This window comes from Vicugna pacos, chromosome 6 (assembly GCF_048564905.1).
Source record: "Vicugna pacos chromosome 6, VicPac4, whole genome shotgun sequence".
NCBI lineage: Eukaryota > Metazoa > Chordata > Mammalia > Artiodactyla > Camelidae > Vicugna > Vicugna pacos.
The window spans coordinates 92,557,836-92,796,346 of record NC_132992.1 but is presented as its reverse complement, the minus strand read 5'-3'; the positions used below and the strand labels follow the sequence as shown (position 1 = coordinate 92,796,346).

Genomic DNA, 238,511 nt, shown 5'->3' with positions numbered 1-238,511 from the left:
ACCTGGTGCCAAGCCCCAGGAGCCGCTGGGACCTGGAAACTAATCAGATGATTCTTGTCTTTAAGAAGCTCATGGCAGAGGGGGTAGATTAATATCTCAACCTCCTGCCCTCCACTCTTATATTGTATGCCCAAACAGATCTAAATAACCTTCTGGGAAAAATATAAAGCAACTGCAATGCGTTTGTGCTATGATCATAATGGTAATGAATAATAGTAACGCCAACAACAACTAACACTGAAAGTTCGCTCTATACCAGGCACTCTGCTAAGGGCTGCCCCCTTGCTATGTCCTTTAGCATAGGAACCGGTATGGAATGGGAGAAAATCCATCTTCCACTAACTAGGTGCAGGTTACTGAACTCTGAATTGACCACACACCACTTGAAACCCAGAAACCCAGCAGCGACCTGGCAGATGGAGAGAGGCTGCTTGCAGCCTGCACCGTGAGTCAGCACTGGTTCAGAGATGCAGTCACTCAGACATCCAAGGGACTCAGACATCTGCAGCCTGGCCCCAAGCCAGAGCAACAGAGCAGCAGGCTCTGGATTTGCAGCCCTGTATTATAGGCTTAAAATGTAAAGTGCTTGTTATTTCTGAGAGGATGGAAATCAGAAGAATTTGAACAATCAGTCCTCAAAGATCCACACATTGATCAAAAGTGCTTGCATTTCTGTTTTCTAAAGATGTTTGCTGTGTTTAATAAATATATAGAAGAACAGTCAACGCTGATTGAGTGCTTACTGTACACAGAGTGCCAAGCACTCTGAACTCCTTATTCTGGGGGCTGGACTGCCCCAGGGCTGAAAGGGAAGGAGATATTTTTGTGAGATGTCCCCTTGGCTTCCTGCCCCTGCCTCCCATCATGCCCCAAGCTGTATCTGGTAGGGGCGGAGGTCCCCCACCCACACCTGGCCTCTCTCATCCCTTGCTTTGGTTGGCATCTCAGCTTTCTCCCATCCACAGTAGAATCTGCTTTCACTTGGCTGTGGGCTGTGGGTGCAGGAGGGAGGATTCGTTCTAAGTTGATGGGGATCACATTGGCTGCTGGGCCACCTGTATTTTATGAGAAATTGGTGATGAACTGTCCACATGTCCATTCCCCACCCTTCTCTTTAAAGTACTGCCCTGGAGGGCCCCTCACTTCTGAGTTAGGGGCTCACTCTCACCCTCATCCTCTCTCTTCCTCTCCCACTCCCAACCGTGGGCCGCACTGAGCCCGCGGCGGAAGCCCGGCTGGCCCAGCGCTTTCAGGCTCTGTGCCTGGAATCCGCCTCTTCTTCCTGGAAATGCCACCCTGGGCTCGCCCATTCATTCATTCATTCATTCATTCCATGGGCTCATTCCCAGACCAGCAGGGCCTGGCCCAACGTGGGTGCTTGGTTAACGGCTGGAAACCAATGCCTTCCGCCTGGGGAACGGGGTGCTGGCGGTGGCTGGTCCACGGGGCACATTTTGGATTCTGACTTTTCAGCTGCTTTAACCTGGCAGTGTCATTCCGCCGCCAGCGCGGGACTCCACCCACCTATCGCTCACGGGGCTACAGGACACCTTCTGATGAAGCTCGTCCCAGCATCCAGCCCCTATCCGAGCTCGGTTCCTTGTCTAGTGAGCCTCAGGGTGAGGCTGGAACCCAAACCAGATGCTGGCGGCTCGAGCCCCCGCTGGGCGCGGTTAGGGGACGGGAGGGGAAGCGCCCCTAAGGGCCAGAGGTCTCTTGGCGCCCTCTAGTGCTGTAGAGGAGAGCGCGCACACCCGAACCTTCCCCAGCAGCCCGGTCCATCTCGGTGACGCCGCCCGGCTGGCCTTCCCAAGGTCACCCAGGTGACTTGTCCGGGGTCACAAAGCGAGACACAGCAGTGATAAGGAAGGGAGTGCCAGCCCGTGGCCCAGCCTTCATCCCACCGCCCACTAGTAAAGTAAGAGAAGTTGGTTTCTAACGCAGACAATTCTGCCCGGGGCCCTGGCTGCTCCCTTTTCTTGAGAACCGTGTTCCCAGCTAAGGCCACAGCTCCCTGGGGACGGTGGACCCTACCCTCTTTCATGGACATGCCTCTGAAATTCTCTCCTCGCTCTCAAATGTTCTCTCCTCCCTCCTGGATTCTTCCCACCAGTGTCCAATCTACTCCAATGCATCCTTTTTAAAAAGAGAACCCTCTGCCACACCTTCCCGCCAGCCCCTCTCACATCTTTTCACCAAAACTCCTTGAAAATGCGTAAAGGTGGGGACCATCTCTCACCCAGCCCACTCCCACACTCCTGGGCAGCTGCAGGTGTCAAGGTCACCAGCAGCCTCCACGTGGCCAGATCCAGTGACCAGTTCTCAGTTCTTGTCTTTCTTGCCCCTGGGATGTCGTTGACACAGCAGGGCTTTTGTGTTCCATCAACACTCCCTCCCAGCCCGCTCCCCCAGCCCCTGGGTACTGAGCACCTCTACACACTGACCATTCCTAACCTTAGGCAGTATTTCTGCTGTTGTTGGGTGTTCCGGAAAATGCCAATCAGACCAACTTGGCTGCAAGTGTTAAGTCTTCTATATCCATGCTGATTTTCTATCTATTTGTTCTGTCTATGGAGAGAGGTGGTTAACTTCCAGCTTACAACTGTGCACTTGTTTCTCTGCATGCAGTTCAGTCTGGCTTTGCTCCCTGCATCCTGAAGCTGTTATTAGGTACCTGATCATGGACCACTGTTGTATGCCTTATATAAATCTGTCCATTTATCATTGTGACATGTTCCTCTTTATTACTAGTAGTAGCATGTGCTCTGAAATGTGTTTTGTCTGACAGTTGCATAGCCATTCCAGCTTTCTTGGGATCAGTGTTAGTGTGGTATGTCTTTTCCATCCTTTGTTTTTTCCCTTGTTTTTATTGAAGTATGGTTGATTACAATGTTGTGTGGTGTAACAGCACAGTGATTCAGCTATATCTACATACATATATATTCTTTCATTATAGATTATTATGTGATATTGAATGTAGTTCCCAGTGCTATACAGTAGGACCTTATTCTTTATCTATTCTTTATATAGTAGTTTGTATCTGCTAATCCCAAACTCCTAATTTATCCCTCCCCCCTTTCCCCTTTGGTAACCATAAATTTGTTTTCTATGTCTGTGAGTCTGTTTCTGTTTTGTAAATAACTTCATTTGTGCCATTTTTTTAGATTCCACATATAAGTGATATCATGTCTTTTTCTGACTTACTTCACTTAGTATGATAATCTCTAGGTCCATCTATGTTCCTGCAATTGGCATTATTTCATTCTTTTTATGGCTGAGTGGTATTTCACTGTATGTATGTGTGTATATATATATATATGTGTATACACACACACCCCTTATTTATCCAATCATCTGTTGACCATCCTTTACTTTTTTTGTATATATATATTTTTATTGAAGTATAGTCAGTTTACAACATTGTGTCAATTTCTGGTGTACAGCATAATGCTTCATTCATACATGAACATATATGTATTCGTTTTCATATTATTTTTCACAATACTCAGACATTGAATACAGTTCCCTGTGCTATATGTATAAACTTGTTGTTTACCTATTTTATACATATTAGTTAGTATCTGTAAATCTCTAACTCCCAATTTAACCCTTCCCACCCTCTTCCCCCTCTGGTAACAGTAAGTTTGTTTTCTATGTCTGTGAATCTGTTTCTGTTTTGTAAATAAGTTCATTTGTCTTTTTTTTTTTAGACTCCACATATAAGTGGTATGGTATGGTATTTTTTCTCTTTCTGGCTTACCTCACTTAGAATGATGATCTCCAGGTCTGTCCATGTTGCTGCAAGTGGCATTATTTTATTCTTTTTTATGGCTGAGTAGTATTCCATTGTATAAATACACCACAACTCCCTTGTCCAGTCATCTGCTGATGGACATTTAGGTTGCTTCCATGTCCTGACTATTGTATACAGTGCTGCTGTGAACTTTGGGGTGCATGCATCTTTTTGAATTAGAGTTTTCTCCAGGTATATGCCCAGGTGCAGGATTGCTGGGTCATATGGTGAGTCTATTTTTAGTTTTTTGAGGAAAATCCGTATGTTTTCCATAATGGCTGCACAAAACTACATTCCCACCAACAGTGTAGGAGGGTTCCCTTTTCTCCACACCCTCTCTAGCATTTATTGTTTGTGGACTTTTTTTACTGATGGCCATTCTGACTGGTGTGAGGTGATAGCTCATTGTAGTTTTGATTTGCATTTCTCTGATAATTAGCGATACTGAGCATTTTTTCATGTGCCTATTAGCCATTTGTATGTCTTCATTAGAGAATTGCTGGTTTAGGCCAGTTGGCTCTTGTTTTGTAAAAATCCTGACAATCTCTGTGCTTTACCTGGGGGGATGGGGTTTATCGATATGGCTGGGTTTAGTCACCATCTTGCTATCTGTTTCCTATTGGTTCCACCTGTTCTTTGTCCAGAAGTCCCGAGTCCCCACACACCCTCCCCTCCAGAACTCCACATCTCAGTGCACCCCGCCTCACTCACCCTGTGCTCCAGGCTCCCCTGGTGCCTCTCAGACAACTCACCTCTCTATCTGGTCCAACAACAAACCCTGCCACTCTCCACAGATGTCTGCAAAATCTGATCTCCTTTTGCACCTGCACTGCTGCCCTGGTTCAACCCCTCTGGCCTCACCCCGGGCTACTGCGGCTTCCTCCAGGCATGAGGGGAGGAGTCTTTGTAAACAGAGATCAGAGTGGTCGCTCTCTGCCCAGCGCCCCTGTGACTGGATGGCTCAGGCCCCGAGGGGTTGGCCCTCGGCTCTCCCTTCAAATTCACCTCTGACTGTCTCCCGCAGCCCCGCTGACCTCCCGTTGTCCCCGTGCCACAGGCAGCCCCAGCCCGAGGGCCCTCCCCTCTTTCTAAAATGTTCTTCCTCTAGGGTCCTTCTCTTCCCAGACCTCCAATCAAGTGTGACCCTTTAGAGAGGCCACCGCTCGCCCCTTTATTTATTGCTTCATTTTCCTTCCAAGCATGTTTCTCTGCACGACATATACTTGGGCTTCCTGTGTGTGGTCCTTGCCCCAGACTAGGACGTGATTCCACCAGGTCAAGGACTCGTTCTGGTTAACAGCGCATCTGAGTGTGGCCGGGTAGCTGGAACTGCATCTTGCTCGCTGTGGGTGGGGAGGAAATCTCTGAGGCCTGAGCGAAGGCACAGAGCACTTCTGTTCCCTCCAGGAGAATTACAGGGCGATTCTAAAAATATTAGTTAAGAAATAAAAAGTATTCCTCAGCCACTGTTACCTACAAACACGTCAAAGCCAAGCTGCGAAGAAACTCTCACAGCTTGGTTCTGTGATGTCCCGCTGTGCACCAGGCGCCCCTCCAGGCATACGCTAGTCGACCCCAGCTCTAAAGTCATCCCTTCGTTTCCTCAAGACTTTGAGAAGAGGTGACACAAATATAAAGTTCTCCGTGCATCTCGAAGGGCTGTCTGGGGATTTGAGAGGCCACTTGTTGTGGGCTGAATTATGTCCGCCGAAAGATGTGTTGGAGTCCTAACCCCTGGGGCCTGTGAATGTGACCTTGTTTGGAAATAAGGTCTTTGCAGATGCCATTGAGCTAAGATGAGGTCATTCCGGATTAGCGTTGGCCCGAAGTCCAATGCTGGTGTCCCTCTAAGAGGAGGGAAACTTGGACCCGGACACACAGACCCACACAGGAAGAACACCGTGATGACAGAGACAGAGTCAGAGGGAGGTGACCACAAGCCAGGAACACTGAGGGTTGCCGGCCACCACCGGGAGCTGGGAGAGAGAGCTCAGACCCCCTCGGAGTCTCCAGAAGGAACCAGTCCTGCCAACTCTTGCTTTTTCGACGTCTAGCCCTCAGCACTGTGTGAGAGCAAACTGCCATTGTTCTAGCCACCCAACTGGCAGTCACCCGCCCCAGCAGCCCTCGGGAATTCATGCCCCTGTTCCAGAGACAGCATGATCCTGCATTGTGGAAACTTCAAGACTACATGATGGAAGGGGGACAGGACTCCATCTGCCAGAAAGTGAAGTTGTCGGGGACTTGATATGAATGTGGAATCGATCACTCCCCTGCAGGCCTGTCACTGTATCCTCTGCAAAGCAGAACAGGCCAAGACCCCTGTGTCTGATGTGGCACAAATCCCTGATGTGCACGATCGCAACACGCTGGTTTCAGCGCCTGTGTGCAGCATCCCGTGATCCACTTTCACGATGACGCGGTCTTGTCATTAAATGTGAGGGACCTGCGAAATGAGCTTCCTTTACAGGCACTGACACCTGCAGCAGAAACGGCAGGTGCGGACGGTGAGATTTCCCTTTCTGCCCCTCTCGAAGACTCGGCCAGACCCCGAGCTGACTGGTGGCAAGCACCAGGCTAGCTCTTCCGTCAGCTTCCAGGGACTTCCTCTGACGCATGTGTCTGCTCTGTGCCCTCTCTGTTCCATCGGTTTGTACCAGGATCAGTGTTACGACCAGGTGGAGGTTTTTGAAGTGCTCTTCGTGCTGCAGTCACAGAAGCCAGTAGAGCAAACTCCAACACACAACCTCACAGAAAGTCAGCGTAACTGTGTCAATCACGCGAGGTGAGACTACACCTCAGCGACCAATGACGCTCAAGCCTCAGCGGCTCAAACAACACAGGTTCATTTCTTGCCCCAGCTACGCGTCCATCGGGGTTGGCTGTGACTCCGCCCCGTGTGATCGCATTCGAAGACTGACTCATGGAACAGCCTGTCTAGAGCACGGCCTGTTGTTTGAGTCAATTCAAGCTGTAGAACAGAACACCGTACACGGGGAGCGGGGCTTAAACAGCAAAAGGGTATTCTGACAGTTCTGGAGGCTGGAGTCCAGGGTCAGGAAGCAGAATGGCAGGTTTCGGCAGGGACTCTTCTGGTTTACAGCTGGCCGCCTTCCCGCTGTGTCCTCACTTGCCAGAGCGAGAAACCGTCTGTCTAGCATTTCTTTTTGTAAGGGCACTAATCCCGATCAAGGGGGCCTATTCTTGTGAACTAATCCCCTCCCCACGGCGCCCTCTCCAAATCCTGTCACGGGGGGGATCAGGACTTTGGCGTATGGCTCTGGGGGGACACAAACATCCAGTCCATGGCACCCGCTTTAGGGCGGAAGGAAAGGGCTATGTGGAGAACCACTGCTGGCTCGCGGGTTTCTGCTCCGAAATAACACATCAATTCCCCTCGTATTTCATTGGCTGAAGCAAGTCACTTGGCCAAGTGTGACGTCTGCGGACAAAGAGGTGTGAACTCACAGAGAGGAGAGATGAAACCACTATAGCAGGTCAGTGAACTCTGAAAGCAAAAGGAGTTGCTTGTCCAATGAAAACGAAGTTGGATTCTTTGGGAAGGCTGGATAAACGCCCGTCACTAAAAAGCACTGTTGATTTACGCTTGAGTCAGACAAGCAGAGACGCTGGCGGGGGAGTGGGGAGGACCATAAGTATCTAGCGTGCCCACAGCTCCCGTAGGGCCTTTCTGCTCTCGCTCCACGTAAAGAAACTGAGACTGGAAATGGTACGCGATCTGTGATGGGGGTGCGGGCTGTGCAGGAAAGACCGTGTGGCATTTCTATTAGGGGACCCTTCCCTGAACAAAAGGCTCCGGGCTTTATATAAAAGCCATGGTTGACTAGCTTATTCAGCATTCAGGCCAGAAGACTCCAGGTATCTCAAGCAGAAAGGGATTTCATAGAGGGAGTCAGATGCAAAGAGGCACAGACATCAGGGGCTGCCTCGGAACAGTGCTTAAGACTCCACTGCCACAGTTGTCATAAGAAGTCAGGGGCTTGCTCCTGTCTGGTTGCCTGCAGCCCAAAGCAGGTGACCAGGCAGTGGGATGTGGGTCCAGCTGCTGCCAGAGCCTCCTTGACACCCATTCTCCTAATCTCCTGGGAAAGATTACCTCCCAAGGCTTGCATGGGTGTGTTTAATGGCAAAATGTAATCTCTTTGGTATAGCCAGTACGGAGATTCCTTAAAAAACTAAAAATAGACTTACCATATGCTCCAGCAATCCCATTCCTGGGCATATATCCAGAGAGATCTCTAATTCAAAAAGACACATGCACCCCAGTGCTCATAGCAGCACTATTTACAATGGCCAAGACATGGAAGCAACCTAAATGCCCATTGAGAGATGACTGGATAAAGGTGTGGTATATTTATACAATGGAATACTACTCAGCCGTGAAAATAATGAAATAATGCCATTTGCAGCAACATGGATGGCCCTAGAGATGATCATACTAGTGAAGTACATCAGACAGAGAAAGAAAAATACCACATGATATCACTTATATGTGGAATAAAAAAATTACACAAGTGAACTTATTTATGAAACAGAAATAGATTCACAGATACAGAAAACAAACTTATGGTTATGGGGGGTGGGGAGGAATACATTGGGAGTTTGGGATTTGCAGATACTAACTACTATATATAAGATAGATAAACAACAAGGACCTACTGTAGAGCGCAGGGAACTATATTCAATACCTTGTAATGGCCTATAATGAAAAAGAATGAAATGAAATGAAAAAGAATACGGAACGGAATATACAACTGAATCACTATGCTGTACACCAGAAACATTTTAATCGACTATACTGCAAGAGAGTCTGGGAAACAGATTTTTTGCAGTTTTCCAAGCTCTGCAAATAGATAAGGGGTTAAAGGAGGGTTGAAAGCAACTATGTATCTAGTACAATTGGCAAATACATGAATAAGGTTTTATATATAAACATACTTTTCTTTTATATATTTTAAATTAAAATAAAATTCTTTAATGGTGCAGATGCTCCAATAATAGTATTTTATGATTAAAAAAAAAAACTTGTCAACAGTAGTTGGAACAGAGCTCACCTTCTGCTCACTGTGTAACTTACAACAGGGGGGAATGTCTTCCCTCCTCCACGGTGAAGGGTCTTGTCCCTCCTAGGTCTGGATCAGCCTCCACCATGATCTTTGCACTGTCAGTGACTGAAACACCTCTGAGCCCTTTACCGTGAAGTTTTCTGCTGGGACCACCTCCTTGAGGCGTATTCATCCTTCTCGTCACCGTCCTCACTCATGTCTACACGTTGTGTCACCAGGTTCCTCCGGCCATGCATGTCCATCTCTGGAGCAGCGGCAGAGTCTGCGACCTCTCTGTCAGCTCTTCCTCCCAGGGCCCCGTCACTGTTCCCCCCGAGCGGCCCTTTCAGCGGTATTAGCGCTCTGTGCCTCTCCTGCACGTTCACCTTTTGGCCAGTGATGCCTTTTTGTAACATGGAAAGTGGGTTGATCACGGCTGCCTGGGAACTGAGGAGCAGGTGTGGGGTGACCAATGGCTTTGAAGGCAGCGTCGCGTCAGGAGGTGGCTCTGGCGCGTCTGCTATCGGTCTGCGGGCTGAGTAGCCCACAGCAGTTGGTACTTGACACAGTTACTCAGGTGAACACGCTGCGGTCACTGGGATCAGAACCGTGCTGGGGGATTGGTGTCACTTAACTAGAATCTTGCCTGCGGGAACCGGGCAGAGCAGGACCGTCTGCACCGACATCTTCCCTCCGTCTCCCTGTTCCTGCCCCCCTCAAGCAGGAGCTGGCCTAGGCCCGCTGCCCTAGGACTGAGAGCAGAAGGTGCCTGTGGGTCTTTTGGGCTTGAGTTTTTCCCCACAGTCCAAGCCCTCAGGAAAACAAGGAGGAGGAAAAAAGGACTGGAGTCTCCCTTGGGGGCAAAGTGTCCTGGAGAAGCAAGGTGTGGTGAGGCATCCTGGGCCACAGGAAGACCCCCGGGCTGGAGTGGAGAGGCAGGTGACGGGGTCCCTGGCCAGCTGCCCGCGAGGCCCCAGCAAGCAATACAGGGGGTGCAGCCGAGGCAGGCTGGCCAGAAAGGCTCTTGAGGCTGGGAGCAGCGGCACGACACCACGGGGCCGGGGGGCCCGCAGTGACCAGTGTGGACTGAAGATGGGGTAACAGAGTTGAAAGCAGAAATAACTTGCTTAAGGTCTCACAGGTAGCAAGAGGCAGAGGAGGAGTTCAAACTCAGATGCTGCCTGTGTCCAGAGCCTTTTAACCACCAGGAGGGCGTGGGCTGCCTTTTTCAGTCCCCAGTGTAGCAAAAAGCACAGGGGAACTGCCAAAGCTCCCATCAGCGGCATTAAGTACATTTGTGCAACCATCACCACTATCCATGTCCAGAATGTTTTCATCACCCCACACAGAGATTCTCTCTCTAAACTAACTCCCAGGACCCCAGCCCGAGGGGCAGCTCTGGGAAGGAACACTCTGGGGGGAAGTTCCTCCTTAGGGGCCCACCTTGTCCAAGGACCCAGCACCCCACTGGGCTGTCACCTGTCAGCCACACCACCAAAATGCAGCCACAAGCGGCAGCCCCCTCCCTAGCATTTACTCAGACTTAAAGCCAAGGAAATGTTAAGCAATTCTGTGTTTCTTTAACCTCCTCTCTCAGCACTGCACCTTCAGAATGAAAAAAGTGAGGTGGAAAATCACTTGTCATGCAGTATCCCTGACAGTATCCTGACACAGAAGAAACACACCAGGGAAAAACTAAGAAAATCTGAGACTCTAGTTAACAATAACGTATCAATATTGTTTCATCAATTGTAGCAAATGGGCCACTGATGTAAGATGTTAATAATAAAGGAAACTGTATGCGTGTGTGCCCCGGGAGTATGAATACTTTGTACTCTCATTTTTTTGTAAATCCAAAACTCTCCAACCCCCCAAAAAGTATTAAAAAAGAAAGTGAGGCTGGGGTTGTTGTGACGACCCCATCTGTTGGAAAGCCCCTCCTCCTGGAGGAACTGGCATCCTGCTGGGGCGGTGGGTGGCTCTGGTACTCGGGGTGGGGGCGAGGGGAGCATTCTGAGGCGGCTGCCATGCCTAATCTGCTCAGGGGCAGCCCCTCCCTGGGCGGTGAAAACCGCATTTCTAGGCCCGCGGTACCAGCATCCTAATTATGGTCCCATAAGGCCACGAACTCGTTAAGGTTTTCCAGACACCGGTCCTGATCAGGAAAACGGAACCCCGTTTCAAGGCTAGGAACAGGAGTGATAGGTGGGGGTCCCACGGACTAGGGCCAAGCCCCTTCTGGGGGTGCTGCATACGCCCCCTCAGGGCGGAAGAGCCATCTCATGGAAGGTCTGCGGTTGAGCAGGTTGACGCCTACAACCAAGCGTGGCTCCTTCACTTCCAGGCTGTGCAGCCTCAGCAAAGTCTCGCCCTCTATGACACTGACTCCCTCACCGCTGTTGTAAAGATCTAGTTAAGACAACAAAAGTCAAGCGGTCGGCACCTAGAGGGCGCAGGTCCGCCACATACCCACTATGTACGACTGGTCGCTGAAGTCAGCCAAGGCAGGGGGCTCTGCTCTGCTCAACCCGCGAACCACGGTCACCTTTCTGGGCAGATGGAACCGCTTGCCCGCTCCCCAGGGCCGCTGAGTCCCGCCAGGCACTCGGCCCGCTTCCTACTGGGCAGTGCACTTCCACGCCCCTAGCCTCACATGGGCCTCGGGCAACCTTGTTCTTCCGCCAACACTGGTTCACAGGCGAGGGAACTGAGGTCCAGCTCACGTTTTAGGCGGGCTTTTAATTTAGCAACTATTCGAACCCGACTTGCTGTCGCCCCGTGTGGAGGTCGAGACTCGGCCGACAGGCCACGAGCTTCGCTGTCCGGAACCCTGGTTTCGAGTCTGGGTCTCTAAGGCCCTTCCCCCGCGCGGATACTAACCCGACTGAAAGACGCCGCCGCCTTGGTCACGTGCGCTGGATCATGTGCGCTCTCGGACCAATCCCCGAGGCCCGGAAGGAGAGGCCTTGGGATTGGTCCATCCCGGCCGGGGGGCGGGACTCTTGCTCCCAGGAGTGGAAGCCTTGTCATCCCCTGCCCGCCCAATCGCTGTCATCCGCGTGAATCTCGCTCGCTCGCGAGACCGGTGCCCGGATGGTGACTGTAAGCCCCACAATGCACCGGGCGGGGGCGGGGTGGTCGCGTGTAGGCGCGGCCTCGTGCGCCGCCTGCGTCATCTTGCTGAGCCGGCCTGGAGATGGGGGAGCTCCTCGCCTGAAAGGTTTTCTTGTCTCCCTCTGTCTGGAGAATGGGACGAGTTTCTCAGTGTGGACCCGAGGGCCTCCCATCGCCGTCCCTTCCCTGCCTCAGAGGCCTTGTCCCCGCGAGGTCCTCTGAAGCCCTGGGTTCCTTCCTCACTTCTGTCGCAGGCTGGCTCGTGCTCCAAGCACTCATTTGATTTTGCTGGTTCCACCTAGACTAGGGGTGCTTAAGCCGTGGTCCTTGAGTGGACTTGTGAGAGCTGTGCTCCCCGCCGGACTATGTGCAGAACAGGCTGTGCAGGTGCTTCTGTGGAGGGGGGGCTTTCGTCAGACTCAAGTGCTTAGAACTCCTCACAGGACTGACGGGGTGGCACTTTGTCCCGCCTGGGTGCTCTCTGTCAGCACACGGCCTGGTGCAGATGTTCCAAGGAGCTTATTAGATGGAAGAGAAAAGCTTAACTTTATTTCTCCAAATTACCCCCCGCACGCATCTCGACCTACTTCCACAGGAACGAACGCTTGGTATCACCTGCACACAACTTTGATTGCACACTTCCCTCCTGGGATCACGCACTTCCCTCTGCCGGACCGTTCATTCGTTAATCTGTTCATAAAACGTTGATTGAGCCTATATACTAGGGGTGGAGGGGTGGAGCACAGCGCTGGACACTGGAGACAGTGGTGAACAAGACAGGCCTAGGCACTGTTCCTACAGAGCCCAGGATAGAAGCTGGGAGAGACAGTGAGGTTGGAGCTGAGGGAAAAACTGCGAGCACCTCTGGATTGGTCACCAGGGAGATCTGAGACTGAAGGATAAAGACTAATAACCAAGTCAGGGTGAGAGGGGGAACAGCAGGTTGGAACAGCGTGGGAAAGATTCTGCCTGTCGCAGGAGGAGAGTAGAGAAGGGAGCAGGGCCAGCGTTTTGACCCTTAGAGTGTTGCTAGGAAGGTGCGGACCTGTGAGATGAGTGTTTTTGAAAGATGCAAAACCAGGGATGCTCCCACATGAAGAGCTGGCTGGCTGTTTATGCAAAGAGTGCAAGAGCAGGAGGGACTTGGGCAGACAGGCCAGAAAGCTGAGCCAGGCTGGATGTAGAAATCTGACCATGTGCAGGAGCTATTTAGGGTATCAGTTTGCCCGTCTGTAAAGTGTAGGGGTTGGACTCTGTCTTTAAGGTCCTCCCACCTGTGATTCAAATTTAGCAACACTCCAGGCAGGTGAGGATTTCTAAGTGATTACAGCCAGCAGAAAGATAACAGGAAAGAAGGGAGGCAGGGGAGATTGAGGAGGGAGTGACACAGACACTAAGGGGACACTGGGAAGAGCACGACCCAGGGGCCTGCCCAGGTCAGAGAGCCATCCTTAGATCCAGACCCTCGGCTGTCCTGCTGTGAGACCTTCAGCAGTTCAGTCCAGCTCCCAACGTCTCAGGTTTTGTCTTTGTGACATGGGGGTAATAGTAGTAATAATAATGCTAGGTGACATTGTCTTTGGGCTTTAGGGGACACCATAGTAGGAAATGGCAACTCTGAAAAAACAACAACATTGATTTACATACATATAAAATAATCTCTGGAAAAGTAAGCAAGTTTGCCTCTGAGGAGTGGAACTGGGTGGTTGGATGGTTTTGGGCAGGGAAGGCACGGGACTGGGAGGAAGCTTTTTTTTTTTTTTTTAATTGGTTTTTTTTTTTTTTGAATTTTGAACAACATGGCAAGTCAGAGAGAGCTGCCAGGCCTCGGTGTTTCTGCACTGGTCACAGCCGGGCACCTACCGGATGTGAAGGCAGAGGAGCATTAGCAAAGGCATGTTCTGGGTGCCTGGACAACTGAGTTCAGATGGAGGGTCTTCACCAACACACACTGGATTTATGTTCTTCATCCATAAATCTGGGGACAAGTGCGGGCTCTCTAGAGGGCAAAGCAAAATCTTAGGACCCTGCTGGCCTGCATTTGGATTCTGATTCAATCAGTGACTCTGTCATGAGCTTGGGTAAATCATTTAGTCCCTCAGAATCTCAGTGTTCTCATCTGAAAAATGGGAGTTAACCACACCGACCTAATTGTAGAGAATTCGACGACATGCTGTGTGCAAAGGGACAGCCAGCGTGCTGTAGGGGCTCAGGAAGTGTCACTTCTGTTCCTCCTCCCTTAGCTTTGAAGAACCCAGGACTGTCGGCTGGGGAAATGTAACGCAGTCCATGTTTGTGTGTCTCATCCCACAAGACGTTAACTTCATTTAAGGGCTTTTAGAATGTACATGCTGGGAGAGCATGTCAAGAAGCACAGAGCGTTCCGTTTACAGAACAGTCCGGCCAGCGACTGAAAAAACAGCTGAGCCTGCGGAGGCTCCAGGCTGGCACCCCCTGTGCCGGGAGGTGGTGGTGAGGTCGCTGCTGGGGCTCCGCGCGCCCTCTGGTGGCGAGGCGGGAGACTGCGGGCCGGCGTGGCGGCCTGAGAGAGGCCAGCGGGACCTGGCTGATTCCAAACGTCGCACTGACGCGTGACTCACGATTAAGAAAAAAAAAAAAAAAAGACTGTACACTTGTAAAATCATCGCACATATTCCAGATATATATAAGCCCTTGGAATATTTATCTAGTTTATGCACACACTGACCTTATATATGGTGTATGGTACACATATTCTATTTTAGGACGCTATAGAAGTGTCCGCCAGCAGCTCTCAGTTCCCGGGATGCCCTTTTGTTTATTTAGTGATGTCTCTGTGGCTTTTACACTTTTCACCGTGGAGAATGACGCTGCAGCTCGCAGGCTCCAGCTCGCAGCCTCATCCTCTCCAGCAAGTGTTACTGTTGCCTAAATTCCTGGAAGCAGATTCGCAGTGTCGATGGAGAGAAAAAAAATTTTAAACATTTTTCTTCTTTTTTAATGCTGTTTTTTGTTTTAGTTCTTTCTTTCTCTCCCTTCCTTCCTTTCTTTTTAAATGGAGAGATTGGGGATTGAACCCAGGACCTCGACCACGCTAAGCATGCGCTCTACCACTGAGCTATACCCTACCCACTGAACTGTTTCTAATATATAGTATTTGAAACATTACCTCATTGCCCTTGCAAAGAGTCATACAAATTTGCATAGCCATCAACAATCAACAGAAGTGCTGTTTCCTCCCAGCCTCCCCACTGCGATTTGAATTTCTTTCTTAGGTCGGTGGGCTGGAGCTCATCCCACCAGGCTGGCTAACTCTCAGTGGACGAGCCCCCTTCCCTCTTGGAGCCCCTGTTTTCTTGATGTGAAATGGGGTGGGGACACTTACAATCATTTTAGCAGGTGCCATCTGATGGGCTTTCTCTGCCTGCTTTAGAGGATCATTTCTTTCATCTTCCCAAACACCTACAAGGACCAGACCACTATCTCCATTTCACAGATGAGAGCTTGGAGGAGGATAGAGCCAGACTTGCAGCCCAGCCCAGCGGGCTTCAGGAAACCTCCAGAACCCACCTTTGCAGGGCAGCTGGAAGCTGCCACAGGTGGATGTGGGCCATCCCAGCTGCAGCTCCGTGGAGCATTTTGGCCATGACCTGTTTGATGTCTCTTCACCGCTTAGAGGGATGCAATCCCAGGGAGGCCCTGTTAGAGGAAACAGATTTGTTTTCCTCCTTAATAGTGACAGAAAGTCCAGCTACGTCTTGTGAATTCTGGGTCACCACCTGCGGCATCCTTGGGAGAGTGGGTTTCGTGGAGAATGGAGCCAATCACACCCCACACCCAGGAGGGGGCAGGCAGATGGAGGGAGGTCCCAGGGCCTCCGCTCCCTGGCGTGGCCAGAGAGAATCACAGCATTGGTTTCACTCTCAGTTCACCAGCACGGCTTCATCTGGACATTGCAAATTCACCGAGAAAACTGACAGAGGCAGAGGCCCCCCCCCCACCTACCCACCCCAAATCCACATATCTGTATCCCCGCCTTCTTTCTCCCTCCCTTCCCTCCTTCTGTTGAAACAGATAATCTGGCCTTTTTTAAAACTGACGTATAGTCAGTTTACAAGGTGTTAGTTTCTGGTGTGCAGCATAGTGATTCACTTATACATACATACATTCCTTTCCATATTCTTTTCCATTATAGGCTCTTACAAGGTATTATGTAGTTCCCTGTGCTGCGCAGTAGTAGTGCATATCTGTTTTATATAAAATAGTGGGTATCTGCTAATCGCTAACTCCCAGCTTATCCCTTCCCTCCCTCTCACCCCCTGGTAACCATAAGTTTGTTTTCTATGTCTATGAGTCTGTTTCTGTTTTGTGAATAAGTTCATTTGTCTCACTTCTGAGATTCCATGTATAAGTGATGGCATATGGCATTTTTCTTTCTCTGTCTGACTTACTTCACTTAGAGTGATGATCTCCAGGTCCACCCATGTTGCTACGAATGGCATTATTTCATTCTTTTTTATGGCTGAATAGTAGTCCACTGTATATATATGACAACTACTTTGGATAATCTGTCCTGTTCCTGTTTGGGACCTCCCGGCTTGTGCTCTGGATTCCAGGCCCCTGTCTCCTTCACAAACACTGGGATGGGCTTAGTCCATCGGTGCCCAAACATACTTGTAAGAACTCCATTGACCAGACACCTGTGGCAGGTCCTGTTTCTTGGTTTCCTAAACATCAAAATGTCTCTGTGGAGACATTCCCTTTCCATGTCCTCACCTTCCCTTCTGCTTCTACCACACCTTGTGGGTCTCTATCTGACGTCACAGCCACGTCCGACAGCCCGGCCCCATGGTGGGTGCTCCTTCCCTGGCCGCCTACCTCCTCCCTCTCTCAGCTGTAACATGCGCTGCTTCTGGCTTCTGTGTTTTCCTCCCACCTCATGGGCCAGGTTCCCCCGATGCTGACGCTGTATCGTGTCTGCTACCGCACCTTCTCTTCCAGATGCGGGTCTGCATCGTTTTTTCCTGACATGCTGCCCCAACACTTCTAAATTCACTGAGATGAAAAAGAATAAAGTAATGCCATTTGCAAGAACATGCATGGACCTGGAGATTGTCATACTAAGTGAAGTAAGTCAGACAGAGAAAGAAAAAGTATGATACCACTTTTATCTGGAATCTAAAAAAAAAAAAAGACACAAAACAGAAACAGACTCACAGACATAGAAAACAAACTTGTGGTTACTAGGGGGTAAAGTGGGGGTAGAGGGGTAAATTGGGAGTTTGAGATTTGCAGATACTAACTACTAGCTATAAAACAAACAGCAAGTTTATACTGTAAAGCACAGGGAACTATATTCCATAGCTTGTGATAGCCTATAATGAAAAAGAATATGAAAAGGAATATACATGTGTATATGGAAGACTGAAACATTATGCCGTACACCAGAAACCGACACAACATTGTAAAATGACTATACTTCCATTAAAAAATAGATGAGTTCACTGAGGATGCCTGCACAAAACACATCCCACTTCACCTGTACCAGCAATTAAAAATGGTAACAACTGAGCCGAAGTCAGAGCCCACCCACACGGCACCAGCCCATTCTCAGGCCTCTCCTTCCTGGTCCAGGAACACCCACTGCAGTCAGCAGTCACGTCCCACCAACCCCCGTGGGTCTGGAGCCATTCCTCAGCCTTTCTGTTCCTCTAGGTCCTTACCAGTCTTGCAGAAGCTGAGCCTCTGTTCCATAGGACGACCCTCCACCCGGGCCCAGCGGATGGTTCCTTGTGACCAGATGCGGCCCTGCATTCTCGGCAGGGAGGCCACAGAACTGATGTGGGTTTTTCTCCAGGTGCCATTCCTGGTGTCCTCCTGGTCCACCAATGGCCACAAAAGCTCAGTCACCAGCCAGGCCACCGTGTCCTGCTTCATATTGATCAGCATCTTGTGGAGAGATTCCGCTGTTACACCAGCAAACACCCACCCGCCCGCCTTCCTGCCCACTGATGCCTCTGCCCGAATCAGAAACCACTATGGTGGTTGCCTCATGGGAGTGATCTATTCCCATCATCCCTTCCACACCTACTAGGTGGCATGTTACTGCAGGAAGAGCTTTCCCTTCTCCCTGAGAGAGTTTTCTGTTCGTCCATTCGTTTCATTCGTATGGACTCACGAATCCTACTCAGTGGGTTGTAATCTGATGTCTCACTATTTACATTGGTGCTCTGATTATCGTGGATTTGAGCAGTGAGAGTCCCTTCAAGTTGGCTCTGGTGTCCTTTTAACATGTCCCTCTCATTTTTTGAGCACTTTTCCACTTTCTGGTAGACTGCAATGGAGGAGAGTGGTATTGTGTTTGGTGGAATTACAAACTTTTATTGTCCTAATTTGGAGACAAAGTTTGGGTTAAGGAGACAACGTGGGAGCCAAGTTGGCCAGGGAAGGAAGTGATGGTGAATTTTATGCAATGTGGCTGGGCCACCGTGCCCCAGTATGTGATCAAAACTGATTCCAGATGTTGCAGTTGGGGTATTTTCAGATGACATTAACATTTAAATGGCAGACTTTGAGTAAAGCAGATTGCCCTCCATAAGGCTGGTGGGCCATGTCTAACTAGTGTAAGGTCTAAATAGAATCAAAGACTGACCTCCCCCAAGCAAGAGGGAATTCTGCTGGCAGGTGGTCCTCAGGCTTCACTGTGACCCTGGCTCTTCCTTGGGTCTCTAGGCTGCCAGCTCTCCCTGCAGGTCTGAATTTACCAGATTCCATATTCACATGAGCCAGTTCCTCCAAATCTATCTCGCTCACTCACATTCTCCCACTGTCTCTGCCTCTCTGTCTCCCTCTGCACAGCCTGCTGGTTCTGTATCTCTGGAGAACCCTGATTAACATGTCATGGTTCTCTTATTTAGGGGAATTTCTTCAAAAATTTGTTTTTCAGTAATTCCTGTTTAGATTTTCTATCTTAGCTGGGGTCAGTTTGGGGTATATTTTCCTATATAATTATCCATTTAAAATAGGTTTCAAATTGGTTTTCCTACAAAGCAGTCTCTTATGACTTTAAAACATTTCATTTGTATAAATGGTTATTCTTTTGTCATTTTTTACTTTGGATATTTGGGGATTCACTCTAAAAGATTAGAATAGCTGGTGATTCATTTATTTGTTGATTTTTAAGACAAGTAACCTATCACTTTCACTTTTTTTTCTGGTTTCAAACTTAACTCACTAATTTCTTTTTTAAAATGTTACTAAAATTTTTTTAGTTGAAGTATAGTCAGTTTACAATGTCGTGTTAATTTCTGGTGCACAGCATAGTGATTCAGTGATACACAAATACGTTCCTTTTCACGTTCATTTTTATTATAGACTATTACAAGTGTATCAAATGTAGTTCCCTGTGCTATATACAGTAGGACCTTGCTGTTTATCTATTTTAGTAGTTTATATCTGCAAATCCCAAACTCCCAATTTATCCCTCCTCCCCCACCCTTAACTCACTAATTTCTACTTTTTAAAGATTTCTTAATTCCTACTTTTGGCTTTTAAAAACTTCTATTCAAAATTAATTTCTGTGCAGCATGGGGAATATAATCAGTAATACTGTAATCACTGCATGCTGACAGACCCTGGTGATCCTTCTGTAATGTATAAAAGTACCGAATCACTGTCTCATACACCTGAAACTAATATAATATTGTAAATCAGTTACACTTCAATAAAAAATTAAATTTTCAAGTAAATTATGACTTTCAGAACGATGAGAATTTTCTTGTTGTGGTGACACTCTGCTTTCTTTTTAGACTAACCCGTGCTCTACCATCAGGTCACTGGACCCAATTTTAGGTTTTTATAATGTAAAATTGTTTTTGCTTGTTTACTTAAGGCAAGTTTATTGGGTTAAATAAATTTGCACTTTTAAAGTTTACTGTTCTGTGAGTTTTGACAGACATACACAGTTGGGTAGTCACTATCACAAGTCAGTGAGTTTCCCCGTCACCCCAAAGAAGCTGGCTTGTGCCTTCCGTGGTCTCGCCAAATTCCTCGGTGAGCTGGCCCTGGCAGAAGTCTCATTTTGTGGCCACTTTCCATGGCCCCTCCAGTGACAGCTTAGCTCCAGCAAAACTTCAGCCTCCCCCATCCCTGGGTCTTTGTACACATCGCTTTGCTTAGGACGTTCTCCACACTCACTAGGGGGAAGCCCAGTGCAAAGCCCCCTGCGGCACCCACCCTCTCCCGGGCGTGGTCCTTACCTGGCGGACCGTCTCAGTTCTGTGGAAGCAGGGTGTCTGTAGAGCATCACCTCCATCACTGTTGGGCACATCCTGTAAACACCGAGATGGGACAAGCGGGTCTCCTGTCCCCACGGCTCTGCCCCGCTTGTATCGCAGCCCTCTGTGCCTTCTTTCTCTTGACAAAGTGAGCCAAGTGTCCTGTCTGCACCAGGGACATGTATGAGAAAGTAGGTGAAGTCCCTGTCTGATGGTGGAGGGTCTTAACTGAGGTTGTATCAGGGCTCCGAAGGAAACTGGGGGGCGGGCTGAGTCACGGGGTGCCCCCCTCGACGGTGATCAGAGAAGATCCCTTGCAGGAGAAAATGCTGCAGTTTAGACTCGCAGGATAAAAAGAAGTTGGCCAGGTCCTTTGGGGGTGGGGGTAGGGTGGGCAAGGACAGCCTGTGCAAAGGCCCTGAGGTGGGAAAGAGGCTGTCAGGTGAGAGAGGGAGGCCAGCGATGGAACACGTTGACCACGAGGAACACAAGAGTTCAGCAGGAGCCAGATGAGAGACTCCTGTGTCTATGGCGAGGAGCTCAGGCTTTATCTAAGTGCCACGTGAAGCCATTCAAGGCTTTTCAGCAAGAGGGTGACGTGATCACTGATTCAAGATGCTCTGGAGAGAAGGCCATCACTGTCTAGGGGATGATGGAAGCTGAGGGCTGGCCGGGGAGCGAGGCTGGGGCAAGGCGGATGCACAGAGATGCCTCCGGGAGGAGTGTTCTCTAGGATTCACAGATCTTAGCGGAGGGAAGAATCCACGCTGGGGGGCCCAGGTTAGACCGGTGGCGGCGGCAGTGCCAATGCCCAAACGAAGACGCTTGCAGGACCATGGCTGGGAGGTGGCAGGCAGGTGTGGCCCCTCTGCTTGGGGGTGTCAGGACTGTCCCAGGCACCCCAAGGCCCTGGCACCCACACGCCCACAGACACCTATCCTCAGAATTCTGCCCACTGTTCACTTGGGTCAAGTCTTCACCGGGGGCCTGGGTTTGATCTGGATTTTTTTTTTTCTAATACCGAAGTTTTGCAAAGTCAACTGGTGAAAAATGTGAGTCTTTTTTTTAAAATAGAAAATGTATGGTTATAAGTGAGCATTTCTGGTACATCCTGTACAATGGACTGAAGATGATTCCAGAAAGCTCTTCCCAAACGTTCTGAGAGACTTAGGCGTTAATATGGGGCATTGTTTTCTGTTCAGGAAATACCTAAATTTTTATGTGTTAAAGTAAAAACATTTCCACATGAAGCTTGTTGCCTATCTCAAGTAACTATTTCATGTGGGCATTTCCCCAGAGATATTAAAAAACTCGACAACCTAGAAAGAATTCAAGGAGCCGGTACCACAAAGGAGGAGCCCCCATGAGACTCACTACATCCGCACAGCGGAGGGTGCGGGCGCCAGCGTCCGCTGGTTCTGTCCGCTCCCTCCTCTGGGTCGATTCCATTTTCCTTAAACGAGGATTTCGAATTAGACCAGGGGTTCCTACAACTGCGGATTCCACAGGTCGGGAGGCAGGTGGCCGAATCGCCGCTTTTTTCCGGGCGGGGCGGGTACACGTTTTTGTCTCCCTGCGTTTGTGTTGCCGGTTCACGAAGGTTTGACGCCAAGAGTGGAGGAAGAGCCTGCCAGGTAAGGGGCGGTGCTTTCCTGCACAGGAACCGGCCCTGCTGCCCTCCAAGCTTGACGGGGTCGTGCTCACGGTGTCACACCCAGCACCGGTGCGCGCGCTGGCCGCGGGGGCCGAGAGACACCCGACGACGTCGGCGCAGGTGGGGCCGACCGGGGGCCTCGCCCCAGCACAGGCCCGCCCGGGCAAGGGGCCGGAACCGGGCGGCGCGGCTTCTGCCCCGGACCTCGGCGGGCCCGCTGGACCCGGGTCTCCTCACCCGGAAGCGGCTCGCGAGGGGGCGAAGCCGCGTCCGTCTCCGGCAGCGCCTCGAGGGGCAAGGAGGCCTGCGCTCCGGCCGCGGACGGCCCCCGGGGCGGCGGCGCGCCCGCGTGCTCAGCAGCCTCCGGACGAGCCAGCGAGGCTCCCGCCCCGGAGGCGCGGCCCGGCCCCCGCGTTGCGAGGCCGGCAGCCGAGCCGGCCGGTTACCTTCGCTCCCGCCCCTTCCAGATGCCTCGGGAGCGAGGGACACGGTGCCCGCGCGCTCCCACCCCGAGTCGCGCCCGTCTCGGCCACGGCCAGCTCCGGAGCCGCCTGCTCCTGGGGGACGGAGGCCGGTCCCGGTTCCACAGGTGCTGCGCTGCCCCGTCTCGCGTCTGGAGGCCCCTATTTCTAAGCAGGGTAACTGGAAAGCAGGCCTCCCATTCAGCCGGGAGCCCCCTGCTCTCACTGGAGGCGTGGGGTGCGGTGCGAGCAGCTTGCAGTCAGAGGCCGCTGGCGCACCGCGGCCGGCCGGGCCACGAAGCCCTCTGCTCCCAGCTCGGCCCGGGCGAGGCGCTGCGTCCCCGAGGCCTCGCGCCGCCCCGCACAGACGTCTGCCCCTCGCTCCCAGCTCCCGGAGGGTCGCCTCGAGGCCCCGGGAGTGTCCTGCCTGATCAGGATGCCTGTGTTTGCCTGGGGGCCTGGGGCCTCGCTGGATAGTCTGCGCCCCCAGTGGGAGTTGGGTGGCGGGGCTTGGGCCGCACAGTGTCAGCTCCACCTTTGGAGGGGCTGGGCGCCAGGTCAGCCGCGTAAAAGTCATGGACACCCCCTGGCGGGGAGGAGGGGCAGTGGGAGCTTCGCCCACGTGAGCATCTCTGCCTGCTGCTGGTTTCCACCTGGCTCCTTTTGCAGACGTCACTTGTCACCACGAGTACAATAGCTCTGCTTCCTGCGGTGAGTCCTTCCAGGGAACTGCCGGACCTAAGGGAGGCCCAGAGGACACAGCCCTCCCACCGACAGTCTCCAAAGCGCCAGGCTGAGCACAGCGGCTGAGGAAGCCGGTGTCTCTCCTCCACCAGCGTGCTGGTGGCCCGCCCGCCCGGCGCTGGGCTTTGCTGGAATTCATCCTCCGCTGTGAGCTTTGTATCCAAACTCAGGAAGAAACCGCCCTGGAGGCAGCCCCCCAGGCTGCCCAGCAAAACCTTCCCTGGGGAATCACTTGGACTCTGACACCGGAAAAAAGAACGCCTGGAACAACTGGTTCACGAGCAACACGAAGCACACGTGCTATCAGCTTGGGCTCCAGACCAGCCGGTGAGCATGGCCGCGCTGGGCAGCCGGGCCTTGTGGCCCCGCAGCCTGAGACGCTCACCCTGGGCGACGTCTGACGAGGAGCCTGTCCTCAGGAAGGCCTGGACACAGGCTCCCTGGGGCTCTGTCCCCGCCTTGTGCAGGACGCCCAGCCCGAAACCAGATTGCACACTCTCGGGCCCACGGGGGCCCCTTCGCTTATAGCTAATTTGAGGCAGATTTCTACAAGGCGCATCCGGAGACAGAAATGAAGGCACTGATAAGGGCACCACCCTGGAGAGGTCGGCCATGGACCCACTTCTCAGTGTTACATTTCAGGGCTGGGGCCGCCTCACCTTGCCCCGGCCTGGTGCCCGATCGCGTCCACATTCTGACTTTGTGTGGAGCCAGTGAGAGCGTGTCGGGGTGAGGTGTGTGTGGGGACACTTCTGGGACTCAGACCTGTTTGATAAAAGCTGTTTCCCTACGTGATAAAAGCAGACCACACACATCACTCCAGGGGGTCCCTCGAAACTCAGCTAGTTTCCTGGCCTCAGGAATCTCACTCCGTCCCAGTCGTGCTGAGTGTTCAACAAAAGTGTCTTATTGCGCCATTTGCAGCAACATGGATGTTCCTGGAGAATGTCATTCTAAGTGAAGGAAGCCAGAAAGAGAAAGAAAAATACCATATGAGATCGCTTATATGCAGAATCTAAAAAAAAAATAATAAATGCAAAACAGAAACAGACTCATAGACACAGAATACAAACTTGTGGTTGCCAGGGGGACAGGCAGTGGGAAGGGGCTGGGATTTCAAAATGTACAATAGATAAACAAGATTGTACTGTGTAGCACAGGGAAATATATACAGGATCTTGTGGTGGCTCACAGCGAAAGAGAATGTGACAATGAGTGTATGTATGTTCATGTATAACTGAAAAATTGTGCTCTACCCTGGAATTTGACACATTGTAAAATGACTATAACTCAATAAAAAATAAAGTGAAAACAAGTGTCTGTTATTGGCTGCTTTTATTACAGGGATTAAATTTTTTTGTAACTATGGGAGGAGCTGAATGTTAACTAAACTTCTTGTAGGAACCACTTCACTATTCACACGTGGCAGGTCACCGCAGGACACAGACTTGTACAGAGCTGTGAGTCCACTGTACCCACTAACTGGAAAGAAAAAAAAGATGGGTCAAAAAATCCTTGTGAGGGACGGGAAGTAATGCTTCAGGCTACAAAAATCAACAAGTCGTAAGGCCCAGTTCGGCTCCCGTTTATAGTTACTTCTCTGAAAGCACCAGAGGGGTAAACCAAACCAGGCTGAAGTGGGAGTGATCAGGGGGACCTGGGATGGAAAAAAAGGTGAGGGGGGAGTTTTGGGTCCTTCCCGCCAAGTTCTGGGGATTTACCTACCGTCTGAGTAAGCAGCAGGAAGACGCGAGACACACAGGCCAGATGGAGCCGGGAGGACCCGTGTCCCTCCACCTGTAGGAGCCGTTTCCACCTCTAGAGGAGCTCACCTCAGTGGCAGTTGGAAGCCACTCCCCCTCCAGTGAAATCTCATGTGAAACCACACACGGGGTTCTTCCAGCTAGGAGTCGTGTTCGGGCCCCACGCCCAACCTTGAAGGCCCTGGTGGTTCTCCAGTGACCCGTGCCCCTGCTAGTGCTCCCGGCCGCCCCCAGCACGTCCCAGGGTTTCTGCGGCGCAGCGCGGTGGGGCCTGGCTTGGACCCCGGGCTCACCACTTGGGCTGACATCTGGCTCCACTAAGCCCTGGTTGCGTCCCTGCTGTGTCCTGGGCGAGTGACTTAGCCTTGCCTGTTCCCTCCTCTGTCGGAGAGGAAGACAGAGGCAAACCGCGGAGGGTCATGAGAATGAAGGAGGCTGACACAAGCCAGCAAGGCCCCCGCGACAGCCCTGGCTTGAAGATGGGGCAAGAAGTCAGTCGCTGTCACGTCACTGCTGCTCACGGCTGACAGATCCTGGGAGGGAGTCGCCGGCCCGCTCCTCTCTGCTTTGCGGCCTCTCGCCGCCCTGGAACGAGAGAGGCGTGAAGCTGGCCTTGCTCTGTCCCCTAAGTTCTCGCCAGAACTCTCACGCCGTCAGAAGTTGCTGGACACTGCAGCTTCTCCCCGGTTTCAGGACAGGAGACAAGGGAGGCCTGGCTGAGGACACAGCAGACTCTGGGCTGCACCAGAGCTGAAATGTCTCCTGATGTCCCCAGGGAATGGGGTGTGTGTGGTTCCTCAAACCCCGTCACCAGACACGGGCCACTGCACCCCAGCTCCAAGGACAACTGCTGCATCTCTGTCACGGCGGGGGGGCTAGTCACAGGGACGTCTGACAGGCAAGGAAAGCGAGGCGCACCATCACAGCCCACCAAACGCACCAGGGTGGGGAGGGTGTCCTCGCAATGACGGAGGGGCTTTATTCTGGGCCCGCTCTCAGTGACCCTGCGCTAACAGCGTAGGTGAGGATCGCACGCTGCCCAGTAAGGGGGTGGATCAACCAGGATCCCAAACTCATATTCTCAGAGCCCATGTTCTTATGACTTTAATGTCTCTCCAAGAGCAATTTTAGGCACCACGGTTAGGGCTCAAATAATTCCACTTCTATCTACTGTATTCTGCTTCACACTTGCCTACTTGCAAAACGAGAGGCGGCTGAGGGGAGCAGTAGAGCGCATGCTTTAGCATTCACGGGGTCTTGGGTTCACCGCAGTACCTCCGTTAAATAAATAAATAAATAAAAACCTAATCCCCCCTCCAAAAAAAAGTAGAAAAAAAAAGAGAGGTGGTCGATAACAAGTCACCTCTCCTGTCCCCATTAGAGGAGTGAACAGGGAGCTTGTGGGAGGCTCCGGAGAGACCTCGCCGGAGTGGGCAGCCCAGTGGGCGCCCGGCCTGGGTCAAGTAAGGGACACGTGCCCCCGGCCAGTGTCCCTGGTGTGGCTGCCCTGCCCCTGACTGTCACCTGCTAACGGTCAGGACCAGCTTGCCCGACATCATGGCTACATTTAGTGTCATGATGAGCAATAAAATTCACATGTTCTTTATTTAGTCTGTATAATACACCATCTTTAGAGTTTTTTTTAAATTAGATAAAAGAGCATATTAAATGGCAAGTGTATGAAGTTTCTCTTCATAAACAATGTGTCAAAACAAAAAGTTCTGAATTACAAAATGTTAAAAAATATGTCAGTACTTAACATTTCACTAAAGCATCAGGTTACAGATATTTTCTAAAGAAAAATAATTATGCCACTTACCTATTTTTGCTGTTTCTATGAACTTTTTTTTATTCTGTACATAGGACATTTTGTACAAAATATGAAGTCTACATTTTTATTATTCATTACCATAAAACAAAGATACAATGTATGTACAATATTAAAAGGAAACCATACTGAAGCCGCACTAAAAAGACACTTGGAATAGTGACGTTTCTGATGTACAGATACATTTCGGAAAGAGTGAAGATGCCAAATGCAGAACTTTATGAAGAAAAACAGTCACCAGTTTATTTTCCACGTAGTACTTCTGAAATCAGTTTGGCGCAGAATAAACAGTGTATCTATATAATAATACGCAAGTTGGACAGTTAGCGCAGGGATTCCGAGTACTGACCCGGAGCCTGTAAAAGGCCAGAATAGTAAACAGTGTCTCTTGTCAAAGAAAATTAGTTTCTCTCAAAACTCCCCCCCCCTTTTTGGTGAATGTTTGTCTTCAATAAAGAGCATAAGTAAGACCTAGACAAAAAGATGTTCTTATACGTTGAGCTTTACACATCACCCAAAGAGCGACAATTTGCTTTTTCCCCGGGGCCAAAGGAGAGGCTTCCCAGAAACCTCGCTCCCAAACACACTGAGCATCCAAGTCAAGGATCTTTGAGAATCTATCAGCTAAAGACGGAAGTTCAAACAATGGTATATCAAAATACGTAAGACACTGCTTTATACAATAAAAAGCACCCTTTTTCCCTCAAAAGGAGAAGGCATCTAAACTTCTTTTAAATGATAAATTTCATAATGGTAAAGTGGACAGGTGCTTGTCAAGTTTCTCAGGAAGTGTTTCTTCTCACCTGGCGGGCTTCTCCGCTTTCTGCCGGGGCAGCCTTTTTGTTATCTGCTTGCTCTTAACACAAGAAATCCACCCCCTCCCGCCCAAAATTGTTTTCCTCCAAGACACAAAGAAATAAACATTGTCAGTGGATTTCAGTGAAACCACCGGGTGTCAGGCACCACGGCTGCACCGGGAACCACGTCTGCTTTTCACAACGTTTCAGTGGCTTCCCGAGACCTCGACTGAAAAACAGATCCTAAAAGAAGCCACGTTTTATCTTTGATGCATCAAGACATTTAATGTGAAGTTATAGCATCTTATGCCGGAGACAGAGGGAACTAGACCCACATGGTTAGAGGAGTGGTGCACATCTCAGCTCGCTTTCAAGCAGGAGAAAGAAGTCAAAACACTGGCCACCCTGAGAGAAATACAGAACAGACCGAGCGCTGAGTTTAGAGATTCTTCTCCTAGTGCTGTCCCGTCAAAAACGAAAAACTCCATACATGCAGGGAAGTCTGAAATACACAGCAGCATCTGAAAACTGGTGAGAACTCAAGACACTGTGTTTCCTGTCTGAGGTGTCTGTAACGTGTGCTCTTTTCAACAGAGAGAGACTCGTTTGAAGCCACCCCCGCGGCCGCCGCCTCTGAGCTCGGGGAGCCTGGCTGCGGAGAGGGGTCGGGGCAGTGCCGTCTCTGCGTCTTTCCGCCCACTGGGCCCAGGACTGGCCTCGCTCAAAATGATCTCCTCCTAACTTTTACAAAGTGTGGGATTCTCAGAGAAGATAATTTTTACTAATCCAAGAGCCTGGTTCAAGGGCAATGACACGTGAGCAGAGAGAAAAAAAAATTCTGCAAGCAAAGCCAGGAAAACATCACTGAAAGACTCCAATTCCAGGCAAGAGAAAGCTCTTTTTAAAGCAGATTTCTCCTGTGAGCTTGCTCCTGGGGTCCGGGCGCGGGACCCAGACGTGGGGATATGGCTTTAGCTCTACCAGGAGGAGGACATGGTGCAGAGCGACCTGAGCCAGGGAGCAGCGGCGGAGGTGGCCGCGCCACCGTCCCCGTGAGCTGTGTCAGAAACACGGAAGCAAAGAACCACTTCAATGAGATTAAAAAAGAAAAACCCCCAAAAAACCAAAAAAGCCCCAAACCCAAACAAACCCCCCCCCAAACCCAGAAAGAAACGGCTGGCGTGACAACCACTGGGATGCAATCTCAAAGGCTGTAAAGTCTTTAAAAACACGTAATACTTTTTAAAAGTGTTCCTTTGATTCGAAGAACAGGGGTATTACAGCACAGGGCCGCCTGTCTGGGATGATGACCAATTCCGTTTGGGAAGATGCTGAGCCGGGCGCTTTCCTTAGCTCTGCCTTGGGGACACATCTTATCTGGGGCCGTGCAGGGTCGCGGGACCCTGGGTCAGCCCCGGGAGGTCACCATTGTTTGAACTCCTAGTCTTGAGCTGAGGCGGAGGGACGTTATTGCGCACAGAACAGGGTCGGGGAAAGCCTGGACTTTGAGTGTGACTGATCGGTATGGCACGAAGAGCTCGGGGTTCTACGGAACCAGAGCCGCGGCGGGGGCTAGCGCCCGTCCTGGGGCACCAGGTCCTCGGCTCGGCTGTGGGCCTCCAGGGCGCTCTTGGTGTGTAGGTCCTCAGGCAGCTCGGACTTGCGGCGCACCAGGGGCCGGTCCTTCTTCGGGTCCTTGTGTGCCTGGAATGAAAGCGCAGCGGTGTTGGCTACTGACCTCGGGAAGCGCGCTCGCTCTGCCTGAGCCCGCGGTGCACACGCCCCCGGTACCTCTTACCATCCCGTCAAGCACGCAGGTTTGTCTCGTCCGTGATAAGCCACCCGCTGACTCGTGGGGAGGATGGTGTGCACAATACTGGCATTTTGCTCTCCTAAAGTGTGTAGCTTTGTACAGGGCACTGGCTGCCTCTACTTGGCACATTCACCAGTTCTGATAAATCCCATAAACAGTAAAACCTTCCTATTTCATAAAATGTTACCGAAGCCACTGTATGGCTATGTCCATTAGGGAGGCATTTCAGGAAGTCGAAATTTTCCTTGGAGGTAAATAAAAAGAATAAATGACAAACATATTTAAACTGCGTTCAAAGCCAATAACAGCCCTAAAACTTCTATCAAATTTGAAAACAGATACTTAAAATGAGAAGTATTAAATGGGTCGTGCAGGAAAATAAACCCTCTGGAACTCAGAAAAACTACATTTGATTATTTACATAAAATTTCCTAATATTAAGGGGAAGAAATAAAAGACTCCCCTCTCAAGCCCATTTTCTTCTTAAAGTTTGGACATTTTGGTTTTACTTAAAAAAAAATTAAATGAATCCCCTTTTGTATGAGGATTTAGTGAACTGTGTCTGCAAAGAAAGGAGGGGCCTGATAAGGGGCGTTTATACCCCGGAAGTGCCCATTTCCATGAATAACAGTGAAACAAGCTGCTCAGTTTGGAAGTTGGGCCACTACATTAACACCAGTGTCCCTGAAACAAAACAACAGGCCCCCTGAGCCATCAGCACATGGCGTGCGGCCAGGAGACGGCAGGTCGTGAGGACCTGCAACAGACCACGTCCTCCTTTCTGCTTGGTGTCTCCAGCAGAAGAGAGACAACGTTCAAAGAGAGGAAGGCCTCCCTGGTGGTCCTCAAATGTCCACTGGAAAGAACTCGCACTAAGTCAATCGCTCGGCAGTAAGAACACGTCCCCACCGACTCCCCCGCGCGTCCGACGTCCTCGGTGTGACGTGCACAGCGCACCTCTCTTCGCTTTAATGAAAAGTCCAAGGACCTGCAGAAGCCCTACGCGACAAAGCTCACACTTCCGCAGAGTTAGTATTTCTTAGGGTCCTTTGCAGATTTATCTAAGAAAACCGCAACAATGTCAAGGTTTGGAAAGAATTTTGGGTGTCTTCATTTGAGGATTATTACCAGAAATGTTACTTGAACATTAACGGTCACTCCTGGTAAAGGCAGGAATTCTCTGATTTTTTTCCCCCTGGGAACTAGCATAACATGGCTTCAGGACAACTGCCCCGACAGGAGACTGCGGAGGCCCGACCCTGAGGGACGGGCCGTCAGGGTCACAGTCCCTGCAAGAGCCCCCTCATCTCCGAGCCACGAGAAACTCAGAGGGAAAATCTGCCCTGAGTTTTACGTCTGCCCCTTTCTGAGCTTTAGAGCCAAGCAAAGCAAAGCAGAACAAAACCCAAGGCTTTCATGTGCCCGAGGCATTTCAGCTCAGCTACGACAGGTGCTCCAAAGAGAGACATTCTGGTAGAAAAAGGCAAAAGCAGCAACCTAGGAGCTGGAACCAACAGACACAGACTGAGAAAGCAGATGTGGCCCCGGAAGCTTCCGAAGGACAGAATGTGATGAACCCGCCTGAGCGTCTGTGTAGCCGTTTCAGAGCGGTGTGCAAAGCAGAGAGCAATTTCACAGACCACAAGAGAGATCAGGAAAACAGGAGGCAGGAGAGAGAGAGACGGGTGTGGGCGGGCACCCCGAGTGAGTGACTCTTGGCGGAGGGCCGTGCGGGCAGACAAGCAGTGGACGGTGGGGCAGACAAGACAGACGGAAGCGATGCCCCAGACGTCTGGGCGGGGACGCGAGCGGGGGCGCCTCGGCCTCCGCCTGCAGCGCGGTGGCAGCTCCCAACGGCTGAATCCACACGGCAAGCGGGAAACCGCCACCAGGGCTGGGGCGTGTGTAAGACCGCACGTTTTCACTGCTTAATTTAGGACAAAACTCATGAAAATCTCTTGAGGGGCCAGATGTCTTTGTCTTCACCACCACAGGCTGGAGTGACAGGGGAGAAAAGGGAGGATGCTTCATGTACATAACACCGTCAGCTCCTTCCCAAAACATAAAAGCCTAAATACACGCCTGCGTGCTGAGTGGGGAGTACTGTCACTTCCCCCTTCCTCGTCTGCGTGGCTGACGGTGCTTTCCCCCGAACGACTGTTAAAAATGAGGACTGCAAACACTTCCAGTGTCTCTGATTTCAATGTCATTCACGTGAAATGCACTACAGTTTTTTTTGGAGGGTCTACGTAAGGGTGCGTGGTTCTCAAAAGAAACCCAAATTATGGTTCTGACAGGTAAATATATAGTTGAGTTTCTTCCACAAAATTCCTACCAGCAACATTCTACCAGCATTAGGGTCTCCTCTGCCGGCTTCTCCTGTAAGACTGTCATTTACCTCACACGTGTCCTGAGCCAACGTTTGAACCATTTCAAAGAAATGCGGAATTATTTCTGAAAAATAAAATCAGTTGAAAATAAAGGGGCATCGAAAATGTTCACATTACTAAATATAAAAGCTGAAGAGCCCACTTTTTAGCTATAACTTATGTCAATTTGGTCTCCATATGATGCACATAAATTTTCCCTGCATCTCAGTACCTTCTTTTTGCTTTAATAGTGTTTTTGAGAGTTTCAGGGAATGACTCCAAATGTCTTCAAGTTAAGAAGAGTCTGTCATATCAAATATTGTACCTCAGAGACTGTGCTATAAATATCTTCGTCTAGAGGGGTGGATATTTGGGGCTCTTGGCCTCCTGACTTTATTCTCTCTCAGTTGTTTCGGCTAGTCTAGGTCCTCTGCATTTCCATGTGAGTTTTAGGATCAGCTAACTTATTAAAAAAAGAAAAAGCCTGCTGGGGATTCTGACTGGATTGAGTTAATCTCGAGGAGAAGTGATATCTTAACAGTGTGGTGGTCTTCCAACCCAGAAACGTTGGCCGCAGAAATCTAAAGGTAAGTCTGGGGGAACAACTGTTGTGAGAATATCAGGGACACAGAAAACTCACTTAGAGGATCTAATTTCAAGGGTCATGGAAACACTGTGGAGGTGGTTTCATAGGTATGTACATCTATCACAACTCATCCAATTGCACATCTGACACATGGCGTAGTTTACTGTGCAGAAACCATACCACAATAAAGCTATTAAAAAAAAGTCATGAAAACAAACCAGCAAGCTGTTAAGAGTTCTCCAGAAACATCCTGTCTGCATGTTGTGGCTCCGAACCAGCGAGGGGGTGACCACAGAGACTGCTTCCTTCGTCACACGTTCCTCCCCCTCCACGGGCCGCCGGAGGCTCCCCGGCAGTGGCCACCACGTGCACACTAGAGCCGACTTTCAAAGGCAGTTCTACTTAAGACGAGAACACTGTTTGGACTTGTGCTCTCGGTGCCCCAGAGCAGGCCCTGAATCACTGACACGTCCACAGACCACGTAATTGTGTAATATGTTCATTGCCCTTTTGGGCATAGTTTATTCTTTTCCTGTCTTTAACGATCAAGTCAAAGTCTGTACCAAAAAGAAAATCCTCCAGCACTGAATTATTTACTGTGTAAGGACTGACTTGAAAACCACCGATTTCCTTTTCTTCTCCGTACGGCCTGAGCGACTTAAAGACTGACGTGTGGTTACAAGCTCACAGGCAGGCCTGCTGGGAGGAGGGACACTGGTTTTGAGCTCCTCTGTCTGCAGTAATGAGGCTGGCGTTCATGTCCAGCACATTTGAAGCCATAAAATCAAAATGGTAATCAAAGAGGTGACCTCAAATTCTTTCCCAAGTTAAATAAAAATCAAGAAGTGGGAACAGTAACACCCCCATAAGCAGAAGAATGAAGAACAAAGATTGTCATGCTTTTGATCCAGTCAGTTCATTGCTAAGACTATTAGTTGTGAGAACATTACGGAATCAACTGGATTAAGTAAGAAGCGAGACACTGATGTTTTCCCACTGCATTTTTAGTGTTTGCATCCACCTGTCTCTGCTTTAACTTAAGACCAAGAACTAGCTGGGTGGGGACAGCCACGGATGAGTCCGGGCAGCCTCTCCTGCACGAAGGGTGCCTGGACCAGCGCGGTCCGGCCGGAAAACAAGGCCAGCCAGGGGTGTGATTCTAAACTTTCTAGTCAGCCACGTTAAAAGAAAGAGTGAAAAGCAACAGGAGAAATTTAGTTTAAGAATGCTTTTCATTCAACCTAGCATATCCAAAATAGCACTGACACATTATCAGGAGCAGAAGAGCACGCAGGAGGCATTCCCGGGGTCTCCTCCTCACACAGGCCGGGCTGTGTGTGCGTCTGGGCTGGCGCCACAGCTTAGGGCGGTCACGTGTCCCGTGTGCCCTGGGCAACGCCGTCTGCATGGTCTAGACCACGGGCTCTTGGCAACGCCTGAACCTGTCTGATCAGGTGGGGGATACAGTTTACTTGAATTAAAAACAGACAAGACAAATGTCTTTCTCAGCATCTGCACATCTTCAAACAAAGGCCCATCTGTGTCCATTGCCACCTCTCTCTGTCTAACTGAGCTCAGAACGACGCGACCATCTACGACCCCTCTGCACTCAGCCCGCAGCAGGACTCTGGCCTCTCTAACCTGTTACATTTCGGGGCTGTAGCGCTGGACGTCTTTCAGAACCTTTCCACAGCTCAAAGGGGATTAAAGTTTCAGAGTCAGAAAGGGCCACGTCCCCAAATCCAACCAGCACTACACAGTCTGCGTGGACTGAGAACGGCTGCGCTCAGGGGCGCACAGCACAAGGGTCCTCCCTCGGGCAGAGCTCCGTACGCTACCCTCTGTGAAGCCCAAATCGAATGCATTCCCAGTTTAGTGACAGGAGACTTCCTTTAGATCAGTGGTGATCCTAACGTGTATTTCCACAAAGGGGAAACAGGGAGGGTCCTGACAGAGCCCTGGCCCTGCCGCAGCCCGAGAGGCCGCGCGACCCTGCTGTGGGCAGGGCCAGGGCTCTGCCTTGGGGTCCTGGGGCCTGGGACTGGCAGTCAGTCACCCTGTGGAGTAGAAGGGCCAGAGCAGAAGTCAGACGGATGCAGAGGGGCCCAGAGGGAAGACGCAGCTGCAAACCTGAGTTTTTGCTCTGGCTGACACGTCAGGAACAGTTAAGACCTGGGGCCGCTGCTGTGAAAATAACCGAAGGCACACCTGCAGGCACACACTTAATCCTTAAAACCTGTTCCTACTGATGTGGTCCCTAAGATGCGTGGAGAGCGCTTCCTGGCAGGTGACCGTACGTCTTCGCTGTGGCTGACACGGAGGCATGGTGTCTGTCGTCACTGGAGCCACACGCGTGTCTTAAGCAAACCTCTATGGGGCCCCGTGGGCCCCAAGGGGCTGTACGCACGGTTACCTGGCGAGACTCTTCGTTCACTGTCTTTCTCAGCATCTGCACATCTTCAAACAAAGGCCCATCTGTGTCCATTGCCACGGGCATGCTCACGGTGCTGGCCTGGCTATACACCGCGTACTGCAATGCAAAGCGCGGAGTCACTCTTGGTCAGCGCCCGGGGCTCAGCTCCAGGGCTTGTCCTGGCTGGCAGGGCTCCCCACCAACGCCCTCCCCGGGGCCCCTCCTGAAGAAAGCCTGTGATGGGAAAGGTGCTGGCCTACATCGTGGGCCCTGCGGTCTCCAGACAACCAGAGCCCTGGGCCCTCGGGCAGGGACAGCAGGGCTGGCCCCTCAGCAGGCAACACCCCGCCCTCGATTTGGTCACAGGGTCTGCTCCCCGTGGAAACCGCCACCTCCCACCTTGGTGCACAGCCTTTCCCTCTCCTCCACCCTACCCCTCGCTCCTGCTCTCCACTTTGAGACTTGCTTAAACCCCATCACCCATTACACCCTTCATCTACACCCTCTCTGCTCTCATCCCAAACTGCTCACATCCCAAACTGCTGGCCCATCGGGGGAACTGGTGCGCCCACAAGTCGGTGGGGTCCCCTCTGCTCCCCACTGCCCGGGGCCAGTCAGGTTCTGCGTGAGCAGGAGAGGTTTCTGGCTTTGTTCTCCCCAAGGTGACACCAGGAGATCACTTCAGAGGCGGCTGTGATGGTTAAAATGGGTTAAGGTGCACGTGGTGGCCTGACAGCCCGCAGTGCTCAGTATCCACTCCATGCCTGCCATCAGCCGGCCACTATTCCAAGTACTCCACACATCTTGCAACCAACCTATAGTGTGCTATGACTGCACTCGACCGACAGGAGGACTGAGGCACAGACGGGTCAGGCACCTAATGGGCTCCCTGACGAGGCCCCAGGCCAGGAACGGGGTAGATGGGACTCAGAGCTGGCAGCCTTGTCCCCCCTCCCCCCCCTCTGCCACTGACCCCACATGCCTCACTGGTACCCTCCTGCCTCAGTGGGAGGCTGTCCTGTCCACTGTGACCCCCTCCACCAGGCAAGCGTCCAGGAAGAGCAGCTGTCTCCTCCCAACCTCTTGGCTCGTCTCCGCCTGCTTTGGGCTCTGGCCTCTACATGGGACCGCGGGCACCAGGCTGCAACCTCTCAGTTGCTAAGCTGTTTTGGGTCTCATCCTCCTGGACCTCTCCTGCACCATGGAGTGAACACAACTGTCCCCAAGCTGCACCGTCCCCAGCCTCTGTGATGCTGGCTTCTCCTGGCTCCTCCCCCACCTCCTGGCTCCTCTCCCCTCAGCCACCGTCTCCTGTGGGTCCCCGACCCTAGCCCAGACTCTTCACCATCCTCAGAAATGGGCTGATCACTTGCGGGAGCCGCACCCCCGACTCTGTGTCTTCAGCATGGACAGGCACCCAGCTCCCCTGGCGCCTTCCGCCTGCCTTTTCCATCAGCCCTGCCTGGCAGCAGGTTTCCCTGTGTTTCTACAAGAAACGGGTGGGCCCCGAAGAGCTTACCCGAAATGCACGACGGGGCCACTGCTCTGGGTGATGCTGTACACCCGTGTGGTTTTGGGAGTAAAGTCCATGTCTCTACTCCCTCCCCAGCTTCCCTCTAACACCACACCCAGCCCCCAGGACTGAGACTCTCCCCAACAGCCCGGCCTCCCTTCTCCCCTCTCTGCCCCAACCCCCTGGCTGGTTAGCCCCCCGCAGTGGAGACTGCAGGGGTGGCCCCTCAACAGGTCCCGCTGAGTGGCGGTACCTCGCCAAGGCCAGCCCACAGCCCCAGCGCTCCTTCCCGTGACTCTAAAGGCAGGACCTGGCCTCCCGCCAGCACATCCCTCGAGTGTGTGCCGTCACCTGACTGTGTGGATTGAGTTCTCTTGGCCTCCACCTGGCTCCCCTCCTGGACGGCCAGCTCCCTGAGGCCGGGGGCTGTGCCTCATCTCTGAATCCTGGGAAAGTTCCAAGATCAGGACCCACCTGCCCAGAGGGGTGGCCGCCCGCTGAACACAGGGAGCTGGGGGCGAGCATGGCGCCTCGTCCTCAGGGGCTCAGCCAGCGTCGGGAGGGGCAGACAGAGGCACCATCACTGCAGCTCTCATAAGGTGGTGCAGGGGTGGCTTCAACCAGCCTGCCAGCTTTTGGCCACGCCAAGAGAAACCCAAGCTCTCCACAGACCCCACGGGGCTGAGAGTGGCCGGGGCTTTAGTTCCTGCTGGGGCTCCGGGCAAAGGAAGCATGAACGAGGATGGTACAGTGTCTGTGGGACATCACGTCGCCAACAGCCTGGGCAGTGGAGTCAGACCAGGAGTAAAAACCTTCTCGGAGGCTGAGTTCACAGCAGGTGAAGGAGCACCCACTTCCTTCCCCAGCGAGGCTACCCTCCTGGGGGAGGCGGCGGCCGGACTCCGTGACCTGGGCCGCCTACGGTGTTGTCTTGTCACCGCAAGGGGACAGAAACGGTGAGCCAGGGCCACACGTAAAGTACGCAGTGGTGCCTGGTCTTCACGTGGTCCCCACGGAGGGAGACGGGAGTGCAAGTGTCACATGGCTCCTTTGGTGGACCAGGAAACACAGAGTTACGTTAGAAATCCTCAGTGTCTCACGACTTAAAAACACTAAATCATGCCTGACATTAAAAAAAGCCCGACCGTCGCGGCCAGAGCTGCTGAAGTGCGCACACGGACTCCTGAAGGGCCGGAGCGCCCGGGCCCTAGCAGGCTGCGCGGGCGGCCCTCCGGTCCCCCAGGGCAAAAGCCCTGGGGTGGGGGCCGGAGGGCTGGCGGCAGGAGGGCCTCCAGCCACACGCCGGTGAACAGGAGTGAGGCCCTGGAACCCATCTGAAAGAAGGAAGCTACCTAATCATCTCTCACGAAGGCGAATCTGACGCGGAGAACCAAGTCTCCAAAGTCCAACTGCGTGTTTTCATTACAGAAACAGGAAGCAAACGGTATCACCCACAGGATTATTCACCTTTTGTTGCTGTAAGTGGCAAGCAGTGACTAGAATTCAGAAAAGTTTCCCTGGAGAGAACGGACGGCAAGTACCAAGGCCCTAAGTTCCAGCCCCAAGACCGCAGCCCAGGAAGTGTCTTCTGTCCTGGCCAGCGCACTGCAGCCGGGCGGGCGGCCGGGACCCGCTGGGGTTGAGTCACAGGTGGTTTCGACACAGACATGAGGGACCCGAGCAGTGCTCACAACGCAGGGGTGCACGCAGGCAGGACCCATCCACCTGCGCCGCCACTCGAGACCCGGGAAACAGAACAGCCAAAGCAGCAAGGATGGGATATAAGAACGTGCAGGAGAAGTTCAGCAGAGGGGAGGCGAGGGCGACGTGTACTGGAAGGAACGTCCGCTGCAGCGCAGCACACAGCAGTGAGGCCAGGCCACGCCTGCCACAACCACCAGCCAGCCCTTCTTTGTTTGCAGGGTAAAGTTTGATGCCATGTTCCACGACGTTATTCCTACGTTCTAGTAAAATAGATAAAATCAGGCCCTCTGGTCTGGGCATGTTTTACAGACTTCTCAAGGGAGCTGACTTTGCTGGGGGGTGTGACGGGGCCCCTGGCACGGCCACCAGGACAGAGCAAGACAGCCTGGGCCCAAGGCAGCCCATCTGCCCACAGCGCCCCAGAAGGACGGTTTCACTGCGTTTTCCAACAAACGTCTGTATTTTCACCTCACTTTCAACGTGAATTCTGTTCTTGAAAGTATATACCCACAGCTCTCTACGTAAATTAACTACTACAGTTTCACAGTGATCTTAAAATACCACTTGTACGTAAGAGCGTGGAATAAAAAGGACTAGAGAAATGCCAGTTACTTGTTTCAGGAGAAATTGAGGACACACACTTAAGGATGTCAGTTTCCCACACTTTGTCTCGAGTGTAGATTTATCCAAGGGAACACATACCGATATGTTATCATGCAGGTGAAACACGTACTTTCAACTCTGTGCTCATGATCGGTTTTTATTAAATGCCAGAGAGACCGGAAGCCTGTGGGGCAGCTGAGATGATGACGCACGACACCTCTCAGCGAGGGAAACCGACAGCCGCTCGTGATCTGGCTCGCGCTGCTCAACCTCAGGGAGTAAAATCTCTTCTGGGGAGCTGAGGACGGCCTGAGGGTTCTTAGTGTGGCAAAGACTCACACAGACGGTTCTCAGCGATGCTCAGCGGGCCCACAGCACCAGAGAATGTCTGTCCGGACTGGGCTCCAACCACGCAGCCCCGCGAGACCGCAGCTCAAAGCCCCCGGGCCCTGGCCGCCTGCTACGCGGCCCCTCACCCCGCAGCTCGCAGCTCCAGAGGACACGGCCTCGCGCCCACCCGCCGGGCGGCCCGGGACTGGGTGGGGGGAATCAGGTGCTAACAGGGCAGGGGTCAGTTTTTAGTGACAAAAGGCGCGGCCCACAGAGTCCTCATTTTAGGACAGAGGACATCCACTTCATCCTTAATCTATTCCAGATCTCAGTGCTTTCCTTTTAGAAGTAATTTGAGATGAAAAAAAGGGAAAACATCGTTTGCGCTACAGCAGCTATGACATTCGAGAGAGAGACAGAGAGACAGCGAGCGAGAGAGCAAATGACCATCTCGGCCCACACCAGAGGCTGCGTCCTGGCGGTCTTTTTACCACAGCACGTTCGTAAGGTTCATATCTCACTTAAAAAGCAGAAAAACGATGTCAATTCTTGGTAAAAACTGTGTGGGGCAAAGGAAGCACTTGTACAAAAGCTGGGAAGTGTTTTATTGCAGGTGTCTTCATTCACAACGTCAGTGAGGCTGACCTCCCCCCGGCCACGAGGGGGCCACATCCTGTCTCATAAACCAGTCAAGTCACACCCCAGACGTGTTCACATTACTCTCTTTTTTAGTACCTGGGGGTTCGCTTTGGCTAGATTTTCTATTTTAACCCATGCTTCTTCTCGTTCTTTCATTTTTAGCTTCTCTCTGAAAAATAGTAAAATGTTGTTGGTGTTAGAGAAACGAATCAAATTCAGGAAAACATCTGGGGGGAAACACGGACGTGGCCAGCAACGCAACCCTGATTTTTCCTCCGTCACTGTCTGGTCTGTTCCACGCAGGTCACAGCGGTGGTCACGAGGTACGCATTAGGGGCTGGGGGTTAACAGATACACACTACTGCGTCTAAGATAGATAAACAAGGACTGACTGTACAGCACAGGGAACTACATTCGACTTCTTGTCATAACCTGTAATGGAAAAGGACCTGAACATGTGTACGTGTGTGTGTCTGTGTAAAACTGAATCGCTTTGCTGTATGCCGAAACTAACATTGTTAATCAGCTAAGCATCAATAAAAAATTAAAAACACAACAAAAAAGCAAGGTACGTAACAGGAAAAAAAAAAAAAAGAAAAAAGCAGCCAGGACTTAGAGAAAAGAGTTAAAACTATAAAGATGGCAAGACTGTGGCTGGCCCAGGAATCTGTTCTCAGGAGCACCAGAACGAGTGCGTCTCCGTCCCCTCCTCCCTCGTTTTCCTGCTCTGTCACAGGACGCACATCGCCTGGACGGGAAGGCTGCGCGTCCAGGGAAAGTGAGCTGACTCTGCAGTGGGAAGGGACCAGGGGAACAGAAGTCCCGGCGCTGGCATCTGGACAAGGCGCAGCCCGCGGGGCCCGGCTGTCAGAGCCTCACCAGTGAGGCATGTGACCTGCAGTGACTCACTTATCATGGACCCAACTCTTTTTTTTTAAATCCAGAAGATGTGCAAATGATCTTTAAGGTCCCTTTCAGAGTGTGATGTTCCATGAGGGAGGTCCTGCCATCAGAAAGGCCCGGTGGTCACTGCCTCATGTCTGAACCCTGCAGTTGGCGGGGGCGGGGATGGGCCAGGCCACCGGCAGGTGGAACGAGGTCACCAAGCGGCTCCGACGCCCCCGCTCTAGACCTGCCGTGGTCTCTCACACTCTTCCCTGTCACCCACGCTTCACTGTATCAGCTCTCCACGCTGCCTAGAATGTAAGCCCCACGAGTGCAAGGATTTCTGTTTGTTTGTTGTGTTGCCAGAACCTAAAACGGGCCTGGCATCTAGGTCAGCACATGCCGTGTAAGGAATGGGCACGGCCCTCGTCATACATGTGCTGTGACCTGACCTACATCGTGTGGCTCGTCCACCCCAGGCAGCTTCAAGTGACCAGCACAAAATCGACTGTGTGTGTAGTCCATATGGACCCTGAGGGCGTGATTCTGATCATTAATGAGTCACACCGGCTCAGCACAGCCCAGGGTCAGTCATCTAGAAGGATCCCGCACAGCCTGAAAGCAGGGCCCTGATTTTGTGCAGGACTCGGGTGCCAGACTCTGGAGGAGGCCTGTCTTCGTGGAGATGGACAAATGAGAACAGGGCAGCCACGCTGGATGGAGACTCCTGCTCTCTCATAGGACAGGACAAATCCAAATTCCTGCCTTATCGACATGAAACATGACTACACATTATTGCCTTTAAGTATCCTGAGGTGCAAAAAGCCTGAAAGTTCAGTTCCTGACAACACGTGCGCCTTCTGCAGCGCTGATGAAGCCAGCAGCACCACGGAGAGGAGCGCTGACTTGGAACACGTGCTCTTTGAAAATAAGTTCTCGTCACAAAGGTTCCATTGGCTTTCCAAGTATGGAAGGGCTGATTTTGCTTTAAAGTGAAGAATAAGTTTTTAGGGCAAACCGATGGGAGAGCTTTATTCAGGACTCAGGGGGAAAAAAATCCTTGAAAGAATAACTTCTGAAAGGAGCGACTCACTTCAGTTTCTCTGCTTTGAACTGCTGGGTGCAGTCATCGAACAGCTTCTGGTTCATCTCCATGAAGAGTTTCAGCGCATTGTATATCAAGCCGTGTATCGTCCTGAAACGGAAGCTCTGTGTTGACACCTCCCCACCCGCTCCTGCCTCTCCCGGCCGCAGCTGCTCCCTCTCCAAGCCCATCAGGCTGTTTCAACAGCCTGCCTGCACCTCGCGAGCCTCCTGAGCCTTACAGGTAATGCCTGTTACTTCTGACTCGTTCGTTTTCCTAGAGGCGGCCACACCGTCGGCCGAGTCCGGCGTTGGCGGGCTGGCTGTGGCAGCCCAAAGCCACCCTACTCGGAAAACGAATAAAAAATGCTGAGACTCGAATGAACACGGTTAAGGCAAACTTGATTACATAGCGGACAACCACAGAAACCTTTCCTTCCTACAAGTATCAGCTTCCTCTCATTCTTCCTCACTGAGCCCCGAGGACGTGCGGTGACCTTCCACGACTCTGGAGGGAACTAAGAGGGGCCGGGGCCAGGACCGGGGAGTGAGGCAACATGCCCAGAGCGGCCTGACCCGGGTGAGGAGGCGAACGAGAGGCCAAGACACAATGCACACTCCTGCCTGACTGCAGCCCACGGAGAAGTCAGTGCTCTAACTGACATCCAGACTCACACTCAGCCCTAACTGGAGCACCAGCAGAACATAGCAAGCCCCTGGGCGCGCAGCCCGACGCGGCCGCTGGGCCTTACTTGTTCCAGTGGGTCTTGGAGTTGCGGTACAGGGACGGGAACATGATGGGCAGGATCCGGGCCGCGTTGTCGCTGATCAGGCTCATGATGTACTCGTTGTTCCAGTAGTACAGTGCGCGCTCCGCCACCTGGGGACAGCGCCCGCCTGCATGTGACGCCTGCGTGCCCGGCCAGCGCCCGCCACACGCATACGCGGGAGGGGGCAACGAACTGCACTGGACTGGAAAATCATTATTATTTTTACAGATTCAAAGTACCCTAGACTGTAACCTTGGAGGGCCTTCAGCAAAGAGGCAGATGACCTCTTGTGTGTCAAGATCACGATCACTTATTTATCCACGACTCCAGCAAACATCTCTGCTGGACGTGGGCTGGATGCCGAGGGACAAGCCAGATGAGCTCACCCGCCCCTGCCGCCAGCTATCCTCCCCACCCGTCCCCCACCCGCCTGTTAGGTGTCTACGCCACAGGCAGTGCCGCCTGGCCCTGAGGGTTCCGCAGTGAACCAGGAGAGGCAGACCTCCACGTCTCTGTGGAGCTTACACTCCATGGCTACCCAAATGATGGGCGGGCTGTTTGACTTGTAAGTGCTAAGTCCTGTGGCGAACAGCAACAGGGTAGGGAGGGAGTGTGTGGAATCGTGGCTTTGATTTAAAATTGGTGGTGCGGGGAGGGGATAGCTCAGTGGTAGAGCACATGCTTAGCATGCGGGAGGTCCTGGGTTCCATCCCCAGCACTGCCATTAATAATGATAATAATAAAATAAAATAGTCAGTGGTGGTGGAGCATGTCTGCGCAGAGGGTCCCCGGGGAGGGGCGTGAGACGACAGCAGAGTGAGTAACATGGGGGCAGCGGAGGCCGCCAGGTTACACAGGAAGCAACACAGGACCAGCTACACACTGCGACCCGCCCCCTCCAAAGGGACCCCCGAGGCGAGCCCCCGGCCCGTACCTGGAAGTGGGGGCTTGAGACGCACTTGGCCAGCTGCCGGAAGAGGGGCTCCATGATCTTCATGAACTCCGACGGCTCGATGACGTCCAGGATCTCCTCCAGCTCATTCAGGAACATGACCTCCTTTGGACTGTGAGTCTTGGGCCAGTACTTGAGAAGCGCCATGACCACCTGCGGGAGGGACAGCAGAGAGCGAGGCCGTGCCTTTGCTGAGGGTTCCCCTCGGCAAGGACAGGAGAAGTGGAGCTTGTTCCTTGCAGAAGGAACAGTGACTCAGTAATCAGGACATGGGTTTGGGTTTTTTTTTAATTGGAGAGGTAGGCCTAATACTGTGTGCTTCAGAACCACAATTTTAATTTACGTGATCCCCTCTGACGAACCACAATTTCAGTGAGAGTCAGTTCCTTTAAAAAAAAAAAAAAGACAGAAAAAAGGCAGCTAGGTGAGCTCGGAGAGAACAGAACGAGTGGAGAGACACAGAGGTGAGGGTCCACACGCGCACCGCACACTCTGCTTCTCTCTGAGACTAACCGGCCGCTCAGGTGTGTTCACACACCCACACACACAGTACTTTCAATTGTGCTAAAACACACCCAAAAGAGAGATGTAAAGCCAACTGATGTTGGTGGCAAACCCTCTGTGCGTGGTGTGGCTGGTGCCCCCGAGCCCTCCTCAAAGACGGGGCTGCCGAGAAGACACTGTTACTAAACCCACACAGGGGCCCAAGGAGAGCCAGCCGGCAGTGAGTGGGTGGCAGCCCGGCCCCAGCCAGGACCCCCCCATCCCTGTGAGGCATGTCCAGCCATGCGGCCGCGGCTCCTAGGGGTGAGCGCCGGGCGTTCTGTTCCCGGCCCGTCACACCGCAGACCATGAGTCTCTGCCTTTCTTTACCATGTTCCTGCAGCCCCCAGACTTCCTCCCACAACCAAATCAGTAAAGGCTGTTCACCCCAAACACCAGATTTGGAATGCAGATTAGAACTACTCCTAGACTGGAGCTACCTTAAGTCTAAGCCAGCACAACGATCCAAACACTTCTGTGCAGGTATGTAAAGCACACATACACTCGCACACGTAACCACAACGGCCACCTGGCACTCAGAGCAGCCGCTGAGCCTTGTCGCAGCGATGTCTGGAACCACCACCGGCCAAGCAGCAGGACTGCGGCGCACGTCACCGCGAACTCCCGACTCTTGGGTGGGCTGGTGGTCCCCACTCGCTGGTCGCCTCCAGCCCCGCAGATCACACCACTCTGCTTACAGGCCGGCCTGTTAGCCCTCATGTGGTTAAAAACAAGGGGCTTTTGAACAATATCTGTTTATAGCAAACTGCTTTTGATGCTTTTGGTCTTTACGCTCCTGGATAATCTTTTATGATATTATTACACTTTATAAAACTCCAAAAGTTATTTAAAAAGTACTCTGAGTTTGGAAATATGATGTAAAAATTTATAACACAGTTGTCTTTAAAAAGGAATTATTTTAAAAAAAATGCATCATTTAATGATCTTCCTCCTACTTTTTGCTAAAATCATGTAACAGACACGAGTGTCTACTATACTCTGCGTCCTGAAACCACTGCTAAGAGAGAGCAGAGGCAAATCGCTTCACAGGTCCACCATTCCTTGTCATTTGGCAAACGGAGTTTTATTAGAAGAAATACGTTAACTTGTGAGCTACAGGACCAGCTGACGCAGCTGTTCGTGTCTCTGGAAAGGGACTACTTCCGGCATTGGTGTCACGTGCTGGGCCTACTCTGCATGCTGCCTGGAGCGACCTATGTCCAATCCCCAACCGCCTCAGGCTTCTGTGGTGACGGAGGCATTTTGTACAAGTGGGTGTCTGCTGGGGGTGCTCACCTGAGCTAACCACGTTGCTGGCTGCTGGGGGCACGACCCTGAGCTTTCCTGGGGGAACTCAATGGCCTGCCCGCCCCCTGGAGAGGGCTGGGGAGGGCAGGCAGCCTCGCCGGGCACCCTGGGGAGCCCCGCTCCATCCTGGAGGTCCTGGAATACCAGGGAAAAGAGCTCCCACCAGGCCACGGGTGAAACTCCGTCCCCCTAACAAGACAGGTGGGCGGGAGCGGAAGATGATTTTACCTCCCTCTGCTCTTTGATGAGCTTCTGACCCTCTTATAACAACAGTGTGCATGCTCCCCATGCCCAGAAAGCACTGTACAGTTTTCAAATAAAAATTTAATCACAGATTATAAATGGGAACAACAAACGTCTCTTAAATGGAGCAGACTTTAAACTCTCCTGAGCCTGAGGGGAGGATACAGCTCCACGGTAGAGCGTGGGCTCAGCATGCTCCAGGTCTTGGGTTCAACCCCCAGTACCTCCATTAAGTAAAAAAAAAATACATAAATAAAACAAAAACTCTGGAGCCAGACGCACACTGACTCGGGGGCGCCGTGGGTGCAGAGCTGCGGGACACACGTGGACGCTGAGCGCCCTCCCTGGAGTTTACACTACTGTCTCACACGACACGTGCTCGACGCCCAAGTGAGACAAACTGGCCTTTGAACTTTCATGGTACATGAATTTCAAAGGAAGGGATTTACTGAGGCCAAGGTCTGAATATTTTTAATGCGCAGAAAATGAAATCCTCCTGCGGTCAAGAGTCCTAGTGTATTATCTGGGTTGCAGGAAACTAAGAAACGAAGCGGTTCTGGGTGGAAATACTGAGGATGAGTGTGTGGGGGCTTGAAGCAGCTTTTTGCTCATGCCAAGTCAGAGACCTCTGCCTACTATTTCAGTCGGAAGGGCCCAAGCAAAGCCAGTACACCGTCTCCTGCCTTCTTTCAGACAACTGCAGTTAGAGGCTCTCACTCCTGCAAAGCTGTACTAGCTGCATGAATGCGGATTCATATGCTTTATCAGCCTTCACGCCACTTTCAGCTGAAAGAGAGGAGCTGGGCTCGCTCCCGAGTCGGGCCGGAGTGGCACTAGGACGAGGCTCCCACGGACACGGCGGGGACGGGGACGCGCAGGGGTGGCCGGCGGGAGGAGCCCTAGTCTGTGGCGAAGGCAGCGTGATGCTCGGTGAAGTCTCCAGCCTCTGGAGAGTATGAGAAATATGCACAGAGAAAAATCGTGGAAGAAAACCGCACACTCCTCTTTCCGTATTTTTCTCCCCCTTTTTATTTTTGCAGTAGGAAAAGGGCGGCGTGAGTGTTAGGATTTCTTCACATGGTACTTTCTCCAGTGAAAACTCTCACCCTTCCGCTTGGAGAAGGCCTTCAAATACAGACAGGACTCAGGACGTGTCACCACTGGAGAGATGCTCAAAAGGCTTTTTGTTTCTTATCCGTGCCACATCGTTTTTCTCTCCCTATCTGAACATGTCTTCAGTTTAGTCAAGGAGGATAAAATAACATACCCTCACCCCAGGCTGGAGTAAACACTGTGTGTGACACTGAGGTCTGAAGACGCGGTGCGTCTCCTTGGGGGATTCCAGAATGCTGGACAGGAGGAGACCCCAGGGAGGGTGCAGGGCAGCCCCGGTCACCTCCATGGCAGTAGCTGAGGGATGGGACCAGGGGCTTTCCCTGAATTTGTGGGTGAGATGGGGAGATCCACATGGAGAATTTAAAAGCTTAAAAGAAAGCAGAGATCAGAAGCAGTTTAATTCAAGAATACAATATTAAGAATTTCTTCTTTTTTTTACTATAAAAATTACCACCTCAGAAGAAAACTGAAAAACTATGAAGGGGAGGGAAGACTCAGGAATTAAAAGTATTTACCTTTTCTAGTCCAACAATGACTTTTAAAAGAGTGTTCAAACATTTAAACTGGCACCTAATACTTTTTGCTTTGTTACTGGCTCTGGTTTCACTTGATTAAAAAAAACTCCATTAAAAAATGAATTTAAAGATACTTCTCCAAAGAAGAAACACAAATGGCCGACACACGTGTACAGATGCCCAACACCACCAGTGACTGGGGAACTGCAAGTCACAACCCACAGGGAGTGGCCACTCCACACTCACTAGCACAGCCGTCGCCAGACACATGGAAAACAGCAAGCGCCGGCGAGGGAGGGGGCTGGAAGCCCCGTGCACCACGGCTGCGGGTGCGAGGCGCCGCGGCTGCTGCGGGAACCCGTCCGCACTTCCTCAAAAAGCTAGCACAGAGCTACCACACACACGACTCGGCAGTCCCACTCCTGGGTACACACCCAAAGGAACGGAGAGCAGGGACATAAAGGAACATCTGCACACGCGTGCTCATACGGTACCACTCACGACAGCCCAAATGGGGCCCCGCACGATGGGATACTGTTCAGTCATAGCAAGAAACGACGTTCCGGCGCACGGGGCGAAACGCGTGGACCCTGAGGACGTTGTGCTGAGTGAAATGAGCCAGTCACAAAAAGGACAGATCGTGTCGATCCCACTCACGTAGGTCCCCGGTAAGATCTGGAGACAGAAAGGACCTGAGAGGCCACCGGTGGGCGGGCAGGGGGGCGGGGGGGCTAGAACTTAACAGAGACAGAGTTGCTGTTTGGGGCAATGATCAAGTCTTAGGAACAGTGGGGACAGCTGCACATTATGAATGTAATTAATGCTGATGAATCGTACACTTATAACAGTAAAGCTTACGTTACACAGGATATTTCACCACATTTAAGCAGCAACACGATACACCCAAAGCCACGCAGCGGTATGTGTTAAGTAGGTGTGTTACGTGGCACATGAGTGACATCTCACGAAAGCTGTTAACAGAGAGCGCATTCAACGCTTCACCCGGCACCTGACACAGCCGACTTCATAAATCTGGGCTACAGCAGCCTTTCTGTTCTTAGTAAAGATAAAATGACAAGAAACTTAGAAATCTAAGCACTGATTGGTAGCACTCTAATGTTCATTTATGATGCAATGACCAGACAATAGTTACACTCTAGCTTGGAAGGAATTTTCAAGACAGTAGAACCTCTTTAGTATAAGCGCTTGAATCCTCACTACAGTCCCTCTGACTGAAGCCAGTAAAATACGCTGCGAAACCAAGCGCCAGGGACACATTAACCCGCTTGTGCCTCAGCAGCCTCTCTGCTCAAGGAGTAAAACGCGGGAGGGGGCGAGATGGCATCTTGTTACCTAAAATACTCACTGTGATGATGAACTTGTCACTAAAATGACTGTAGCTTGAGCTGTTGTGACACAGGAATGAGCTGGGCCTGGATTTTTAGTGTTACAACAGCTACTTGTCCAAGCAGTCAGACCGTGACCCCGACACCCAGGGAGGCACACTCCCCACCCGAGGGCCTGGGCAGAGAGGGCGCACTTACTGGTTCAGTGAGGGTGCTGTCCTTTTCTAGAAACTGCACGACACAGTATGCCAGCTATGGGAAGAGGAGACAGAGCATTAATGTTCCATTTTAACAAGGAAATGCTGGGTCGCCCACAGACGCGGTCCTTCGAGGAGACAGGGCCGGATGTGTGTGCCCCCACGAGGTGGGCGTGAGTTCCCCCACAGGCCCTGCAGAGGCCCTGCGCGTGACTCAGGGGGACCCCAGGACCAGCGTGCACAGACCATCTGCAGAGGGAACACGGGAAAGCTGGAAAACCAGGGGACAGTCCTTCAGACCAACACAACAGGTCAGCCAGGCGGGTGGGGACTTCTCTGGCCTTTGTGGAGATGGTAATAGACAAGTAATCTAACTGCTGGGAAAAAACAAATTAAAATCGGTTTCTATCTTATATCCCTAAACTCTTAATTTCTAAGATAGAACAACTAACAGATAACAAACTGGCTGAATGTAAAGATGTCACCAGCTCACAGCAATCAGAGCAAAATCTCTAAGCAAAACAGCTCCCAGGAAGCCAGTGTCCTCAGAATCACGTAAAGAACACGTGTTCTGTTGCTGACCCCACAGGCAGACTCCCCGAGGGCGCTTCCTGGTTCGTGGATCCGGACACGGGCAGGTGCCCGGCCCACGAGCACTGACGAGAAAAGCGACACCCGCCCGCAGTGAAGGGGGCCGTCTCCCTACACCTTCTCTGTGTTGTCGTCAGTGCAGCTTCAGTTCTGTCTACGCAGAAGGCAGAAGAGTAAGAGGAAGGAAGGACCAGATCTCCTTGGTAAACGTGGCTGACCAACCGGCTAGAAACCACTTACGGACAATTTTCCAGTATAACTGTAAACAGATTTTCACAGAGTTAAAAACGCCCACAGCTTAAAAAACAAAACAAAACTTTTTCTTAAGCCATGTTATTGGCCACAGACATACAGACTTTTTCTCTAATGCCCTAGATTTCAAATTACACTACAGGGGACTTTCCTGAGAAGTCTTCCTTGACTCCTTCGAGCTGGCCATTCCCTTCCTGATGCTTAAAAGTAGCTCCGAAATTTTCCGTTCCTGAGATTTTTCTGGTTTTCCTTAAAAGGCATCCCCCTTTAACTCTTCTTCCTTTCATCATCACCAGAACCCTGACCCCTCAGTCCACACGTGACTTAAGAAGGCACACACCCCAGCTAAGGGGCTGGTGTTCAGCGTCTCAGCTCGCTGACGTCCAAGCAGAGACGACCGAGCTCCCCCTGCCCGACATCACGAGAGGAGCCCCTACTTACCTGGGGATGGTAGACGCTCAGAGACTTCACTTTGTGCAAAGGTAATAACACCTTCAGTAAGAAAATCTTGTGCTCTTCTTTTAGTGGTAAGGCAAATCCATTAATTATACTGTGAAAACAGAATTGATTCAAAGTTTATTCAAACTATTTACAAATTCCAGATGAAAAAATCTATCTTGCTGTTTTTCGTTCAGTTTTTGTTTTTAGCATGAAAACCAGCAAGCAAACGATGTGTGTCAGAAAAAAGGAGGGGGGACATCAGGAGAAAGTAAGAGGTCGTTAAATACTTTCGAGGAAGCAGCATCATTTTTATCTTTGCAACTACAGGGTAATTTTTAAAGTTCTGAGTTTACAGGGCGCTGTCCGGAACTGCAGGAGTCTCTGGGGGCAAACCTCCTTCCTTGGACGGAGCCACGGAGACCGGAAGGCTTGGCTGGGACGCCAGCATCTTCTCCATCTCTGGGGACTCCCACTTCCCCAAACAAAACATCACATCTTGGGTTGGTACTGTTTCCCTGTCAAAGATTTCAGTCTTTCCAGGTTTCCATGTAGACTGAAGCACCTCAGATGCTGGGATGTGTACTTTCTCTGCACCCTCATGGATTATGTCCAAGCCCGTTTAAGTGCTGTCATGGAATAGAGGAATGCTGCCCCCGGTACTCTCCTGCCGGCAGAATGGTCTGAGTGGGCAGAATGGACACTGTTTCAAAATCAACAAGAAACTGGGTCCCCTACTCTGAACCTCCAAACTGAAGTTCTGTCTGTAACATCAGGTAGTTGATCTATTTGGATTTATACTCAGGCAAGTTCCCGAGAGCCACAGAGGCAATCAGAGTGATTTCTAAACTGGTCCCGCACTGCTCAATCGCGGGCGTGTGGCGCTGCAGGCAGGGTTAGTCTACGTGGCCATCGGGGACCACGTGGGGGTAAAACAGTCTGTCCTGGGAGTGGAGGACCACGGAGCCCCTGTGCCCAGAGCGGCAGGCTGTCCGGACCATTTACTCAGCTCGCCCTGGCCTGGCAACTACCTCGGACGCAAGTGTGATTATTGTCCCACTTTACAGCGAGGGAAACAGAAGGTGAGGGTGGTTAAGGTCTTACAGGGAAGCAGGGAAGGCCCCTACTCCAGCACTCACTATGTCCTGCTGGGAGACAGAAACCCAGAGTGTGCGGAGACCGGTCCGGTTCTCCACGTGGACTGACGGTCGTTGGACATGACAGCTGACTCAGCGAGGGGAGTCCGAACTCCTGGACCACACGTCCACCAGATGACAACAGGTTCCTTTGAAAAGCTGACTGTGCTCAAACCGTCCTGGGAGTTGCCAGGTCAGATGAGAGTACAGTCTCCTTCCCACAGGGCCCCTCAGAACCTTTAGCTACTAAGGTGCACTGAACCCCAAGCAAGGTGTTGGGGAAAAAGCACTTCCAAGCTCATTCAGCCGTGGAGCCCCAGGGAACTCTGGGAACCAGGAGTCAGGAGGTCTGATATAAAACCTACAGGTCATCGATTGAAAAAAATGATAGCAGGTCCTGGGTTCAACCCCTAGTCCCTCCACTAAAAAATAAATAAGTTAATAAAAACCTAATTACCCCCCAAATTTTTTTAAAAATTAAAAAAATGATAGCAAGAACTCTATTTCGATTAAGATGAGATTTTTGAAATTATTATTATTATTATTTTATAAATATACATAAGAAAAATGTATAAAATCAAAGCGATTTGAAATATTAGCACTTACTCAATACCCCAAAGGTACAATAAACGATCTATTCTTCTTTTAAGTGTCAAACATAAACCTTCTTAATGTAACTATTTTTAACACTGCTTTTGAGGAAATAATTGAAATTGTTTCCATAGTAATGCTACTGAGGTAACAGAAAGAGAATCTACACATGGAATCATGAACCGGAGAGACTTGTCAGTTAGCATGTTCTGATTCAAGAGCTGGCACTAAGTGAGCTCCTCTTTAAGGTCTTTTCGAGAACGGTTTAAACTGCCTTCCTTTGGGGGGGGGTGGGTTGAACACAACAAGCTGGATCATTTCAGCATAAATTCCATCTAAGGCCGCTCACTACCAGCAAAGGGAGATGACTCACCTTCCCAGTATTTCCAGTAACTCTGCTATGCCGTTGTGATGCTCTGTTTCATAAATAAATCTAGAAAAAGCAATTTGTCACTTAGAATTAGACAATGAAATAATGACTCGAAAAGACTAGAAAACACGCAGCTGGGCAACACCAAGCTCTTCCATCTGTGAAAACTGGTCCTGGGGACCCCGCCCGTCATCACCGAAGAGAGTCCGCACAGCCTGGACGTGCAGACACTCGGAGGGACGGGAGGGTGGGCGTGCTCGAGTCTCTCCCGAATGTTTTATGTTCAAAGTTTCAAATGCAGAAAAGTGGAAAGATTTTTACAGCTGAGCACTGCATTCAACCACCCAGATCTGCGGGCGGACAGCGTGCCGTGTGCTTTATGACACACACACCCTCCATCCACCCCGACCGATCTGCTGCTTTGCCCAGTCCCACCTGCGCTGACTTCATACTCACTTCTGAAGCCTCCAATATTGGCGCGGTCTGCAGAGGGACAAGCTCCCTCCCTCTCCCTGGCCCCAGGCTCTCCCTGCACTGTCTCCAGGGCGGTCCTCTTAGCACTACCGCCCCCTCCTTGGGGCTCGAGGCCTTGGGGCTCGACACGCATCCCCCAGAAGCTGCCCCCCTACCCCTCGCGTGCCCCCCGGGGCTCCCAGCACCCGCAGCCGTGTTATCTGAGGATGGTGACGAGGACTCATCATCACCGTATCCTGGGAGCTAGGACTGCCCCTGGCGTCTGTCCAATACCTGAAACACATCTGCTGACTAAACTAGGGCCGCGAGAGGGAACAGGAACAGGGGACAGGGAAGGTCTGCTCTGCAAGGGCCCCTGGGGACCAGCGGCTCCCACCCCGCCTTGTGCGCTCTGCCTGACCCAGAGGCTTCCGACAAGGGTCCTGCCTATCAGATGAACTACTGGTTTAGAGACAGTTCTGAGCCAAAAATCAGAGTTCGTGATGATTAAAAACTTCACTGCCCTTGTCTGACACGAATAGATTAGTGCCCTTAAGGTCAAATGCCCAGGTGTGAGAAATTGACAACGCTGTAAAAAAAAAAAAAGCCCAGTGTGAAGCACTTCCGGGATAGGGCCCTGTTTCCACCTTCTCCAACGACCCAGCCCTAAAGGAGGTTTTGACAAATTGTTAAACGCGAGGGCAGGGGGCTGGAGGAGGAGAGAACAAAGGCCTGTGACCTGGCGCAGGTGGCTCGCAGGCTGGCGGGCAAGGTGGATGCAAGGCTTGGACACCAGCTTAGGCCAATTCGATTCGAGCTGACAGGCATCAGGGGTCAGAAGCCCCAGAAGCAAAACATGGTGACCACGCACAGAGCCGAGGCAGGGAGGTGCCATGACGATCACGGCTGCTGGGGTGGCAGGAACAAGGGCACAGGCCCCGCTGCGGGTGGGGCAGCCCCATGCCAGCCCGGGACCCGGGCGCCTGCCGCTGCCCTTGCCCTGAGATGGAGAGCTGGCCTGGTGAGGGGGGGGGTCCGGCCCCTATGGGGTCAACACATTAGTTTACAAAATTCAGCCTGAGGTTCCCTCTGCTCCCCTCGTTTTATCTACAATATGGCACCTGGAGGGCTGTGCGGCAGCAGGTGGGGGCTCCTGCAGGTATGGGCTGTACCCCCCACCCCGCATCACCTGTGATCTCTTTCACCAGCTCTGATGCTTAAAAGAAGGATGACCTTCAGCTAGAATCAACTTTGTTTTCCTAAACCAACATCACTAAATTCTTATCGATAAATTCTTAGTTTCTGATTATTCTAACACCATTTGAAGTAGGCAGAGAAAAGAGAAAGCAATTGTAATTCTTCTTCTTCCTTCTCCGGGGGCAACAAGAAAGCTGGTGCAGGACGAGAGGGCGCCACAAAGATCCAGGCAGAGGAGGACACCGGTCTCCCTCTCGAGGACTCTCCACAACCTGAGCAGGAACCTGCCGCCGGTCATGGATGGTCTCCTGAACGACACCACCAACTCCTCCCCCTCCCAGGCTGTGTCCTGCGCCCCCCACGAAGAGGCAGAAGCCACCCCGCCTGGAGCTGGGCGGCCCGCAGCGCCAGGACTCGTTCTGACCGATACAGAGGGAAAGAGTCAGGCTGCCCAGGCCTGGGCCCTCCTGAACCCGCATGGCACCAACAGTCCCTGGAGCCTGGGGCAGGTCACAGGACATGAGACATAACAGCGTAGATTCAAGCCCCCAAGTCATGGGGGGAGGCGGGCTGCGGCAGAGAGAAGGAAGCCCGGCTCCACCCGCCCTGCACCGCCAGGCAGGCCCCACTGCCGGCCAGAGCGCCGCTCAGCTCCCCCACGGGGAAGCTGACCAGGTGAGAGGCCACGGAAAACAGCAGCATTCACACCGACAGTGCCAGCAGGGTGAACCAAAGGCGCCTGAAGCACAGTCTTAAAGACGCAGCCGCAACCCGCGGAGCACAGGGGAGCGCCGCTCCTGAGGCCCTTCTCAGCTCTCCTCACTGAGCTGGAGGGGGCGGCGCTGAAGGCGGAGGCCCAGGCAGAACCCGCTTCCTTCTGGTCGTGTATATCAGGACGGGTCGTTACGGAAAGATTACTGAGAACAGAGGGCAACAGCACACACTCTGGCCCTGAGAGCTCAGCGGGGGCCCAGCCAGACTCTGTGATAACTTCTGAACGAAAATCTGTTGGGGTATTTCAGCTATGAAGTCACACTTCCTCAAGGTACGAGGCATCTCCATCTTTCAGCCGTGCTGGCTGGCGGTTTGGAACAAGGCCTCGTGCGCGGGAGTGCGCCTGCCTCAGGCAGGGCCCTGACTCTGGCCTTGGAGACGGGAACTGAGGGCCCCATTCTCTGCTGAGTGAACGGTGTGCTGCGTTTGGACAGCGAGAACATCAGTCTGGGGACGGGCTTGTTAGAATGGGGACACCCAGGAAACGTGACGCCGCCCCCATGGTGGTGTGTCCAGCCAGGGCTCGTCAGGCGAGCGGCACATGGGGAGCTTGGGGGAGCTGAAGGGACGCCACACCCTAGCCGGATGGCTCTGGGGGCTCTGGCCTGAGACGCTGCATGGAGTGCAGGGGGAGGGGAGGCGCTGGGCCCTGACAGCTGTGGGTGGGTACCCCCAGGGCGGGATGTCTGTTGGCCTCAGCTGTAGAACCCCATTTCCTGTCCACCCTCTTCTTTTCTCTGCTTGGTCATGGCAACTAAGATGGCTCCTGCTGGGCCTGCCCGCAGTGCCCTGGTGATGCTTCTGGGCCACCCTCTCCCCGCTGCAGGCACCTGTACCATCACCTGCCCCTTCCCTGCAGGGATCAGTCACTGACAGAGAAGACCTGGAGTCGGGGGCCTTTGAGGCAAGCTGTCCTGAGACGCTGAAACTCAGAGGACACTGCTCAGCATTAAGCTTTGCAGGGATGGAAAGAAATGACACTGACCACTGCATCTCCCGACATCCTGGGAGGCTGGGTGGGGGCTGTGTGACAACCCTCGAACTGGGGTGTGGAGCAGCTGGGCTGATGGAGAAGCAGTGAGGATCGTCCAGGCTAGGCTGAGTGTGGGGGGAGCCCAGAGAACGAGGGGCCCCCGAGGGCTCGCCCAGTCGCAGGAGTTCAGACCATGAGACTCAGAGAGGGGTCGAGGGCGCAGGGGACCATGGGGCTGGCTGTCAGGGGACATTCTTCCATGAGCCCTGGGCGCCACCCTCCTCCACCGGGACTGCTGGAAGCCCTGCCGCCTCACCCGCCACGGCCAGCGGGTGCACGGTGACCGCTCAGCAGGCATCTCCAAACCTCCATGAAAGTTCCAGGTCTTCTCAAGATGCCCCGCTTCACTCCTCCCTCCTCCCTCCTTCCGCGGAGACTCCGAGGGGAACAAGGAGCAGCATGCGGGGCAGGGAACCTGCTGGCTCTGACTGACCGACTGACCGGCTCCTCCACACCCACAGGGACCACACTCAGCGTGAGCGGGCACTTGGCAGGGGGAGGGGGAGCCGAAACCAGGGCAGGGTGCGCCAGGCACGGAGTGCTGGCTCCTGCAGCGACAAGCAGGCTGCTCAGAAACGGCCGTGCCCCTCGGTCACTTTGCCGAAGGAAGGGGTGGGGGCAGCGTGAAGTGTGAGCACGATTATCGCCCGCGGAAAGCAAGGCGTCCCCCGACACTGACTTACCTATAAAATATATTATTTATCTGTTTTCTGATGTAAGCTCTTAAGCCTAAGAATTTCCCATAGATTCTGTGAAGGGTGGTTTTAAGAAAGTCTCTCTCTCTCGGGTCTTCACTGTCGAACAGTTCTAGAAGCTTCAAGAAGAAAAAGACACTCAGCGACTCGGTATTGTCCCTCTGCAGAACAGAGCTTTTGTGCTTTCAGCTACTTTGCCCTTACCTGCAACACAAACTTCTGATCAATATATTTCTTCGCTATATTAGGCTGGAAATCTGGAGACTCTAAAAATCTTAAGAAAAATTCATAAACAAGCTAGGAGGAAAAAAAAACCACAGTGAGTCAAATATCATGTTTATTAAATGGAGATTAAAAATATACCGTAAGTTGAATCTTTGTCTGCAAATATTAGCCTTAAAAAGTAAGAGCATGTATCTATAGAAATTATGCCAAATTACAAAGCTTTATTATAACTGATGACAGCAATTGTTTTATTTAGCTAAGAACCACAGACTATACCCTTAAATGGCATTTAAAAAATGACTTCCATGGCTGACGTCACCAGTGCTTGGAGGCCACAGTGCACAGCAGCCACCAGCCTGGCTGGGACCAAATTCCAGGTGGGTTTGCAGCCTGTCACCTCCCAGTGTCCTGGCAGAGAGCCAGGTAGCTAGGAAGGTGGGCCTGCCTGGTGGGCGGATCACAGACACAGTCACCGGGGCTGGGACGTCCCTCCCCCTTCACGAGTGGGCTGCAGGCTGCCATGGTCACACAGCGTCCCAGACGCCGTGGGAGGGCTGCTCTGCTGCTGAGGTGGCCCCTCCATCTGCTCCCTCTCCAGGTCCTCCCCAGGCTTCCCACCTCCCCGTCCCCCCTCCTTCAGCAGATCTGGACCGCCCGATCAAGCACATGGTCTCAGTGCCTCTTGGGCGTCCTGCCCAACCTCCCTTTCCCCTTACAAAGGCACCAGAAGAAGGCTTCAGTCAGCAGGTGAGCCCTGGGGCGCATAGTGGGCACCCAGTAAGTCTAAGCACTAAAACTGAGAATGTCTGCGTGCGTCCCCTGACCTCAATTCAACGGTCGTTTCCACTGAAAACACAGAGACAATTCCATGTCTTTGTAGTTTGTGTCAAGTGTCCAAACAACCATCAAATGTTCTCTCTTCTGCTGGAACACTTTTCTCGTACGTACAGGTCTGCCAGGTCTATGACACCAGAGCTCAGAGGCCCTGTGCGACCAGCAGAGAGGCCCAGGCCCAGCACACCTGCTCTGGGGAAGAGCCCCGCGCCCCCTCCCGCCCTCTGCCTCTGACCCACTCCCAGTCCAGTACCTGGAGGTGAGGCCAGGCTGCTTCTAACGTTGGCTCGTCTTCCTCTGGGTCAAATTCTGCTCCCGTTGGGTTGGAGGAAGGTGGCAACGTTCGAAACATGTTAACTGCAAACTGAAATCCACGTGTTCTATAATTACAACCGGGACGTCGCCGTGTTTACAGAGAACACTTAAAATTATCTTAATTGTAATGATAGCTGTTTCCAGTGCTCTGGCTGGTTCTTATTCTCAAAATTCAGACGAAAGGTGGGTCCCGAGAGCTTAGGTCAAAGCCGTGGCCAGACCCCCAGCTGTGGACAGGGGACATGGAGGCTCCTGCTGGGCTCTTCAGACAAACTAGGGCTGGCAGATGCCGGTGGGCAGGGAGGCCTCCCGAGGCCTTGCTGTGTGTGCTTAGTGCAGAGCAAGGAGAGAGGTCAAAGGGGAGACAGCAAGAACTGCAGGGTCACCGAGGAAACGGCAGAGGCCACACCGTGTCCTCTGCAGGGTCAGGGATGGGGACAGTGACGAGGATGGCCACAGCCAAGACACAGTGGCTTCTGAGTGGGCGGCGAGAGGGTCATTTCCAGAGAAAGAGTGCATGTTAGAGAGGAGAGGGGTCATCATGTTGCAGGACATCCCAGCCCCGTACACCCAGGGACTGGCCAAGACTTACAGAGAGGGGACGCATGGAGATGGCACTCCTCTGGGGTCTGGACAATTCCCCGCAGGGCTCAAGACCTCGTCTCTACTCCCCCTACTACCAGCCCTACCCCAGGCTCCGGTAATTTTGACTTCATAAAAATCAGTGTGTTCTAACAGATGTTTTCTGTATAAAATCTGTAATTCTTTGGAACACAGGCACATTTTATTGCCTGTGTGGTTCATATTGATAAAGCACAACGTATGTGGGCAGGTTCCTGATAAAACGCAGCAGTTTCGTCTTCCTGTTTCATCAATTTACAGCCACCTATCTCCTTCCCAGTCAGTTTATGAGCAGTTGTATCACTGAATCTCTGAACCTGCCATATGCGGTTACAGGACTAGTGATCAAAAAAGAAAGAGATCATGCCATTTGCAGCAACATGGATGCGCCCAGAGATTATCAAACTAAGCAAAATGAGCCAGAGAAAGAAAGACAAATTCACGTGACATCACTTGCATGTGGAATCTTAAAAAATGGCACAAATGAACTGATTTACAAAACAGAAACAGACTCACAGACATAGAAGACAAACTTATGGTTACCAAAGGGGAAGGGGGTCAGGGATAAATTAGGGGTTTGGGATTAGCAGGTACAAACTACTGTATACAAAACAGATAAGGATTAAGGTCCTACCATATAGCACAGGGAACTATATTCAATATCTTGTAATAACTTACAATGAGAAAGGATACACATACGTATAACTGAGTCACTATGCTGTACACCAGAAACCAGCACAACACTGTGAATCAAACACACATCAATTAAAAAAAAAGCCCTCTGCCCCGCCAGCCCAGAAGCAGAGAACCAAAATGTGCGACACACCAGACAGAATCTTTGACCACGATGACAGGGAGGGTCTGCAGAGAGCCCGGGCAGACCCGGCTGCTCAGTGTGTCTTGTAAAGACCAAACTGAGACTCCGCGTCACCTGTTTTGCCTCCTTTTGTCCATGATTAATACTGAACCACTATTTTCCGTGAAGAAAAACACCCCCTCCCCAAGCCCTGGGCCCTAGAAGCCCCGGGCACCAAATATTTGCTCCCTGCCTCGTGTGAGAGCGCCGGACACGGACAGTCCAGGAATGGGAGGGACCAGAATGGCTGGAACAAGTAGCTGAAAAAAATCTTCCAGTAAAAATACAAGAAATGGTCCTAAGATGAAAGTAGAAAGAAGCAGAGGTCCAGGACCTGTGAACGCGGTGTGTGCTCAGGGCCCGCGAAGAGGCCTCCCAGATCACAGGTAACTGGACAGGAGAGGCTGGGATGGGTGTTGCCAGGCAGAAGGGGCACGTCCTCTGCTGCTGCCCCCAGGCCCCTGACCCCAAAGCCCACAGAACAGAGCAAGGGGATACTAGGAGCCCACCCACTCAGGAAAGGCCACACCCAGGTGGGCACTGTCTCCTCCTGGCTTGCGGGGGCAGATGGGGGAGAGCAGCAGAACCAGCCCAGCTACCACCGGCCACCCCCTCCTCCCTGGGCTGTGCAGTGGGGAGGAGAGGGTCAGAAAGGAGCCTGGAACCTTTGTCGAGGTGTGGCATCCCTGAGCTGGGCTGTCCTATCAAAGTCAAGTATTCAAGGGGCACCAAAAGAATCACCCAGAGATAGGGGGCCACTTAAAGAGAGGGAGGGGTACATGCTGTCCTTGGGGATCAGGACTGCAGGGGCACAGGCACAGGTCCCTGAAGGCGAAGGCATTGAGCACTGGCTGTGCTGCTGCCCTGGGGGACCTGCTGGAGCGCCCATGATGGCGGGTTGCAGTGTACCTGGAGGGGAGCACACAGGCCGCCTCCTGTGAGGTTCCCGTGGCTGTAGGCGAGGGACACAGAGGCCAGAGCAGGGAGCAGGAGCAGTGGGCGCCCAGGAACAGCCAAGGAGCAGTCAGCGCCCCTCCAGGAGAGGAACTGGAGGCTGGGATGTATGGGGACATAGCTGCCCCTCAGGGAGGGTCTTCTGTGAAGCTGAGCACAGATGCCCCCCAGGAGGGACTGCCACGGGGCAGAGGCCAGGCAGCAGGGCAGAGGCACAGGGGCCCCGCCAACCCTTGGCCCCTCTTTGCCCCCGTCAGGTCCCCCACTGGCCACACTGCCCTTGGGGACAAGGGGACAGATGAGGTTCTGAGTCTGGGACTGAAGCGTTAAATCAAGTGACCAGTTGTAATGAGAGGGGCACGAAAGGGAGATAATGGTTAAAGGTGATGGTTGAAAAGACCCGTGTGACAGCTTAGTCTTAGAGCACCCACGATTCAACCCAGTCATCTGAGCATCACCATGAAGGCATTTAGTAATTATGGTCACATCTATGATCAGCTGACTTTAGGTAAAGGCGATGGCCCTCCAGAATGTGGGTGGGCCTCATCCAATCAGTTGAAAAGTCTTCTAAGAGCAAAATTGCTTTACCGGAGGATGAAGCAATTCCACTGTGGACAGCAGTGTCAGCACCTGCTCCATGGAGTTTGGATTTGCCCCGTCTGACTTTGCAAGGCATGAGACCGTTCCTCAAAAATCCATCGATTGATCGATCGATCGATCCATCCATCCATCCATCCCCTTGTCTGTTTCTGTCTCTATCCTACTGGCTCTCTTTCTCTGGAAGATTCTGATCTACCTGGTCAGCTAAGATTCCTCAAGGATCTGTTGTAGTGAAGCTACTGATTCCAGTCTTGAGTTGAAGCCCCACTGCCCAGAGCTCCGTCAGACACAGCCCGTCCCCAGTGCGGCACAGTCACCGAATCCCTGGTGCTGCAACGGGACACAGATGAACTTGCTTTCAATGCTAAGGTCCCCCTGTTAGTGTTCCGCAAGAGTGACCACCCTAGATCCAGGGAATTTTACTACTGGCCAACTCTAACTGATAAACTGATAAAAAGTTATTTCTTTCATGCAACAACAAAAATCTCACACCATAATTTCTACCCTCCTTTCCAACTACATCACATCACATTAACTTGATGCTTATCTCCAGAAAAGGCCAAGACACTAAAACTAATAAGGACATGAAAGCACGTAAGGCGAAGCGCAGGCCGCCTCACACTGCTCCTGGCTTCCCACCCACCACCGCTTGTAAGCACAAGAGCTTCGGGGGGCAAATGAGCGGCGCACGTGGTGCTGACGTCAGTGTCCTTGACAGCGGGGTTCAGTCTGAGGACCACGGAAGGCGGTGGTCATCACCACCATGCCACGGAAACCAAAGGGACTGTGTGTGGACTGTAGGTCCAGGCAGCCTCAGGTCTGGTGAGGGTCACCCAGATCCACTACAACATTTACGTTTCAGCTGAGACACTGGTTCAGAGTCCCCCCAGTCCGTGGACACAGAGCTAGAATCAGGTCTCCCACAGAGGGAGGCAGGGTGGCCTCGTGGGGACAGCCTTCTTGGCCCTCTTCTTACCCAGAGCAGGACCCGAGACCGAAAAACTGCTCAAGCCTCGCCCTTCTCCCCGGCTGAAGGAGGGTAAGTCTGTCCTCCGCACTGGGCCCGTGGGAAGCGGAGACGTCACCGCGGATGCAGGCCCGCACGTGTGTGGCCACGCGCCTGAGTGTGGCGTGGACTGACTGCGCCATTAGGAAGCACCTGCTTTTACAGCTTTCTTGACATTCCTACTCTCAGTATGCAAATCACCCCGTACATGTTCTCCCAATTGCTAAATTTATTGAACAAATGCAAACTGAAATGGCTCGAGAAACAACTGCGAAAAACTCTCACAATTCAGCAATAACATACTGTCTTTCTATACCTGTACCAGGGGGTGAAGTAATAAAATATTCATGCAGTACTGGAGAGCACATGCAGGCTTAAGACAGGAAGGGATACACACCAGAGGAAAGCACTGATAATCCAATTTCAGAGACAAGGAAAGAAAGGTTGATTATTCACCTCTCTGTTTAAAACCACAAGGGTTATTCTGCTATGTGATGGTTCTGCTTTACTCACGTGAGTAGGATTTACAAAGGTGAGCCCACCAAAGGCCAAATCACAGCTCCTCCTCCTGCAAGAGGAGCGCTGGCTTCTGAGGGTCACCCTCTTCCTGTAAGAGGAGCGCCGGCTTCTGAGGGTCATATCGCTAAGAGACACATTTCAGGGGGAGGCAGGGAGGGGTCTATCCACACTGTATTTTAAATAGAGAGCTGTTTTTTGGTTCCAAATGGTATAATGTATCTGGGAAAACCAAGAGACAACAGTCAGACCATCAGAGCTGGGCCACCGATACAAAAACCAAAAATACCAACCCCACAGCAACCCCCTCTCCACCAGCGACAGGCGACCAGGAAGCAGCACTGGCAGGAGGACCCCAGGCACGCGGCCACAAAATGACAACGGGCCTAGAGACTCACGGCCCAGTCACAAGGCCTCAGTGAGCACATGGAAGCCTCAAGAAAGGCACTGATGATGACCTGAGCAAGGAGGAACCTTCCCTGCTCCAGTGAGGTACGTCACGTCACTAAGATGAAACTCCTCCACAAAGCAATTTATACCTTGAAAGCAATCTTAAACTCTCATTGGATTTCTGATGAACTCAATGAATGTGATTTAAAATTCAGGTGGATAATAAAAATCCTAGTAGCAACGTTAAAGGGAGAACCTGTCCGTTTCCTCCCTCATGAAGTCAGGTCACTCTGGCTTCATGGCAGATTCAGGCGTCACCTGGGGAACACTCCCTCAGCGACCTGCTCACTGCTGAATCTCCAGCACCTGTCGCAGAGCCCAGCACCTAGTAGGTCCTCAAAGAGGACATTCTTACACATTTGCTTTATTACATGTTCTGATTTTTTTTTTTTTTTTTGCAGACAACTGTGAGAAAGTTTAGGAATTCTCTAGAATTCTGCATCCTACAGGGCAGTAATAAACTAAAAAGGGAAGCTGAGAGCAAGTGTATCCTTTGGGAAAGGCACCATCAGTCACCTCACTGGCTGCAACACCAAGAAGTTACCCTGAAAACTGTGAAAACTTCCTGATTAACCCCAGCTCTCAGTTGCGGTGTAGCTGGAAAGGGAGTCTCCCTGACGCAGCTCCAGGCGGTCCCTGATTTCAAGCTCTTCTAGCAACCTGACCACTTCCTTTGTGATCTCTGCCTCAAATATAACTGGATGGTCAGGTAATTCCTGGTTTAAGGTCCTCCCCTTCCTCCCGGTGCCACCTCTCCAGGGCCTATCACACCACTGGGCACAGAGCAAGCACTTAATAAAGACAACAGGTGAGCAAAGCTGGGTCTCCTGTTCCATGAATCAGCACTGCTGCTTTCTCTAAAGCTAGAGGTGCTTTCAAAGAATGCAGCTTTACCTCCCAACAGATGACCAGATAAAGAACTACAAGCTAAATTCTTACTCTGAATAGCTTGCTATTTTTATGCTCAAATATGTTCTTAATAAAAGTTAAAGATATGAGAGCTTCTTTTTTTTTTGGGTGGGGGGTAATTAAGTTTTTATTTATTTATCTTTGATAGAGGTGCTGGAGATTGAACCCCGGACCCTGTGCATTTTAAGCGCACACTCTACCACTGAGCTATACCCTCCCTCGCCAAAAGTTAAAAGATACGGAAATAAAAATCTACAAATTTTTGTAGAACGTTTAGTAAAGGAAACTCAAAATTTCAAACAATGGATGTTTTAGTTTTATGACTATTTCACTACCATCTTCAAATGAAAATATGCTTGTCATTTATAATTATGCATGAGTTTATTCTTTAATTTTTATTTTTGAGTTTGAGAATAGAAAATTTACTTACACAAGACAACCAATATTTTGTAACACTTATGATTCAATTCAGTTAGTGTCCCTTAAAGATTACACTGGGTCTGGAAGTCTCTCAAGTTATTTACTCTGGGCCAAAGGTGAGTTTTACACAGTTTCTGAATAATGTATCCCCCAATATCTTGTTATGAAATACCTCAATGCAAAAAAATGGAATTTCATATTCAATAACCATATAGCCACCAACCAGATTTACCATTAATATTCTTACACATTTGCTTTATTATATATTGTTTTGTTTTTTTTTTGCAGACAATTGTGAGGAAGTTTCGGGATGCTCTGTATTCTGCATCCTACATGGCAGTAACAAGCTGGAAAGGGAAGCTTCACAGCTCAAGTGCTTGTCACTTCCTGGTCACGTGTACAGCCAACCATTTTCTTGCTATGCCCCTCCCCCACCACACAGTTACAGAATTATAAGTTATGCAAAGAACCTTTGATCAGTACTTCTTTTAGAACGTACTGGATCACCCATGTGGATGGAGTGAAGTATTGTGTATCTACTGTAAATGGAGCAGAGACTTACACTTCTGGACAAGACAGACTAACAGGAATGGGATTTACCCTACTTCTTGAAACAATCAAAAAAACCAGGGAAAAATATATAGAATTACAGTTTTCAAGACATGGACTTCAGACAGTGAAAGACAAAGATCCTTGAGAAATGGGAAACAACTGAGTTGAGTCCTACTGCTGCCCAGTTTTCTGCCTCCACACAGTGTCCAGGTGGCAGCACAGGGAGGAAGAACCCAGGTGAGCCCAGCAGACACAGCTGGTTAGAATTCGCAAGGCAAAGTCCCAGAGAGGAGAGAGCTACACAGAGAACTATCAAACAGAGCACTGATCAGCATATTTGTGTGAGAAAACTACTGGAGGCTGCATGAAAGAACCACAAAGAGATCAGAGATACCCAGTACTCGCCCAGGGCTGAGAACAGTGCCTCTTCTCACCAACCAGCTGGAAAACTCATAATTCATGGAGCGCTGGGCGCATAATCAGAGGAGTCTGGTCTCAGTAATGGGTGATAATTAACCATAAGATGACTATGACTCTGGTCCTTCCTCAGACATTTTAAAAGCAAGAACCAAAAGGATCAAACTGTTTCCAAGTAACTTAACTGCATCCCCAAACAACAGAGTAAGTATGCAGCACTCAATCAAGGTAAAATTCACAGTATCAGGCATCCGACAAAAAATGACCAGACATGCAAAGTGGCATGAAAATATCATTTATAATGAGAAGAAAAACCAATCAATTGAACTGATCTGGAACTGACATAATGGTGGAATTAACAGACAAGGCTAAGACTTACTCTGTCCAAAAAGTTAGGTGGAGACGTGAAGATACAAACAAGACAAACTACATGTGATGAAAACTACAATGTGTGAGACGAAAAATTTACTGCACAGGAATTTACACAAGATGAGACATTGCAGAAGGGTGAACGAACCTGAGGATGGCAAAGGAAGTCACCAAATGAAACGCACAAAGGAAAGGACTTCAGAGAGAAAAGTACCAGTGAGCCGCGGGACAACTGTCAGAAGCCTATACGCACGTCTCTGGAGCCTCTGGGGGGAGGGGGCAGCGACAGAAACCAGCATTAGAGGAGCTCATGGCCAAATACTCTCCCCAGTTGGATAAAAGCTATAAACGAACTCCAAACACAAGAGAAAGAAGGAAACTACACCGAGGCACGCCATCATCATATTAAAAAGAACAAAATAAAAACTCTTAAAGGTAGTCAGAGGGAAACCAGACACGCTCTGCCTGGACGAACAGACAGAGGAATGGCAGCCGATTTCTCATCAGAAACAATGCGAGCAGGAAGCTGGGGAGCAGAATTTTTAAGGGATAAAACTTCGACCTGTCGCTCTGTACCTAGCAAGGCACACCCTGGGGTGTTGTGGGTTCTGTTCAAGACCACTGCAATGTAAGTGAGTACCACAATAAAGCAAGTCACATGAAGCTTTTGGTTTCCCAGTGCATATAAAAGTTATGTTTACACTATACTGTAACCTATTGTGTGCAACAGCATTATGTTTAAAACAAAAAAGTACATACCTCAGTTAAAAAATACTTTATTGCTAAAAAATGCTAACCATCATCTGAGCCTTCAGTAAGTCAAGATCTTTTTTCTGGTAGAGGGTTTGAAGTATTTCGAGACTAGCCAATATGTGACACAGACACAAAGTGAGCAAATGATGTCAGAAAAATGGTGTCGACAGACTTGCTAGATGCAGGCTTGCCACAGACCTTCAATGTGTGAAAACACAGTATCTGCAAAGTGCAATACAGTGAAGCATGATAAAACCAGGTGTGCCTGCAGAGCTCTCAAAGCAGAAGAGAGACAAAAGCTAACAGAAGTCATCACCAGTAGACCTGCATTACGGGAGATATTAAGGAAAGGCCTTCAGGCAGAAGGAAACTGGAGTGGCTCTTAATATCCTGCAAAGCAGATTTCAGAGGAAATAATATTACCAGTGACAAAAGGAGCATTTTACAGTTACAAAGGAGTCCATTTGACTAATTTTTATTAAGTCATTATTTTACTAAACTTTATCACTGAGTAGCATGAAGCATTTGATAAAACTGCAAGAAATAGACAATAAACAAATAGAAGCAGAAAATAAAAAAAACCTCAATTACAATAGCACCAAAAAATGAAATACTTCTTTATGAGACTAAAAAAATACATCTGGGATCACCATGCTGAAAACTACAAAGCAAAGATGATCAAAACGGGGAGAAACACTGTGTTCACGGCTTGAAAGGGTCAATATCGTTAAGATATCAATTCTCTCCAAATGCATATATTCAATAAAATTCCAATCAAAACCCCTGAAGGATGCTTTGTAGACCACAACAAGCTGATCCCACAATTTATATGGAAAGGTAAAATACCTAGAAAAGCCAAATAATTTTGAAAAAGAACACAAAGGTTGGAGCATTCACATTACCTGACTCAAATTTTAGCATAAAGTGACAATAATGAAGGCGGTGTGGTGTAGACAAGCAGAACCCTAGGCCGATGGAACAGAACACAGAGCCCAGGAATAGACTCACAAGTATGGCAAAGTGATTTTTGATGAAGGCGGAAAGGCAAATCAATGGAGAACAGTTAGTCTTTTTAACAAGTGATTTTCAACAAACACTTGGACATCCATCTGCCAAAAAATGAACCTCAGACAAAATGTAAAGCTATAAAGACTTCAGGAGAAAATCTTTCTGAGCTTGGGCCAGGCAAAGCCTTCTTACGTATGACACCAACAGCACCATCTATGAAAGAAACACAAACTAGCCTTCATCTCCATGAAATACTCTGCAAAGACGCTGTTAAAATAGAAAAACAAGCCACAAACTGAAAAAAAAAATTTTTTTAACAGCAACATTATTTTTAATTGCCAAGATATGGAAGCATCATCCTAAGTGCACATCTGTAGCTGAATAGATAATGAAGATGCACCATGCATATATATATATATATATATATATATAGTGCAATACAACTCACCCATAAGAAAGGATATTTTGCCACATGTGGCCCTTCATTCACTTTTTTTTTCCCACTTCAAAAACCAGAATTTTATAACCGGCGTAAGCATTTCCATTACATCAAACACAACAAAATACCTAGAAATAAACTTAACCAAGAGGTTACCTATACTCCGAAGACTGAACAAACAAATGGAAAGATTTCTCGTGCTCTTGGATTGGAAGAATCAACACTATCACAATGGCCACCCTACCCAAAGCAACCCACAGATCCAACACAACCCCCATCAAAACCCTCGCAGCATTCCTCACAGAACTAGAACAAACAATTCCAAAATTGGTAAGGAACCACAAAAGACCCTGAGAAGCCAAAACAATCTTTTGTAGGTCTTTTTTCCCCCCTTTTCTTCTTTTTGTTCTCTTTTCTTGTGGTTTGTTGACTAGAGAAGGTCCTTTAACATTTACTGTAGAACTGGTTTGGTGGTGCTGAAATCTCTTAGCTTTCGTTTATCTGTGAAGCTTTTGATTTCTCCATCAAGTCTGAATGAGAGCCTTGCTGGACAGAATATTCTTGGTTTTAAGTTTTCCCCTTTCATCACTTTAAATATATCGTGCCACTCCGTTCTGACCTGTAGAGTCTCTGAAAAGTCAGCTGATAACCTGATGGGAGCTCCCCCGCGTGCTGTTTGTTGCTTTTCTCTGTTAGTATTTTCTAATGTAAGTATTTTCTCCTCATCCTTAATCGTTGTCAGTTTGATGACTGTGCGCCTTGGCGTGCTTCTCTCTGGGTTGATCCTGTGTGGTACTCCCTGCGCTTCCTGGACTTGGGTGACTGTTTCCTTTCCCACGTTGGGGAAATTTTCAGTGATTATCTCTCCAAAATTTCTCTCAGGTCCCTTCTCTCTCTCTTTTCTTTCTGGGACCCCTGTGATGCGAATATTAGTGTGCTTCATGTTGTCCCAGAGTGAAAGAAAATATTTGCAAATCACACATCTGGCAAAGCATTTGTATCCAGAATATGTAAAGAAGTCTCAAACTCAATAATGAGAAAATAACCCAATAAAAAATGGGCAGATGATCTGAACAGACACTTCACCAAGGAAGCTATACAAGTGACAAATGAACACAGGAAAAGTGCTCAGGGTCATTAGTCACCAGGGAAATGCAACAAAGTCAAAATGAGATAAAAGGATGAGGACGCCAAATGTTGACAGAGTGGAGCAACCAGAACTCTCACACACGCTGGTAGGAGTGCAAAAAAGGGGCACATCTACTTTGGAAAAGAGTCTGGCACTTTCTTAGAAAGTTAAACACGATATGACTTAGCAGTCCCATGCCTACATGTCTACCCAGGGTAAATAAAACCTACGTCCAAGACTTGTACATGAATATTTATAGCAGCTTTGTCGCCAAAAACTGGAAACAATCCAAATATTCCTCAGCTGGGGAGTGGATAAATCATGACACCTCCATGTAATGAAACTGCTGAGCCATTACAAGGAACAAACCACCGACACATCGACGACAGGCTGACTCTCAGACACATCCTGCTGAGTTAAAGGAGCTAGACTCAAAAGCCCACGTACTGCATGAGTCCACTTACATGCCACCCTGGAAGAGGCGGATGAAGCACCGGAGGACAGACTGGTGGTGGCCAGAGAAATGGGGGAGAGGAAGGTCTGACTACAAAGGAGGAGCATGAGACACTTTTTTGAGGAGGGAGGTAATGAAACTGTTCTGTCTTGGTGGTGGTGGTGGTGGTGGTTACATGACTGTAAGTTTTCATCCAAGAGAACTGTTCACTAAAAAGTTAACTTTGCCATATGTAGATTAAACGTTGATTTAAAAATGTTACAGAAGGATATTCACTAGGCTGCACGTTTTCAAACCTTGGTTCACAATGCCCTTTGTGTCTCACTGTGCTCCTAGAACAGAAGAAATACTCATCAATTTAGGAGCCTGAAAAACCTGAGTTTTAATGAGCTGTAACTGACATATGTAATTGCAAGCATTTCAAGTGTACAATTGATACGTTCAGCATCTGTGCACATCTGCAGAATCGCCACCCAATCAAGATAACAGATATCCATCATCCCCAAACTTTCTTAGTAGACTTCTGGAAAAAAAAGTACATATATGTTAGTTGGCTGGAGGTAGGGGTGGGTGTAGGTGGATCTGGGGAGGAGTGGAGTAAGGAAAGAGATGAACTTTTCCTTTCTGTGTTTTTGTATTTATTTCACTTATTTAAAATAATCATGTATTTAAAAAATAATTTAAAAACATCAAACAAAACAAAGGGAAATTTTCTCAAAATAATAAGAACAAATCTCCAAGAAATAGCTCACTGATACTTAAAGTAGAAAACTCATTCCCTGCACTAATGAGCTCATCTACAAAACAGAAACAGACTCACAGACATAGTAAACAGTCTCATGGCTACTGGGGGGAAGGGGGTGGGAAGGGATAAATCTGGGTATTTGAGATTTGCAAATGTTAGCCACCATATATAAAAATAGACAAAAAAACAAATTTCTTCTGTATAGCACAGGGAACTATATTCAATATCTTGTAATAACTTTCAATGAAAAACAATATGAAAATGAATATATGTATGTATACGTGACTGGGACATTGTGCTGTGCATGGGAAATTGACACACTGTAACTGACTGTACTTCAATAAAAAAAAAAAAGAAAAATCATTCCCTGGATTTCAAAAAGCACTTTAATCATCCCTTAGCTCATCAGTGATGTCAGTGCATCTTTACCCTACGTGACTGTGACTTCGGCGAAACAAAAACAACTAAGCGAAAAGGGGAGTGTGTGGTTTAAATCAGCACTTGAAAGAAATCTGTAGACTATCTGAAGCTTCATTGGTTAATATACTACCTCGTTTAATTCAAAGCATTCTTTCCTCTCTCACTTCCGAACTATCTTTACCCTTAAAACAAGTAATACTTTCCAGAGCACACTGTAAATATCAGATATAAAAATAGAAGAGAGTGTTCAATGTCAATCCTTCGGTGAAGCACAGGACAATCACCCCGGGGATCTGGCCATGAAACCTCCCCCAAGGACCCAAGAAAAACTCCTCTGCCCTTAACAGAAAACACTGACTCGAACCCTAAGCAGAAAAGAAAAGGAAACTTGTAAGGCAACTGTCTAGTCAGTTACAAGCAGCACAGATGAAAATAATGTGAGGAACTCATGTTCCTGGAGGCTCAGCATGGGTCTCGAGGAGCACAGCACTGCTATTATACTGCACATGAAGAGCTCGGCTCTGCTTGCTTGCTCTCTTTTCTTTTCTTTTTTCTTCCTTTTCTTCCTTTTCTTTCTTTCTTCCTTCCTTCCTTCCTTCCTTCCTTCCTTCCTTCCTTCCTTTCTTTCTTTTCCTTTTCTTTTCTTTCCTTGGAAAACATGTTTATTGATTTTTGATGATGGCAAATGTGATACATGATCATTAATAAGATTTTTAAAAATTACAAAAATATAGCAGAAGTGGAAAGTCTGCATAATCACACCATTCAAAGGCAGCTACCATCAACGGTCTGCTCTGAATTCCTCTAGAACACAGTCCCCCAGGCAGACGAGCAGGGGTAGACTGTATCAGGGCAGAGGCTGCCTCTTTCTCAACAACTTCTACGTGGTAACCCAGCACCACAGACATGGGTGTTTCGGAAGAGGTCCGTCTTGACATGAAGCACTTCTGAGCACCAGCTCATTCAACCATGGCCCTGACCACCTCCTTCTCTGACGTGCAGGTCGTATGTCTGTGACCGAGATGAGTCTCAGTGACCCCGAAAGCGCAGGGAACCATCAGGTGGGTGTGGGAAGTTAGAGCTGTCTCGGGTGGTGTGTCAGGGTTTAACGTAAGGAGCAGGGCAGGCAGGCTGCTCAGAACCTGGGGAGCAGGTGCAGGCCCAGCGCTGAGACCCAGGAAACGCTGTCCAGCTCTGCTCCCAGGCAGTGCTGGGGCTGCATCTTGGAACATACTCTGTGCGAAGAGTGGTTCTCACACTTTCTGGTCTCAGGACTCCCTTTATGCCCCTCAAAATTATTGAGGACCCCAAAGAACTTTCGTTTATGAGAGTTATAGCTATCAACATGACTATCAGAAATTAAACCAGGGAAATTTAAAAAACATTCATTCATTAAAAAAATAAATCCACTATGTCAAAATAACATAAATGTATAAAAAATAACTAATTTTTCATAATAATGAATATTAGTTCATAAAATAACTCATAGTAAATAAAAGTATTTCCCAAAACAAATACAAGTTCAGTGAGCAGCGGCACTGTTTCACATTTTTGCAAATCCCCTTACTGTCCGGCTTAATAAAAAACAGCTGGCTTCTTATACCTGCTTCTACGTTCAGAATGTTGGTTTGGTGGAAATACATGAAGGAAACTATTTTCAGCAGACATGCAGGCGGAAAGGGAGGAGTACTTAATAGCCCCTTCAGGTGACCGTGGGCCTCTCTGGCAGCACCCACACACCGGGCAAGGGGTAGTTCACTAAGGGCTAGCGACTCGGTGGAAATCTCCAATCTTATCAATGAGGGGTCGCTACCCTAGTGGTGTGTCTTGCACTTTGAAAGGCTCTGCGGCCCACGGATGATTCTGTGACACCACGCGTGGTCACTGGTGCACCGCGTCATGCGGGTGTGCCAGTGTGGGCTCATGTCACCACGTGCAGTAGAGGCCCACTGCGTTTGTATCGACACCAGGAAAGCCTGGGCACCGGGAAGCTCAAGCCTGCCCTGGCAGATACTAGTTTTCCAAGATTCAAAATTTTGCCCGAAATCTCAATTTTACCCTTGACAACAAGCAGTGCCAGTACTTCTCCTTCAAGTGACATTCTCATTTTGTTTATTCTCTGAGGAAATGCTTGCTCAACAGTCCAGTCTGAATAACCTGCTTGTCAGTCACTGTTCAGGTAAGAGTGGTGCTCCGTGAAAAAAGTGGCTACGCTGTTCACCTGGTTTTGCTATCAGTGTTTGGACTACAAGAAAAATGCCAATGGCTGAAAACAGTTTAATTAGATAATTTAATTGAAAAAAACAGATAGCTGGTTATATTTTTTAAAATGGCGGCAATTAAGAGATAAGGAGGTTATATGATTTAGGCCTGAGCATCTAGCAGCCGGGCGGAGCTTCCCCTGGGTTTTGCTCCTTCTCACCCTCATCTTCCTGAACCTAAGTTCTGTAATCTGGCTGATGACCTGTGCCGTTCTGTTAACTTCCAGGACTAAAGTCTATGAAGCATAGAAACAGACGGCACCCAGGAAGCTCCGCGTCGTTAGTTAAGAGGGAGATGCAGATCAGAGCCACAGAGAGATGCCACCTCGCACCCCCTAGGATGGCTGTTGTCAGACAGACAGACAGACAGACAGTAACAAGTGCTGAAGAAGAGGCACTGCTGGCGGGAGCGTGAGGTGTGCAGCCTCCTTGGAGAACAGGCTGGCGGCTCCTCCAAATGCGGTGCGCACAGTGTGGATGCGCGGCTGAGCAGTTGCGCTCCCAGGCAGACACTCAAGAGAAACGGGGATACGCACAGAAGCTCATCTGTGAGCGCGCACCGCCAGGGAGCAGACAACCTGCACCTCCACCAGTGGACGAGAGGATAAACGTGGTGTCTATTCATATAGTAGAACATTCTTTAGCAATAAAAAATCCTGACACGTGCTGCAAAACGGATGGAACTTGACAACATTCTGCTAAGTGAGAGAAGGTCACACGTGGTATAATTCCATTTCTGTGAGACAGGCCAGGCAAGTCTACAGGCAGAACACGGATGAGTGGTCACCAGGGGCTGGCGGCCCTGGTTCTGGGTAGGGGATTTCTTTCAGGGGCGACAGTGTTAGGAAGACAGACGTGATGACGGCTGCACAGTCCTGTGAATGTATTAACCACAACTGAACTGCACATTTTAAAAGGGCAGATTGTATGATATGTGCGTTCTCCCTCAATAAATGTGTTAAAAAACATATAGCAGCCCAGTCTGAAAGGCAACGTATGAAAGAAGTAGAGCGGAGGGTACAGCTCAGTGGTTGAGTGCATGCTGTGCTTTTAGCACACATGAGGTCATGGGTTCGATCCCCAGTACCTCCACTAAATAAAAATAAATACACAGACCTAATTAACCACCCCAAAACAAAACAAATTACATTTGAAAGAAGTAAATATAAAGAGCATACCATCTGTAGCGCTTTGGATTCTTCAAAGTAAGCGGAAATGTCTTTAAAAATACTACGACAAAACACAACCACACACCCACACATGCATGCGCGCGCACACACACACACACACCAGCCCTTCAAGCGAGTGGTCGCGTGTGGCCTCGGTGGTAGGCGCACCAGGGACATCTGGATGGAACCGCAAAGGGCCCACATCTCCACCTGCCCCGCTGGGTCCAGTCCTCACACTGGCGGCCGGAACTCTGCACCCACTCTCCACTTTGGAGACGGTCAGAAACCACCGCCAAGTACCATCACCACCACACTCTTTCTTCTTCATTATACCTCTCATCAAAGCCCTCTGTCTATAAAACAAAACAATAGCAAATAAAACATAAAACAAAAATCCTGTCTGCCCCCTACCCCTCATCTAAACTTCAGGTAAAGGGGGAGGCCGTGCCCTCCAGCACCCGCTGCCGCGGAGCAGAGGACGGAGCGCACTGTCCCTGCGCTCTCAGTGCCGCGCACGGAGCTGCGCGGGACAACCGAACTCATCTCGCGCCGGACGTCTCTCCGCGCCTCCTTCCCCCACGTGGGCACACGGCAGGCCTGCACCTCTACCCGCCTCCCGTTTCAGCCTCCTTCACGCATCACCGTAACCCAGAACGACGCATTCCTGGTGGGAGCTTTGGCAGGGCGGGGGTCCTGTTCACACACTCCATTTCCTCGCCTAAAAAGTGCTCAGAGGACGCACAGTGCGGTCTGCTGCGAGCTTCACAGGAAAGAAGCCCAGTAGTCGGAAGACGGGTTGAATTTCCAGAACAAAGCTAAGACGGCGGGAGGAGAACGCAATTACCACACGGTTTTAACAGGGAAATGAGAAGTTACGATTATTTAACCTAAAACGTCTCAAGGGCGGTAGGTTTCCTAAGTGGCTCTGGTGACGCGCACCGTCTCTGCGAAGCACAGGAGAGGCTGGCTCAGCGGCAGGTGCTCGATCCAAACCCAGACAGCCCAGGTCTCTGCTCTCTGCGGCCCCTCCCTCCCAGGTTAGCAGGGACTCGGGGACTTCGGCAGCCAAGCCTCCTTCGAAGCAGAAAGACCTTCCACAAGTGTGACTTAATATAGAGTAATTTATGTGTCTGTAAAGTTAATAGATAATATATTAATAAGCTGAATTCAAAAATAGGATGTATTTAATATGTAATAAAGAAACATTTAAAGTCAATGGGGAAAATGGAATATTCAACACATGATATAGGGGCTAACGACTTCTCAATTTCAGAAGACAATAAAGTTATATCCCTGCCCTGTGGATTGCAGGAGGGCTACAAAGTGGACTGTGAGCAACAGCATTACGGGAATGTTAGGAGAAAATGTGAGAGATTTTTCTTTGCGATTCTGGGGTTTGGGAGGCCTTCTGGAATAACTGAGAGTTGAAATTAAGGAAAGAAAAAAAGATACGTCCCAATTTTCCTGGGACTGAATGGGGAGGTTTTAGAACGTTCACTGCCCAGCACACGCCTGTGACTGTTCCTCAGGGGGACTCGGGGGGGGCCCTCAGGGCCCTCACAGCCCCCGTCTGCTGTTCCAGAGTCAGCGATAACCAAGTCCATCTCAACCTCTGGTGCAACAGGCTGTGGACTAACAAAATTAACACGACTTTCACTTCTTTTTCCAAAGTAAACATACTAAGGGAAGAAATAAACATATTTTAGGTCAACAAGTCTAGTCAATTCTGAAATATTGAGTTTTGGGGAAAAAATCAAGAACCTGAGATCAATGGAAACCAAGGTTTACCTTCCTGTCTGAGGCGACAAGGGCTGCCTGACGACAGGGGGATTCGTTTCAAAAGCAGATAAAACACCAGCTATTCAAACGACAGGAAACTGGAGCTCAGGGTCAAACAGTAAAACTTCTAGTGATGGCATCACGTGAAACGTTTCCAGGTGGGACTGACTGGGGTCACGTGGGACCTGCACCGGATGGGACACAGACCGTGAAGGGTGAGCCTGAAGAAGACAGAGACCTGGGGGCTGAAGGGAAGCAGCTGTGAACTGCCTGCAGGATAACGGGGTCGGTGCCCCCGCCAACTGGGGTGGCCTGTCCTGACACCAGCGTGGTCCCACCACTGTTTTGACTCCTCCTTATCATTAGAATCTCCCCTTACATGCATGAACAGCATGTTTACTTCTAAATTACGTATGGGCACTACTACATTAATGGTATACATCTTAAACAAATTTAAAGAACAAATGAAAATTCTAACACTTCCACCCCACAGAGGAGTTGTGCAGATTAAACGAACTAACACACGTGGGGCACTCTGGTCCCTGGAAGGCACTGACTTCCCTCACTGGTATTACCCCTGTAAGCCAGGACATGTTACAGAGATTTGCGTTCTGTAAGGTGCAACTACAAACGTCTGAACAGGAGGATTTTTTTTGTGGCAAGTGTCAGGCTCAAATGTCTCAGCGACGCTAAGAACACCAGAGTCCCGCCTGGAAGTCAGGGCTGAACGCGCGGGCCGGACCGCAACCACTCACCATGTGGACCACTTCTGGGTAAACAGGCTCTGTGATGACATTCCGGTTGTGGGTGATGTATTCCACCATTTCACTTAAAGCAGCTCGTTTCACTTCCTTCCACTTTAGGTCACTTAGTGGATCGGAAACAAAGTCAAAGAGGACACAACACTGACGTAGCTTCTGGATAAAAAGCTTCTCTTGATCAGCAGGAGGAACATCTGAAGAGGAGAAAGCAAAGTATATTGACTGCGAAAATGCTTAACCCAGAATTACTGTGGGACATGTGTAGACTTCTACTACTTTTATTTCAAATTAATGGAGATTCAAGAAACAAGAAAAAGGGTAGGAGTGAACAGAGGTTTAATCATTTGTTAAAGAAAACGAAAGGAAAAAAAAAACAGTCGCTGCTCAGATCATATGCTTCATATGATAAAGTTTCTATACTTTTTAACTCTCCAAAGCCACGTCGAGAGTACTGTTCCAAACAAACCCCTTCTAAGTGCACTCATTCAACAAACACATCTGAGCACCAGCGATCACGCGCCGGCACTGCGCTGGGAGTGAACAGGAGGCAGAGCACAGCCCAGCGCGGGGTGAGGGGCAGGGACAGGCACCGCGTGACAGCTGCGGCCAGAGGCACAGGCGAGGTCAGGGGAGGGCACGGGAAGGACCTTCGCTCCAGTCTGCTGCTGCTCTAAGTCGTCAGGGGAGGACACGGTGGCCGTGCCCGGCTGGCTGGCAAGCAGAAAGTGGCACCAGCCTGTGTGCTGTCATCCACGCACCGTGCAGGTCTCCACGTGGTCCTCCACGAAGCACATTTCATCTCTCACTCTGGGCTACAGTCAACACACGGGATGACAACAATAAAGAAAAGTGCAAACAGGGACCAAGCTCAGTGTGATTCAGGGAGTGCTCGCCTGGGCCAGGTACTGTGCTAAAAGCCTTACGTGTATTTACACAGACTTCTCGTGTCATCTTCACAATGACACATCAGGGACAAGACAGGCTAGAGGTTCAGTGTGGGGCCAGAAAGTGGTGGAGTTCTGGATGACTCTCCAGAACTCTGGGGAGTTTGAAAGCCTCCCTCTGCCAGGGTGAGCTTGACAGCTTTGCTGGGTGAGGAGGGGATCAGTGGTGATATCGAGGATTGGGCTTTACTCACACATTGACTGAAACGTGTCCAAGATCTGTAAAATGCTTCAGGAGATTTGCATAACTCAGTGAACCAGTATTTTCCATGTGATCAACAAATGGTGTCACAGTATCAGTCGAAGGCAAAAGAGCCACTCAGAGCGCCAGACCGTGCACTGGACGGTAACGCTGTAACACGTACACGCGGCTTGATGGCATGGTTTCCGACTCTACCTTAAAGGTTTCTTCAGGAAACTTCTCATCTGTCAAGCTTTGGTGTAATGCCAAGCGAGATGTCCACAACTACCTGGAAAGCCTGTAAAAACACTCCTCTTTCCCCCAAGCACGTGTCGCCTACACGTCAGCCCAGCAGCTGGCAGCACACGGAACGCAGAGGCAGACGGGAACGCCGGTCTCCTGCTAAGCCAGATGCGAAAGAGACTTGCAGAACTATGAAACAACGCCACCCTCTTACTACATTTTTGTTTTAGAAAATATGACTTTTATAAAAAATGTGTTATGTCTGTTAACATGTAATAGGTTTATTATTTTTAATGAATTAATAAACACATTTTTCTGGTTTAGTTTTGAATGTGGACAATACTGGTGGCCAAACCCATATAAGCAAAAGCTCTCCAGGTCCCACATCATTTCTAGGGGTGTGAAGGGGCCTGGAGCCAAAGTGTCTGAGCCCCTGCCCTGCATCACCGGCACCGCAGCCCCTGGCTCCCCTGCTTCCACCGGCCTCTCTCCACACCGGGGCCCGCCCGCCCGCGCACTCCTCCTCCCTGGCCCCCTGCCTCTGTGGGGGCTCTAGCTCAGGCCCCTCACATCGTGGCCAGATAGGGCCAGCCCTGGTGGTTGGTTAGTGCTCCTTCTGCCTCGAACAGTTAGCTCCCTTGCTGAGCATTTCTTCCTCAACTAGCTGCTTTCTGGGGGCAGGTGCCAGGAGATGGTTTTCTGGTTCTCTGTGTCCTCTGACGCCGAGGGGTGAGCCCTGCAAACAGCAGGCACTGAGCACAGCACCCAAATGGCCCATTTCCTGGGAAGGTGTCTGGTTCCGTAAGGCGTGCAGAGGTCAGCGGAGCACAGTTGGGCCACAGGATGGACTTGCTGTTTGGAGGGGACTCGGGACCACAGGGACCGAGATGCGGTCCACAGACATTCTGTGTCCTTGGAGACTGCCCAGTTACTTAAATGGATAGTAGGTACTACAATATTTGGGCCCCTTTACATTCAAATATCCAGCCTTTTTTGATGAAGAGCTTTTATTTTCTGAATTACCTCCTTGCTTGACTTCAGTCCTCACTCAATTCTACACCTTTGCTCACCCTCCACTTTGCCAGGATCACCTTAAATGAGTGGGTCGTGTAGTCACAGCTTGTGTATCTGGAACCTTTTGGCATTCTCATGTTCTTGGTGCTGCAGAGACCCGAGAAGCCCGCGTTTACCCCTAAGAGCCTAGATATGACCTACTATGATTAAGAAGGAAGAGCACAGTAAAATCCCCTTTTCCCATAAAATTTCAACCTAAAATTCTTCTAAAAGGCAAGAAGATCTCACCTTTCCAGAAATTATGTCAATTCTGCCAGAGTTCCAGACAGTTCGGCCCTTACCGTACTATTTTTGTTTATAGTTTATAAAAAAGTTTGAGAGTATAGACTCATGGACTCTCTTAAAAATTTTTTTTAAAACCTCACTTGGCTATTTTTACAATTTCACTGTTTTTTGTTTTTAATCTGGTGCACCAGTCAAATTGAGTAAATAGTAAAAATATTGCATCCACAGCCCCGATCAAACATTTCCATGTTTTTTGAATGCAAGTTAGTTTAGCTTCTTATTGGTCAGCACATTCAAAATGTCTTCATCTTCTGCTGCGTTGGGACTGCTGACTGGAGGATAAAAATGGGTGGGGGGTGGAAGACTATGCTTCACACCTCACGCATTCTGACTTTTTAACAGTGTGAGTTACGTCTGTTAGTCTTTAAAAACTACGAAGTCAGCATTGCTAATCCTTTCAGGAGAAAAAAGGTCCCACAGAACACAGCCCGTGCCTGACTTGATTTCTCTGATCATCACCCAATGGGAGCCAAATGTTAAAGTCCGACCAGGACTGATGCTGGTGTATTACGCTTCAGCACTCAGCGTTCAGGCTCGCCGGGCTCTTAAGTGATCAGTCACGACTCTGAACTCGACCCAAATCTTACAGTTACTTCTATGAAGCAGAATAAAAGCAGAAGAAGAATGGATTTTGAATTCTGCCCATGAATAACAGTGGCTGACTTTAATTTTAAATTATGTACAGACTAGTAACACTTGTTTCAGGACGTACTAATGAGCAGTCTTGAGCCCAACAGAGAGTATCAACTAAACGGCATGACATGAGGCAACACCCTGCAGCCTGCTGGTGCTGCCGGGACCCCCCGTGAGCCCCTCGTTAACTAGAAAGGGGTGTGAAGAGGACAGCCGCCCAGTACAAGTCCCTGGACACCACCAAAACGCCCAACCCTGCTGAAACTGCTGGCTTAAGAGACAGAGGGACACGAAAGAGGCAGTCACAGGTTTGGCTGGAGAAAACTCTTAGTGTTATTACTGCTTCCTTTTGATATTTTTTAAGGGCTATCACATTCTTCCACACATACAGTATCGTAAGCATCTCACGTCTGTGTATCTTTTCGCCCCCTCCTCCCCAGCAAGTATTTTCACCGATGCGTCATTGTGAACTTGGGATACTTCCCAACTATTTCAAGGTAAGCCCCTGATGATACCAGAAGCTAATTGTATGGACTCACTTGTGCAAAACCTGCAGGGGCGAGGGGCAGAGAGAAGACCCTACCCCATGGATCTGGAGATGAGAATCCATCACTCTTCTGAAAGCACATTTCCTACAGAGAAGCCTGTCATTAGCTCATGACAAGTAGGGATGCCTAAGGAAGGCCACCGTCAGAGTGGGCGGGGGCCCTGTTTCTGGCTTGGTGAGTCTTCCTGGTCCCACAGTGACGGAGGGCAGTGTTTTTACTCCAGTGGCCCCAGAGCAAGCTATGGGGGGGTACCTTCCACTAACCCCAGCCTCCAAAGTGAGGCTGAGCCCTGGGGGCACCCAAGGTGATAGCAATACAACCTTTACTTGCATTTCCTCCCACAAAGAATAAAGAAGTAAGATGCACTGATATTGAAAACAGGGGCTGACACGCACTGGAGGCGTGTACTTGCTCTCCCACTGGGCAAGTGCGGTCAAGGGTCTGGAGGCCCCTGCCTGGCAGGGAGGGCCTGCGGCCGTCCTTGGAGAGCCCCGAGCCACTGACCGCAGCACAGCCAGCCTCATAGGTGGCTCCGGCACACGCCCCTCAGTTACAGGAGGGCCAGATAAACTGTAACCACCGAGCCACCGGCTAGGACACGAGGCTGAACCACTCAGCTGTCACTGTGTGCGAACAGGCAGCATGTGAATTCTGTGTGTGGGAAAAAATATTATTAAAGGGAAAAAAAAAGCCAAGCCCACTTCTACGTGATAATCTTGGCGGTGAAGAAACACTCCAAGACACAAAGAGGACCAGCTTCCATGGCAGTGGCAGACAGATGACGGAACCAGGCCTTTCTGGTACGTTGATGATGGCTTTTTCCAAGTAAACTCAACCCCAAGGAAACAGAGGCAGAGCTGCACAGACTGCAGGCCTGGAGACGGTCACTGCAAGGAAGGACCCCCAAGGCACAGCCACGAGGGTGGGGGTGCTTTGAGGTCACTCACGGAACACCCACCCAGCAGCTCATACAGCAGCCTGATGCTCAGAGACCCTGGTGCACCCTGACGGCCCAGCGGGTGGCACCCGGCGCCTGTGATCATGGCTGGGCCTGCGCCCCCCAGACAAGAGATGCCCTACCCAGAATGGAAACCAGTGATCTCCCCCAGAGGAAAGGGCCAAACCTTCCGCTGTGGCGTCCTCTTGTCTTTCTAAAGTATTTACTCTTGGTGCCAAGTGGGCAGGACTAACGTTGACTCTGACAACCAACGGTCTGGAGTAAATGTGGGACTCGTCATCAAGGCACACTCCATTCCACTCAGCTCTGGGTCCCCTACGAGGACACTGAATAGATGGCACGGTGCCCCCACCAGCAAAAGTTCAGCAATATTGGCTGGTTTTGAGGGAGAAAATTCAGGCACCGTGTTTTGACAGACCATTTGCCCCAGTGCCTCCCGTGTCTCCTCTGTCCCAGATCAAGTGTCCACAGACGCCAGGGCCAGGGCCCCTCTGCTACACCAGCGCCTTTCCCGGCGCCAACAGCCCGGAGCCTCAGAGCCTAGAATGACCCTTGGTGCCCGTCAGACGGAGTCCCTAGCCCTGTGCTGCTTCCTGTCTGACTCTTCACGGCTCTTTTCAATTCCATTATCGACTGGGGGGGACGGACGTCTCTGCGATACTGACTCTGTCAATCCATGAATACGGAATATTTCTCCAATTACTCTTTTCCTTAAATGTCTTTCAGTAAAAATTTACAATTTTCTCCTAAAAATGTATTACACATCATTTTTTAGATTTATTCTTAGGTATTTGTTATGTTCTGGTGTTATTGCAAATGGTTTCCTTAAAAAGACACAAGAGTTTTCTAATGGCCACTGTGACACAGAGAGAATGATTCAAGGCATTACTTCTGTACCTAGCTACCTAACTCTTATTAATTCTAGTGATGTATCTGTCAGTCCCTCCTGTTTCTGGTTGTGCCATCCCTTTCCCTGGGAATGCTGACGCTGCTCTTCCCGACACTGCTCTTCCCGCCTGAGCAAGGCTGCGAGGAAGCGGTGAGCGCAGCGCCTGCTCCCTCCATCCTGGGGGGATGGGGAGGCCCTCAGTGGGTCACCACCCAGTGTGCCGCTTCTGCTCGGACTCCCTCATTAACACCGACTAGGTTAAGGAACCGGGTCGCTATACAGACTCAGCGCCATCCGAACCCACATCCAACAGAGACGTCTGTGAACTGGGTACGTGGGCTCTACAAGGTATGTGGAAATACAAAGGGTCGCCATGAACCAAGACCCCTGGAGGAGATCAATGTTGGGGGGAACTCGCTGTTCCAGTATTGAGACCCCCTGGAAAGCTTCATGAGTGAGAACAGCCCAGGCCAGTACTGTGGCCGAGAACGGGGGCTGGACAGGCCTGTGCAGGTGTGGATACCCGACTCCTGCAGAACCCGGTTATGGAACAGTGAGGAGAGGTCGGCTTCAACGATACAGCTCTGGGACAAGCAGGTGCCCAGGGACAGAAAGGGTGGAAGGAGAAAGAAAGAAGGAACTGGACCACACTGTATACAAAAATAAAAAATCAGCTCCTAGAGGGTTAGCACTTCAACCTGAAAGACAAGACTCTGGCAGAGAAGACTTTCTCGGGTAGAGAGAGGAGAGAAGGACCTCTCGAGCCCTAAGAACAGTCATCGTTAAAAGGCAGACACATGAACAAGGAAAATCAAATGCTTTTCTTCATCAAGACACCACAAAGAATGAAAAAACACTATTGAATACGTATAGCCAGTGAATTAATGTCCAGTAAATACATATACTTCTAATTTATCAGAGAGAAATACCCAGTGCAGCAGCAGAAAAGTAGGCAACAGGCTTCACCAGGCGCTTCAGGAATTCACTCAAAAGCTCATCACTCCTGAAAGGACCGTCACTCCTTAACGCCCAGAGGAGCGCAAGGTAAAGCCACAGCAAGGTGCCTGAGGCACCCAACAGACGGGCAGAGAGTCTGACCACACCGAGTGCCAGCAGAGCCGCGCTGGCCAGGGGCCGGGGGCTCACGCAGGCCGGGTGGGGTTCGGGGTCCAGCGCAGAGGCAGGCAAACCTGCCCTGCGCGCCGGGAACTGCACTCGCAGGCCCCGAACCCGTGAACTTCACACACACGTACCCCCCGCCGCCCCACGGCACTCGGGGCTCAAGCTGGAAACAGCTCAAGGGTCCACCAGTCGTGGGTACGACATCACACTCCAAGCTACGGAGATGAACGGAATACAGCGACACAACACGGGCACAGCTCACAAAACACAGCTGAGCGAAAGAAGCAAGACAGAAAGGACTGACGCAGTGTGACTCCATTCATGCAGGATCCAGAAACCAGTGTCTCTGAAACCCACACAGGACCTGCAGGGCATCTGGGGGGCTGCTCGGCGGGGGTGGCTGATTATATGAGTATTTGCTTTGCAATTATTCATTACACTTCATATTCGTTGTCTATGCTTCTGTGAGTTACAATACAAATTTAAAAGGCTACAGAATACATGCATATGGCTAAGACAACCAAACCAAAAAAACCCAAAAACCAAAAAACAAAAAAACCCCAACAAAACCTCAAGGGCACGTAAGAACACAGAGTGAGACATGAACCTCCTCCCTCCACACCCTCCACACCCTCCACACACCCATCCTCTGCCTCCAACTCTCCTCCCAAAGGCAACCACCGTGGCCAGTGCCTGCAGCCCCGAGCCGCCCTCCGCGCACGCAGACAGGGATGCCTCTTCCCCGACGGCTTCGATTCGAGGAGTCAACACGGACAGCCTCCAGACTGACCCCGACCTACCTGGGACTGGCACGCACATGCGCACACGCACACGCACAATCCCAACGCATTTTCTAACGTCCCTCCATGTGCTATTTATGTTGAAGAATTTAAGCTCTGAGTATCTCTTTTTTAATCGAAAGAAATTCCCAACCAAGACGAAGTTTTAAGTCATCTCTAATTTTTTTCTAATGATACAAAGTTTCTCCCTCACCCTCTCTTTTTTTCTCTGGTTGATGAATTCCAAAATTACAATAAATCTTTCTGAATGCCAAAATGCAAGTATCACAGTTTATCTGTTGTATTCAAGGTTTCCAGTGTAAATATCAGATTTCTCGTCTGATGTCCCACAAAGCAGTCTGCAGGTCTCTCAGTGGTTTTCTCTTTCTTTCTTGGCCATCCTTAAAACATGGTTTGACCTACAATCACCAGTGTCCTAGACTTGATGGGACGTGGTGGTTTAGCTTCACCCACCCTGTGCCCCTGGTCAGGTTTCCTGGTGGACAGTGCTTCATTCAAACACAGCCCACGCGATCCCTGCCTCACGCTCCGTCTACATGAACGTTCACAAGGAGCTGAGTAACCACCAGGTAGTGTGAAGGGGACAGAGCGTCCAGCGGGCGCACCTGTAGCTCCCCCGGCTGGCGGTGGGCCCCGGGTGACAACGCTAGGCAGACGCCCTCGTCCGTCTGCGGGGCTGCCCCCCCCCCAGTCCCGCGTGGAGTTCCAGTGCTCGGGCAAAACCGAAGCACTGCCCGCTGTGCCAACCTGGGTGTGAATCTGGTGGCGACCTAAGACTGCCCAGCAGCCGCTACATCAACACTCTTGCTTTACACGTTTTGCTAGTGACAAGCCGTAGCTCAAAATCCAGTGTGAACGCTCCCTTTTCAAATCCCAGTTCCGTAGGTTATGGGCTTGGCTGCACACATCACAAGTTCACGTGCTCCTTCCCACAGGGAGGGACCTGCCATCCCGGGGCTGTGTCAGGGGTGGGAGTCTGCTCAGGACAAGTAGGTAAAGCGCTCCACCCCCACCCCCACTGGTCTCCCCACGCACCCGGGGCACTGCTCCCTCCAGCCTGAGATCCTCCCTCCTCTGGCTGGTCTGTGATTCCTCTGCTTCCTTTATTTGCACACACAGAAACATTCACTTTCCGCCACCCACCCCAGACCACCACCCCTCCCTCCTGAAGCTACAGTGTCATTTTGGGAGGCGGGTATTTTCATCTCAGTGAGCGGCACGGTCCACTCATTCAGTTCTCTGCCCTGAGAACTGGCAGCCTCGGCAGGGCCTGTGCTGGGACAGATGGCAGCGAGCGGACGGAGACGGTTTCCTCAGAGGAGCTCCTGACTACAGCAAGTGAGTTTTTCAGTGAAGAAAGCCACGTGGAAGAATCAAACTGATTTTGAGCCTGGGCTCCACCGTAAGGACGCAGGGGAGTCAGGACGTGGTTCTAAGCTTCAGCTTCCCTCAACTGTAAAACCTCCGGTGGACACACAGACACAGACACAGACACACACACACACACACACACACACGCATATTCAGGACTGTCTCCCTCCTCCTGGTGCAGGGGACACACAGGATGCCGGCTGAATTAAAGCCAGGAAAGACTAAGACAAGTCAAACTCCGAGGAATAAAGACATAAATCCCCAAACGGTGTCACGTGAGGACAGAGGCCACATTTCCTGCTGAGGAACGCAGCTCCAGAACGCCCGTCGGGGATGAATCGACTCACCATCAGTACAAGTTAGCAAGCGCCCAACTCCTCTGGTCATGCTGCTTCACCTTCACTCAGACTGCGTTTCGGATGAAATACTAAATTACGCTACCGCACCTGGTGCCCAACCGGCTCCAGCAACGGAAAGCCGCTCTTATCTAAAGCCCAAGGGCAGGGATCGTTTCAGGAAAAACAACTGCTTTTATTACACTTGACAAATAAGAGACGGCCAAGGAAGGTTCCAGAACTTTCAATATGTTTACCTGCAGACAGAACAGAGCTGGGAGAAGGAGATGCTGAAAAAATACGTATAGTTTTTTCAGATTTTATGTTCTCGGCTCCCTTGCTCTGCGTCTCAGATAGACAGGAGTGGCTCTTTCCCTACACAGGCTCCCTTATGATGGACTCTGGCTCCTCACCGCGTCTGGCTCAGAGTGCAGCAGGAAGCACAGGACCCTTGGACAGCGAGTCTGGGACTCAGGGCCCTAAAGGGACACAGGCACCCAGACACCGGGGGCCGTGCGTGCAGGCATGCGTCCGCCCTCTGGGGAAGCTGAGCAAACAAAGATTGGCGCTGGCCCCTCTGGTCCCCTCCTCGGGGCGCCGGCCTCCCGTCTGCTCACAGAGCCCATCCCTCCAGGTCCAGGACTAATTAACTAGTGTTAATAATTAACCCATGTGCGGCTCTGGTCTTCACCTCACCTGCCCACCACCTAATCCCTGCCAAGAGGCCAGTCACGGTAAGGACAGCAGCCAGTAAAGAGCGACCGCTCCTCCGTCTCCTCGGCCCGTGTGCTCTGAAGAAGGGAGTGGCCCACGTCCTCCCAGGGGCAGGGAGCTGACTGTTCCCCTCGGGGGCTTTCCGACGTCTGACCCTGAACTTGGCCTCCTTTGGGGAGGACGGGGGAGATGAAGAGGGAACATGGCAACCTCCACCTCTGCTGAACCCTCCGCAAGTAACAGGTGGTCGACAAATGTGCTGCGAAAACCAACGACAAGGTCCTTAAATGAAGCTCACAGTCTTCAACTGCAAACAAATGATGCACTGACATATATGACACATTTTTGGAGAATTTTGTTTTCAGAACAATACATACTTACTGTAAAATAAATAAAACCCAAACAACATAAGAAAGGAAAACTCAGAGAGCAGCACTGTTGGCACTGTGATGCGCACCTGCCTGGGGGAGAGGTGGGGGTCTCTCCGTGCACACAGATGTGCTGAAACGTTTGAACGAGCCACTGAAATTGTGCTTTCTCCACTTCTCTGTTTTTTTGTTTTCACCTTACTCAACCCTCTGTCAAGAATGCCCCGTAGATCAAGAGACCAGTATCTTTAACTGTTTGGTATTCCACTGTCCATGTGTGCTATAATTTAATAAATCAAACCTTGTAAGAATAAGTCTTCTCATGGTGGTTTTTAAAAATAACATTATAAAAAATGCTTTAATTTATGATTAAAGACAGAACACATTCATCTAGTTTTGCTCCCTTCTGAAGGCTCACTGAAAGGACAGTGAATTTTGTAATGACTTAACGCCTTCAGGGCAACGGGGCTGCTGGGATGGAGAGCAGGTGGAGGAGGGCTCTGGCCGGATGCCTGGAAGAAAGGGGTGGCGGACAGTGGCATGGCTGTGGGACGGTGGGGGAGCCCTAAAGTCCCCAGGAAGGACGGCCACAGGTGCCACAGAGCAGGGGTGTAGATGGGCCAACAGTGGGGAACTGGGGGATTGGTGGAAAGGTGCTTAATGTCGTCCTCCACAGACCCCTCTGCCCTCAACGCAAAAACTACAGGTCTCTTCTCTGCGGAGCCGGGCTTTCCTTCTGGAATCAGCAGAGTAGTAATAGCAAACCTCTCACTGTGGCAGCAAAAAAGCTCGAGAAAACATTTTTTAAAAACCTGTTTTATGAATGAGCTTTACAAAATAGCGAGGATTTACAGGACCAGCAAGGACGGACCACCGAAACCCAAAGAGATGAGCCCTGCACCAGGGGTCGCCTCCTCGGGGGAGCGAGGCAACACTGGACCCAGGGCCCGGGAGGCGGGGAGGAGCTGGCGAGACCCCCATGCTCACCAGATAAACACATACACGTGAGAGAAATGGCGGAGCCAATGTGGCAAAACGTTGACCTGTGGGTGAAATGTGATATAAGAAAATTCTTTGTATCACTCTTCAACTTTCTATAAATTCAGAATTATTTCAAAAAGTTAAAAGTCAACAAAGCACAATCAGGAATGGAAGCTGAGTTTTACCAAATGCCATCTTCAGGTCTGTCCAGATGCTCGCATTCCTTTTCCTTGACCTGTAAAGACCTCGCCCCTCTCCTTCCCACCAGGCTGGCCAGAGGTGTCTCTCCCCTTTCCCTGCTCCTTCCTCTGCTGGGGGCCCTTCCAAACCCTGTTCTCGGGTTCCATCCCCCTCCCTGCCCCAGTTGCCCAATTAATCTGTTTCTGCTTCTATGTTTACAGAATTCAGGATTCTTTATTTTGGTCCTTTTCTTTCTTCGTAAGTGTTTTGATGATTCCCTCTCATCCTCATTTAACAACCACGTCACGCGTCACCCCGCAAGTGGTCATGTGTCTCGTTCACTGGCTCCCTGGGGGCATCCCGGCCAGCCTGGCCGGCCCCTCCTCCTACCCGCTGGCTGCCTCCCTGGGCCCAGCGCGTGCTTTGGCCCCAGCAGTCACCGAGGACGTCACCAGGGACAGTGACGGCGTCAGGAGGGACAGGTAACAGATGGGACACGCTCAGGGAAGCCCTGCAGCTAGGCCTTACTAGTACCGCCTGCCATTCAGTGAGGATGGAGCTTCCAGGAGGCTGGAAGTCGGGGAGACAAGCAAATACAGCCCCAAACCCCAAATCCCACAAAGTGATGTTAGGAAAGAAGAAACCCTAGTGATGGGATAGGTGGGTGGGGAGGTCTGGCCATGCTAAGGAGGAGGCAGTGGTGGCAAGATCCAGCTAGGCCACGCCAGCCAGGGACATGCCACCCGGTCCAGGCCAGCAGCACCGCCCCCTCTGCCCTGAGGGCCTCCTGGGGAGGCCTGGCTTCTACCTTCATACTTATCCTTGTTCTTACTGCATTTTGAGGAGAGAATAAGGCTTCGACTATTTCATCTTGTTGGAAACTCCGCAGGTGTCCCCCATGCACCCTTACATGTGAGACGTGAGGGCTTCCTGAGCACTTGTTGTCCAAGCCTCTCTGGTTCGCAGAGATAACCTGTGGTCATCACCCGGCCGGGGGTGGCTCCCCTGCCGGGCCCCCCGTCTCACCAGCCTTCTCAGCTCTGTCTTGTCCCTCTAGCCCTGGACACCGGATCGTCCAGGAGAAGCGCACACGTCCATGGTAGGTCACCCACGACGGTGCTTCGGTGTGATGAAGCAGCTCTGTCTCACTGAACCACTACTGCCATGACCCTTGTTTTTTGTATCTGCCTAACGTATCTTTACTCTCTTTAAAAATATCCTTTTATGTATTACCCATCACATTTTAGGATTTAAAGCGGAAATCAGAAGAATCAAATTTGTTCAATTTGTTACATACAGTAGTACCCATATAAGGGTGAATGTAACTTTAAAAATTACAGAAATAATCCTTAAATTTTGCTAGTCTACAAAAATGTATGCAACACCGCAGCCAGATGTTTAACATGAAATAGTATATTTAAGTAAATTTGTTTAATTTACATAGCATTTTGGAAAGAACTACCTTCAGACCCTTGAGATATAATCCTTGAAATATAACTTTTCAGAATAACAGGATGACTCACTTACAGGAACAATAAAACTAGCTGTAAACGTATGTGTGATCCTAGAAGCCATAATTCTGGTCCCAAACTGGCCGGTGGGAAGCCCAGGAGGGAAGGCTGCGCCTGGGGCCACCCTGTCCCCGCGGCCGCAGGTCCCAGGCCGCCCAGCCTCAGCGCTCCGTCCGCAGCTCAGCTGAAACCCCGTCCACTTGCTGGCCTCCACTGCATACAGCGTTTCAGATGCTTTTTTGCCTAAAGTCTTATCTTATTTATTTTCCCTTGGGGACTGAAGAATTTCCTTAAACAACTTTGAAAATCTAATTTCCTACTGTACTTTATCTTGCTAATTTTCCATACTATCTTCATTTTTAATTCTTTTAAGGAATGCTGACCATTCTTGAGTGCTTCCTATACGTTAGGTATTATTGTAACTCTTCTAAGCCCACGAATCCTGCTATACAAATGAGGAGGCAGACGCACAGAGGTTAAGGCGACAGCTCAGAAGTGACAGGGATGCCATCTGAGCCTGGACACTGTGGCTTCAGAGCCTCTCGATGGCCTGTGGGAACAAGCAGCCTGCCTGTGAGGGGACAGTTCCAGTCCACGCTGGACCGTCCAGTTGGCCAGGAGCCCTTCCAAACCTCCCAGGCTGGCTCCCCACATGCCGCCTTCTCCTCTCAGGGTGAAGCGTGGCCTTGCTGTCCTTGGTCACGATAAGGATGATCTGTCCCCCAGCCTGTAAATCGTAACAAAACCTTAACAGAATATTATTTCTAAGACCTTAAAAGCTCCTCAAAAATATGTAAATTAAAAAGTCAGTGGTGCCTAATATAAATAACTTTGGTGTGGGCCAAGGTACCCATTATTTAATACCTAGGTTGCGGTGGGCAGGGGTGTAATTAAGGAATCCTTTAAACAAATTGTCAAATGTGGGATTTTTGCCTTAACTCCAAGTCTGACCTAGTAACATTACCACCGACCAACTATCCAAATCATCAACTTTTCCTTCTCTTGAATACTTAGCTGAGTGTAAAATGTGCCCCAAGCTGGAAGTCACCAAGGGGACAGAGCGTTTCAGTTCCTTAGTGTAATTCACCCACAAGCTCTCAGCCCATGCCCACACCTCAGGCACCCCCGCACCCCGCAGCCCACTCGTGGCCAGGAAACATCTCTGTCACAGCACCTGCCAGTCTTCCTTAGATGCCCTGGCTAAGGAGCTGTGCTCCTCGCATCGTCCAAGGAACAGTTCTGGGGCCACCCAGTCAGGCTGCAATCGGAGACCCGAGCCCTGAAGACAGAGGCTGCATTTTCCTGTTACCGTGAATGTGCTCTGAATACACTCCTGAGAGTAAAATGCTTCTCCAGGAATCTGGCAAGAAAGAGAGGCAAAATAGAAGCTCCTGCCAGACCGTCTAACCTTTCTCTGAGTTTTTTTTTTTTTTTTAAATCTTGTGCTTACAAGTGAGCTGTGTTTAAGAAAGTGAATCTCCAAGATCTGAGCACTTTTTCTCACAGCTTTCTGGCAGAGTCATCTTGGGAAAGGAAAAGGCAGAGGTGGTCAAGTGGAGGGTTTATTTGATTGTCCCAGCATATGGGAAAGATTCACTGCTCTAATCTCCAACCAGAGTCCCGATAAGACCAAATTGGTATCTTAATGCATAAATCCCTTGTACAAATGCTGCCGAGCAACTTGACAGCGCTTGGGCACCGAGTGTGTGTTCTGTGACCTCGTCACGGGCAAAGGCTCTGAAGTTTCACCTGCAGGACCCGAGTCTGGGAAGAGAGTTTCTCTGGAACAGCCTCCTGAGCTTGAGAGGGAAACACTTACTCAGATCAATTACTGGCAGCCTGTGGGATGTCAACAGCCACACTCAGATGCCTAATTAAGGGATCAGTTAATGTCACCATCTTTCTTCCTCTGCTTTTTCTGAGATGACTATTTTTGGTCCAGACCACAGAGACCACTTCCTTCTGAAACTGGCCTCCATGTTGCTGTCATCACACACAACCTCAGGCCGGAGCACGGAGATGAGGCTTTCCCGTCCCAACAGGCTTCCAGGGCCATGCCAACAAGCACCCCTTTGCAGAAAGGGATACCACTGTCCTCGCTGGGCCACATGTGGTCAATCGGAGGAACAGAGGAACAAAACTGGGTTCAGTGAAGATGGAAATCAAAACCAAAGCACTCCCGACCACATTAGAGAGAAAATCTGAAACACAAACACTTTTAGTGTTTTGATGTTTCTGACAGTTATTCACAGACACTATGCTGCCTGGCCCCTGACAATCCCACGAGATCTCTTCCGGACGAGTTACTTGCCCTGACGATCGGCGGTGAGAGACAGAACTCGAACCCAGGCCCTCTACCCAGGACACTGCGTCCTTGCAAACAGAAAGCAAGTGAATACATGGAAGGGGTCTCAGGCCAGATGATCAGAGCCGGGAATGACTGTAAAATTAACAACGGTCACCTATGCTGGTAGCTTCCACCAGGCCACAGACTTATTAGATCAGGCACTCCAGGAAACTCTGCGATCCTACAACAACTTGTGCCAAACTTAGAGAGGGTAAGAATCTCCTCGCCAACCTCCAGTAACCCCATCTCCTTAAAACATCTGCTCTGGCCAGACCACGGCGGCCAAGCAGGGCTGGGCCGCCAGCAGGGCCGGGAGCCGTCTCGGGCTAGTGGGGACCCCAGTACAGGCCCACCGTCGGCCAGAGGGGCAGACGTGAGCTGGCCTCTCTCACACCCGGACCCCACTCTGGGCAGCCTGGGCCAGAAGTAAACAATTTGATCCCTGGGCGACCTTCTGCCAAGTCAAAGCTTTTCTCCTGAAAACTGAAGTACCAACCATCAGTTTTCACTAGTTGGAATTGGAATTTGGAAGCAAGGGAAGAACCGGGCAAGTCTGATGACCCCATCGCCACTGCTGACATGACTGATGGTAGCATGTCTCAGACCCTGGGCCAGGTGCTCTCACCCTCACCTCCCTGGGCCCCACAACTGCTCTGTGAGGCCAACATACCATTACCCCAATTTGCAAGTGAGGAACCAGTTACTTGGCGGGGTGAGTAACTTGCTCAAGCTCCACCCCCGAGCAGAAGCTCAGAGACACGCAGAGGAATTGCCTGGCGGATGAGGCACAAAGCGGCAGCGCCGGAGAGGCTGGACAGGACGGGCCTGCGGGGCCGGAGCGTGGACGGGAGTGAGCAGACAGCTGTGGTCGTGGCCCAAACCCCGTCTCCACCTGGAGCTGGAACCTGAGAGAAGGGCCTTCTCGGTGGGCTCCTGGACTCAGTGGGCCCATCCCAGGTTGCGGGGCCTCAGAAACTCACCAGCACCTCCGGACGCTGCTGCATCTGTGCGGTCGTGCTGTCATCCACTTGGACACATTTTTTACGAAGCCCTGTCCTAGGCAATGACAACCCAAGGCATCGTGGATTTGACAGGCTAATTATATATTTTAATGTTCATCGATACATAATTATTAAAGGATGATCAGCTCTGAATCACTTAAAATCATCTCTCGTGCCACCCGTGGTGGGTGCCGACTGCACCTGGAGGGATCCTGGGCTGCACACGGTATAAAGAACACAGCAGGAGCTCCTGTGTGGCCGAGCTCACGCCCTCCATGTGGGCTCTTACACCCAACAACGTGCAGCGAGAAGCAAGATCATTCAATCTCGACCCGACAGTCTACTTCTCTCACTGAGAGAATAAACAATTCCTCTCGGTCTCCACTGACCTGTGGCCAGGCTGTGGTCTATAAATAAATCACTGTTTAGGAACCCAGTGTTAGAACCTCCCCACGGATCCTGGGCTATCAGTTAGTTCTTCTAGGTTTTGCCTTCAAATCTATATCATAATGTTGCTGCTAAAATAGGAACGTCTTTGGACAAATTAACTCAACTTTAACCAGTGGAAATAACGATGAATTCTTCTACTTAGGAATGTGCTACGATAGGGGGGCACGTCCGGCTTCACAGAACAAGCAGGAAGGCAAGCACCTTCCGCTGCACCTGCTGCAATGGTCTGGGAATCACAGGCAGAAGGATGCTGAGGAAGCTGCCACGCCCACTGACCCACTAGCAGCACAGTTTTTTCTGAGCTTGTGCTGAATAGCTCCATTCAGAGGTGGAACTGGCCCTCAAAACTGGCTTCTAATGCTTTTTTTTTCTTTAACAGACCGCTGTATGTGTTCTAGTATTTTAGGCCATATCCAGTTCTTTTTTGGAAACAGCAAAAATATCAACAATATAATGTCTATATAAAATGCAAGCATGTCTTATACATTAAACTAGCATAAATACCAACAGGAGGGGTCATACTTCATTTGTGGTAAAACCAACAAAACACACTGAAGCGGACACGGTGCGCTCCCTGAGGCGGTTCCCACGGGGACTGTCACCTTCGGCCGGGACGATGGGGGGACACAGAAGTGCCTGGGCACCTGTGCTGGGTGAGCGCATTTCCAGAAGGCCCCACCGCAGCTGTCTGCCCAACCCCTACCCGCACTCCTGCGTTTCCTCACCTTCCTGCCCTTCACTCTGCCGAGTCCCCCATCCCATGCTGCCTCAAACCCAGCCGGCTGGCAGACGCCCCCGGGCTCACTCTGTCTGTCTCCACCGTCCCCCCGCAGACCCCCCGAGGTGTGCAGCTCTCTTCCCATCACTCTGGGACCACAGACGCGCTGAACGCAGGCCCTTGTGTGGATCTGGGGTACCCTGCTTCATCCATTTACGCCGTTCCACTCAAGATTCAGGTACAAGAGCTATAATCTGATCTAACTGGATAGAAATCAAGCACAGCCGTGATAAACCTGAACTGAGCTCCTTCACTAGACACAACCCATCGCACTGGACGGATGTTCGGCCGAGGCAGGGCCCCACTTCCTGTCTGGTTATCCCTGCTGCTCCCGCTGATCTGGGCCAACTCTCAAAGCAGCAGCGCACCAGGTCAGAACCTCCAACGCCACAGCTGAGAACCGTTCCAAGGCAGACCTTCCCTCATCAGTTTAGGCGAAACCCTGGTCTGGTTTTGAGACAGCAGCGCATCAACCCCATGCAATTCCACCTGTGATAACTGCAGTTGTCACTGACGTGCATGGTTACCCGCAGGGATGTAAAATACGACCTGGTAACAGAACCTGAGCTGATGGGTGCAGAAACCCCCTGTCCTGGGGACTGCAGCCCACTGGGAGGACGAGGCGGCAGCGGCGGCATTTTTAGGGCTTACACTTCAGTTTTCCTTTGAGTCACAAAGCCATCTAGCTAAGACCTCTGCCCTGATGGCAGGCCTGAACAAAGCAGATGTTTTCTTTACAAAAGTAATATTCTTTTTACAGAATGACACTCACAGGCCCTGAGGTTCAGACACCACCGAGCATGCCCTCATTTCAGTTCTAGCTCAAAGAGGCAAGGATGCTGAGCTGAGGCAGCAGAGGACAAAACAGAAACGACTTCAGAAACTTTTCTTTTTTGTCACTAGGGACACTGAATCAGTGTTCCGTTTCGAGTACAATTCCAATGCTGCAAAGCAGAAAACAACCCTGACAGCAGCAAGCAGACAACAAGCGGGTCTGGGCGGCTAGCCTGCGAGGAACTGGATTCAGAAGGTGCCACTGCAGGGTGACGGTGGGGGCTGGCGGGACCTGCCCCACGATCATGGTGCTGGGTCTCATCCTCCCCTGTGTGCTGAGACCTTCCCTCTGTGATCAGGGCAGACACATAGAAAACCATCCAAACGCTGACAAAACTCAACACGTTCAGACTCAAAGTTACGTGGAAAACCGCCTTCTTGAAAACACCCCTTCGCGGATACGAGAGCCTGACGTTCTGTTAAAACACAAGCACAATCAGGACATACGTGAAGGTGAGCTGAGCTCAGTTACCTCAGGAGACTTTGGAAGCTGAACAGTGCTGAGAGTGAGGGGCACCCAGAACCCCAAGTCCAGGCGGGGCCCTAACCAGGTCTCTCCCTCCTGTGGGCTTCCTTCTCGAAGCAGCAGGACAGAACGTCTCACAAGACCCAAGGCTGTACTCAGAATCCGTAAGAGTTCTTCCTTAAAAATTACGTGGAGTCTTTTCCTTTCCCCTCCTTTCTTTTTCGGGGGGAGGGGAGGACAATCTCACGCCCCCTTCCAAGGCTTACAGGACAGAAGTCCAGGGACGGCCTGCAGCGGGTGGCCGGCATCCCGGTGAACACTAGCAACAGAGGCACGGGACACAGCAGGAAGAGGAATCTTACTCAGATTTCTCCTGAAGGTGACTTCAAACTTGAACCTTCCAATGTGAAAGGCTGGAAAAGCTGGTGAATGTATACTGTTTGTGAGGTGAGAATACAGAGTATCTTTGAGTTTCAAGGGAGGGTTAAAACAAACTTTTCTGCTCTCCCAGAGCAGACAGTTTGTCTACCTAATTAGCTTCTAATGATTATGCTTAGAGATGCAAATTAATAATCTATACCTGGGTGTAAGCATATATCCTGTGCTCACTTGGATTCATGTAACCTGATAAGACACCCCCTCTTCTGGCCTTATATATAATTATACCATTGAATAAAATGGACTTTTACAAAAACAGAGGGGAAATGCACATAACATACAATTAACCATTCTAAAGTATATAGTTGGGTGGCATTTAGTGCATTCAGTGTTGTGCACCCAACCCCTCTCTCTAGTTTCAAAACCTTTTCACCGCCCTAGAGAATGCCCTAGAAGAACACCGGCGCCCTTTAAGTAGTCACTCCCCCTCCCCTCCCCCCAGCCCTCCGCAACCACTAATCTGCTTTCAGTCTCTATGGATTTGCCTGTTCTGGACATTTCATATAAAACAAATAAAAAACGGGCTTTTAAGTTACATAAATTGTCTGAAATACTATGTGGTAATTCCAAATGTAAACAAGGTATAAATCTGGGATTTGCGGCTTAAAATAATGTTCTGGAGTCAGGATTTGACAGACCTGTAAAATTTCACAAGGAATCTTAAAGATTAAGGTTGGCTTACTTAAGTGACAAATAAGAACATTAAAAAAAATCATAAAAGATATTTTAATACCAGAAAGGACAATCTGAGAATAAGGATAGTCCTACAAATCAAATAAATTTAGCTTTATGAAAAATTCACACCACATCAGCTTTATTTTTGCCAGGACAGGTAAAAGCCTTGCCACAGAGCAGCACAGGCATTTGAAAATGACCCCGGGCGGTCAGCGTCAACACCTCTGAACCTAGAAATACTGAGCCGTATGCTCCTGGCTAAGAACTTGACCTTCCAAACAAAGGTAACTTAGGGAAGAAAGGGGTTTCACCCTGTAGGACTCTTCCGGATGGCCAGGACTGACAAGGTCTACACCTATCCCAAGAACCAACAGAAAAGGACGGCAGCTTTGCAAGAGACACTGCGTACTGACAACCAGGTAACTCCGCTACACTGAGGTGGGCAAGCGCCAGCCTCGGATCTGGGGAGGTTACACGGCAGATGGTCCAAGAAACAACCTTTACAGACACCAGAGCTGAAACAGGCATGCTTCCCCCAACTCGGCCTTTTAAACTGGGGCAACCACTCTGAGCAGGGCTGGGGCTGGGGGGTCACAGAATAAATACAACACACTTCCCGGAATATCAGTTTTACAAAGCAACTGAGTCATGTGAAACATTGTACACCTTGAACCGTGATTATTATGAAAAAGAATACAAAATTCAAACAGCTTTCTGTGACAAAATCCGAGGCCTCAGGAACTTGAACATTTTGGGGGTTCTCTCTAGACTACACCAGGCCGCGGCCCCAGACTCCCAGCACGGCGGGTTCTCCCTGTCACAGGCGCTGCCAGGCAGTGTGGAGCGCACCGCCCAGACCTAACCAATTCTAGCCCGACAGGGCTACACTGAGCCTGACAAACTGGTCCCAAACTTTGCATGGAAATGAAGGGACCGGAATACAAAACAACTCGGAAAAGGAAGGGCGGGGCTGGAGGACTCCCACTTCCTGACTGGAGAGCTTCTGGCACAGATACAGCAATCACGATGGCGGTACAGACACACAGACCAACGGAACAGAACAGAGAGCCCAGAAATAAACCCTCACGCTTACGGTCCACTGATTTGCAGCAAGCATGCCAAGTCCATTCAACGGGGAAAGAACAGTCTTTTCAATAAACGCCGCTGGGAAAACTGGGCATCCACGTGCCAAGGGGCGAAGGTGCACCTCTGCCTCACACCAGGGACAAAACTGAACTCAGAGCGGCTCAAAGACCAAATTTAAGAGCTAAGATGGTAGAACTCTTAGAAGAAAACGGGAACAGGCCTGTGGGTTAAGCAATGATCTCTGAGACAGGGCGCCAAAACGCACAAGCAATAAGAGACAGGTCAGATACACTGGACTTCATCCGAAGTAAGAACTCCCGCGCTGCAAGGGACACCGGCTGGAAAGCAGAAAGACGGCCCACAGTCTGGGAGATGTTTGCAAAGCTGCCCATGCTAATGGATCACGATGCCACCCCGACTTTGCCCTGCAGGCCGCCCCACACTCGGCAGCCCTGCGGCTCCCTCTCAGCCCACTCAGCTCCCAGCTCGCTGCGGCCTCTAGCCTTCTGCAGGGCCTCCCCTCCCCTCGTGTGTCACCAGGAAAACCAGAGTCACTGGGCCTCACCCTCCCCAACCTCCTTGTTAAACCCCCTTCCTGCCCCAGAAATTTCTGAAAACCCTCTCTCTGCTGAGGATGACACTGAACGTCTGGTTTTCAGCAGGTCTGGTTCTGACAGCCTTACCATTCCCACAGCAGAAAGGAAGAGGGCTGACCGCACAGTGACAGTGCTCAAAATACAGCAAAACTGGTTCCTTCAACTAAAGGAAAGACGACAACGAAGGTCAGTTCAACCAGAACCCAACGGTGTGAGTGAACGAGGTCCTGGCCGGGAGGTGGGGGCGACTGAGCTGCCAGCCTCCTGCACACTGCCCACTGCCCTGGCGAGTGAGGATGTAGTCACCCCGACTGGGTGAGGGCTGCAGGGCGCACGCTGGACAGGGACTGGCAAAGTGAATTTCTGATCATGTCTCAGGTCCAGGCTCATGACGGTGCTCTCAGGACTGTGTTCTAGCTGTGCAGAGTAAGAGCAGCCACTTCAAAGATGCAGAAAGGCAGCAGCGCCCCTCTTCTGACTACGAAGCTGTCATTGTATGTACCCGCCACTTCTAATGCTATGCCTTTCTGTCACTTCTTGGAATAGGTAATATGTTCTCACAGTTCAAACACATGCGCACACACACATGCACACACGGTAAAAACCCTGCCTGCCCCTCCCATCAGAACGTGTCACTTTCAGCTTCCCGCTGGTCTTCGAGGCTCACTAGGAAACCAGGATGGAAGCCCCTGGCCCTCGCTCCCTGAGCGGTGACCAGACAGGCGCGCCCTGCCTCTCCCCTGAGGGCTCTCTGACAACCTCCACTCATCAGTCCACACAGAGATGCTACTGACTCGATATAAACACTTTCCCAGCATTTCTCTCAGCACACCGCCACACCCCACCCACAGCACGCTCCCCAGCATGTGAAGGGACCACCCCCGGTCCCTGCTGGTGTCCCGGTATCAGTGGGAGCTTTTCCAGTCTGACTTCTCCCGTGAGGCACGCCCTCCTCCTTGGTGCCTTCTGAGGACGAGCTGACATGTCCCTTCAGCACCCGGCACAGGGCCAGTCACCAAGGCGGTGACTTCTAGATATTTGTCAAAGGAAGGAAACAAAGCTCTAGGTGGCCGCAAGGCAGAAGGTCAAGAATAAATTTTGTTCTCCTTTCTATTGGGTGTATTCCATAAAGTTTTCCTTCTTTTTGAAATGAACTCAATTAACTAAGAATTTTTGCCTTGATTTCAACCTCATCTGGCACAACAGAGGATGCAGGGCTGCCCCCCACCGGCGCTGAGGCCAGGCGCACGCGGGCAGGGCGCTCTGAGCAGGGACAGGGAGGGAAACATCATAGAGCTTTGTGAAAATCAGGAACGTGGATTCAGGCTTTTAAAAACTGCAAAGTAAACATCCCCTCAACTATGCACATCACCACGGGGCAGCGGTCTTCGCTACTGCTCCCTCTCGGACAAACACTTGCATGAAAACAGCCAGTTTTCAGACAAAATCTGCCTCACCGCCTGAGAGCTCCGTGTTCTAGTATTACCAACACAACAATATAGCTCATTTTGTTCTAAATTCTAAGAATTACTCACGAGGAATCTTTACCAGCGGTAAGTTTATGTTTAGCGCTGAAATACTCCTGTCAACTATGCTGAAAATGCAGCTTCAGCGTGAGCCCCTCAGGATGTGCGGGGCCTGGAAATCAAGTGGAAAGCAGCCCTGGAGGCCGCGTCCGGGCCCTGCTGGGGGAAGGCTCCGCTGAGTTCCTCTCACCCACACCCACAAAGTCCCATGGGACAGCCTTACCTTCATGACCCAGAATCTGCATCTCCTGTTTTTCTAGATGCCACCATGAGATCAACTAACCTGGTTTCAGCTGCACTGCGCTCTGCGCCACTGTGAACACCTGTGAGCAGAAAGTTCTGCGTAGACAGGTCCCGGTGATAAAGGGCCCACGCGGCCTGTGCGCGTCCAGGGAGGTGTGAGCCCAGGGCTGTGAGTCAGAAAACCCAAAGGCTTGTCCTCTGACGTCCAGCCAGCCGGGGAACCTCTCGGCTTCGGCTTCCACAGCTGTAAAAATGGGGCTAATAATACGTGTTCGCTGCCTGGTGGGGAGGAGGTGGTTAATGAGCACCTGTGCGGAGCTCTGAGATGAAAAAGGTTCCGGGCACTAATGACAAACGAGGAGTCTCCATCCCCCTCTGGGTATCGGCCACGCGGCAGCCGGGGAGGACCAAACCGCCCCGAGCAAACTGGTCTTCCTAAACGACCTCTCTTAAGGCCTCACGACCTTGACAAACTCTGGAAGAAATGAGGGGCAGCGGCGCACGGTGTACCGGACGTGTGCAGGGATGCATGCACCATGGCGGGCGCCCGAGCCCCACTAGCTCTTGGGCTGCTCTGCCCGGGCTCTGCACACTCCTGACTGGTACAAATATTTACCCGGGCGGTGTGTTTTGGTTACCATGGATGCCATCGTTAAGGCTATTACCTGGCTGGCAGGCCCGTTTCCTGCCAAAGAACACTGCACTGAATATGCGTCTTAAACTTCCCTTTCTATTTTTAACATTTAAACATGATGTGCAGTGTTAAAAATTATTTTAGGGGCTCCAAGTTTAGCTTACATTTCACTTTAAGGCTCTCCTCCTTTTTTAAATAGAGGAATTTCTCAAATAAGCCAATGAGGAAGACCATATACTAAATAACAAGATGAGACTGAAATGGTTTTTGTAAGCTGATATTTGGTTTTACATAAACACATGTGGGTGCACACACAAACAGGAGTGGAATGACATACAGCAAACTCAAAACAATTCACTTGGAGATGCCAGAAAAGGTAGAAGACTGAGTTGGGGGATAAGCTATGGAGAATTTTAGCTTTATTAGAAAAATTTAAAAGTGGCTTTTTTTTGTTTTTGGATGGAAGAAGAGAAAAAAACATAGATGCTTGGTAAAAAGTATCCAGCTCATGTGAGAGAGATTTCCTAGGCCAAGGGTTTTCAATTATTTTTGGGGTCAGAACCGCGTCCTCTGAAAACATCTGGAGGACCCTAGAGAGCTTGGATCACGTGGGTTCTACCTACTGATACCGACCAGGTAAGAGAATGCGGAAAACGTTTGCTTGCGAATCCACCGAAGCAAACAGGAGTGGGCTCATGTCATGGTAACTTGAGTATCATCACGAGAATAACTTCATTTAAAACGTTAGCAAGAAGAAATACGTTGGCTTCCATTTTGGCCTACCTCTTTAAGGTCTGACTTAACAGAGGCCAGGCAGACCTGCATTTCTGCTTCTGCCTTCAGTCTGTTTGCTGTGCTATTTTGGTTGAAATATATGAAGAGAAGTCCAACCTCACCTGACTTGTTTAGTTGAAGAAGGAGGGTGTTTCAATGACTTTCAAAAAATTGTGGACAATCTTCTTTGACTCCATGCTAACATCCAGTAAGTGGTAATTTCTTAAAAGACTGGCGGCAACGTGCAACCTGAAGTCAGCCTGGTGGGTGTTCTGGTGACAGCACACCCCGTGGTGCACCCTGCACCTTGAATGTCCTCCTGCCACGCGCGTCTGCAGCACCCTGGCTGTGACCTGCCGGCGGACTCACCAGGACGCCCGGTCTGTTACCTCACCAGGCGGTGTCAGCACCAGGAGCTGTCAAGCTCATGCCGGCAGGTGCACGTTTTCCAAAACCCACATTTTCGCCTGCAATTTGAATTTTACCATGGCCAGCAGTGTCACTGCTGTTCCCCCCGAATCAACAGGCTTCCCTCGTTCCTTTTCGAGAAAACGCCTGACAGATATTCAGGTCTTAATAATTCAATCTGTCTGCCTTTTGGTCTTTCAAGTAAAAACGATGTTCCTAAAAACAGTGGCTGGTTTGGCGTGCGACCCACACAACCGCACGGCGCTCCTGGGAGGCCCCGTACACAGCGCTTGGCCAGGGGCTTTACGTGCGCCCTGCAGGCCATCCACAGGAGGCTGAAGGCAGTGTCTGCAAGGACTGAGACTCAGGAAAACCAAGCATCTCATGCACCATCAGGGACGCTCTTAGATCAGATGGCGTGACGTGGTGGAGCACATGGTGGCTTCCAGCTGACACCCTGTCTGCTCCGCCGCTGCCTCTGCACCGCTGGGCAAAGGGCCACACAGACGAGGAGGCAGAGGTGGCCCTGTATTCTTAAGGAGACAGTTCTGGCCTTGCAGGCCCCTTGAAAGCATCTCAGGGACTCCGGGGCCCACGACCACACCTGTGAAGGCTGCCCTGTGCAAAGGCCGAGGACTCCCCCACAGCTCCGAGTTCTAGAAACGTGGCTATCATGTGTCAGCCTTGATAAGCTTGGCTTACTACCCGGAGGGGAAGAAAACAATTTCTAGTTGTCTGTGTAGCGAAATGGTCTACAAACGCCAACACACACACACACACACATCCTCCCCACCCGTTCCTGCCTGAAGCCTACCACGAACAAAGGACCGGGAATTTAGGAAAAACTGGGTTTGTTCCCTAGAGCGAGACATCACTATTCTCATAGCTTCGTAAGTCAAAACACTGCAACTAGAACACACTGCTCATGAAAACATACCCAGCAGACAAAAATCCAGGAGCAGCGTGAGCAGCTCACACACGTCGATGACAAAGAGGGGACGGGAAAATCCGAATCGAACAGTGACCGCCCAAATGCTACTAAAAATACAATATTAAAACTTACAACAAAGTTATAGCTCAAATACTCTTTCAATTAAAAACCCCAACACAAGAAAGGAATTCAGAGGAGTTTGAGGTCATGAGACTTGACCGTAAGACAGTAAACGTTTGGAAGTCAAAAGGCTGAAGCCTCACCAAGCAGCACCTGCACTTAAAAACAACTCAGGGGAAATGACAAGTGAGGTCGCCCCATCTGGGACTCATCACAGATGAAATCTCTAACTTCTAAAAATAGAATTCCTTATGAATGTTATGTAAAGAGTTAAAGAGGGGGTGAGGATGTATAAAAGTGCTGATTTCTTATTGTGCTGAACAGCCAGGTCCACGAGAACGGCAGGGCTGAGCGGGACTCAGTAAGCACGCTGAACGAGCGGCCCGGAGACGGCGCCTGGACGGTGTGACTCGCTGAGTTTGTGCACAGTGCACCCGCGGGACCCCGCGCGCTCCGGGTCGTCGACGATGCCGGTTTCTTTCAGGTGGTGAAATGACAAGCAAACTGCGAGGCTTGGTAAACGGGGGAGGGAGAGCAGACAGGGAGACAGAGACAGGTGAACTGCAAGAGGAACAAACATGGGGAGCACAGCGTCGTCGGAAAAATAAAACAAGCTGTGGTGAAGACGCTGGCTCAGAATTACCACAGTGACCTAGAAAGGGGCCGATAACCACGGCGACCGCTAATGCTGCCAGCGTCTTACGACATTCTGGGCACCATTCTAAGCGTTTTATATGTATTCACTCGGTCAACCCACATGAAGTCCAGAGGGGTACGTCCTTTTACTGCCACCCCATTCCTGTTTCCAGGCTCAGAAGCGAGCAACCTTGCCCGAGGAGGCGCAGCCAGCCTGCGCGGGGTGGGGGTGGGGGCGGGATCAGACCCTGGCCCTGTGGCTTCAGACCCCGCCTTTAACCACTAAGCATCCTGTCTCTCAAGGTCAGAGAGAACCTTGCTTCCACCTCAGAGTGTCTTAAAGGCTGTTACACTTTAAAAGACCAATAAAAACGGCAATAAACATAAAAAAGGTGTATACCCCCAAAATCCCATTTGGTAAGATGGTGCAGCTGTCTGTGCGGCCACTGAGTTAGCCGCAAGGGGGACCATGCTGGCTGGCAGGGGGCCACCGACCAGGCACTGGGCTGCAGGGTTTCCACCTCCCCGCACTCATGACGACCAAGCCCCCGCCAGGTTATTTCACCAATGGCCACTAACTTGTCAACAGTGGAATAAAAGGAAAAACAAAGGAAAAGCCCAAACTTGAACATAAAAGACCACTACTCTCTATTTAGGAAACAATTTCTAAGTAATCACATTTCCTTTGCACATTTTTTTCTAAAGCGGAACATTTTAAAGATGCTTCTCTCAAACATTACGAAAAAGTTTAAACCTACGTTAGAAGCTAAATCCCTGGATTCAGCTTTCGTACCTGTACACTTGTGTCCCTGGGTTCAGTGACTACGCCGGTATTAGCACATCTGCTTTACAATGGTTTTCCTCTTTGTTATTTCAAGTTGCAGACATCATGATACTTCACCCCCAAATGCTTCCATCTGCAGTCCCCAAGAATGAGGACAGTTCCCTGTAAAACTAGAGTAATTCCACATCGTTCTGTATTCAACTTTCCAGAGGCCACAAGAATGTCTTCTGCAGGTTTGATTTTGTTTCAGAACAAAGATCTGCTTCAAAAAGACACCTGCACCCCAATGTTCATAGCAGCACTAGTTACAATAGCCAAGACACGGAAACAGCCTAAATGTCCATCAACAGATGACTGGATAAAGAAGATGTGGTATATTTATACAATGGAATACTATTTAGCCATAAAAAGCGACAACATAACGCCATTTGAAGCAACGTGGATGTTCCTGGAGAATGTCATTCTAAGTGAAGGAAGCCAGAAAGAAAAATGCCATATGAGATCACTCATATGTGGAATCTAAAAAAAAAAAGAACATAAATACAAAACAGAAACAGACTCATAGACATGGAATACAAACTTGTGGTTGCCAAGGGGGAGAAGGGTGGGAAGGGACAGAATGGGATTTCAAAACTTGTAGATACTGACAGGCATATGTAGAATAGATAAACAAGATTATACCGTATAGCACAGAAATATATACAAGATCTTGTGGTAGCTCACAGCGAAAAAGAATGCGACAATGAATTTATATATGTTCATGTACAACTGAAAAATTGTGCTCTACCCTGGAATTTGACACAACATTGTAAAATGACTATGACTCAAAAAAAAGTTGAAAAAAAAAAGAACAAAGATCTGATACAGATTCACTTGCTATATTTGCTACATCTCTTTATTCTTTTTTTTTAATAACCAGAACGGCTTTTGATTTATGAATAATTCAAGGGCCTAAAACAAAGCCAGGTTTTACTTGCTGTAGTAGTTTGTCCTTGTGGACTTGAGCCATAATGTCTTCTTGAGATTAATGAGAATTCTCTTCCTTAAGCACATTAGTGAGAGAAACTATTTTGCCCCATTTCTTTTTTTCTGAGTTCTTCTTTCCTTGGTGGTACTACTTCCATCTGACAGGAAGAGGAGACTTAGTCTGAAGCCAGACCCAGAGAAGAGTGGTTACCTGTGTCCATGTTTCCAACCGGTGACCTGTGTTTGTGAGCTTGACCAGGACGACTGACCGATCGAGTGATTAGCCAGGAATACACCAAATAACTACCACCTCAGTGGTCATTCAGGGAAGTTACTTTACTTTCAACCCACCACCGGCGACACGCGCTCACACTCTAGGGATGATGTCATGAGAACCCAGCTGACCATGACCTTCCTCAGTAAGCTTACGATTCGGGGAGGAGCCAAGAAAATTAGCCAACAGCTAACACCTGGCAGACCTGGTAAGTGAACTGGGGCAGCGGGGAAGGAGATGATCAACTGTCTCCACACCGAGAGCACGTCATGGAGTTTAGCAAACTCACGGAACCCCGAGATGAACTGAACTCCAGACACTCAAACACACAGGCTACAGAAAACGGGGCGGGTCAGAAGGTTCACGGGACGTGGAAGCCACCTCCCAGCACTGGGTCCAGGTGACAGCACAGGGCCTCAGACCCATTTCATTCGTTCCCGGGGCCAGGCCAGGAGGCCCCCTCCTCTTCCAGAACTGACTGGGAATGACCAGGTCACGGTGCAGGGCGCATTCAGTGCGAGAAAAGAGGCGGGGGATCGGCCCGGCCCTCACAGCCTGATGTGGCCCCTCCTTCCGTCTGGGATGGCCACCAGCTGCAGCCTAGGGACACGTATCTGGCGCGGGGCAGGAGACATGGACGCAGCCTGCTCACCCCCCAGGCAGGAGTGCTGGGGGGACAGACACGTCAGGCTGGGCTCCCGAGGGCTCGTCACACGCGCTGCAGGACCCACTGCAAAAGGATTGCCAGAACCCGGTGTGAGGCACCCCAACTGCTCCGGCTGCCAGGACTCCGTCCTGTCCCCGGGGTTAAAAACACACCCCCTCTTCTTGGCTACTATCCTCACCTCTTTATTTTTGTCTTATTCTTCTACACAATTAACATCTTTTAATGAAAAAATTCTAGGAGTTTAGCTTCTGCTGCCGGGCAGGAGTCCTGATCAGCTCAGGAAAGATGCATTAACAAAGGTGTGCTGTGTCCCCAGAGCGTTCTACCCTGGCTACATTCCTCACCGTGGGGACATGAGGGACAACTTCACACAGAGGATCCCTCCACGTAGGCTTTAAAGCTGTATTTCTAAAAAGTCACTTCGCAGAGGGACAGGTGCACAGCACACAGGCGTTTTAGCGAAGTAAAATCCCTGACTTGCGCTGAAGACACCCTATTGGAGAGGAGTCCCCGGTTTGATCTTTTGAGGGCACTTTTATTTCTGGTCGTCACTGAAATATTTTTCCTTCCTAATTCTGGGGGATGAGGACAGACGCCGTCCCCACAGCATCTACAGATGTGCATCAGGCAGGAGTGTCCCACGCCTGGTGGCCCACGTGCGCGTGCACAAAGGCATGCCCGGTGGCACTGGCCAAGCATTGGATGGGCAGTGGGAGAGGAGCCCTTAGGGTCTGCCTTCCCCACGGCCTCCTGCAGGCTGGTCCCTACATTTTTATTGGAAAGGTAAAGACTTTCATTGACTTGGTGACTCAGGAATACTCATGAGAAACAAGTTCTCTATCATCAGACCTCCTACCACAGGAAAGCTGAAGAAACCCATACAGGGGCCCTGGTCCAGGAGGGGCCCAGGAAAAGGAGAATTTGCTCTCCAGATCCCCACCAGGCTGCAGCTGCTCCACAGTCTTCCAAAGACAGACTCATCAGCCGAGTGTGTTTACTAATGACTGCAAGATTAGAGCAGTCAACTTTCTCAAGGCCAGAATAAAAGCCAGCTGGAAAAGGATGGAGATCGCGCTAGTCCTCTCCGGCCATTAACATCGTTCTGGATTGGCTATTCTTATAGCCTTAAACCTGGCTCAGGAAGTGACATATATTTTACTCTACTTAACAGGCAATTAAAAAACTCAAGGAATAGTCTAGAATAGGGTTTGGCAAATTATGTCCCATGAGCCAAGTCTGGCCTGCCACCTGTTTTTGGAAATAAAGCTTTACTGGAACATGGTCATTCCTATTTATCTACTTACTGTTGATGGCTGCTTTCACAGTCAGGAACATCTACTCTCCAGACTCTTCTGAAAAAGTCTGTCAATCCTGGTCTAGAACGGTGCTGTCCAGTACAGCAGCCACTAGACACATGTGTCTGTTTAAACTTAAAATAACTAAAATGAAGTAAGATTTAAAATTTGGTTTCTCAGTTGCACTGACCACATTTTAAGTGCCCAACAGTCATATGTGAGCAGGGGCCACCGCAGCGGACAGGACAGAGGACATTTCCGCCATCGCAGGCAGTTGTCCTGGACGACACTGGAAGCAAAGGCTTGAAGTCATCGAGCTAAATTTACAGCCATCAAGTTCCAGGTGACTCGTTCTCCTTCCACAGGGGAAAGTTTAGACTAAGTTTCAACAATACGCCCTTTTTGCACTTGAACATTTTAGGATGTGGGAATTCACTATATTAGCTGCAAACTCTAGACTGTTTAATAGAAGATGACTATCAAACCAAGGACCACTGAGCAGCTGAGTGAGCCTACTGGTCTGTTTGTTTACGTGATTGCCCCACCCCCCGGGGGAGGTAAACTCTTGAAAGCTGGGCCTAGTGCTTGCTTCATGTTCCAAATTAGGAACCTGCTTGGCATGTGGTGGTAGGGACTCGACAAAAATTTGTAAAAATTTGCACCCTAGGCACAAAAGCTGTCACACACGAGAGGCCACTGAGACAGATGGATGTTGATAAGGCACTGGCGAAAAAACCACTAACATAACCCTGTGGCAAAGGTTCTACAGACAGCCAAAATTTCTATTTAAAAATGATTTTTTTTTAAAGATTCCAAACAAAACAACACAACTGCCTGGATCTGGGTTCTGGCCCCACCACTTACAGAGTGTGTGACTTTGGGCCAGTATTTCTCCCTGTGCGGAAGGCCCCTCCTCCCTGAGTGGAACCTCAGTGTCCCAGAAATGGGGCTGTGCCTCCGTGCTGCCCACTCCCACCTTCCAGCATCACTATTACACCAGCCCTGCTCTCCTAGCACCTGCCCGGGGGCAGCTCCTCCTGGGCCTCCTGGACCAGGGCCCCTGTGCGGGTTTCTTCACTAAACCATCCATTTCTCTGGGACAGGGACCCTCAGCACAGGACACACAGCAGAGCTGCTGAGTGGATATTAAATTGATCAAGACTCTAAAAGCCAATATAAATAAAATAAATTCTGCTAAACTGCACATTAACATGCTTGCTCTAAAAAGTCCTTATGAGTAAACCAAGCATTCTTCAAGTTTCAAAAATCAGGAATTACCTCCACTGTTTGAACTAGAAGTTAGCTCTAGGCCCTAAAGGTTGCCCTTTCTTAAAAACTCAAGGCTCTTTTAGATTAATACACTTCCCTACTTTTTCCCTCCAGAATTAATTAGACAGCAAACAACCAACCACTCAACCGACAGCAAAAAAAAATCCAAACGGGTCATAATAAAGCCTTAAAATTTTTAAAAATGTGGTATAAGACATAAATCAACTGATTCCACTGCAGAATAAATTCATAGTTCAGAAAATGACTAGTACATTGTCTAATAAAATCAGAAAATGCACAAAAAATCTTTTATAAGAAGATAACTTAGAAGTATAAAAGTATACATCTTACATGCAATTAAATTTTCTTATTCCTAGCTGGTTAGTGTTTAAGAACCAACTTAAACCTTAACAATTACATTCTATTTTGGTCCATTCGGTTCCTGCGACTAAAATACCTAAATGTTATCTGTGGTCAACATTTGCTTTTTCCTGGGTGCGCTGCAAAACAATGAATTCGTAGCCGACCTACAGGTTGGTCATCATAGACATTAATTTCCACCAGCTTCATTAAAGAGAGTTTGGAGAGAAAACCAACACCCATTTTATTCCAAGAGACTGGGCATTCATGTGGTTTTATCGTCCCTGGGTACACCCTAGGATCTGAAAAATCTTGTCTGGCATTTTAGTCATACAGACTATTAGTCACCTAAAAATCTTGCCCCCACCCTTCCTGAACATGGGTCCTTAAAGGAGATTCTAACAGGGCAGAGCTATGATGATATAAATTTTTAAGTGATTTGATGAAGCTTAACATGCATTTTCTATTTCACCCAATTATGAACAAAAAATCTGTAGAACAGATATTTTTAAACGCTAAGAATAAGCATATGATTACCCTGATATGTATATTTTAATATAATTATTAATCACTATGGTAATTGTGCTTTTAGACTAAATTTTGAACCCAAATTTTGTATAAACTACAAGCAGCAAACTGTAATAATTAAAAGTGATCTATATACACATTGAAAACTTGTTGCCACTAAAATTTTAAATCAAATGTCAATACAGAGCCTATTTAAATGCCAACTGTTTCCTACTGTTCCATGAAACCGCTAACATCTCAGAAATTATGATCCACAATGGATTTCAATATTTCAAAGCAGAAGTATATTTCTTTCAGGCTCCGTGGTAAGAATGAAAACAATCCTCCTAAAGGAAGTTCTCCTCTAAGCACTTCTGCATATTTTCGGGCTGCGATTCATCTTTAATTCAGAGCTGTATCCCCGGTGAAACCTGCGGGGTGTTAAGCAACGCAGATGTAACAGAAACTCTGCGTGCGGACAACTTGGCCAGGCGCCGGCGGCCCGCCTCTCCTTCCTCCCCCCACCCAATACCTTCCCCGGGCAGTGACTTCACATCCTTTGACATCAGCAGGCTCTGAAAGGGGGATGGGAGAGCGAGCAGAAAGCAGAAAAACCAGCTTTCAACTATGCATGCAAGGCCTTTCTCAAGACTCAAATTCTGTAAGTAGTTCGTAAAATGCCAAACTGCAGCGACACACCCAACCTCCTCGGGTCAGCTCGGCCACCACGCGGGGGGAGTTCTGCTGGAAAGGACTTCCTGCTTTTCTTATCTGAAGCACAATAGCCATTTATTAACTAACCACAGAAGGTTCCGTCTCAGTGACACACACAATAACTTACCTCGAATGTGGAGAAGGGCGGCGGGCGGGAAAGGCCCGTTGGAGCTGGCCGCGTCCACCACCATCCTGCTGCCCGCTCTGTTACATGTCAACATCTAGACTCCAGCGGGAAGGGCAGTGTACTCCTTAAGGCAAGAAACCAGCCTCCATTTTAGTTAAAAAAAAAGACACACTGAAGCTCTCTGCAGCTGGAGGGAGCTGGCCGCCTCGTGACGTCAGCAGGCACGCAGCCGCTGATTGGCCCGAAGCTGCAACTTAAAATGACACTAAAAAACTGCAAATGGAAAGAGCGCTCTGTTTGGCTGTCAGTGTGCGTGGAAAGCCTGGACATTTCTTGGCTTTCTGCAGTCTTCCTTTCTCAATAACTTTCAGGCAAGGATCCCGTCTCTGAAGGGGCAGGACTGAGGCCACAACCCGGGCCAGACTGTAAACAAATGATTCTCAGAAAGCCACCAAAAAAAAAAAAAGTGTGCATATGTGTCTATGTGAACTTTAAATTTTAGCATTTCCCTAAGTGGTACCCCAAATTCAATGGTACTTTATACCCACCCGGCCACCTCCGACATTCTATTCCAAGTGCTGCCTGCATCATACTTAGCATTTTGACACTCCAGTATTTCTTAAGTAAATGGCTATTCAAATATGACAATCCCAATTCATTAGTTTGGGCTCCAGTTCAGTCTCCTTACTACCCACTTACAAACTAACGATCCTCAAACACTGACTTTTCTCGAGGTCTAACTTTATTATTGGAAATATTCAGTTAAAAAATTATATTGAAAATGAAAGCTTCTTTAATAGCTAGAAAGTGCTACAGATTAAATTATTAATACCACTTGGCTGGGAAAAAATTTAAAAAGCCATAAAATGAAATGTAAATGTTTATGGTGTCAACATATATAACCTTAATTTTTCATATTTTGTTTAAATTAAAACTTTTTTAATTAAAAAGAGATATTTCACTTATTTTTATGGGGCTGGTATTAAAAGCTATTATTCGAATCTTAGTTTCCTATCTTCAAAAAGGTTAATGTAAAAAGCTGTTTCAGGGAGAAGGACATCATATCTGAGCTGGAATATCCTGGGGGGTGGGAGTGTGTGCTGGAGAGAGCACTCCCCACGGAAAGTGTGACGACCAGCTCCAAAAGAGAACGAATAAGCTCTGAGAAAAACCGCTCTGCCCGGCAGAACTGAAAAAATTCCTCACTTCACACACACACACAACTAAGTTTGTCCAAACCACGTCTCCTCTTTTTATAATTTCTCACACAACCCCCCCACCCCTACACCTCACTTCCCCAGCTTGTGAACAAGAACCAAAAGTTCTCTGGTTCTCAAACATAATTCACAAGAATAAGAAACACCCGAAACAAGCGGGGTTGGCAGGTACATCTGTGGCTGGCACCCGACACATTTCAGTGAGCGAATGAACTCAGTCCCCGGCACTAGAAAGAATGTAGTTTTTACTATGTGTATCAATAGCCGTTTAAAAAATAATCAAATAAAAGCAAACCAATTCTACCCCACTCCCTCCTTCCACAGAGCTGAAGGACACTGCTGGGTTCCATAGCTGGCCGTGAATTTAATTACAACGGAGGGGAGTGGGCTCTCACTGCCAGAGCATGCCTGGACTCACACCTGCCTGGCTCCTCTGCTGTCTGAACAGCCTGGGCTCTGGGTCAGGTACTGGGGATCTGGATCCTGGCTGCCGACCCTATGGGTTCGTCAGGTGCTCGAGAGGGCTCTCCTTGGACTCCCCATCATCTTACTCAGGAAGTGATGCCAGAAGAACTGAGACTTAAGTGCAGTTAGAACGAGGCACGCAGGGGGCTGGGTAAAGGGGTCAGGAAGCAGGTGCTCGCTGCAGATCTGTGCTTTAACAAGAGAGAGGGAGCTGCCTTCAAATAATTTAATGTCTCATAGGAGATGGGATGGGAAACGTGTCTGTCCTGAGACTGTGCTGATGAGTGGAATGCCGAAATAACAGGGAGAGACTCCTAGAATCTTTATATAAAATATAGAGATAAAAGTCAAAGAAAAAGTGAAGACACCTCTTGATGTATTTTTCCTAATGATCTCACATCAAAGGCTCTCAGCTTTATTAGTGATTATCGCCCCCTGCTCTTTTGAAGCCTTTTGCATATAAAGTAGTTCTTTAAAGAACTCAGTCTGTGATCTGGAAGTCACTGATGAAACATACTCTAAAATACAAAATAAGCAAACAAATAGATAAATAATATGGAGGGAAAAGAGGACTTGAACAAATAAAGCTAAGGTGTGTTTCTGGACTAGAAGCCCACATACTGTAAGTATGATGATGTTAATATTCCCCCAAATTGCCTTATAGTTCTAAAGCAATTCTAGTCAAAATGCAGATGAGTCACTTTATTTTTCTGAGTATCTGACAAAATAATTCTGAAGTTCACTTGGAAGAATAAAAGGCAAGAAGAACGAGAACACTTCTTATGAGAAAGGCAGGTCCTACCAACTATAAAGCTTATGAATGAAGGGCAGTGGGACAGGGGCTTAGAGGCACGTCACGGAGCAGAAGCAACATCCCAAACCACTGAGTGTGTTCACACAAGTGTAACAGCGTAACGAAGGGAACTCCAATTGATGGGAAGGGAGCTGCAGTCAGATTAACTGGCTGGCGACATGTGAGCAAAAGTCAATGTAAGTCTTCACCTCACACCAAAACAAAACCCGAGGTGGGTTAAATAAAAGCCAAATACAGTTCGAAATGCAATCCGAAATTTGCCCCTCTCGCGGAGTGATGGAAATGTTAGCTATCTTGATTGTGGCGGTGGTTTCATAGGTGTGCACATCTATCAAAATTCATCAGCTGTACATTTGAAATATGCGTACTTTACTGCACAGAAATTATACCACAATAAAGTTGTTCAAAAAAAAGACAAATAGTTAAAATTTTTAAAAGTCAAAATCATGCCCTGCCCTCTCTGCACCCCACCCAAATCCCCACAGCTTTTAGAAGAGGGAAGTGGAAATTCGCAAGCAAGAAAAGGCCATTTAAAAAACACTGGGCAAACCCTTAAGGGATATTCCTCACATTAAAAAATTTACGAATTTCTCTATGTTCCCTTCAAAAATCAAAAGGAAATATAAACGTTACATGTACAAATTAATAATATGCTGTAATGAGGGAATAAACTGAGACCTCTGTATTTAAATGATTCAGTTTACAAAAGGACTATAACTGTTCAATAATTGAGTGAAAAAAATATTTCTTTGCCTATCAAATCAGCAGTAATTTTTAAAATGATAATTACTCAGTACTGGTGAAAGGCATATTGTAACCCTGCCAACAAATCTGTAAGTTGTTCTGATCCTTTTGAAAAATAATTTGAGACTATGTACCAAGATTCTTTGTTTAAGGATGTTTACTTTTGGGAATCTACTAGCCATGAGTGAGCATCGTGTTTTAAAACATCTATTTTAAACATTGTTCTAAAACACATATAACATAAAATTTACCATCTTAATCATTTTTAAGTGTACAGCTCTAAGTGCATTAGGTACATACATCACCACCATCCATCCCCAGAACTCTTTCCATCTTGCAAAACAGAAACTTCCCCCATTAAACACTTCTTCCCCTTCTCTCTCCCCCAGCCCTTGGCAACCACCATTCTACTTTCTGTCTCTTTGAATATGACCACTCTGGGTACCTGATGTAAGTGGAATCACACTGTGACTGGATTACGTCACTCAGCGTAATGTCCTCAAGGTTCATCCATGCTGTAGCAGGTGTCAGAATTTCTTTCCCTTTTAAGGCTGAGTAGTAAGTGTATGGTATGGGGATACAGCACACTGTTCTATTCATCCCTTGATATATATATATACAATACCCCTTGGGCTATTTCTGCTATAATATGCTATAATACTGCTGCTATAATATGGGTGTACAAATATCTATTTAAGTCCTTTCTTTCAAATCTTTTTGGTAATACCCCAAAATGCTAAGTATGGTAATTCTATTTTTAATCTTTTGAGGAACTGCTATGCTGTTTCCCATAGCGGCAGCATTGTTTTACATTCCCACCAGCGGTGTACAAGAGTTCCAATTTCTCTGCATCCTCACCAACACTTGTTATTTTCTGTTTTGTTTTGTTTTTTTAATTGAAGTACTGTCAGTTACAATGTGTCAATATCTGGTGTACGGCATAATGTGCCAGTCATGCATATACCATACATATATTCATTTTCATATTTTTTCATTAAAGGTTATAACAAGATATTAAATACAGTTTCCTGTGCTATACAGCAGAAACTTTAAAAAAAATCTGTATCTAGTGGCTATCATTTGTAAATCTCAAACTCCCAAATTTATCCCTTCCCACCCTCTTTCCCCAGTAACCATAAGATTGTTTATGATGTCTGCAAGTCTGTTTCTATTTTGTAGGTGAGTTCATAGTGTTCTTCCCCCCAGCTCTTTTTTTTTTTTAAGATTCCACATATGAGTGATATCATATGGTATTTTTCTTTCTCTTTCTGGCTTATTTCATTAGAATGACAGTCTCCAGGTCCATCCATGTTGCTGCAAATGGCATTATTTTATTCTTCTTTATGGCTGAGTAGTATTCTATTGTATAAATATACTACATCTTCTTTATCCAGTCCTCTGTCGATGGATATTTAGGTTGCTTCCATGTCTTGGTTATTGTATATAGTGCTGCTATGAACGTTGGGATGCGTGTTATCTTTTCAAATTAAAGTTCTCTCCAGATATATACCCAGAAGTGGGATTGCTGGATCATATGATAAGTTTTTAGTTTTTTGAGGAATCTCCATACTGTTTTCCATATTGGCTGCACCAAACTGCATTCCCACCAACAGTATGGGGGGGTTCCCTTTTCTCCACACCCTCTCCAGCATTAATTGTTTGTAGACTTTTTAATGATCGCCATTCTGACTGGTGTGAGGTGACACCTCATTGTAGTTTTGATTTCCATCTCTCTGATAATTAGATATTGAGCATTTTCCATGTGCCGATTGGCCATTTGTGTATCTTCACTGCGGAATTGCTTGTTTATTTTAGGTCTTCTGCCCATTTTTGGATCGGGTTGTTTTTTTGACAATAGCCATCCTACTGGGTGTTAAGTGGTAACTCACTGGGGTTTTGATTTGCATCTTCCTAATGATTTATGATGTTAATCATGTTTTCATGTGCTGATTGGCCATTTGTATATCTTTGGAGAAATGTCTATTCAAGTCCTTTGGACATTTTTAAATTGGATAGTTTTCTTGTTGACTTGCAGAAGTTCTTTATACATCTTGGATATTAATCCTTTATCAGATAAACGATTTCCAAATATTTTTTCTCATTTTGTTGGTTGCCTTATCACTTTGTTGACTGTGTCCTTTGGCACAGAGAAGTTTTAAAATTTGATGTAACTGTTGCCTGTGCTTTTGGTGTCATATCTGAGGAATCACTGACAAATCCAACGTCGTGAAGCTTATTCTCTATGTTTTCCTCTAAGATTTCACAGTCTTAGCTCTTGTATTTAGGTCTATAATCCATTTTGAGTTAACTTCTGTGTATGGTGTAAAATAAGGGTCTACGTTCATCCTTTTGCATATAGAAATCCCTTCATTCTAGCATCATTTGTTGAAAGACTGTTCTTTCCCCACTGAGTGGGTGGTACCCTTGCAGAAAGCCATTTGACCACATACGTGACAGTTTATTTCTGGGCTCCCTACTCTACTCAATTGGTGTATGTCTGGCTTTATGCCAGTGCCACACTGTTTTGATTACTGTAGCTTTGCAGTAAGTTTTTAAAAAAATGTTAAACATATCTTTTATGCAGTAAGTTTTGAAACCAGGAAATGTAAGACTTCAGTTTTGTTCTTGTTTTTCAAGATTGCTTTGTCTATCTGGGGTCCCTTCATGAGATTCCATGTGAATTTTAGAATGGATTTTTCTACTTCTGGGAAAACAATTGTTAGGATTTTGATAGAGATTGCATTGAATCTGTAGATCTGTCTGGGCAGTACTGATGTCTTAATACTATTAAGTCTTCCAATCCAAGAACACATGTCTGTCTGTTTATTGGTATCTACTTAAATGTCTTTTAGCCATGTTTTTTTAGTTTTTAGCATACAAGTTTTTCACCTCCTATGTTTATTCCCAAGCACTTTTTTCTTTTTGAAGCATCACATTTTTATTTATGATTCTAAAAATACTGGAAACTATCTTAAAGTCAAAGGGATTATCCCATACAGTGAAATATTAGAGGTCCATCAAAAAATTTTATAAATTTGTAAAAAATATAAGTGAAAAGGACAGTATATAATTTTTCATATACAGTGTGACTATAAAAAGAAACATTCCCTGGTGCAGCCACTGTGGAAAACAGTATGGAGATTCCTCAAGACTAGGAATAGACTTACAACATGACCCAGTAATCCCACTCCTGGGCATATATCCAGAAGGAACAATACTTCAAAAAGACACCTGCACCCCAGTGTTCACAGCAGCACTATTTATAATTGCCAAGACATGGAAACAGCCTAAATGTCCATCAACAGATGACTGGATAAAGAAGATGTGGTATATTTATACAATGGAATACTATTCAGCCATAAAAATGACAACATAACGCCATTTGAAGCAACATGTATGTTCCTGGAGAATGTCATTCTAAGTGAAGTAAGCCAGAAAGAGAAAGAAAAATATCATATGAGATCACTCATATGTGGAATCTAAAAAAAAAAGAACATAAATACAAAACAGAAACAGACTCATAGACATAGAATACAAACTTGTGGTTGCCAAGGGGGAAGTGGGTGGGAAGGGACAGACTGGGATTTCAAAATTTGTAGCTACCGACAGGCATATGTAGAACAGATAAACCAGATTATACTGTGTAGCACAGGGAAATATATACAAGATCTTGTGGTAGCTCACAGCGAAAAAAAATATGACAATGAATGTATGTATGCTCATGAATAACTGAAAAATTGTGCTCTACCCTGGAATTTGATACAACATTGTAAAATGACTATAACTCAATAAAAAAAAAGTTAAATAAAAAACAAATAAATGGGAAGAAAAAAAAAAAAAGAAACATTCCCAAAACGTCAGCCGTGATCACTGTTGCGGTTACAGCTATGGGTGGTGGACGGTTTCCCTTTCTGGAACTTCTCTGTATTTTTTGGTATTGCTAAATAAGCACACAATACTTTCATGAAAATTAAAAGTAACAATTCAAAAAAGACATAAAGATTAATTTACAGCAGGAAGAATCCCTCCGTGAGTGCTGCCCTTCAGGCACAGGCTACGAACAGGGAAAGGGCTGTGATGGGAAGCCAGGAAACATGATGCAACAGGTTCGCATGGTGTGTAAATGAGATCAAGCACGAAAGAACAAGCATGCAAAATGACCCTCAATTAGGTAAGACGACTGAACCAACAAATCAGAGGATGTTGACTCCCTGCCTCAAAGAATCAGCTGTGCCCTAACTCAGATTCTCACTGTTGGGGTGGGGTTGCAGCTCAGTGGTGGAGTGGGGGCTCGGTGTGTGCAAGGTCCTGCATTCAATCCCCAAAGCCTCATTAAGGGCAACAGAAAATTCTTGTCGCGAGCCTGCACCGCTCTACAGGCTCATCTAAGCCCTGAAGCTCAGCTCAGCCCCGGAGGACTCTTCTCACCGAGGAGCAAGCACTCAGCAAATGCACCCGGAAAAGGCTCAGCGCAGCCCCCTCACTGGCCTGGGCATAAGCTGCAGTGAGGCAGCCCCGAGTAACCCCAGGCTGGTTCTTCTTTCCTCACTGCAAAGGGGGCGTCTGCGATCTCCCCACCTCGTCGCTGTTCCGAGGCGCAAAGGCCCCTGGTGAAGAGGGGAGCTCAGGAGGGTGCAGCTGCGACCCAGGCCGGGGCTCCCCGCATGGTACCAGTGAAGAACATGGCCCTGACTCACCCGTCGGGCAGGCATCCTCTCCCTCCCTGGACAGGATGCACCAGCGGGGCTCCGTCAACTCTACTGAGTGAGCGGCGGAGACAAGCAGTTAACAACCAGTTCTGACCCCACAGAGCTCCGCACTGCTAGACACCTCCTCCCTGGACTAAGAGGGACATGCCACGCCATCACCTGGAGAACGACACTGCCCATCCCCAACGCGGAGCCCCATCCAGCCCCCAACACGCCCTCCAGTACCTTCCGGATGGCTGACTTGCCTCCATGGCCTCTAGACCCACTCCTGACAACCAGCCCCCTAACCCTCGCCACCGCCACCACTGCGCAGGCTCCTCCCAGAACTGACAGCGGACAGACCACCGCTCTCCATGCATGGGCCCACCAAGGACCATACACAGGAGCATCGCTGTCCTGCACAAAGACCACGGTTTAAAAAGGAGTTAACTCTTTATTGTCTGCTTCCTCCACCATTTTGTTTGGGTCTTTATTTAAAAACAAACCACCTGTAAATACATTCCGTGTGCAGGCAGCACTTCAGAATAAAATTTTCAAATTTTCATTTCTAAATTCAGCTGAAGGTTTTATTTCTCATCTCCCAGGCAACTTTATGGGCAAGTTAAATATGCTCGTACTTTGGTGCAGACGTTTTGCAGTTTCTTTCTTTAAAAGAAGGCTGTGTTCTGAACCCAGAGAATTGCGCGACCTGCCAGCGAGGCACTGATGCTGTCGGCAGAGCAGACTCTTAACTGGAGACTGAGTGGGCACCCGTCACACGCAGGCACAGGTCATGTGCTTTGCTGGGTAAGAAACGTAACCTAAAAAATCTGGCTTCACTTACAGATTAAAACAGACTTCTTCCTTCAGCACCTTAGAGATTCTACTCAGCAGTCAGAGGCTGCCAAGCGCCGCTGCGGCCAAGGGCAAGGTCGGAGGGGCAGGCGCAGCCCGTCCTGGGAAGGCTGGCGAGCGCATGGCCAGGACCTGGGAGGGGCAGAGCCCGCCCCGAGCGCAGCCGGGGCCCTGGCTTACTCCTGCTCTCCCCGCAGCCGGGCTGGAAGACCTTCAGAGCCCGAGCAAATCCTCACCGCCCTTCCCCATTCTGAGAAGGCAGGAGACCCACACAAAGTGCGGAGCAGAGGCGACCTGTCAGCAGCGAAGCTTGTTTCATCAAGACCCTGTGGCGCAGGTGGGGCGAGGCTGGGATTTCTCAGTGAGGAAACAGAAGGAGGCTGGAAGGACAGGAAGGGGGCTTTTCATTCCTTCAGCAAGCCTGTGTCTCCTGGGTCCCTGGGAGATGCTGGGCTGGGCAATGAAACACATGTGAACAGCCTCTGCCCTCAGTGGCCCGGAGTGGGCGAAGCCACCTGTAACGCGTCCTGCAACCTGGTGTCCGTCACGATGAGCAGATCAATCGGCAGTGGTCCATCCACATGGCGGAATGTTCCTCAGCCTCAATGACCAGACACATGCTCCAGCACGGACGAACCCTGAAGACATTGCTTGAGGGGACAAATTCAGTATGCTTATATCTGAGGTCCCTGGAGGAGTCAAAACCACAAGCAGGAAGGAGAAGGTGGGTGCTGTGTGCGGGGGAGGGAGGGATGACAGGCACGGGGGTTGCTGGGGTGCTGAGCAGACAGTGGGGACACTGCATGATTTAACAACACTGGGCTTTACACTTACGATTGGTTAAAACGGTAACTACTGTGCTACGTATATTTTACCACAGTTTAAGAACAAGATAAGGTAGGCTTGAGCCAGGGGTAACTCAGGAAACACTGGAGGAGGCAGAGCCAGCAGGGGATGGGGGCTGCCCCCGAGGCAGAGCAAGGAGGAAACTCGGGCCTGGGATAAGCGTGAGTGTGCACGAGTGTGTGTGTGTGTGATAAGCTGAATGTAAGGTGCTGGGAAGAACCCAGGTGAGGGCTAGGGAGGCCTGAGCTCACACAACATGTGAGATTCAGCTGCAGTTCAAACCACACAGCCCGGTTCTGGTCAGAAGGGACTCGCAGGGTATGACAGGCAGGGGCCCGAGACAAACCCTGGGGTGGCAGCCACATTTGTGGCCTGAGGAGAGGGGACGGCAGCCTAGGGACCAGGCTGCAGCTTGGGGTTGGGTTCTGGCTGCCAGGAGAGCAGCTCCCTATGGCCCTCTCCGGCCCAACTGCAGACAGAATGCAGCCAAGAGGGGCTGGAGCTGGGAAACTCGGTGGGTCTGGGTCTGGGACCTCCCTGAGAGCAAGGGCCACCTGTGTCATCGTCACCACCCTGACTGCCTCCCCACGCTCAGACCACTCAGGAGGTCAGTAAACATTTGCTGTGAACTGGTGCCTGCCTCACCAAGCTGTCTCCTCCTGCTATCGTGGGCCGTCAGCAGAAGACAGAGTCCAACTCGCCACTGAAGACAAGACTGACGGAAGCAGAGGTCCTGAACCAGGAGGAGAGTAGGCATCCTGGTAACTTCTCACACTCCATTTTTATTCTTCAACTAAAGGGCAAGAGGCAAAGCTCCCCTAAACAGATGTTAATTCACCTTCAAGCAGTAAAAACGATCCGCTCGTATGGCATGACTTTCAACTGTATCAGAAAATGAACTGCTTTGAATGAGCCTGAAGTATTGTATTTTCACAAAGAAGGCAACAAATATAAAATAAAATTTTAACTGCCATTCAAAAGCCAGTTTTTAAAAATTCATGTGAGTTCTCCTAACAACAACGTAACAACTTCTTTTGCAAAAGGCCTGACACTTAGCAGCTCCAGATTCCTGCCCCAGGGGCTCTAGCCTGTTGTTACTAAGCTCTAGTGGTTTCACTATAACTGACTTCTCCCCAGGCCTTTCTTCTCTAAAACAGGGAGAACGGCCTCAAGAAACAACGTCCACGATTCATCAGTCAACTAAAAAATCGTCTCTTCACTTAACGCTTCTATCTTCCAGACCAAAAATATGAAAAGAAGGGACTCATTCAGAGAAATGTTTGAATGAACTGGGCCTGAAGACTATATTCAGCCTCATGGTTAAATAAATAGATATAGGAAATAGTATTTTCCACCTGACAAACGACTAAAGCCCTTAAACAGCCCCAGCACTGGGAAGGCACAACGGGACAGGCGCCTCCCACGCTCTGGGCGCACGTGCACCTGCTGCCCCTCTCTGGACAGCATCTGTGAAGGGTTCTTGAAAATGCGTGGTCTTTGATCAGCACCTCCCTTCCTTGATTTCTGCTTAAAGAAAGGTTCAAAGATGTGAACAATAAGAGACTTAGATTACAGCACAGTCTGTAAGAGCTGAAGATCTGGGGAGTAATAGATGCCATTTAAACCACGCTTCTATTCCCACTCAGGTCAGGAACACGACAAGTATGCCTGCTTACACCACCACAGACAACATCTTACTGGAACCTGCAGTCGACTCAAGAGGGAGACACTGGAGGGATAAGAGCTGGGAACAAAGAGGTGAGATTACTTTTACGTGTGGATCTAGGCAGACACCTGCAACACCCAAAAGAATCAGGTGAAAACTACTGCAAACCGTCAGGTAATTCAGTCAAGGAGAAGAAGATAGAGAAACCAACAACTTTCAAACAAACAATAAACAACGACTTAGAAGACATAACAGAAGAGGAGACCCCATTTACAACAGTAACAATAATGGAATATTTGGGCACACACTTACAAAGAAATGTGCAAAAACCCACACGAGGGAAACTTAAAAACACCCCAAAAGGAAATGAAAGTGGCTTTGAACAAACAGAAAGCCAGCACACTCTTAGAAAAGGGATGAGAATATCCTGAAGATGCCAATGTCCTTGGACATTAAAAAATCTGATGGGATCTCAACAAATATACCAACAGCTCTTTTTTCGCAATGAAATGAGCCAACTCAAAGTTCCTGCTGCCTATAATGACATCACTATTGCTGTGAATTGTTTTAATACGATACAGCAATAATTATATCTGATATTAGAAATCAAGAATTTTCAATGTAAGATAGATAAAACTATGACAATTCAAGAAACAAGTGAAAACACTATAATGTTAAGGTTGAACTGAAAATATCAATACGAATATATATTTATATCCTAGCCCTCTCCATTGAAAGCACCCAAAAGCAACATCAGTCCGGTAGCAATAAGCACTCCTGGCACCCAGATTTTGGTCTCTATTATCATTCCCTACCGGGAGGAATCAGGGCTCTTTGAAAAATGGCTGATTCCAAGCCTGGGGTAGGGAAGGTACAAACAAGCCTGGGGAACATCTTGCTGTGTCATAAGTCAAGGAATCAGAAATACACATGGCCAGGCCGAAAGATAACAGGAGCTAGCCCAAATGTCACCCCGAGGTTAAAACCATGCACCTGCACATCAGAAAGACGACAATTTCAGTAGATTAAAACACACTGAAATTAATGAAACACATTAGTTAGTTATGATATTCAAAAAGGAGACCCCCAAAACCTTTAGTTTTCACCATTTGAGGGAAATTGGTAACAAAAAGGCAAAGGATTTAAGCTTATCCTCACTTTCCAGGAGGAGCTATATGTCAAGATAACCAAATATCTCCAGTTGGTAAGAAATCTCTCTGTTCTTAGAATGCCAGATTAAATGTTGAAATCTCTATCGAAACTACTGACTCAGGTAAGGATTATCAGGTGATGTTAAAAGCATTAGCATATGGCTGATGGGGAACAGACAGTGGTAGGGTGCCAAAATACACCTTGTGGGCCACCTTCCTTGTGGACTACCATCCTTGTAGACTAGACTACCATCCTTATAGAATACTATCCTTGTGGACCGCCATCCTTGTGGACCGCCATCCTTGTGGACCACTGTCCTTGTGGACCACTGTCCTTGTGGATTACTGTCCTTGTGGACCACCGTCCTTGTGGACTGCCGTCCTTGTGGATTACTGTCCTTGTGGACCACCATCCTTGTGGATTACCGTCCTTGTGGACCACCGTCCTTGTGGACCGCCATCCTTGTGGACCGCCATCCTTGTGGATTACCATCCTTGTGGATTACCGTCCTTGTGGACCACCATCCTTGTGGATTACTAGCCTTGTGGACCACCATCCTTGTGGACCACCATCCTTGTGGATTACCGTCCTTGTGGACCACTGTCCTTGTGGACCACCATCCTTGTGGATTACCGTCCTTGTGGATTACTGTCCTTGTGGACCACCATCCTTGTGGACCACCATCCTTGTGGACCACCGTCCTTGTGGACCACCATCCTTGTGGATTACCATCCTTGTGGATTACCGTCCTTGTGGACCACCATCCTTGTGGACCACCATCCTTGTGGACCACCGTCCTTGTGGACCACCATCCTTGTGGATTACCATCCTTGTGGATTACCGTCCTTGTGGACCACCATCCTTGTGGATTACTAGCCTTGTGGACCACCATCCTTGTGGACCACCATCCTTGTGGATTACCGTCCTTGTGGACCACCGTCCTTGTGGACCGCCATCCTTGTGGACCGCCATCCTTGTGGACCGCCATCCTTGTGGATTACCATCCTTGTGTATTACCGTCCTTGTGGACCACCATCCTTGTGGATTACTGTCCTTGTGGACCACCATCCTTGTGGACCACCACCCTTGTGGATTACCGTCCTTGTGGACCACTGTCCTTGTGGACCGCCATCCTTGTGGACCACCATCCTTGTGGACTGCCATCCTTGTGGATTACCGTCCTTGTGGACAGCTGTCCTTGTGGACCACCATCCTTGTGGACTGCCACTGGTGTTTTCTGAACTGCAAAGGGGATGTCACTGGACAATGGAGAGATCAACCCACCACCATGCTGATACAACACCACAGTAAAATCCAGTGACACTTCTGAGAGTCACTAGATGGGATGCATCTCACAAGAAAGACAATACCTCCTGAGTCACACAGCATCACCTCTGACATGTTCTACCCAAAAAAGGCTTCCATTTTCAGGAACTACAGGGAATCGGGGGATATTTAACTGGACAATGGCATGGCTTATTTAACAGGTCATAAACTAATGTTGTGGGCTATGCGCTCCCAGACTAGGAGTGACCCCAGATGTCTAGCAGAAGCAGAAACCAATCCCTGTGGAAGAAGATGCTTTCATCTTAGGTTTCAACTGATTTAAAATATTTGAGTACAGTGACCAGCACATACTAAAAAAATAGGTACACGGGGAAATAAGACACCATGAGCAAAATATGACAAGGACTTCAGATACTGGTATTTTCTGACACAGACTATAAAGTGGCTATGTTTACTATTCTTAAAGAAATGATAAATTTGACAGTATCTTCAAGAGAAGAGTAAAACATTAAAAAAAAATCACTGCAGATTAAAAATAGAATTTCCATAAATGAAAGAGTGTATCTGAAATTTAAAATTTTATGGCTATATTTTATATTTCATTTTTATAGTAATTAATTTTTACTGTATTTTATTAAAGTATTAGTCCATGAAGGGTTGAAAATTTAAAAGAAAATTGGCCCTTCCCCATGGATCACGTGAAACTCTGATCAAGCAAACAGCACGGTAAGTCGCAAAAAGGCTGAAAATACAGATGAGGATTAAAGACAGACAGAAAATGAAAAAGTCCAATACACACTTGATTAGAGCCAAACAGAAGAGAAAGAAACTAATACAGAGGTAACTGAAGAAACAGTGGCTGGGAACCTCCCACAAACGAGGGAATGTGACAACCCAGAGATTCAAAAAGAGCCGCAAGAAAGACAGACACAAAAGAAGCCCACACCTGGACACCCAGCAGTGGAATCACAGAAACGTCAGTGTCGGAGCGCCGTCAGAAAAGGGGTCAGAAATCACAGACGGCACCTTCAGAAAGAATGGAGGTGGCTTTTCAACCCTAGTGGGAGTCAGAAGGTAATGAAATCCTTATCTTCAATGTACTGAAGGGACGTAAGAATCTACAATTAGATGCTCGGTGATTATCTTTCAAGAATGAGGACAAAACGAAGGCATTTTCCAGATAAATAATTTGCCACCAGTAGACTCTTATTAAAGACAATTCTAAATCATGTATTCAAACAGAAGAATCTGACCTCAAATGGACAGTCTGAGATGCAAAAGGAACATTCACCTACTGAAGGCCACCCTGATTTCTTCCAAGTTTTGGATATTATGAAAAGTGTGCCATAGTCTTTTAATCACTCCAAATTCTTGCATAATATCATGCAGTACAACTAAGATAGCAAAACCAAACACCCATGGCCAACACCTACAGCAGAAGTAGGTGGAATGTGTCCCCACGGGCATGTGGGCATGGGGGACGGACCATCAGCAGCACAGACCTGTGTGCTCTCAGGGGCGCAGGGAGGACGGCAGAGGAGCAGCGGGCAGAGCACGGCGGCGGGAAGCGGAAGGGGCCCCTGGAGGTCCCGTTGCGGGGCAACTGGTGGGAAGAGCCCAGACTTAACGGCAGAGGGACAGGGGAAGGGGACAGGAAAGCAGAAGCAGGGAGAGGGCGGATCAGGGCGCTCAGAAGGTGAGTGACACGTTTCTGAAAATTTCACAAAAATAACTGAAACTAGAGCCCAAGTCCCTCTTCTGTAATCTCACACACACAAGCACAAGGAAGGATGGAAGTTGAGCCCCACAGAGTTCTTTCAAGGAAAACGCGCAAGGGAGCAATGACAGCCCCGCGGCTGTGGGAGCAGGACAGACATGCCCCGCAAAGACAACACGACTGGAGTTTCAAGATGAGACACAAGGCATTAAAGGAGTAACACCGTGTCTCAAAGGACTACATGAATATTAATAGAAAAACTCAGAAATAGGGAGTAACTCTGTAAAGAATTAAAAATAAAAGCAAGAATGATTTCAGAAATGAAGATTAACAAGAGCAAATAATCACAACATAAAATGCCTTACAGGGAACAGTCCACGAAAGAGAGAAAAAATTAAATCAAAAAGAAACGATAAAAACACAGAGAGAGACAACAAATATAAAAACAGGCAAAGAAGAGTCAATATTTATGCGCCAGGAGTCTGTGCAGGAGGCAGCCACAGCAAGGAGCAGAACACACCCTCCAAACAACAGCCCAAGAACAGGAGACCCGGCACTGCAAACTGGGAGAACGCAGCACGCACGCGGGAAGGTCAGCCCAGAGCGACACAGTCTGAAATGATGGGCCTTTAAAGAAAAAACGCTATTTAGGCATCAAAGCAAGCAGACAAAGCAGCCTGGAGGGGAAGGAAAAGTGAACTGACCCTGGAGCCTGACAGTAACGCTTTATTACAGAAGGAAGTGGGGCAACATTCTTAAGGTGCTCGTGGAAAGACAACACAAGCCCAGGACTTTCTGTCCAGGCAGCTCTGAAGCCTGATGTAAAACCTGTGGGAGAGGAAGCGTCGCAGCAGCGCGCCTGGAGGTGGGCGGCTAGTGCGGGCAGCGACGCGGGGGTCCACGGCCCCAACAATGAAGAGAGAGCAGAAAACCAGGAAAAAAGAAGAAAGGGAGGAAACGAAAAACGCAAAAATCTTAACCTTTCAGTCATTATATTGGTCACAACGTTGGTATGATTTTCCTGAAAATACAACGTGGCCCGGACACAGCGCAGACAGCCGTGGGGTGAGCTGGAGCCCGCAAGTGGACCTGCACCCCACAAGTGGACCCGCACCCTGGTGGTTCCTTATTTATGACAGAGGGGAGTGGCGACGAGTGAGGGGCAGCCTTTTCAACAAGGCTGCTGTGCCGAACAGGGAACCGCACGGGGAACCGAACTGTGGCCCCTGACATCACAGCAGACACGAGACTTAACTCCACGTGGACTGCACAGCTCAGGGTGAAAGGCCAACTAAAGGTTTAGGAAAAAAAGACCTAGGCTAACACCTTCATTACTTGGTGGGAAGCAAAGATTTATTAAACAGGGCAAAGTTCTCTCAAAGTGCTAACGTCTGAGAGTGAAAATTCAAGATACAGAGTAGAAGAAAATGTGTAATTCTCATATCTACAAAGGACCTATATCTGAACTCCTACATATCTATTTTTTTTTAAATCCTACAACCTCAATAGAAAGAAGGACTTAAATTGGCACTTCACAAAAGAATATATCTGAATAATCGAAAAACCTACAAAGAGATGCTTAACTTCATTCATCACTAGTTAACTCTGAAACCAGCTCGCCAGAATGGCTAAAATGAAAGACAAACTGTAACGGAAAAGGGGTTTTCCATCACATATATAAATAACCAAAAGAGTTCACATTCAGAATAAAGAACTCTTAAAAAAAATTTTAAAATGTCAGGCAGTCCAATGGAAAAGGGTCAATAAACATTTGTAAAGGTACCTGACCTCACCACAGAAATGGAAACTAAAACAATAAGGAGACAGTGTGGTACTGGCGTAAAGCAGGCATGCAGATGGAGGTGATAAAATGGTGACTGGATAAAGAAGATATAGTCATATTTATACAATGGAATACTACTCAGCTATAAAAAAGAATGAAATAATGCCACTTGCAGCAGCATGGATGGACCCAGAGATTATCATATTAAACGAAGTAAGTCAGAAAGAGAAAGACAAATACATGATATCACTTATATGCAGAATCTTAAAAATGATACAAATGAACTTATTTACAAAACAGAAAGAGACTCACAGACATAGAAAATAAACTTAACAGTTACCAAAAGGGAAAAGGAGGGGGAGGGATAAATTAGGAGTTTGGGATTTGCAGATACTAACTACTACATATAAAACAGATAAACAACAAGGTCCTACTGATAGCACAGGAACTATATTCAATATCTTATAATAAATGATAATGAGAAAGAATATATATGTATAACTGAGTCACTATGCTGTATATCAGAAACTAACACAACATTGTAAATCAACTATACTTCAATAAAAAATTTTTAAAAATATATCTGATAAAGACTTACATCCAAACTATATGAAGAATTGTAACTCAGTAATAAGAAGATAGACAATTTAAAAATAGGCGAGAGATCTAGCTGACATTTCACCAGAGAAGACACACAAATGTACTAAGAGGTACATGAGAAGATGTTCAACACCTGCAGTCATTAGAGAAACGACAAAACCATAAGGAGATAACAGTACGTTCCCATAAGAAAGGCTGTAGTCAAAAAGACAGACAACAGAAAGCAGTGGCAAGAATGTGGATTCACTGGAACCCTCACACATTGCTGCTGGGAACATAAAATGACTTGGAGAACAGTTCAGCAGTTTTTTAAAAAGCGAACATAAACTTCCCAGGCAAGTAGCGCCACTTCTAGGTATCCAACCCAGAGAGATGAAAATGTATGTTCAAACAAAGCCTTGTTTTGTTTTGTTTTTTAATGGCAGTACTGGGGATTGAACCCAGGACCTCATATGCTAAGTATGCACTCTACCACTGAGCTATACACTCCCCACCAAACAAAGACTTGTTTTTGAATGTTCAGAGCAGCATTATTCATAATAGCTAAGAAACAGCTCAAGTGTGCATCCACTGGTGAATGGATAAATAAAATGTGGGATATTCATACAGCAGAGAATATCATTCAGCATTAAAAAGAAACAAACTACTCAACGTGGATGAACCTCAAAAACATTAGTTTTAGAGTCAGATGTAAAAGACTACATATTGCCAATTTCATTTACATAAAACGTCCAGAAAAGGCAAATTCAGAGACAGAAGCAGATCAGCAGCTGCCTGGAGTTAGGGGTGGGAGTGGGGGCTGATGGCAAATGGGCATAAGGGAACTTTTTGTGGGGGGTTGACGGAAACATCCTAGAACTGTATTATGGTAATGGTTGCATGTTTATTAAAATAATCAAATTTTCCCATTACAATGAGGGAATTTTACAGTAGGAAAATTATAACTCAATAAAACTCTTTAGAAAAGTCTATGATTTGGGAAAGAAAAATCTATTGATAAAGCTGAAGTTATATCAGAGGAATACATGGCTTGAAATTAAGTGAACTCTATTTAACTCAATAAATGAGGAAAAGAAAAAAAAGAAAACAGACTAAGTAACTAAGATAAAAGTAGAAATGAAACATATTGAGAACAAAATATCAAAAGAATAAATGAACTTATACGGAGACATTGCCACCAAAGGTATGGAAGACATTAAAGATTCATCAAAGAACATAACGTGATGGTACATGACCTACTCTACGCTGACCCAACGTGGAAGGAATCTGCAGACTTAGTCACTGAGCAAAGCACGAGGCCCAGCTGGGTTCTAAGTCAACCTTGTAACCCCGTCATGGACTGTAAGACGGCACGCTATTCCACATTTGACTTTTGCTAAAAATCCAGGTGCACCTTAAAATCTGTCATCAGATGGGAGCATGAGAGAGCAGCATAAAAACCTATAGACCACCTTCAGGAAGGACCACAGTTGCCAGTATCAGCGCATCTTAGAGTTTATAAAATGCAGGGGTACAAGAAAGGAAGACAACTACAGACCAGCTTCACATAGTGAGTATGGAAAAGAACTCGAATGAAAATTAATAAACTGAACCTGGCATGTATAAAAGTGTACTATACCACAACCATACTGAGGTTTACCCCAGCAATGCAAGGATAGCTCAAAGCCACAAGATCTATCAACACGGCACTTACTACAGCCACATCTTAAGGAGAAAAATCATGTGGCATCTGATAAAAGTCAGCAGCGGTGCCAACACGACACCAACCAGTCAGGGCGGTGCGGGTCAGAGCCGAGCAAAGGTGGTCCGTGCAGCGGCGACGGCCGAAGCCTCTCACCAGGATGGGAGAAGCCAGGGAGGCCTGCTCTCACCTTCTCACCTGTTTCGCTGGTCCTGGCTAACAGTGTAATAAAGTGAAAATAACCAGCGCATGCTGGTATAAATATTAGAAGAGTGATTAAAGTGTCTAATTATGGAGGACAGGACTATATACGCAGACTCTAGTGAAAAAGGTACTAAGGCTAACAAGGAAATTTGGTAACAGTGATAGAGTAAGAGAACATTAAAAAACCAACCGTTAGATTAGCAAGAACTACTTAGAAGCAGAAATGGAAAAAATATGACCGTGTCACAAGAGTGACAAAAACTATAAAGCACTTAGGAATAAATTTACTGCAAAGGTAAAGACTCCCAAGAATATCATAAAATCTTACAGAAAGGAAACAAGACCTAGAAAAATGGAGGCAATGTTTCCTCTTCCTAGATGGGAAAGGAGTATTAAAAAGATCAGTCTTCCCCAAATTAATAGGTCTTTAACATAATTCCAACTGATTCCCACTTTTTCTGGGCTAGCTGAAATTACCGAGTGTGCATCAGACGCTCTGATGCTTCAGAACAGCCGAGAGAGACGCACCAGCGATAGCAGCGAGGGCCGGCCCGACGGCGTGGAACCCCCCGGCTGTGCGGGTGTGCGACACAGAAGCCCCTCTCCGGCCAGGCAGATACGCAGGCTGGCCCTGCAGAACCCTCCCCCCGCTGGCACGGCACGAGGGATGGGCCTGCGCCACGAAGGCTCAGCGGCAGTTACCGGGAGCCTTTTCCATCCCAGACATTCATGTATTCGGGCCAGGCGCCCTCAGGGCACTGGGAGGAGTGACAGCAGGCAGGTGACCCTCTGCTCACTCACAGGTGGTCTCCCCGGGCGGGAAGGTGGGATGCTGGCGCCAGCAGAGCAGGCCCCTGGTTTGGCCTGACGCGGTACCCCTAGAACCCGGGGCAGGTGCTCCTCCCCGACAGTGAGAAGGTACGGACCACCTGGGAGGGGAAGACTCCTCAAACACAACTTGGTGTGCATGTTACCTACACATAAGCTAAACCAAACACAGGCCAGAAGCGAGCTCTGTTAAAGGCAGCGAGAGGAGAGCCTGGGGTCCTGAAGCCCTCATGCCTCCCCACGCCCGCTCTCCCAGCGGCGGACCGCGCCGGCTGGCACACTGGGCTCTGCCCCGCCGCGGGGAAGGCGCTGGAACACACCGCCCACACCTGCTCCGAGCTCACAAGTGATGAGAATTAACTGTAGAGACCTGCTGTCATGAATGTAAGGTGTGCAAGATGTCTGACGTTTCATTACACTCGTCTTACACTTTGGTAAACGTAAAGGTTTCCAGGGGTTCACATTTGATTCTGGGGTCCTTCCTCTTTTCCCCAGATACGGTTTTACGTACTTCAACCTCAAAACCTCCCAGTGGGACTGAACACCCTCAGGTGGAAAGGGGTGGCTGTGCTGTGTTGGGGGAAATCTGAAGCACAGAGCACTGCTCCCTGACTAATCTCAAACAGGAACCCTGGGTGGAGGCCACCCCCATAGACTCCTAAGCAGGAGGTCCATGAAAGACTGGTCACAGTCCTGGCTTCTCCGACCCCCGCGAACCCAAGAGGCTCTAACCGTGGTTTTCACAGTTGCTCTACCTGTAGTAACTTCCTTCTGAATTGTTAGAGCGCAGAGACAAAACGAGAGACTAGAATCATGTTAAGAGAAAGCCGGCTAGCGCAATTACAACTAACATAAGAAGATTTAAAAGTCTTTCCTCTGCTTTTTTTTTAAGTGTTTTATGCCTGTAATAGTCTCACGATTACATTTTTATCTTAAATAGCTCTGGAATTTGAAATATTAGTAGGGTAAGTTAGTGGCATTCAATCTAAAGAGAAACGCAACAAAGAAGAAAAAAGAAGCCAACAGAATTTAAATACAGTGAGATAAGAAGGTAGCAAACTATCGAAACATTACTCCTTCCCCCGAAAAGGGCAAACTTGAACTTTTAAAAGACAAATAATAAAATCACCTTTTAAAGACGGTAGTTTTTGAAGTTCTCTGTTATTGCTGGCGCTAAACCTGGAAGAACTTTGCCGTCTGTCTTTCTTCTCTGCAGGCTGAGGGACTGGCACTTTTATTTTACTAGATGCTGCAGACGGGGCAGCAACAAGGCTGTTTTTCCTGCTGGGAATCTGTTTCCAAAATGAAAACAAACACAAATGAATATGTCAAATGTCAATATATGGTATCTCATAGCACCATTAGAATAGGGAAAAATACGCATAAACACAAAAGTTGCACTCTGGGACAGTCTCGCTCATTCTACTGCGAACAACTTAATTCCTTGTAGTTGCTGGAGTCTGAGGCTACATCCCACTTCTAGTAGTGCTAGATTTCGACATATTTCACAGCTACACCTAATTTCCTATCTTCTTTCAAACCTTTGACTATATGGGCTGATGTGTATGTGATGACAGTGACCTTCCAGGGATGTTCACATCCTCATTCCTGGGAACTGTGGATGTGTTTCCTTACTTGGCAAAAGGGGCTTTGCAGGTGTGATGAAGCTAAGGATCCTGGGCTGTAAGGGGGTCCCCAGGTAATCACATGGGTCTTTGCAAGACAAGAGAAGGCAGTGAGGTGATGAAGCAGAGTCAGACACTGGAAGATGCTACGTGGCTGAAGCACAGAGCAAGGGGCCCTGTGCCACGAGTGCAGGTGGCCCCCGGAAGCTGGGGAAAGGCCAGGACACGGACATTCCTCTTGAGTCTCCAGGAGGAACCAGCCCGGCAGACACCTTAATTTCAGCCCCATTGCAGACTTCTGAGCCCCAGAAGTGTGAGGTAAGGAGTTTGCGCTCTCTCAAGCAGCTCAGCCTGTGGCCGCTTGCGCGGCGGCAGCAGGACGCCAGCACAGCTGGACGGCTGGTGAGTGACAGCTTCCCCTGAGCCTCAGGAGAGGCTTTTCTTTCCAGCCTCTCCCCCTGCCTTCGACCCCAGGTGCCCCAGCTGAAGAGTCTGACGTTTATCTGAAGGGACAGGAAGCCAAGGAGAGGGTTTGGGTAGGGCGATGACACAAAAAGTGAATTTTCCTCTTTAAAAGGCCCACAGGCTCAGGGTGGATGGCGACTGTGGGGGGAATGGAAGCCCGGGATGCACAGGAAGGCTTTCCTGGTTGTCCAGATGGGAGTGAAGATGTTCCCTTGGACCCCGGCAGGAAGACAGAGAATCAGATGGAGGATAGGACAGGGGGACTGGGGTGAGGGCGGACGGAGCCCACGGGTGGGAAGGGGAGCCTTGGAGCCCGGCCTCTGCAGAGGGTGGACAGTGGGATGAGTCATCTACACGGGAAGGAAGGAAGCTCAACTGAGAAAGCACTGAGCTGCAGTACCCGTGCGGCTATGCCACACACGGGAGACGAGGAGCATAAAGTCCCGCCTCTCCAGTCCCTCCACCCCTCCAGGACGGCTTTGTCTCTGCATCACGCTCCTAGCAACGGAAACTCTCTGTTTTCCTGGTCACTGTCTGTCCCATCCGGCCCTGCATGCAGTGAGACCAGTGAGTGGCCTGTCCCGTCTGTCCTTCAGCCCAGGACCCAGGGCTGGACAGGCGGCGTCCACACAGCTGGCACCCAGGGACCGTCAACCTATCGAATGGTTACTGACATCAAGGAATGAGTGAGTGAGGGCAGGCGGAGAGGAGGCAGGCGAGGGAGGAGAAGGGGGGATAGCCAGCGATGCAGGACAGGATGAAGGTGGGGTGGGGGATCACTCGGGCTGAGGGAACAGAGCCTCCCAGGGAGGAGAAGTGCCCACCCGTCTAATGCCATCAAGGGCAGGGCTCTGCTGGACTCGGCCTCGCGCAGGTCTGGAGGTGGGTGAGGCACAGGGAGGCCCTTGGACTGAGGACGAAGCAGGAAGACCCGGAGTATCCGTGACTCCTTGGGAAGAAAGGAGCATCGGGGGAAGAAGCAGGTGGACGTGGGCTCTCTGGCTGGTGGGAGACGAGGGGCCCAAACACGCTGAATGCTGACTGGGAGGCCACAGGGGAGGGAACTGGGCCCACCTGCAGGGACGACAAAGCAGAGGAAGAAAAGGATGGGTCTGACAGGCCAGGGCTGTGCATCCGATGGCCTCCGAGTATCTGTGGGAGGCAAGGCCTGAGGAACTGAGGGCCCAAAGGGGTCGTGGAGCAGAAGAGGAAAGTGAGGGGCCTGGAGAAATGGAGAAGCTCTGAAGACATCTTTCTCTCCAGCTCCAAACATCAGCGGCCACGGGGATGAGTAAGTTAGCACTCAAAGGGGGGCACTGCCCACACGGAACTCTCCAGATGTCCCCTGACAGTCCCTGTGACCCCTCAACCTACCCACAGCCAGCTGTCCCGAGCAGTGTCCAGGAGGGAAGCAGAGTGGGAGCAGCTGTGACCCTCCTCAGTCCCGCAGGGCACCCCAGGGCCCTGCTCTCCAGGCAAGGGAACCCAGGCTCGGAGCACAGGGCCATCCCCAGGATCGTGCAGCGAGTGGCGGGGCCGAACCTGGACCTTGCTGGGTTGCTGGACTTTAGACACCACCTCCCTCATCCACACCCGAGCAGTTCTCCTCTCCGGTGTCCTGCAGACCTCTCCCCTTCTGCGACCTTAAGAGGGATGGACCACACTACCATGACTGCATGCCGGAGACTCTGCGACACCAAGTGATGCGCTGCTTATGGACCCCGTTTCTGCATGCCTCTTGAGGTCTTTAAAAGAGCACTTCATCACAGTAGTGTGGTGCTGGCATGAGGACAGATATGTAGACACAAGGGAACAGACTGAGTGCCAAGACCACTCAACAGGAAAAGACAGTCTCTTAGACAACACGGTGCTCGGACAACTGGACAACCACATGCAGAAGTGTCAGGCTGGATTCCTACCTCACACGTTACAAAAGTCAGCTCACAACCTAAACACAAGAGCTAAAACCATAGAACTCTTAGAAGAACGCAGAGATAAATATTCATGACCTTGGATCTGACAATGGTTTTTTAGATATAACACCAGGAGCACAAGCAACAAAAGAAAAAAACCTAAGTTGGACTTCATAAAAATTGAAAACCTTTGTGCATCAAAGGACACTACTAAGAAAATGAAAAGACAATCCACAGAATGGAAGAAAATATTTGCAAGTTATACATCTGACAAGGGTCTAGGACCCAGAATATACAGGCAGAGCTCAGAGATATAGGAGATATTACAGGTTCTGCTCCAGACCACTGCAATGACACAGATACCACAATAAAGCGAGTCACGTGAATTATCTGGTTTCCCAGTGCACATAAAAGTTATGTTTACACTACACTGTAGTCTATTAAGTGTGGAACAGCATTACATTAAAAAATGCACATACCTTAATTAAAAAATACTGCTAAAATGCCAACCATCATCTGATAACAAGGTTGCCATAGCTCAACTTTTTAATAAAAAACACTATTGTGCAAAAGTATAACAGAGTGAAGCACAATAAATTGAGGTGTGCCTTGCTTGTGTTAAGAACTCCAGCAACAGAAAAACACTCATTTTAAAAAACGGGCAAAACACCTGAACAGACATTCCTCTGAAGACAAACGGCCAATGTGCACATGGAAAGAGGCTCACCATCTTTAGCCATTAGGGAAATGCAAATGAAACCCAGTGTCCTACTGCTTCACACCCACTGGGGTGGTTATAATTAAAAAAAAAAAGGAAAACAAGTGTTAGGGGGCATGTGGAGAAACGAAGACCCTCAGACACCGCTGGTGGGAATGCAAAAGGGCGCAGTTGCTGCGGAAAACAGCCTGGCGATTCCTCAGCAAGTTACACACAAAATTACCACACGACCCATCAAACCCACTCCCAGGTGTACACCCAAAGGAGCTGAACCAAAAACCTGTACACCAGTATTCAAAGCAGCACCACTCAAAATAACCAAAGATGGGAACAACCCACATGCCCATCAGATGATGAAACAAAATGCAGCAGATCCCAACAACGGGGTATGAAAAGGGAACGATGCACAGATATAAGACACCAGGCGGACCTTGAAAACACCTGCAAAATGAAAGCAACCAAACTGAAAAGACTATATATTATGTGACTCCGTCTGCATGAAATCACCAGAACAGGAAAATCCACAGGGAGAGATGGCGGATGAGTGGCTGCCGGGCCTGGGGTAGCGGGAAGTGAAAAGGGACAGCCTGATGTCAGGGGTTTCCCATTGGGGTGAGGAAAACGCTCTGGAACTCCGTGGTGGTGATGGCTGCACCACACTGTGAATGTACTAACGGTCACTAATGGCAAATTTTGTATCATGTACATTTTACTGCACATGAAAGTGTTTCATCTGTTCTTTTTCAGCTTGTTTAGGGAGAACTTCCCCACCCTCGCCCTGCTGTCCCAGGCAGAACCCGGAGTTTGTTCTCCTGTGACCCCACAGACCTCTAAACGGAGCCTGGCACCGGGATGGCGGGTCTCTCTCCAACACAAGACTGGGAGCATTTTGAAAGAGCTTGTCTTTTTAACCATGAACTTGGGTTCACATCAAGAATGGTGCCGGGCACGCAGTAAGGGAGGACCCAGTGCAGAACGACAAATCCAGGCCACAACTGCTTCAACTGGCTCCTGAAGGGCCCTGGCCCCTCCAGGCTGACTGTCCCTTCCAGGGCTGCCTGCGCTCTGGGACGGGAGGGTGGTAATGCTGGCCCAGTGGTGAGGGGCAAACGAGGGGCGTGCTCCCTGGTTTAGGGGTTTGGTGTTAACTCACAAAACAACAAACGGATTCTCTGTCTTGTGATTACAAGACATTTCTGTGAAGAAGAACGACACCATCTAGCTACTTGACTTGGGTAAGACCTCAGACAGACTTACGGCTTCCCTTTCTTGTCTCTCCTGGAATGGAGGCCCTGGGTGGTTTTGTTTTCATCTGTTTACTCAGCGAGGGGAGAGATGCCCCCAGGATTTCCTTCAGGCCTCTTTATTTCTGGCTCAGTGGTGGGAAGTGATCAAACTCAGAATCATTTGTCAAAAGTGCTGCCCTCTGCCTTCTACCTGCAGCCCCTGGAAGTCGGCAGCCCCTAGACATTTCAGAGTGAGTGTGTGCCCACCCCCAGCATCTGGAGGCTGCTGCATTTCCAGGTGGGAGCTGGGGCAGGGGTTCAGGATGATCTGAGACTCACTGAAACCCTGTCGGTGAAGCAGGTGCCGTGCTCTGCCCTTCCCAGGGCTGTGTGGGCTCTCGACGCGGGCCTGTCACCATGGGGCGCTGAGATCCTAGGGCCTTGGCAGTGGGGTCTGGGAGGGCTGGGAGGGGGAGTCTGGAGCCCGTGTCAGGTGCCAGGGTGTGGAGCAGCCCCCCACAGGAAGGTGCAGAGAAGAGGCCCCCAGCTCTTCCATGGCAGCCGTGACCATGGCTGCACCCTGGAAGGTAGACAGAGCAAGACTGCTCAGCCTCCCGAACCCTCGGCGGCTTCCAACATGCAGTGCGACGAGCCTGAAAGTCCCTGTGCCCGGCGGTACCCCAGACCCCAACCTCCTGCCGAGCGACACCGCACCCCCACAAGCCCAGAGCGGAAAACAAATCTGGACAGCAGACATATGGGTGCTTGTTAGAGTCTCTGTGTTTTGAGATATTTCATTCAAACAACAAAACAGGTAACTGGACTTGTGACCAAGCCTCTCTCCTAGAAGTTCTCCCACGTGAGGGACCACAGGAAACACGCGCCTCCTTCCCTCCACCCGAACACTGTGGTTCTGGACGCTCACAGCTAGAGGCACGCCGTCTGTGCTCAGCTGGGCAGGGCCAATCGCTGGTCTCTCAGCAGTTTCAAGACGGTGAATGGGGTCAATAAAAGGAATATCTCCTTCCCAGAGCACAGCCACTGCCGATTTCAGAGAAGAGCCCAGAGATCCACAGGACAGCAAAAGTGCCCAGTCTCTGGCCAAAGGGCTTCTCTCAGTACTGATTCTGATTTGGGTTCCACTAAGCCAGGGGTCTGCAAGTTAAGGCCCACGGGCCAAATCTGGCCCCCTGCCCGTTTCTACAAATAAAGTTTTACTGGAACACAGCCAGGCCCATAGACATCCTGTCTACGGCTCCTCACTTGCTACAACAGCAGAATTGAGCAGTTGCGACAGAGACCATATGGTCCCCAAATCCTAAAATATTTACTAACTACCCGTCACAGAAAAAGTTTCCCCTGTCCTAGGGCCATCAATCCCTGGCTAAGAAGTGAAAATAAAGGAAGAACAGAAGAGATTTTCCGGATCGCGGTCAGCCATGCACTCACATTATCAGCAAAACTCCTGAGCCTCCATTACAAGCGACGGTGAAGGATGGGAAAGTCACACCCTCCAGTCACAATGAGCGCCACCGGGAGTCGCTGGTGCACCTGGAGACAAGAGTGTTCAACAGACGTCTCCAGAGTGGAAAGCAGACAGAGGGGTGGGGCCCACGGAGCAAGACAGAGGCCACCTCCATCTGGAAACCACAAAGGGGGGGAGGCTGGAGGGAGAGGGCAGGTGGCCTCCTTCCACTGGGTCCCCAGGAGGCCCAGGACTAGGAAACTCTGGGTACAGTGGCAGCAGGAGAAAGATATGCGGCTGAAAAGGAGATTAGCTTTTGGTCTGAACACTGACCTGTCCACAGCCACTGACGGTGTCTGCGTAACGCCGGGGAACCAGGTGTCTGAGGGAAGAAAAGTATGCTCCAAAGAAACCAGACTGGGAAAAACCAAGGTGGCGAGTGCTGGAGCCGGCCCTCAGAGCAAAGCCGGCTGCATTCTGGCCTTTAGGGGTCGGCAGCCTCAAGGGCCAGCTCTCAGCGCAGGCCTGAAAAGCAAGCGTGGGCTGACAAGCGCACCGGGAGCAGGCCCGCGGGCACGGGCGCGTCCAGGAGAGCCTCCCGCGGAGCCTGTCTCCCTACTCGCAGGCCCTGTACTTGAGTCAGATCGTCTCACTTCCCTGCTTCCATCATCCTGAGAGTGAAAATCCCCAACCCTGCTGATGGCGGCTGAGACCCCGCTGGGCCTGGCCCCCAAGCATCTCTCCAACTTCATCCCTCCGACTCGACACGCTTCACTTCCCTCCAGCCAAATGGCCTTCTGTCTGGAGGACACACCAAGCTCACACCTGACTCAGGGCCTCTGCGCTAGCAACCTCCTGGTCTCCGGCATGGGGGCTGCCAGAGCTGGGCTTGCCTCACCAGGGGTGTCTGGAAACGTGTGAGTCCAGTTCTGGTGTGACAAAGAGCCCCAGGGCCACTCCTCTGCCGTGTCTGAGACGATCTCACACCAATGCTCCCAGGGCCCCTTAGAAACACGAGTGCACGCAGCACTCACAGAAAGCACAGCGCACACGAGCAGGGGCCCCGCCGTGTCCCGGGCGGCGGTCAGCACACAGCCAGGTGCCCACGAGCGCGTGAACTTGCGGCAGGGAGGCCGGCAGCGTGCAAGAGAGTGGCCAAGATAAACGGAGGAAGGCGACCCAGGACAGACAAAGTCCATGGCCAGAGCAGAAAGGCCTCCTCCTCCAGACCCGTCCTCCCTGGAATGCTGGTGCTGCCTCCCCTGGGTCTGGGCTACGGGGCACATCAGAGCAGCCCCGGGAGGTCTGTCCCAGGGTGCAGGGCTGAGAGGGGCCAGGTAAAGAGGGAAACACAGACTTTTGAACTGTTTCATTTTTTAACTATGTACGTTTTGATCTCCCCCAAAATAAACATAAAATGTCTAAAAAGAAAGACAGGAGGGACATGAGGTTGCTGCGTCCCTGGAGCCTCTCTGGGCCCACTCCTAGGGGGTGGCGTGGCCTCGTCTGTTCTGGGCGTGGGTCTGCAGGAATTGGGCAGGTCTGGGAACAAGTGGTCACTGGGGCCTCCTCCCACCTCACCAATGAATTCCCTTTTCTTCTCACCTTCCTCTTTTCCCTAATTTTACCCACTTCCTTCTTTTTGTGCCAGTCTATATGTCTTCTTTCCCCTTCAATTTAATCTGAAGTTTGATATTTCATATTAAGAAGAGTGATAGCTAACGAAGTTAAGTTAAATGCACTCACGTTAGAATTATTTTGAAAAACACTGCCAGGGTCCAAGGCAGCCTGTCCAACAGAATTTTTCTAAGAAACGGGAGATCCTCTCTAGCTGCTGTCCAATGCGGCTACTGAGCACTTGAAATGTGGAACTGAATTCCTCAACCCAACTTAATTTTCATTCATTTAAACTCAAATAGCCACCTGTGGCTAATGGCTAGCATCTGGGACAGCGCAGGTCCGGCTCAGGGCTGCCAGGTACTTAGATACTCCCGCTGGGAGAAGCTGCTTTGGGTCGGAGCTGACACCCCTTTGCAGCCCTGCTAAATCTCACCTCTAAAAACACGGATGGTGAAGGAAAATGCAAAGTCCTCAAACTAATAAAGCTTTGTCTCTCCCCCATGGAGAGTGGACCTTCTCGCCTGCTCTCTCACTCCCCCAGGTGGAGAGAACTAGGAAGACACGGTGGCTGGGGCCCGGGAAGCAGCACTTCCCCGCAGCGGCTGTTCTCAGATCTGACCAAGAAGCAGCCCCCCGACCCCGAAGCCTGTGCCCACCACAGTGTCCAGCCAGAAAGAGCAGGGCCATCACCACAGGGCTGGCCAAACCAGAGCACCAGCCCTGACCCTGGCAGGTACCCAGGATCTAAGGAAATACTGAAGACTGTTTATAGCTGCGATCTTTCTGAGGAGGCCTTTCCCTATGACTCAGGAAAGCACCCCCATGGTGGACGTGGGTGATGGATGTGGCTGCGGGCTGGCTGGCCCAGCTCGCCGCACGCAGGAGGCCCCGTCACTGGGCTGGCTCTGGGCCTGCACTCACTCCGCACCTGCGGTACCACGGGGACTCTCTGCTGCCTTCGTGAACTGGCAACACTTTAGATTATTGCACATAAGCCGCCTGAAGAGGTCTCTCTAGAATTACACACCGCGAAATGGAGCTTTTTTTTAGGAGGGAGAGGAAGCTGACTGATCTTATTTGCTGGCTTTACCCACAACACACCCCCACGTCCAGCATGCATTCGAGAGCCCCATAATTTAACGTGACCCTCTGTTTGCTTAGATGCTTTAGAATATCTGTCTCTTCCCCCGCAGCTCCCAGGGCTCTGCATAAGGACCTGTGAGAGCCGAGAACCTGGTCCACGTTGTCCCACCTGCACCGCAGGGATGGGGACGGCTGAACAGGGCCAAGTTACTCCCAAGTCCCCTGCGTGTCCAGAAGCAAAAGGGGTGACACTTCACAAACAACACAAAAAGGTGCTCAAGTGTAAGGACAACACAAAAAGATGCTCAACAAGTAAGGTGGGCTGAACGCCTGGAGGCAGAACCACGGACACGGAGGAACCTTGGACAGGAGGGGCCGACCGCAAATTACACTCGGATTGTGACTGCACAGAGTGCCAGCACCCTGACCTCCGTGCTGCCCGAGGGTCAGCCGTACTCTGCTTCAAGTTTCCCAAGGGGAGGGTGTAGCTCAGAGCAGAGTGCATGCCTGGCATGCCCAAGGTCCTGGGTTCAGTCCCCACTACCTCTATCAAAGATAAATACAGAAACCTAACTACCTCCCCCTGGCCCCCCACCAAAACAATTTTAAATGTTTTTAAAAAAGTTTTTCAAATGTTGAAAAAAAAACTATCACAAAACGTTAGAGAAAGACATAAGGCTATCATCTTCTGCTTTAGTGTAATGCTATTTATTTGAAATAAATTATACTGAATGAAATTCTGCATTAAAATTCTCTTAGAGGATCAGAGAGGCAATAAAATAAGCCTCTTAGCAAAGAGAGATTTTTTTTTTCTTTCGAGTTGACAGTATCAGGAAAACCAGCAAGCTGACTGGTTTGGAGCTCTGCTCCTTGCTGGGCACTTTAAAAATCCAACAACTACTGCCTCTCGACTCCAGGCCCTAACGTACACGGCAAGTGCAAAGAGGGGTCAGGCTGAGGTGCTGTCCTCAGGTGCCTTCCAGCTCAGGAGGTGAGCCACAGGTAAGTGAAGGTATTCTAAGGAGTTGGAAGAGCAAGTCATCACTATTAAATTTAAAAGATGGTAAAAAAAATATATATGTTCCAAGATGGTGAGAAAAAGCTTCCCGTAAGTTTCAGAATAAATCAACTCGAGTTGGAGTTAAACAGATGAAATGATTCGGAGAAGCAGGAGAGGATGGAGAGTGTTCCACAATGGTTCTCAAAGTGGGGTCCCTCAGGCACCTTCTGGGTCTATTGTTTTATTTATTGATTGATTATGTATTATTTATTTACTTATTGCTATACTAAGACACACACTGCCTTTATAACCATCATTATGATGATTTTTCACAGGCTACCAGACGTGATATAAAAAAAGGGACTGAATGCGGGCACGGACTCTGCTGCTGGGCCAGATGTTGAAGAGATTTGAAAAAACATAGACCTATGCCATTTTTCTCAGTGAATTTTTGTAAATAGTTATTTCTCACAAAAACAATCTATTTATGTGAACACATAATGGGTGTGTTATTATTAGATGATTTAACGAATATTTAAAATTTTCAATTTTAGCTTCTAACATGGAAAATACCACAGAGCTAGAGTCCACCTAAATGAAAGCCCTCTGAGACCCAGGACCTTCTCAGAGCGCAGAGCAGTGCTGATGTCCCTTCTGTTCTAAAGGGACCACTTTGCTCACAACGTGTGCAGGTGTGATTTGCGAGCAGACACAACTGCTTTGTGGAGGGTCTTTCTAGAGCAGCGGTCACTCTGCCCTCCAGGAGACACTGGGTGGCGCCAAGGCACTTGTGGTTGTCACCCACTGGTGGGGAAGGCCAAGGATGCGGGGAACCCAAGGCAGCCCCACAGCGGGCACATGGCTCCACACGTCCCCGGTGCCGAGGGTGGGCTGCCCGCTCAGGGTAGTGGGTCTCAGGTGGGAGGCACTCAGGATCTATCGGGCATCAAGCCTGTAACAGGACAGGACTGGGCGCCGGCGAGGGGGCAGCTCAGAACAACCACCTGCCACCTCACTCCCCCACCCGGAGGGCAGTGAACTCAGGGCACCTCCTAAGCTCAAGACCCTTCTCTTTGCAGAGCCTCCATCCTTCCTAAATTTACACTGGGGCTCTAAGCAAAGACAACGCACTGTGACTGGGAAGAATGGCAGTTAAAAGAAGGAAATTCCATTTCCTACATAACAATTACACATGAATTTCAAAAAAGTTTTAAGTGCTATTCCTCTGAGTCCTCTCTGAGTTTCACTGAGTCCAGTTTAGGGTTGCACTGGAAAAAGTTGAGAAGAGAGTGATGACAGTGTGGCACGGGAGGCCCCAGGGGAAGGGTTCAGCCTACAGACAGCAGCTTTGCTGTTTCGGGGAGGGGAATCGGGGACTCTCTCCTCAGAAGGGGACAATCATGGCTGCCTCTCCAGAAAACAGGCACCAACAAAACCACTGCCACTGTCCTCCTCCAACTTACTCAGGTGAAAACTCCGCTATAGTCAAGTGACTAGAAGGCCAAAATTTTTTCCTGAAAAGGTAACTTTTATAAAAACATGTGAGGGGTGTTATTGTTATTATTAGATGAATTAATAAATATTTCCAAAATTTCAGTTTTACTTTCTAAAACACGACTCCACCACCTACACCTCTGGGACCACAGCAAGCCTGGCTCTCCGTCTCCGGAACCCCGGGGGAAGGGGCAGGGGAAAGTAAAGGGACAGATTATCAAGAGAAAGAAAAGTTATTACTAAAGGTGGATGGTGTCAAAATCAGCCGAGTTGGAGAGAGGTTGATCAGCTTTCCTTTCAGCAACAGATGTTACGTAAGAGTTGCTGTAGGGACTTTCAAACAAAACTACACTGAAGCAGGAGAAGTAAGACACACAACTGGAGAACAACACTCCAACAGCCTTTAATGTGCTTAAAACAAAAAACTGCTTTAGACAAAGCATTAGCACTTTTAAAAACATAACTGTGGACACAGTACACAAATTAAAACAACAATAACAAAAAACACGACGGCATGTCCGACCCTCCAAAACGGACTTCAGGAATCACTGAGCGATGTACTAAGGTTCTAAATGTTCACCCAATGAGCCCAGCTATGTTTCTACAGAGTTGCACGTCGCACGGAGAACAGCTGCTCAGAGATGTGACCACCTCCACAGTTCTCTCACTTCCAGTTACCATGAGCCCATCGGCAGCCTCACTCCTTAAAATGTGCTATGAAATAAATCAGCAGAAGTACTGGGTGGAAACCCGGATTCCCAGGACACTTGTGGATAAGCAAGTCAAATTTAAACATTCCATTTGAAAGAGAAGAGAAGAAAAGAAAGATGTATTAATGCACATTGTTCAAGAAGCAGAAATTTCTGCTAAAAGACGAAAGCTGCATGACAGCAGTTTGACTCTGGTAATATTCTGCTATGTGGAAGGGTACACCCTGCCATCCACCTTGCAAGGAAAGCTCCTTCCAAGGGGGATCGCGCCTAATCTATTCCATATAGTCAAAAATGGCCAAATTCGAAACTCCCTGGGTCATTGCAGAGATGCGGGAACAGGGCCACAGAAGTTAGGGGCCATCGTGCAGGGCAATCAGGGGTCAGCATTTTATTAGCCACCCGCCTGGCTGGAGCACTTTCCCCCTAATCACTCTATCCGCTACTGCAGGGCTTCATCCTCTTGCTAAAAACCCATGCCATCAAACGTTCCCTTGTTCTAGCCACAAAGTGGTCTGCAACATGGGCCACCTGCTCTGTTGTCTTCCATGAGGCCAGATTATTGCCGAGCAGGACTTTTGTACAAGGACTTCCCCACATGTGAAGTGGTGTATGAAGTCAAGGGCAGGCCAGGTTCTTTAAGGTTTTCTCTGCTGGGAATACTCCCCAAACCTGGCTGCTCGGCCCTGGACAAGCACCTGCTCAGCCCCTCTCTCAGGCCCCAGATGTGCTGTCTTCACACAGGTGCCTCCCCAGTGTCACCTAAGCCGATGCTGTCTGGGATGGTGACGTGACATCAGAAAGGTCTGAAAAGCAGCAGGTGAACTGCAGACCTACTTGAAAGGTTCAGGTGAACACATTCAAGTTTGGAGTGATGTCGGCAGACAGGTGAGGAGGAGAGTGGGCCTAGTGGTTTAGTTCACTTGCCTGACTCAAGCGTGTTCGGTGAGTGAGTGGGACTAGAAGTGAAGAAGGGAGAGGAAGACCAAGGGGAGAGAGACAACAATGGAGAAGCAAGGATGAACTCAAAGTTCAGAGGGATGGAGTGTCTTGATCTGTGCTCCTGCAAAATGATTCACACAGAGACCTACCAAGTGCCATGCTTAATATGCCATGTTGCCCCTGGGACCCTTAGGAGGAAGGGGTAAGGGGCCCAACATGTCAGTGGTAATTTCAAGCTCCGTAGCTCCAGCTTCTAGACAGTAACACTAGAATAAACACAGAAAGACAAGCGGGGCGTCACACTCAGACGCTGCAGGCCACCCCTCAAGAGTCTTAAGCAACTGACAGTCTAAGACCCCAATCCACCTGAAACACACATTTTCTCATTAGTGGCTGTGGTATCTTTAGAGCTGACAGATTTTTTTCAGTTCAAACGTAACATTACCCATCCTTACAGCCAGGTTCTTGCCCCTAAAACAGGAATAAACGAACCATACACCTTAATTTTGTTGTGTGTGTGACACTAACGGTGAGAGGCTGGGGGCACACTGGGAAGTCTTAGCAGTTTTAAGGAAAGATCAATAAACCAAAAAAAAAAAAAAAAAAGAAAAGGTACACATTTGCACAGTGACTAAATTTCATTTAAATCAATTTAGTCAAAAGAGTGACACAGAAGTAAGCAAATCAACTGCAAGATGCCACAGTAAATCTTGATTGTCTGCTACAAAGAAAGGGCAGGGCAAGGCTGGCACAAAAGTATTCATATTTAAGGAACCTTTCGGATTTCTGCTTTTTGCTTTGGGGAGGGCAACAGATTTGCTGGAATAAACCACCTGCTGAAGAGGAGGGAGGCTTAGAATGTACCAAATGATAAGGAAAAGATAACCTGGGGCTAAAAAAATAATCAGGCTACTGCAGATAATGGCCTTTAAACTTATTTCCCAGATGAAACTGAATGAACTCTATTCTAATTTGGCTTACAGGAAAAGGTCTGACACTTGCAAATTACTGTCATCTGTGATAAGACCAGGGACCTCAATGATCCAGCTATGGAGAACTACAACACCGAATCCAGCAGTTTCTCTGCCACCATCAATTTGATAAAGGGCCTATTAGCTCTGCCTAGGTCCATGCAGCTCCTGGACCCTTAGCCCGAGATGCTCCAGGTCAAGAACTAGGCACAAGGGACAAAAGGCAGAGTCTAGTCCTGGCTCTACAAATGCTCTCAAAACACAATGCCTCCAGGTAGACACAACCCTCATGGAGCATTCCAGCTGTTCCTTGGTGAACCCAAATCAAGAAGCAAAAGAAGTCAGAACTGGCCAATGCACACAGAGGGGGAAAAAGGTGAAAGAGGCTAGAAGATTGCATAAAAATACCAAAACTAGATAAACCAAAATCTACCAACACTATGGGGGAAGAGTCTTAGGTGATCAGACATCAACAGAGAAAAGGAGCCAGCGCAGGGTACCAGCAGCAAAGGCTGCGCCCAGGAAAGCAAGGGTGATCGGAGGAGGGCGATGCAGACGGACCTGGCAGCCTGCAAAAGAAGGGGGAGGTGGGAAAGCGAAAAGGAACTTGAACAACTCACTCCAGTTAGAGAGAGCCTGTGAAACCAGTCTTCACAGGAGGGCTGCTAGATTTAAGGGGCGGGATGGGGGTGGGGCTGGGGAGAGGGATGATGTACTCTAAAAATACCAGCTGCCCAGACAGGCACAACTCTTGCGAAAACATTCATATTGCCCCAAAGATGAATAATGAACACCTAAAGAAGTAAAATGGAGAGTTACACAAGACACTAGGGGAAAAAAATCTCATAGAGAGAAACATTTTAGAAGACCGCAGGTTTTCTCACCCTCCATTAAAAGGGATTCATGAAGGGGAGGGTGTAGCTCAAGTAGGAGAGCGCATGCTTAGCGTGCACAAAGTCCTGGGTTCAATCCCCAGTAGTACCCCCTCTAAAAATAAACCTAATTACCTCCCCCAGCACCTCCCTCCCCCCCAAAATTAAAAGGTGTTCATGAAAAAATGGAAAGTGAATATTTAGTAAGAGTTACCTCTGATTCTATTATGTCTTGTCCTTCTTTTGAACTTTTCCCACTTTTCCCTGCTTTGGGTGATTCCTGGGAAAGATCAAGCACAATCAAATAGGCTTCTCAATTTTTGACTGCTAAACATCAGATAAACCAAAATGCAGTTTTTAAATTACGGATACAATTTAACCATGACTTTTGACAGTCGTAATCAATACCATTAAAAAATTCTACATCACATTGTTTAGTTAAAGGAACAATATTGTGATGTGACGCCCCACCCACCCGATTCAGAACCTCCTTGTTTTCTTCGTCTGCATTATTTGACGTTGAAAACTTTAAGCAGAAACAGGTACACCCACATTTATACAGCGCTCTTGGCATTTCGAAAGATCCACATACGTGCCTTTTTTCCTTCCCATCCTAAACCCTGTGAGAGAGGATTTCTGGGGAGGTTCTAAGACGCTACAGAGCTCCACCTGAAGCAAAAAATACCGTCCCCCCCCCAATGCAAACGCAGCGCACTCAGCCATCGCCGCCGCCGCCACCCAGAATAACAATACTATTTCAGAGCCCCAGAACGTCCTTCTGGGGAGCAGACAATTCTACCTAAGCATTTAGCGGCGGTCCATTTGCCCCCTTTCTCCCCGGCCGGGGGGTCCCTGCTAGGGTGTGCACCCCGCGTCCCAAGCCCCTGCCCAGGCATCTGTGAGGCTGGGTCAACCACCTCCGTGGCCCCACCTGCCCCCTCACGCCCACCGCGCGCTGCCCGGGGGCGGGCGCCCACTCCGCCCCCTAACCCCGCCCCGGCCGTCAGGACCCGGGTCCCGGCCGGGGCACCGCGGCCCCGGAGCGACCCGCCGCCCCCGCCCACCCCGGGAGCTGGCAGGGAGCGCCCCCGCGCCCGCGAGACCCCGGAGCCCCGCCGAGCCCCGCTCCCGGGCAGTTTCCCGCCGCCCTCCGCGCGGCCCCTTCCCTCCCCGCCCAGCCCGTCCGGCGGCCGGGCCCCGACTCACTTTCTCCTTCTTGTTTTTATTCGGCATGGCTGGTGCGGGCCGCCGCCGCCGCCGCCCCCACCGCCCGCCCCCCGCAGCAGCAGCGCCCCCGCCCCGGCCGTCGCGCCCCCCCGGCCGCCACCGCTGCCGCCGCCGCCGCCGCCCGGGGACTGAGTCGTTCGCTCGCTCGCGCTTCCCCTTTTCCAGGCTCCCTGAGGCTGCGGCAGCCGCGGCGCCGGCGGCGGCGGCGGCGGCGGCAGCGGCAGCGGCAGCGGCGGTCTCTCCGCCCCTCCCCCGGCCCGCCCCGGCCCGCCCCTCCCCCAGCCCTCGACCCCGCCCCGTCATAGCCCCGCCCCGCCCCGCTCTGGCCCCGCCCCACCGCCCCCAGACGCCCCGCCATTGGCCGAGGCGTCCTCACGTGCCCTAACGCTCCCCTGCACCCCAGTCCCTGCGCGCGGCCTAGTTCCACCGCGCCGCGTTCCGGCTCGAGTCCGTCTCAGGCTGGGCAGAGGCGGCGGCAGCGGCGGAGGCGGCAGCAGCGGCGAGGCACCGGCCGGGGGAGACGAGCCGAGTCTGGGGAGCGAGAGTGGGGCTGAGCCTAAGGCGACAGGCCGGTGACCGCTGTGGAGGTTCGGGACGAAGAGAGCAGGGGGCAAGTGAGGCGTGGAAAAGGCACGTCTGAATCGGATGGCAACAACTGCAGCCGGCGGGGCGCGGCCCAGCGCGAACGGCAGCCTCTGGCCTTGTCCCCTCGCCGCCGCGGCACTTGCCGACTTCTGAGGCGGTGGTGGCGGCTGACGGGGCCCGGGAGCCGAGCAAGCAGCGGTTTCGCGCGTCCTTGCTAGGCCTCGCCCACTGGGGAAGTCGCCCCGCCTCCTCCCGCGTCGGCACCGCCCACCGAGGCCCGCCCCGCCTCCTCCCGCCCCGCAGATCAGGCTCCAGCTACGCCAATGGGATTTTGTTTTATTCTTTAATTTGGTTTGATCATAAGCATATGAGGGATCCGCTGCATTATGCCCAGGAGTCACGTGATTTCTTTCCCCTCTCTAGTAGCTCTGGGGAGATTATTGAAGGGAAGTATTTCAAGGGAAGAAAACTTTTTGATATACTACTTCCAGTCTTGCTATTGCAGAAATGCATTAGGTATTAAGATTAGATGTGAGCGAATTTCAGGTGTGGGAAGTATTGCTTCTCTTAGGCCGCGGTTTTCACTCTTGAAAGTTTCCTGGCAAAGCATTTTCGATTTTTCTGTGCTGCTCTGCTAAAAGCTAAAAGACGAGAAGAAGAAAAAAAAGATCTAAAGTGAGGTGTATCGTGGGAGGTCCTGAAAGTAAGTTCTGCCTGCAGGTGTCTGAATGTGCGCCTTTAGATGAGTATCTGCAGGTAAACTGCACAGCCTCAGCTATTTGTGCAGAAGAAATGGTTTTTGATTAGTCTTTTGAGTGGGTTGATAGTTTCTCCAAAACAGTTTTTTAGAAAACCGTGGGAGGAGGGTAGAGCAATGCTTCTAGGCAATAAGTTTTCATTTTGCAAATAAAATATCTGCTGACAATTTAATAAACCCAGTATCAACCTATATCAAAAGGGATAATTTTCAAACTATTAGTTTACGGCCAAGGAATTCTAAGGGGGCTGAGGAGCTCCCCCAAGAAGAGTCTCTGCCGCCAATATCCTTATATCATAGCCCTTAATGCAGTGCTGTGCATCGTTCATTCATTCAACTTTTATTGGACGCCCACTGTGTGCAAAGCATGGTGCAAGGAATTCCATGGTGAACAAGGCACTATCCTTGTCTGCAAGCATTCCACATCCTTGGGGTGGAGACAGAAGAAAGTCAGCAATCAGAAGACGTGACATACGACACAAGTCTGTGAGGACTGGGGTGAGAGTGGTCTGGCTTGGGAGCATGAAAGAACATGGGAGTATTTTGTTATGGCCGGAACTTTGTTCCTTCACTCTCCAATCTTAATTGGAAGAACAAAGTCTTCCAATTAAGACTCCTAGGCTTTGGCGGGGAATTGGCTTTCTTTTTGAATGAATGCAATTCAAGGTCACTGAAGGATATTACACTGGGGAGTGACTTGCTCACATTTGTGCTTTTGAAGACATCCGTGGCAGGAATGTCGGGGGAGAGGAGCAACCAGCATCTAACTGTGGTCCAATGTGTGGCAGTAACAGGAGGAAGGATCACAGATACTCAGGAGGCTGACTTGCTCCTTGTGGGAGGGAGCCAGCATTGGAGATAAGAGGCTCATGCCCGTGTTTGTATTTGGGACAACATCGTGATGAGGGACACGAGTGGAGCGTGAGCTTTTGAGGGAATGTGATTTCAGTCGTGGGACATGTCAAGTTGAGCTGCATCTGCTACCTACCAGTCAAGGTGTCTTATCTGGCAAACAGAAATGCAGATCTGATGCTCAGAGGGTCAGTGCATGTCTGGGAAGGTATTTATCAGCTCAGTTTGACTTTAAGGGAAAGTCTAGGATAAGATACCAGAAAAGCTGCCTCATTACTACCCAATGACCTTGAAACCGTAGTAACCAGAGAAATTGGAATCAACACTGTCGCCTGGCACATGTGTTCCTCAATGGCCATTGAACTGGTTTTCATTTGCCCACATTGAAGAGGGCTATCCCAGATCCAGTGTTAACCAGCAGTTGGTTACAGAATGTTCACATGGGACCTTGGGTACTGAGCAGTGTCCTGGCTGCTACAGCATTTACAGGAACGCTAAGGTACATGTAGCTTCTGCTCACAGAAGAAGGGATTCAAAGTAGACTGTCAATGGGATATAGAGATCGTGTGTGTGTGTGCTCATACTCAGATGTGTGTGTGTGTTGTAAGTGTGTGCACACGTGCCTGAGGGTTACCTCTTCTGAGATGCCCCACCTTTCTTCCATGTTCATATAGGCCCTACCCGTGTTACACACAGCGCCTTCTCTTCAGACCCCCACCTTCTGGAGCACTTCTCTGAGATGGCCCATAGTAACTGAGAATTGCTTTTTCTACTTCTGGCTTCTCTGTACAATGGATTGCTTCACTTGTGCCCCTGAGGTCTCTCTGAGGCTCAGAGAGGTCCCAGAGGACATAGGTCTTTGGCTGCACTGCAGTCACCAGCCACAGGGGCACAGAGTCCTGCAGCCTCACTCACTCTGGGGTGTAGGTGGTGCAGATTAGCAGGGCAGAGAGAAGGTGGCCCTCGACCTGGAATTGGCCATCTACCCTCAGAAGCTCTGCTTACTCACTTGTCTTGGAAGGTGTCCGTGATGGGGGCCCCGCCCTCACCAGGTCCTCTTGAGGCTGGTCCCAAGTTGGTCCTGCCTGCCAGGCTGCAGCTTTGACCTCCCTGACCCAGAGCCCCATCTCCTGACTCTCTGGACATTAGCCTGAGTTTCTGCATGTCCGTCTTGCCCTCTGGGCTCCTGGATGTTGAGGCGGTGCTGCGCACTTGGAGTTTGGCTGAGCTTCCTAGGGTTGTGAGCACGTCGTAGGCCTTCTGTGTTTCCCAGTGCCTCGTGCTTGTGGAAGAGACGGATTGCCCTGCTTCTGTGGTTTGGCTGCCATCTCAGACTGTTCCACGGTCTCCTGCTGCCTCTCTCTGGCTGTTGTCTCCCCCTCAGCCTGGGGTATGCCTATCAGCTCCCGCTCCTCACCTCTCTGGCGAAGGACTGCCCATGGCCTGGCCCGGACTGGAAGTAATGTCTTCAAGGCCACCCCGAGGCCTTCCCCACCCTAAAAGCTCAACTCACTTACTGCCCTCACCCTTTCCTCAGTTCATTTCCACAGGTATGTTGTTACACACTCATTTCTTGTTGAGCTTGGATCTGATTCCTTCATGCACTGCAAATTTGCCTGCAGATTTGGGGTGGAGGGTGGGGTCTACATTTAAGTCAGATTACGTGAATAGGACATACCCACGTAGAGTACTGACCACGGTGCCTGGCGTATAACGCACTCAGTAAGTTTAATCGCCACCACGTGGACAATGATTTGATGTGAGGTGCTGTTCAGTTCTGGGGATCCAAGGACACACCCCAAAGTTACCAACTTTAGGCCCAAGGGCACCCAAAGCACTCTATGAGACTAAGGAAAGCCTCTTTTAAAAAACATTATTCTATTCTATTATTTTATTTTATTTTATTTTTAACACTTTTATTGCGGTATGATTCCTGTACAGCATACTATACATATTTCATACTATACAACTTGATGAATTTTGTTAGATGTATACACCAATGAAACCACCACCACAGTCAAGATAGCTAACACTTCCACTACTCCCCTAGAGATGCAAATAGGAAAGCCTCTTGCTTAGCCCCCGAAGAGCTTTTGATAAATGCCGCGGGCCAGTCGGGCCCACCATCTGGGAATAAATACCATCCAATCCTGCAGCGCATGCCCAGAGTACTTTCCCTCTGAAAGCCAAAAGGTGAGAAATTTCTGTAGGTTCTAAAAACCTGAAGTTTCATAAATTGCTCTAAAACAATCTGTGAAAGTTCTAAAAATAAAGTAAATTCTAAAAATATTTTTAGTAAATTTCATATCTAAATATCGAAGAAAAATGGGCAATAAGACAAAATAGAATTTCATTTTCATGTGAATACAATCCCTTTCTATTTCCCTCCCAAATCTCTAAGTCTAGTGGGGGAGATCAGACAGGACAGACATAACCCGAGCTGGAGAGAGCATGCTACCAGAACACTAGAGACCTGGGGCGAGGGGGTTCAGAGAGAGGAGGGCGCGTTCACGGAGCCGCAGGCGGCAGGAAGCTTGTTGGAAGGCAGGGCACTGGTGAATAGCTGGAGTGCACTCAAGTGCTGAATTTGGGTTCTTGTCCTAACTTTGGGGTTATTGGCTTTAACAGGCAGGACACAGACGGCCCAGTCAAGTAGGTCTACTAGAAATAAATTAACAAAAGCCGAAAGCTCTATGTATAGAGACATGCAGGGGCCAAGCAAACGGCTGAGGCAGAGCAAAGCACCCCTGGGAGGATGGCCTGGGAGCCGTCCTACGCCCACCCGGGCAGAGGGAGGCAGTGGTGCTCCCAGAGCCTGGCAGAGTCACTGTCAGAGCCCTGTGTAGGGAGGGAGGCTGGGGAGGGGGAGTAAATGCTCTAACCTCTCTCCTCTCCTTTCCTCTCCCTCTACCCTGCCCCCAGACTCTCTCTCCCCGGTGCTTCCCATTGGCCTAACCACCTGGGACCAGAGGGCCAGGGAACAGTGATGTGTTCCTTGAATGTCCTTTTCCAGGTCATGGAGTGGAACAGAGAAGTGGGTGGGGTGGGACAGCTCTGGAGGGGCCTTAAGTGGAGAATAACCCTGTATCGTGGTGGAATAAGAGATCTGGAATCGGAAGACTCGGGTCTATGTGATCTTGGCTCAGATCCTCTAAACCAACGGTTTCCAAACAGGGATGATTCTGATTGTCCACTCCCACATTCCTCCGGGGACATCTGGCAATGTCTGTAGACCTTTCTGGTTGTCACAACTGGGTGGGGGGTGCTCGTGGCACCTAGTGGTTAGAAGCCAGGGATCCTGCTAAACATCCTACTGTGCACAATGGAGAATCCTCCTGCCCCAAATTCTGGCACTGCCGGGTGGAGAATCCCTGGTCTAAATCCCCGTAGAAAGGATATGATACCGCCGGCCCTGTTCCTTCCATGGGTACTGTGAGCGCCACGGAAGACAGTGGGCGTGAAAGCCAGAACTGAGTCCACAGATGTCACTTAAGAAATTCTCCACCTGGACAGAACTCTGCAGTTTGCTGAATGCACTTACAGACACATACACACAAATACACACACACACACACACACACACGTTGCCATCATCTTTCCGCCCTTTATGTGGAAAAGAGAAAAACCTCAGCTATGTCTCAGAAAGATGAGCTCACTCAGCCTTGTCTAGTGAGCAGAGTTCCCTTTCAGGCAACGACCCTTCCCCTGGAGACCTGACAAGACTGCCTTTCTGACGAACTGCCATCTAAGTTTTAACTGAGAGGTAACGAGGCCTCTCGAAAAAATTGTTTTAATTGTGAAAAGACACACAACACAAAGGTTACTATGTTAACCCTTCTTAAAATACACAGTTCAGTACCGTTATGTACACTCACATCCAGAATTTTTTCATCTTGCAAACCTGAAACACCTGCCCATTTTCCCCTCCCCCAGTCTCTGGCAAGCAAGCACCATTCTACTTTCTGTTTCCATGAATTTGGCTACTGTGGTTACCTCATCAGAGTGAAACCACTCAGCACTATGTCCTCAAGGTTCATCTATGTTACAGTATATGCCAGAACTTCCCTCCTTTTTAAAGCTTAGTAATAGTCCATTGTGTGGATAGACCACATTTTGTTTATTCATTTATCCCTTGATGGACACGGATTGATTCTACTTCTTGGCTATTGTGAATAAGGCTGTTATGAACATGAATGTGTAAATATCTCTTTGAGACTCTGCTTTCATTTCTTTTGGATGTATACCCAGAAGTAGACTTGCTGGATCATATGATAATTCTATTTTTAACTTTTTGAGGAACTGTTACACTTTTACCATAGAGGCTGCATCATTTTACATTCCCACCAGCAGAGCACAAGGATTCCAACTTCTCCACATCCTCACCAACACTTTTTTAAAAATTTAATTTAATTTTTAAAATTATTTTTTCTATTGAAGTATAGGTGATTTACAATCTTGTGTTAGTTTCTGGTGTACAGCATAGTGATTCAGTTAGAGATAGTTATTCTTTTTCATATTCTTTTCATTAGAGGCTATTACAAGATTTTTAAAAAATAGAACTTTTTAAAATTTTATTTTTTATTGTGGTGTAGTTGATTTACAATGTTACTTTCAGGTGTATAGCAAAGTCATTCAGTTATACACACACACATATATCTATATATACTATATACACACACACATATATATATATATACTATATACACATATATTTTCAGATTCATTTCCATTGTAACTTACAATGCTGTGCTATACAGTAAGACCTTGTTGTTCATTTGTTTTATATATAGTAGTGTGTATCGGCAAATCCCAAACTCCTAATTTCTCCCTTCCCACCCACTGTCCCCTTTGGTAACTGTAACTTCCTTTTCTGTGTCTGCGAGTCTGTTTCTGTTTTGTAAATAAGGTCATTTGTGGCATATTTTAGATTCCACATGTAAGTGATACCACGTGGTATTTGTCTTTCTCTGTCTGACTGACTTCTCAGTTTGATGATGTCTATGTCCACCCATGTGTTTTTCCTTTTTGGCAGTAGCTAACCTAACTGGTGTGAGATGGTATCTCATTGGACTTTTGATTTGAATTTCCCTAATTATTAGTGATGTTGAGCATATTCATATGCTTGTTGGCCACTTGTATATCCTCTTTGGAAAAATATCTAGTCAAGGGCATTTTTCAATCAGGTTGTGTTTTGTTTTTGGCTGTTGAGTTGTAGGAGTTTCTTATAAAATTGGCATACGAACCCCTTATCAGAGATATAATTGGCAAATATTTTCTCCCTGTCTATAGACTGCCTTTTCACTCTGTTGATTGTGTCCTTTGATGCACAGAAATTTTAAATTTTGATATAGTCCAGTTTATCCTTTATTTCCTTTTGTTGCCTTTGCTTCTGGTGTCATGTCCAAGGAATCATTGACAAATCCAATGTTGTGAAGTTTGTCATCTATGTTTCATTCTAACAGTTTTATAGTTTTAGCTCTTATGTTTAGGTCTTCGATCCATTTTGATCAATTTTTTGTATATGGTGTAAGATAGAGGTCCAGCTTCATTCTTTTGCATGTGGATGTCCAGTTTTCCTACCACCGTTTCTTGAAGAGACTGTCTTTCCCCATGAGTGGTCTTGGCACCCTTGTAGGAAACCATTTGATCAAATATGTGAGTGTTTATTTCCACTCTGTATTCTGTCCCATGGTTTTATGTCTGTCTTTTTGCCAGCAGCATGCTGTTTTGTTTACTGTAGCTTTGTAAGATGAGAAATCATTTATATAAAGTTCCCAGGAAGGGGTCTGCTCAGGGCTTCAGAGGCCTGCAGCCTGTGTGGTCACATGAGGCCCATGTGCCGAAGGCCTCACACTTTGTTTGATGATCAGACATTATCGTTTTGAAATTATTAATATTTCTGAACAAGGGGCCCCATGTGCTCATTTTGCACTGGGCTCCCCAAGTCATCGCAGTCCTGTGTCTGGGGTGTGGCCACGGAGGTGGTGGTTGTTCCTGCCCTCTCTGAACCACCTGGTACCTCCATGTCCTCTCCTGCCCCTCCCCTTGGAGCCCTCAGAGTCCTGGGAGGCTTCCTGGTAGGCACATGAGGGGGCATCCCCCAGCTGCCGTGGCCTGCACCTGCCCTCTGAGTCACGACATGTACACGCCCAGACGTTGGATGCCCTGGGGTCCTGGAGCTCCTACACCCTGCCCGGGGTGGTGAGAACCCCAGCCCTCTCTTTTCACTGCCCTTTTTCCTGCTTCCCAGTTTCAGAGCAGGGCTGCTTCTCTGCCTGGGGCTCCTCGGATCTCACAATGATTCTAAGGAAGAAGTGTTTCTTTTTTTTACTTAGTTGAAGTACAGTCAGTTACAATGTGTCAATTTCTAGGGTACAGCACAATGTCCCAGTCATGCATACATATACATGTATTCGTTTTCACAATCTGGGAAGAAGCATTTCTGATTGTTACTTTCCTGAGGCTGTGGGTCTGAGCCTGTGGGAGCACATCTGAACCACAGTATCACAGTGACTTATCCTAAAGTTAGGCCTCCTGCTCCATGTGAGATGGAAATGATCATAGCCACCCCTCCAGGCTGCTGTCAGGCTTAAATGATATATGAACATGCCTGGTGCATGGTTAGGAGTTGCCTAAAGAACTCAGTCACAATATCAATAAGATCAGCTGCCACTTAACCAATTGTGTGTGTGTGTGAGTGACTGACATGGAAAACAAGATAAAAATATCATATGATACTTGTCTTTCTCTGTCCAACTTCACTTCCCTTAGTATGGTCATCTCTAGGTCCATCCACGTTGCTGAGAAAGTTTTCTTTGGGTGACCCTAGTCTCCCTTCTGCTCCTTTCTTACCTACCTAAGTGGCCCTAATGCAAACCTGATCTATGGGAAGGATTTATAACTGTTCCCACCAAGATAGAAGTATGACCACTTAAAACTCTCTCTGTGCTTTGCCTCTTTCATTCTAAATGAGCTCTGTCCCAAGCATGCGCAAAGTATTGCTCAGGGTTCCATGGTTTCAGCTAACAAGAACCACTCCATGCTAACTTGAGTGAAGGCTGGAGCTTTGCTGGCAGGGTTCTGGGGAGCATGAACACGAAATGGGAGCAAGTCTGGCACCCCCACATTAGGAGGTCTGGGCAGTCTTTTGGGGACAGCCCCCTCCCTGCAGGACCCAGCTCCTGCTTCTCCACCCAGGTACTCAGACTCTCTAGAGTTGGGGGATGGGGAAGGGGGGCTGTGTTTGACAGCCAGTCCCCAGTCCCCTGAATTACATGAAATTAGGGAGGGAGAATTTCATCAGAGGACCAACGAAAGAGCGACAGATACCCAGGGCCACACTTTGCCGTTTTCCTGGCCTTTTGTACCCAGAGCGCTCATCTGGCTGACGGTGAGCGCTGGGCCTGTCCTCCACGGGGCCTGCCTTGTTCTCAGAGACGTCCGGTACCACCTTTCCCTGCAGCCACAGTGAGCTGGCCCAGAGGTAGGGGACCCACACAAGGGGAGCCGATCTGCAGTCTGGGCAGCAGTGTGGGACACGTCCTGGTGTGAGAAGTTTTGCTGGACCATCTGAACTGAGTGATTTGGAGAGAATGTGGCAAAGTCAGACGGGCTGTGGCTGAAGACTTAGGAAGTACGGGGAGCTGGGAAGGCCATATTGGTCGCAGTCAAGCTGAACTTGTGAGGGACGGAAGTGAGAGGAAAGATACAGAGATCAGAGATCAAGGAAGCCAGGGGCAGGGGTACTGGAAAACCCCAGACACATTGGAAACAGCACTGCAGAGGTCAGAGATGACTCAGAGCTTCCGCTGTCCTCCAGCCCCCAGTTCCCAGAGGCCAGGCCCCATCAGAGCTCCTGCCCTTGGCTTTCCCGGTGGTTCTGACCTCTGGGTAGCCTTACAGTGTACTGTGCTTTGGGCTAGTCTGAGTGTGTCCTGTCAGCCAAAAGGTCTCACGGTAGCCCTGTGAACTGAATGTTTGTATCCTCCTCAAATTCATATGTTGAAACTCTAATCCCCAACTTACGGTGTCTGGAGATGGAACCACTGAGCGGTGATTAGGGCAGGAGGGTGGGGACCTCAGGCTGGGATTAGTGCTCTAATTAGTGGCACAGGAAAGCTTGTGGCGTCTCTCTCTGTGTCTCTTCCTGTCTCTGCCATGTGACCACTCAGTCGATCAGGAAGCGGTCTCTCACCAGACACCAGATCTGCTGGTACCTTGATCATGGACTGCCCAGCTTCTAGAACAGTGAGAAATAAGTTTGTAGCTTAAACCACCCAATATTTGGTGTTCCATTGTAGCAGCCCAAACTGCCGCAGTAGTAATACAGGTAGATTGCATTAATGGCCTCAGTTCTTCCCTCCTCACACTTTTTATCATGTGATTTTTGCAGGGCCCTCCCTCTGTGGGTGGAGCATGCTTCTAGCCTTGTAACCTTGGATTCTGCCAAGGATTTGTGATGGCCAGAAGGATGAGACAGAGTGAAGGTGTTTCAGTTCCAAGCCTAAGCTTCAATGGGCTGGAGTGCTTCTGCCTTTGCCTTGGGGTAAATATGCCCAGACCAGCTTCTCTTGGTGGCACATGGTCCTTGAAGCAAGGCCTACCCTACCAACTCCAGCTGCATTAGCCACCCCTAGGCAGCTACAGGTGTGGGAGTGATCTCCACCAAGCCCAGCCTGGATCCGCTGACTATCCTGTAACCCTCAGGTGACCCACAGATCTGAGATGAAAAGATGTTTGTTTAAGTCTTTGAGTTTTGGGATGTTTTTGTTACACAGCCCATTTGGCAAAGCTACATGATACAAGATCTAACCAAACTATCAAAGGAAATATAATAACCTTCCAAGTCCACCTTTCCTGCTAATATTTGTTCATCATTTATTACACTCTTCATCTGTGTCTCTGGAGCTGAGTTTACAGCAGATAAGAAAACAAGCCCTTCCATTGCAGAGCCTGTACCCTAATGGGGGAAGACACACAACACATTTGCAGGCAAACAGATGAGTGAGACCATCTCAGATACTGACAGGCTATGAAGAAACCAAACCCGAAACAAAGTGAGGAATGGGTTAGCCCATGCTGTCCAGTACAGTGGTCACTAGGCACATGGGCATTTATTTTTAAATTAATTAGAATGAAATAAAATGAAAAATTTAACTGTTTAGCCACACCAGCCATATGTTAAGGGTGCAGTAGCCACATGTTTCTAGTGGCTACCACATTGGACAGCATGGATACAGGACATTCTCATCATCCCAGAAAGCTCTATGGACAGTGCTAACTAGATTAGACTCAGTTAAGTGCCTGTCAGGGGGCAGTGGTGGCTACTTTAGCTACAGTGATCAAGGAAGGCTTCTCTGAGAAGGCAACATTTGAAGTGAGACCTGACAAAGGAGTTAGCCATGTAAAACTTTGGGAAAGAGCATTGCAGCCTAAGGATCAGCTGGTGCAAAGGCCCTGAGGCATAAATCAACATTGGCAATGCAGTCTGACTTAGACTGTGGAAGGACTGCGCTGGCTGATGGATGAGGGTAGATGTATGCAAGGGTTGGGGCAGGGTGGGGTGGGCAGAGGAAGCCGGATGCTAGTTGGCAGCTTTCACAGTGGCCCTGGCTGGACATGAAGCTGACCTGGGCTTTTTTCTCCATCACAAATTGCTGCTTGTATTGACCTGGATAATGACATACTCTCCTTACTTTTTGGGCTGTTCTGCTCCTGACCGGACACTGACCAGCATGATAATACTGTGTTTCACAGATGGTTAGTTGACTCAGCTTTGACAGGGTGGGGAAGGCCTGGTGACAGGTGTGTGTCTTTTCTCCTTTTTTTTTTATTTTCCAAAATCTCACTCAGTCCAAAGGTAAAATATTCATGGCACAGATTTTAGCAGGCACAGATAAATAAAAGAAAGAAAAGTTTTTAAAAAATTATAATCTCATCTTCTAAAGACATTGTTCAGCTTTGTGTATATCTTTCCATTTTTTATATCCTTGCATATACGTATATATAATATATATCATTCAAGTATAGTTGATTTACAATGTATTAGTTTCTGGTGTATCTTTCCATTTTTTCTATGCATATGCATATGTGTTTATATTTTTCATTGACACAAATAGGGTCAATGAAACCTGCAGGTTTAAAAAGAATTCTTTTTCAATTGAAGTACCGTCAATTACAATGTGTCAATCTCTGGTGTACAACACAATGTCCCAGTCATGCATATACATACACATATTCATTTTCATATATTTTTCCATGAAAGGTTATTACAAGATATTGAACATAGTTCCCTGTGCTATACAAAAGAAACATTTTTTTAAAAATTTATTTTTATACATAGTGGCTAACATTTGTAAATCTCAAATTCCCATATTTATCCCCTCCCACGCCCTTTGCCTGGTAACCATAAGATTATTTACTAAGTCTGCAAGTCTGTTTCTGTTTTGCAGATGAAGTCATAGTGTCCTCTTCTTTTTTTTAGGTTCCACATATGACTGATATTATATGGTATTTTTCTTTCTCTTTCTAGCTTACTTCACTTAGAATGACAGTCTCTAGGTCCATCCATGTTGCTGTAAATGGCATTATTTTATTCTTTTTTTTATGGCAGAGTAGTATTCTGTTGTATAAATATACCACAACTTCTTCATTCAGTCACCTGTCGATGGACATTTAGGTTGGTTCCATGTCTTGGGTATTGTATATAGTGCTGCTATGAACATCGGGGTTCATATATTTTTTTACAAAGTTTTTGAACAATTTTTTTAAAAGATTAAAAAATGTTTAATCTTATTTTATTTATATTAAGTTATTTTGGAGGGGAGGTAATTAGGCTTATTTATTTATTATTATTATTATTATTTTTTTTAATGGAAGCACTGGGGATTGAACCCAGGACCTCATGCATGCTAAGCATGTGCTCTACCACTGAGCTATACCCTCCTCCCTGAAACCTGCGGTTTTATAACTGATTTTCATTTAATGTTATACCACGTTATGAGTCGTGGCAACTTAACTTGCTCCTGTGCATATCTCTGTGGATGCTCCTGCCAGGAAATTGGTCTTTCTGTTTAGTCCCTCCCCATGTGAGAGTCACTGCCATCCTTTTCATCCCCCTCCCCGGTCTGAGTCCCTACCCTCTCTCTCCGGGACTCGTGACGGGGCTCCCACTGCTGCTGATGAGGGCCGGTAAACACAGGGCAAAGACCCTCCAGCCCATGTGGGGATCTTTTCCAGGGAGGTTTTCCAGCCCTGTCTGTCGTTTGACTCTGCCAGGGCTCCTCTTTTCATCCTTAGACTAGTAGATGTGAGTTCCCTGACTAACTTTTTGTGGCCACGGAGAAGCTCGCCTTAGGCCCTCCCTCTGGGTCTTTCCACCACTGGCTGCCTTGGGTGGGACATCCGCTGTCTTCCCGGTCCCTGGGGCCTGGCCCCCGCCTCCTTGGTCAGTGTCCTGGTTGGGTCATCTTCTCCCTGTAAGAAGGAGCTGGAGCATCAGTAGCATTTTAAATGGCCCCCAGATGTCCAACTTTCTTACCTTCAATTCTGCACACCATTGTTTCCTCAAACATGGGCTGGATCAGGTCACATTCCTCCTTAGAGACTGTCCTGGAACCAGCAAGACCAATCTGACTCCCCAGCGTGCTGGGAGGCCCTGTGAGCTCAGCCCCCGCCTCTGCTTCCCCTGCACCTGCCTTTGCTCTTGTCTCCGTCTGCTCTCTGCTTCCCCGACCTCCCTGCCTACTGAAATCCTCCTCGCTTTGCCAGCTCAGCGCAAAGTCCACCCCTCTCCTCTGGGTTCCAAGGACACGGTCTCAGCACCCCCAGAGAAACATTTTCTTCGTCCTCCAGCATTCCTGCTGGCTCCTTACCCGTCTAGTCCCCTCTTCTCTTACCTGAGATGTCCTCTATCTCTTCTGTAGAGATTCCCATTTAGCCTGGTGCACAGAGCACAGACAGGTCCACCCTCCTCCTCCTCCACTTCCTAACCTCTGCCACAGGGGAGCAGCTGAACCTCTACGCCACAGTTGCCACATCTGTAAAGTGGGTGTAGGAATTGTGCCTCCTTTATACATTGCTTGTGAGTGAAAGAGAAAATACCTGCCTCTTTATGAATCTCTCTCCCCCGTGAATCTATAATCTCCTTAGGGGCAGGAATCATGGTGTATTTACCTTGGTGCCCCCTTCCTCAGTGCTCCCTTCCTCCCTGCCCCCAGCTGAGCCCAATGCCTGGAATATGATCATGGACTGTCAGGCAAGGTTGTATGCTTCTTATGTGGAGGACCCTTCCTGTGTTTCCACCGGCCCTAGTACATGGTAGGCACTCAGTAAATGCTTTTTGGACTGAACTTGAAACTGTGTCCTTATTTACTTCTCATGGGTCAGGATGCTGTGGCCAGCTGCTAATTCATGCTGGTTTCTTTGGACCCTGAGAAACAAAGAAAAGTGCACGAAGGCACAAAGGGGCCATATGCCCAGCAGATTCTCCCTGAGACACTGGCATCTATAATTATTCAGTGTTTGCAGGGAAAAGATGGCATTCTAATTTATGCGCTTGGCATTCTCCTTGTCCTGCTGAAAATCCTTCTGCCCAGCATCACTCAACATCCACACACTGCAGAGGCTGCTTTTGCCCCAAATTTGTTGTGCACTTCTCCTTCTTTCCTTCCTTCCTTCCTCCCTTCCTTCGGCCAGTTTTAAATGACCTACAGGGTTATAAAAACTAAAATTCTGAATGATGCATTGCATGAAGTGCCTTCTATCTACAGTCGGTTACCCCCAGAAAATGTAACCTCATTTCAAAACCCCCTCCAAAGCCACGATCAGCACCCATGCAAGGTGGGATAAGTCTGGGAAAGCAAAGGAGATAACATCACTTTGGGCCAATATCCTCTACCCGCCCAGAGCAAAGTAGGCCTGTCGTGCTGAGAAATAGGAGGCTATTTGGACCTAAACTGTGATTAGTGTTTTCTGGATGTTGCTGAAGACGAGATAAGATTCAGCACGCCCACGTACAAACTCGTACATTAAATAATTTGCAGCTATTACAAATCTATACGAAATGCATCCTATCAGCATTTATGAAGTACCGACTGTGTGCTTAGTGGTGAGCTAGGAGCTGTGAGGACTGTGGGAGTTGGAGACAGATTCCACTGAAAAGGTGATGACCAGAATGAGACTCATATAAAGGCAGCAAATGAAAACTTGGCGAACAGTGGTCACACAGACCCCGGCACTCAGTAGGCCACGGCACACAGTAAGTGCTCGATAGTTGCCCATGGCATGAATGAATCAGGACACTTGCCCTTCACACAGCACCTCCGTGGGGCTATCTCTGTTTGGGAAGTCGCCTGGACAGGCCTATTAGTGTCCTAAGAAACGCGCGCCAGGAGGCAGAGACAACAGAAGTCATTGCCTCACGGTATGGAGGCCGCAAGTCTGAAATTAAGATGTCAGAGTCGGAGTGGCTTCCTTCTGAGGGCTGTGAGGGAAGCCAGGCCTCTCTCCTGGGCTTGCCGATGGTGTCTTCATCTTGTCTTCCCTCTGTGGGCCTACATCCCATTTTCTCCTTTTCACGAGGACACTGCTCGTAAAGAATTACAGTCCACCTTAATGAGCTTGCTTGAACGTGATGACCTCTGCAAAGATCCGCTCTCCAGCTAAGGTCATGAGGAGGGAGAAGGCTGTGTGTGTGGGGAGCATGACCCTCGTGGAGCGGAGGCCTGGTGGTGGGATCAACGTGAGAGTCCCGAGACTGCTTCCAGGAGAGCTCGTGTTGCAACTCTTGTCCACACCTGCTGCCGCCGGAGAGGGTCGGCCTCGGGGCCCCAGGGCTCGCCGTCGGCCCTCCTGCTTTTCTTTCATTTCCCATCTCTGCTGATTTGACTCTCAGATAGGCAAAGGCCCAGTGCTGCTGCCACTGAATCCCAGTTGTGGTCCGTTTCCCATGTTTCCAGGGACAGGTGTCCAGACTAGCACTAGCCTGTGTGACGGCGGAAAAGCCTTCCTATGTGGGACAAATCTACTAGCCTCTGAAGCAGCAGCAGCTCCTGGGGTGGGGCGGGTATGTGGGGGATGAATCTGCCCCGAAATATGACAAAACTGCTCTCCCTGGAAATAGTGGGAAGAAGATAAATTGGATGGTGCAAAGTCAGAATTACAGATCATTATCATTCAAAGAAATGCATGCTCCTTAGTTGTAAGTTCATAATACGGACAATGATGACCCCCAGGTTCACAAACAATCACCCAGCGGGCCTCCTTAGAGGCCAAACTGAAGGGAAATGGAATGATTGACTGTTTGTACCTGGAAGGTATGTGCTGCAGATTGCCTGTTCCACTGGGCCCCGACAAAGTTTCCCGGCCCACGTGCTCTTTTTTGACAATGTGACAATGACATGCCTCCCTTCCAGAGGTGGGATATATGCTCCATTCCCTGGAAACGGGCTGAGTCTGTGACTGTGGTGGGAGTAATTCTGTGTGACCACTGACGCTCCATCATGAAAGGTTTTCTGTCCCGACGTTCATACTTAGAACACAGCAGCCAGCCAACAGGAGCACCACGACCAGCTGTGTGAGTGCGGAAGCGGCCAGAGAGCCCCGACCCAAGCCGCTGCCTGGGACCGCGCCAGCAAGAACCGCCCAGCTGCGCCCAGGGAGCCACCGGCCCCGGGGGGCTGATAATGCGACACTTGTACAGTGAGGCATGATTGTTACTGCTTAAGCCACTAGGTTTTGGGGTGATTCATTAGGCAGCAATAAATAACTGGGGGAGATGAAAACGGTGTAGAAAGCGAGCAGACCCAGCGAACACAACTAATTTCATCCTGTTGTTCACACCTGACATCCTTGAACGTGCACACATGGCATCAGATGCGTAATTACACCTGCCACGTAATTATGGGCAGAGCTCTCCAGGATGCGTGGGCATGGGCTGCTGCAGAGATGCAGGACAGCGGTGTGCTGGAGCGCCCAGAGGCAACGCAGTGCTCATCGGTGGGGAAGATGTTGTTCAGTGTGTTTATCTGAGAGGAACACCCTGTGAAACAATAAATCTGCTGATTTCTATTCTTCTCCCTTTGCAGACTGTTTTTTTTTTAAATTTTGATCCCAGCACCAATCAGAAAACTGCACTGTCTAAATATTGAGATGCTTTGCTTCAAACAGTTGCTGAGATGTACTGGCAACATGTTTTCCTCCCAAGAACCCTCGGTTTTAGAGAGAAATCCAAATGACCCAGGTCCCTGTGGTCAGGGGTGATGCCATCCAGTGGGGGTTCCAGGCACCAGCACCCAGGTACCTCCTGGGTGCACAGCCATGGCTTGTTGAATCCCTAGACAATAACATGGTCGTTTTAGTCACTGTGGCCCCTCTTAGGGGTGGGTCCAGTTTTGTGAATCCTAAACCTTTAAAGTTAGGATGGCTCCTCGAAGGGAAAGAATACATTTTAGAATACAAAGTGAGGTCCAGAGCCTTGGGAGGCTGCATATAAGCCAGGAGCCCTGCAGGTAAGCTGTTTAGCTTCCCAGTAAATGTACCTTTGAGCTTATAAATGATAATATTGGAATTTGGACCTTAGTCTGTTGGGCACAAAGTCCGTGGTATTTCTGTGCCTCGACAGTCTTCCTGAATGATGGGGGACAGCAGGCCACCAAATCCAAACTAGGAATGCATCACTTTCTAAGGAAGCAGGGCTGCAGGAAGGTCAGTGCAAGCTGTCTCTGGCTGTCAGCGTGCCCGCTGCAGGAGGGCTGGCTGCTGCCAGCATCCCAGCAGCTCCAGGGCACGTGCCCCGTCATCAGGGCCCTCTGGTAGGTGGCTTCCCCTTGGGGACTGCTCCAGCTGTCCAGGAGTCCCTGACATCCATCCCAGGGTTCAGCTACCACAGGCGGGCAAAGGACATTCATTTCAGCCTCTAGTCCTCTCCTCCCACCCCTCAAAAAGCATGTACGTGAGGAAGGTAGGGACAACGTGATGGTTCTGCTGTTGACAGGTGGCCTTCTCTTCCTTCTGAAAGTAGAAGCAGGCTCCATCTGGCCTGGCCGAGGCTGTCTGGTACCCGCTGGGCACCACGGGCACCGGGGGAAGCCCATCTTCCTCCCATGCCCTCCCCATCCACGCCCCTGGTCCATGGATCGTGCTTGAAATGCCTCCGTGAAAGCAGCTCTTTCTTTTATTGTTGAGCATTGTCCTCCTCTGGCTCCTCCTACCCAAAAAGCACCGTCTGGGAGGAAGTGCAAAGCACCAGGAGAAGGCACAGGGAGCAAGGAGGGGAGGGCAGCCTTCCACTCGGGGCCTCTTACTAACAAGTGACCCTGGCTTTTTAAACCAAATTGCAGCTGGGTCCCAAGGGCTCCCCCGCCCCAAGCCCATCCCCCAGGGAACGCTGAACTTTTCAGAGGGCGGGCATCCTCAGGGCATGGACGGGTGGGTGTCTCAACATCAACCTGTCCAAGGCATCAACATTCAAGAGCACATAGTCAGGGGAGCAGGACGAGGGAAGGGCACCTCCTCATGTGTGGGAGGCTTCATTTTATTTTTGCAACAGCTGTATTGAGGTTTAATCCAGTGACATACCATAAACTGCATGTAATTAAAGTGTACAGTTCGATATGTTTCGACACAGACACACAACCGTGAAGCCATCACCATAATCCAGGGAACAGGGGAACAGGCAGACCCGGCACCCCCAAAGTTTCCTGTGTCTGTGAGGAATCCTCCCTCACATTTCCCTGGTGCCCCTCCCCCAGGCAACCACTGATCTGCTTTCTTTCTTTTTTTAAAATCTTTGTTACTTAACCTTTGTGGTTTTATTTATTTGTTTATATTTACTTTTTTAATTGAAGTTTAGTCGGTTGCAATGTGTCAAATTCTGGTGAACAGCATAGTCTGATCTGCTTTCTGTTACTACACATTACATAGATTTCCTGGAATTTTATACCAATGGAATCACGCAGTGTGAACCCTTCCTATGTCTGCTTTCTTTCACTCAGTATCATGATTTTGAGATTCATCTATGTTGCCACATGTATCCAAAACATAACTAATATTCAGGGACAAGCTCTACCTGATCCTGATGGACCATCCCATTCATTTGCTTTCGGATTATATTTGCTACAATTTTGTTTGAGTTTTTCAGCCCATGAGTTTGGTCTCCGAATGTTTTGCATGAGAAATACTGATCTGTAGTTCTCTTCCTTCCTGCCTCCTTTCCTTTCTTTCTTCTTTCCTTTTCTTTATATCTTGGTTTTAGTATCAAAGTAATATTGGTCTTCTCTGTAATACAAAACTTCTATGAGTGTTAAGTTGGGAAATACTCTTTTTCAATTTTCTGGGAGAGTTTCAGGAGAATGGGTATTATTTCTTCCTCAGGTGTTTGGCTGAATTCACCAGTGAGGACATCTGGGCCTGGGGTTTTCTCTGGGGGAAGGTTTTCCACTATAAGAGCATTTCTTTAATAGATACAGGTAATAAAAATTTAGTAGATAGAGAATAGATTAACCTAATCAGGTTATCTATTTCTTCTTGAGACAACTTTGATAGTTTGTGTCAGTCAAGGCATTTGTGCATTTTTATCTGAATTACTTAATTTCTGGGCATAAAGGTATTATAATGTTTCCTCTTTATCCTTTTCATATTTGTAGAGTCTTTGGTAATAGCATCTCTCTTATTTCTGATTTTGGTAATTTGTGTCTTTCTTTCTTGTTTCTTGCTTCCTTCCTTCCTCTCTCTCTTTTTCTTTCTCTCTCTTTTTCCTCTCTCTTTCTTTCCATTCCTTCCTTCCTTCCTTCCTTTCTCCTTTCCTTCCTTCCTTTCTCCTTTCCTTCCTTCCTTTCTCGCTTCCTTCCTTCCTTTCTCCTTTCCTTCCTTCTTTCTCCCTTTCTTCCTTTCTCTTTCTTTCTTCCTTTCTTTCTCTTTCTTTCTTCCTTTCTTTCTCTCTCTCTCTCTTTCTTTCTTTTTTTCTTTCCTTCTTTCTTTTTCTTTCTTTCCCTTTCTTTTCTTTCTTTTCCTCTTCTTTCCCGAGCAGTCTGATAAGAGGCTTATTCATTTTATTGTTCTTCCCAAAGAGTCACCTTCTGGTTTTATTGATTTTATTTTCCCGTTTTTTCTGTTTTCTGTTTTGAGGACTTCCACTTTAACCATTATTATTTCCTTTTTTTCTAGGTTAAATGTGCTCTTCTTTGGTTTCTTAAAGTAGGTGCTGAGGTCATCAGTTTGAGGTGGTTGTTCTTTTCCAGTATAGGCATGAATGTTATAAATTTTCCCCAAAGTACTGTTTTGATGGTGTATTTGTCAGCTCAAGTGGCCATGACAAGATACCACAGCCTAGGGGGGGCTTGAACACAGAAGTTTATTTTCTCAAGGTTCTGGAGGTAGACACCCAAGATCAAGGTGCTGTTAGGGTTGGGTTCTGGTTCTATAAGTCCATTTTGATTCCTTTGTTGATTTTTTTTTTGCTATGAGCCTTTGTTTTGTTATTTTAGTGACCGTTTTAGGGCTTTCAGTATACGTATGTAACTTATCACAGCCTACCTTCATGTGATTTTATCTCTTGTATATTCACATATAGTATAAGAAACTTTAAATAATACACCACCGAATCTCCCCTCATGGTCTTTATGTTGTCAAACATTTTATTTATACCTATGTTATAAAATCTCACAGCACATCATTTTGGTTTTGTTTAGATAATAAGTTACATTTTAAGGTAGTTTAAATAATAATAAAACTTAACTATGAACCCACATCATTAACATTTCCAGTAGTCTTCATTTCTTTCTGTAGATTCATATATTTGTCTGATATCATTTCCTCCTGTGTAAAGGACATTCTTTCACATGTCCTCAAATGCATAGCTGCTCATAAATTCCTTAAACTTGTATGTACATCTAGTCATTTTGTTTTCATTAAGAATTAGTTTTGCTGGGTGTAGAATTCCAGGTTGGCAGTTTTTTCTGTCAGTACTTTAAAGATGTTGCTCCACTGTCCTCCTGCTTGCATTGTTTCTGGCAAGAAGTCTGCTGCCATTCTTATTTTTGTTCCTGCAAACATGCTATGCTTATTTTCCTCTGGTTGCTGTAAGATTTTCTCTTTATTACAGGTTTTGAGCAATTTGATGATGATGTGCTTTGATAGAGTTTTCATTGTGTTCTTTGGACTTTGGATTTGTTGAGATTCCTGGATATGTGAGTTCATAGTTATGAAATTTGGAAGACTTGGGGTCATTATTTTATTAAATATTTTTGGAACATCTCCTGTCTTTCAGTGACTCTAATGATCCGTATGTTAGGCCACTTGAAGTTGTCCCACAATTCACTGATGTTCTTCCCACGTGAAAATTGTGTTTTTTTCTCTCAGTGTTTTATTTTGGGTAGTTTCCATTGCTATGTCTTTGAGTGAACTGATCTTCTCTTTTTAAATGCCAATTTTCCATTAATTTCACCCAGTGTTCTTTTTATTTCACACACTGTAGTTTTCATCCCTAAAAAGTTGATCTGAGTGTTATTTTCATGTCTCTACATAATATTTAAACACTGTTTTAATAACTGTCTTAATGTCTGCTAATTCTAACATCTCAGTTCTGAGTTGATTTCGGTTGCCTAAGTACTCTTCTCCTTATATTTTCTGGCTTTTTCCCAAGTCTGGAAATTTTTGATCGGATGCCAGGTATTGTCCATTGTATCTTGTCGAGTGCTAGATACTTTGTATTGCTATAAACATTCTCAAGCTTTGCTTTGGAATACGGTTAAGTTGCTTAGATACAGTTTGATCCTTTCTGGGCTTGCTTTTATGATATGGTAGATGAGTGCATAGTAGCTTTTATTCTAGGATTAGTTATTTCCCCCTACTGAGGCAAGATCTTCCTGAGTGCTTTCATCAATGCCCCATGAATTGTAACTTTTCCAGGCTGGCTGGCTGGAACAGACACCATTCCTAGCCCTATGCCAGGCACTGTCACCACTAATTCTTTCACATGGCTCTTTCCCCAGCCTTGGGTCATTTCCTCAGAAGCATGAGCTGATCAATTCCGTGCTGAATGCTTAAGGGAGACTCTCTGCAGATCTCTGGGTTCAGTTTATATGCAACTTGCTCTTCTTTCATATTCTGTCCTAAGAGTTCTTACCATCTTAGTCTCCCTTGGCCCTCAATTCTGTCGTCTCAACTCAAGGAGTCTGTCTCTTCCCACCTGGGTACCCCTCTCTGTGCCATGGCTTGGAAACCTTCTCGAGGAAGTAAGCTGGCATAACTGTGGAGTTCACTTCAGTTGTTTTCACATTCTCAAGGATTACAGTGTTTTGTTGCCTGAAATCCAAGGAGTTGAGAACTCTGACTTCATGTATTTGGTCGAGTTTATTTTGTTTTTTTTTCAAGCAGGAGGGTAAATCCAGTCTCTATTACTCCATCTTGTTTGGGAGTGAAAGTTTCCATCTTCTTTTAAAATTGAAAATACTCTTCCAATTATAAAATTAGGTCATACTCATTGAAAAGAATCAGAAAATAACAAAAATATAAAGAAGGAAATAAAAAATTGCTCCTAATGTCTTCACTCATCCATAAACACAGTTAATATTTTGGTCTGTATTCTGTCATCTTTTATTCTGTGCATATGTGTGCATGTAGCAGGGTCACAAAACCACTCACAATTCATCAGATGTGCAAAGAAAACAGAACTCCTTAATTTTTCTACTTAATTAATCTGATCTTTCTTAAGAGGTACCATCTGCTGGGTAATAAGAAGAGGGGAGAACAGGAGTCCATTCTAGCAACTGTAGTCTAATGATAATTTAAGGAGTTCTTTGAGAAACTCATCATTCTTAGGCTGGTGTATGGGGGAAGAGCGGTAGGATTTCCGAGTCCTCTCGGTAGCCAGGAAGAAGGGGTCCTCTGATCCACACATGTTCTCCAGGTTCTCCCTGACTTGGGCTGTGAGAACAGGGACTGGAGGTGAGGGAGGGAGACATGGAGGTCTTAGAAGAAGGATGGAGAGCTTGGAGAACCCGAGCAGCCTTTTAACTTCTGTTGTGGAGTTTGGAGAACAGGGTCGCATATTTAATAGGATTTTAATATGCATTTCACTATATCATTGTTATGAGTCACCCAGATCCCTCTTCTGGGAAGAAACTTTGCCCCAGCTGCTGGGAGTGCTTTCAGCTCAGCCCCTTCAAGGATTGCTCAGCTGCAGAGCCACCTCGCCCAAAGTCATGGCCCTTCCCGTGGCAGCCTCATGCCATGACACATCCGTGTTGGGTGATAAGGTCAGCCAACTCCACCCAACTCAGGACAACTCTTCGAGGATGATACCAGGTCCCGCACACCCTGTAGGAACCGCCACTGGGTCTGGATTGTAGTTTCCCTCCTCCCACTGCCCTATGCTTCCCTCCCCTCCCTTCCACAGGTGTCGATCCCAAGGCCAGTCCCTAATAAACATCCCATTGTCACTAATTCCATCTCAGACCGCTTCCCAAAGAACCCAACTTGCGACGCTTGCCCCAAGGAGACGAATTCAAAAGAGCCAGTTTGATAGCGTGGAAAGGTGCCTTGTTTGAATTTGCCTCTGATAACTGGTGGGGCGGAACCTTTTTTTTTTTTTTTATAGGCATTGACTGAATTACTTCCTTTATGGATTGCCTTTTGAATTGCTTCCTTTGCTTGTTTTTCTATTAAGGTGTTTGTCTTTTTCTTATTGGTAAGAATGCCTATGTGTATTACAGTCATAAAGATATTCATCTTTGCTTTCCGTATACATTTCACAGAATATTCTCAAGATTCCCAGTCTGTGATGTGTGTTCTTTTGTGGTTAAGAGTGCAGACTCGGCCACAAAGCCCTATTGCTTCCTAACTGTGACTTTGGGTACATTCCTTCACCTACCAGAGGCTTTGTTTTTTCACCTATAGATGAAATCTGTAATTTTCATCAATTATTTTTTCATCTATAAAATTAATATTCTTTAGGCTTATTATGGGGATTGAATGAGTGAATAACATGCTAAGGACAGTGCCTGGAATATGAGGTAATTATTTGATTTTTTATTAGTATCTTATATATATTTTTCTGATTGGCCACGTAGAAATTACATTTTATGCAGTAAAATGTGGCTAACTTTTATGGATTTTGCCTTTGGAGTGATATTCAGGAAGAACTTCTTCAAGATTATATAAATATTTACTACTGTTTCCTTTTAATACTTTGTTTCATTTACATATGCATATATTTGAATCTCACATCCATCCAAAATCCAGAATGTATTTTGATGTGAGGTTTAAGACTGTGTATAGACACATATTTCTTGCCCAACATTCCTTTAAGGATCTCTATTAGTATTCGCCAGAGAAATGGAACCGTAGGATAATTGTGTATATAAAAGGGGATTTGTTATGAGGACTTGGTTCACCTAATTTTGGAGACTAGGAACCCCCAGATTGGCTGGATACCCAGGAAAGGAACTGGTGGTGCGGTTCAGTCCGAATCTGAAAGCCCCAGAACCATGGAACCAATGGTGTAAATCCCAGCCCGAGGGCAGGAGGAGACGTCCCAGCTCAACAGCGAGGCAGGGAAACCCGAGAGGATTTCCTCGTTCATCCACCTTTTGTTCTGTTCAGGCCCTCAGTGGATTGGAAGGTGCCCACCCGGAATGGAGGGCAACTTACTTTATCGAGTCCACTGATTCAAATCCTAACCTCACCCAGGAACACCCTCATGTCACCGTTGGAGATCGTGTTAAATCTGGGCACCCCATGGCCAGCTAAGCGGACACAGAACTAGCCATCATAAGTCCCATCTTTGTCAACCTGGCACCATACAAACTTCCTAAAATCACACTTTAGCTCCAAATACACAATCACAAGATCGTAATTCTGCCTAACACGAGATAGCTACCCTGCGTACAACAGAACAACACTAACTCCTTCCCTAGGAGGGGAGGTAAAGTCCTTGAATCATGTTTACTCTTCTCCTTGATATCCTGTAACTTAAAACCATGATGTAGAATGAACAGCACTTAACTGCCATGATGCAAAGTCAATATGCCTTACATTATGTGATAAGGGCGTAGGAGAGGAAGGAAAACACATACACACATTCACAGCAAAATATGGAGGAAATGCTGATGACAGTAACAGCCCTTGTCGCCGTAACTGGTCGCACGATCATAGGTGGTATTCATAATGGCCTCCTTCCCCCACCCACTCTGTATTCTCTTTGCCTTCAGTGAGCCCCTTGGCTGGTCACGGTTCCTCGTGTGGTGACCCAAACCCTCATTCCCGCAGGGGCTGGGCCATTGGCAGTCCTGCCTGGGTGGGGCTGTCATAGTTTCTCATGAGCTACACTAATCCCAGAGATGCCCTAGGGGTCTCCTGCATTCCAGGCGTACTCTCCCCCACCTCCCTTGCGGGGTAGGAGTCCAAGGTCCCCCTGAGGCCAGGATGGGCCACCCCAGCCAGCACCATCACTCCCTCCTGCACCTGTTGCTTCAGAGGCAGGAGGAGCCCCAGCAACAGCGCGACGGTCTTAACTTCCAGTTCTATGGCCTCATTATGGTGTCTCCCAGCAGAGGCCTTCCTCCCTGTGGAAGTAAGACCCCTCGGCCCACAGATCATGGAGCCAAGGGAACAGGGAACAAACTTGCTGGTGGGTCACGAGAGGTCTAGTGGGTGTTGCTGCTCCCGTTTCCACATCTTCGGTCCTGGACCTGTGGATCCTGGCTGTCAGAGGCTCAGCACCACTCTGATTCAGAGCGCAGACAGCCTTCTGGAGGACTTTGCTCCAGCTCTGCAAAGCACTGCTACCTAGCTGCCCTGGAACCAAGGCTTTAAAGGACCATTCCGCCCCACGGTCAAGCCGGCTGCTTCAGGATCGCGGGGAACATAGGAAGACCAGTGACCTCCAGGAGCACGAGCCCATTGCTGCACTTCTTTGCTATGAAGTGAGCTCCTTGATGAGAAGCAGTGCTGGGTGGAAGTCCGCAGCAGTGGATACGGCGCCCTGTAAGTCCACAGAGGGTAGTTTTGGCAGAAGCACTGCATGCTGAGAAGGCAAATCCATATTGAGAGTAAGGGTGTATTCCAGTAAGAACAAAACATTGCCTATTCCACAGTGAAAGTGATCAGCGTGGTCAGCCGGCCACCAGGTAGCAGCTGGCTGACCGCCCGGAAACAGGACCAGATCAGGTGCTCAGCGCTGGGCTCAGTGGCCGGCAGATGGGGCATTCTCCTGGACTGTAGCCTTGGTGAGTGAGGTCCGTGTTGCTGCGCCCACACAGAACCGCCATCCCTGCCACCCCAGCCACTTTGTTCACGAGCCTGTTGGGGGATGGCTGGGGTGGTTGGGGAAAGAGACCGCCATTTGGTTATTAAAGTCTGTCCACTTGATAATGGAACCTCTGCTGAGGCACCCTTGAGAGCTTGTTTGGAGTTCCAGCAGGGGAGCGCAGCTACTCGTATACACTTGACCTACAAGAACGGTCCTCCTCTATCGGGGGTGGCTGTCCTCTTTGACCGAGCACGCAGCTTCAGGAGGGATGCACATGGAGCTGTGAGGGAGGAAGGGGACCCCCGCCTAGCCAGCCAGGTCAGCCAAATCAACTCTGGTGATCGATGGGGTGACAGATGTCGCTGAGGGCATCCTTGGTGAGATTCCCAGAAGATACAAATGTCTTCATGCATTTTGCCCATACCTCCTCCCCAAGTTTGTCACCAATGTTCCAGTCCCACTCCTTCCGAGTCTCTGACCACCCAGCCAAACCACTGGCCACAGCCCAGGAATTGGAATATAACCACACACCTGGACAGTTCTCCTTCCAAGAGAAGTGCATAGCCAGGTGCCCTCGCTGCCGCAGGCTCTGCCCACTGGAGGGTTCCCCTTCACCGCTGTCCTGCCGGGTGTCCCAGGCGGGGCTGGAGTGTGCGGCCGCCCGCTGCTGGTGGAGCCTGCACGTAGTGCTGGTGCCACTGGACCTGCTGCACCATGTGGCCCAGGAGGCAGAGCATCTTGCATGGCAGCCCGGACCTGCTGCAGAAGTTTCTGTGGTTCTGGGTCCCACTTAAAACTAGCTCTCGGGTCCATCGGTGAATGGGCAGCACATCCAGATGAGGAATATGCTGTCTTCAAAATCCAATAAGGCCCACTAGACATGGTGCCTCTTTCTTGGCTGTAGGTGGGCTTGGGTAGAACAATTTATCCTTCACCTTTGGAGGGATATCTCAACATGGTCCACCCCGCTGGACCCCTAGAAATTTCACTGAGGTACAAGGCTCCTGAGTTTTGGAATTATTTCCCACTGTCTGATGTGCAAATGTCTTACCAGTAAGTCTGGTCCAATGAGCATAATGTCATCCATAAAATGGACCGACATGATGTCCTGTGGAAGGCAGAGCAGTCAAGCTCCCTGTGAGCTAAGCTCTGATCTAGGCCAGAGAGCTGATACACCCCGAGGTAGGACAGGGTAGTGTGTTGTCAGCCTTGGCAGCGATAAGCATCTGGCTTCTGCTACACCTTCTGGGCGGGGATGGAGGGAAGAGCACTTGCCAGATCAGCAGCTGCATCTCGGGTACCAGGGGATGCGTTCATTTGCTCAAGCAATGAAACCACATCTGGTGCAGCAGCTGCCATTGGAGTCACTGCCTGGTTAAGCGAACAATAGTTCACTGCCATTCTCAAGGTCCATCTGTCTTCGCACAGGCCAAACAGGTAAGTCACATGGGATGTGGTGGGAATCACCCCTCCGACAGCTCTTCTGTCTTTGCTGACGGCACCAGTATCTGCCTCCCTCTGGGGATGTGGTGTTGCTTTCGTTCAGTCTTTTCCTAGGGAGGGGCAGTTCTAATGGCTTCCAGGTGGCATTTCCCATTCTAACAGCAGGTCAGGGGACCAACCTGGGCATTCTGCCTGCTGGTGAATGTGTCTCTTCCACTGATGCGGGGGACCGGGGGAATAACCACAGGGTGGGTTAGGGAACCCTCTGGACCCACTGTGAGACAGACTGGAGCTAAATCTCCATGGACCACTGGACCTCCACAAGCCCCTGCTCTGACTGGAGGGCACAGTGACATTTGGGGGCCGCTGGAACCAGTGTCAGCTCAGACCCAGAACCCAGCAGTCCTCGAAAGAGCTGATTCTCCCCCTCTCCCCACAGACAGTTACCAGGGGGGAGGCTGCGAGGAGGACTCGCGTTGTATGTTACCAGCAGTGCACGGGGTCCTTCCTCACGGGGACCTGGCCTCCCCTTCGTTCAGGGGCCCTGAGTCTGTAAACTGGCTCAAGACCAGGAGTCGACTGGGGGGCGTGACTCTGCGTTCATGGTTGTGGGCAGACCTCTGTTCACGTGACCTAGAAATGCTCTGCGTGCACAGGCCAAGTAAGAACATAGCAGGCTTCCCGGCCGTTCCCTTCTGGGAATGTCGTGAGCTTTGAGCCAGCACCGTGGGTCTGCGTGAGTCAGACGGTTCTCCCTGCTGTTTTGAGCCCGCTGTCCGCTCCAGTATTTTTCACTCCCCTAGCCCACGTTTTACAAGTTTGATGTCCTGTCCTCTGACGTCTTTCTTTTGCTATTCATTGTAGCCAACATCTCAATCAGTTTCCAATTGTGATTTTCTCTTTTCTATAGATTCTTACATCTTTTCTTTTTTTAAATTAAAAAAAATATTTTTTGTTTTTCTTTGGAGGGGGAGGTAATTAGGCCTACTTATTTGTTATTATTATTTTTTTATTAAATGGAGGTCCTGGGGCTCAAACCCATGACCTCGTGCATGCTAAGCATGCACTCTACCACTGAGCTACACCCTCCCCTGTTCCTGCTCCTTTTCTATTTATTTATTCAATCATTTGTATCCATATGGACTCCTGGGTCTTTATGTTCTCCTTTGGGCCATAATCCAATGCTAGGTTATTTATTTTCTTGCTCAGTTTGTTCGAGCAATGGCCGTTGGGTGCTTTCACTCGGCTCCAGGGTCCCTTTGTTGTGATTGTTGGGTTTTTTTCTTGAGCTCCCTGTTTCATGTCCAGGCCTTGTGTTCTTCAGGTGGGGTGACCCTGGCCACACCTCACCCCGGGTGTTGCTTTGGCCTCAGCCCCTCAGCACCTTGGACCTGATCTCCTGTTGGAGATGGTCCCCTTCCATGGAAGATGCTGGTGTGGCCAGCAGCACCCGTGCCAGTGAGGAGAATTAGCCAGGACAGAACCGCCCTGTGGAGAGAGGAGCCAGGAGAGGCAGATACAGAAGATGGAAAAAAAGAAAGAACTCCTGGGTCCTGTGGTACCCAGATCTTGGACTGCTCTGTTATCAACCTAAGACATTTTCTTTTTGTTTAAAGTGGTTTAATCTGAGTTTCTGCCACTTCTAACAAAATGATTTAACCAATAAGGCTTTGTTATGGGCTGTGTTTTAATCTGCTTTGGCTGCCATAAAAAAAATACACAGATTGGCTTAAACAAGAAAATTATATTTGCTCTAAGTTCTGGAGGCTCGAAGTCCGAGGTCGAGGTGCCACCAGGGCTGGTTTCTGGTGAGACGCCTCTTCCCGGCTTGCAGACGCTGCCTCCTTGCTGTGTTCTCACGTAGCCTTTTTCTGGGTGTGGAGAGAGGCTGGTGGTCTCTGTTTCCCTTCTTAAGGACACCAGCCCCGTAGGATTAGGGCCCCGCTCTGCTGGCCTCGTTCAGCCTTCGTTACCTCCCTAACAGCCTAACTCCAAATAAAGTCATGCTGGGGCTAGGGATGCAACAGAAGCATTTCAGGGCAGGGGAGCACAGCACAGCCCACAGCCAGGACCTGAGCTGTGTCTCCCCACAAATGCACGTGCTGACGTCTTCGCTCCCAGCTCCTCAGTGTGACCTTGCTCAGAAGGAGGGTCTTTGGATTAGCGTGGGCCCGAATCCACTCTCACTGAGGTCTCTAGAAGAAGGGGAGCGCTGAGCACAGGCGCGCACCATGCGAAGAAGAGAACGGGCAGGGAACCGCCAGGCGCCGGGGGCAGGCCTGGCCACGGCCCTGCTCACATCTTGACTTCCGACTTCCAACCTCCAGGCCTGTGGGACAAGGCATTTCTATCCTAAGCCACTGGGTCAGTTTGCTCAGGCTCCCGTAACAAGATGCCACTGACTGGGGGCCTTAAATGACATGTGTTTATTTCTCCCAGTTCTGGAGGCTGGTAGTCCTGGACCAAGGTTTTGGCGGGGTTGGGTTCCCCCAAGGCCTCCCTCCTTGGCTTGTGGACAGCTGCCTTCTCCTCCCGTGTCTTCACGTCCTCTCCCCTCTGTTCTCGAGCATCCCTGGTGTCTCTCTGCGGGTCGGATCTCCTCTAGTTACAGGGACACCGGGCACAGGGATTAGGGCCCACCCGCGTGGACTCATTTACCTTTAATCACTTCTTTAAAGGTCCTGTCTCCCAACACAGTCACCTTTGGAGGCGTTGGGGTAAGGGCTGCAACATATGAGTTTCAGGGGACACAGTTCAGTCCAAATAACCCTCAGTTTGTGGCACTTTTTACAGCAGCCCTCGGAAAGAATACGGTCTCTAACTTACCTCAATGTATGTGTATCTCAATGGCTGGCACGTGTCCCAGCTGTGTGCAGTCCCAGCAGGGCTCTCTGGGGTCCCCTCTCCACTCAGAACCTCCGGGCAGCTGTCTACCTGTCCCTCCATTGCCACAGGCCCCTTTCCGTCTCAGCGTCTCCCTTCGGCCCCGCCACACACCAGCCCCTCCCAGGCTGGTCCACGCACAGGTGCCTGCCCGTCCCCATTTCTCACGTCCGTGATAAATGAAGCATTTATTGGGCACCTATGGATCCAGCACAGCAGACCCGTCCCTCCCTGGTGGAGCTCACGGTCTGAGAGGGAAGTCAGACAAGTGAAGAACAGATCGCAGATGGTGTGGTAATTGTCGCCAGAGGGCACCGTGTGGGGCTGACACCCAGCCCACCCTCCTCTGCACCCCTCACCTGCCACCATCCAGGGGGCATCTTTTTCTGATGGGCAGAGACTCGGAGTAGGCCAGCCAGGAGGGCATTCTGAAAGCTGAGGGAGGCTTCCCGGGGGGGGCCCTGGGCTGAGTCTCATTCTGGGGTGCCTGCCCGGTGGTAGCGAGCAGCTGGGGAGCTGACGGGGCACTTAGGAAGGAGGGGTGGCGGGAGAGCTGAAGGCCCGGGTCGGACCAGGGCTCTGGAGGGGTGGAGGAGACACGGCGTGGGCCCGAGCACCACAAGGGGAGAGGACAGCTCCCGTGAGGGGGTAGGGGGCTGAGTCCAGCAGGTGTCGGGGAGGGAAGTGACCTGTTAATGGTTCCATGCAGCCTGCTGTAAATCCAGTACTCCACAGCTCCAAAGGTGGAGAGGACCACAGTCCTGCATGGAGAGGACAGGCTGTAGCCTTTCCCTGGACCTCCTCCCTAGACCCCCTCCCTAGCCAGTCCTGTTTCACAGAGGGTCCTCCCGCACCCTGGGCCCTGAGCTCTGCACTGGGCTCTTCCCCAGGGATGGCTCCACTTCCTGCCAGCACTCCTGGGTCACTGTGACCTGGGGATGTGCGTCTGTCAAGCGTTGCCGCCGGCCTCCTTTGGGATGAACGAATCCCGGGGCTAATGGGCAGCGACCTGCAGCCCCTGTGAGGCTGGCCCTGGCCGGGCAGCGGCTTAGCCCGGGTGCGACTCCCGGGGCTGCTGGCAGCGTCCCTGCTCTAGAACTCGAGGAAGGATGTGGCTTCCTGGGACTCCCCTTCTCTGGAATCTTGGGAAGAGGAAGTCATTTGACTCCCCCCACGCCCCCCAGAGAAAAGGGAGGGCTGTTGGGGGCGGCAGTTTCCCCAGAACTGGACATTTTCTCCGCTCCAGCCTCACTGGTGTTCCCAGCCCTTCCCCTTCTTCCCCAGACAAGCTTCGGAAAACCTGGGAGAGAAGGCAAGTAGCCCCGGCCCATCCCAGCCAGGCAAGAGCCTCCAGAAACTTGGCTCACAGCCCTGCTTCCTCAGGTGGCCTGGCCCGCCCCACCTGGTGTCACACTTGTGTAACTCATCCACCAGCCTGGCGTGCACGGGGGAGGGGAGGGGAGGGGTCTCACAGCGCCCACAGAGTGCTCACACCAGAGGGCCCCAGAGCTCTCTAGACCTGCGCCCTCCAACAGAAATAGCGTGAGAGCCATGTATGTAATTTAAAATGTTTCCATAGGGGTTGGGTATAGATCAGTGATAAGAGGTGCATAGCACGTAAGAGGTCCCAGTAATTCCATTAAAAAAAGATAAAATAAAAAAAATCAAGGACCTCCCCCCAAACGTCCCCTTACGCACACTGAAAAAGTAGAAAGAAGCAGGTGACACTAATTTTAATAAATATTTGATTTAACCAATACATCTGAAGCATTATTTCAACATGCGATCAGTACAGAACATACTAATGAGATCTTCTGCATTCTTTCTTTTTTTTTTTAACTTTCTTTACTTTCCAGGATGCGTTTTGTATCTACAGCTCAGTTCGGTTCAGAACCGGCTGGAGAGCCACACGAGGACAGAGCAGCTCTGGCCCAGCCTGGGAGCGGAGGAGGCTCAGTAAGACCACAGCACATAGATAACGACCCCCACGTGGAAGGCTGCTGAGGCCGCTGTTCCAGGGCCCTGGGTCCTCTCCGAACCTTGGTCTCCTTTTCTGTCCCATGATGGCTCTGGCCTCACAGGGTGATTTTAAGGGCTGAGTGGGCTCCCAGCCTTCTTGTAGGCAGGGCACACCTATTAGTCTGAGTGAGTGAGGGGAAGGCTCAACAGGTGGGCTCTGGGCCCCCCACCCTTTCAGTCAGAGCAGCTCTGCTTCTGTCTCTTCTGAGCGTGTGGGTCCCACCGGAGGTGTTTGGGGCAGTGGTGGGGGTGGCGGGGGTGGGCACCCAGGGAAGGGAAGGGAAAGGCGCAGGGGGAAGTGTTAATTCCAGCTCAGCTCTGAGCCGACCTCCCCCACCCCAGTGCCTCCCAGCGGGGAGCAGATGCTGACCGCACGGTGGGAGTGAGGGCTGGTCACACTGCAGTTTGTGGTGTCACTCACTTCCTGGATCCCGTGCTGACAGGTGGAAGGGAAGCAGGTCCCGAGAGCTGGCCTGGCCTTTCCCACTTGTCAGCTCCGCCAGGCTGCCGTCCCTCCCGAGGGCTATGGGCAGGCCCTGGGCAGCCGGGCCAGCGCGGCTGCGGAACTGGGCAAAGCATCCTTTCCCACTCAGCCCTCGGATGCGGCCTCCGGTGGTCGAACCAGAGTAGTGGAGACTGTGGGGGAGGCATGTCACATAATTTCAATAAAGGCAGAACTTGAGTGTGGGCTGTCTGCTGAGTGGAACTTTTTGTCACAGCCGCTGTGGTTTTACCCTCAGGCCCCATTCTCCCTGTGATCTGTGGGACCCAAGAACAAGAGATTTGGGGCTTTTGGGATCTTAAGTGTAGGTGGCGTGAGATTGGCCTCCCCCAGTTAAGTCCTTTCTTCTGTTTGGTGCACGTCCCCAGTCAGGGACAGTGCTGCGTTTTTGTGTGTGGGGGGGTCCTCTGCTCCCAGCCGTGTCCTCAGCACATGCCCCAGCTTCTCCCTACCCTCAATCCTTGGTCCCCATCTTCATCTACACTCACTCCCTTGGAGCTCTCATCCACGTGCCAACTCGGCCCAGACAGAGACCTCCCGGCCACCCCCTGCTGCTGCTCAACGTGGCTGGCGGCGTCACTAACTTTCCAGCCCCGAACGCAGCCCTCATCTTTTGCCCCTGCCTCCCCCCACCCCATTCCTCCTGCAGCCCCCTGCTCTCTGACAGTGAAGGGCAATGGATGGCAACCCCACCCTACCGTGTGCTCAGGCCCAAACCCCGAGCCACCCTGCTGGCTCTCTCTCTCACATCCTGGGTGGAAGCCACCAGGAAACCCACTGGATCCACTTTCAAAATAGGTCCAGAATCTGACCAGGACTCAGCGGCCCTGCAGCCCCACAGGGTCCTGCTGCCGTGGTCTCCGGCCGGCAGCCCCACAGCAGCCCCCTCCCTGGGGTCCTGGCTTCTGCCTTTGCCCCTCAACACTTCTCAACAGTGGTGGTGGGAGTTTAAGGACCGGGTGAAGACAATCTTGACCCTTCATCTTCGGGCTGGGCTGAGACAGAGGAACATCTCAGGAGCTAAGAAGAGAATTTCAGCTCTGCTGAGCAAGCCTCCGCTGGCGGGCAGCGACCAGACCCTCAGCGCGGGTTTTCGCATTTAAACGGAGCTTTCTCCTGGGTTGGGGCTGCCTGTGCTCTTCCCGCCCAGCTCTTTGTGAAGCGGGGGCACAAGGAAATGCTGACTGAATGGCCAAATGAATCAAGAACTCAGGCCACCACTTAGGTGGAGGATGGTAAATTCAGGCTGGGCCTAAAATTCCTGGAACACCTCACTACCAACCAGTCAGAAGAAAGTCTGCACACGGTGGAAGGCAACGAAGCCTCTGACCCCCTCCCCAGATGATACTCCCTTTACACTTTCAGGTGCAGCAGAATCTTCAGCGCTGAGTTTTGGACACTGGTCTGCCATCTCCCCAGGTTGCCGGCTGCTAGTTGCCGGCCTCCCGAACAAAGCAAGCTTTCCGTTCCTGTCAGCACGTGTCTCTCCAGTATTGGCTTTTGAGCAGCGAGCAGCCAAACCAGTCACAAGAATATCTCTAAGGCAATTGATTCCTACTTTCACTGATAAAGAAAAACAACAAATCATTGTGCAAATGTGAGATGCACTAGGAAACTCTTTCCCCCTGTAGTATTAGTGAGATATAATTGACAAATAAAGTTGTCTATATTTAAAGATTAAAAAAAAAAAAAAAGAAAGGAATTTTAAAGGCCCAAAGCTGGAGCCTGTGGGCTCTGGATCAGGTGTCCCAAGAGGCTGGGAGCAGGACCTCAGCCCCTCAGGGGACCTGGGCTGAATTTAAAAACAGGAGTTAGTCCAGCAGGCAAAGCAGGGACGGGGAACATTGGGGCGAGACCCTGTTCCCTTCAACCTCATTTGCCCACTCTGCCGGCAGAGGGGCGGAAGGAGGATGGGCAGTGGACCCCAGGGGGCCTGGGGACAGAGGGGGATGAACAGCAAGAGGAAGAGCCCCAGGGCTGCAGGAAGAAGGCGGGGAGGGAAGAGGCTTTGGTGGCTCCTGGGAGACTCGAGGGACGTTCAGGAGCTGAGGACCAGACAGGTTGTGAGGAGTAAGTAGCCCATACACGGAGGGTCATTCCTAACTGGGATGAGCTCAGGGAGCTGGGAGGACTCTGCCTGGGAGCAGTCCCATCCACAAAGGAACATTCTAGAAGAGGATGTGGCAAACAGCCCCAGGGCCAGGGCAGAGCTGGGCTATAGCAGGCCGTTGCTTCAGGGCCCATGACGTCTAGAACTTCCCTTGGAGACCTTCCTGTTGTGTGTGCACATGTATGTGGTGCCCTGTGCATGGGGTGGGGTCAAAGTGGAAATAAAAACAAGGAGTTTTTAAACGTCCAGGACTCTGAGAGGAAGAAGCTTCACTAGTTATATGAGGTTCAGAAACTCTGACGCAGCCTTAAGAAGGTGAAAAGGGGTCACAAGAGCTGGAAAGCCCAGATCTGGCCCCACTGAGCTCAGTGGAGCTCTCAGCTGGGCTCCTTCTGCCACCGGAATGTGGTCCTGGAGCTTTAGGCTCTTACACACTGAAGCCCAGGGTGCCCCTTCGCTTCCCAAACCAACAGGATGTTCTAGACTGTCATCCCTGGGTCATCAGCCCCTTGTAGTCTGGCGGTGGCCTCACCACAGGCATGGCTGAGAGGGGGGTTCCTCCCAGGAAAATGGGGTCCAGTTGCTGGGAGGATGGACGTTGGGGCACAAAGCAGAAGATCCGCTCCTCCCCCAGGACTTGAGATCAAGCAGGACACGCGGTGGCAAGAAGGAGGAATGTGTCAAATCCTGTTTTTGGGGAGAAGCAGCCACAGGAAGGTGGCTTCCCGGTCCCCCTTGCGGGGGGCGGGGGGTGGCGCAGGGAACGGGAAGACCCTGCCTTTCCTTCGGGTGACCTGGGGTGTGGGGGTCTGTCTTTATCATCCTGGCCACTTTGGGGACCTTCGGGGAGTGTATGACTCCTAAGGCTGGTCGTTCCTCCTGTGGAAGTGATGCTGGGGGAGGCCTTACCCCGACTGGCCTTGGCCACACGCAGAGTCTGACAGGCGAGTCTGCCAGAATTTGGTGGGGGTAGAGGGCTTTCATTCCACTGAAACTTCAGTTCCTATGGGAGATTTTTGGCTTTTAACTTCTTCATGGTAACTAGTGGGAAGGGCTTCACAAGGGTTCATCTTGCATCGTTTTGGATCTGGAACAATCTGGGCTGGACTCTCCTCCGGCTCTTCCATGAGCTTGCCTGGCCCCGGGGCTGAGCATCACTCAAACAGGACATAGAATGGGTGGGGGTAAGACTGGAGACTAGGTTCTGGTGTGCCTTAGAAGTAAGATAATGGTTGCCTTATTTTGATGCATTTCAGACTTTTAGGGGACAACAGAATTGGTCATATCATTGGTTCCAGAAGGACACCAAGGTGTGAAGGGATGAAGAAGGTGGGAATGGGTGCCCCCATATTTATCCTTCTGGAACCAATAAGATGACTGATTCTAGGGGTGTCAGCACCCCTAGTTGACTCCACACTCTTCAAATAAACACAGGGGCCATCAGAATGCATAAAACATGAGAACATGGTTCTGGTTCCTGGTCTGGCATGTAAGAAGCTTGAAGTTGCCGCTCTGTCCTAATAACAAACGAAAAGCTGAAAAACCTGCAAAAGCAACAACTCTTGATCTGCCAGAGAAGTGAGGTCACAGGGCAAACCACGGACAGGTAAATACAGAGACTCACAGAGCAGAAACCTGTGAGCAGACACCTCCGAGAGGACCAGAGCCGGGCAGGAAAACCTGAAAGGGGATGTGTGGGTTTCTGGAAGCTCTGTGTGGGCGATCTGAGAGCTGAAACCCAGACCACCCAGTCATAGGAGGACCGCTACTCTTTTGTAAGTTTCACCTCCAGGAGCTTGAACTGATTCTCACAGTTAATATCAGAGAAAAGTCCCTCATGATTCTGGCAGGAGGAGGTGAAGGTGAACCATCTTGAAATACGCCAGACACTGCGTTGCTCTCAAGAGAAATGGCTAACAAGACCCTAACCTGCCGGGGCTTTATCAGAGTCTAACTGACCTGGGGGAAGGAAAACACCCAGTTCCAGCCCACTCTTGCCAGCCTGTCCCACCTAAGGGTGGGGAGGTAGGGCGGGGCAGAGAAAACTGAGAAGCACTCCTGAAGTTCGCAGTCCTGAGGCACAGGCGCACTGCAGGACTGAGACCTACTCACAGGCTGTGGAACGCTTCCCCTTCCCCACACCTCTCAATCACATTACTAAAGACCTATTTACAGAAGTTCCTTTTACCCAAGACATTACGTCCTGCTGCTAAGAAAAAATGACCAGACACACTAAAGGGGGAGGGGGGGAGCTTGAAGAAATAGAGTGAGCATCAGAAACTGACTCAGATGTGGCAGGGAGTTTGGAATGATCAGCCCAGGAAATTAAGATGACTGTGAGCAATACGCTAGGACTCTAATGCGTAAAGCAGACAGCATGAAGAACAGGTGTGCAATGTATGCAGCGAGATGGAAGTCTTAAGAAAGAACCAAAAAGAAGCACCCAAAGTAATAAAATATCTGGGAATAAATCTAACCAAGGAGGTGAAAGAATTATACACAGAAAACTATAAACCATTGATGAAGGAAATTAAAGAAGACTTTAAAAAATAGAAAGATATTCCATGCTCTTGGATTGGAAGAATCAATATTGTTAAAATGGTCATACTGCCCAAGGCAATCTACAGATTTAATGCAATCCCTATCCAATTACCCAGGACATATTTCACAGAACTAGAACAAATCATAATAAAATTTATATGGAACCATCAAAGACCTAGAATTGCTAAAGCATTACTGAAGAGAAAGAAAGAGGCTGGAGGAATAACTCTCCCAGACTTCAGACAATACTATAGAGCTACAGTCATCAAGACAGCATGGTACTGGTACCAAAACAGACATATGGACCAATGGAACAGAATAGAGAACCCAGAAATGAACCCACAAACCTTTGGTCAACTAATCTTCGACAAAGGAGGCAAGAATATACAATGGAATAAAGACAGTCTCTTCAGCAAATGGTGTTGGGAAAACTGGACAGCAGCATGTAAAACAATGAAGCTAGAACACACCCTTACACCATATACAAAAATCAACTCAAAATGGATTAAAGACTTAAACATAAGACAAGATACAATAAACCTCCTAGAGGAAAACATAGGCAAAACATTATCTGACATACATTTCAAAAATTTTCTCCTAGAAGAAATAAAAGCAAGAATAAACAAATGGGACCTAATGAAACTTACAAGCTTCTGCAGAGCAAAGGAAACCAGAAATAAAACAAGAAGAAAACCTACGGAATGGGAGAAAATTTTTGCAAGTGAAACCGACAAAGGCTTGATCTCCAAAATATATAAGCAGCTCATACGACTCAATAAGAAAAAAATAAACAACCCAATCCAAAAATGGGCAGAAGACCTAAACAAGCAATTCTCCAAGGAAGACATACAAATGATCAAAAAGCACATGAAAAAATGCTCAATATCACTAATTATCAGAGAAATGCAAATCAAAACTACAATGAGGTATCACCTCACACCAGTCAGAATGGCCATCATTCAAAAATCCAAAAATGACAAATGCTGGAGAGGCTGTGGAGAAACGGGAACCCTCCTACACTGCTGGTGGGAATGCAGTTTGGTGCAGCCACTGTGGAAAACAGTGTGGAGATTCCTCAAAAGATTAGGAATAGACTTACCATATGACCCAGGAATCCCACTCCTGGGCTTGTATCCTGAAGGAAATCTACTTCAGGATGACACCTGCACTCCAGTGTTCATAGCAGCACTATTTACAATAGCCAAAACATGGAAACAGCCTAAATGTCCATCAACAGGTGACTGGATAAAGAAGAGGTGGTATATTTATACAATGGAATACTACTCAGCCATAAAAACCGACAACATAACGCCATTTGCAGCAACATGGATGCTGCTAGAGAATGTCATTCTAAGTGAAGTAAGCCAGAAAGAGAAAGAAAAATGCCATATGAGATCGCTCATATGTGGAATCTAAAGACTCATGGACAGAGAATACAGACTTGTGGTTACCAGGGGGGTGGAGGGTGGGAAGGGATAGACTGGGATTTCAAAATTGTAGAATAGATAAACAAGATCACACTGTATAGCACAGGGAAATATACACAAAATGTTATGATAAATCACAGAGAAAAAAATGTGACAATGAGTGTGTATATGTCCATGAATGACTGAAAAATTGTGCTGAACGCTGGAATTTGACACAACATTGTAAAATGATTATAAATCAATAAAAATGTTAAAAAAAAAGAAAGAACCAAAAAGAAATGCAAGATATCAGACCCTGCATCAGAAACGCAGAAAGCCTTTGAGGGCTTATGACTCTGAGCTTGAGAATATCTCAATAGTAACCTTCAAAATTGAAAAACCAAGAAAACAAAGATTGGAAAAAATCAAACAGAATATCCAAGGGCTGTGGGACAACTACGAAAGTGCAACAGATGCATAACAGGAACACCAGACTGGGGAGAACAGAGAAGAGGACAAGAAACCTGAAATAACAGTGATGACTGAGAACCTCCCCAAATCAATGTCAGACACCAAATCACAGATACAGGACTCTCAGAGAACATCAAGTAGAATAAATACCAAAAAAAAAAAAAAAACCAAACCCCCCAAACCAAAACAACGCTGAGGCATATCATTTTCAAATTACAGAAAATCAAAGATTAAGAAAAAAAAATCCTGAAAGAAGCCAAAGGGGAAAACACCTTACCTGCAGAGGAGCAAAGGTAAGAATTAAGCCCAAATTCTCTTCAGAAACCACACAAGCAAGAAGAGAGTGGAGTGAAATATTTAAGGTGTCTGGGGGAGGGTGTAGCTCAACTGGTAAAGTGCATAATTAGCACGCATGAGGTCCTGGGTTCAATCCCCAGCACCTCCTCCAAAAATAAACAAACCTGATTACCCCCACCCCGGCCAAAATAAAATAATTAAATAATATGATGATAAATAAATGAAAAATATTAATAAAAAAAGATACTCCAAAGTGTCCAGAAAGACAAAAAAACAACCAACCTAGAATTGTGTACCCTGCAAAATTATCCTTCTAAAGTGAAGAAGTGAAAGCTTTCTCAGACAAACTAAACAGAGAATTTGTTGCCGGTAGACCTGCCTTGCAAGAAATGTTAAAAAGAAATTCTAGAGAGAAGGAAAATAATACAGGTCAGACACCTGGATGTACATAAAGTGAGGAAGAGCATGGAGCAGGGAACAGTGAAGGTGAAAATAAAATCTTTTATTTCTCTTATTCTTAATTGATCTACTTCCTAATTTATTAATTGATGCATAATGTATATTTTTTGCATATTTTTAAATGGAGGTACTAAGGATTGAACCCAGGACCGTTTTGAATGCCAAGGATACACTCTGCCACTGAGTTATTCCCCTCCCTCTGCCATAATGTGTGCTTATGTATAAACAAAATTAATGACCATAATGGTACAAGGGATGGAAAGGAGGAATTAGAATTATTTTGTTATTACAGGTGCTTGCAGTACCTGTGAAGTGGTGTAGTGATATTGGAAAGTGGACTTCGATTAGTTGAAAATGTATATTACATATGTTAGGACAACCACTAAAATTAGTTTTAGAAGAGTACAGCTGATACACTAAACGAGGAGAGAAAACAGAATCATATAAAATGCTCAAGTAAACCACAAAAGACAGAAAAGAATGTGACAATGAGTGTGTATATGTCCATGAATGACTGAAAAATTGTGCTGAACACTAGAATTTGACACAACATTGTAAAATGATTATAAATCAATTAATAAGAACAAAAATAAGAACAAAGAAAAAGGGCAACAAGTAGAAAATAGCACCAAACTTGGTAGGTGTTAGTCCAACCATATCAGCAATCACTTTAAACTTCAGTGGTCTGCGTGAATCAATTAAAGACAGGGGCTGTCAGAATGGATCAAAAAACAAGACCCAACTATATGTTTTCTGTAAGAAATCCACTTTAAGTAAAAATAAAAAAATAGAGATTTACAAAAACAAACAAACAGATCATAAACACAAAACAGAAACAGACTCATAGACATAGAATGCAAACTTGTGGTTGCCAAGGGGGCAGAGGGTGGGAAGGGATAGATGGGATTTCAAAATTGTAGAGTAGATAAACAAGACTAAACTGTATAGCACAAGGAAATATACACAAGATCTTACGGAAACTCACAGAGAAAGGAATGTGACAATGAATATATGTATGTTCATGTATAACTGAAAAATTGTGCTCTACACTGAAATTTGACACAACATTGTAAAATGACTATAACTCAATAAAAAATGTTCAAAAAAGACTGTATCTATTAAAGTAATTGAATCAATAATTAATAACTTTCCAAAACAGAATGCACCAGGCCCAGATGGGTACACTGGTGTCATACCAAGTATTTAAGGAAAAAATTACACCAATTCTCTACAATCTCTTTCAGAAGACAGAAGGAGAGGGAATACTTTTTGTCCCATTCTGTGAGGCCAGCATTACCCTAATACCAAAATCAAAGACATTACAAGAAAGGAAAACTACAGACCAGTATTGCTTATACACATAGACGCAAAAATCCTCAACAAAATATTAGCAAATCAAATCTGACAATGTACAGAAAGAATTACAGACCACAACCAGGCGGGATTTGTTACAGGAATGGAAGCCTGATTCAACATTTAAAAGTCAATTAATACAATCTATCACCCCACCAGCCTAAAGAAGAAGAATCACACGACCATTTCAATGTTTGCAGAAAAATCACTGGACAAAATCCAACACCCTATTCATGATAAAAACTCAGTAAACTGGGAATAGACGGGTATTTTCCTCAACTTGATAAAGAATATCTTCAAAAACCTAGAGCCAACATCATACTTCACGGCGAGAAGCTTGAAGTTCTCCCACTAACATCAGGAACAAGGCAAGGCTATCCCTTCTCACGTCCCTTCCCCTCGTGCTGGAGTCCTGCCTAACGCTGCGGTAGGACAAGAAAAGAAGACGAAAGGTATACAAATTAGGAAGGAAGAAGCAAAAATGTCTTTGTTTGCAGATGACATGATTATCTACTTAGAATGTATGAAAGAATTGATAAAATGGAATAAATTATCATAGCAATGTTGCAGGATACAAAGTCAATGTACAAAGCTCACTCACTTCCCTATATACCAGCAGCGAACAAATGGAATTTAAAATTTAAAACACAATGCTATTTACATTAGCATCCCCCACATGAAATACTTGGGTTTATAACTAAAAAGTTAGGTACAAGATCTACATGAGGAAAACCAAAAGACTCTGATGAAAGAAATCACATGACTAAATGGAGAGATAGCCCAAGTTTATGGATAGGAAGACTCAATACTGCAAGATAGCAGTTCTTCCCAACTTGATTTATAGATTCGATACAACCCCAATAAAAATCACAGCAAGTTATCTTGTGGATATTGAAAAGCAAATTTTAAAGTTTATATGGAAAGGCAACACCCCCCACCAGAATACTCAACACAGTATTGAAAAAGAAGAACAAAGTTGGAAGACTGGCACTGCCCAATTTCAAGACTTTCTATAAAGCTATGTAATCAAGGCAGAGTGGCACTAGGGAAAGAACAGACCAATAGGTCAACAGAGAGGGACAGAGAGCCTGGAAATAGACCCATATACATACAGTCAGTTGATCTTTGACAAAGGAGCAAAACCAGTACAACGAGGCAGAGACAGTCTTTCTGACAAATGGTACTGGAACTACGGGACGTCCACATATAAAAAAAAATGAATCTGGACATAGACTTTACATTCTTCACAAAAATTAACTCAAAGTGGATCATGATTCTAAATGTAGAATGCAAAACTGTTAAACTCCTAGAAGATAACACAGAAAAAAATCTAGATGACTTTCAATTTGGTGATGACTTTTAGGTATAACACCAAGGTTTGCTCCATGAAAGAAAGAATTGATAAGTTGGACTTTGTTAAAATTAAAAAATAAAAGACATTTTCAAGAAATATATATATGCACCCCAATGCTCATAGCAGCATTATTTACAATAGCCAAGATATGGAAGCAACCCAAGTGCCCATCAACAGATGAATGAATAAAAAAGATATTATGTATCTCTATATATGCTTATATATATAGAAATACTATTCAGTCATAAAAAGAATGAAATTTGCCATTTGTAACAACATGGATGGACTAGAGAGTATTATACTTAATGAAATAAGTCAGACAGAGGAAGGCAAATACTGTATGATATCATTTACATATGGAATCTAACAAATAACACAAATGAATGTGCATGCAAAACAGAAACAGACTCACAGACAACAGAAAACAAACTAGTGGACACCAAAGGGGAGAAGGAAGGGAGGAGGGCAATTTTGAAGTATGGGATTAAGAGCTAGAAACTAAAATGTATAAAATAAACAAGCAACAAGGATACATTATATAGCATAGAGCACAGGGAAATGTAGTCATTATCTTGTAATAACTTTTAATGAAGTATCATCTGTAAAAATACTGAATCATAATGCTGCATACTTGAAACTAACATCATACTGTAAATCAACTATACTTCAAAAAAATTATCAAAAGAATGAAAAGACAAGCCACAGACCTGGAGAAAACATTTACAAAAATATATATATGATCATAGGCTGTTATCCAAAATATACAAAGAACTCTTAGAACTCAACAACAAGAAAACAACCCAATTCAACATGGGCCAAGGGTCTTAATAGATATTTCATCAAAGAAGATACACAGATGGCAGATCAGCTTATGAAAAGTTGCTTTATAGCATATGTCACCAGGGAAACGCAAATTTAAACAGCAACGAGATAAACTACACACCTAGTGGAAAGGCCAAAATCCAGAACGCTGACCACATCGAGTGCTGGTGAGGACGCGGGGCGGCAGGAACTCTTGTTCATTGCTGGTGGGAGTGCACGACGGTGCAGTCACTTTGGAAGATGGTTTGGTTTCTTACAAATGAAACATACTCTTACCTTACAGTCAAGCAGTTATGCTCCTTGGTACTTACCCGCAGTTTTCATTTATGTACACACAACGTTTACAATAGCTTTAGTCATAACTGCCAAAATTTGACCAACCAAGATATCCTTCAGCAGGTGAATGGATAAATAAGCTGAGTACATCCAGATGCTGGCTTATTACTCAGCATTAAAAAGAAATGAGCTGTGAAGCCATGAAAAGACATAGAGGAAACGTAAACTTACCTTACTAAGTGAAGGAAGTCAATCTTAAAAGCCTACATACTGTGTGATTCCAACTAGAGGACATCCTGGAAAAGGCAAAACTATAGAGGAAGTAAAAACATCAGTGGCTGCCAGGGTTCGGGGGAGGGAGGGAAGAGCTGGCAGAGCACAGAGGGCCTCTAGGGCAGTGAAACACTCTGGATGGTAATATAATGATGGGTACGTGTCATTACAACGTTCCCAGACCCGTAGAATGCACAGCACTAAGAGTGAGCCCTGATCTCAACGGTGGGTTAGGGGTGATTATGATGGGTCGGTGTCGGTGTGGGTTCATTAATTGTAACAAACGTGCCCCTCTGGTGCGGGACGTTTATAATGCAGGAGGCTGTGCCTGTGTGAAGGGCTTTTAGGAAGTCTCTGTACCTTCTGCTTAACTTTGCTGTGAACCGAAACTGATGTAAAAAATAAAGTCTGTTTTTAAAAAAGGGCCAAAGTTGGGGAGATGATGCCCCGTCCACATCTCTGCTCTCTCCTTAAGGGGGTCAAGTCTCGCCCTGCCTGGCTGCCCTTTCTAGCCTCCAGTCTCCATGGGGACAAGAGGACTCAGTGACTGCCCCCGAGGGCCTGCCTGCGCCCCAGAAGTGCCCCCGGCTGTCCTGGCCACTCTCTCAGCTTCACACGATGGCCATCTGCTTCCCTGGGGGAAGCCAGGTGGGGTGACCCCACTGCACGGCCCTCCCGGGCGGCGGACTGGATCTCAGCGTGGGCACCTGGCAGGTGTCCTTGTGCAACAGAAACCCTGGCATCCACTTGCGACTGCTGACCAGCACAGTGGCCGCGTTGGGGCAGCAGAAGACAGCGGTCACGGGCTTCAGACCTTTGCCCAGAGGTTTGCGCCGCTGCCCACGGGTGCTCAGCGCACCCTCCCCAGGCTGAGGTCTGTGTTCTAAAGCTGCAGACTGAGGACAGTGGGGCCAGAGGATGGCGGGGACACGGGTCTTTCAAACTCCAACCAGTTGTCCCAGCGGCCTCCTTGGCGCCCAGCCCCGATTTGGGGTGGCCTAGCTTCCCGTGTCTGGAAGTCGGCCAGTGGCTCTCATGAAGTGCTGGGGCATTGAAACGTGTCCCTGCCCGCTGGCTAAGCGGCTGACCCTTTGATTGCCGCGCTCTCTCTTTGAACTTTGTGTCTCATTGTCCTGCCCTAAAGATCTTTGTGAAGTGCCGCTCTTAGGGGTGCGCTTGTGCGTAAATGTGTGGCAAGCCCTGATTTGTAGCGTTTGCCAGCTTCCCTGGCGTCAATACACCGGCCGTGGCCAATTTCAAACGACATACCTGGAGTCACTGAACTGGGATGGGGCAGGGAGACACAGCAGTAAACTGGTCTGTGGTGTTTCCAGTCTACAGATGAACAGACGGCAGGGACCTCAAGAGCAGAGAACGCGGCGAAGTGTAGTGAAATGACGAGGTGATGTTCTGGATATTTATTGCTTTTGTTTTCAACGTAATTTACTTGTAAGCTTACATAATTTACTTAAAAAAGATAGTCTTTAATAACCAAAATTTATTCACTTTATACCTAAGGCTTTAAAGTAAGCCCCCATTATTTGCCTCAGAGTTCTCTGTCTTTCTGTATTTTTATTTTTTTATTGAAGTATAGTCGATTTCCATTGTTAGTTTCAGGTGTACAGCAAAGCGATTCAGTTACACACATACATATAGATACATATTTTTTCCCATGCTTTTCCATTGTATGTTATTACAAGAAATTGAATATAGTTCCCTGTGCTATACAGTGGATCCCTATTGTTTATCTATATTATTTTAAAATTTACTTTTTAACAATGTGTAGGTTAAAAACCTGTCTTCGAAATTCCTAAACATGCTGTAGTCAGCTTTTGTCAACAGCTGGGACAAGCACCCCACAGCTGGAGGAAAACCCCAAACTCCTCCCCATCACTTCCCCCTGTGCTCCTTGCCGGTCACAGAGACACTTCCCACCAAACTTGCTACTCCTGGGGCCAGCTCCTTGGAACCACGTGCAAGTCCCCAAAAGGACCCTGCTGTGTTCGCTCCTGCTGCCCTCTGTCCCGGACACCCTGCCTCTGTTCCTTGCTCTCTCCTCGCAATCAGGAACCTGCAAACACTGGTGGGGAAGAGGGAGCCTGGAGGGCTCTGTGTGCCCCAGGGTACAGTGGCCCTTCCTCTGGTTTGGACCATGTTTGCCCTTTTGCATTTCAAGTTAAATTTTGGCATCTTGGGGAGAGAATTTGCTAGAACATGAACTTGAACACCCAAAAGAGCATACAGGGTAAATGGAGAACAGTCTAGTGGGTGCAGAGTGCAGACTGGAGACAAGGCCTGGGTGTGATCCCATCCCTGTGAGTCACTGCTGTGTGACCTCATGCAGTTTACTCAAAGTCTCTGAGTCTTGTGTTCTTCATCTGTCAAACGGCACAATATCTCATAGGGTGGTTGTGAAGACTGAGGTAATAAAGAAACACACTTGTTTAGTGTCTTGCATGAGCTGAATGATCAATAAGTAAACCTTGTTTCTCTTTGGCCCCCATGTACATACACCATAATTTTTGTGATACTAAAAGCAAAGATGATCATTGCCCGCCATCTGGTGGTCAAAGTTCATCATTACACCCTAGGTTGTGCACAGGAGGGTAATTTTTCACTTGGGATCTATGAACCCACCAGCAGCTGCTGGTCCTTTGTCCTCCTCCCCACATCTCCACGCGTTGGCCCCTGCAAGAGGAAGCCTCCTTAGGAAAGAGGAGGATTTGCCTGGACAGGCCTCTTCTCTCCCACCCTCTCCTGGGCTCTTCAGAACTAACTCCTGTCCCTTTCCTGATGCCTCGGTGAGGTCCTCAAAGGGCTGATTAACAAAGTGGGTCCCTGCAGCGGCCCGGCCGGGACTGTGGGTGGCTAAGGGGCCTTAGAGACGGGGGTCTGCTGTGAGGGTCTGTGTGTGTGTGGTAGACCCAGCCCTCATGTCTCTGGCATGGCCCTCTTTCTTGATTTTTCTCAACCCAGGTGAGGCTAACCTGCAGTTCTGCTGTATCTCTGTGGGTTCCCTACACCCTGTCCCTACTGTGCTGCACTGTGCAACAGTCCTACGGTGCGCTGGGTGCTGGGAGGGACAGCAGGGAACGTGGGGCTTGATGCTTGTGTTTTGAAAGGGAAGTTACTGTGGAGACTGGAGAATCATCACTGTTACCTGCCAGGCAGGTAGCTATGGACAGAGACCCTGAGCCCCGAGTTTCTGCTCCGATGTGGCCTGAGGGCCGGAGTGGGGCTGGAGGATTAGAATTCGAAAGGACTTTTAGTCTATTTTGTTACTGTTTTTAAACTCTATAGACCACACACCCCCTTACTGCTCACAGAGGGGCTGGGTGGGCAGAACATTCTAGAAGCCCCCATCCACTATGGGCCCTGGAGCAGCGACCTGGTCCATGGCTCATGCTTTCTGGCTCTGTGGTCCTGCATATGCCAAACTGTCCTCCTTGGCAAAATGGGGCAGTGACTGTGCCCCTAAAGTGTCATCAGAAGGACTGGTTACAGCAATGCGGAGGAAGTGCTTTGCCCGGTGCCTGGCAAACAACAGCGACAGCAGCAATAATCATGGCCAAACTGCTCTCATCCTGCAAAGTCCGGCCAGGTGCCACCTCCTCCAGGATGACCTCCTTGCTTTCCCTACAGGGCAATCCTCCTCTGGGCCTTCTGACCTTAAGGGAAGTCTGTGTTCCAGTCTGTCCCTCCCTGTTGATGACACCCTCCCCTGCCTTGTCCCCATCACTCACCCACACCCGGGCCTGGCTCCCAGGAATTGTCAGTGAACTTTTGTGAGTGAGCAGGGGCATCCTAATTGTTCCCAGACTCAGTTTCCCCAGGTGCTCTGGTGCCCCTCCCTCCAGTCTCCCCTGTCCCCCTACCCCCAACCCCTGCCCATCTGCTTCAGTCATGTCTCCTTCATGGACACCAGGCCCACAGCCTCCCTCGGGAGGACACCCCCAGGCTGACGGGGGCCAGGGTTCCATTTGTGACCTCCAGATCCTGACCCTGGGACAGCGGACCTGCGCTGGAGTGGTGGGGAAGGGGGGTCTAGACTAAATGGTAGGTTCCCAGGGTGGTCAGGCAGGGGCTGGAAGGAAGGAGAGAGGAAACCCTGGGGAGGGGGGTGGGGCAGAGAAACGAGGGGCTCGGCTGTAGCCTGGCCGATCAGGGAGCAGAGGGAGGGCGGGGATGGCCAACGGTCCCGGGGCAGGGCGGTGACCCCACCAGGGCCTGGAGGTCTCCCCTCACTGAGGCCGACACGCCCCCTTCTGCCCCGTGGTTGGCGGCCGCCATGCTGAGAGGGCTTCCTGGATGGCGGCCGGCCCAGGGCAGCTGGGCCCTTCGGGAACCTGCCCCCTCGTCCAGAGCGTGTTCTGAGTCCCAGAGTGAGACCCCAACCACCCTTCTTCTGGGTCCGGGTGGTATGGGCAGGGGCAGTGCAGGGGATGGGGTGTCTCCCAAGCCCCAAGCCACCCTGGGGGCCCATATCCCCGTACCTGGGAACCTGACTGTGGGCCCCAAATCCTGCTGGCCTTCTCCCCAGGGACCCGTGACCACCTGGAAACTCTCCCTCCAGGTGCCCTGACCTCCCTGGGTCCCCTGGGGGGCCCTTTCTGCTTTTCTACCCCACCTCCCACCCCTAGCTTTGCAAATGGCAGCCTGAATGTGGGCCACTCCCAGGGAGAGCTGCGCTTGAGAGGGGCTGAGAATTGAACACAAAGGAAGGAGTATCTAAGGGGAGAAGCTGTAGGCTGCAGAGGCTGTGCGTGTGTGCGTGTGTGCGTGTGCGTGTGTGTGGGTTTGGATGGGGGAAATAGGGCTGAGCAGGGAGAGGCTGTTCTCAGGCGGAGGAACCGGGGTTGTGTCAGAGTGGAGGCAGAGGCGGATGGGGTGACACTAGGTGAGGCTCCTGGGCCACCCCCACCCCGTTCCCTGGTTACAACCTCCCAAACCTTCCCTGTTGCCACCCTCACCACCTGCACGCGTGGGCTCCGTCCTGCCTCTTCAGTCCATGGTCCACCAGCCGCTGAGACTTGGGCGGGGTGGCGGGGAGCTTTTTAAAAAAAAAATTGATAAGAACAAAATTGCTACACTTGCAACAAGTTTTTAAATGCACAGCACAGCATTGTTAACTGTGGGCACAGCGTCGAGCATTGTTAACTGTGGGCACAGCGTCGTACAGCAGGTCTCTAGAACTTAGTCATTTTTTGTTACTAAAACTTTATACCTGGTGAATCCACTTCCGTCTCCTCCCAGCCCCTGGCAACCACCATTCCACCCTCTGTTTCTTTGAGTCTGACTATTTTCGGCTCCTCATATAAATGGAGTCATGCAGTGTTTCACTGGCTTATTCACTTGGCATAACTTCCTCCAGGTTCATCTGTGTGGTCACAAATGGCAAGATTTCCTTCTTTTTAAAGGCTGAACGGTATCCTAAGTCAGGTGTATACCACCTCTTCCTTACCTGTTCATCTATTAATGGACGTTTAGATTGCTTCCACATCCTGGCAATTGTGAATAATGCCTCAGTGAACACGGGGTGCAGACATCTCTTTGAGATACTGATTTAAATTCCTTTAGATACATGCTCGGAGGTGGGATGGCTGGATAACATGGTAGTTCTGTTCTCAATTTTTTATGGAAAGTTTATACTGTTTTCCATAGAGCAGTGCACAAGGGTTCCCCTTTCCCCACATCCTTGCCGAGAGTTGTCATCGTTTGTTTATTTGATGACAGCCGTTCTAGCTGGTGAGAAGCAGTATCTCGTTGTGGTTTTGATCTGCGTTTCCATGATGGTCAGTGACGCTGAGTGTCTTTTCACACACCCCTGTTGGCCACTGGTGTGTCTTTTTGGAGGAGTGCCCATTCTTTAATCCGGCTGTTTGTTGTTTTTGCCATTGCGCTGCAGGACTTCCTTATATAGTTTGCATGTCAACCCCGTATCAGACATTAGTTTGCAAATATCTTCTCCTGTTCCGTAGCTTGCCTGTCCGCTCTGTTGACAGTCTCCTTTTCTGTTCAGAAGCTTTTCATGATGTATGAAACTTGTCTATTTTTGCCTTTGTTGCTTGTGTTTTTTGGTGTCGTGTCCAAGAAATCATTGCCAGGCCAATGTCAAGAAGTTTTCCCCTAAAAGTTTTACAGGTCTTACCTTTAAACTTTAATCCATTTTGAGCTGACTTTTGTGAATGGTGGACGGTAAGGGTCCCAGTTTCATTCTTTGGCACGTGGCTGTCCAGTTTCCCCAACACCATTTGTTGAAGAGACTGCTCTTTCCTCATGGTGTGTTCTTGGCCTCTTCATTGAAGATCAGCGACTGTGTACATGTGGGCTCGTTTCTGGACGTCTATTCTGATCTGTTGACCTAAATGTCTGTTTTTATGCCAGTACTGTACTGTCTGAATTACTGTAGCTTTGTAGTATATTTTGAAATCAGGAAGTGTGATGCCTTCAGCTTTGTTTTTTCCTGAAGATTACTTTAGCTATTCAGACTTTTTTGTGGTTCCATAAGAATTTTAGGATTTTTTTTCCATTTCTGTAAACAGTGTCATTGTGATTTTGATACAGATTGCATGCAGTCTCCAGATCACTTTGGGTAAAACGGACTCTTTAACAATACTAAGTCTTCTATTTCATGGACACCTTCTATTCTATTTCCTAATATTTGTGTCTTCTTTAATTTTCTTCATCAATATTTTATTTTTTAAAATAAAAAATCAATTTATTTTTAAAAGTTTATTCTATTTTATTTATTTTGGGGATGAGAGGTAATTAGGTTCACTTATTTATTTGTTTATCTATTTAGTTTTTAGAGGAGGTGCTGGGGATTGAACCCAGGACCTCATACATGCTGAGTGTGTGCTCTACCCACTGAGCTATACCCTCCCCCCATCAATGTTTTACAGTTTTCAGTGTACAAGTCTTTCATCTCCTTAGTTAAATGTATTCCTAATATTTTATTCTTTTTGATGCTATTGTAAACCGAATTGTTTTCTTCATTTCCTTTTTGGATAGTTCATTGTTAGTGTGCAGAGACACAACTGATTTTTTTCCCTGTTGATTTCTGTGTTCTGTAACTTTACTGAATTCATAGATTAGCTCTAACATTGCGCGTGCGCATGTGGTCTTTAGGATTTCCCACATAGAAGATCATGTCAACTGCAAACGGATACTTCTTTCTCCCCCTATTTGGATGCCTTTGATTTCTCTCACTTGCCTGACTGCTCTGGCCGGGACTGCCAGGAGGAAGTTAGGTGGAAGTGGTGAGAGTGGGCATGCTTGCCTTCTTCCTGCTCTTAGAGACAAAGCTTTCACGTTTCCACTGTTGAGTATGACATAAGCGGTGGGCTTTTCATATGTGACTTTTATTATGTAAAGGCAAATCCTTTCTATAGTTAGTTTGTTGAGAATTTTTATCACGAAGACGTGTTGAATTTTGTTAAGTGCTTATTTTTCGTCTATTGACATGACTGTATAATTTAAAAATTTTTTTCCTTTTTGTTAATATGGTATATCACATGAATTGATTTTCATGTGTTGAACCATCCTTGCATCCCAGTGATAAATCCGACTTGGTCATGGCACAGTACAGTACTGGCATGTGTGATTTAATTTGGTTCGCTAGAACTTTGTTAAGGATTTTTGCGTGTCTATTTATCAGGATTATTGGCCTTAGTTTTCTTTTTGTGCAGTGTCTTTATCTGCCTTTGGTATCAGGGTAACGCTGGCCTCGTAAAATGAGGCTGGTGGTGTTATCGCTGCTTCAGTTTTTTGGAAGAGAGCAAGAATTGATGTTAGTTCTTTAAGTGTTTGTTAGAATTCACCAGTGAAGCCATTCTGGTCCTGTCTGTTTCCTGCTTTTGACTGTTAGAACAAGGCTGCTTTGCACATCCGTGTATAAATCTTGGTGTGGACGTGTACTGTCGTTTCTCTCAGTAAGTGCCTAGATGTGGGATGTTTGGGTTATGTGGTTGGTGTGTGTCTAACTTGAACCGGCCTGGGCAAACAAGACCACACCACCTACAGCACCCACTGCTACCTCTAAAGAAGTGCGTCTGGCCCATGATCTGTGGTCTGGGAGGAGAAAGGGGCCGAGCGCGGCGGGGCAGGTGGGGTGGGTGGGGTTTTGTTCCTCAGAGAAGGTGGTTTTGACACAGAACATGTGTAAACAGTGGCAGACCCGCAGTAGGTGCATGGTAAATGTGACCGTGACCACTTACATGGCACAGAACACAGACACCAGAGGGCAGAGCAGAGTGAAGGGCCAGCAGGTTATGGGGCAGACGGGTCACAGCCTGGCCGCATACTAGCCCTGTGAGATCGGGCAAGCAACTCATTCATCCCGTGCCTCAGTTTCCCCCTCTGTGAAATGGGTATAGAACAGCACCTGCTCAGAGGGCCATCAGGAGGAAGTGAGATCGCGCAGTGCAAAGGCTTAGCACCGTGCCTAGTGTAAAGGGGGCCTCCTTTCAGTCAGTCCAGTTTATACTGAAGCCCCTGCCTGGACAGTGTAATGACCCTCAGCAAGGTCTGGGGCACCCCGCATCAGCACAAAGGTGTGACTGTTTGTACTAAACAGGACCAGCAACACCTATGAACTGATTCACATCAGGTCAGATTTTATCAAAAAATGAGTTTGGGTGTCAAACTTAGGAACCACTTCTTATTTCTCAAACTCTTCTGGATTTCAGACTGCAGGTGTAGGACTGTGGACTGGGTGTGACGTGGCGATGATGGTGAGAAGGGCTGAGGTGGGGGCAGGTGCAAAGTCGGGAGGGAGGGGGTGGGGCCTGGAGATGCTGGCCTGAGTCCTGGGGAGGGGGAGGGCTGGAGGGGAGGCCAAGGGGCTGAGATGGCTGAGGGGCCAGGGTGGGCAAAGCCAGAAGCAGCAGCAAGTACAGGGGCCCTGGCTCTGGGGTATGGAACCCAGGCGGAGGGGAGGTAGGGGCCAGGCCCTCTTGTCCTCTGCCCTCTGGCCCCTGGCCTGACCTTTCAGTCCCGTGGGCTCTTCCCACTGCCCCCTCCTGCCCCTCCCTACTCGCTAGAAACCTCCTGTCCTGGCCTCTGGCATCATTCGGGAGCAGAACTCCTGGTGTTCATACTGCCTCACCGCATCGGGTATGAGCCCAGGGCTGAGTGTGGGAAGAGGAAGATGCCAGGCTGGGAAGCCAGGCCTCACCTTTGTCCACTGACTCTGTGAGGAGCCAGGTCCTCTCCAGCGACCCAGTTCCTGTCGCCATCTCGGGGGCACATGAGCAGGCAGAGGTGGGCAGTATGAGCGGCCTCTGCTGGTCCTGGCTGTGTCCCTGGAGCCAGGTGGCCCCTCTGGAGCTGGAACCAGGGGTGCAGGCCCCAGACTTGGTGGATGAAGCCTCGCGGTGGTGCCTGGGGGACCGGCTGCAGGAGGAGACTGAGGGTGGGGTAGGGGCCAGGGCCTCCAAAGGAGGCATGAAAAAGATGGTGGCCCTGTGGGCTGAGGACCCGGCTCCTCCCCTGGGCCTCTGCGGCCACATTCGCTCCTGGAATCCCTGGCAGTGAATGTTCTGCCTCTGGGGTCGAGCTTGCGGATGCACCATCGGGAGCTGCAGATTAGATGCTGTGAGTCCCCCTCTCTGCGGGGACGGAGTCTGAGGCCCCTCTGCGCCCCGCTTTTGACTTGGTCCTGCTTTGTGCACCACCCTCTCTGCAGTGCCCAACCCGGTCTGGATGCTCCAGTTGCTCCCTGAAGGGTTGTTGTGTGAATGAATGAGCACAGGCCACCTGCACAGGGAAAGGTGTGTGTGCCACATGTTATGTTTGGGGACTGTACAAAAAATTCTAAATCCACAGAAAAATGGAACGCCTGGATGCCCTTCATACTTCTTCGTGATCGTTAGCTTCTGCACACTGTGCTGCATTTCTGCTCCCTCATTTTAGACACTCACGTTTCCCCCAAACCATTAGAAGGTAATTTGTAGACATCATGACACTTTATTCCTATAAATTTCCCTCCGAGTCTGTATCGCCTTAAAGTCCTCGATTAAAACCAGAGTCAGGTTTCAAATAAATAATCTAAGCTTCTGCATTAAGAAAACTAGATAAATTGGGGGTTTGGGATTTTCAGATACATACTAATATGTATAAAATAGATAAACAACAGGTCCTACTGTACAGCACAGGGAACTACATTCAACACCTGTAACAGCCTATAATGAAAAAGAACATGCAAAAAGAATATATATATGTATGACTGAATCACTATGCTGTCCACCAGAAATTAACAATATACTGTAAGTCACTTCTACTTCAACTTAAAAAAACAGAAAAGAAACTATATAAAGAAGAATAACATACATCTAAAGCAAACAGGAAGAAGGAAGCCATGCAAATGTAGAAACCAGTTAAAGGGACAACAGAAAAGAAACAGAGAAAGTCTACTTTTAAAAAAAAAGTTATTATTTCATCCGTAACATTTAGATCTGCCATCCTTCTGGACTTGGTTGCTGGGCATGGATTGAGTTAGGGGGTAAAGGCAATTTCCCCCCAAAGTAAATATCTAGTTAACCCGGCGTCATTTATTGATAAGAACCGTCCGATGTCGCCTCGCCGCTGCGTCTCTGTGTCGCCGCGCTGCGAGCCTGCTTCTGAGGTCTGGGCTGCTTGGTTTTTCTCTCCGTGCACAGGCACCAGTGTCTTGATTCCATTCCCTTCTCTCCTCGTCCTCCTCTTCCTCCTTCAAGGCCACTTTGGTTGTTCTTGGCCCTTTGCAGTTTCATCTATATTTCAGAACTGGCTTGTCATTTTCCACCAAAAATGGTTTCTTTTGGGATTTTGCTGTGGTTGTATTAAGCCTTTAGACTATTTTGGTGAGAACGGACATTAAAAAGAATGGAGACTTCCAGCTAGTTAGCATGTTGCCCTTCACCGATGAATGGTTATGCTCTTCTGTCTGTCTTCAGTTTCTCTTGATGAGGCGCTGAAGCTTTCAGTGCAGAAGTCCTGTGCATCTTTTGTTACATTTGTTCTTCAGTGTCTTATGTTTCTAAATTAAAACAAGATGATGTTCCTAACATATCATGTTCTGTTTGTTGCTGGCATAGAGAAACACAGCTGATTTTCGCATATTGGCCTTGTATCCGGCACCATTACTAAATTCCCTGAATAGGTAAAGTCCTTTGTAGGTTCATTCGGGTTTTCTAATACACGACCACGTTGTCCACAAATAACGGCAGCTTTACATTTTCCTTTTCAGTCTGGATGCCTTTCGTCTTCTCCGTGACTCACTGCTGCTGAGAATAGGACCCTTGGCATAGTGTTGAATGGAAGTGGTGACAGTGGTCACCCTTATCCTGTCCTTGAATTTGGGGGGAAGCTGTCAAAATTTTACCGATTTGTGTGATGGTTTCTACAGAGTTCTTTCTCAGACTGTGGAAGTTTCAGTCTATTCTGAGTTTGTTGTGGGCCTTCATTGTTTGCTTTGTTATGTACTTTTTCTGCATCTACTGAGATGACCATAGCATTTTCTTTCTCTTTCTCTCTCTTTTTTTGTTCCTGTAATGTGCTCTATTAGTCAGGGTTTTCCAGAAAAACAGAAGCAGTAGAATGTATAGATAGAAAGGGATTTATTATAAGGAATTGACTCATGTGGTGATGGAGGCTGAGAAGTCCCAAGCTCTCCCGTCTGACAGCCGGGGATCCAGGGGAGATGCTGTCTTGTTCTCGTCTGAGTCCAAAGGCCTGAGAACCAGGACAGCCGGTGGTAAGTCCCAGTGTGAGAATCAGCAGCCTTGACCCACGTCACAGCTCAAACAGGCGGGAGGCGCTTCCTCTTCCTCAGTCTTTTTGTTTCATTTGGGTCTTCATTTGACTGCGTGAGGGGCCGGCACCTTAGGTCCACCAGTTCAAACGTTCATCTCACTCAGAAACACCCTCTCAGACACACCCACAGTCATGTTTAACCAAATACCAGGCAACCTGCGGGCCAGTCACATTGACACATAAAATTAATCATCACAAGGGGTGAATCACTCTTTTTTAAAAATGTCGAAACATTTTTGCTTTCTTGGCATAAACACTGGTTGGTTGTTACAGTTTATCCCTTACTGGTTGGTTGCCACATGTTGCCCCTTCTAAATTTATTGCTGGATTTGATTTGTTAAAACTTTCCTTAAAATGTTTACATCTCTGTTCATGAAAATAATTGCTCTATGTATCTTTAAAAAATTCCTTTAATATCATTCTCAGGATTATGCTGGCCTCATAAAGAGCTGGGAAGTGCTTCCTCCTTTTCTATTCCTTGGAATAAATTGGGTAATATTAGTGTCAGTTTTTCTTTAAACATTTGGGAGAATTCACAAGTGAAGCCATGTGGTTCTGGGTTTTCTTTGTTAGAAGGTTGAATGAGTTCAATTTCTTTTTGGACTATTCAGATTTTTTATTTTCTTTTACTTTTTTTTGGTTTTAACAATGTGTTTTTATTTAATGAACACAGCATTTGCAATTTGACAGCCGTACACCCTCCAATTTTACTTACTATTCACTTTACAACAAAATATCAACAGATATAGGATATTTCTTTATGCAAATTGGGAGAGTATATACATTGAACGACACACACTCCAGAAATCAGTATATATGCACATTATTTACATATTAACTATATTTACTGTAAATAGAAATGTTTTCTATTAGGTGAATTGTTTGAAGAATATGTTTAATCTAGCTTGTCAAATTTATTGGCACTTTGTTCATGGTATTCATTTTGTTTTTGGCGTTTGCATGGTCTGTAGGTGTTCCCTTTTGTTGATATTGACAGTTTGACTTTTCCCCTCTTTTCTTAAATCGCTTTTGATAGGGTTTAAAATTTTATTTGTTTTTTCCCAAAAGATCAACTTTGGTTTTATTGATTTTATGTGAATTTTCTATTTCCTTGATTTCTGCTCATATGATCTACTTTCTTTCAGTTTGTTTTTCTGTCTCCAGGTCCTTGAGATTAAAACTTAAATAACTGCCTTTGAGCCCATTAAAAGTGATAATGTGTGCAATTAAGCCATACATTTATTTTTAAATATTACTTTAACTATATTCCCCAAATTTGGAGATGCTCTATTTCTACTATAATTTAATTCAAAGACATTTTCTAATTTCTTTTTTTTTTTAAATGGAAGTGCTGTGGATTGAACCCAGGACCTCGCTCACGCTAAGCACGCGCTCAGAGCTTTGCCCTCCTCACCCCTGGCATTTTCTAATCTCTATTTTGATATCTTCTTTGACCCAAGGGTTATTTTAAAATGTTGTTCAACCCATGGCCGGAGATGTTCTGATTGTCATTACATAATTAATTTCGAATTTAAATCCACTGTGGTTGGAGGACACAGTCTGATTGATGTCACTACTTAGAAATTTGTCAAGTCATTTGTCTTCTTTAGTCTGACGATACGGCAGAGTACGCTGACCGATTTTCAGATTTTCAAAGCTGAACCAGCTTTATACTTTTGGGATAAAACTGACTTGGTTGTGATTTTTAAAAAATATATTGCTGGAATCTATTTGCTAATATTTCATTATGGATTTTTGTGTCTGTATTCATGAGGGCTATTGGTTTTTAGTTTTCCATTCTCGTACCAGTTTTGTCTGGTTTTTCCTTTTTTTTTTTTATATTGGGGGTAATGGCTCGCCTCATAAGGTGCATGTGAACGTGTTCCTCTCTTCTCTGACTTCTGGAAGAGGCTGTAGGACGGCTGCTATTTCTTCCATAAAAGCTCGGTCGAACTTGCCGGTGAAACAGCACCGGGCCTGATGTTTTCTTTGCTGGAACATTTTAAACTGCAAATTCAGCTTTAAAATATGTAAGATTGTGCTCCGTACACCTGTGTCTTGTTGAGTGAGGTTTGGTAGATTGTGTCATCTGAGGAACTGGTCTGTTGTGTCTAAACTGCTGGACTCGTTTGGACAGAGCTTTTTGTCTGTCCCTCTCGTCTTCCCCTCGTGTGTGGTGGGTGGAGCAGCTTCCCCTTTCCTTTCTGATCCTGGTAATTTGTATCTTTTATCCGCTTTATTCTTTGTTAGTCTGAGTACCGCTACATCAACTTTATTGATCTTTTCAAAGAACCAGCTTTTGGTTTCATTGATTTTTTTTTCCCCATCATTTTTTTCTGTTTTCAACTTAGGTGATTTCTGTTCTTATATTTATTATTTCTTTCTTCCTGTTTACTTTGATTTTATTTTTGCTTTTCTTTTTCATGTTTCTTAGGGCAGAGATTTAGATGATTGATTGGAGGGCTTTCTTTTTTTTTTTCTAATAAAAGAATGTAATGCTATAAATTTCCTTTAAAGCACTGCACTAACTATATCCCACCAACTCTGATGTGTTGTATTTCATTTTTATTTAGCTTGGCTGGCTCTTTTTACCTTTTAAACATTAAAAAAAATCTGTTCATTTTCTCTTTGATATTGTTTTCATCATAGATTTGTCTTATTTATTAACCTGCTCAAAGAACCAATTTTTGGCTTTTTCCTTCTTTTTAATTTAATCTCTTATGTTTATTATTTTCCCTTCTTTTGTTTTGGCTTATTCTGTAGTTCCTTTTCTTCTCCTTAAATTGAACACTTAGCTCATTAATGGACAGTCTCTCTTTGCTGTTAATATATGCACTTAAGCCTTTAAATTTCTCTCTTCTGCTTTTTTTTTTTGCATTGCACAAGTTTTGCTATGTAGTATTGTAATTACAGTTCAATATTAATTTTTAAAATTTCCATGATCATTTCTTGGAACCACAAGCTCTTCAGAAGTGTATTAAATTGTTTTTAAAAAATGAACAGGAGTGTTTAAATTTTTACTATGCTTGACTCCTGTAGTTGTGGACCTGCTGGACCCAGTCCAGTGTCTGATCAATAACCAATGACTGAAAAATATTTGTGAATGAATAAATGGCCCTATAACTCATGAATATTGCCGTTCTGGACCAGCTGCTGAGCGGTCAGGAAGAATGGCACCTTTTTTCCCTATTGAGAATATTCAAAATTGGTCTTAGAAATAATGAAATGTTAGCAAATAAACAAATACGTGCCACGTATCATTCGGGAAACCTAACCTAATCTTCGAAACAATCTTTGAACTGGTGAAAACACACACACAGACACACACACAAGATGAAAAAAGTGACACATGCAGAGTTTAAGAAGCTTTTCCATAGTCATGTGACTAGAAATGGACAGAATTGAGGTTTCAAACTAGAGAGGCCAGCTCTGGGTGTGTGCGTCTCATCATCTCGTTGGGGCACCTCTCTTGAAGTCATTACACATTAAACACAAGCACCTCCCTGAGAAAAGTATTTATGGAAGTGTTGCATACAAAAAGCTACCTGTCAGACGTGCTCAGCTCAGTCCGATGAATTTTCACCAAACAGCATGCAGATCAAAAAAGGTAACATTACCAAACCCTCCAGAGCCTTCCTTATACCATCTTCTGTTATTAACCCCTACAAAGGGTGACCTCTCTAGATGCTGAACGTTACAGATTAGTTTCGTCAGATTAGAACTTCCTTAAATAGGACCGTTTTCTACATACTCTTCTACATCTGGCTTCTCGCAACACCATTGGTTTGGGATTCATTCATATTGTGTGTCATTGCATTTTGTTTTCTTCTTTCCGTGTGGTATCGCCTTGTGTGACCAGAGCGTAACTGATGTATTGACCCTTCTGCAGGTAGACATTTGTTCAGTGCCCAGCTGATAGTGCAATACGAATGTTCTAAATGTTTTCTGCACCATTTCAGTCTGTTGCTGACACTATGCCCCATCACCCCAGTCGCGTAGTGCATATTTCCTGCAAACCAGGACATTCTCCTACATAACTGCAATGCAACAATTAAAATCAGGAAGTGATCACGGGTGCATTGTGGCCGTCTACTCCCTACCCCGACCCCCACCCATTTGATGGTTTTCCTAATAAAGTAGAAAGAGCCAGTTTGGAATCACACGTTGCATTTAGTTTTCATGTCTTTTTGGTCTCCTTCAGTCTGCAGCAATTCCTCAGACTTTCCTTGCACTTTTGCACACTAAACCCGGCCATTTTGTAGAATGCCCCCAGTGTGGGTTTGCCTGATGTTTCCTCGTGATTATGTTCGGGTCATGCATCTTTGGTGGGAAGATCCCAGGAGTGACCCTCTATCACCTGTTGGTTCTCCTTCTTTGGAGAATTCTGGCTCCAATGTGCCTCCACTTCTGGCGTGTCCCAGCTGTGGGCAGAGGGCCTCTGGGGCGAAGATGCAGGAAGTGGCAGTGGAGGTCACCTGCAGCGTGGTGAAATGCAATGTCTGTGGCAAACGGATGGGCGATGATGAGGTTTGCTCCACTCAGCAGCCTTTCATCTAGTGGTTTTATTATTCATTGAAGACTCTCACCTGAATCAGTCATTACTACTCCTAATCCAATGAGTGAATCATTTATTTATCAGTTATTGGTGGTTTTAAAGTTGTGATTTCTAAAACCCATTATTTCTTCTAGATGGATTGGCTGGCATTCTTCTGTAAGAAGCTCCCTCCCATTTTTCCTCTTTCTTTCTTTCTTTTTTATTTTGAATGTCAAAATGGACACATAAACTTTTTACTGACTCAAAATATTAATCAAGTGTTGTGTCAAGCTGTCTTCCATGTCTTTTGGCAGGAATCTAATAATCTTCGAGCATTTCCTTGGTTTTAGCACAGATGTCCCAGCCTCATCTTGTCATTCCCCACCCCAGACCTCCAACCAGTCACGGCTTGGGGGAGGTTCCCTTTGGAGGGAAATGGTGTTTAGAAACCAAGGTCTGGATGCTTGGTGTGTTCCCTGTAACTGAGGTACCATTGTCCGTGGTCTTTCCCTGGTCCTTGTGTTGATATTTCTGCAATGATTCTTGATTAAAATTTTTTGGGGGGTTTATTAGGTTTATTTACTGATTTAGGTTTATTTATTTGTTTATTTTTTAGCGGAGGTACCGGGGATCGAACCCAGGACCTTGTGCCTGCTACTGACCATGAGCGCTGCCGCTGAGCTGCACCCTCTCCACCAATTACTCCTTTTTCCCCAATTCCACTTTTATTTTTATTTATGTATTTTTTGCACACTCATGCAATTCACTATTTTTAAAATTTTTAATTACTTAATTAGTTTTTAGTATTTGTAAACACCTTTATTGTGTTCAAGTATTCTTGATTCGTTGTGACGACACCCTGATTGTTTAAAGCTTTTGCACGTGTTTTTCTATGTGCTGGTGTGACCGACACCAGTGTCTTTGGGAATCTGAATGTGCTGCTTGCTTTTTCCTTCTGCTCTCACCCCCGTGTCTCCTCACGTGCTCGGTGATCTTTGATTGTGAACTCCTGAAAAATGCCTAGCGCCAGCACGTTCTGCTCAGGAGGAAGTTCGGGGAACAGTTTATCTACCTGTCTGTTCCCAAATCCTGTTCATCAATGGTTCACCCCAGGGAACATTAACTTCCCACACATATGTGAATGCTGAGCAGGTCCTGGGGCTTTTCCATGCCTCAGTGGTGCCAGGGAAGACCGGGCAGGAGCAGGTGGCCCCAGCGTGGGCCTGAGGTGAAGTGCTGCAGGGGCCACCTAGAACCGGTGACAGCCGTGCTGGCTGAAGCCAGGCAGATGGCCAACGACTCTGGGAGGGGGGAGGCCAAGAGAACCTGCGCTGGTCTTTTTTTTTTTTTTTTTTAATTGAAGTATAGTCAGTTTACAATGTTGTGTCAACTTCTGGTGTAGAGTAATGCACTGGTCTTGAGGCGTGTGATAGCAATTCTATTTTTTTCTTTTTCCAGTTTTCAGATCTCTGCCCCAATTCTCGGTCTTGTCTTTTACCCCCTTAAACAGAGAAGACATATTTATTTTGAGATCTGTGCAGGATAATCCATGATAATTTAAATATCTGGGTGCCTGGCGGCGCATTTTCTCTCGTTTGCCCACCTAATTTGTCTTGTCTCCTCGTTGGCTTATTATGGACCTTGTATTTACTATGAGATAGAAATACTATGAGATAGAAATACTTTTAAGATGTAGGAGGTCTTCCTCCGTGTGAGGGAGATTTGCCTCTGCCAGGCACCAGGGGGCACCAGAACTCTATGCTCACCTTAATCTAGTTGCAGGGAGTAAGAGGAAAATGTGAATTTTATTTCCCCACCTGAAAAAGGCCGAACGCTTCTGAGTTACCCTTACACCGCACCACCGGTCCCCCACCCAAAGCAAGGGAGTAGGTCCCAGAGCCCTACTCCTGGTGGGCCCTGGACTTCTGCCCCTTTCCTGTAAGCTTACAGCTGCTTTTCAATAGAAGAAAGGAAGTCGGAGGCATTAGAAAGACAGCAGCCGAACTAGGAAAGGAAATATCCTTCGGGACTAAAGGTAACCTGAAACTAACCCAATACTGTAAGTCAACTAACTATACTTCAGTTAAAAAAGAGACTAAAAGTAAAATAAAGATATTTTCATACGAACCAAACAGAGAGAGTCTGGCATGAAAAGATTCAGACAAAGAAAATTAATACGAAAAGCTATTTTTCAGGCAAAAGGATGGACTCAGAAGGAAGGTTAGAGGCACAGGAAGGTATAAAGAGCAACCGAACAGTAAATATACCGGTAAACACAAGCCAGTGTTGATAGTACAGGACAGTAGTGGCATCTCTTCGGGTTAAAAATACAGACAGAATGAAGATGCACGGCAGCATTGGTCTCAGGTTTGTGAGACGGTGGATGGAGTTAAATGTTCTGAGGTTTTTGCAGTGTTCATGAAAACAGCATTTAATATTAGACATTGATGAGTTCAGGAAGCACGTTATAATCTCTAGGGTAACTCCTGAGAGAATATGAAAGACTGCATGATTTCTAAGTCCATAGAGTGAAGAAAAAGGAATAATAAAAAATAATGCATCCGGAAGTACAGCATAAAACAGAGCGAGAGGAATACAGAGCAGGCGCTGAGGACTCACTAAGCCCAATGTGTCAGCATGACCAGTGAACTGAAATACCCCCATCGTCAGCCTGTCAATACGCCAATAATTACAGGACGTCGGGAATTACATTCTACAGGAGCGGCTGGAGACTTCCACTTCTAAGCGACACGGGTAACAGGTCGGATATGCTCTGTCATCTGAATCAACTAAAGAATGGGCAAAATATGTGAAACAATGGGTTTTAAGGTGCAGAGAACCAGGCAGCAAGGAGCCGCGGTCCGGGAAGCAGCGGAGGGAAGCCCCTGCTGCCCCAGCTCGCTGCCTTGATAGCTCCCGAGGTGAAGGTTGGTGGCGCCCTGAGTTGAGGAGGTGGAGCTGAGAGTCTGCGTTTGCAAGACAGACCACCTGGGAGGAGAGACCACAGAGACCCCCAGAGAGCTGCACAGGGTCCCCCTCGAGGGCTCAGCTTAGCAGTGAGCAGTGCAGGCATATGAAGCTGAGCTACCGAAGGATTAGAGGCGATAGTCCTCGGTGACCGCCTCCGAGCGCGTTTCAGTCAGCCTTGCTGGAAAACCTCAGGGCTGCGCGGGGCAGTGGGTAGACTCCACTGGGGGTTTTGTCTCAATTGTGGGAAATAATTAATCCCAGGCCAAGCACTGTTCTGCCCCAGCTAACAGATCTTCAAAGGGAAGACCCAAGAGGACAAAAATGACCAGGGGTGCAAAAAAGCAGAAAAATACAGCCTGTGATGGAGAGACAAAGCAGCGACTGCAGCCCAGCACGGGCGCAGGTGTGAGCGCCAGCGGACAGAGACGTGAGAGCGGTTATAACTGTATCCATGTGTCCAAAACCTTAAGTAGAGACATCGAGGATACAAGTGGCTCAAGTCCAACTTCCCTAGATGAAACAACAATTTGTGAGATGAAAAATACACTGAATGGTATTCACAGAAGTTTGGACCTTGTAGAAGAGCTGTGGGACCACTTCAAGTGGCCTCATCTATGGGTACCTGGAATCCTGGAAGGGGAGGAGGGGGAGGGGGACATAAAAGATATTTGAAGAAATAATAGCTACAATTGTTTCCAAGTTTGATGAAAACTATAAACTTACACCCCCTACAAAACTCAACAAACTCCAAGCACAACAAACTTGAGTAAAACTACCTTAAAGTGCATCATAATTAAATTGCTCAAAACCAGTAGTAAAAAGAAAATCAGCCAGAGAAAAAAGACATGTTACGTACAGAGGAAGAAAGCTAAAAATGAGATTGCTCATCAGAAGCAAGCAAACAAGGAAGAAAACAGTGGAGTAACATTTTTTTAGAGTACAGGAAAAAAAATCCCTAGAATTCTATATCTACAGAAAATGTCTTTCAAAAATGAGAGTGAGATAAAGACCTTTTCAAAAATACAAAAGCTGAAAAAATTTATGAGCAGCACATTTGTATTACAGAAAATGTTACAGGAAATGTCAGAGGTAAATGGTACCATATAGAAATGCACCTCCACCAAAGGAACGAATAGTCTCTGAAATGATAATGACATTGGTAAATATGTAAGATTTAAAAAATCACTTACAACTTAAAAATAATAACAATATGTTGTTGGTTTTATACATTTACAAAGGAAAAATGTGTGACAACAGTAGCAGAGAAATGGAAGTATGTTACTGTTGCTTCTTATTTTATACATGAAGCAGTATATTGTTACAAGTAGATCATGGGAAGCTAAAGATCCATCTATAGTATTTAAAGCAACCACAAAAATACTAGAGAGACCTAAAAAGCAAAAAAAGCAGATCAAGTGGAATTATGAAGAATACTCAAGTATTTCTGCCTAAAGATGGCAGGAAAAGAGGTTAAGAGAACAGAGACCAGATGGAGCAAACAAAACAAACAACAGGTAAGCTTAAACCTAATCAAAACGCTAATCACATTAAATCTTAATCATTTAAATACCCGACTAAAAGTCAGAGATGTCAGACTGGATAAAAAAGCAAGAGCCAGCTATTTCCTGTCCATAAGAAATTCATTTACATATAAAGACACAAATAGATTAAAGGAAAAGAATGGAAAGCATTATGCTGTGCCATTGCTAATCAAAAGAAAGCTGGAGTCACTGAATTAGTAGAAGACAAAGCGGATTTCAGAGGGAAGAATTTTACCAAGGATAAGGAAGCTCATTTCATAATGAGAAAGATTTCAATTCTTCAAGAGGACGTAATTCTAAACATTTATACAGCTAATAACAGAGATCTGAAATTCACGAAGCAAAATCTGATAGAACTGCAAAAAGAAATAGATACAGTGAAACTCAGATTGCAACACTTCTTTCTCAATAATTTATGAAAGCAATTAGACAGAAAATCAGTGTGGCTATGGAAAACTCGAACAGTGCTATCAATTAACCTACTTGACATTTATAGAACACTCTACCCAACGACTGGAAAACACACATATTTTTCATGTGCACCCAGAATGTTTACCAAGACTGACCATATTGTGAGCTGGAAATCAAATCTCAACACATTCAAAAGGATTCAAGTCATCAAATATGCCCTTTGATAAGAATGGAACTTAATTAGAAATCAGTAACAGGAAAATCTCTGGAAAATCCCCAGATAATTGGAAACAAAATAGCTTGTAAATAGTTTGTAGATCAAAGAAGAAATCAAAACGGAAATTAGAAAGTACCGAGAACTGAATGCACATGAAAATAACAGATTTGTGGGACGTAGTGAAAGCACAGCTTAGGGGAAAATTGATAGTAGTAAACATAAATTAGAAAGGAAGAAAGGTCTCAGATCAGTAATCTTAGCTTCTACCTTAAACCAGAAAGATAAGAGCATTTTAAACACATGTATACATATACTGATGAAAACATTATTTATAATATTTCTAAACTGGGAACCAAGACAAAACCTGGACAGAAACGGAATCAAACTTGATCTAGATACTGGAGCTAGCAGATACGGACTTTAAAATAAACATCATCAGTATGCTCCGGGAAACAGAAAAACAGATCCAAAAAGCCCATGAAAAGGTGAAGAGTTTCAAGACAGAAATGAAATCCATCAAAAGAATCAAACAGGAATTCTAGAACTGAAAAAATACAGTATCTGAAATGACAGAGCTCACTAGAAGGATTTTACAAAGGATTAGATGAAACAAAAAACAGAATTAATAAATTAAAAAACAGATCAATAGCACATATTGAAATTGAAACACACAGAGGAGGGAAAAAAGAAAGGGAAACACAGAAGGAGAATTACAGGCATGTGAGAGAGAATGAAAGGTGTAAATTGATTGAAGTCCCAGAGGAGAGAACGAGGAAGAAGTAATATTTGAAGTGATACTGCTTAAGAATTTTTCTAAAATTGATGAAAGACAGAATTCACTGATTTAAGAAGCTTGCAAATCTTAAAGAGGAAAAAATTACACCTAGGCAAATCGTAGAAGACTTCCAAAAGCCAAGTGTGAGAGAACAGAAGAACAACTACCTCCAAAGAGCATCAGTGAAACTGAAATATGAATTCTCCATAGAAATGATGGAAACCAGAGACAAGAGAAAGGCTATTTACGTATGTGTGTGTGGCTGAAGCATTGTGCTGTGCACCAGAAACTGACACAACATTGTAAGCTGACCACACGTCAATAAAAAGAAAAGAAAAAAAGAAAGGCATATTTACACAGCTGAAAGGAAATACATGCTTACCCATAATTCTGTATGCAACTATTGTTTTGGCGATTTTGGGTCCCTTGAATTTCCATATGAAATTTAGGATCAGCTTAAGTTTTACCAAGAAGCCAGTTGAGATTCTGACAGAGATGTCATTGAATCTGTAGATCAGTTTTGGGACCATTGCCATCTTAACAGTATTAAGTCTTCTGATCCATGAACATTTATTTAGACTGTGCTTAATGGTTTTCATCTGTGTTTTATAGTTTTCAGAGCAGAAATTTTGCGTTCTTTAGGGTCAGATTTATTCTAAGCATTTAATTATTTTTCCACGCTACTGTAAATGGAATTGTTTTCTTAATTTCATTTTTGGGTTGTCCATTGCAAGTACATAGCAACAGAACTTTTAGAACACCACCTTCTTTTTTTCAGTGGTCCCTTAGGATTTTCTATGAGCAAGATCATGTCATCCATAACTAGAGAGAGTTTCTTCTTCCTCCCAGTATGGAGCGCTCTGGTTTGTCCTTCCCGCCGAATTGCCCGGCCGGAACGCCCAGCGCAAGGCTAAGTAGACGCGGTGAGCGCGGCTACCCCGTCGTACTCCTGAGCTCGGGGCCAGCGTCTCGTCCTCCACCGTCAGGTGTGACGCGCTTGGTAGGAGGTGGGTTTTCCACAGGCGCATTTTACCAGATCGAGCATCCTCTTTGCTGTTCCCAGTTTACTGAGTGCTTTTTTTTTTTTAATCATGAAAGGGTGTTGGATTTTGTCAAATGCTTTTATTCCCTCTGTTGAGATGACCGTATGGTCTTAAAAATTCTTTTGATGTGGTGAACTGCGTTAATTGCTTTCTGTATGTTAAACCAGTCTTGATTTCTGGGATAAGTTCCACTTGGTTACGGTATGTCGTCCTTTTCATATGCTGATGGATTCAGTCTGTTGATATTTTGCGTCTATATTCACAAGAGATACCAATCGGTAATTTTCTTGTGATGTCTTTGATTTTGGTCTACTATTGGGTAAGACTAGACTCGTAGAATGAGTTAGAAGTGTTCTCTTTCCTCTTTTTGGGGAAGACGTGGTATTAATTCTTCTTTAAATATCTGGTAGAATTCACCAGGGAAGCCTTCTGGGCCTGGGCTGGTCTCTGTCGATAGTGTTTTGGTTACTGATGCCGTCTCGTAGCTTGTTACAGGAAGAGTCAGATTTTAAAATTTCTTCTGTAGTCAGTTTTGTTAGTTTGTACCTTTTTAGAAAAATTTCCATTTAATCAAATTGGTCTACTTTACAATTGTTCATAGTATTACTTTATAATCCTTTTTATTTCTGCAGTGCCAGTAGTAAAGTCCTTTCTTTTATCTCTGATCTTCAGAGTCTGGGTCTTTTCTCTTCTTGTTTTGGTCACTCTAGCTAAAGGTTTGTCAATTTCACTGACGGTTCAAAGACACCGCTTTGGGTTTTGTTGATTTTCTCTGTTTTTCTGTTCTTTATTGCATTAATTTCTTCTCTGAGCTTTATCCTTTCCTTTCTTTTGCTTGCTCTAGGTTTAGTTTGCTTTTTTTTTTCTAGTGTCTTAAGGTGGAAGGTTATTTGCCATCTTTCTTTTTTCTTTTAAAAACATAGATTTATAGCTGTACACTTTCCTCTAAGCACTCTTTTAGTGGCATCCCATGAGTCTGGGCATGTTGTGTCTTCATTTTCACTTCAAAGTGTTTTCCAATTTCCCCTGCGATTCCTTCTGTTGGTTATTTAGGAGTGTGCTGTTCAACTTCCATGCATTTGTGAGGTTCCCACATTTCTTTCTCACTGGTTTCTAATTTCGTTCCATTGCAGTTAAAGGACATATTTTGTATTATTTCAGTCTTTTTAGATTGATTGAGGTTTGTTTTATGGCCTTAACATACGGCCCATCCTGGACAATGTTCCACGTGCACTGGAGAAGAATGTATATTCTGCTGCTTTTGGTGGAGTGTTGTGGAAGTCCATCCATTCAGTGTAGTTGGTTCGCCATGTTGTTCAAATCTTTTACCTACTGGTTTACCTTCTGTCTGGATGGGCTTGGCAGACAGCTCTGGGGTTGGAGCTACATATGTAACATCTGGGTGCTCTTCTTCAGCCCATTTCAAGCCTCCAGCTCTGGTTTAGGGCCAACTGTGTGGGCTTTCCAGAATGACATTCAGCGGAAGTGGCGATAGTGAATACTCAGATCTTGTTTCCAACCATAGGGGAAAAACATTCAGTATTTCACTGGTAAGAGTGATGTTATCTATAGGTTTTTGGGTAGATGGTCTTTATCAGGATGAGGAAATTCCTTCCTGCCTACGGTTTACTGAGAGTTTTTTTTTTAATCATAAAGAGGTGTTTGGTTTTTTATCAAATCCTTTTATGTTTCTATCGAGATGATTATATGGTTTTCAACTTCTTTCTGTTAATGCAACGAATCACATTACGTTGTTTGATTTTTGAATGTTAAACAAACTTTGCATTCCTGGGATAAGTCTCATTTGGTCTTGATGTATTATCCTTTAAAAATACATAGTAGTTTTTTGGGGTTGCTAATATTTATTTTAGAATTTTTTTCTTTCCTTTTTTTTTTTTCCTCCAGCAAAGATGGGTTTATATGAGGTCAGCAAAGAATTGCAGCTTGGGATCTACAACCATGAGCCACGTACAGGTTTCTTTCATGTGTTTTTATGGGAGGTATTGAGCTGTGAGTTTCATTTTGAATACCCCTCTCATGTATTAGTATACAGGCTATGCTGCCCTCAGAAAGAATCAGGAAATGTTCCTCTTCCTTTATTGTCTTAAAGAGTTTGTGCAGTTTTGGTGTTTTCTCCCTCAAATGTTCAGAAGAATTCTGGAGTGAAACCTCTTGACTGCAGTTTTCTTTGTGGGAAGATTTTTTTTTATTATTATGGATACAATTTCTTTAATACATAAAAATTCTGTATTTCTTCTTGGGTCATTTTTGATAAGTTGTGTTTTACAAATTGTGTAATTTTACACTTGATCTTAGCCAAAAGGCCAAGAAGCAATCAAATTGTGTAATTTTATTCATTTAATTTAAAATTTAAAGTTTGTGCAGAGTTGTTCCCAATATTTTATACTATCTGTTTAATTTGTGTAGGACTTGCCGTGGTGTCCTTTTTTCATTTCTTTAATTCATTGTTTGTGTTTTCTCCCTTTTTGAAACTCAGCCTTGTTAATGGTTTGTTTTTAATCTTTCCAAGGAACCAACTTTTGGCTTTGCTGGTTTTCTCTGTTTTATGTCTGCTGTCTGTTCTGTATGTATGTCTGTTTTATATTTTTTGATCTCAGTTCTTACTGTTGGAATTTTATTTTTTCAATTTCTTGATTTAATTTGATGCTATACTTTGAGAAGCTTAGATCATTCGTTTTCTAAAATATACACTGAAAGCCTGTAAGCCCTGGTTTAGTTGAATTCCAAAAGTTCTGTGCTTGCAGTTTTATTATTGTTCAGTTCCAAGTATTTTCTCATTTTCAGGGTGGTTTATTCTTTGATCCATGGGTTATTTAGAAATGCGCTGCTTAATTCCTAAACACTTGGTGGCTTTTAGTCATGTTTCTGTTGTTGATATCTGGTTTAGTTTTATGGTGATCAGACAGCATACTTTGTAACATTTTAATCATTTGAAACTTATAAAGATTTGATTTATGACACAATATATGGACTATTTTGAAAAATATCCCACATGTTCTTTAAAAACAACATCTATCTGGAGGTTCTGGGAAGTGGTGGTGTGTGTCTGTCAATTAGGTTATTAGTCATGTTATTTCTTATGCATTTATTTCTTCCGTCTGCTTGTTCTGTCAATTTCTGTGAGAGGAGTGGTAAAATCATCTATTAGGATTGCAGGGGTTTATTTCTCTTTTTCTTCCTGTCAACTTTTGCTTTGTCTATTTTGAAGCTATATTATTAGGTGCATACACATTTAGGATTTTTTAGGTTTTCCTGTTGAATTGATGCTTTAATCATTATGGATTTCCCCTCTTTGTTTCTAGTAATACTTCCGGCCTTAAACTTTACCTGGCCTGATGCTACAGTCACTCCAGTTTTCTTTTGGTTCGTGACGGCAGGGCATCTTCTTCCATCCTTTCACGTTTATGCTTTCTGCGTCCGTCAGTTATCCTTATACGTAAGTGTGCGTCTGGTACACGGCATACAGCGGGTCTTGATGTTCATCCACTCTGTCATGTTTGTCTTTTACCTGGAATGTTTATTCCATTGTATTTAATAAAATGAACTGATGCCGTTGGGTGTGAGGCTGCATCCTGCACTGTTTTCTGAATGTTCCATCTGTTTCTTGATCCTTAGCTGACTTTTCCTATTTTAGGAATAATCTAGTATTTGCACGTTTGTCTATTTAACTCTTTACTTAGACGTTTTAATATCATTTTAGTGGTTTCTGTGGACTAGAGATTTCAATGTGCATTCCTGATCTATCACAATCTGCCTCACCTTAGTTCTTTGATCATTTCCCAAACAGTGCAAGAATCTTACAAAAGTTTAGCTACATTTATCCCCTTCGGCCCTTTATTTTAATGTTTACATCTAATTTTACTTCTCTTTTATAGCCTCACAGCACGTTATTATTTTTGTTTTAAACAGTCAACACACATTCATAAAAACACTGCAAATACATTTTTAACCACTTACGTACTTTTCCCACACGCTTCATTCTTTCCCATGATTCTGTGCTTCCATCTGGGGCTATTTCCCTTGGGCCTGAAGAAAAGACAACCGCAAATCTTGCCTATGATTTCTTGCATTGCTGGCTGGCTGCAGACAAAATCTCTTAGCTTTTGTTTGTCTGAGAATTGAAAATGTCTTTATTTCACTGTCAGCTTATGGATTACATTGCTTAGTTATTTCATAGCCTTCCTGTTTGGTGGTGGTGGTTGTTCACTTGAACGAGAGTGGTGCGTTCAGTTCCCCGTGAGCACTGCGATTTTGTCCATTTCTTCTTCCATCTCCTGTAGCTTGTGCTTTATCGAGGTGGTTGCTGTGCTGTTTGCTGCACAGACATTCCTGTTAAATCCCCTTTGGCCTAATAACATGCCACCTTTGTCACGTTTAGTGCATTTTTGGCCTGAATTCTACCTCGTCTAGCACCAGAATCGAACCCCTGCTTGCTTATTGTTTCCATTTGCTTGTCCTGTGATTTCCAGTCTTTCTGAATCACTCTGTCTGGAGTCATGGCTTGCAGCTCTGTGAGCTGACTTGAAAACCTTGTTTCTTTTAATAGGTGAGTTAAGGCAGTTCACACTCGCTGCTGTGACTGACAGGCTGGTCTCCACGGTGCTGCATTATTGTGCGTGGTATTTACTGTGTGTGTCGTGTTCCATTTATTCTATTTCTTTCTCTATGTGTTCTGTTTTCTTTGTTCTTATTTTTCTTAAGCACACCTTCCTTTATTCGTATGTTTTTCTTTCCTTTTGTAAACAGCTTACTTGAGATCTATTTCACACACTGTACAACATAGCCATTGAAAGTGTGCAATTCAACGGTTTCTGGTATCTTACATTAGTAATTTTTAAAATTTGTGATAAGTGTATAGAATATAAAATTTATCATTTTTTTAAATGGAGCACTAGAGACTGAACCCAGGATCTCATGCATGCTAAGCATGTGCTCTACCACTCCGCTATACTCACCCCCCCAAATGGATCATTGTAACCATTTCAAAATGTATAAAATGTGTGGCGGTGGCATAAACTGCACTTCCAATATTGTTCAGCCGTCACCACTATTTCCAAACCGTCTTCATTACCCTGAAAGGAAATTCTGTCCCCGTGGCTGCGGCCGCCCTCTTTACCTCTCGTAAGTGGAATCGCACAGGACGTGTCCTGGTCTGTCTCCTCATTTCATTCCGCGTGCTGTTTTCCCAGGCTTATCCTCATCGTAACACGGTTCTATTTTTGCATTTCCTTTGCAAGTCAAGGGAGCCTGTGTTTTGGTTTGGTTGGTTGCCTTTATCCTAGTATCTTTTATAATATTTAATTAGTGTGAGTCACACAGAAATGGTATTTCTGTAGGTTAAAAATGGTCAGATATTGGTCATTTGAGGTGGTGCAAACCAAGATTATTTGGTTGGTCAGCGTTAAGTGACATCCTGCGTCTCCCACCCGTTATTTATGTGATAATCAGTGAGTTTATTCCATTTCCCCTTTTTGCTCTCCCTATTCTTCCCCCTTTGAGTTGCATTGTTTCTGTTTTGTCAGGACATACGACATCTCTGGGTACCCTTCCACTCTGGTCTCTCTGTCTTGATGTTAGTCGCAGCTATGCAATTAAAACATATCTAATGCTCACCACCAGCCTTCTAGGAGAGTCCCTGGGGGAGAGCTTGAGAGCATGCTATTTCCTGGATTCTTGGCCATTCGAAACTGTTTTTCATAGCCTGGGTGATTGAAGGACAGCTCGGCCTGATAATCCCTGCAATTTCCCATTAAGTTCATTCAGGTGTCCCACGATGTCAGGTTAAGTACACCATTTTTTTGACGCCAAGTACGATCTGCTAAGTGAGTCATTTACACTTTTCCGCCTCCATTTCCTCTCTTAGCTCTTAAACTCTTGACAAATCTCATTCTTTGGACAGCCGCTTTGGTATGCAACAGTCAATCCTGGGATTCTGATGCCATTTTTTTTTTCCCCCGACATAACATTGAAACAGACAGAGCTGTCACAGCTGGGATTTTATTAGTGTCACCCGTTTGATCATGTCATTTAATGTGGAAGTCAGATCTGCATGCAAACTTTTGATCTAAGAGGCTGCAAGTAATTCCGTGCATTACTTGAATCTCAGGGCTTTTTTCCAGAACAAACTTGGTGTGGAGCTGTTACACCTTCCATCATTGCAGCACATCTGTGCACGACACAGCAGGGCCTCCAGAATGAGCCTTCCGTCTCAAAGTATTCAGTTTACCAGTTTGAATGTTTCATTCCCAGTAATTTGTTTTGGGACTGTTTTAAAGAGCAAATCCTGTCTCCCTCATCTCTTTCCTTCAGGGATTCCAATTAATGCCATTAACTGAGTCCAATTAGTAATGCCTTAATATACAGGTTCATCAATCAGCAATGAAAACTTTTTTGGTCTTAATAAACCCCTGGATCAGAGTTGTCTTTGTCATCTGACATGTCGTCAATTCGTTTACTAATAACGTTATTCAAAAATGTCACCTTTTCCATTTCCTTTGCTTCATTAGTCTCAGACACAGTGTTGACAATTTCCAATCAGGCTGTTAAAATGAGCGATTCTGCAATTATGTGAGTCATTTCGGCTTTAGCTCTTAATTGCTCGACCTTGCAACCAGCTCCTTGGGCTCCATCGGGTACCAGGGCAATCGATCTCGGCAAAGAACTTTGTTCCTTAATCCATGCTTGCGGATGCTGATAAAAGGTCACAGCTTTTTTTCTGCACAACATGCCTGGTGCGTGGTGAGGTGCTAGCGAGGTCTGCTTGGCTCTCTTCCTCACTGGATAATTCTTCCAGCCAAATAAGACATTTAGGCCAAGGGGGCGATAATTGTCAGGGCACACGCATCCCAATGTGCGACAATTCTCATTATGTTGCCTAATTAACGATTCAGACTTTTGTGGGGAATAAGCGCTTGTCTTGTGACTACGATAACTTTCCAGCTTTAATTAAAAAGTTGTCAGTTGTGGAGGGAATATAAATATCTGTAAAAGTACATCCGTTTAGATATGAAATGCATAAGGAGACCTAAGGCCTTTGCAGCTTCTGAAAATCAATTTTCCAAGGGTTTAAAAAAAATGTTGTCTGCCATTATTAAATGTTTAAAAACCAAAAATTGAAATAAACTTAAGCATGTGATAAAATATGATGTATTAAAATGTTGATTTGTATTTAATTCAGAGATTGAATTTCAAAGAAATTCACAAAATGTGACAATTATCTACATACATGTATAATAAAATACATTTTGAAAAGATAGATTTCCTGTTCCTGTAAATGCCCATCATCTTCTGTAATGAACTGATTTGCTTAAAGTTTGTTAAAGTATTATTTTTTAAACATGTAAGCATTGTTTCTTAATAGCCAAAATCAACTAGTAATTCATTATGAAATATCAGTAAGAATCGGACTTTGGCCAGTTGTAGATATCAGCTTAAAAAGGTAAATTAAAAATGAAGTAGCAACTGGGAAAACTGGCAAAGCCGATCAGGCTTTATTTGGAAACACCTAACACCAAGATCCACCTCCATCAAGATAAATGGAAAGAATCATGTAGACCTTCAATGATAGAATTAAAAATTGTGAAAATAAAAGCAAACTAAAAGGATAAGTAAATTATGGAAAATAATATGGAGATTCCTTAAAAAACTAAAAATAGACTAACCATATGATCCGGCAATCCCCCTCCTGGGTATATATCTGCAGGAAACTCTAATGGGAAAAGATACCTGCACCTCAATGTTCACAACAACACTGTTTACAATAATCAAGACATGGAAGCAACCTAAATGTCCATCAACAGATGACTGGATAAAGAAGTGGTACACACACACACACACACACACACACACACACACAATGGAATACTATTCAGCCATAAAAAGAATAAAATAATGCCATCTGTAGCAACATGGGTGGACCTGGAGGTTGTCATACTAAGTCAAGTAAGTCAGAGAAAGGAAAATACCATATGATATCACTTGTACATAGAATCTAAAAAATGACACAAATGAACTTATTTACAAAACAGAAACAGACTCACAGCTATAGAAAAGAAATTTGTGGTTACCAGGGGGGAAAGGAGGGGTGGAGGGATAAGTTGGGAGCTCGTGATTTGTAGCTACTAGCTACTACATATAAACTAGATAAACCACAAGGTCCTCCTGTATGGCACAGGGAACTATATTCAATACCTTATAATAGCTTATAATGAAAAAGAATATGAAAAGGAATACATGTATATGTATAACTGAATCACTATGCTGTGCACCAGAAATTAGCACTGCATTGTAAATCAACAGTACTTCAGTAAAATTGTTTTAAAAAGCAAAAACTAAAAGGAAAACTAAGTATTTTCATACCTTTGCAAAACAAACAAATTCACTGATAAACAGTGGTGACCGAAGTCATAATCTGACCTGTTGATTGATTGGTGGGATGGCCACGGTCATGCCATTGGGTGTAGCCTCAGGGGTGCTCTCCGGAGGAGGGGCTATATATACAATCTTAGGTTCCAGAATAATAGGGACTGAAGTAGGAAGTTAGGCTACATTGAATCTAGCCTCGATTTCTCCCAAAGAAAAGGAGCTGCTGAAATAGATGTCAGGTCTGGGTACAATGACTGGGGTGGCAACCGCCATCTGGGTTCCAGTTTGCAGACCAAACAAATGCTGAGAGATGGGAACACAGAGCAGAGGGATGGACAGCACCTGGGTCTCTGAAGACAGCCCTGAGCTGCTAAATCAACCCACTCCAAAACCCGCTCAAGCTCTGGACTCTCCCGTGAAGCAACATGTGCTCTGGTCATCTTAGCTTGAGCCAGGGTGTTTTCTGTTCCTTGTAGCCAAAGACATCTTAAATGGAGGTGGTCCTCAGTGAATGTTTTTCCAATAGACAGATGGGAAGGTGAATGAGAAGATTATTAAGGGATTAAAGTATAAGCTTTGTATGGAGGGAGAGGGCTCGAGTCACCCTTCCCCAGGAGGAAGCTGGAGTGGCTCCTGGTGGGTGATGGGGCCCTTCCCACCTGGCACTTAGCAGCAGGTGTGTCAGAAAGTGCCTCAGCTTTCACAGTAGGGCTGGTGAGAGAACCCAACAGTTTTGCAAAGTTTTATTGTGACTTAGAAAAGTGTTTTGGTGTGGGGGCGGGAGAGAAACGAGTGATCACTCTTTTCCGAGACAGGTTTCATCTTCCGAACATTCGATCAGATCATGAATGATCGGTAGGTATTAAAAGCTCACCTTTAAAGGTCAGTACACAGACAGGCAGGCCTCGTGGCCCAGCCGTGTGACTTGGGTAACCGCGGCAGAATTCATTAACCTGTCACAGCCGTCTCAGGGCCTGACAGACGTCCTTCCACGGGATATATGCTACCCTCAGTGACTTCCAAACTGGCCAGGCCAAAATGTGAAGGCACACAGACCCCGAGAGCGGGGACCGGGGGAGAAAGGACAGGCAGTGCTTAATCCAATTTCATTCACTTGGTTCTAGAACTTTACCTAGAATAGCAACCAGCTCTCACTGGGTACTTACTGTGTGCCAGCACCCTGCCAAGCTCTTGATACTTAATTTGTTTTTTATTGGTGATTTCTGCCAACCATTCTTTTTTTTTAAACTGAGGTATAGTCAGTTTACAATGTTGTGTCAGTTTCTGGTGTGCAGCACAGTGCTTCAGTCATACATGGATAGACATATATTCATTTTCATATTCTTTTTCACCGTAAGCTGCTACAAGATATTGAATATACTTCCCTGTGCTGTACAGTATGAACTTGTTTATCTGTTTTATATACACCAGTCAGTATCTGACTCTTCATTTTTATAACCACTCTGGGCGGCACAGGGGGCTGGTCCCATCTGAAGACAAGGAGACTTGGGGGTTAGAGGGATGTTTCTTAATGTCTCAGGGACAGAACGGGAGGTCACACACTGACGATGTGGCCCTAGAGCCCCTCCCCAGAGCCCTCGGGTACTCAGTCGGTATTCAACACGCATTCAAAAGAATGGTTGAAAAATCACCTTTTCTGACACCAACAGAGATGCCAGTTCACTGTGGAAAATTTGGAAGGTGCTGAAGCGGATAAGCTAGAACATAGAAGTGCTCATCACGCCCCCGAGAGGCGTGCTGGGGGCCTCGTGCGCTGCCTCTTCTCTGGCTTTCTCCTCGCCCCATCTCAGGGTCCCTCCTGGGTCGACTACATTCCGCTGACCCACCGTTTACTGAGCACCTCCTGTGTCTCAGGCGCCGACTCCCCCTGATGCCTTCCTGGACTCGGGCTGGAGAGGGAGGGGACGGAAGCAGGGACAGGGACAGCACTGGTCCACAGGCACACCCTGGAGCGGGGTAGGGGTGGGCGACGGGGGGCTGCTCCGAGTGGGGCAGGCAGTCGGAGGAGGCAGCGTCTCGGCAGGATCTGAAGGGCAGGAGGGAGCCATGGGAGGCCCTGAGAGAAGAGAGTCCTGGGCAAGGGAGCTGCCCGGGCAGAGGACCTGAGGAGCGAATGCGCTTGGGGGTTGGGGGGCAGCAAGCGCCCCCGTGCCTGGAGCAGGGGGAGGGGGTGGGAGAGATGGTGAAGGGGCTGAGGGGGCAGAGGCCCGGATTCCCAGGGTGCACGCGGGTGCGCAGCGGTTAGGGGCTCTGGAGACAGCCTCTCGGAATAGGTGGGATGAGGGCCGCTCGCCTTAGAGGGAGGCAGCCTCCTCCTCCCAGGGGTCCGGACCTGCAGGGACCCACTTGGTTGGTTTAGAGGCCCGAGGAGACGCCGCACCTGCGCACCTGTAGCCTGCCCCGCCCGCCCCGGCCCCCTGCCACGTCCGGAGGGTCCCACCTGTGCCCCCGCTGGGCCGCACCTGCCCTAGTGGATTCTGCATGGCCAGCTGACTTGGGATCATGATCCTCCTGGCTCTGGCGAGGCAGCATCCCCAGAACCTGGGTTTTCTCTTTTCTGCAGTGGTGACTGCACCTGGCCTCTCGTGGAATCCCGAGTTCAAAGCAACTGCCTCCAGGACCCCCCCCCCCCGGAACCCCTCCAACTCTAACTCAGTGTCTCCAGAATCACGACACTCTGCAGCCTGGACACCTGCTCCTCCCCCAGTGTCCCCTACACCTGGGAACTATCTGCGCAGTCCCTCAGGCCAGAAGCCTGGGATCACCCAACATCACGCCACATCAAAGGCATCAAGCAAGGTCTGTGTCCAGGTTTTTCAGACACCACCTCCTCAGGAGTGCTATAGTTGGTCCATTTGGCTCCTTCTGCCTTGGTCTCCAGCGGAATCCAAAAAGTATTCTCTCCCTGGGCCACACCCCCAGAGCTGCCGTGTGGGAAGGCACCTCCCCTGGGTCCCTCTCAGTCTACAGGGACAACACAGGGAGTTTTTAAACCAAATACTTCTCATCTTGCCACCTTGCTTGAAACCCTTCAATATTAGGCTTCCCACTGCTCTTAAGATAATGATCAAAATCCTCAACAAGGCCCCCCTGGTAAGTCCTCTCCAAGTGCCTGTGCAACATCGCTCCTCAGTGTAATGAATTAATCATTGCCCTGTTGCAGTGAATTAATCGTGTGTGAGTGTTGGCTTAATGTCTCTTCCCTACTGGAGTTCAGCTGCCTCTGCTGAATTCTCAGCACCCAGCACAGTGACATGTTTACACGTAGAAAAACAAGCGAATAATAAAAACAGCTAGCATTTTGGGTATTTATTATCCTCTAGGCAGTGAGCTAAGCATTCTGCTTTCAACTCAGCAACCCCATGAGGCAGGTGCTGCTCTCATGTTTAGGAGAGGAAACTGATGCACAGAAAGGTTAAGGAACTTGCTCAAGGAAGGGTTGGACCCAGGTAGTCTATCCCCCAGGTCATGCACAGAGATAAGCAAAAAGATATATTTATTCATTGTAGAGAACATCAGAAAATGCAGAGTTAAAAGAGAGAAGTCACTCAGAGATGACCACCATTAACATTTTGGTGTGTTTCTTCCTAGACCTTTTCCCATGCTTCTGTGTAAGTTAGATACAGACTTTGATGTCCCGACTATTCTACTGAACACAGTTGGCAACATGCTATCCATTGTGCTTTGTCATCTGCTTTTCTCACTGGAAACCATCTTTTCAAAGTATCATCTACGATAATATTTGTATTCATATTCCAGGGTGTAGCAAACGGCAATTTGCTCATCTCAGCCCCTCTTGCGAACATAAGGCCTGGTGCACTTTACCTGGTCACAACATTGTAGCAACAAACACAGGAGCTAAGTCACTCTGCCCATCTATACTTACTTCCTGTGAGGTGGAGTTGCAGAGCCCAATGGCGTGCAAGACCTGGGATTGGTGGTGCCAGAGCCCTCCAGGAGGGCCAGAGGAACCCACACTCCGGTCCTGCTGACTTACATCACCTCCAAGTGCAAAGTCAGGTCCACATCTGGCACCCCCCACCCATCTGGGTTGCATCTTTGGCATGCAGGTATGTGGAACAGACTTGCAAAGAACCACCTCCCCCACCTTCCTCCAAGGCCCACGCGCATGCTGTCCCTCCCAGGCGGGTCCCCTCTGAGGCCAGCAGCCATGCCAGGAGGCTGTCCTACGACTTCGAGGGTGGCTCATTGGCACAGAAGCCGGAACGTCTCTCCTTTTCCCCCTTCTTGATTGCTCTAACTCTAGAATCCAGCCAGGATTAAGCATGTTTGTCAGAAACCAGAAATGAGCTTGCTTGCTTTATTTATTTATTTATTTATTTATTTATTTATTTATTTATTTATTTATTTATTTATTTTTGCTTTCACTTTCCTTTCTTTTTTCACATCTGGAAAATTCCTCTGGCTGCTGAGTTAGGGCTTTTAAGAAAACATTAGATTCCTATTAAAGACAGGACTTTGCTTTTTTGTTTTTTTTTCTTTTAAAGAAAAGGTTTTATCAGTTTTCAAATACCATGGAGCAGCTGAACAAACTCAGCACAAAAGTGGGTCTTGGGGTGGCCCCTGCTGGTGGGGTTTGAGGGGACAGAGGCTTGGGGTGGAAGTTGCTGGGCTTGGGACCTGGGACCCGAGGAAAAGGAGGCAGCCTTGGAAATGAAAAGGCACTATTTTCCCTGACATCCTGTACATCAAAATGAGAAAGTGCCAGGCTGAGTTGCTTGCTGGCTGTAAAACAAAAACACCACCACAGGGCAGGCGCTGTGAGCCCCTCACAGGGAAAGCCCTTCATCTGGGGTCCTCCTGCAAGGCTCCTGAGAGGTCCACTGGGAAAGAGGAGGGAGGTCATAGTTTGGAAGGAGCTTGTGGGTGATTGGGCATTAACTTTTAATGCTGTTTCCAATCCCAGGGAGAGAAAAAAATGAGTGCCTTGAGGAAGGCATGTCCCTCACCATATGTCCTGTAATCCGCATGGGAAGCCTGTCAGGGAGGCGTCACGTCACTGCACTCCCTGTGCATGTAAGGAAACTGAGGCCAGAGAGGCGAAGGGGCATGCCCAGGAACACCCAGGTAAGTCAGGCTGGGATGGGAATCCGCCAAAACCCACCTCTGCAGCCTCCGCACCCTGAGGTTAAACACGCAGCAGCCCCCTCTCCAGCCCTTTCTTCTCCTCCTCTGCAGAGGGAGCTCCTGGGGGCTCTCCAGGGAGAGAAGTAAACGCCAATTTGGGGTGCTTTGCCCCCACATTACCTAAAGTGAAGAATGGGACCCTTCAACCCAAGATGCCTTTTTTGGGGGGGACGGGTAATTTCGCTCCAAATAGGTAGCTGTAATTCCTACTTCTGCCAGCAGGGTGCCTGTGTCCCCACACCCTCCCCTTGCCAAGGGAATATATTATCTTTATTTTGATGACAACCTGATAGATGAAACATAAACCCTGTGTTTAAAAAAAGTCACGGTTTTTCTATTAAAAAGCAGCATATCCTTATTAAACACATTTAGGAAACTGCAGAAAGAGAAATAGCTGCTGTGTTTCCAGTGCCTTGAACAGGTGCTCCCGGAGTCTCTGTCGAGTAAGGGGCGAGGAGCAGAGCAGCATGATCCGCCAGCAGGAACCAGCTCTGCCCACATGTTGGTGTGTTTTTCTCCAAGTGTCGTTTCCCGACATGGTTGAGGTTTGTTGACGTTCATTATGGTCTCCCGGGCAGACACAGTTTTTATCCTTTTTCTTTCATTTCACATCACTTGACACAGGCTTTCCTCTTCCAGGTAACATTTTAAACGTCTCAATAATATCCTTGCCAGTGAGCGAACCACAGTTTATTTGAATCTTTTGCTGTTGAACTTTCAGGCTGTTTTCAGTTTTTCTCTTTATAAATGATGGGCTGATATCTCTATGCAGAGAGCTGTTTACAGATTTCAGCTTATTTCCTAAGGAGAGAGTTTGGGAAGAAAGATGACCTTGGTCAAAGATTTTAAAAAAAAATATAATTTCGTATTTCTTAAGCGTGATGCACCTTATGAAACAACTTTATATCTGTTGGGAACCCTGGTTAAGTTCTTTTTTTAATATTGTTTTTAAAAATGACTTGTTCTGAACAATATCCCGTGCTTTCAGAAAACAGCGGCGGATATGAAAGGAGATTTGTTCCCTGCGAGCTCTTAGGAAGAGATCTGGCTCAGGAAACAGACACATCAGATCGGTGTGTTAATCTGATGGTTGCTATGGGAACAAGCCTTGTAACACAACGCTCTGGTTAAAGCATTGATCAATAAGGGAGGGGCAGGATTGAAACAAATTAGCTGGTGTCTGAACAGCCCCGAGAGATGGTAACAGCAGTAACACAGAACGTTCTATCCTCCTCCCTCCCGCAACAGGGGCCCCGGCAGGCGGAGGCAGGGTTGGGATACATAGGGAGAGAACAGAGCCATCTCAGGCTGAGGAAAACTCTTCCCCAAACACGATATTGGGGCAAAAGGAAGCTGAGACAAGACTGGGGACTAGGGCCCCCCGGGGCAGAGGGACGGAAAGCCATGTGGGAAGAAGCGGGGATGGACCCCCGGGTCTGACGCAGCCAGTCCGGAGAGGAGCTGTGACGCGTTTCTGGCACACAGCAGCTCCTGGCCCCAGACTCAACTCTCTGCAGGGGTGGTGTGGACACAACGTGAACCCAGCCCCACATGCCCTCAAGGGCCTCCCAGCCCGGTGGCTGGAGGGTGGGCGGCAGGAGTGGGAAGCTGACAACTCCCAGTGCAGCCTTCAGGTGTTCATTTATTCATCCAAGACACTTCCTGAGCATGTCTGGGGCGCTGTGCCTGGGCAGACAGCAGAGACCCACAGGGAAGCAGCCTAGGCCCCGGGTCTGATCACTGCTCGGCCACTTGGCAGCTCTTAATCTGCACCATGTTAGCATAATGATGTGAATGAAGCCTTATATCCAGGTCTGGGGAATCGGAGCTCCTGAAGGCCGTTGCTATGACAATAATCTGGAGGAGAGGCGGAGTCTGATGGGGGTCAGGGGGGCACTCAGCAAGTACTGAATCCTGAAGGTTGACATGGGGCGGGGGTCAACACGACCGAGGAGACTGTTCAAGGACCACAGAATGGCCTGGCATTGGACCGGGATTCCTTAGGGAGCAAAGGCACAACAAAGTGAGGGGATTAGGGACCACCTGTGGTTGCGCCTGTTTACCTCCGACCCCAAGGACGTGGGGAGGGTGGGGATGATTCAAGGAGGGCAGTGCCCCTCCCGGAAGATCTGGGATGACTAGCCGAGCAGCTGACTCGTAGGCCAGCTGGGTTTCCCCAGCACGCCACGCTGGGTGTAGAAGGGGCTTCAGCACCTGTCACAGGCTGTCTCTCGGGGTGCCCAGCATCGTGGGGCGGGGGGGTGTGAGTGGGTGGGAGGCCCTTCCCAAATGGGTGTAAGCTGGGACACACTTATTAGAAGGCAGTTTAGCCACATGCATCCCAAACCTAACTGTCCCAACTTTTGGTTTCAGTAGTTTGACTTCTGGGAATCTTTCCTAGGGAAACAGTCCTAAACCCAAAGATGTCCACTGCAGCGCTCTTCATAGCAGGAGCTGGAACGACCTCTGCCCCACATCCCGCGTTGCTTAAGTAAATGATGATTCATTTTCTTGCTTTCACTCATTTGTCTGCCAAAGGTGCAGCCACTGACCCTGTGCCCTGTGTTCTGGGCATGGATGGGGGCATTCCCTCCCTCTTCCTTCTGGGAACCAGAAGCACCTGGGCTGGCCTTGGAGTGGTCAGGGCTCAGACCCTGCACTTGGCAAGACTTGGTTCTAACTCCTACCTCCACTTCCTCGCTGGCGAGCTGGGCAAGTCACTGAAGGCCGTCTGTGCCTTGGTCTTCTCAGCTGTAGGATGGGCAGAGGGAACTGTGCCTCTGTCATTGGAAGTAACCGTGTGAGTATCTGGCTTGATGCCTGTCTGAGTCAGCCCTCAGGAAATAATAACCTTGTACCCTATTTATACCTATCTGTGTACCTGGAACAGGCTCCGAGGGGCCAGCCAGGGAACCCGACTGCCACCGAGGCCACAGGCCAGAAGGAGAAGAGAACAGCCCTTGGTGCCAGGCACCACTGGATTCTGGCTGTGTGACCTCAGCCAGTCACTTAACATCTCTGAGCTTCATATTGCTCATGTGTCAAGTGGGGATAAATGCTCCTTTCTCTCCTGGGCTGAGCAAGGGGATTAGTGGAGAGCGCGACTCAGAGTCCTGCCCCAGCCTGACGCAGGCAGAAGCTGTATTTTTCCCTTAGGGGAGCAGGCTTTTCCAGGGCCAAACACCCCACTCTTAATAGATTTGTGCCGCGGAATTCACGCGTTACACGGGGTACTGTCTGCCAGGCCAGGGGGCCGGCACTCGGAGCCGATTAACTGCTTCTGGAAAGAGCCGGAAGGGGCGCCCCGGGCTGGGCCGGCTCCCGCCGCGCGCCGCCGCCCCTCGCGCGGCCGGCAGGGGGCAGGATGTCCCCGCGAGCCGGCCGTGTCCTCGCGTCACCTCGCCGCCTCCAGCCTGCGCGCCTCGTTAAAGGGCCACGCGGCTCGTTTCTGCTGAGAGCGCCGGCGGCCCATCCCGGGGGAGCGCTCTCCATCAGCGCCGGGGCCAATAATTTACATTTAATTTGTGAGCGGTTTAATGTTTAATTTTAAAAACTGAATGATTCATTACCATATTAATAAATAATAACATTTATTATTCTCCTAATGAGTGTCCAAAATACAAAGGCAATTACATGTCATATATTTTCTCATAAATTGAGATCGCGGAGCGTTAATTACGGAGCCTCACGCATGGACCATGTTCTGATCCGGGGTCCCGATCCTGCCCTTGTCTCTGTCTGAACCGACTGCTAGCCCTGCCTCTACAGCCCCCGCATTCAGGGGACGGGGGATGGGTCCCCTGTCCCTGCTCCAGTGTCCACAGGACCCCACGCCTCGGACCTGAAGCTCAGTTACCTGGAGTCCCACAGGTGCAGGGCTGTGGTCCTGCCTCCCCCCTCCTCGCGGTCCCCTCTCCCCTGAGCTGCAGAGTTGCCCCAGTTGGGTGGCTGGTTTAGGAAGTGGGCCTCCCCCCGGCCTGGAAGAGTCAGGAAGGAGGTTAGTTCCTTCCTTTCACAACTGTCGGTGGGGAAACTGAGTCTTGCCCAGGGAAGCTCCGTGACCCCCAGCTGGGGCGAGCAGAGCCGGGCGCCAGCTCCACACGGTCTGTTGGCATCAGTGCTGGTTCTTGCTTCTGCCCCAGTGCAGGTTGGAGCAGGCCCTGTGCAGAGGCATGAGGGCAGTGGGGGTCTGGACAGATCCAGAGCCAGCCAACGCCCCTGGCTGGCTTCACTATGGCTTTGCTTCTTTCCAATCAACAAAGTTGCTCTTGCTCATTGTAGATGATGCGGAAGGCTGGAAGGAAAAAAAAAATGACACAAACACAAACCCAGAGACAACAAAGCAAGTCTCCATAAGCCCATCCCCTGAGGCAGCAGTAGGGCCTGGAGGTTGACGCAGCCTGAGCTTAAAAGGGTAGGGCTCCTCGTTAAAGGGCCTGGAGGGGGGCCACCTCTCTCCCGGGGCCCCTGACCTTAGCCACCCACCCCCTTCTGGGAAGGCAGGGTGCGGGCCCTCCCTACGTGGTCCCCAAGAGAAGAAGGTGGGAGACGGAGGCCCGCCCAGGGCCGCCCCTCTGGTCTGCACTCCGTGTGGATACTGCAGAAAACTCCCCGGAGTCCCCCACCTGCCAATCACCAGATGTTTGGACACGTATCCACCTAGAACCTTTTCCATGCAGATGCGCAAAAGCAGACCTTTCCCCCAAAGGCATGAGATCTTACCCCACAGGCAGTTTCCTATCTTGATTTTTTCACCCATGTTTTATGACAGGCATTTCCCCAGGCTTATCATTCTCCAACACCTGTGTTTGCCTGGCTGCATAGTATTCCACCAGAGAGCAGGCCGGGCTGAGCCCTGTTTTTGTTTGGCCCTTTCCCCTTTGCGGTGATACTAGAATGGCCATCCTTGTGCACAAGTCTCTGTGGGAATCCTTGATTAACTCCTTAGGGTCCATTTCTAGAAGTGGAATTCCTGGGTCAGAGGCATGAGTGCCTTGAAGGCTGCTGGCTCCCACTGCCAGCGTGCCTGCCAGCGGGGCACGCCCATGCACGCCAGGGCAGGCTGGCAGGTCCCGTCTCACAGCCATGCCCTTGGTGCCCTTGCCAAAGCTGACATGACCTTCTGACAATCTCTTTGCTGCATGTGCCGTTTTCAAGGTGCTGCCTTCTTGTCCTTTCACCAGCATATCCTGGGAATCTGGAGACAGAGGCAGGTTGGCTGTTTCCTCACTGTTTCATATATGGAGAGACAGGCCATTGAGGTCAAGTGCATTTGGCTAATAAGATTTTAGAGTCTCTTAGCTCTCAGTGTCCATTAAAACCCCCTTGTGAACCCTCCTACACTGCTGGTGGGAATGCAGTTTGGTGCAGCCACTGTGGAAAACAGTGTGGAGATTCCTCAAAAGACTAGGAATAGACTTACCATATGACCCAGGAATCCCACTCCTGGGCTTGTATCCAGAAGGAAATCTACTTCAGGATGACACCTGCACTCCAATGTTCATAGCAGCACTATTTACAATAGCCAAAACATGGAAACAGCCTAAATGTCCATCAACAGGTGACTGGATAAAGAAGAGGTGGTATATTTATACAATGGAATAATACTATTCAGCCATAAAAACCGACAACATAACGCCATTTGCAGCAGCATGGATGTTCCTGGAGAATGTCATTCTAAGTGAAGTAAGCCAGAAAGAGAAAGAAAAATACCATATGAGATCGCTCATATGTGGAATCTAAAAAACAAAAACAAACAAACAAACACAAAGCATAAATACAGGACAGAAATAGACTCATGGACAGAGAATACAGACTTGTGGTTACCAGGGGGGTAGAGGGTCGGAAGGGATAGACTGGGATTTCAAAATTGTAGAACAGATAAACAAGATTACACTGTATAGCACAGGGAAATATACACAAATTGTTATGATAAATCACAGAGAAAAAAATGTGACAATGAGTGTGTATATGTCCATGAATGACTGAAAAATTGTGCTGAACACAGGAATTTGACACAACATTGTAAAATGATTATAAATCAATAAAAAATGTTAAAAAAAAGATAAAAACCATAAAAAAAATCCTTGTATTTCAGATGATGCAGAAAGACTCAGTGAGCTGTCATAGGGAGAGCACTGTCTCGAGACTCCATCTCTGTGCCTACCCACCTACCCATCTGCCCATCTAGGCATTCATCTAGGAACTCACCCACCCACCCATGCATCCATCCACCAATCCACTTATCCACTCGCCCATCCACTCACCCATCCATCCATCCATCCATCCATCCATCCATCCACTCATCCACTCAATAAATATTTTCTGAGAACCAGCTCTGACTCAGGCTCAGATGTAGGGAATTTTGCCTGAACAGCTGTGACTCTTGCAGGGAAGGCAGATCATAAAGAAATGACCACAAGTGTGATGGTTATGACTGTAAGGTGAGGGTTAGGTTGCCACAGTAGCATCTGATAGAGAAGCCAGAGCCAGCTGGGCAGGGGTTGGATACCCTTCCCAAGGAGGATGAGCCTGGCCCCCACTGGCATTGTAAGCATTACCCCACGTCTCCCACCCTCCTTCCTGCTCTGAACCATGGAGGAGACCAGCCCCAGTTTACCTGTTTGCTGGGAGGTTGGTTGTTCAGGACAATGAGACTGAAGGGGCAGGTCAGGGAGCAGATGGGAGGTATAGCCCTCACGCTGACATTCGTGTGCTGGTTATTCTCGGGGCTGGGAGAGTTAGTGAGAACTAACTTGGGGTCAGTGCCAGGTACCATCTTGCTCAATCCACACAGAGCCCTGAACTTGCCATTGCTATTGTTACTGTTACTGTTATTATGTCTACTAATACCTTCAGAATTTTTATCCTGGGTCAGGCATTATGCTGTCGTGTGTAAATTCATTTAACCCGCCACCAGCCCTGTCAGGCAGATAGAGCTCGCTATGTTCACTTTAAAGACGAGACCACTGAGGCACAGAGCAGTTATGTAACTTGCCTGGGTCACGCAGCCAGTAGGTGGGGGGTCTGGAATTTGAACTAGGCTGCCTGACACCAGAACCTATGCTTTTGACCCTATAGTGATGTGTACCCTTCTTACTCTTTTTAATTCTTATTTTTTTATTGAACTGTAGTCAATTTATAATGATAGTTTCAGGTGTACAGCAAAGCGACTCAGTTACACCTATACACACATCTATATGTGTGTATATATATTTTCAGATTCTTGTCCATTACAGCTCATTACAAGAAACTGAACATAGTTCCCCGTGCTCTGCAGTAGGTCCTTGTTGTTTATCTATTTTGTATATAGTAATGAGTATTTGTTAATCCCAAACTCCTAATCTATCCCTCACCCCCTTCCCCTGCAGTAACCACAGTTTGATTTCTATGTCCATGAGTCTATTTCTGGTTTGTAAATAAAATTTGTACCTTTGTTATTTTAGATTCCACATATAAGCGACACCATAGATACTTGTCTCTGTCTGACTTACTTCCCCTAGAGAATCTCTAGGTCCATCCATGTTGTTGCAAATGGCATTCTTTTTTTTTCCTTTAATGGCTCCTTCTTACTCCTGTTCTTATTGCAGGAAACTACATCTTACATATAAGGAAACCTCACTTGCCCAGGGACCCAGTGAATAATTTAGGCCTGTGAGATCCCCTGCCCCACCTGCCCTGTGTCCCCTGGAATAGCACCTGAGGAGTCTCCGTCCCTCTAGCATGAGATGACATTTCTCCTCATCCCACAGGCCCTGGAATCCTCCAAACACACCCTAAACCCATGAGGGGAGGAGGGAAGTCCAGATAGACCGAGGGACAGAGTTTGAGCTGTGTGGCTTTGCTCAAGTGTCTCACCCTCTCTGAGCCTCCCATTCCTGAGGGTGATCCAGGGAAACCATGGATATGAAAGAAAGGTGTGAATAGGAAAGCACTAGGAACATCAGCTGAAATTGTCATTCATTCATTCATTCATTCATTCATTCAGTGAATGTATATTCTCCCCAATTATGTGTCCTTCTAGGTGCTGGGGTTCCGGCAGTGAATAAGACAGTATGACCATGACCTCAGGGCACTGGCAGTCTAGAGAGGGAGGCAGACAGTGAATAAGTAAACAAATAATTCCCTAATGTAATGTGACAACCAAGTGCTATGAAGGAAATCTGGGTGAGGGGGACTGAGAATAATGGGAAGGGAGGTCCCAAAGGAGCCAAAGAGGTGACTTTTAAATGGAATGAATAGAGGGGCAAGTCACATGACTGTCTTGGGAGAGAACTTTCCAGATCAGGAATAGCAAGTGCAAAGGCCCTGAGGCAGGCGTTGCTTAGTGAGTTTAAGGAACACTGAGGAGGCCAAGGAGGCCGGGGGAAGGAGACAAAGTGGTAGGAGATGAGGTTGGGGTGGGGTGGGGGGTTGGAGGCTGGGTTTGGTTTGGCCCTGGTGTGGGGACTGTGGTGTAACTGGGACATCCCCGGTGGGTTTTGAGCTGAGCAGTGATGGGATTTAATTCAGGATTTCAGGATGCTTCTGGGTGAACAGGCTGAGAGTGAGGAGGACAGAGGCAGGGGCCCGGCTGAGAGGCACTGCAGTGATCCAGGTGAGAGGCAGCGATGGCTCAGACCAGGTGGTGGCTGTAGAGGTGGGGGCTGGCTGCATGTGGGTAAACTCTGGGCGTGAAGGAGACAACAGAACTAAGTGATGGGTTGGACGAAGTCAGAGGTGACTCCCCAGTTTGGGTCTGAGCCTTGGAAGGAAAGTGGTGTGGCTGCTGAGATGTGGAGGACAGGGATGCAGCAAGCTGGGAGGGGACGAGGAGCTGGCTGATGCCAGTTTAGGATAGAGCTGCCCACTCATTGTCCCACCGGGTGTCCAGCAGGCAGGTGGCCATGTGGATCTGGAGCTGGGGGTAGTGGCATCCTAGCAATGGAAAACAGGAGGCTGTCCGAGAGCTCAGAGCAGTCATTCCTTCCTCCCCATCCTTGCTCTGAAAGCCAGGAGTGATCTCCGGGCTCCAGACCACCAGCCCCTCGGCCTGTGCCATCCCTACCTGTCCTCACGTCCACTGCTCCTCCTCTTCCAAGCTACTGACCTCTTACCCCAGAACTCTCTTTCTAAACGAACTGACCAGATACCTTCCTGCCTAGCACCATCTATGGCTCCCTGCTGCCCCTGTGACCAGACAGGTCCCCAAGGCCTCTGCCCCTT

At 48.2% G+C, this 238,511-nt stretch overlaps 1 protein-coding gene and 2 long non-coding RNA genes across 12 annotated transcripts; 1 reads left to right on the top strand and 2 right to left on the bottom strand.

Annotated features, from left to right (window-relative positions):
- Nucleotides 1–26,436: 26,436 nt before the first annotated feature.
- PPP2R5C (protein phosphatase 2 regulatory subunit B'gamma) lies at nucleotides 26,437–148,046 on the bottom strand. Of its 10 annotated transcripts, XR_012073819.1 has the most exons (17): nucleotides 147,796–148,046; nucleotides 146,804–146,869; nucleotides 131,615–131,777; nucleotides 75,890–76,089; nucleotides 57,246–57,356; nucleotides 56,138–56,230; nucleotides 55,922–56,052; nucleotides 51,785–51,844; nucleotides 49,688–49,796; nucleotides 48,405–48,458; nucleotides 43,118–43,288; nucleotides 42,166–42,293; nucleotides 41,424–41,525; nucleotides 39,542–39,614; nucleotides 34,657–34,773; nucleotides 31,687–31,742; nucleotides 29,162–29,179 (listed from the first exon to the last, which is right to left on the bottom strand). XR_012073819.1 is itself a non-coding variant. In XM_072963719.1 (16 exons), the coding sequence occupies exons 1-16, from the start codon at nucleotides 147,820–147,822 to the stop codon at nucleotides 29,048–29,050; spliced, it is 1,737 nt and encodes a 578-aa protein (XP_072819820.1). In that variant the 5' UTR covers nucleotides 147,823–148,046; the 3' UTR covers nucleotides 26,437–29,047. The 10 variants fall into 10 exon arrangements, 9 of the variants coding, with proteins under 9 accessions (XP_072819820.1, XP_072819822.1, XP_072819821.1 ...); XM_072963719.1 differs by lacking the exon at nucleotides 31,687–31,742 and having other exon boundaries at nucleotides 26,437–29,179; XM_072963721.1 differs by lacking the exons at nucleotides 31,687–31,742; nucleotides 34,657–34,773 and having other exon boundaries at nucleotides 26,437–29,179.
- LOC140697004 (uncharacterized) lies at nucleotides 48,067–49,694 on the top strand. Its single transcript, XR_012073820.1, has 3 exons — nucleotides 48,067–48,714; nucleotides 48,993–49,197; nucleotides 49,543–49,694. It is a non-coding gene; the product is annotated as an uncharacterized lncRNA (long non-coding RNA).
- Nucleotides 148,047–229,619: 81,573 nt separating the features above from the next.
- LOC140697206 (uncharacterized) lies at nucleotides 229,620–232,618 on the bottom strand. Its single transcript, XR_012074060.1, has 2 exons — nucleotides 231,995–232,618; nucleotides 229,620–230,108 (listed from the first exon to the last, which is right to left on the bottom strand). It is a non-coding gene; the product is annotated as an uncharacterized lncRNA (long non-coding RNA).
- Between the last annotated feature and the right edge of the window lie 5,893 nt (nucleotides 232,619–238,511).

What these genes read in the sequence shown, in the direction of transcription:
- PPP2R5C (XM_072963719.1), bottom strand. Translation starts at nt 147,822, where the DNA reads ATGCCGAATAAAAACAAGAAGGAGAAA. An exon ending in TTACTGGAAATACTGGGAAG is followed by an intron (nt 49,797 to 51,784) that starts GTGAGTCATCTC and finishes CTGTTTTCACAG; the next exon opens with TATAATTAATGGATTTGCCT. An exon ending in TGAGCGTCTACCATCCCCAG is followed by an intron (nt 48,459 to 49,687) that starts GTAAGTAGGGGC and finishes CTCTTCCCATAG; the next exon opens with CTGGCATACTGTGTCGTGCA.